A 225834-nucleotide genomic window follows, 5' to 3' on the forward strand; every position below is an offset into this window, starting at 1 on the left:
TATTAGACATGTTTTATATTGTGTATTTTTCTTTATACAAATTCTATACATCTAAATATTAAATCTTCTTCCCTGTTTTCTTGTCTTGGCAGTCTGTTCATTCCTTCATTCTTTCTTTCTTTCTTTTTTCGTTTTCTTTCTTTTGTGTTTCTCTCATTTCTCTATCTTATTTACGTTATCTTTTTTTACACCCTTCATCCTACCTCGTATCTAATTGCCTTTGCTTCCGTTCTTCTCTTCTTTCGATGTTTTCAGCTTCTTCTATTCCGTCTCTGTTTCTTATTTCTTTTCGTTTCTTTCTTCCTGTTTTCCCGTTCGTTCTTTTTCCTTTTTTCTCATTTCTTCCTCTTTTTCTAATTTTTCCACTTTCTTCTTTTTCTACTTTTTTCATTAGTTTCTTTATTACTACTCTTTCCTTTTTTTTCTTATTTTTCTCTCTGCTTTCTGCTTTTAATATTTTTGAGATCTTTCTTTTTTTTCTTCTGCCTTTCTTCATTCTTTTTTCCCCTTATTTTTCCTTTATTCTTTATTTTGCTTTTTCCCTTCCTTTTTCTATCTTATTTCTTTTTACAGACTGACTTTTTCCCCAAGATTGTACTGAAAGAAGAAAATTACACGAATGAAAATTTTAAAAAAATTTGAAAAATATCGGCAAAAAAAAAATTCCTAGGCTATTAAACTTTGTTAATGTCAGTGCCTTAAAATTCTGATTGAGGAAAATATAAAGATTAAAATTCATTAGTAAATGGCTACGTGAAATATAAATATTGACTACTTTTGTCTCAATCATGCCAGTTAGCGAAATTATTCGTCCTTCACACAAACATAAATTTGCGTCGTAATATAATGAAAATTCGTCAAGATATCGATGTACGAAAGTTTATGCTTTTATCTATTTTTTACGTACTGAAACTGACCAAGTCTCATAAGGAATAAGGAGATAGTCGTATAAATTAGAAAATATCACTAATTTAAATCGATGCCTCAATGAATTTTCACTCAGTTGTTATACGGTAAATTTCTTTCGATATAATAGTGAGGTGAAATTCCTGATATAAAAATTCCACGTATAAATTGCATAATTTTCGAAAACATTATTTTAAGAGAGTGAAACTATCACATGTAAATTTAATTCTTTTGCTGACATGTTTCTATATTTTACTTCAATTTTAGAATCAACCGTAGAATCTTTACACGCTCTTCACAGAACGTCCTGTATATGTAAGGTGAAGAAAGTTCGGCCTGTACAGAGCTTCTTGCTGCTCCAACCAATACTCGAATCGATCCCAAAACTTTTACACATGATATTCAAGGAAAGCTCTCAAATTGATTGCTGCAAAATAAATATTGCCAGTTAAAATTCAGGCTTTTAATAAAGTAAGAAGAGAAGTAATAGATTAAGAAATATCAGCATCCAAATACACGTCCAACTAATGCACATCGTTATTTATCTTTTATACTTACCATTCAAATTTTACAAACACGTGACCAAGTCATGTTTCCCTATACATAGGCTTTAATTTTGTCAATTGAATTTCGTGTATTATGTAAATGTCTGGTTTTGGCAGTCCGTTTGTATACCTGAATAGAATATAAATTCTCTGAAACTTTGTGATATAATATCCAGTTTGTGTGATCAGTGCTAATGTAGTGAAAGATAGTAACAGCACATAATTAAAATTGAAATCAGCCTCTTCCTACTGAATACGACAATTATGTCAGCTATGACTATTCGCCCCTCGGAATACCTGTCAAGTTAGCTATATTACGCGCGACGATTTCCAAAATGGAGGCGACTCCACAGGCAGAGAGAGAGGGACAGAGAGAGAAGCTTAAGTCGTGAACCAGTCTCATTTCATTACGAAATTCATTCCTCAAGAAATTAATTGCAATCTCCATAAAGTGGATGAAACAGTCTTCCCTTGTCGCACACAATGTCACGAAAAGCAACGAGAATCTAATTTTAAGAAGCTTAAGTAAAATAATCGAAAAATCGCTCACGCCTTTGGACTCCAAATTTCATTACAATCCCGATATGCTCGAAAGCATATCATGTCATCGCGTCACGTTTTAATGAAGAAACCACTCTGAAAAGCGAAATCGCGTTACAATTAAAGGAGATTATTTTGCTTTTTTCTCCATGTAATTCTGAATCACCATAATATTTTGAAAATAAAAACCATAAATCATTTCTAAGCCGAATGCCCTTTTGATCTCATTTCTGTCATTCTAATTTTATTTACGAGAGGGCTAGTTACGTCACGTTTATTTTCGGAAAATGTGATATCCTTAGACACCTGTTATCTGTTAAACCGTTTGTAAAAGAAACATACTTGCAATCAGGAAAAAAGTATCCACAAGTAACTTGCCTATTTTGCGATCCGGAAAATTTGCTTCCGACATTTCGCCCCGACAGGGCCAAGTTAGTAGGTGAATGATAGGAACAGTGGCCCTGTGATTGGGTGAGTGGAAGTATGATTGAGTGACCAAGTGAGTGGGTCAGTGACCATATGAGTAAGTGAGTGGGTGAGTGACTATATGAATGATTTAGTTAGTAAGGTCATTGTGGGCGTATGTGAATAAGTGATCGTATGAGTGGCCAAGTGAATGGATGAGTGATCTGGTTAGCGAGTGCGAGAGCCTTTCATACATGCACTCACTTAATCACTCCCTCATACGGTCACTTATCCGATCACTCACTCCCTCATACGGTCACTTACCCACTCACTTAACTCCGTCCGGGGTGAAATGTCAGGGACACAAACTTTGGAAACGAAATGTCTGGTCCACGTTTCCGTAAACAGTCTATTTCAGATATATCATTCAATTAAATAAGGACCCTATATGTACTAAGATTTAAAAATAATAATAATTTTATTTACGCCTCCCCCCCCCCATCTTTCAACTTCTAATAGGAAAGTTATTTACATAGAAGAGTTTTTAGAAAAAAAAATTCGGAACATATTAAAAGATGAAGGGGTATATATGTACATGCAGGGTGTTCTGTTAATGGACCGACAAACTCAGAGATTGATTAGTAGACATCAAGAGGAACAAAAATTGCAATGGAACATGGTGTCGCAAACCACGTTGAGAGGGATCGCCTCAAGCTCGTTAGGGAAAATATTCAAGCTACATTCTCTCCGCGGGTTTGAACCTGGGTTCGTGACGGCAACATTCACGGTGGTGGACGAGGCTCTTACCACCCCGCCACCAAGTGCCTCGTTGTTTTTACTAGTAGATAAAGTGCGGACCTGCTCGGTTTTACTCAAATTTGTGGTATTTATTCATTATTTTATTTTGTTGATGCAAAAACTAAGCATCTCTTCATTTTCCACGCTCATCGACGATCCCATAATACACACTTTTCCTATACGTGTATAAACCCAGGGCCGTAATTAGGATTTATGCCGCCCGAGGAAAACATGATTCATCCGCCCGGGATAAACATGACTCAGCCGCCAGGGAGCAGACATTATTTTGAATCCCCTACACCTTCTCAACCTCTCTGAACCGAAGGACCGGTAAAAGGTTTGAAACCATTCAACAGACCACTTGCGCCCCCTATTACGGGACATTTCTGTATTTTTAGTTGTTTTGAATTTCTTCTTATATATTTGTCCCATTTTTCAATGATGTTTATTAAATTTGTAATTTCCACTGAAATCGTTAATGAACAGCGTTTTTGTAACTTATGATAATTTTGGATATAAATACATATATTCATCTCACATTGTCAAGTGAGTCTGTTTTTCCTCAATTTTTCAGCAATTTTAATACAACTGGGGATTTTACTGACTTATGGCGACGTTTTTAAAGACAGATGGTGACGTCCAATATTTTACAGTAGGCCTAATCGAGTCATTTGAATGTTTTTTCCCCCCGTCAAATTTTTGTTTACTATGATTTGTAGCAACCTTTCGTTTCTACGCTTTTCACCACTTTTTGCAGTAATTAGCAAATTTGTCGTAAGTTGCATTTTCGAGCCACAAATTAGTGATATGGCGTATTTAGGATCGCAATTTTTCGCATTTTCCTTGATGAAGTAAAATGAACCTAAGTACTGAAGGTACAATTTTTATTTGTGAATCCATATGGATATTATTTTAATATCAATTAAAACAATTCATTAATTTTCCCATCCAGTTACAATTAAATTATCAAGTCTGCCTGCGGACCACCTACGCCATCGTCACGGACCACCTCTAGTACGCGGACCATAGGTTGAGAAACGCTGCCCTACACCTTTAAAATTACATAATTTTGTAAATGTTCTTTGTTCCCACCTAAACCAAGAGATGGTTGCTGACCCCCTGCCCCCTCTAGTTACGGCCCTGCATTAGTCCTTAGGCTGCGGGAGTAGTCGGAGGAATGTTTTTTTCAAAATGGATGAATAGATAAATTTCCCTTTTTCAGTTGTCTTTTGTGAAAGATAGATGGCGCGTAAACTCAAATGTTGTAACTATAGTGACCTTTATATCAAGGTCGGATTATGTTATAAAAGTTTGATAAAAGCTATTTTACAAAACATGAGGAAAAACAACGATGCCATTTCAAGCGTCCTCCTAGATTTCAGAAAATTCGCCCGTTTTTAGGTGTCCGGAATTATTTTTCTTTTTTTCAGGGGCAATTTTTTTTTCTCCACTTTGAAACATATTTCTTCACTGATATGAGTGTTTTTGTGGCGTTTTTCCCTCACGCATTCACCAATAGTCGTCGAAATCACTAAACCTTTTTGCTGTTTTTGCTCTCGTTAGCGGTTCTATTTTAGAGTTTAAAAAAAATTATTGTCGTGACCGGTTTTATTAGGGGGAATAGTGGCGTCATCTATTGTAAAAATTAGGGAAAGCGACGTTACTAATGATGCGCGCAGGTATTCTCCTTTCTCAGTTTTTTAATCTGGTTACTATACAGTCTGCGTAAAGGGAACAGAAAACGCAAGGGAAACGAGCTTCATGGACGGACAGATCCCGCCATCTGGAGGTGACCAGAGGGCTTACATACGTAAACTCATACTATTTCCAATACCTTCATTGATTAATGCTTTTAAACGTTCACCTTTATAAAGCTGAAAAACCTGTCTAAACTTCAAATGGAAGTCTTTTGACGTTCCGTTTCGTACAGAGAGACGTTTCACTGTATAATAAAAAACAAAATATAATACAAACAGAGAATCTGAGTTCGAACCCACAATCACCGACAAAAAACATTGATCGGTGACAGGCAAGCATTCTATCATTACTCGATAATGTACACCCATCCCACTTAATACAAGCAAATCTATTAGAAAATACAGGGGAAAAAAAATGTAAATATATATGCGTACGCCATCTATATGTCATTTTAAGAACTTCACATTAAAAAAATTCAGATCATCACAGAATGATCGTGCAGTCTTCTACGCTGATCATCTGTGGACGATGGGAGCATTCTCTGAGGTTTCAGAGAAAATTCCGCTCATGGCAGTATCCATCCACATCCCCTCCATCTCATGGCAGTAAATTTGTCTTCCCATGAGAAAAATCAACCAGAGCGTCTAAACATTTATCAAAAACAGCAGCAGCAACGAAAAATCCATCAATCAATATTGAATAATTATTCCAAATCTAGACTCGACAACTCATAAATATTCTCCTTTACAGAAGACTGCATATTCTGATGACTGATTATTATCCAGCAAGAGCAAAATACCACAACGATTCGATGCGAAACATCGCAACACATGATGGAAAATTTCCGATTCTCTCTCTCTCTCCCCCCTGAGAAAACGCAACAAGTTATTCGTGGAATGTTTCTTCACCATCAACAAACATCGTATATTTTCACGAACGCGAGCGGCGACGACGACAGCAATAATAATAACAATTTTACTCTATCGAAACTAATTACGTAATTTCTCACAATAACTCATACACGCCGTAGAGATTCTTGGGATTCTCGCAACATTGGCATCTGTAGCTAATGGACACAGAAGCACCCGAGAGAGCTCTTACTTTCAATATTGTATGGTATGAATTTTCCGCAGTTATGATTTAATGTCTTCCCAAGCACAGAAAAGACGCTCTTTAATGGGATAATAAACACCATGAATTTTGTTTTATTTCTCTGAAATGTGTTAAGTTTGTTTGCACCCGATTTTACGAGAGAATTTCGGAATTCTTGGCCGTTATTTTTGAATTTTCTTCAATTCATGTGTTTGTGTATTTTTGTATTTGTAGGAGAAATATTCAAAAATAACTTCAAAATAAATACAATTTTATACAAACATATTTTTAATTATTTTTCTCTTCACAATATTCAGTTTTTATTTTCCTACATTCAGATGAAAATTATATGTTTATAAGGGGATGTTCCAAAAAGGACTCCCTACCTATGAAATGACATAATTTAGAAATAGTGATGGATAGAAGGGTGAAACAAGTGGTACGTTTGATGCGCAGGAATGGAATTTTTTAAGTACACTTTTTTTTCAAAATTAGTTACAATTGTTCGTAATAGATGACACTACAGTAGATTTCTTTCTGTGGATGGAGGAAAGAGCATTTGATGAATACTGCTCAGAGAACAGTATTCATCAAATCCGTCTTCAAACGTGCTGAACATGTGAATAATACGCATCAATTGCAGTTTTGACATTGTACAAGGTGGCCTTTAATTCCACTGTTTGCTTATGCCATGTCACGGCTAGGCAAGCAGACCATTTAGAATTCATCAAAATGTGATTTGACCTATATTTACGGAGGACAATATCACCCACTGTTTAAAAGGCATTACATCGAGACTCCGGTGCCATCTAATAGCCAAAGTTGTAACTAATTTGGCAAACCGGTTCATTTAAAATGCCAGGCATGCCCATCAAACTTACCACTTGTTTCATCTTTCTATGACTGTTTAAATGTCATTTCAGAGTTAGTTAGCGAGTCCTTTTTGAAGCATCCTGTGTAGGACAATGTTTTAGTTCCTCCAGAATAATGACAGCAATACATAATATTGGCGGAAAATGATGTTACATCTAAGGACGGAAATGTAAAGTTGTATCGTGCCCTCGGCGTTATCACCATGTCTTAGCAAAGTCGTTCTCACCCTGTGCCGTCTTGAAGCTTGGGGTCTACCAAGCACGGTCCAGGAACTTCATGATAATGCGATCTGGTTAATATTCTCGAAAGTATGCATGTAAATTGGTAAGCAGAAATTTTTAATCAGATGGGGCAGGAGGAGCCCCTCCAAAAAATCGCTTCGGCCAGGGGAGCATGACACTCTCAAGACGGCCTTGGGCAGCCGCACCGACTGATAACTTCAATTCAAATTCTCACCCCCGCCTCTCCTCCTTGTTACAAAGATTACTTCAAGATTCACTCAATATTTTAGCATTAATACTAGTTACTTGTGTATCAGCCCGACGGTTGATGGCGGCAGAGTTCTATTTTTCACTCCGTAGTTTTTGACCAATCCTAAAAATGATAAGAGATATACGACGACAACCCTCGTGTTCCCCTCCCTATACGAAGTGAGATTTTGTTTATCTCATTCCTGATTCAATTTTCTACTAATTACGTCACGAACTTTGGTAAATATCTACTCATCAATACTAATTGGATGACATCAACAATAAAGAGATTTATACCCCTGACAAATTTATTCAGTTAATCAGCTCGATTTTCTAATTATACTCATTATGTGAAGGCTGTTAGTGATCCAGAAAATTGAGAGTCGATCGTGCATCATTATCTAGAAGACTATCGGAATCATCTAAAATTACACATGGACTAGACATAGAAAATGGTGACATCTAAATACATCGATTCAAAACATTGATTCGAAACAATTTCGGAAAACGAAATTATGGTGTATTAAATACACGTAGGAGAGTCGATCTTCGTTTGCGAAAACGATTTTGCGCCGTATCATATCATACGCGTATCTACATAGCTCAAAAACAGGACAACTATACATGTACGAGTATATACAACCGATCAATATCAAGTCAAATGTAAATTATTTATCGCTCTCTCATTTACGTATTCACACTTATAATTTTAGTTAGATTCTACATGGCAAGAAATCGTATTGGAATGTAAACATTACATGGTAAAAAAACAAACTTTACCATGAATCAATGTTCAGTGCTCTAAAATCACAAATTTAACGCTAAATCTTACCACGGTGAATGGACCATGACACATGATAAATTATTATAGGTGTCTTTCGGAATTTTTTATCCAGAAATTCCTTAAATTTAAAACAAACTTAACAGAAAATGAAATGGCATTCCCAAAAATATCTACGTGATCCCATACATGAATGAAACATCACACAAACCAAGTTTATCTACCAATCACAAGCTTCGATTCCTGTCTCATCGTGATGACCATCGTGATACGGCGATACGAGGAGAAGTCATCTTGGGGAATGTTGGAGATAAGACTCTCTTGGAACATTATCTTCTGCCGCCACTTTCGAATTCTATCTTTTAGCGTTCAAGAATAACAACGTCTATTAAATGACTTTGGACTCGAGCAGGACCGCGGTCACGACGAAGACGCAGTAGCAGCATAAGAGGAACACCCCGAAATACCTCCGAGCGTTGAACCTGAGAGCAGTCATCGTTATGACCGTCGACAGTAGAATGAAGCTCAACGTCGCGTACAGCAACCGCACCAGGACAGTGAACTCCAGCTGCGTTCAAACGAGAGGAAAAACAAGAAAAAACTTTTTTATTGCTTTGAAATTTGTACGTGACAAAAACAAAACGTAAAACTAGTGACTTCGTTGTCATGTCCCGACGCTTTTTTTTTTTTTTTTTGGTATTGCACGACGAATACTTTTTAAGGTATTTTATGACTTCAGTGTGTTCTTTTAAATGCACGCGTTCGTGATTTTGCACTTCCACTGTGTCTTTCAGCACCCCCCCCCCCTAAACACAAACAGAAGTATAAAAAAGGCAAATTTTTGTAATGTAAATAATGTATGTGAGTAATTCAAATGTAAATGCCCAGCACTGTCAACGGAGGCTCTGTTTGATTATTCCCGTCGCAGTGGAAGCTCTGTGTGTTTTCTGTGTGCGTATATACGTATTGCATATTTCGTAAAAGGAAAGGGAAAACAAAACTGCGCAGCACTGTGGACGGAGGCTTTGTTTCTTCATTTCCGTCACAGTGGGTAGGCGCTGTATATATATTTTGTATACATTGTGTATTTAGAGCATTCTCAAATCTCTCTCACATCAACATTCCAACTTCTTCTTCTTACTTGCCCTATAAGTCTTTTCCACACTTCTTTCGAAATCCTTGGCTGCGGTCTCCGGCACTTATGTGCACGTGCAATTTTTCTCCCTAGTCATTGGGTTCAGCTATCCATTTCGGTCAAATGGCTTGTACGTTGCATCGAGTTGACGGCTGTCTTCATGGGGAAAACGGCGCGAATGATTCGATACTTGCGAGCACGGGGCAAGGGGAGCCACCTTCGCTAACTTTTCCGACACAACTCTGATTCTTTTGATGTGCTTTGCATCAGGCCGGGATTGTGAGTAGTTCTATCTGTCTATCTATCCTGACTGCAAGAAATGGACTCCCTAACATAAACGGATACGGGTTTCTCGAACGTAGGAATCGAATAGCTGACGGTGTGTACAGAACAGAACAGACCAAGCACGACCAGGCTCTGTCGCTTTCGCGATTTTAGTTCATTGCCCTGGAGGTAGTGGTCGTGCTGGAGGAAAATGCAAAATAGAAGGAGAAAAAAATGGTAATTGGGATCCTTATCATGGGAGGGATCCCAACGGTGTATACAGTGAATATACCCAATACCTGACGGTGTATACAGTGAATATACCCAATACGCGACGGTGTATACAGTGAACGGGGGGGGGGGAGGTCGGATCTCATACTCCACCCTCCCACTTATGCCAATAATACAAACTTTTACTGAACGGAAGGGAGCAATAACTCCTGACTCCCCCTCCGAATCCGCCTATGCTCCCTGATAAATGAACTCCCTGGCGATGAATGTGTGATTGGTAACTTCGCAAACGTATGAGGTTATTTAAGGATACCGGGAAAAAGAAGAACGCTATAAAAAGACAAAAACTCATCGAAGGCTAAAATGAACAGCTTCGAAATTGGATAAATTTGAATTTATAGGAAGATGAGAGATACTGAAGATCTTTTTATTTTACACCAATGTGTACCCAACCAACGATAACCCAGTCGAGTTCGTTGGTGTCCCGTCCATTTGTGATTCGTCAGCTCGTTTCTGTGTTTGACACATGCAGAGGGAAAGATAAGCTCCTATTCCTAGAACGCCCAGACTGTTCAGTTTTGAGCTAAGAATCTTGCACTAAAAGAACTCGTTCTCTGTAAACATAGGCTCCTTTTTTTATGCATTTTGCATTAGCTGAATCTTTCATTTGGGGCCATTCAAGTATTACGTAAGCAGATTTTCAGCCATTTTTACCCCCCCCCCTGTCAGCAAAAGTCAGCAAAACACTGACCCCCCCCCCTCTCCCCTGTCAGCAAAATTCCGTCCGCAGTTTAGAATATTTCATATCCTCAAAAGGTTGATGACGTAAGCACCCTTCAAAACCCCCTCCCCCCCCCCTTGTCATTAAAAGTCAGAAAATCCGAAACCCCCCTCGAACCTGAAGTAATACTTGAATGACCCCAAAGGAAAAGATAGAATTCAAAAAGGAAAAAAATCGTAGCCAAATGCCTAGGGCTCTCATCGGGGGGGAACACCTTGACATTCGCTTAACACAGAACGTTTCTGAGAGCATATCCTGGCTTTCATAGACTAAATAGATAGAATAGACGTAGGGGGGATCGAGCATCAATTTAGGCTATGAATGCCAGGATAGTCTGTCAGAAAGGTTCTGTGTTAAGCCAATGTCAAGGTGTTCCCCCGATGAGAGCCCTAGGCATTTGGCTACGATTTTTTTTTTCATTTTTGATTTCTTTTTTGAATTTTTCATTGTTCATTTTTTGCTTCCCAGTTCACATTTTTTTTTGTTTTTGTTTTCATATTTAAAAAATGATATTTTAACAATACATATATATATATATATATATATATATACAGTATACATAAATTAGAAAAAAAATAAAAAATACAAAAATATGTGGAACAATAAGGAGGTCGTTATCAAGGGAGAACCCCCTCATTGTCTCAAGAAGCAAATATGTTTCTGATGATGGTGAGCCAAAAAAAAGGCATAGAATTGCCATCAGTTCCCCCGACAATTTTGCGAAAACAAGTTTTGGAAGTCCAAAAAGCAAAAATGAGAAAATACAAAAATTGAAAAAAAACTATAAAGACACAAAAAATGCATTATTAGCTCAATATTAAATGCACACCCCCACAAAAGTCGTGTTCAAAAAGTTGGTAAAAATAAGAAATTAAAAATGTAAAATCCTACCTTAAATTCAACTCTTTAATGGTAATGTCACAAATTATGAGCTACATGGCGTCAACTAGTATTATATATATGAAGATTATTACAACAAAATTTATATGAAATTATTTCTGAGAAACCGTTAAAATTCAATTCTTACTAGCTCTATGTCATTTAGGAAATTTTAATAAAACATTTTCTGTTCAATGTTAAATACTCACTTCGATAGGTTTCCCCTTTTTCACGATTATTACAGTATAGGGGATGCCGATGCCTAAAAGCAAATCTAGTAAAATTCAGATTAAGGATAAACCATTCATAAAACATTATCAGATCCAGCATGGAAAAAGACAAACTTATAGATAAGTTCATGCTAATATATTTCACTGAATCAACATTAAATACGGAAAAACTTGGCGTTCCCTCGGGATATTTTTTTTAGCAGAGTTGGCGCAGACAACAACGTACAAGTAATGAAATGATCCGCTATAGATAGACCAACTCTGAACGCCCCAAGCTAACAAATTTCCACCGAAATAAATCATCGACGGTATCACCCTCTGTAGTGCGTTAAATCAAATTAATTGCAGGCATGTCTCAATGGCTCCGATCGATGAATATCTTCATTAGTATAGCCTTCAGCAGGTTCTGGTTGGCATTAGAGAACATTTCATTGATGGTTGCAAAGTTCATAAAAATCTCCAAGATCATTCATAAAGTATACATACGGAAACAACTTTTATTCGGATCTTTTTTTTAGGATTCTGTGGAAAAATTCTCATATATTTCTATCTGAATTAATCAAATTACCCATTAAATTAAAGGGGAAAATCAATCGAAAATCATCCTAAGTTGTCAAAAAAGGATACTTAGAAGCGGTCCACCGTAGCAAGCAGATATTCCCATGCGAGGATATCCTTTTCGAGCCACTGACAAGTTGGATATGAAATCTGCAATTGCAAATAAAATACATGAAATTAAGAACGCAGTGAGACCCCTCTTTTGCAGACACTGGCAGAACAAAAAAATCCGTAAGAGAGGGGTGACTGTAAAAAAAAATTGTTTGAAATGCATACTTTTATTTTATAAGGGGAAATTATTATTTGGCTGTAAAAGAGGGGGGTTTTACTGTATCTGCGAATAATATTTGATCTTAATTTGAAATTTTCTCTCGCTTAACCTTTTCACGGACAATGTTCACAATTGGGAACACCGGTGTTATTGAACAGAAAATTTGATTTTTTCCCTTGGAAGCGTGTGATTCCAAATCTAGTTTACAAAATTAAAATTCCATTTATTTTTCAGCACTACTATCGTAAATTTAAATTCCCTAGGTCCAGGTCGATAAGATACTCGCCTGAAGTACCAAAGGGTGTTTAGAGGTGTCGCGAGTTCGATACCCGGTTCGTACTTGTCAGAAACTTTCCTGACACAGGGGTACAACAGAAACGCCGACATCACCACAGAAAAGCATTGCTACCGCAGGGAGTTCCTCCATCGAGGGGTTAGCGCACCGACCTCTCGATGAGTATAAAAAAAAGTCTGCCGTTCGGAATCGGCAATAAATCAAAGGTCCCGGTCTAATTGTCCCTAGCGTGCAGAAAATGGCCGTGATGCGACAAAAATTATCAAATAAATCACCTATTTTTAAGGAAGGATATTTCTCTTGTTGTTTTTAATTTCAATATTATTTCTATGGGCAGGTCTATAAAACATGTAGGAAAAATTTTTTGTGAATTTTTTGGTTGATATCGTCCCCTCCCCCAAGCACGAATGTGCAAATTCTTGGAGTGGGGGAGAAAGAACGTGGGAAATGAAGTTTGAATATTTATTCTACCCACGTTACTCTATGGAAGTTATTTTCTTAAAATGTTTCGTGGATTTTTTTTTTTTGGGGGGGGGGAAGGGGTTCAGAAGAGACGGCACAACTTTCTAATTTTTACACATTTTATTTTCCCTCTCAAAACTGGTACAAGTTAATTTCTCATAACATTTATAGTATTTTTTTTAATTAAGGAACCATACACCCTGCAACGAAAGGTTGGTGAGATAAGGCCACATTAAGATTTACAGAACACCCTGTATATAAGGTTGGAAAAATATCTTATATATAAATGTGAAAGTATGTATGTATGTATGTATGTATGTATGCTCTTTATACAAATCTACAGTTTTAGACCGATCGTCGCCAGATTTTGCATATATACCAAACAGGTCCGGGATTGAACCGTAGGCTACTTTAAAAGTTCGTCAGAGCTGGGCAAATGCCCGAAATGGGCAAAAAACTGTCGGGCAACAATGGTTTTGGGGCCCTCAACAATTACTTTCGGAACGTTTACTTTGGTTACCGTAGTTCCCAACAATGCATTTCAGACGTGTATATGTCTTTACAATGGTTTGTCACATCTTTAACGCTGCCATCATTACAGTTTATTCCTTTATAATGGTTTGGCTCTTTTCCAATACTCCCAGTAATTGAAGAAAACCCTGGAAGCGCCAGATATTTTTGCTTGCATGTATGCAGGGTGTCCTGTAAGTGCTAATGTGGCCTTTATCTCATCAACCACCCATCGTTGAGGTATAGTTTCAATTTAAAAAGTGCTTAAAAGGAGTTTGAATAATATTCGCTGCAGAAGCTGGACATCTGACGTCACTAACAACAGAGAACAACAATTACGACGATAAAACAGGGAATAAAAATGTTTGACATTTTTCAATCTTCACAACATCCAGTCAACTGTATATCTTGTATTAACAAGTGGAGAGCGACATTCATGTGATATATATAGCCATCTGCTGGCTCGTCGTCCATGAGCTATTAGCTGATCGGTTTCACCGTCCATTGCACGGTTCCGTTCGGCATATATACGCTCTAGCGAAGGAAAATCTCTATCTCCTCTGTAGCTTAGTGGTCAGAGCACTCGTCCGGCAATCGAGGGACCCGGGTTCGACTCCCGGTAGAAGCAGAGATGAGTTTTTTCCTTCCTTAAAAAATTAACATCTAAAATAATAAATATCTTCACAACATCCAGTCAACTGTATATCTTGTAATAAAAATGTTCTACGCCAGCTGATGAACTCAATGCTTGCCTCAAATCATCAGCACTCTACTTCACCAAACACCAACTCTGGCCATATCGCTACATTGCAATTTGAGATGGGTCGGAAGTGAAGGTTCTGTCTATCGGTGGTCGCCTCGAGTTTGTTAGGACATCAACACTCTGGCACGAAGCTAAAAAATTATCATTATCCACCAACATGCGAGTTCAACTGCAAAATGACTCAGCACTGCTATCATTTTCACATCAGTTGATAAAACTTGGCAATGGAAGAATTCCCGTAGACCCAAGCACTGGACTGATAACGTTCCCAAATGGATTTTGCCAGTTATTATATATATATAAACTCAGTTCAAGAACTTGCAGACAAAGTCTTCCCAAACATTCAACAAAATCACCGAAACCATGAGTGACTTTGTGAGAGTGCGATTCTGGCACCGAAAAATGAGTGTGAACAAGATCAACAGAAAAATCCTAAAAATTATTCCGGGAGACTCCACATCTTACAAATCGGCTGACACTGTCACAGACACAGCGCAGACAGTTCTGTATCCTGCAGAATTTCTGAACTCTTTGGATATTCCGGGTGTGCCACCACACAATTTGACCCTCAAAGTCGGAGCACCTGTAATGCTTTTAAGAAAATTAGGAGACACCGATACTCTGCTATGGCAACAGACTCTGCGTGAAGAAATTGCACAATTGCATCATTAAAGCAACGATTCTAACCGGATGTTACAAAGAAAAAGAAGTATTCATTCCACGTATCCCAATTATCACCGAAGAAATGCCATTCACTTTCAAGCGATTACAGTTCCCGATTCGTTTAGCTTTTGCCATGACAATCAACAAAGTGCAAGGCCAGTCGTTAGCAGTGGCAGGTATCAACCTATTTGAGCCCTGTTTTTCACACGGACACCTTTTCGTCACCTGTTCGCGTGCTGGTAATAGCAAAAATTTGTACATCTACACTCCAGATGGAAAAAGAAAAAATATTGTGTGTCCACAAGCGATTGCCTGAAGATTTTAATTAAAATATTTAAAAATAAAAGTAATTTTTTCTTATTTGATGCAGAAATTTTTTTGATTAAGAAATAATTAATAAGCTATACGTATATACATTTTTTTACGGGGCGGGCAACGTCGCCGGGTATCAGCTAGTATAGTATAAAAAATTGTACTTTCAGTAACTTTTCATATAAAAAGATGAAGGTAATCTGATGTTAGTCCAACTCACCTCCTATACTGTTTCCCCATGCAAGAACAGTCAGGCCTAGTATAGTATCACTTAAGCGGAAGAATATTCCCATCGCCTGAAACATGTAAGAAATATATGATCATACTCTCTCTCTCTAAAGCGCAAGCAGATATCTCTATATTAAGTAGGTGTTAATAAAAAAATTAGCATAAAACAAGCATTTTCAAAAGGAAATCAGATTTGACCATTATCAAATTTTGATCGTATAGGTACTTGATCCCAAGCATTAGGCTCATTTTACGAAGTTTCAGTCCATCCAACATCCATGATATAATTTTCGCAGCCGTGACCAAACGAAAAATTTCACGGTGGACTGAATGCATGTAACACTTTAATACGATGTTACTTGAAGCACCCTTTGCGCGTAAGTGAAATTTTCGATGAGGAAAAGTAAGAAAAGGAAATTATTTGTGATCTGATAAGGTTAGTGTTGTGTAGAAACAAGTAATCAAATACTTTTTACTTAAATTAATATGAAATTCAATACAAACGCTGTTTCTAAACAGCATTAGGTGATATTCAATATTAAAATACAAAAAAAAAAATTACGGCAGTTATTAGCCTTTGAAACCCATCTTTTATAATATTTTATGAAATACCTTCCCGTAAATCTTGTTCCTAACAAATATTTTCTGCACATAAATATTAGTACACAGGGTGTCCTGTAAATTTTAATTCCGCCTTTATCGCATCAACCGTTAGTCGTAGAGGCATGGTTTTAGTTAAGAAATGCTCACACACGAACAAAATATGTTCAAGAATCACTCTGTACTAATTTCGAGAGTAAAAATACAGTGCGTCACAAAATAAAAAAATTAAATTTTTATACAGTGCCCCTGTCTTCCAACTCCCAGTCCGAAAATTGCTGTTCTGTCTTTCCTAAGGCCAACTACAAAAATCCACGTTTCAAAGCGCAATATTCGCTGAGATATTTAAGTTCAAAAATTAGAGAGAAATTGGGAAAGGAATTTGTTGGCCTCAGGGGAAACAGGGCAATAGCTTTCTAATTGGAAATTAGACGAGTTCACCATGTAAAAATGTAGTTTTCTATTTTATGGCACTATATTTTGACTCTCGAAACTGGTACAGAGTGATTCCTGAACGTTTCGAGTGCTTTTTTCAATCGAAACCATGCCACTACAGCGAACGCTTGATGAGATAAAAGTCGAATTAGGACTTACAGAACACCCTGTATAAAATGAGCTTTAATTTGATTGAAAAAAATCCATATGTAGGTTATACTTTGTACATATTTTTTTTTCAAACATACTTATGTGTTTTGAAATTTGTTTTTTTTTATGTTGAGGCTGAGTTAGTTAGATATATGAATTCACTATTTTGAAGCTTAAAAGCCACGTATTATATTCTATCAAGCTTAATATATACGAAGCCGAGCCATCATTATTATGATTACCATGCCAAGTACCTACATTTGGGACCACATACGGTACCCATATGACACCCCTTGTGGTCCTGGGATAATCTAGGGGGGGAATAGATGAACATCGAATGGAGGAGAGCCATGACAGGTGGTTAAGATGGACACAGAGTGATGTGAAAAATAACTTCGATGTGCCGAAATAGGGCTTACAAGTTATATACGGTTGGAAACTTGGAACGCACCGCACGGCACAACCAAAGGTAGGCATCGTATTTGGCAACTCCACCACGGTTAACGTAGTAGCGTTGTTCAAGTTTCCCTGCCATTTTTCCAAAAACAAATATTCGACCGCGCTTTACTTACAGTTCCTCACTCATCGGCGGTCTGCCAACGACTAGCATCTTCTGCAGGCAGGAAAAATTTCAACATTCTAGGATTTCTTGCATACGTGCACCAATCCACGACTCATTGGTTTACGCACAAGAAATTATGGTCGGATACTGTATGAACAAATTTTGCCGCACGCTATTGATAGCAAAACTCAGAGGTGGCTCTAATGTTTTGACTCAACCGTGTAATTGAAGGCTCAAAACAAGAAAAATTATAACATACATTCTAGAAAAAACGCCAAGATAATAATTCTTACAGTAACAAATTATTCGATACACAGAAAACAAAATCATCATGAAGATAATCGACCGAAGACAAACAAAAAAACGCATCAAAGATAAACGTCGAGTTAATTAAAAGCATGACCTAATGTTTTTTCTCAAGGGAAAAATAATTATCACTCGTAAAACTAATTCCCCTTTTTCATTATTACTGTTTTGTGATAACACTTGCTTTGATAATTAAATTTAAATGTTTAGTTATTAATTAGTGTTCTCTTCTCTGTTCACTTCATTAAACTAATCATATCAAAAGAAACAAAAAATTTCCTCAAGGAAACACATCAAAGAGTATTTGTAATTTTTTCTATTTCGATTTTATAAGTATGAGAGAATTATCATCTTTAAATATTTTTAAATTTCCTGGAAATTCTCGAAACGTTGTATTTAATGTTCGCCATCGTATAATGAATACGATGTTTGTAGGAAAAATGGAACTGAGAAAAAAGAGCTTTTGTAAATTTTTGAGTTCTTGCGGGAATAAATTTTATTTGCGATGTTTTTGTATAACGCCATGTAGGTTTCTATGAATGTGAATATATATTTTGTCATTAAGTTTTAGATCAGAGGTTCTTAACCTATAGGTCACGACTAAAACTTGAGTCACAGGAGCTTCCAATATGGTCAGTCAGGGACCCTTTAGTCGCAAAAGGTCGAGATGGCTCGTACATGTCCCCTTACAGCCAGTAATTCTTCAGCTATGGATTACGACCCAAACTTAATCGCAGGAGCTTCAGAGATGGATCGTTCAAATCCCCTAACAGCCAGGGGTTTTTAGCTGCTACTTGACCGTAATGCAGATCGTACACATTCCTCTACGGAATTTCTAACAAATTGGTACACGCCGGAATGTGGTGTACGTGTTGCGAACATAATGTGAAGTTTGTTTCTGTGAAAATTCTTGTTATGTGTAGTGCTGCCATCTGCCATCAATTTTTCTACCCATGAGTGAAGTGTAATGATTGATCGATTGTACCGTAGTACAATCTCTGTGGCGAGACTTTTTGACGGGGAGATCGGCTCGCATTACCGCCTCGAAGTTAGGAACCACAGAAAACCAACTTTAGACGACAACCACTGGGGCGACAGGATTTTTTAGCTATGGGTCACGACCCAAACCTGATTCGCAGCAGCTTCCAAGATGGGTCGTTCAAAGCCACTAACAGCGAGGGATTCTTGAGCTACGGGTCACGACCAAAACTTGATTGGCAGGGGCTACCGTGATGGGTCGTACAAATCTCCTTACGGTCCTGTTATAACTGTATTTATTGAATCACTGGTTTCACTAATTTCAAAAAACTAACAGTACCATGATTTCCCGTAATTTTATGAAGAAAATATGGTCAGCATAGGCTTTTATAGTATTGTATGTATTGATAGATTTTTACCAGAACATTTTTCACGGACCGGATAGAAGCCCCTGGTAGGCCGCATTTGGCTCGCAAATCGGAGGTTGTGCACCTCCTGCTCTCTATATCATTACTCAGTCACCTCAATTACCTAACTACATATTAACTTTGCGTGCAAATGTATACCATGGTTTAAATGAGAAGACTAATTCTCTCAAAGGAAACGAGATAATAATCATATATTTCATGAATTTACCCTAAGGAGAGACACGATTTCCGTGGCTATTAGATAAACCCACATGACGGAAGTGACGAACCCTACGTAAGAGTAGAACCAGTGGTAAAATGGCGGTTCGTATTCGATGGACGTGAAGAACACTATCAATGCGAGAATGACGCTCACGATTAGGACGACTGTCCAGTAAGGAACCACTTTCTGTATCAGCGAATCGTATTCTGGAAAAGAAAGACGAAAAAATTATCAATAAATTATTTTCACATCTCACTGCTATTGTAGCGTACGATTATGATCTTGATTTAAACTTTGGATGAATAATTAGGTTTTATTTTCACCTCCTACGACGTATACGATGAACATGGGGCACGTGATGCAATGCAAAATATTGAGCATCTTGCACCAGTTGCAATTCTCACAGTCGTAGTCGACAACTGGAATCGTTAACGTCAGCAGTAGACGGATCGGAGCCTAGAGACCATAGAAAAAGAGAAAATATAAAACCGTAGATTATATATATGCTGTCTATCAATAATGTCGTACAAGAATATAGATGAACATTAATGTAGAAAAATTAAATCCATTGGTTATCACTCGAAGACAGAAAATTGAAACACCAAACAGCCGTTTCAAGGACAATATAGTTCTTTTTTCAGTGGAAAAATGGGTCTGATGCAGAGCAGACGGCTCGCCGGAATAAAAGCACTCGGTCGTATAGAAGGCCGACGTGAGATGGTGATGTTGACGGCAGAGGAAGAGATAGCAATGAGATGAAAACTTATCACTGATTCCATCTGAATTTTCTTCATCGCTGTCTTTTCCTTTACCACTATCATCATCATTGATGATTTTGGCGATGATGATGATATTAACCGCTTCGCTTACAAGTTACTGGCGAGAAATTCGGATGATCTATATTTGACGAATGGGCGAAAAATATGGTAATCTCGTCCTAACCTAACCGCACGTTAGAGAAAGGTAAAGAAGTTGAAGGGGGGAAAAAGAAACGAGAAAACAGTATAGTACATAAGTGCAAATAACAGATAGAGATAAAAGAGTGTGGTTATATAAATATACGAAGTAAATTTCTCTTTTCACCCAACCAGTATTCGTTTGCTCTTATATGTATATAGCAGAAGAATACATCATATGTGGGGAACGAGTCACTAATAAATGTACAGAAACAAAAGTAAGGTAAAAAGAACATCTTCGTAGGGTTACAACAAAGCTTTACGGTGATGAGAAGACGGGAAAGAAAACAGAAAAAGCTTGTCTGACTCTATTCCACAGGCGTTTGGACACAATATTACGTCCTTGATCGTAAAGTGGTTAATCACCACAGTCCGCCGACCTTATATACGACCACGTGCTTTCATTCTAGCGAGGGGTCGATACCAGTGGTTCTCAACCTTTGGACGCCCGCGGCCCGGTAAATCGCTTTTCCGACGAGAAATGAATGGAAAAAATTAAACTGCAGTGTGACTTAAACTTACCGCCCGGTGTGACTAGTGTTAGGGCCCGGTATTGGGCCGCGGCCAGGCGGTTTAGAAACACTGGCCTATACTATACCAGACCATTTTCTACCGATGAAGCTATAAAAATAGCCTTGAAATGGCTTTTTGGTGTTTCAGTTTCTTTCTTTTTTTTTGAGTGACAATCGTTGGATTTCACTTTCCAACACCTTTCCCAAAAGATATTTCCTTTGTCTTAAACATTTAATGTTTTATCGATATGGGCATTTTTCCAACAAATCCCACGTTATTGAAACGTTGTGTTTATGGGATCATCGATTTATACGATCATCGATCATATTCCATCCGGTGGTCCTTAACCTTTTTATCCATCACTCACGCATCACCTTGGATAATGCGTTTCATGTTTGTTAGAAAATTAGTTATCTTCTCTGATTAATTTTTATAAATTATTTGACATATTATTTAATTCCGTTTTTGGCAATGATTAATAGTTTTGGATTTTTTGGGAAATTAATTGAAAAATTAAACTTAAGAAAAATCAAAATATTTTAAATTTTTTCCGAAATTACAGTGTAAAAAAAGTTCAATAAATTGTTCTTCAATTATTCATTCCAGGCAGAACAAGAAGATATGCAGTCACTTTTCCGTTTAAGAGGCATAAGGTACGGGCGTCCTAGTCAGTTTCTTTGGAATAAGAGAGTTTTTTACCCCTCTGAATAGAGGACGCATTTATTTATGAGACAAAAAGTCTGGTCCAATGTGTGTCCCTTATTAAGAGGTTTCACCATACATTTTTGTTTGGTGTTTGATGAAGTTTTTAGACGTTCTTCTTGAGTCATGCTCACAACAATATCAAATCGAAGTGCAGCATGCTAATAAGACGAGGTATGAATTTAAACAAACAGCAAATTATTTTTGGTGATAATTGTATTTTTCTTCAGTCGGAATGAAAAACAAGTACAATCGCTAACTAAAAAAGTAATTTTCGCAACTTTCGCGAATTTCGCGTGATGCATTTTACGATACAAAGCTAAAAAATAAGATGAGATGTTGATATGATTCTCATTTAACTACGGACCACCCCTCATGTGTAGCAATAGTTGAAATGTCTATCGGTGATAAAACCCGGGCTGTGTCAACCCCATCTACAGTAAAAGGCTTCCGCGCGAAGCTCCTGTCGTCACTGAAGAAGTTATTTCACCTATAGTCATTGGATACACTACAAGAAAAAGGTAAAGATGTCGCATGCGTCGACCTGCTATATCCAATATATCTACAGGCTAAATAACTTCTTCAGTGACGTCATGAGCTTCGCGCGGAGGCTTTCTGCTATAGATGGTGTTGGCTGTGTTCGGTTTATAAGTGAAAGTAGGTGGACCGTGCAATGTACATCTCCACCGTATCGGCTCCAGGAATTGGATTTCGGGAAGAATTGAAAACAATTTTTCTCATCATTATAATTTTCCTGACTAATCAGTCAACATCCTAGAATTGTTTCTCCATCACCCTCTTCGAAAAATGCTTTGCCGAACCCTGGTCAAATACTACTGGTCTATTCTATGATTTCGTCCAATTGAGGAGCTTATTTTCAAAAGAGAATTTCCACTTTTGCTAAATTTCAGTAGAAGTCACAAACCTTTTTTTCTCTGGAACGGGTTGTTTTACAGAAGAAAATAGCCTAACAGGTAGAATAGGAGAAAGTGGTATAAGAATATTTAAATATTATATTTTTGATCAACATTCAAGGGAGTATTCAACCTATATTGAAGTTTCGGAAATTTTCCGTTTTGAAAGAAATTTGTAGTGGAAATTTTGGTTACCTTTTGATTAAATTTGGAGCTGGTTAAGTGTGAAAAATTGGATATTTCTACGCCACCCTTTGATTCCAAAAGGTTCCACTTAGCCAAATAAGATACTCCTACTCTCTCTCGTGAATAACAAAAAAACATAATCCATCTTCAGTGGAACTTCGCATAACGGACACTCACGTTAGCGGACACCTCCACACCAACGGATTCTTCTATGAATTACGTCGACGGGACTCAATGCATTTTACTATCCATTAACGGACACTCCTCGTTAACGGACAAATTTTTCGGTCCCATGGGTGTCCGTTATCGAGAGGTTCTACTGCAGAATGCTACTTTGAAAGTGCATCTGAAAAACGTGCCGTTTCGAACAAAAATCCCTGAACACCAATAGGACAAGCGCTTTGTTATTCCTTTTTGAATGAAAAATAACGAAGTGAATGAAGAAAGTGGTTATTTTCCCCCTTTTGGTAGAAAAACGAACCACTTTATATTACAATTTCGACCAAAAATATTCCCGTTTGAATAAACCATGTTGTATAATCCGACAGAACTCATCCAAAGATTCAGAATCCGTTACAAAATGCGTTTCGAAAACAAGTAGAAATGTTCCCTGTTCAAAATAAACTCCTCAATATTACAGAAGGTCGGTAAATATACAGATTAATTCATTATTTTAACGACACAACATCTATTTTTTTAAGATTAATGCGAAATCATTGTGGCTTATGTAATACCAGTATTAATATTCATCTAACGCCCGTATTTCACCAACAGAGATTAACTGCGATCGCAGGATTGGTTAAAATCCGGCATTTAACCAAATCCTTTTCGATCTTTTAACTTGCGATTGCAGTTGAACTCTGTCGGTGAAAACGGCAGTCAGTAAACTAACTTGATATTAACCTTTGCACCGTGGGAAAACATAATGTTCTACTTTGGCTATCATATTAGCCCGAATGGCAAGTACGAAAGTACTGAACTAAAGCTATTTCTCAGTTCCGAAAATTGGTAACATGAAATCTCATTTTATAAGCCTATAATCATCATTAAACCATGTATCTACCGTCATGAAGTGTGTCGCAAAGAACCTCAGCGATTTACTCTCATTAATCATTATAATGATCATTATCGTCACCTAATTTATAACACATTTCATGCGTAGGATGTTCCATAATTTTCGTTCCCATGGAATATTTCGTAAATAGTTTAAAAATCATAAAAATAGTGCGAATTGGTGTATTCGAATGCGGTTTCCGACAAATTATTCTCACGAGGGGGAATTTTTTTCATTCAGAAAAAAGAAGTTGGTTTTATTTTGTGTCAATTGAGGACACCGACACGAAAGAATATCACTGGAAATATGCCAATCAGAGTGCTATAAAATGCAGGGTGTATGATTAACAGCTGATTTACTAATTTTTCTGCTCCTGGCCCTTATACGTGAGGTTTTAACTAACTCACTTCTCACGTGTAAGCTTTTGGCAACAAATTTGGATTGGCAGTTATTTGACGAATCGGCAATAAAACTTTTTCGTAACCTAACCGCACATTAAAAAAAAGGGAAGGAAAAAATATATATATATATATATATATTGACATAACTAAATATGATATTTAGTTAGTCATAGCTTTGTTTTTGTCCCATAGATGGCGCTGTGGCGCGAATATAATCCGAAAAGATTAAGATATTTAACAATGGCAACGGTTTTTGCGTCGATAAACATGGTGCGAAGCCACTTTTTTTATGTCTGTGCATGTATCGTCCTGTTTTGTCTTCGTGCGTGAAATAACCCTCACCTCATGTTCTCTTTCGCTCTTCATGTAAATAGTAGAAAGATGCATTATGTGGTAGGGAAAAAAATCATTAACAGGATTACAGCTAGAAAGGAGGAAAAGAAAAACAACTTCAGTTGATAGGGTTACTATAAAGCTTCCGACACAAGTCTGCCTCTTTTGTGGTAACGGAAGTAAGGTGCTTTGCATTAGTCTGGGGTTATGAGCGGTTCTATCTATCTATCTATCCTGACTGCAAGAAATGAAGACTCCCTGACATAAGTGGATACGGGATTCTCGAACGGAGGAAGTGAATCGCTGACGGTGTATACAGAACAGACCAAGCACGACCAGGCTGTCGCTTTCGTGATTTTAGTTCATTGCCCTGGAGGTATTGGTCGTGCTGGAGGAAATTCCGAAATACAAGGAGAAAAAAAAATTATAATTGGGATTCCCCTATCATGGGATATAAATGACCCCTATACCCGACGGTGTATAAAGTGAATGGGGGGAGGGGTAGGATGTCATACTCCACCCTCCCACCTATGCCAATAATACAAAGCTTTTACTGAACGGAAAGGAGCGGTTCGATATATCTATGAAGCTTCGCGATGGTTAAGAGAGAGGAGAGAAAACACAGAAAACTTGTTTGAATTTAATCCACTGGCGTTTGGACGAAATATTTCGTAGGGGGGGGGGGTTAATCGTAACGTTGGCATATTGGTGGATAATGATGTTTTACTCAAGCCAAGAATCTCCAGCTGAAGCGATATTTTTTTCTGAGAATAACGTTTTTGCACAATCCGCATTCAAATATATCAATTCGTTCAATTTTCCTAGCCAGCATCCCATGATCACAAGACTCAGGAGTAAAGAAAGATCAATCCAGGCAGCCCTTCCTCTCTCGGAGATGCCGTCTACATCCCAATTTCATCATCCAGGTGTAAATGTACATTGTCAGTCAGTGTACATTAGCGTTCTTTTTTCTTTCGTATATATATATATATATATATATTTTTCTCTCTCTCTCTCTCTCTTTTGTTAATCCTGATTGCATCGTGCTCAATGTTCTCTGATTTATTGTTTCCATAGAATGCAATGCATATGGTAGTTCATGGCAAATCTGCGTAAATAAGCTTTTTGTGTTTTTTCTTTGGTACATAATTATATTCCATTATTTCACTTTCCTTTTATGTTAATCTTGATTGAATCGTGCTCAATGTATGTTTTTTTTTATGGATTGTTTACACATAATGTATATAATAGTGCATAGCTAATTAGTGCAAATTAGCGTGTATATAATCTTTTTCGATGGTTTATATATTTTATTGGATTTTTCTCTTAGTTAATCTTGATTGTATGTATCCTCAATGTCTTCTAATGGATTGTTTCCATAGAATGTATATAATTATTTCATTTGTTGAATAAATAGAAGATGCTCTCCGATACGACCCAGCCTCCTGGGAGGTGAAGAGAGGAAGTTGTCTTGTACAACAGCTCTGGGCGTGAGCGGTCATCAATCAATCAATCAATCAATCCATGAGCCCTGGTTAGGCCTATGTATGATAGGTATATATGTGTGAACAGGAAAGTTATTCCTGAAAACTTACCCCTTTCTCTGGATGTTAAGGGAATCTATGGATTCGCTATTTTACTAAATTAAACCAGTGATGGCAAATCGTACTGCTGCTACGGAATCGGCAGAGTAATGATGAATGGGGAGAGGGGGGGGGGGGGGTTCGATGGGTTACTACTACCCATCGGAACCCCGGTTTCACCAATTACGGTTTTCAGGTTTTGCAAAAATTGTTCAACACAAAATTGCATTTGCAACAAATTATATTCTAGTCTTCTAGTTTCTGTTCTGGTCCTTAATTAGGTTTGCCAGTAGCTAAGAGGATTTAGTTGAAAGCGTGCTGTTTTTTATTTTTAGTTAAAGTAAATTAAGGTTAAAACTCGATGCATTTCGTTTCTCTAAAATTTTCTTTAAGATCTCTATCTAAACAAAGCGACTTTTTTTTCCTGTAATGCCGTTTTTAAAGAAAGCAATTATCATCGTTATGTCACTCGGGTGTTTCACGGATACTGGGTGTGTGTGTTCGCCTACAATAAAACTTTTTATGGTTGATTCTCTCTAAAACCAAGGTGAAACATGAAAAATTATCGGCAAAAAGTGAGAAATCTGTGATCTACAACTTCGTGAAATAATTGTATGGGGAAAAAAAGAAACGGCGTTTTTTCACACGGCCTTCTATCAAAAAACTATCAATTTGTACGTATTAGGGCTCTCTTTATTCCACAGAGAAAAATTTACTCCGTGACATTCGGATGAAAATTCTCTGAGGCCGGGATTACTCTATAAAAGTTTGATAAAAGAGATGGATGATGATTTTTTTTTTTGTTCGGCTAAGATACATGCAATCAATAGGTTTTTTGGATATTATGCCGTGGTGAATAGGAAGAAGAGTGTCATTTCTCTCCACCGGGAATCGAACTCAGGACCTCTTGCAAACATTGTTCGATTTCCGGTGGAAAAAAACAACACTTTCTTCCTATTTCACCACGGTATAATATCCAGAAAACCTATTGATTTCATGTATCAGCCGAACAAAAAAAAATCATCCATCTACTCTCGCCATCTGGAGGCCATTAGCTGAAGTTGAGGCAGCAATGTCTCTACTCAGCAAGTCACGCTACTATGCGTGTTTTAAGGAGAAAGGGATTGTGGGTAAATGGTAAGTGCGTTTGCAAGGGACCTTCGGTTCGATTTCCGGTGGAGAGAAACACGTTTTTTTCCTATTCACCTTGGCATAATATCCAGAAAGCCTATTGATTTCATTTAATAAAAGATATCACACAACGTGGAAAAATTAAACCAATAATCGTATCGGTTACATTCGAGCGAATATAATCAATAGGCTTATTGGTTGTTGTTTTATTCAAGTTTTTAAAAGATCTTTCATCAAACTTTTATAATATAACCCCGGCCTCAGAGAATTTTCCTCTAAATGTCACCGGGTAAATTTTTCTCGGTAGAACAAATAGAGCGGCAAATTTTACCAATTGATAGTATTTGATAAAAATGCGTGCAAAAAAAATTAATTTTCTTACTAACCCCAGGTGATTATTTTTACCCTTTAGGGCTGGGATTACGCTATAAAAGTTTCATAAAAGTTCTTTTATGTACTGGTACATTCGCACAAATGCAACCAGTCTTATTGTGACTGCATTTTTAAGTTTTATAAAACTTTTATAGTGTAATCCTGGAATTTTTTTGGTGATTTGATATTGTTTGAGGTTACCATTGAAGAAAATAACTTTAATTTAACTGAATATGTCCAAATAAAAATTAAAAGGGGGGGGAGAAGTATTTTTCCCCCTCCCCAAGATTCGCAATCTCGAGGTGGCAACCAGTGATCCTAGTCGTATAACAGCAATGCAAAGGTAGAGAAAAGCACTATCCACTGGAATACTTAATAAGTAGATGGGGCTTACACTCCACGGCTTTAAGCGAGTAATAGTGGGATACAGTCAAACCTCGTTAGTGCGTCACCTGGTTAACACGTCACTCCGCTCACCGGGTCGCTTTTTAGAAGTCCCAATTGCCTTGAGGCAGGAACTAGAACAGCTATGGATTACTCCGTTTAACGAGTCACTCCGCTTACTAAATCATATTTTTGCTCTCCCGAGAGTGACTCATTAACGAGGCTAAATTGTATATGATAAATTTATTTAGAATTTTAATCGATAGAGGACGCTGTACAAATGCGCATCTCAAAATTCTATTATTGAACTTTCCTGAACTTTCTTTCAACCTCTTCCTTGTCCGAAACTTTCTTAAACTTATTTCTAGGGATTTTCTTTCATGCAGTGCCTTCTATCGACAAATGTTTGAACTTCTTTTCTTCTGTTCCAAAAACAAAATCCCCCTTCGTGAGATTAACTTTTTGCAAACCACATTTCAAGTACACCCGTTCCTACTACTTTTGTGATTTTTTACAAACTGTTTACGAATTCATGGGACACCCTGTACTTACCATGTACTAATATAACTCTTACTTTAATGATATCGGCAACTTTGGAGAAAAGAGAGCTCTCTGACCAGGAGTAGATGTCGATGGGGCAGACGTGTCTGATGAACTCCCGGAGAGTTGAGCAACAATTCGCCCGGCCCTCGTGAGACAGCAAACTGGAGAGACTACTCTTAGACATTTGTGTGTCCAACGTTGGAGGATAGTGCAGACCTCCTGAAGAGAGAAAAACGACGCGTGAGCAATGAATTAAAACATGATAATTTTGCGTGTTACATATACAGTCGATTCCCGTTTTAACGAATACCGTTATAGCGAAAATCTCGTTTTAACGAAAACTTTTCAAATCAATCAGATAAGTTTACATAAAAACAATGTAAAAATCTGGAATTCCTTTATAAAGAAATTACTTTATTACGAAGTGATTTCTCCGGCTCTTGGAGTTCGTTAAAACGGGATTCAACTGTACTAAGCGCAACAACCTGGGGTGGATCATGGGTGGAAACGGTTCAGACCTATTGTATGTCGTCATAGCTATATGAACTAAGATTGCATTTTAGAGCAGCATTTCTCCACCTTTCTGAACCTAAGAACTAGTAAAATGTAAGAAATTATTCGACGGACCTGTCGCGTCCCGTATTACGGGCCATTTCAGTATGTTTGATTGTACCGAATTTTTAAATAGTGTTGCGGATTCTGCCACGAAGCTGGGCTGACAAAGATCCGGCAACGGGATAAGTCCAGTGGCGAAGTTCTGGCTCTCATTCATTGAACTGAATTTTTTTATACATTTGTCTCGTTTTTCCACCGATGCTTACTCGAATCAGTAATGTTTACAATCGTGAATAAACAAAGTTTTCATACTTATTATGATAGTTATAGCTATAAATGTAAACATTAATAGCACACACACATGTGTTTGTTTGCCGGGTTCAACGTTTTTTTTTTCCTGAATTTTTCAGTGATTTTAACTATAATTGGGGATTTTGAAGACTACTGACAACGTTTTCGACGGCAATTGGTGGTGTCCCATATTTAGGATCTCAATATCCCACATCCTAATTATAAATATATAATTCGTATTTGAACCCATATGGATATTATTAATATCAATTAAAACAATTGAATAACATTTCATTTGGTTAGAATTGAAATAGGAAGTCTGCTTGTGGACCACCTCTGGTCCGCGGACCCCATGGGTTCTTTTTCTTTCTTTCTTTCAAACCCAGCACAACTCAGGTCTATCACCATCTATGGGCGATTTATTAACTAGTGAGTTGTGCCGGAATTATAACTGTGTGTGTGTAAGTTCTCAGACCTAACAGTCTGAGTGCGTATGTAGTGTTGCGTTTGATTTTTCAGTGCTGCATTTTTTAAATAGGTTGAGAAACGCTTCTTTAGAGGGTCACAATGGACGTACCACCCCTAATCTGTGGCAATAGCTAAAATTGCTCATTGGCGATTAATCCTGGGCTGTGTTCGGTATAAGGCTGGTCGTCCATCGGCAGCGACAGCACGCGGCGCGTAACGCTAATGCCAACAGCCTACATTGAGTAAGACGACTAGGGGCATCTGACTGACGTCGTCCACTGAAAGCGAACTTTACGTAACTCGGTTCGCGACCGCACTCTATGGATGAGTGCGTGCGTTCGTTACTAATCTTAAGGAAATGTTACAAACTGAAATTTTTTTGAGGAGTGGATCCACAGAGGACCTGTCCATAATTTTTAATGAGACATCCGACACAAACTCGGAGAAGGTGTTCGTGGTATAAATTAATAAATGATAATATTTAATCGATAACTATATACCCCGTCGCAACCCATGAACTGAAATTATCAAATTTCAGCTTCTACGTTCACGTGGAAAAGGAGGGAGAAAGAAAGGGACCAAAAAGGAGAAAAAAACGGTGCGAGTGGCGGGGTAAAAAAAGCAAACAACCGCAATGCACCTGCGCAGAAACGGCAACACACATGAAATCCTACTTCGGTTCGTTCGTTATATACCTGTTACCTGTCGTTCGTCTATTTCCGTCACCGAAAGTCACTCGCACAAGATCGTTTCTAGTCAGGGCAACAACTAGATGTTTGGTCACCCGGGGCAAATGGCATTTTGGCGCCCCCTTATGTTGAAGGAGAGGTTTGAGAATGAAATTTTCGCCTCTTCTGGTCCAGCGCCCGGGGCACGAGACCCGCCTGCATCCCCCCCCCCCTGGTTGCGGCCCTGTTTCTAGTGAAATACGTTCTTCTACTTCCTGTGCAATGGGACCAGAAGTTCTTTTGAATACAGATAATTCACTTGGCTTGCTTATCCCTTCAAGTCGCTTCCAGTGGACGATAAACCTAAAGCTTAAGATAAAAGTAGACGGACCGTGCAATTTACACTTCATCGTATGGGATTCGGGAATCGATTATCTTCACAGTACTATCACTAAATGCACGTTATGGAATGGTACGCTCTTGGACCAGCAAAAATAGCAAGTGGACCATTGCCGACTAGAAATAAGTAACACGGAATTAAGGATACTGTTTTTAACTACACCACGTCAATGGAGGGCTGCGAACATGGCGACAGGTCGATGAAGTGATGGGTCATGAGATCATGCCAGTTTGAAATCGTACAAAGTCATATTCGCTCAATACTGACTCTTGTGGCATTTGAGATATTCTATCTCGGCTGTGTTTAGGACATTTCGTACTTGAACGGTAGGTACATGCAGCTGCTCTTATCAGTTACATCCCATACCTAATAGATAAATACCTAATCCGAAGAGACGTGTTGTCTCATCAGTAGAATGATTGCTTCTCTCCTAGGTCTACGTCTACGTTAGCTTCTGGGCAGTTCAAGTAGCATTCCGCATTCCGTTGTCTGTAATGAATCGGTTACTTAGAAGATCGGGCTCGAAATCTATTTGTTACGTTTTGGACACAGTTGGGAAAGAAATTCACGTTCCTCTATCAACATCAATACTACTACTACTATTGAACCTCATGCACATTTTATTCTGGAATGTCTAATGAATGACTCGGTAAATGCCAGAATGTGTGTTGTGAATGTCTGTGTGGCCCTTAACGTATTTATGCTGTCAGAGTTGTCCTTGATTCGTGTTCTTACTTGTTCTGTCTTCCATATTTTGACGTGAGGATGGTGAATTTTCATGGTATGATATTGATGGTGTGTGCCTACTCTCCACAGAGAGATTTTTTTTTAAATGAGAGACCGGTTCGCATTCATGCCTAGAAGTTCAAAAACTGCAGAAAATCAACTGTAAGGAGAGAATGCGAGCCAGTCTCCCATTTGGAGAAGTCTCTCTCCAGCTGCCTTGCATGAATTGTAAACAGTTACAGAACTGATTGGCAAACATTACCAGTAGCATACGTGATTAAAGGATTGTCTTACCGTTCGGCAACTTTTACTAAAGCTACTAGGCAGTTATCCTCAAGTCATTGCATTGTGTTTTCTAAACCAGGTCTCACGGGTTTACTGCATCGATATCATTATTAATTAACTGTTGATCATTTTGTATCGGAAATAACGATCCCAATTCACATATTTCTCATGGTTCCTTGAAATTGTGGAAATTTTATTGAGATTTTTGTATAGCTTACCATTCTGATACAAAGGGTTCGAATGATGATCGACGGAACGCCTCAGAGCGTGTAGTATATGTTCGTGATGAACAGATGAACTCCGCCTATGTAGGCCTGGTATACTACCACGGAAACTGAACCCTAAAACGAAAAAGTAAAAGATATGATAATGTTGTCTGTTTATCTTATTTCGCACATTACTACAAAACATGAACTTGAGTGATATAGGGGTTTCCAATAAATCCGTAAATAGTTTAAAAATTCATATAAATTGAAGGAGTTGGTACATTCGAATGCGGTTTTAATGAAAAAGTTATTCTCACGAAGAATTTAGTTTGGTATACAAAAAAAGTATTAAAATTTTTTGCTTAAAGAGGGCGCTGCAAGAAAACAGATCACTGGAAATATGCACTTCAAAGACCTATAAAATACAGGGTGTACGATTAATAGCTCATTTCTGAATTTTCCTGTTGCTTCGATAAGTTTTTCATTGTGATGTTGATATTGGTGGACAAAGCACTATTGATAAAGTTATTTTAATTCCGCCACGAATCACCGGCTGAAGCTTTGCGAACGTTTTGGACACAAAAAATATTAAAGAAAGGTTCCAGTCCAATCACTCCTGTAGGGCTTTCATGTAGCCCCCCCCCCCATCTACAAAAAATTGAACAGTTTTTTTTCCTGACAAAATTTTCTCTCTTCGTGAGAATAACTTTTACGCACACCGCATTCAAATATACAGATTCCTTCAATTTTTACGCGTAATTTATGGGACACCCTGTATATTTCTCATTTCTTAATTTATTAGCTTCACTACAATTTGATAAAGTGTCTGCGTGAAGCAGATTAATTAAGATAAAATATGTTTAATATAATTATCTGATATTTGAATTCGAAATAAAATAATTAATGAGATTTATTTTTTTCTAATATTAGAGTCTTCATAACGCTACGATCTGTCAGAAAAAAAAAACACGATAAAAAAAACACCAATGAACAGATTCGTGTATTCGCAAATAGACATCGACGATAGCGCAATCCCTTTCATACAAGTTTCTATATCCCTACACAAATATCGCGAGAAAGTAATCCAAGTTACAATAAAAATATTTTTCCTATCGTTCCAAAGAAAGTTGCATAACTCGAAAGGAAATCTCGCTTTACGGTAGCAATAGCATTCTAGATACAAAAATGAAGGTAAGTATTGATATAACCGAAAGAAATTGCCAAACTGGTAGTACAGATCGGAAGCAGAGAGATTTCCGAGTTAAAATCGTAAGGGAAAAAAACATATATATTCTGGCACACACATATAGAATCTCTCAGGGTTTGTGATACGGGATTGAGTTAGTTCCCAAGCAAAAAGACTTTTTCACCTGTACGAGAAGTCGACACACACACACACTTGCTCAAGGTTTCTTTTTTTCTCAACATTTTGCGAAACTCGTCTTTTTTTTTCGGTTCGTCCTCTCTTATATTTATCTTATAAATACGTTTCTTTTTCACCACATTTCCTCTCTTCCACCAGTAAATCCTCGCTTTCTTTCAATTTGCCCCATACGTTTGTTTTTTTTCGATTTCCTTCTACCTCTATAGTGGTGGCGTATGCGCTCATCTACACACAATATGGGAAAACAAATATTTAAAAAAATGACAATAACGTTCTTCTCGTAAATACACGAATCGTATAGAATTGTGCTCATGTATTTTCCCCTCGTGAGTGTTGATAATTTTCATATATTTGTGTATTTTAAGACGCCGAAGCATCCAAAAACAGAACACGTTTATTTTGAAATCGTGTAGCGGCATACAGGGTGTCCCAAATTGTTCACACAGCGGATATCTCTGCAACCGTTGACTTCAGAGACATATTTTCAATTACAAAAAGTTTTCGAATGGCTAAACTTTCTCCCAAAGGGTCGTATACATGGAGAAATAGAAAGCATAACTAAGTATGTAGGCCGATTGTGCCAAAACTACCAATTAATGAAATATAAATACGGCTCTCTGAGAAGTCGGTTATAAAAACTTGCGTATTTTCAAATGCAATATCAACCGAGATATTCGACTTTGAAGTTTTCCACATTTGTCGCAGTGATTGAGGGTGTGGTTCACAAATTGCAAAACGTAAATTAAATTCAAAGTTGCAAAAATTATACAATTGCAAAAATAATTATCAAAAAATGTAATTGTTATTTATCGTGAATAAGAAAATAAAATGTTCATTTTATGAATGCTGAGTTCATTACATTTATATACAGTCCCTAAAAATGTGCAACTATTGAGGCAATGAAAACTTTCCCAACACAGTGATAAATTGCCAAAAACAATCATTTTATACAAGATTTGTTCAAAAAGTAGCCGACCAGAATCTTCCTGCTTAAACTAATGAAGCTAGGGAGGCACGGTACACGTATATAAGCGATCACAGTGTTCATGCTTGAATTCTTTTACTGCCTATAGAAGCCGCCAGTCACCGGTAGATCACTGATAAATAAGAAAGTGTGAGCACCGTTGCATTTTCGTTATTGACAAAATTCCAGGAAAAACTTGAGCAACTCCACTGCCTCAAATTTTGTGTCAATCTTGGCGATTCCCGAGTGGAAACAATCCGTACGATGAAACATACCTTCAGAGATGAAGAAATTGGCACCACACCCGTAAAAGAGTGGTTCAATCGCTTCAAAGAGGGCTGAACGTCAATGGAGAGTGAAGCTCGTGGGAGAGATTTGAGAATGGTCTCTAAATACACAATGTGTACAAAATATATGTACAGCGACTCCACTGTGACGGGAAACGAAGAAACAAAGCCTCCGTCTACAGTGCTGCGCAGTTATGTTTCCCTTTCCTTTAACGGAATATACAATATACACACATAGAAAACACACAAAGCCTCCACTGCGACGGGAATAATCAGAGCCTCCGTTGACAGTGCTGGGCATTCACATTTGAATTACTCACATATATTATTTGCATTGCAAAATTTTCCCTTTTTATACTATTGGGAATGCGCGTAAACATTACTATGAAGGTAATACATATTAAAAACAAATATCACACCATGGGCTCCTATAAATATTCAAGGTTACGATTATTCTGGTCGCATTGTTCAAATGTTTTCCAGCCATTTTGTCAAAAACGAAAATTTGACAACGCTCACTTATACATTTCCTCACTCGTCTAAGGGTCCGCCGGCGCGACTGGCAGCTTTTGCAAGCAAGAAAAATTCAAAAATGCTCATTAGGATTGCCTAGGTACTTGCACCAAACCACGCCTCCCTAGCTTCGTTGGTTGAGGCACACAAAATTATGGTCGGATACTTTTTTGAACAAACCTCATGTATTCAATATATCAATAAATATTGTCTTTAAAAATATGAAATTTTTTGGAAATGATTTTCAGAGTGGAATCTACATTTCAATAGTTGGAAGTTTTAGCGCACGGGGACTGTTTAAAAAGTTAATTTTCCCATGTTTTGATGTAGTACCCTGTTTGATACCACCCCTGGAACAAATTTTGAGAGAATTTAAGTAACAATACACTATATTTGAAAACTTTTTTTAATCGAAAGCATGTTTTTAAAGTCAATGGTTGCAGCGATATCTGCTGTTCAAACAATTTCGGACATCCTGTGCTTCAGTGTAGAAAATAAGAACTTGTACTATTCATTATTCCTTAATACGAACTTCTTAGAACTATCCCTTCGGCTTCTGGATTGTCCTCTTCGTCAGGATTCGGGGTGTTTGAAGTACCAGCCGTACCATCATTGGCTGTGGTGGCATTCTTCGTTGTGACACCGAATTTAACTGATTTTGATTTTTCTCCTTCACCATCTGTTGATGTCACTGATGCAGATACTTCTATAGCTGTGGGAAATAAAAACAAAGTTAACTCATTTGTTGTGTTTATTACTATAGAATCTAGAGAGTGCGATATCGTCAGACCTCGGTATAACATCACCCCTGAAGAGCAAATAAAAATAACTTCATAAATGCTAATTAATGAAGCAAATGCCCAAATTGGGCGAAAAACTGTTGAGTGGCAATGTTTTTTGCACCCCCAACAATGATTTTCGGAATGTTTACCTTGGTTGCCGTGGTCTTCAAACAATGCGTTTCAGACATATCTGTCCCTTTATAATGTGAATTTGCTATTTCTCTTATATATGCTACTTTCAGGTAAACTCGTAGAAAGAATACCCGCGGGCACAGCGTCTATATAGCTACTTATTTTATAACTTTTAGATAATTCCACCGGCTTAGGGTAGCCAGATGTTACGTTTTTCCGGGACAGTCCCAGTTTTTAACTATTAAATTCACTGATTTCGGAACGCCTATTTGTGCCAGTTTTTCTTTGCGCAATCAAAGATGGAATGAAACAGAATCATTATCACAGTCCGTCCCGCTTAATTGAGTTTTGATGGTCAAAATCCTCTGCAACCAAAATTTCTCCTATAAATTTTAAAGTTTTCTGCTTAACAGAATATCAACTTTTCCCCTCTTAATCGAATATTACATATCGTGTATTAATATACACGAATATTACGTTTCACATGACAATTGTAAATGTATATTAACTGCTACGTACATAATATTTTTATTAAATGAAACATTTAGAAATTATGACAAATTTATTGCCAATTAAGATTTATAAAAAAAACCTGGACTTTTTTTTTGGGACTTGAAGTGTCTAAGTTGTCATCACCTACACAGTACGCACTGTATCTTAATTTAATTACTTTATCTTAATTTAATTACTTTATCTTAATTTAATTACTTTATCTTAATTTAATTACTTTATCTTAATTTAATTACTTTATCTTAATTTAATTACTTTATCTTAATTTAATTACTTTATCTTAATTTAATTACTTTATCTTAATTTTGTTCTCCGTAGATCTAATAGAGGGCGCTAAAGTTCCAATGAAAGCAAAAATCAAAACATCATACAAATGCCATAGCTTCATGAAATATTTTGAAATTAGAAAAGTTATCGCGGAAAAAAAAAGTAATTTCTCTGTGCAACTAATTAAAATTTTCGAATGCAATAAAAAAAACCCTCCTTCAAGTTGTACGCCCTTCAATCCTGTATCTAAGGGACGTCCGGCATTCATGGCACCTATCCTGATGTTTTACTCATTTTGGCACCTTTGTATGTGATGATAATATTTTCGTAATACATTGTAAGTTTGCAATTTTCTACCGTAATGTCCCGTAAAAAAGTGTTTCCACCGTGCATTGGCTTATGATGACTGAAATATCCCAAATTATTGGTGAGATCATCTAATTATATATAGAAAATTCTGAGACAGTACTAGCCTCGGATACTTCATGTTAGTGGATATTGATGTATTAGATGGTTTTTTTTTCTTTTAAAAGTCAAATTTTGAACTTGTTAACCAACGTAGCAAAGATTACACCTGGAATCACGTTCAAAGTCTCTTAGTGTGTAGTTACTTTATCCCAAGTACCCCAAAAAAAGACCTAACCACCTGCGACTTCCTTTTTTCATTAAAAGAAAAATACACTCATACACGCATCTCTTTCAAAGTAAGGTATAAATTAAAATATTTTCAACTATAACTATTAGCATGTCATACGTGGAATTTTATTGATCTTTATAATCCACGTCATTCTACCATAAATGTTACCTGTTAGAGCTATTGTCGAACCGTAACTTCGTCATAAAAGTAAACAATATTTGACATGAATGTCGCTCTCCACTTGCTAATACAAGATATACAGAAGACTGGATGTTGTGAAGATATTTATTATTTGAGATGTTAATTTATTTTTTTTTTTTTTTTAAGGAAGGAAAAAACTCATCTCTGCCTCTACCGGGAGTCGAACCCGGGTCCCTCGATTGCCGGACGAGTGCTCTGACCACTAAGCTACAGAGGAGATAGAGATTTTCCTTCGCTAGAGCGTATATATGCCGAACGGAACCGTGCAATGGACGGTGAAACCGATCAGCTAATAGCTCATGGACGACGAGCAGTGGAGAGCGACATTCATGTCATATATATAGCCATCTGGTGGCTCGTCGTCCATGAGCTATTAGCTGATCGGTTTCACCGTCCATTGCACGGTTCCGTTCGGCATATATACGCTCTAGCGAAGGAAAATCTCTTATCGCCTCTGTAGCTTAGTGGTCAGAGCACTCGTCCGGCAATCGAGGGACCCGGGTTCGACTCCCGGTAGAGGCAGAGATGAGTTTTTTCCTTCCTTAAAAAAAAAAAAAAAATTAACATCTCAAATAATAAATATCTTCACAACATCCAGTCTTCTGTATATCTTGTATAAACAATATTTACTTCCAATTGCAAAAATAATTATATGAGATAGGTCCCTCAAATAGTGACCACTAAACTCGTTTTCTACGAAAATAATACAAATGAGAAATACTTAACGTTTCCTCTTGGAAAAAAATTGAATTCAATGATATTCACATGTATTCTGGATAAGTATCATTCATCTAAATTATTTTTTTAATGTTGTAAGTGTTTTTAAGAAAGAATCTTACTCGGAATAGTGGAAATCTTCATGTTTTGTTCGGCCTCTTTCTTCTTTTTTGCCGATCGGCGATATATAACTCGGCTGATGATTACCACCAAGATGTAGACAGCGTAAAGACCTATGAAACCTGCGAAATAGTTCCGTGGTATTCATAAAGAGGAGGAGAGACAACATCCAATGCATATATTTCCATACATCTTATCATACAACGTAAATTTCGGGTGCAAATATTCTATGTGTCGGACCTTTAAAACCACTGAAAGATAACTATTGAATTTTAAAGTTATTTCATATGAAAATTCTAAAATTCCCGCTTTCGATTGCTTTACGGCGATTTCACTCGCATCGGTGAATGATAAGTGGTGATTATTATTACCTATCGTATGCCATAACGTGAACTCTTCGTAGTAGAACCTGATGAAAGCCCAAAACGAAGCGCAGATGTAGAATATAGTGTCCCGCAGGAATGGCCGCTCCATTATCTTGAACGGACGTGTAACAATAATGGAACCTGCAACGACTGACGTCACAAATATCCCGGCACCTGTTGGTGAATTAACATAGAAATAAAAGAAGCTAAAGCATCGTAGGGATGTTCTTTCGAAAAAATTCAGTTTTACATTTTGTTTTAAATAAACAAATACAAAGATATGTAAAAATACAAACACAAAGACATACACAGAATAATAATACAAAATATACATTACATGCACAATACGGCCTTAAGGGACTTGAAATTCCTTTCGGCAGGTCTACCAGTATGTATTGTATTGTATGTTTTTGTATTGGTTGATTATTATTTTATAAAGTATATATATATTTTTATACTATCGAACGAAGAAAATATACATAAAGATGAACGTTACACACACACATGATCACACACATATATAATGTTTAAATACAAATATATAATATTACGCTTTTGGCATCCAGATAAATTTAATACAATCATATTTTCTCTTATATTTTCAATCGATCGACAGAAATAATTGTATTTTCAATCATTTTAGAATGAATTGTAGTATTTGTTATATAATTTGTTATAGTTGTAATATTGATTCCAAACTGGTGTTTATTGAAGATATTGAGATATTGTGATTGGATCTTATAATTAGTATTTGTATCATCGATTTCATGATATAAACTCAATATTTTTGGAGCAGTATATCTATATAACTCTTTTGGAATAACGTTCTCTTTGGTATAACGTTTCATTTGTTTTCGGCGTTTGATATATAACTTATTTTATCCAGATGAACTTCTATTTTGTTTCTTTTCTAACTATTTATTGTTTAAAAGTGAATATTTTTAGTTAGCCTATAAACACATAGTTTTCTCTTAGAGTTAATTTATGGCATTCTGTGGTATTTTATTTTATTGCGGTGTTTGTTATTTTGGATCTTATTCCGTTATATAATCGCCCCTTCACCCCATGCCAGAATTATGAATGTGCAGTGTAATTGGGGGAAAAAAAGAACATAATGTTTGAACGTTTTCTCTATCTGTGTTACTCTATGGAAATTATTTTCCTAAAATGTTTTGTAACATGTGTTTAAATACAGATACACATTCGCGTTTACGGCAAGACTTAGATAGTGAAATAGAGTATCGAAACAGCTGATAAAAAAAATTGCACATTTCGCGCTTCTATTATGAGGAGGGGCGATATACGGGATGCATAGCTGACAGGACATATGGCACTTTACTGGTGAGCCATTGGTCCTTGAGGCATACTTTCAATTAGAAAAAGCATCCAAATAACGTGTAGAACTCAGATATGTCATTCAGTCATTCATGTTGGAATGGGTTGCATAGTTATTCAAAACTTTTTTTTTTTACTTTTTATATGGACACCATGTGCCAAAAAACACAATTAGAAAGTTGTTGCCCTGTCACTCCTGATGCAAACAAAAAGAATGCCTTGTTTCTGAGTGCAATATTCAGAGAGATATTCGAATTATATGGGTGAACCCGCATTTAATGATGTTTTTCAACAAACTTTTTACCGTTTTTTTTAATTCGAATATGTCTGTGATAGAAGGAAAATTAGAAAAGAAGGAATTTTTTGTTGACATCAGGTGTGACAGGGCAATAACTTTCTGATTGGGTTTTTCGGCACAGGGTGCCCATATAAAAAGTTAACATTTTTATTTTATTAACTATACAACCCCTTGAAACATGAATGCCATATCTGAGTACTACATAGTATTTGGATATTTTTTCCAATTGGAAGTATGCCTTTAGGGCCAACGGTTCACCAGTAAAATATCATATGCCCTGTCATCTATGCGCCCTGTATATTATCTAGTTTTTGCGTATTCGTTGGATATGCGCCTCCTCAAGCAGCAGCAGCAGTGCCGTCTTAACGCTTGGGCCCACCCGGGCACGGCCCGGGGGGCCTCAAGAGAAGAGAGGCCTCAGAAAAATGAGAAGTTGAATTCTTCGAGAATTTTTCAGGTAGGGACCCAAAAATCACTTGGTCCGGGGGCCCATGATGTTCTTAGAGGACGGCTCTGCTATTCTTAACTTTTTATTATTTTTTCACATTACGAGTTCATTTTAAATCATCTTGTACTATTATTCCTGTGTAATTGTATATTCATAAACTTAACATAAAATTGCAATTCATATATTCTATTTATTTGCAGTTATATAGTGAAATGTATTGGCACAGACAATGATCATGGTTTTTATACTTATATTCGTCAAACTATTTGTATCTCTTGTTTCAAGGAAATTTATTGGGGTTGTGTTTGTTGTGTTGTTGTTGTTTTTTTGTTTTTTCCATAGTTTATTTTTCTTGAGTCAGGTATTGGTTTAGGGTCTTTTCGCCTTTTTTATTAAATTTGTAATTTCAGTGTGTTCAACACACAGTATTGTTTCGTCTGCAAACGAACTTAATGTACAATTTTTGGTCATTTATGTAAATCAGGAACAATATATCGGGCCAAGTCACGATCCCTGTGGAACTCTTTTTACTTCTAAGAATGCACTCATTTGTTCATCTACTTCGGCTGGTTGTTTTCTATTTCAGTAAAATGATTTGAAACCAGTTTAATATACTGCCACGTATACCAGCTGATGATAATTACTCTGTATCATAAGACCCACATAGTCAAATGCTCTTTTTAGATCTAGAAAAACTGTTATTAAATATTTGTTATTGTTAAAACCGATGTTTAAATGATGACTTAATTAATCATTTTATATCATAGATTTCGTTATTTTTCCATGAATATTCACATCAAAGAGAATTCGGCCAAATTTAAATAGTTCAGATCAGAAAAAGTGTCAACATCAATTGCGCACAATTTGTGACCGTGAAGCAAAAATCACAATTTGTGGTTTGTTGGCATTGTTCACAGGAGTCACTGAAATTGCGTACATCATTCAAAAAATTTCGTAAAAAATTTACGGCACTTACCGAAAAGGGTGCCAATGACCAGCTGAGGCCTTGCTTGCTGAATACCAGCAACGGACGAGAATATGTCTGGTGCACCATTTCCGAAAGCTAGAAATGTCACACCCTGTTGATAAAACAATCAAGGAAAAAAACACGCAGAGTACGGAAGTATTAGCACGTATTGACATTCATGCGTGAAAGCCATTACTTTCATCATTACATCTTCACATCATTTACATAGAGAGAGAGAGAGATCAGTTACACACTCATAGGGTTCTTAACCAGGGGGTCCACTGACCCCCTTGGGGTTCTTGGAGAAGATTTAGAGTGTTTGTGAACGTGAATAAGAAAAAAATTAACTCATTGCGCTCTTTTACATTAATATTGTTATTTACTAAACATTATTTTGCAAATCGGTCTGTGACTTTTATCTTAGTTGCACAGGAGTCCGCAGACTTCATCTTATCGGCACAAACGGCTCATGGAACACAAAAGGTTAGGAAAACCCCTGATTTTCATCAATAAATGTTTTTTTACATTTCTTAGGCGTATGGGACTTTCTGAAACGGCTCCAGGGTGAATAAAATCATTTTCCGAAAAATGAGCGCCTTCTCAACCAACTCTGGCCATATCGTTATATGGCAATTTACTGCCATTAACGAGTTGGGTTGGAAATGAAGGCGCAATCGCTGGTCGCCTCAAACTCGTTAGGGAGAATGTCTTGTTTCATATTCTTCCCCCAGTTCGAACCTGGGGCTTGACGGTAGCCTTTACTTTGAAAAACGAGCATCTTACCACCACGCCAGTCGGACCCGAAAAATGAGCTGATGAAAATTGATGTGCTTCATCGAGGTGAAGCTAATTACATTAATGTGATACGACATCTATTATGAATGAATGAACGCCAGAACTCTTCCATCGAACTTATCTCGTTGCCGAGATCTTTTCCAGCCCAGCTTCTTGGCAGAGACTGCATGTGATACGATAGTGTGTATTCATCAGTTTGGGTGAGGGTTAGTAGAGAATTGTTTGTTTGTTTGGTTTTTTTTTTCGTAACTAAGTTTCTTTGTTTTTCAAATTTATTTATTTGAATGAAATAAATGCTTCTTTTGCACATTCCTCATTTATAACGAATAAGTGGGATCAAAACACTACTACTACTAATTGACTGTACATGAACCTCATACATATTCCTCTCCGAGATTTCTAACAAATTGATACATGCCGGAATGTGTGTTCTGAGTGTATGTATGCACAGCCCCTAACGTATTAATGTTGTCGGAATTACGCTTGTTTAGTGTTCTTGCTGGTGCTGTCATCTGGCTTACATATTCTGAAATAAAGATGACAAATGCTTGCATTTTCATGTAATGTAAATATCACATGTTGCAGGTCTGTCTACTCTCTGCGGAGAGACTTTCTTTTAAATTCGAGATCGGCTGGTATCAAGACGCTGTTAAAAAAAAATAAAAAAAACACATTATTAACGAGTTTGGCTGTATATCATACCATGCATATTGTGTATAATAGTACATGTTTCTAAAGGATACGGCTATATTCTGAGAAAGCCGAAGAGTTTTCGTAATCACCACGAGAGACGGGCAAAGGCTGAAAAAATAAAAACAAATTTTATTGAATACGATAATAATTTTACGTAAAATCTCATTAATCAGAGAGAAAAATAAAAATGAAATACTTAAGTAGGGAAAACCAGGGCTACTTTGCATAGTTTTTGGTTTTTGATTTTTCTGCTTCTTCTTGTAATACTTACAGCAAAAGTGATCGATGCTGCGGAGATAGCGGCACTCCTCGGCTACAAATTAATGGTGAACATATCGCTAAAATTGGATGTTCAATTCGTCAAAATTATTTACAAAGTTGTTCCAACTATGCCAACTTGCATCACATCTGGGGTAAGTTGGGACAACCCCTGGGATAAGATACGGGGTTTTTATGGACACCGTATTATATTTTATCATAATTATTGGTTTTTTATTGCTCTTATTGGGTTGGTGTATTTTTGATATAGTTTAGATACATTTGACATTCATATTTTTCATAGGCATCTTTTTTTCAGCCACCTATTTGGGAACTTTGCCTGTTGTGGCCTTTGGATTTGTATTTGTAAGTTGTCATAGCATGATGGTTAATAGGATCAGAAGAATAAGCGTTAGTAAGTAACTACAAAAAATGCAGAATAAAATGATGTGCATATTAAGCACTGAATTTTTTGAAGTAGGAAACACCAATGTCAAAAGAAAAGTTGCGAAAAATCAAAAAGAAAAAGGAAGTCAACATTCACACCTTTAATTCACCAAGAAAGTAGGTCGATCGCTCACTTGAACTGGTGGTAGTAATTTTCACACAATTTTGATATGGTAAGTTGGCATGTAACACGTGTTCTATGCCAACAGAACCCCCCCCCCCTCCCTCCCCCCACACTTGGGATGCCAACTTACCCCAACATGACTCTTTAGACCAGGGAGCTTCCTTACTTCTCCACAAAAGTTTTATAAAGCATTCCAGCACTTGAATACAATCGTTATTGACCACTCTACCAATCGCAACTGTTGGAAACGCCTCAACGGATTCATGGGCTTCACAGAGTACAAAAACTTTGAGCGGTCTCATACCTTTTAGCATGGTGAAAGCTATGCTCTAGTAGAAATAGCATTAGATACTAATTAACCATTGATTTATATCAAATTTTTAACACAAATTTTAGGTTTTATGTTCTATTCTAGGCCAGTATAAAGTTTTACACATCTGAAATATTTATTTTGTTGCAAATTTCCAAAAAAATGCATTAAAAGCAGCTTCGTGCATGATAGCATAGCATGACATCAATGTAATTGAATAGAAATTGATTCTAAATATAAAACAAATGGTTTAATTCGTGAAATATAGTAAAAGACTGAGATTCCATCGGCTCAATATTTTCTGAAATTAAATTACAAATATCAATTTTTTGAATTTTTAAATTTGAAATTTAATTGTAAATAAGATTAGGAGGATGAAATTTCAATCTTTTGCTTCATTTCATGAACTGAACAGTTTTCTTTATTTTTAATCAATGTTTATTCAATTACATTGATGTCATGCTATTTTATCATGCACGCAAGTGGTTTTTAATGAATTTTTTTTTTAAATCTGCATAAAAATTAAGTATTAGAGGTGTGTGAAATTTTATACTGGCATGGGATAGCATATGCAATCCAAAATATGTGTAAAAATTTTGAAATAAATCAGTAGTTAAATAGTATTTTGAATAATATTCCTACTAGAGCATAGTTTTCACCAATTAATAGATATATGAGTCACCCCTTTAAAAAACTTTCCTTACTGGAAATCAGGAAAGTTACTGTTCTTCTCTGAAGTCCTCTCTCAAAGTCGTATATTTGAATGAACATTGTCTAAGGGTCCTCTAGGTACCTTATAATAGGGATCCCGAACTCCCAAACTCATTGTATAATCTGATTGTCTTCGTTATATGCCTGACCTCACACGTGATCTTTTGTTATTGTATACAATTACACATACATAACAACGGGGTCCTTCATATCGCATGATAAGGACCTCAATTATTTTTCTTTTCTCGTCGTAACTCAGAATTTTTTCCGGCACGGTCAGAGCAATGAGCTTATACCGCGTAAACGACAGAGCCTGGTCGTGCTTGATCTCTGGAAACTGCATAACACTGAAATTACAGTTGATGATGCAACACACTCAATTGCTTTGGCAGTGTCAATACAAGCACTCAGTGGTCCCTGCGGTAGAAAATAGGAAGTTGTACGCCAACCAGTCCGGTCTCCTCTAATGAAAACACTTCTCTCCAACCTAAATTTCCCAAAAAATGTTTTCCAAAAAAGTAAATTTAAAGAAATACATAAACGAAATATCACTGGAATTCATTAAAAATTATGTCTGACGGATGTTTGACAAAACCAAGTTTTCTTAGGAAAATAAATGGTCATTCGACAAGAAATATACCATTAGCTATTACTACTTTGAACAGTATTTCATCACCGAATTAATTGTTTCGAAAGACATCACGGAATTCAGGTCGTGCTTGAATGTGAATTGAACACCTGTATAACGAATGACATGGGAAGGATGAAGAAACACAAAAAAAATCGGATATTAGGGCTGTTCAAATAGCTCTTCGGGAACTGACATATTGAGCTAATACTGCCGAAGAAGAAAAGCATCGGACATGAAGCCTTCGACTAATAAATGGAAATTATCGACATATCCATGGAGAGAAAAGTTTTCGGAGTATTTAATATTAAAGAAAGTAAAAGTGTATTTCTCGTTGAAATTTCTTTCAGGCAATTCTTTAATACGTAAATTTTAAAAGGTAACCTGGGTGCGTGTGATGTAATAACGAGTCTCTTATTTTGTCTCATGTCAGTCCCTAATGGTTTTCTACACTTTTAGATAGGTAGGTGCTGTCCAAATTATAGAAAATGTCTATCGAGAAACATGTTTATGAGAGTTCTCTCGAGATTTTATGGAAATTTCTTTCATATATTTTCGTGAAATTTTGGAGAAAAGTTTTTGCGCATAAAGAAATACAATGTGAGTGTGAAGATCGCTTCTAATGGGGTGAGCCATTTCTAGAATGACGGTATCAGAAGGCGGTTTTTTTAGTTTTCTCTCCATTGTGCTCAGCAACTAACTGCAAACAAGCATGCTAAAATGCTAAACTGTTCATTTCTGAATCCCGAAAACAAAATGTTTGCTAATGTCGTCCATCTTTTTCGCCATCTATACTTTTATGTCGAGTTTTATGGTACAGTGTTATTCTGTTAGTAAAATTTTGAAATATTTTTGTCCGATTTAGCATAAAAGCTATGATAAGTACTCGAGTACAAAACTAATATTTGTTTTAAATCAGTTGATTGTTTTTTAAATAAATTTATGGAATATTTCAAAACTTTATTAATTTAAGGTATCCGACTACCTTTCTTGTCACTTTTCTTTAAAATGGTACTGGAGTGAACTTTAATAACATTTTTTGATAGAAAGTGTCTCGAAATGGTGAAAACAGTGAGAAATTTTAGTCTACCTATGACATTTTCTATGAAAAAGTCGTTTTTATGTCAAATTTTAGGCAAAGTTCATGTGATATTCGAAACACGATTGCAAAAAATATTGTCAATGAAACGCTTTGTGATTTTCATAGTGCACTTAGCTAGTAATGTTGCAGGTTATGAACTGAAATTTAAAGGGGATTGCATGATATGCTCATAAGTTACAGCAAACTATGTTTATGTGCGTGTGAATTTTTTGAAATTTCATCCTACATTTTGTCTATAAAACACTGTAATTTAAAAAAATATATGTGATAGACCTTAGATTTTGGTTCATAACCTCAACCATGTATAGCAAAATATCACATTAAAATTTTGTAAGGATGCGATGAATCAATTTTTACAAATCATGTCACAAACTCAAGTAAAATGTCAAAAAAATAGCATTCTTCGTAAAACACGTTTGAAGTCTTTATTCGCGTATTACTTGTATGTAAAAACGCAACACTAAAGTGAACGTAACTTTGATTCTAAGCGTCATATAAACAAAGCAAAGCCCGTTTTGGAATCACAACAAATAGGGCTTTTATAAAATATAAAAAAAATGAAAATCTATATTTTCTTCCAAAATGACGTTTTCAATACCTTAATATGACGTCGGATACCTTAATATGCTTTAATTATGTATAATACAATGGATTATTTGACCTGGTCCCTATAAGCCAATATCCTTTCAGTAACCAAATCCAGGCGTACGTAGCTCACTCAAACCTTATGTATTGGAAACAGGGCCGTAACTAGGCAGATGCACCTGCACAGGGCCCACGTGGAGGAGGAGGGGAGGGTTGCCTAAATTCAAATTCTTGCACAGGAATGGCAAGCTACGGCCCTGATTGGAGACTGGTGTTTGTTATGTCCTAATGTTGTAATTGCCATGCTGAGTATATGCTAAGAGCTTATACTACACTTTCCTAAAAAAGCCTTGTTTTCCCGATTTTGAGAATTATTTTTTTCCATTCTCTCCCCCTTTTTCCTCCAACACACACTTACTCTATCCACAATTTTTTACCCTTCACAGCCGTTTATTGGCACTTCTTAAGTGTGATAATGGCGTTTACTTCGGTGCCACCGACAAACCACTATATTCAGAGATTCACATGGCGTACTTGAAGCACCCTTCATTTTAAATATATATTGATTATAATAACTTTTCATGTGTGTGAATTTATTAACAAGATGTTGTGGCACAAGTATCAACTCGTGATTAACAATCAAAAAATCGCATGTTACACCAAAAAAGTAGGACCTCGTTATTATCTATATCCTCACATAATTTTTAAGATCAGTTCCTAAAATATACTCCGAATAGCAAGACAAACTCGGTTGATCGAGATCCGACTGAACATTTATTTTCAACAGATAAGGCGCGCTTATCCTCTTTTACTAGAAGTTGTGATTTTTAATTCATTCAGCCCCAATTAGGCCTATATCGTGTGGACCGGGATGCAAAACGAATAAATTGTCGATACTCACAAGTCATCAGCTGTCGTACCCAGAGCAACAAATAACATCAGCAGCCATAAAATCTGTAAAATATATTCGGAAAGAGTAAGTGACGTTTTGAGGGAAATATCGAGAAACATTTTTTAATTGAAAATTACAATCAAACTCAATTATGACGATATCTAAGGTTCCACGAAATTCCATCGTTTTAACCGAGTTTTCGTTACAATTGAGGCTGAAGTTTTCAAGACTTTTGAAGTATGAAAAATATTAGCGGTGTAATCAAATACTGTGGATAAAGTTGACATTCCATTAGGAATATAAAAACCATATTCCATCTCCAATTGGGGTAAAACGACAAATTGGGATCATAAATAGAAGACATCACCAATTCTCGCCAAAAAGTGTTGGCAATTGTTGCCGAAATTTCTTCAAATTCAGTATTACTTATAAAATAACCCTTGGCGAGGAATGCAGTGTAAACATTAATTAACAACGAATTGCAACAAGTCTGCGGTGATTTAAAATTTATTTGACGTAAAGAAGTGAATATATTCACATTCTTATTCATTATAATACAATCTGTAAATTATTATAATTCTGGTACTGCCAAAATTGATGCACTGCGTATGTCATTGTAAATACCCTTCATGACTACACATTATATATTCATTATTTACTTCAAGTAAAGTTAATGCTCATCATATTATTCAGCACTATATTACCATATCATATAGCATTAATCGCAATGCGTCTTCAGCATCTTACTAGCCATATATGGTAACTTTTTATCACCGTTTTTATTCATATAACATCATATTGCCACATGCTATTAGTTAGCATGCTATCCATTGGTTCCTGTGGAGGTAGCTGGTAACTCCCGGGGTAAAGATGCGCTTCCACAGTCGCATTTCTAAATTTTTCGCCATTTTAGAGATGGTGTGAGATGACTCTTAAATTGTTATCATCCTTACACAGTACCAACCATGGTTTAAATGCACTACTGCATTTAATTAGCAGAGTGATGAGGGAGGGGGGATATGAGCTATTACAGTCTCATCTGCGGCACCCAGATGTACAAATGATGGGGGGGGGGGGTAGGAGAAAGCGTTAAATGCGATTACAACAGTTTATCCGTATTCAACGCTGTTTTTTTCCGAACTTTGCTCGGTTTTTCGAATTCAAATATCGCAGTCAATATAGCACTTAACAACGTGGAATTTTTTTTTTGTTAGGCAACAGCTTTTTAATTAGGTTCTTGAGCACATCGTGTCCGTATAAAAAGTTCACATTTTTATTTTAATAAATATACTATACCCCTTGCAACATGAATGACATCAGAAGATTATAAGTTATTTGGATACGTTTTCTGACTGGAAGTATGCCTCTAGGGTCAATGGTTCGCCAGTGAAGTACCACACATACGCCCTGTTACCTACCGATGCACCCTGTATAATTATTTATTAAAGTTTTCTCCGATACGGTCCCGCCCCTTAACAGGGACAATGGCTAAAATTGACTGAGTCGATAAAGCCTGGGCCGAACCAACACCTTCTACAGCAGAAAGCCTCCGCGCGAAGCTTTGGCGTCACTAAAGTCGCCCATTTCACCTGCAGCCATTGGATATAGCAGTCCGACGTATGCGAAATCTTTACATTTTTTGCAGTACATTCAATGACTATAGATGAAATTACGACTTCAATGACGGCATGAGCCTCGCGCGGGGGCTTTCTGCTATAGAAGGTGTTGGCCGAGTTCGGTTTGAAAGAAAGAAAGGGCGCTCCATAAAAATTCGGAAATATTTGAAAAAATAAACAAATATTGGAGGAATTGGTATATTTTTGAATGCGGTTTGCACAAAAGTTATTCTCAAGAAGTGGGAATTTTTTTTATTTTGGCCCAGGAAAAAAAAACAAACTCATCCACATATATTGTCGATAGAGGGTGCTGCATGAAAGTAAATCATACTCAACCACTCACTTGCCGCCTGGCAGTCGAGTGGTTAGGGAACTAGCTTCTCACTGTGCAGGTCTGGGTTCGAATCCCTGTTCGGGCATGGATGTTTACTAACACTAACAAATTCCCTGGACGGATCATGCTGATCCCTTGGGAATACGTGATGATCACATTATTAAATCACTGTGAATTTTACAAATGAGAGTCCTATAAAATGCAGTGTGTACGATAAACAACTTATTTCTGAATTTTCTGGTTGCTAGCGCTTGCATGATGTTTTTGTTGTGACGGTGGCATTGGTAGATAAAACACTATTTATGAAGTTGTTTTACCTCTACCACGATTCCCCGAATGAAGCTTTACGAACGTTTCGGACACAGAAGAGATTGAATAAAGTTTCACGTTGAAATCACTCTAGCCGGACTGGTTTGCAGCGCCCTCCAACGAAAAAAATTAAACTCCTTTTTTTTCTGTACCAAACAAAAATCTCTCCCTGAAAAAGTTACTTTTTCGCAAACCGCATTCAAGTATATCAATCCCCCCCCCCTCAATTTTTCCCAATTTTTTTTAACTATTTACGAATTTGGGGGACACCCTGTATATTATGAGAAATATATTTTTGTCATAACACATATCAACCGTACTCATAAGAGAAATGAAATTTCTCAAGTTAGTGCATTGACAATACGCAACACTGTTATTACAGTCAAACTATTTGTTTTTTTAACGGTGCAATCATGCTTTTAAAATAAAATTTCTGCTGAAATGAATGAATGAATTTCTATGAATCAATAATATTAAGTAATAAAACATATAATAAAAAATACTAATGAATCTGCGGAGAATCTTTTGTAGCCCCTTCATAACGATGTGAAGAAGTGTCAAATTCTCTTTGGCCAATATTTCCGTTCTTCCGTCTAGACGTGTGACATCACCATGTAAAATCTGTCACAATCTTTTGACTTTGGATGGCGTCACACTGTTTAAAGCTGTCACATCCATAAGAGGAGTTACATACTTTTAGGGAGAAACGCTGAATGAGATGCGAGAAGAATCAAACCGAGAAAAACATACTGTTTTATATCCGTATTCGTCTCAGCATTTCATCACGTATATATTCAAGGTTTTCTCCATTTTATCCTTTTTTTTTTTTACCCAAAATATGTGGAATTTGATTTTACGTGACATTTAATCAAGCGAAGTCATCCTTGGTTGTAGAAGTTATTACCGAACAGAATGTTTGTGTTCCTAGCATATACACCATATTCGTGTCGCCATAATGATTATTGATAGGATCGTAACTCAAGAGACTTCTATGATGCACTTCTCTTGGGGGTTTTTTTTTTCTGAAGATTTCGTCAAGCGTCTGTCAGCTGTGAGATGACAGATAATATTTTTTTGGCGGAGACATTAGACGCCTCAAGAAAAAATTATCGATTTTTTTTTCCTTTAAGAAAAATTGGTTTTCTTTATTAAATAAGCGGTTTGCAGTAGTATGTTTTGATGCGAATTTCACAATTTGTGGTAGGCAGTTTTCGTACGTTTCAACAAAATTTCTTAATTTGATGAGCAGTTTTCATGAGATGCTACGCAGATTTGATGAGCAAATTTCGTGATGCGATATGCAGATTTCATGAGGTGATACACAGATTCCAGTAATTAAGGTTAATGGACTGTGTTACAAGTTGAATTTCATGTGTTACAGCAGCATTTCTTTTTAATTTGGATGCTCAGTTTCCGTGAGTGTATACGCAGTTTTCATGGGGTGATATGCAATTTTCATTAAGTAATGGTGATATGCAGGTTTATGAGTTGATATGCAGTTTTATGAATTCATATCAGTTTTTATGCTTTCCTGAGTTGATACGCAGTTTTCATTGATTAAAGAAGAATTTCATGCATTCCTGCAGAATTTCTCAATTTGATTGGTAGTTCTTATGAGTTACTACTCAGATTTCACAAGTTGATACGCAGTTTCCATAAGTTCAAGTAACATTTCATGTGTTACAGCAGGATTTCTTATTTTGATACGAAGTTCCAATGAGATGATACGGACTTTTCATGAGTTGATACACATTTTTTATGAGTTGATATGCAGTTTTCATAAGTTGATGTGCAATTTTTAATAATTAAAGTAGAGTTTCACGAGTTACAGTAGTATTTCTTAATTTGGAGAGCAGTTTCCACACATGAGGGGGTATGGATTTTTCAAAAGTGAAACAATTTGATCCAATCCGGTGGTATTTCGTATGTTGACATGCAGTTTCAATAATAATCCGTGCAAGATTTGCAAGTTCTTGTTCATAGACTCAAAATCGAATCAAATAGCGGTTAGAAATCACCGGAAGTTTTTGTTGTTAAAAGATTCATATACACATAAATTAAGATGCAAGAGCCCCCAAACAAATACTTCGTCAGGCCTTCGAATATTTAAGACAGCTACAGAAGTTATATTGCAGTATCATCTTGAAACCGTTCGTTTTTTCCGCTTCTACATGAGAACTTCTCTGTCACCAGATCACATACAATAGATATACCATCATAATGCTCAGAAAGAACGTAAACATAAACAAGTAGAACACCGACAAAAATGTGATTTCCGGCTAAAACACCATAATTCTACAGAATTGGCAGTATGCCAATATTGACCGAAAAATCTGATACCTACGGTGCTACATAAAAATGGTAAAGAGCTCGAGTGGAAAAGCTTTTAAGGCTTTTTTCGTAATATTGTTTTTGAATAACGTGATGATGTTAAGAAAAACTTACGCATAGCGCTGCTCCGAAAGCGGACTTGCCTTGGAATACACAGAAGATGAAATACAAGTAATCGAGCTGACCATCTGAATCTTGGCATTCGGCGTGTTCATGGTAGAACCGACACTGCTCGGATGCGTTAAAACTGTTTATTTCAACGCACTGCGAACGAAAAAACAGAAAATGTTAACACAAAAATTTTTAAGTAGTTGATTGTTTCAAGTTTCATCGAGTATAGAAACTGTGACAGACAGACAAATAAGTGACAGAAACATATTTTCAGTTATGAAAAGTATCCCAATAACGTGGCAATTTAAAATATATCATTTCCTTTACCAGGTGTCATACATGTACTTAAATACAAATTCCTTATACATGGTCCCGCTGTCCTCTGACTTCCAATCAGAAAGTTGTTGTCTTCTCAAAAATTTCTAAGTAGAAGTTAGAGGATGGAAAGGAGATAAAAAAATTGAATTTTGTATCTTACTGCATATGAACCCAACAAAAATATTTCATGTTTCTGAGTGTAATATTAGCCGAGATATTCGAGTTTAAAAATTACTGAAATAAGGGGGAGAAAAACAACATATATTGAGGGACAAGCTAGAGAAAAAAAAATCGAGAAAACTTTTCTAAATTCTGAGATGTCCCCCCTTAGCTTTCAAATAGCAACATCTATCATATTTTGGGTGCTTAGGAGAGACTAGCCAAAAAATTTCTAATTAGAAGTTAGAGGATGGAAAAAAGGGAGGTAAAAAAACTGAATTTTTTGTATCTTAATGCATATACTGCCTCTAATAAAAGAAACGACACATATGTCGGAAAAGAGCACACGTTATTCGGATACTTAATTTTCAATTAGAAGTACAGGGTGGGCAAAAAGTTCGTAGAAACTTCAAAAATGAATAAAAATTGGAAAAATAACCGAAATAAAAAACGGTTTGCAGGGTTAGCATCGCTAGGTCAATGAATGAATGAACGCCAGGGTCTCTGCCACCGGACTTATCCCGTTGCCGAGATCTCTTCCAGCCCAGCTTCGTGGCAGAGTCTGGAACAAAGTGAGTGCACCTAACAGTCTGAGTCTGTAGCTAGTGTTATGTATGATATTTCAGTGCTGCCATCTATACTTCAAATTGTGAGTGAAGTGTAATGATTGAATATTTAGCATCGCTAGGTCACGGGAATTTTTTTGAGACAGGGGAAAAATAACTCAAAAACAGCCGATAGGTGGCGCTGGTACGAGTAACTTCGGTGGAAATATGCAAATGAGACGATTATAAGAACTTGTGCTCCTAACCCATAATCAGTTCACCGTTGTAAACCGTGTATGTGGACCTCCTGCACTCTGCCGTTGCTGGATTTGTGACTCATTGCAATGCGTTATTCCCTGTGTGTGGTGGTGGTGGTCACGTGGAACACATACTTCTGTAATAAACGATTTGGAGGCATTCTGTTCGTTATTTGCGTATCTTTTCTTTGACTTGTGTACGTCAGTTCCACCTATCGGCTATTTTTTTCAAGTATTTTTCATGCCTCAAACAAATTCTCATTACCTGGTGATGCTAACCGTGCAAACCGTTTTTTACTTCGGTTATTTTTCCGATTTTTATGCATTTTTAAAGTTTCTACGGACTTTTGCCCACCCTGTATGTTTCTATCACCAACGGTTACAAAGATATGGGCTAGAAAGATAAAGGTTCTATGAGGATATCCTTTAACAACTTTATATCACTTCACAAACTAAATACCATTACGTATTATCTGCAACATTATTCTTTTTGAACGGTTAGAATAGAAATAATTACTACCCACGAAAAACACTAGCAATGCTGCTGTAATCGGGTTCAGCTTTTCCTGGTTTATTCAAATTAATTGTAAATATGATCAGGTTTAGCTTCCTTCTTTATTTGAATTGATTGTATAGTATTTATTTAATTTCCTTCTGCCAAATTGGTTCAAATTAATTTATTAATAATGAGATTTTCTTATGTGGGTTTTATTCAGGAGTTCAAAAAGGAAGAAGCCAGGGGTGTTTCAGTCAAATATCTTGGAAGAATATAAAGAGGGCATAATATCAAAGGGAAACTAAAAGAACTACGGACTCATCGAGAAGTACGACTTGAAACAAAAATGCCATTCTTTCCATGAATCATTTCACGAGGCGTACTTTCAAGATTTTGAGCTTAATTTTGGAAATAAACGTAGCCGTGAAAATCGCGGAGAATGTTATGGGGGCACTTGCATGCAATTCCATGTTTTGTGCAATTGGAATTGTCTGTGTCCTTTTAATTCGGCACCTGCTTGTGTTGGTGTGTCCCATCTCTAGTTTTGGTGATTTTTTTTTTACCTTTTCTGTAGGAACCTTGTCCACGTTACACGAATTTCCTTTGTAGTGCGTAATACTGGGTGCTGTTTGCTGATGGCAATTGCGTGTTATTGTCAGGGTCAGAGGTAGCGGCAAGAAGAAACACCAATTGATCTTTCATTCGATAAACGGCAATTTCGACGAGGGTCGGACGTGGCTTAATGATTGAGCGGGTCAGGTTCTTGGGATGAATTTTAGACTGGACGAGGATTGATTAGTTGTAGGTGAAAAGAATGAAATGAACCAATGAAGGTCAGGGTTAATTTTTCGGGAAGAGGAATATTAAGTTAGGAAATGGGAGAGTTCGGGGATTTTTCTTTGGAAGCGGATTGAGGAGCGAGAAGTGTAGTTAAGGAGATACTAAGTTGAATTCGTGTTCTCATGACAAGGGAATAGGTTCTCAAGGATTAGAAATGAACGGAAACCTAAAGATCAAGGAAGTGGTAAGTCTGGAGCATCCGTACTCTCTTTATTTCTCTCTCTTACGCATATTTGAGAATGATGATAAATCATAATGTGTAAAATTATTAATGTTGTCGTAACCTTTTAATATAGTAAATTTTCATGCAGAGTATTATCGCCTTGTCTAACAAGTGCAGCGACTCAAATAAATATTCATTCAATTAAATTTGAGTTGTCGTTGATTGCTTCAGTTTTTGATTCGGGTGCTATGAGGTATAACCTGGGGTAACTACATGATTGGTTCGGAGAATACCGTTGTTCGGAGGTGGCCGTTAGAGGAGGTTTTACTGTATATGGATTTTATATGATTTTATAACTAGCTATGGATATCATAAGCATCATAAAAAAACAAACAATTGAATGAGAAGCATTTTGTTCCCTAATTTTTATTTAATGATTGGTTATTGAAATTTATTATATATTCCCTTCTCTCATTATTATCAATAACCTTTCACAGGCGTATCTTGATATTACTCGATTTATCAGGATTTATCAATTTGAATTATCAACATCAATATGTATACTGTATACGCATCGTTATCGATAGTCCCCTGTCATCAATCGTTGGAAATCTGCAATGCCCTTTGAGTTAATTTACTGCACGCAGCGATTTTTTTTTCCAATCGATAGTCAATCATTACTAGAGATTACGTGTAAAAAAAATTTCTGACTATCTATCAATCAGTGTGATAAGCCGCTTATAGGTAAAAAAATGTTGTGCCAAGGTTTTCTATTTAAAGTTCATTTGCATACAGTGTGCAAATGTACAGGTGACGCATGTAGAATTTCGACTTGAGAACTACCGGAGCGGTCTTTTTGACCGCTATTGCGAAAATTCATGATACTGCTGTAAATGTAGATATATTTTTAGATTAAACCAAGTGCCATAAGAGTTGGGTTGCCTGTTTTGAAATATTGTCATACGAGGATTTTTAGGGAAATGGGGACCCCTGGGGCCCTCACCCCCGTGAAAAGTATTATATTCATATTATTTGAATTGCGTATTATTCATTGATTTCTCAAAAAAAGATTTGATAACAGTTTACCTAACAATGTTTTGACAGAGTTGATCCAATAATGCTCTTGACAACAATTTATCCATCCTCACTAATACTTTTGACAAAAATAATTTTCTAAAGAAATTTGAACTTCACAATTGTTGCAAAAAGAAGCATGTGTGTAACAGCGTGTAAACAATGAATATATGTGTTAATTTTTTTAATGGCTATTTTCATCACGGTTTTTCTTCTTTTTTTTCTGTGGCAATGGTTTCTTTCTGCACCGCTGCTTTTGTCAATAATAGATCCACCAAGAAAACTTATCCAAAAATGGTTTAGGCAAAAGTTTATCCAACAATAATTTTGGCAACAGTTTTTCCAACAATGGGTCTGACAGCAGTTTTTCCAACAATGGATCTGACAGCAGTTTTTCCAACAATGGGTCTGACAGTAGTTTTTCCAACAATGGGTCTGACAATAGTTTTTCCAACAATGGGTCTGACAATAGTTTTTCCAAATGGTTTTGACAAAGTTTTTTCCAAATGGTTTTAACAACAGTTTATTCAATAAGCTTTTGACAACAGTTTATTCAATAAGCTTTTGACAACAGTTTATTCAATAAGCTTTTGACAACAGTTTATTCAATAAGCTTTTGACAACAGTTTATTCAATAAGCTTTTGACAACAGTTTATTCAATAAGCTTTTGACAACAGTTTATTCAATAAGCTTTTGACAACAGTTTATTCAATAAGCTTTTGACAACAGTTTATTCAATAAGCTTTTGACAACAGTTTATTCAATAAGCTTTTGACAACAGTTTATTCAATAAGCTTTTGACAACAGTTTACCCAAAAAAGACTTTGACAACAGTTTATCTACCAATGCTTTTAACAACAGTTTATCTACCAATGCTTTTAACAACAGTTTATCTACCAATGCTTTTAACAACAGTTTATCTACCAATGCTTTTAACAACAGTTTATCAAACAACGCTATTGACAATAGGTTATCAAACAATGCTATTGACAACAGTTCATTCAACAACAATCATGACAACAGTTTTTTCCAACAATGCTTTTGACAATAATTTTTTCCAACAATGCTTTTGACAATAATTTTTCCAGCAACGCTTCTACCAACAGTTTATCCAACAATTCTTTCGACAACAGTTTATTCAACAATGCTTTTCACAACAGTAGTGTTCAAAAAAAAAAGTAATTGACCCACCACAAGTTTGCAACACATGCCATGTATTCACCATTAGCTTCATGGCAAATATTTCGTCGTCGTCTTCCCACCACGACAGGTTACGTCATTCTGGATATTAACCTATCAGCATTCACGCTCTTCATAGGTACATGAAATCGATAGGCAATAGAATCTGTGCCGCAAGATTATGGTCATCGAATACCTTTCAAGAGAGAGCCAGAGCCCAATCGAAAATTTCGAACAGTAACACTTTGAATGGAAAGCTTATCGTTGCGTGAAATTGAATCGCAATAGAATGGCCTTCTCCAGAGATGTATCGAAAGTTCGACTTGTATAAGATGTGTGTGGTGGTGAATGACCTAGCTATTGCCGGTGGGAGAAATGCCCACGGTGAATGATCGTCCTTACTCAATCCGATCGCACAACATTTCGAAAAGACGTTGCGATAATTTGGAGGCGTGAGAGAGACTGGAAATGGCTGTAATGATGTGGAAAGAGTCTATTAGGAAATGTTGAAAGCATGAAAGTACTTAAGGTATCCTGGGATTAATGGAAACAATCAATATAGGAAATAAGTCTCAAACACATATATTTGGTGTCGTTAACGAGGTAAATATCATGATGAAGTTATAACCACTCGGTACCATATATCAAGATGAATTTCTCTTTTGATATAAATATATATATTTATATACCGTATATACTCTTGTATAAACCGAGTTTTTTTGTGGAAAAATTCGTTCCTCAAGTGGGGGGTTTTCTTATACTCGGGTCAGTTTTTGATGAGAAAATGTCGACCCCCGCAATCAGTAGTAATTTTTGCAGCAGTGTTCGAGAAACCGGCATTATTGGTATGGGATATGTTCAAACCCCATAAAACCGATAATGTAAAAGCCGAGGTAAAGAAATCGAAAACATCATTATCTTTGATACCAGGTGGGTTAACGTCGATTGTGGGTTAACACAGCCTTTAGATATGAGCATCAACAAGCCTCTCAAAGACTATTTGAGGAATTTGCTGATCGAATGGATGAGTTTCGATGATAAAGAAACTACAAAAAAGTGGTCCCTTGAAAAAACCTGACATTGGTCTAGTGCGTCAATGGGTACATGAGACGTGGAATTGTGTTTCCGCCAAAATTATCATCCGATCCTTCAAAAAGTGTTGCATCAGCAATGCGATGGACGGAACTGAAGACGATATCCTCTTTGAAAGTGACAATGGCGATGACAGCCCAGATGAGGATAAAAACGAAGATGCCCGCACCCCCCATGATGATAAATATGCAAAATATACACCACGCGTATCGGGGCATGCATGCGCGCCGTGGAATGACGTCAAGCCGTAGTTTGATATAGCACCGGATATGACGTCATACTTTTCTTTCGCATTTTTCTCGAAAACTATGGGTCGTACAGGAACAGTTCTTTGGGCATTTTTTATGTATTCTAAGCGAGGAATCTGGCTGTGCAGAGTTTGGGCATCTCTATTGGATACCCTGTCCGCTCGTGCGTGTGTGTGTGTATGTAAAGGATTCGTCTCGATATATGGTGCTGATTGGTGGTTGATCATAAGTAAAAACGGGACAAGTGGCGCAATGGTAAAATGCTCGTCTTCCACAACGAAGGTTACCGTCAAGATACATGGGTTCTTTTCGCGGGGGAAAACATAGAAAACCAGTTCGACCGAGTATCTGGGGCGACCACCAATAGATAATGACTTCAGTTCTCACCCAACTCCATCGGTTGAAAACTAGCGTATTGCGTTATATGACCGGAGTTGGTGCACGGCAAAGTAGAACTTGCAGTTTAAAGTCTTTTTCCGATTGACTGATACATCGTGCTAGGGAAACTTTCCGATAAGCGGGAAAATGTTGACGTGTCCATGCAGCCATGTGGAAGCGAGCAGTGATATAGTTACTGACACTAAAAAGATTAAGATTTAGTAATTATTATGTCTTGGGGAATTAACTTGGGAGAACAAAAGAAAAAATTCATGACCAGAGAACTCTGTTCATTCGTTAATAACAGGCCGAAAATATCTAAAAGACTTGATGGTTTAAATGCAGATAGTGCAGCAGCAATTTTCTACAATTTGATTCTATAACCAGACAGAGCAAACAGTGAAAATTCGCTTATAACCAGAAGTCCGTTATAACGACAATTTTTCTCGTGATTATGAACTGGCATTATAACGGGCTTTAACTGTGCACGTACCTTTCATACCAGTGGTTCTCAAACCTTTGCCACTCGTGGCTCACTTACCCTAGATAACGTTCATACACGGCTCTCTAGAATTGTCAAAAAAAAAAAAACCACATCAAAATACCGAATAGGCAAACAGTAACTTCTACAGCTCGCCGTGACGCCAGTCATAAAGCTTGGTGACTCCTCGGGGAGTCACCACGTGCACTTTGAAAATTAGCACCTACAGTGCGATAAAAAAGGGATTCTCTCGGAAATTTCGCCTCCGACGTTTCGTCCCTGGCTCCCTGGCATATCGCCTGCCCTAACCGTAAGTGACCAAGTGACTGGGTGAATGACAGTATGAGTGAGTGAGTGAGTGACAGTATGAGTGAGTGAGTGAGTGACAGTATGAGTGAGTGAGTGAGTGACTGTATGAGTGAATAACGGTATGAGTGACCAAGTGCGTGACCAATTGAATAAGTGACCCTATCAGTGAGGGAGTATGTGTGACCAAGTGAATGAGGATCCTATCAGTGAGGGAGTATGTGTGACCAAGTGAATGAGGATCCTATCAGTGAGGGAGTGAGTGACCGTATGTGTGTAACCGCGCGGGTGAGTGACTGAGGGAACAAGTGAGTGAGCGTGTGAGAGACCAGGTGAGTGGGTGAATGTCCGTAAAGACGAAACCCCCCCCCTTCATTCCCCCTCACTTGGTCGCTCATACTGTCACTTACATGTTATTCAACAGTTCGCCTACTCCGGTGGTCAGGAGTAGGCGAATTGTACCGGGGACGAAACGTCTGAGGCGAAAAGTCAGTGGGCAAAGTTTTCGTAAACTAAACCGTAGAAACATCCCGTTCGGCTTCTACAAAAATATGTGGTTTTTTTTTTCCACTTCTCTTGGTCACCTCTTCATTTTTGATCACACATCTAAAATTATCAATATTATTTGGATAAAGTTCTTACCGAAGTACCAGGCATGTCGAGCTTTTAAAGTGAACGAACTTGGAGTTACGCTCTTCATCTGGACGGTAGAAATACGTTGTGGGTATTATTTGCTTCAGCTCAACGACAGATCAACTCCGACCATCAGTGACCGTCGTTCATATCTGCCAAAATGTCAGTTGGAAGTTAGTAAGCGCCACTTCTTCTTCGCTGTTGCAAAACTGAAAATATATTACAGTTGAAAGATATTGCAGATATACTGGAAAAATATAGAAACATTTTTAGTTGAAGAATTCGAGATTTTATTTTCTGGAAGACCATCTATCAAGCCCGAGTACATTTGAACTTGGTTATAACGACACCGCGGTTATAACGTCAATAATTGAGGCGTTCTGACTAATTCCCGTAGAGAATAATGTAACAAACCTTGCTCAATAACGTCAATAAAACGATTACGACCTCGGATTTAACGACACATTTTTGTCATTATCACGTACTAATTATCATAATTACGACAATCATAACTAGGATAATATGATACAAAAGCGGAAAATTTTTTAATTTTTCTCTTGACCTTTTTTTTTTATTTGAAAAGACCCCCCCCCCCTCTTTTTCAACAAAGCTTACTTTAATTCATAGCCCTTACTAAAATCAGGGACGAAGATAATTTTCATGATTTATTGATTATATTATGGTAATTATGACTATAAATATCACTATTAATCTCACATATTTTTGGCGTGGCCCCTGCTCAACTTTTTTTCCTATGAAATACATTTTAAATCACTGCAGACTTGCTGTAGCTCTTCATTTCTCACCAAGAGTTTATAGTTAGAGTTTTAAGTTAATTTATAACATTATCACGATTAATTGGCGATTTGACCGACAGAACAGAACGGACCGACCACGACCAGGCTCTGTCGCTTACGCGATATAAGCCCATTGCCCCGGTCGGCTTGATCGTGGCGGAGAAAATTCTGAGTTACAAGATGGAAAAATAATAATAGTAATTGGAGTCCTATCATGGGACCAAAATGACCCCTAGTCATGTATGTGCATTCATATAGAGCAGTGTTTCCCGAAGTGGGGAATATCGCCCTCTGGTGTGCGACAGAATGGTCCAGGGGGGCGATAGAAGCTTCAGATTTTACGTAGGACTCTACGGATTCGTTTGAGGGGGGGGGGGGTGATGAGAGTAAAAAATTTCTGATGCAGGGGGCGATGGAACAAAAAGTTTGGGAAACTATGATATAGAGTTACAAAAAAAAACATGGTCAGACATATAACGAAGAGAATCATATTATACAATGAGTTTGGGGGGCCCTATTTCAGGGTACCTAGAGGACCCTTAACGATATGCATTCACATACGAGACTCAAAGTAACATGCACTAGTATGAATATACACACAAAAGTTTGAGAATACAAAACAAATAAGTAAAAATAAAAAATTAATCGGGGGGGGGGGGGGAGCTTTGGTGTGGGACCTAAAGAATCCCGAGTCATGTAGATTCAGATGCAATTTCAAAAACTATGTGCAAGGTCAGGCATAACGGAAATAATCAGGTTATACATGGAGACTTTGACCTGGATAAACGAATGAACCCCTTTGACCTGGCGTGTGACCTAAAGGACACCGGGTCATTTTCCCGACAAGTTGGAAAAATTTTTGGGGTTCCGCCCAACTCCCGTAGCGAGAAATGTAACGAACCTTGCTTAATAACGTCAATAAAACGTAACGACCTTGGATTTAACGACATTTTTGTCGTTAAATCCAAGTAACCTGACAAATATGGGGCATTTTTAGCGAGAATTGTCGATATTCCGCATTTATGATATCAATTTCTCGTATTTTTCCCTGATCAAATATGGTCACCCTAATCGTAATAAAACAACTTAATGCGCACGGTTTGATTGCATCTGATTACACAAGGTGATCCAGACGTATTGACCTCTTTTGGAAAAAATATTCAAAGAAAGCTGTGTGTGTGTGTATTGCGTAAAGCATTTGAAAGAGAAGGTTTCAAAGCTTTTTTGTATCATTTTTATTACAAAATTTCTACATGCGCACGCACACACACGCGTCTACACCTTGAGTGACGCGAAGAGAGGATGTCAAACGTACATTTCATGTTATTTGTAACATGGAATGTCACACATAGAATGGAATTAAAAAAGAACTTCATATCTATATATATTTTTTTTCATTTTATTTCTGTGTTGGGCTGTTGCCACTAAACTTTTCAATTGAATTTATGGATTTTTTTTATTTTTTCATGTCTCTAATGCATTATATTCTGGCCAATCCAGATGTCAGAATCTGTTTTGGAAGAAAAAGTAAAAAAAGAGCTGTTGAAGATGACAAACTGCTTAAAGCAGCGTTTCTCATCCTATGGTCCGCGACTGTTGCGTAGGTGGTCCACAGGCAGATTTGATAAAATTATTCACGTGTTGCAATTGATATCCAGACCTTGAAAAATCACAAAAAAAATTTAGGCTTGAGAAAAATTTTTTAAGGAGCCCAAAAAAAAAGTTTTTTTCAAAGAAAAACAACAAAATAATATTTCTATAAACGTTTCCAGGATATACACCGGTCCCCTTCCATGTAAATAAATACGCTGATGTGAATTCTAAAAACGTCCTCTATTGCCTTGACTCCGATTTAGTGACCACTTATAGAAAATTTTAGGCGCCAATCCCAATTTTTCCACAGTCCTGGTAATATCAATATAAGTTCAAATAAAATTATACTTTCACATACTTATAGGTTCACTATTACATCATCGAGGAGGAGAATGCAGGAAATGGTGATCTTAAATATGAGATATCACTAAATTTTGCGGGGGGAAAAAATTCAATTCGTTGCTTTAAATTAAATTTGCTAATTACTGCTAAAATTGCTGAAGGGTGTGGAAATGAAGGACTGGTGCAAATCGCAGTAAACAAAAAATGTATTTCAGGAAAAAAAAATATTCAAATGATCTGATGACCATATTTCATTGAGAAAAATGAAATTCCGTCAACTGCGATTTTATATAATAATCCGTAAAATATACGGGACATCACCAATTGTCATCAAAAACCTTGTCAGAATTAGGCACAATCACCAATCGTTATTAAAATTCCAGAGGTAAAACAGATTTATTTATCGCTGATACGTCAAAGAGATTGTCCAAATATTTTGTCAAAAGTTTGTACGCGCAGGGATTAAGGTTGTTAGCCTCTATCATAAACAGTTATGTTTAATTTTTTTTAAATAGGTCAAGACTTCTGGACCCCACCCTGTATTTTTCATACTTAAAAAGGTTTTGAAAACGTCAACCTCTTATATGTAATGACACCCTGGTTGCAATGACCGGTCAATTTTTTCACGGAATCTTCGATGTCGTTATAACCGAGTTTGACTGCATACAAATATAATGGCCACAATAGATAGAATGCCCAAGGAGGTGGCTGAAAAAGATGCCCATAAAAGGTATGGAAGTCGAATATATATCTAAACTACAGGGTGGTGCAAAATGAACGTTATGGTTTATATGTTTTATAACTTTTTTTTATTTAATATTGCATTTTTTTTCTTTTGCTTCAGAATTGTGTAAAAGAAGGCTTGGGGAATTTGAAATGGAACAGGCACCACGGCCCATACTGCAAGGGACACAATGGTTCTGTTACGGGAGATCTTCGGCGAACACATTATTTCGCGTAGGAGTGATTTCAATTGGCCGTCGCGGTCGCCGGATTTGACCGCTTCAGACTTTTTTCTTTGGGGCTATTTGAAAGATAGAGTATACGTCAATAAGCCACAGACTATACCTGAACTTAAAAACAATATTCGCAATGAAATCCATGCCATAACCCCTAAAATTTTGTGAAAAGTCATGCAACATGTGTTGGAAAGAGCACGACTTTGTGAAGTGGAAAATGGGTGACACCTGTGTGTGCGAGACGTACTTTTTCACGTTTAAGTTAACAATATTCTGCATTCATATGCTGTATTTTCACAAAATATAGTATTAACAATTTATTCAAAAATAAAAAAGTTATAAAGCATTTAAACCATAACGTTCATTTTGCACCACCCTGTATATAAACACCCCAATAAGGACAATAAAAAACCAATATTTATGATAAAATACAAATATACTGCCCATAAAAACTATGGTTGCCTCAACTAAGTATGGATCGTATTTCTTTTTAGGGGCCGTTCAAGTATTACGTCAACAAATTTCAAGCCATTTTTGATCCCCTCCGTCCCCCGGGTCAGCAAACGTCAACAAAATTTCGTCAGCACTGCCCCCTACCTCCTAACGCATATTGGTGGGATCAGAAACGTACACGGGAGAGGGGAGGCATAGGAGCTCCTATGCCTCCCCCCCCCCCACCAGACAAAAAAATATATTTTTTAATGTAAAAAACATTTTTTTTTTTAAATTAAAATTTCGAAAGAAAATTTATGTTATTATAATCTATTTCTGTCAATTTCAATGCTGTTTGAAGGGTAAGAACTCAAATTTTCTCTTTAAGAAATTCATTGCGATTCACCCTTTAAGCCATAAATGGTAAACCCTTGACCCGCGGACCAAATGTGGCCCTGAAGGTTAGCTGATGTGGCTTGCCCCCCTCAAACCTAATTTTGTAAAAATGAACTAAGCTGCACATTTACAAATCGCTTAAATGATCCGTGGCACAATTCCCGAGCATTTAAGTAGGCGCGTGGCACATTTTCAGATCACTGAAGTAGGCCCGTGGTACATTCAAAGATCACTAAAGTAACCCGGGCACATTTCCAGGTCACTTGAAGAATCCGTGAAACATTTAAAGATAGCTAAAGTGGCTCTGTAAGGGACACTTATCAATAGGGAGAATGTCAGTTCAGGTGTCCACAAACTAGCGAAAAATTTTTGTCGTTTTTGGCGCACCGAATAAGATGTCATCAAGAATATGTCATATTTTCATAAAGGGTGGTTGATAACGTAAGCATCATCCAACCCCCCCCCCTTCTCATCAAAAGTCAGCAATACGGAAACCACCTTCCCCCCCCCCATCGATGATGACGTAATACTTAAATGACCCCTTAAACGTGTCAATTGTGTTAGAATTCACGATCCCCGGAAGTAAGCTATTCCATTTATTCCCAACACCTCTGTTAAAGAAAACACCCTGCGACACCACAACCCTTCCCAATCGATACTGGGTGTCTCCTTGTCGAAGCAGTTGATTGGCGATGCATTAATAACTGACGTTCCATTTTATCCATCCCGCTCGAACGAAAATACTCGGCTAACATGTAGCATTGGTTGACAAGTTTCCGGGAACGTTTCAAATAGATTTTATTCCATCTCGATCACCACGAACAACATGGCCGTTAGTGGATCTTCCTAAACATCGACTTAAAGACAAGATTTCGTATCAAAATTCTGTACTTTCCGATACGTAACTTAGATCTCGTTTCACAGAAATCTCTCGAATACTTCAGCAAAAGAGTAGTTTTCCAGATGTCGTTAGGGGTACGACGTGACCGTCCTTTGAATGTCTTGAATAGAATCCTCCTATTATATTCCTTTCATGGGTCCCTAGAGGTTTTCGGGAATGGTCAGTCGCAGTTGTAGAAGAGGAAAGCGGCGGCGTACTACCAAGTCGGAAACAGGATTACAATAATGGTCAGGAAGCTGCTCATTACAGTCGTCCTGGAAATGGATCCAGGAAAAAAAAAACCTCTAATGGATATAACACATTCACTGATAGCTTCGTAGTCTCGATTGCCTGATAAATATAACTCACGGTGATTTAAAAAGAAAAACATTTTCAGGATTTTCCGCGTACAAACGTGAGTATTTGAATAGTCATTGATATAATTGGGTAATCAGATGAATGTTAGATCAAATTGATGATTGATCAATTATTTATTTATAGAAATAAATGAAGCAGGATGCTTCAGAATGATCAAAATATTTCAATTACAGTCGAATCCCGTTATAACGAACTCTAAGAGACCGGTGAAATCACTTCGTTATAATGAAATTTCGTCATAAAGGAATTCCAGGTTTTTGCCTTATTTCTATAGGGAATTTATCTGGAAGATTAGAAAAGTATTCGTTAAAACGAGATTTTCGCTTTAACGGGTTATTCGTCGAAATGGGATTCGACTGCACTGTGATTTTACACTTTGGAATTTTCGTTAATTATCCCTTGTGCTTTGGCTTGCAGCTTGAAAGACATTATTTAGAACTTTCAAGATTCAAGTATTGTGAGTTCTAAATAATGTCTTTTAAGCTGCAAGTTTTAACTTTATAAAGATATCATTTATCTGTACCAATAGCGTCTTCTATTCCAAAAGCATTTTCTAAATCTTAATAGTAAGCATTAATTAGTTCTTATAAAATGAAACTTGAAATGTCTTTCAGCTTAAAGAGACATTTAGAAGTCGCAAAACCCCGCGATCTTATAGACGTTTAGACATATAGACTTATAGAATTCATAAAACTTCATCTTAAGAACATTTAGAATCCACAAAAATTTTATCTTAGCGACATCATTCAGGACGCATTATGTTTTGGATTTTACATTTCTCAGGATAAAGGCCTTTACATACAACTCTGACGCTACGTGGTCCTACTTCACGTCAGTGACATGGTGAATTCTGTGGGAATTCTGTGACGTGGAAATTTCATTCACACGTCATTCAAGGCGTCACAGAATTCTCAAGAATCAGAATTCCGAATTCAGATTCATAATTCAGAATTCAGATTCATAGTTCAGAAACGGAATTTAGAATTTAGAATCAGAATTCAGAATCAGAATGGGAATGACATTCCCCCGTCACAGAATCTCCACGAATCAGAACTCACAACGTCTCTGACGTGACTCACTAACGTCAGAGTAGTGAGAAGTGGCCTATAGACAAACAAAAGTTGGTCATGATGATCATGAAAGTCATGATGTCCGATCTTAAATATAAATTTCCATAAAAAACTTGGATCTTGGAGACGCCATTCGAAATTGCTTCGGTCATTCATCTGGGACTCGCAATGTATTTGATCACGGAGACATCATGTACGACTAGCGCAATATCTTTTTGATCTTACAAAAATTATTTTAAAAATTCGCAAAACTTTCAACTTGAAAAGACATAATTTAGGATCCGCAATGTGTTTGATCTTGAAACATCATTTAGGAATGGAACTGACAGAATGGAAGTCGTAGTATATATATGTCCGATCTTTAATACATTAGTTAGAATTCTCAAAACTTGGATCTTCAAGATGTCATTTGGATTCGCAATGCCTTTGATCGTAAAAAAATTATTTATAGGACCGCAACGTGTCTGCCATCTTAAAGACATTATTTAAAAATTTCACAAAACTTTGACGTCTTAGACACATCATTAGCCTCTTGGCATAACTCTGTGGAACACGAGAAGTTTTTTCTGTGAACCAAATAAAAAAAAAAACATTATTTGGGACTCGTAAATGTCTTTGATCTTCAAACATCTATTTTTTAAGTAATCGATCTCTTGTGCATGTGATATGTGGCGACTGAAATATACGCCTCTTAAGAGTCGTTTAGTTATGATTTCCAAAGACCATCACAATTGACAATTTTAATGGTATTTCTAATCCCTACACATGACATTCTAAAATGAGAAAATCCTAGGTTTGTGCATGAATATTTCTGGAAACGCGTGCAATTCGTTTTCAACACACACAATATCTTTAAAAATAAAAATGGCCTTAATGCAATGAGAACCTTAATAAAACGTATTAACCTTTTATTATAAACAATTGTTATAACTCTAACATATTCTTTTCTTTTTTTTTTTGTAAAAGCTTCCGTTCCTATAGAATTTTTAAAAAAAAGATAATAACACACCCCCGTAATACTATAAATACGCCTATTTGTCCACTGGGAAAAACAGAAAATACTTTCTAGCTGGTTGATCATGGAACATACAAACTATTTATTATGTATGGCACAAAGCACAGGAAGACTATTCCTTCTTTATTCAATATTTCTTGTCATTGAAAATAGGTGGGTTCCATGTCAACGCCAGAGAGAGGATCGTCCATCATTCCCTGAATGTTTGTAACACTTTATTTGACATTCTTCAAGTTGGGCCAACCTTTACTCAATTGAATGGACCTTTAGAAATGTCTACATACTTTGTTGCCTTTTGTATATATGGATATATACATTTTTTTTTCTCACAACGTTTGTATATATATATATATATATATGTATATTTTCTTTCAATTCACCTCTATAAACGGGATTTCCATTTTTTTTTAAGGGAAATATAATAATAAAATTATATTTATTTCACTTACACTTGTTTCTTGCGTCAATGCTCCATTACATCGACCTTCATTCATACGATATTTTATCGAAATCACAACAGGATGTTCTATTTTCAAGCACTTAAGCCACCGATCAATGGATACAAAAAAGCAAACATCGATTTATCAGTACATTTTCAACCGGATCTTCCCTTGACGTTCATGTTTGAAGAGACACTTGAAGTAGGGTGGGCGTTCGTTTAACAAGAAATTCGGTTAAGAATACAGAGTTCTGGTATGTTCTGCCTACACCTCGTTTCTTTTTTTTGTAGTTTAGCTTCTTTTGTCTGATACTTATTTTTATGTGTCTACAAATAAGTAGATATGCTTCCGAAATTATTATTTTTCCCTACGCTTATCAATGGAGTCTGCCTTTTTTCCCCCTAAATCTTTCCCATGGAGCTTATCATCTTATCTTAATGACCGGTAGGTAAACCTCTTTTGTCTCCGATAGTTCCACTATCAGTGAATAATACTTAAAGTTATCGATGACGGTGTTCAAAGAGAGCAACCGATGTGTGTGTTTGTATTCTTTTAATCTCATGAAAGAAGATTATTATTATTTTTTTTTAACCTCCTGCTATATACTCGTAGTTTGAAGCTCTTAGAAAACTACACACACACAATAGGATTTAACGATGCATCTCAAATGAGTGCCTCATTGTAGGCTTGAATGTTCAGTAAATTTAGATGGATTGTAGTCATAACTTTATCGCGCTTTGTACGTTATAAATCTAGCTATTTTATTTTTCTAGATTTTTACGGTAAACGTGTTTTTTCTACCATTAATATAAGAAGGGCAGGAAATACCATCGTCGTATTCGATAAAATTAATGGTGATATTTTTTAAAATTTTGCTAGTCAATTTATTTTTTAACGCGTTAAGGTTAAAGATATTTCTTATACTTCAAGCCAGTGTTTCCCTACTTTTAATTTCTCAATTACCCACTGGAAATTCTTGAGAGGCGTGCGCATCCTTGGTAATGTCCAAAGGGCATACGTCGCGTAGTCCTAGAAATGCGTACGAAATGTGCGTAACGATTGAAAGGCGTATGGGCGATGCTTATAATGCTTGCTCATCATAAATACTTAGGATGCTGACTTGCCGGCAATAAATACTTAACATGCCTTAATACAGTGGTTCTCAACCGGTGCTCCGCTGCGGCTCGAGGAAAATAAAATAAATCAGTAAATTTGGTAGATGAATAAAAAAGGTCTACAGGGATCCGCCATAAAAATTACATGCAAAAAGGGCTCCTGGAGTCAACCAAGGCACCGCCACAGAAATTATATACTGAAAAGGGCTCCGCGAGTAAATAAAGGTTGAGAAACGCTGCCGTAATAGATACTAAAGATGGTTGGGTTGTCACCAAATGAATACAGAGGCTGTATGCTCATCCCCAATACTTAAGATGCTTGCTCACCCCAACAAATTCTACAAATTCTTAGATCATCCTTAATAAATATTAAGGAAATTATTATTTAAAATAAATACTAAGGATGCATGCTCCCCCCCCCCCCACACACACACACACACACAATAAATACTAAGGATACAAGCTCACCCCAATAGATATCAAAGTTGCTTCTACACAGGTTCACTTGCCGTGCTCTTGCTCTCATTCCATAGACACAAAATTAAATGTAGTTGTATTATATATATATGTCTCACTCTCTTTTTTTTCTTTTCTTCCCATTCCCACGCGCAATACAATCTAGTTCCCACCACAATTGGTTGTACGAAATCAAAGAGACTTGACGTAAGCTCCTTTGTTCAATCCATCGTTGTCGGAGCCTCCCAAGTTTTGCCGATCGTCTAATTCGTATTGCTTAGCTCGCGATGAAATATTTTGTGGCAGGCATACACTCGTGGATGGGAAATCTCAGCAAACCACCCAAGGACAACGCATAGCTTGCGCATGTAGACGCATCTGAAAGATGCACAACCCCCACGCCCCTCCCCAATAAATACTTAGAATGCTTGTTCACCCCTTAGACATGCCGACATGCTCTTGTTACCCCAAAAAAAATACTAGGTATGCGTATCCCCTCATGAATGCGAAGAAGGCGCGCCTGCCCCTAGAAATTCGTAGAACACATACTGACCCGCAGAAATGCGTAGGGAGCTGGCTCATAAGTTTCATAATTGTCCAAGGGCAGTTAAGGCGTTAGACAGCTCAGATCACGCCAACTTTAATTATAAACACACTGCAAATCCGTTTTTAGATGAAAATCCTAAATGAACATCCTTTAGGGTCCTGTCAGTTAGTCCATGGGACTAAACAGTTTGTGATAAATTATTCCTGTCACAACAACATCATGTATATCAGTAGAAATGTAAGAAGTAAGTAATGGGAGAAGAAAATTCCCAATATATTGTACACAACGATTGAATTCTATTCAAACTAACGTTTCTGGATCAGATCTGATTCTTTTTTTTCTCCGTGAGAGCACTCTAGTATTTTTCCGGACGTTCAATACCTATCTCGGAAACTAAACCAGTGTTGGAGGAACAATATAAGGCCAGAGTAAATGAAATTTAATAGAAAAAATAATACTAAAACAAAAAACTTTTTATACACATAAAAAGTGATATTGCTGATTTTTTTTTTCCAACAGAAAAAAATGAGGGAAAAAAACCATAAATCTTTCAGGAAACAAATTTTACAATGTACACGACACGGGAAATAAAATCATATTGAAAAAAAAAAAAGGAAGATGTAATAGGAATACGTTTACGTTGATATCTTTCGGAATAAAATTTTAAAGGTACAGCCCATGTACGGAACAAACGAAATCTAATTTTACCAATAATATCTGAAGGATAAGAAAGTCGTATCATTCTTTTTCACTTCAACAAGGAATGACGTATAAAAAGAATGCCGTAAGAACAATCCCTTCACGGTTGAGATTCTTCAAAAATGCAGTACATAATAAGAGAACGAAACAATTTAGAAATAGGCCGGAATATAAAGACAGAGGAAAGGCTTTTGTATGTGGGGGAATCTTTTCTCTTCTCTTCTCTTTATCCATCATCATTCGTTCGGAAGAATGTACAAAAAAGAAAATAATAATAATAAAATACAAGTTGCACAAGGTTCAGCCATAAAAATCTTACGTTTGTCCTCCATTGGTTTAATACTGATTGACGGCGCAAGAAACGTCAGGAATAAATTCTTTTTTTACTTGCTTTTTTATTTTCCCTTACACAGCTCCGAGAAATTCTAAGAAAACAAACGAAAGTAAGAAAGATTCTATGTCTATAAGGTTATATAACTTCCAGGATCAGATATCACGGAATCCAGATGAAAGAGATGAACCAGAATGAAGAAGAAAAACAATAAAAAACTACTCTTCAAAGACTTGTGATTGGTGAAATCGACGTCCGAAATGGATTCCTAGAAACGCGATATTTTTAGTACATTGTAACCCCGTTTATACGACTTTCACATTTATATGACGTTAGGTCCTGGAGAGTCCGGATTAGGGCTGGACAAATGACCGAATGTCCTGTTTCAGTCACATGCCCGACGCGGGCCCGTAAAAAAACCAAAAAACTCGAAATCTTTTGTGTTTTTATTAAGATTATGAGGTGATGCAAGTGTTTCTTCGGTATCTCTTCTTTTTGACATTTGAAATGAAGGCCTTTAACTTTCTGCAGTCCAGAGGTTTTTTTGGCACTACGTTATAGCGGCTTCCCCTCAGTGAGAGAGATCCCTGAATGTTTGTCCCTTTGAATTTTTTGTATAGCTTATAAATTTTGCTAAGAAGGCGAATTCAAAGGGGTCCTCCTTGATCGTAAGGGGCTATTATAACAATGAAGTACCGTTATTTCTTGATAGGGCCGCAAAGAGTAGACGACTACTTTTATTTTACTGAAATTATCATGAGGCCGGGATTAGTCATTTGGCGGCTCGCCGCAATAACTGTATGGATGCGTAATTAGGCAAATATGGGTTGCTATGGCACGTAGCATGTCAAGAAGTTCACTAGGGAAAAGGGGTGCTAGTAAAATTAATGTCATGTGTGTGTGTGTGTGTGTGTGTACAAAATGGGCAATCTATTTACCTTTTTTCAATTGAACTATGATTCCATAACCGGTTGAGACGAAAAAGGCTTGAGTTAGGACTTCCTAGACGCACTGTGCAATAAGGTTTGTTGACGGTAGCTCCTAAATTACTGGTATTTAGGAGCTCTTAGTTACAATTATTTAATTCCCAGCTTTGACTTTGTTAGGCACTTGCTATGGATTGTGTAGTCAATATTCATTTTATATCTATTTTATTTTTACGATTCCTAATATTTTGTGGCCTGGTGCTGCTGCGTCCTTCGCATCTGCATAAGTCTGGTACTGGAATGTAAATAGGCGACTACTAATAAACCCGACATGCACCTCGTCCATATTCCTTTGTGGAACTTCTAACGAATTGGTACACGTTGGAATGTACTTTTCAGACCACAGCGCAGAAAATTACAGCTGACTGATTTTAGATTTTCTATTACAGCTGTATAAATTTTATGAGAATCAGCACTGATATTTAAATTTTGCTCTGAATTTGATAGGTGTCATGACGGGGGGGACGATAGAAAAAAATTCTGACAAGGAGTGGCAAGATAAATAAAATTGGAAATCCTGTGTTGGGGTTTTGATCATATGAACATTCACAGTAGTAATAAAGCAGATTCAGGTGATGATTTATATTAAAAATTTGTGTATTCCGTATGAATAGTTTTTTAAGAGTATTTTGTGTGAATAAATGCTATACGTGAATCTATTTTGCATGTTCTTTTTAACAGAGATAATTGATTTTTACAATGAAATAAGTAAATCAAGTTATAATATTTAGTAATATTTCTCGGGAATGCAAAATATTGATTTGGGCATGTATTATTTCAATTCCACATGTCCGACCAGGCATGTTTTTTTGGAGATCTGGACAGCCCTCTTCCGGATTAGAGAGGTCCTTCTGTATTAAAAAAATAATGTCGGTATTTCTTCTCAAGTATGATTTTTATGTAAAAACAAATGAAATGCAATTAAAACTTTAGACGTATTGTAGTGGTCCTACCAGGACCACTACAATACGTACCTCCCCTTCTTTGAGGTCTATAGGTGTGAAGGACTTTTCAAATAAGTTTCTGTTACGAGATTCTTGCATTTCTACAACGCTTTTGAATCGGGCGTTTAAAAAAGGGGGGTTCTTATAAAAGGGGTTACACTGTTCTCTATAAACTAATATCTTTGTTTCTTATAAGAAGTAGAACAAAGAAAAATATCAGTTATTTTATATGAGTTTTCTTAACTTTTCCTCTTCTAGTGCAAACATGAAAGAAAAAATTGAGTCACAAAGACTTTTCTTATAGTGTCAGGTCTCAAAGCCTCTTATAACATTCGCAAGAGTTTCTTTTTTGATTTAAGAGAGATTCGTTTCTTGTTCTTTTACCATTTGATGGCTTTTGGTAAAAGAAAAATATACGTTTCTCATACGTGTGGGTTGCATTCCTGTGTATCACATCATCTATTTTTTCATATACTGTTGTTGTTGTGTTGTCATTATTATTATTATTCCATCTACAGCTGTTCATAAGCACGTACTTTGGATAATGTTGTTTTTATTTCTACTTTGAACGTATATGCGTGTAAGTAAATTTTTCCCAAACTCCTCCCTCGTACCTCCATAAAATGTACGGGGTTTGCAACGTGATAGAAAGGGAGAGAGAGACGTAGAAGAAACGACGAACAATCGGTGATTTGTCATTCTCACATATTTTATTATTATTTCAAAATGAAGATGACATTCGCGCATGATATTTTTCCCACGAGTCCGTATAACCAAACTTTTCATCTTTTTTTTTCATTTTTCTGCTCTTTTCGGCAGAAGAATAAAAGGCTCTCTTTTCTTTTGAAAACATAATTATAAGTCAAGATATAACATATATTCATTGTATTATTATTGTATAATGTGTTCAGCCGATATAAATTCGTCGATTTATAACGGATATTCGAAGTTGTTTATGTGAGTTTTTCGTGTAGCATATGTTTACAGAACCTTTGATTTATCCGACATGACGCTTACGTTTTCAATTCCTTGACAGTACAATTTATTTCAGAAAAATGTAGAAGAAAAATTAAAAAAAAAAAAACATTTTTGTATATTGTTGTGAATTATACCAATAAAAAAAATAAATTCACAATTAGGGCTTCATAAAAAATAAAATGTTTTTTTTTAAATTATTATTATATATATATAAACAGTATTTAAAATATACCATATTTCAATGTGTATAAGAAACCCCTTTTTTTCAAATATTTGACCCCAAGAATAGGGGAGGTTTCTTATACATGGATAATATTATAGATATATCTCCTCAACATTTTTCCAAATTTTAAGCCAAAAAAGGGGGGTCCTTATACACATTAAAATCCGGTAACCACCAAATAACAAATATAAAAAAAATTTTGTTGTCCGTACTGGACTCGGGCGTCACTATCAAGGGGGTTAAAAACACAATTTTAAAGACTTGAGGTATCTACATTAATTTCCTTTAACATGAAATCTACAATAAGTGTGTGTTTGCTATCATCATCATCGTATAAAATCTAAATAGCAACACCTAATTCAAATGCCTTTCAACAATTCTTAATTGGTGCTAAGTAACAAGCTTTCTCTAACAAATATTTCATTTTTAGAATACAAAAAAAAACTCGAATTAAATAAATAAATGAAGAAAAATTTCACGACTTATGGTCTATTTCGAATTTGGAAATGCTTATTAAATATTCCCAGACAACGAAATATTTGGCTTCTGAAATTTTCGAAACCAGTTACAATGGCGTCTTAACGGGTAGGCCAATGACACCTAAGCCAGAGCCTTAATCAAACAGGGACCCTAAATTGAAGGTTTTCACTAATTCTGAAATTTTTTCCATCATGAATTCTGAGTTTCTAAAAGATTTCTATAGAACTCTCTCTTCTCCGATTAATTTCCATTATTTCTTCCACCAATTCTCCAATTATTTCTCTCATTATTTTTCAGTTATTTTTTAATTATTTTTTCCGTTATTTCTCTCATTAATTTTCAATTATTTCTCTCATCAATTGTCAATCATTTTTTTTTTATAAATTCCAGCATTAGTTTTCATTAATTCTGAAAATGTTTTCATTAGTTTTGGAATTATGTATTTCTCTTATTAATTTCGAATTCTCATCAATTGTGAATTGTTATTATTTTTTGATGTGTTCATATTTGTTGTATAGGTATTTTTCAGCATTCCTGTGCATTCTGCGATAATGTTATGCTTTTTTTTCGATGCCGACTTTTTCCTAAAAATCCAAAAATATACAAAAACCTTAGCCTCAAGACGGCCCTAGAAAATGTCTTTGTCGAGGAATCAGAAATCCTTAAAGGGCCCCTGAAACCGGTGGAGCAACAAATCCGTTTGTCGCCGGATTATAACGAGATTGTACGTGAAAACGGACAGTTACGACATTCTAATTGTCATCTTTGATAACGGCACCCAAGCTGTGAAACGTGCATTCATTTTCTTGGGTTATTTGTCTTTGAACTTTGTTTTTAATTTAAAATGTACTAATATAACATGAACGTCGAATTTTATCCAAAAAGGGTGCCTGTGTTTACGCCGCTGGAGTGTAGAAATAAATTCTGCTGTGGTTGTTAATGCATGGCACTCGAATTTGTGAGTTCTCCAATAACTCGGACGTATTGTATTTTAAGATGAAATTAATGTCCAAGAATTTCAGTGAAGTGAGAGTTGAAAGAGTACTGGAGTATATTAGCTGAGTAGAGAGAATCGATCACATGCATAACGACATGTTAATGTCAGTCACATTGAAATATCATCGTATATCTGACCGGCTATATCAGTAACGATTCGAGGCTGAATACTTAAGATTATCGAGTACAAGAAGTTGATAGTAATCTACATTCTCATCATCTTACTTAGTTACTTTAACGGACAGCTAAGGAAAAGAAAAATGCATAAATATTTGCACATCATGCTGAATACGTAATCCCTTCGGCCTAACTAATGTCTATAATAACAATAATTATATTAATGATTGATCATTTCCCTCTTCATGAGTCCATCGTGTGACTCCCTCATTGGATACTCTGATAATGCTGACGGTAATTAACACAACATCCACTCAATTAAAACTGACAATTTATGGCGCTCAAACAAATTACGTTTTGAACGAAACAACTTCAACTACTAGTATTTATAATTTCTTTACTGATAGACAAGAATAGATGTTGTAAAGCAGGGGTGTGCAAGGTCTGCTTCCCCCCCCCCCCCCAAAGGCTTTCATACGGCCCGTCAATTCTGGATGAAAATGATCAATTCACATGAAACATGGTATACAGTCTGTCCCAAATAGTTTGCTCAGCAGATATCTCTGCAACCGTTGACTTCAGAAACATACTTTCAATTACAAAAAAAGTTTTCAAATGACGTGCAGGTGCACGAAATACCATAATATTTCTGAGAGCTCAGTACGCATTAAAAAATAAAGAAGTTAACTTTATATACAGTCCCCGTGTGCTAAAACTTCCAATTATTGGAATGTAGATCCCGTAAGATTCCATATATTTTAAAATGCAATATTCATCGAGACATTAAATACAGTAAAGACTCTCTTTTGTGGACACCGACAGGACAAAAAATTCGTCGGTAAACGAGGGGTGACCGTTAATCGGGGGTTTGAAATGCACACTTTTATCATAAAAGGGGAAATTGTTATTTGGGCGTAGAGAGGGGTGACCTCATCTGAGGTGTGTCCGTTAAGAGGGGTTTTACTGTATATAAAATTACTATATGAATCGGCAAGTCTTCATTAGCTCAAAAGTTGCCATTTTTAGGAACTGTACATACATAGAATGAACTGAGCCATTTTATTTTTATTTTTTCACAATAAATAGCAATTACATTTTTCAACAATTTTTTAGACAATTACAGAATTTTCCGAAATTTATATTTAATTTGTTTCGCAATTTGTGAACTGCTACTTTAATTATTGGCGATAAATGCTCAGTACTTCAAAGTCGAATATCTCCGCTAATATTGCATTTGAGAGAATATGCAACTTTTTGTACATGACTTCTCTCAAAGCCGCATTTACATTCTACTAGTTAGAAGTTTTGTCACACAGAGCCTACATAAAAAGTAAATTTTTCTATTTTTTTATGTGTACGACCTCTGGAAATTTACACAATTTGAGTAACCGTACATTATTTGAAAACTTTTTGTAATTGAAAGTATCTTTCTAAAGTCAATGGTTGCAGAGATATCCACTGTGCAAACAATATGGGACAGCCTATATAGGCTGATACGATACTAGGCTGGCCATATTTCTTCAAGAAAAATCGGTATCCCTACTTTGGAAATTCCGCGAAGTAACAATTATCACCAAATACGTTGCAAAAAGTAAGCATGTTCGCTGTTCCACATCGAAAAATACCAATTTCAAGAAATGAAGCGCTACTGTTAATCGCAGTGGGATTAATATGTAATTCACGGAAAAGGAGTTTAGTTTGACGAATATGTGACATGAAAATTTATATGACTATAATTCATGAGTCATTAAAATAATTTCGGTGAAGAATAAAAATTCAAGAGTAAGCTTTGTTTCAATACAGGAAAAACGGGAAATTTTACAAAAATGTCGGGAGTGCGAAAATAACATAAAAATACGGGAATGGTCCATAAAATATGAGTTATATGATAAGCCCGATAAAAACAAATTTTTGACCCGCTAGCGGTAAAACATCCCAAATATGACCCACGGGCAAAAAACATCTTGGGTACCGCCTGTTGTAAGTCCCCTATGAAGGGGCCACTTTCCTGTAAGTTATTTTTTTCCCTCTAATATTTCACCTCTATCAAAAAGGGCCACCTCTTCAATGGGGTAATTATCTATGGCAACGTCTCTCAAAGTGCGCATCTCCAAACTTTGTGAGGAGCGTCATGGCGTGCAGGCATTATTGATGTTTTCCTGTTCTCAATACTTTGAAGTCAGTAGCGGATTAAAGTTAGCTGAGGCCTCGGGCGAAAAGAAAATATTGTGCCCCTTAAATTAGAAAAAAGTGGGGGTTTTGTTTTTTCGGGGCTCCGAACGCGCCTTGTGCGAATGTCGTTAAATCCGCCACCGTTTAAAGTGGTTCTTTTATGAATGCATAATATCTACTGGGTTTCCGCGGGTGCACTAGGACTGAGGTAAGGGAGCCGTAGGTCTCAAAAGTTCGAGAAACACTGAAAATTTCTATGAAATGAATTTAATACAGCTCTAGCATAAAATTATAACTTTATTCCATCTTTTCTGCACAATTTTTAATTTTTTGATAATAAATTCCCTCCACACACGTTTATCAATAAATAGTCAGCGCGAATATAAGAATACTTATACCCGCGGCTTCGCTCGCGGAATCTCTAAATTCAAAAATTCCCTCTTGTGATCCTTTCATGGGGTTGAATTCGGAAAAATCCTTTTTAGTGAGAACTACATAATAAAATAGAACTATTGACTCAATTTCAAATTTGTAGCTGCCAGCGTTTCTCTATATAAAATTGAACCGCCCCCCCCCCCTCCCTTCTTATGACCCTTTTTTGTATTAGATTTCGAAAAATTATTTCTTAGCGAGTCTCTACACCACAAAGTGAAATTACTGACCGAATTCCATATTTAAAGTTTCAACGGTTCTGGGGCGACGAGGATTTCTATACATAACTTTGAACCCCCCCCCCCTATCACCCCTTTAGGGGTCGAATTTTTAAAAATCCCTTCTAAGTGAACTTCCACATCATAAAATAAAACTACTGTCAAAATTTCATATTTATAGCTTCAGTGGTTTCGGCTCGGCGATGATGAATCAGTCAGGACAAATCATTTTGTATACAGGGTGCATAGGAAACAGGAGGTATAGCATTTTACTGGCGAACCGTTGATCCTAAAGATACACTTCCAGGTAGAAAAAGTTTCCAAATAACGTGTAGTATTCAGATATGTCATTCATTTTTCAAGGGGTTTGTGTAGTTATAAATGCAGGTAAAACGGTTTTTCTGCATTTAGAGCTGTTCCCCCCCCCCCCAAATTTCCTCCGTTTTTCAAATTCGAATATCTGAGTGAACATTGCACTCAGAAACATTGATTTTTTTTCTGTTTTTTGTTGGCATCAGGAGAGACATGGCAACAACTTTCTAATCGGGTTGTGGGGTACACGGGGATTGTATAAAAAGTTAATTTTTTTATTTTAATAACTTGTTGAAATTGTTAGTTGAAACAATATTTTTCCAGTATTATTAATTTCATATAAATGCTTAATATTCATATTTTTCTACATATGGTTCTTTCTATTTTATCCATTTATAATAAGTTTAAAATATTTCATTTTAATATCAGAAGAGAATCTTTCTCTTTAAAATTGTGAAAATTTTTGGCACCAATACTGATTTTGTAGTTGCTATGGCATTTTTATGGGCATCTTTTTCTCAGCCACCTCGTTGGGCATTTTGCCTGTTGTGGCGTTGTATTTGTATTTGTATTGTTTGTAACTATACAACCCCTTGATGAATGGCATATCTTAGTACTACACGTTATTTGAAAACTCTTTCCTAATAAGAAGTATACCTCTATGGTCAGCAGTAAAATGCCCCCAATTTGCTATGCACCCTGCATATAGATAATATGAAGGAACAGTAACGCCTAAGTTACAGTAAAATTCAAGGACATTATCGTTTGACTTTTCAGAAAAATAATATTTGAACACCGAAAGAATAGAGACATCATGTTCAAATATTTTCTTTTCTCACATCGTGTGTACTATTTCTGTAAAGAGACAAACAACATTCTTAATTCGACTTCAAAATTCTTATCGAACGCCTTGTAATCAAATAATTGTCTAATTTATATCACCCAGTTCAATTCAATGCAATCATCCCAATGTTTTTCGCTATCAAAACTTCGTAGCTCAATTGAAAAGTTAATCTTCATTATCCATTTTTTCTCGTTGCATATTTGCATCGTTTTTATTAATTACGATACGGAATAAATCGAGGGAGAATTTCAACACTTCCAAATGATATTTACCTTCCGCACTCGACGTTGACGTTTGTTTGCTTTAGCTTTGACACTATTCATTCACGGTTTAAGAGCATTTAGTATAACACCCACAAGCAAATAACGTGAATTACGGGCTTTGTTATCGCTACAAGAAACTTCGAAAGATATATAACGTTTCTTTTGGCAAGGAATTATACTAATATTGCGTGTAATTTTTATATTTCCCAGTCTTATCAGAGTTGCAATGCGAGGGAATAATTCGAGGTTATTTTTAAACATTTGATAACTGAAAAGCTTACTACAGTATTAGAGAGATAAGTAAATATCAATTGTTATATCAGCTGCAATATTATATTTTTCAAAGTAGCATATGAAAAGTTTTTCAATTGATAAACTTCTCCCGGTTTTCTATTTGCCCTTATTTGAAAAACCCTTAGAGGGTATTTCAAAATATATAAGAGAGACTTGAAAAGTGTCTGACTATATGAATGAAGATCAAACAACTGCTTGTACAATCTTCGATGAATTGTTGTTGCTGGCGGTGATGTTTAGAAAAATTGTATTTTGAATATTTCTCTTATATTAGAATGAAAGAAAAATCCTACCTAAACTCTACCTTGGAGGGAAAACACTATATTGATTGGTGACTACTCGAAAAAGAATTTGTATGATAGCAATGTCATGTCTTAAGCTATACACGCATAATGATACATGTACTGTTCAGGCAATATCATATATTTCATGTACCAGGGCTGTCCTAACCCTTTATATAAGCGGCATTGACGACATACTTTGCCTTCTAAAAGTTTTTTTATTTTATCATTGAAAAGCCCGGATATTTTGTAACGTTGATTTCACAATGGAATATTCTCACCTATACCCCCTTAGTTTGCACCCGCTGAAATCGGAATAAAGCTCACTATATTAAAAAAATATGGCAGTTTACAGGGACTCGATGATTTCCGCTGCTCTTAAAGGGTTGAAAAAAGATGACATTTTGGAGGGGTTTTAATGATTTCTGCTGTGCCGCTTAAAGGGTAAAAGCATGGGGACCCCACGGCTCAAAGTCCTAGGATACACAGGGTATCTGATGATGAGATATTATACTATAATTTTTTGGAGTAAATAACCTGTGTGTAAATTTTTAGGCCATTACATCCTGCCAGGGTGAGGGCCTCAGAACATTACTTTGTCTGTGATGGCTTTGTAACATGATGCTGTTAGAACAGTTCTTACATGCACGCTATAGCAGTGGTTTTTAAAAGATAGTTTGCAGACAGATAGCTATTTGACGAGAGCAGAGCTGAAATTAGGCAGATGCGAAGGGTGCAGTCGCTCCGGGCATCTAAATTTTAGAGCCACGGAACGGAATATAAAATGCTTTGATTACATAGAGCTACGTTTTGACTTCAACTTCCTAAAAAGTAATAATATCTCAAAATTCTGTCCAACACAGAGAGGCACCAACATTCCAACAGGGAATCCTCAGATTTAGGGTTTTGTCAGCCAAAAGAGGGCACGCTGGTATTTGAAGCTGCACGGGGGGGGGGGGGGGGGTGACAAGATGCCGGCTTGCCCGGATAAAAAGTTAATAAAGTATTTGATTACAGCTTTGTAAAGCTTACCCATTTCTCAACCTTTAAGGGCCTAGGGCACACATGCAATGTTTTTGTTGGGCAATGGGCACTATTGTCCAAACTTATTGCCGAATGCCTTTTTTTTATTACCGTAACATAGTGGTAGTATGAGTTACAAGCGGTTTCCGGGCTATTAGGCCATAATCTAAGGCATTTTCTTCCTGTCGTTTCACCCACATCTGTGGCAGCCTTCTCCTGAGGTTATAAAAACGTAGGTTTCTGCGACAAGAGCGAGAAACCTATGAAGCCTTTCTCGCTTGCAGCAGAAACCACGTTCGTATAACCTCAGATGATATCTGCCACAGATGAGGGTGAAACGTGAGGAAGAAAATGTTTAGAGAGAGAGCATGGCTTAATAGCCCGGAAACCATTGAACGCCGGCCATGAAAGCCTCAGACAATTGCGGTAGTAGTTTGATAATCGCTCTTGGGCTCTAGATTAAACCTAGTGTGAGCCAGGGTGCCAAGGCGCACTGGAGGATTAGGATAAAACCATTTTAGAGAGCTGTGAAGCTGTTTTCGCAAAAGGCCACAAAATACTTTTTTGAGAACCCGTCCCTATACAAGAGATTGCTAAGTGGTCTACGAGAATTATTTTATAACAAAGCAAAAAAGTATTAGAATGAAAATACAGTATAGCGAGTGATGGATATGGAATGTCACAGGGCCCTTACCAGAACTGCCCTTAGCGGAGGGTACGCGACAGTTGCAGCCCCTCCGAACCATGCAGTTGGTGGGAGGCTTTACACTCTCACGGAAGTAAAAATTAATAGAAATATATATACTATATAAAAACTAATAAAAATGGAAAGCACTATAAGTGTCAAAATTTGTGCAATCACAAAATCATTTAAAATTTCCGAATAAATGTTGTTAGTTTCGACCATTACTAGTGCAGGTACTCCACACAATAGGCCTAAACATGATGATACAGTATAAATAATGAACATAATAAATAGAAAATCACAGAATGATTCACTGTATTATGTACCTATGATTGATTATACGAGTCTATTAGAAAAATATATTAAAAGGTGTGGACTCTCTTTCTCTCTGCATTCTAAGGCTTTTCATAAAAACTTGATGCTGAATAAGAAATTGCTGCGCTATGATAATACAGTCGATGTTCATTAAAACGATTTACCTCGTTCCACTGAAAACGGACGTTATATTGGGAGCTCATGACATCGAACGTTTTAAAAAAATTAGCTTTTTAAGAGTTATTTTGGAACTGAATAAAAAGCCATAATATTCATTATGCTATAGCAAGAGCCCGGAATATATGCAAATGCATATGTGCGTATGCATATAATTTGCATATTTTGGCGTTTTTGCGTCTTTTATAACGATTAATATGAGAATTAATAAAGTTCATATTTTTGAAGGTTTATTTAAGCTCAATTATTTTTTTTTATAATTTTTCGATTAATTAATTTTTAATATTATTGTAACATTCGGCTTTTTTTTCGAGGTTGGGATTTAGCAAATTAATAGTTTGTAATACAATATTTTTAAATATCAACCGTTTTATAGAAACGCTATTTCTAGAGATACGTCAAAAGTTTGTAAAAGTTATGTCAAAATATGTAAAAGTTATTCGCATATGAAGTATGTACATGTCTGGGGATATTTTATTGTAAATGAATATACACTAAGAAATAGAAAATACGCAGTTTAAAAACGTATGTTTTTTTTCACTGATTTTTTAAAGCATATTTTCTTATTTTTAGTACATATTTCGGAATATTTAACTCTTTCAGGATTTTTTAGTGTATAGTTTGGGTTATTTAATGCGTATTTTTGGCTTTTTTAATGCATATTTTGGCATTTTAAGTGCACATGTTGTCATTAAGTGCGTATTTTGCATTTTTAAGTGCATATGTTGCCATTAAGTGCGTATTTTGAATTTTTAAATGCATATTTTCATATTTTTAGAGCATATTTCGCCACTTTTTACCGCATATAATCCGGGCTCTAGTAATAACATAATGAATTGCATTTTCACTGAAGTTAGTGAAAATGCGTCAGTTTAGAAAATAATGATAAGGTTGTTGTAATTAATTTCTTTCACGCACTTATGTACCGAATTCTCTAATATCAAGGGACAAACATTATTTTGGCAACGAAACAACACAGATTTAGCGCATTTTTTTGCAGAACAGGAGAGAGACACATAGCTAAATTCGAACGTTGTATTGGATCGAATCGTCTCTGTGAGTCGTTATACCGGATGAAAAATAACATAGGATGAATAGGAAAAAATCTGAGACATATCGTGCCGGTCATTTGGAGGAACAGTCACACCAACTCACATGGTCATTATAACGAGCATCTACTGTATCATTTATCTGAGGTCGCAGGTAAGAACCTCTGTTGGTAGCTCATATTCGCTACGAGCAACTGGAGTCAGCTCGGATCAATCACAAGCGTTCACAGAAATTCTAACAAAACCTTGTTTGAAATATAACAAACAAAAAACTACAATAATAATAACGTGTTGTTAGGAAGAAGTCGGATGTACACTAATGTCATACGCATAGGAAAAAGAAAACGGAAAGAATTTCTTCCGTTTACTCACCTGTTAGAAAATTACAATAAATCCAGTGCATCTAGTGGAACAAAAGAAAATGTACATGATGATTCAATCAATCCATTGGTACTTCAAAGCAGAATATTTCACATTAATTTAAGCAAACACACACACAACACACAGGGGGGTGTCAAAAATCACGCAGACATGCACAGAGATATATACACAATTACATATTCCGCTAAATTCTTAGAGAAAAGTGAGTGGATATTATTCCGCTCACGCACACTCACTCGCACAGAATAATAGTACAACTAAAATGCCAGTATCACTTTCACCTCTTCGTTGTGTGTAATTCCTCTTTTTTTTAGCTTTATTATTTTTATTTTCTCTCTTTTTTTTCCCATACCTGTGTTTTTTTTACCTTAACCATGCGAACATTTCCCTGAAACATTATTTTCGACCGCTTTGGCGCTGAATCGTCGCGTTATATCGTAACGGAAGGAGCCAAACGGACGTTGCACGTACGTTTTTTGGACGCTTCCGTTTTTTTTTTGTTTTTTTTTTTACATGATTTTTTTACATTCATGAAATACAAGATGCCACGGAAGTAAATTCTTGAGGTCTTTTAAATTTTCTTTATTACGTTAATTAAATTAAATATATATTATTAGAGCCCGGATTAATGCATATAAATGCATAAAATCAAAGAGTTTTCAGGATAAGTGCATATTTTTTTTGACGGTTTATTTAATCCCACTCAATTTTTTTTTTATACTTTTTCAAATAAATATTGTTCATAATATTTTCATAAAATCGGTTTTTTTCCCGCAGGTGAAATTTAGTAAATTCATACATATTTATAAAGTATTTTACGAATACTAACTGTTTTATTGTAAGGCTATTTCTAGAGATATGTCAAAGTGTTAAATTTTTTTTAAACAAACTGAAAAGTAAAAATGCCTGAATAAAAAATATGTAGAAGTTATTTGCATATGCGGTATATATATATATATATATCCCCTCATATATATATATATATATGAGGGGATATTTTTTCGTAAATGAATATATATACATATATACTAAGAAATAGAAAAGATGCATTTTAAAAACACATCCACTTTTTTTGCGTGGTAATTTTTTTAATCCATATTTTCTCATTTTTGGCACATATTTCGGAATTTTTGACTTTTAAAAAAAATTTCTAGTGTATATTCTGAGGTGTTTCATGCATATTTTGGCATTTTAAGCACACATTTTGGTATTTTAAGTGCACATTTCGCATTTTAGTGCATATTTCGTATTTTAAGTGCTTATTTTTGCATTTTTAAATGCACATTTTGGTATTTTAAGTGCATATTTCGTATTTTAAGTGCATATTTCGTATTTTAAGTGCATATTTCGTATTTTAAGTGCATATTTCGTATTTTAAGTGCATATTTCGTATTTTAAGTGCATATTTCGTATTTTAAGTGCATATTTCGTATTTTAAGTGCATGTTTTTGTATTTTTCAGTGCATATTTCGTATTTTAAGTGCATGTTTTTGTATTTTTCAGTGCATATTTCGTATGTTAAGTGCATATTTTTGTATTTTTAAGTGCATATTTTTGTATTTTTAAGTGCATATTTTTGTATTTTTAAGTGCATATTTTTGTATTTTTAAGTGCATATTTTTGTATTTTTAAGTGCATATTTTTTGCATTTTTAAGTGCATATTTTTTGCATTTTTAAGTGCATATTTGCATATTTTGCCACTTTTTAATGCATATAATCATAATCCGGGCTCTATGTATTATTATAGAGTGGAGATACTGTTGGCTGCGGATGTCGTTTGGCTTCTTTTTGTGTGGAGCCCTCATGTTTTTTTATCAGAATAATTCGAGGACAATTACTCCTCCATATCTTTTCTTCTTTGTTTTTGTTTATTTATTATATATTTCCTAATCAAGCTTCTGTTGTGTTGCCATTATTGACATAGTTATTGTTTTTTTTACCTAGTTCTTTATTTGCTCATCGATGTGCGTGGCGTATTCATTCGTTTTTTTTTTTCTCTGTCTCTCTTATTGTTCGTTCTCTCTTGTAACCCTCGTGCTTTTGTTTCTCTGGTAATAAATAGGATAATAAGAGAAAATTTGGCGGTGAATATCATCAAAGGACATGATTGTCAAAATTTAGAATCCATGGGCTAAACCATCTAGTAAGATAGTAAATATTTTCTTAGGGTTGATTTACCACGAAAAGAAATTTTATTGGATGTCCAAAGTATTTTTTTCCCCCTTGCCTTGAATGCGTCTTTAGTATAACAATACCCCGAGTTTCGCAATTTCTGAGTTACGTGATTTTCTGCGAAAAAAATGCATATTTCTGAAATCCATTCGTAATCACGGGCTTATAGCTGAGATAATAGAGATTAATAAGTGATAATCAGAGACGGGGTTAGGTATTTTGCTGCCTTCTAAAACGGGAATTCCCAATCCCGCAGTGCATTGGCGTACACAAATGAGGTTTTGGGGTCCACACCCCCCCCCCCCAAACTGAGATTACAGTGTATTTTTTGCAGTAAAAAATGTAACGCCTCCTTGGGAGGAGAAAAATGTCAACCCCCTTCCTGAAAAATCCTCCTTACGTTACTGCCCCAATGTCAACATCCTGGTGTGCTTCAGTGACTTTGTGTACCCAGGGCCACAGCCAGATACTCTTTCTAGCAACAATGCATTGTGTCTCCTCCGTGTAATTTTGAATAATTTTAAAAGAATTTAGTGCCCCCTTTGGTCCAGCACCAGATCTTAATGCACCATTCTCTTGGCTTTTGGGGAATGTCTGATGAGTTCCTAAGCCAGAGGGTTCGGTGTCTGGATTTTAAAGGTCTTGGACAGAGTTTTAAACTACTGTGTGCTTTTTGTTAAAAAGCTAAAGTAAAAATTTAATTATTATTTTTTTTTTTTTGTCCTGTTTTACGGCAACCAAAATTTAGCTGCCCGGTGGCGTATTTACAATTCCTACACTTTTAGCAACACGAGACATTAGCACGCAGGCGATTGGTTACTACGAGCAAGAAAGATAGCAAGACGTCACGAGGGGCGGGGCTTTTGGTGAAATCGAATTTCGCTAAATAACTCGCCATTAATTGACGCTACAAAAATTAATAAAATAATTATGAAAATAATAATATAATTAATATAATTTAATATAATTAGGGATACGTAAATTTCGTATTTACGAAATAACCGCGATAAATACGAAATTTGCCAGTTTTCACGAATAAATGCTAAAATTTCATTTTTTACAACTTTTTTTAGCGAAATCTAGGTAATTTACACTTTTTCAAGTGGGAAAGTCGTAATGTTGCTCTGTACTTGTGATCGTGCTTGAAAGGGAAACAACAAACATCACTCCTTTTTCCTCAGACATTGTGTTAGATGTAAATACAGTCGAGTTCGGTTATAACATAACCACTAGGTGATTCGAGAAGTGTATGCAATAACCGACGTGTATGTTATAAGAGTGTTGAAATTACCTTACGTGGCAGTAAAATAAATACTTTTGTTGAGATTTTCGTGGACAAAATAAGCATATGCAGCACATAATTGAAATATAATATAGTATGAATATAGAATGAGAATGAATATATAGTTTTTGATTGATATCTGAAAAGTTTTGGAAATGTATTAGAGAACGAGATATACAACAACATGCAGACATTTTTTGAAATGTTAATGATTTTTTTTTTGCCTTATGGCTAACGGTTTTTCCCTTTGATGTTGACAGCAATGTACAATTTAAAAATTAAAAAAAAAAACACTTCTAATGTTTATAGTATGAATTTCATATACATGCCACCAATCAATAATACACTTGAATTAGCATAGCTTTTCAACAGTGACCGAGCTGACTTACAGCAATTGTTGTTTCATCACCGTCACGAATAAATAGATCACAAAAAATTAAAAACAAGTAAAAATTAAATAAATTCAAAAAGCATAGAGGATACAGTTTTACACTCCAGACTGGACCAGAATTGAACAGACATGACCGCTGACCGCCCAGAGAGACCACCTTGGGATGGTTTGCGCTCTTCCGACCTACAAATTGCCTGGTGTTGGCATATGAAGGAAAAGACAAATTTGTGCTTGCGTGTCAGTAGTGTAGTGAGTGTATGTCTAGAGAAATAATTTTTTTAATGTAAATCCAAGCTGATGTGTTACCCAAAAACCCCATGGATTATGTTACATAATTGAGAGATGCTAATGAGAGATGTTTACAGAGCATGAGCAATTTTTTTTAAATATCGTTAATTCATTAAATAGTAAAATAATTATACACTTTCATGGTTGCATTGTCTGTGAACATCCGTCAGTAGTTAACTCTCTTATGGGTTGTTTCTAAATTGCAGACCTTTCAATACTTTACGTATACATATATTCATAACTATATAAGCAAGACTAATGCTGACTAATGACATAATGAATATCAAAAACTAAGTGTAATTTCCAAAAATAACAAAATTATGATAATTGCAATATACAACTTTGATCACAATCCACAAAATAAAAATAAGTGTTGTATCTTATAAGTTTGCGAAAGGAATAAATGAGAATATATGTGAATATATGCAGTTAACATGAATATATATGGGAATGTGGAAATGGGAAGAAAAAACAGTGTAGATCGAAATTTTTTATACAGATGCTGTCAAAACCTAAATACAGTATTTAGTAATTATAGATTAATTATTTATATATTTTTCAATTATTTACTTTATCTTCAATTAATTAATCTTTATTTACTTTCAATCACACACGAGATCGTTGCATAATTTTACATATTGAACTTTTTTTTTCAATTGAAACTATATTAAGCGGAAACCTGTGTTCAACGGAAAATCTCGGTCCCTTGCGATTCAGTTGAAGACAGGTTTTACTGTATCTCTCCTATACAACACATATATCTTCATCAATTAAAAAAGTTTTAATTACTTCATCAAAATTTTTAATTTCCTTTCTTTAACTTTTGTAAAAGAGCTAAATGAGAAATTTGATCATTTCTTTTCTTACAGTAATTGTTGAGAAGAACATTGTTGAGAAGTCATTTTTTTAACACAATCAGTTTCATTATTACTTCGGAAGAATTCTCGTTTCCGCAATTTTCAAAATTAAGGTATATCTCTTCAGTTAAAAATATACTAGCAATTAAATTCATTGCAACAAGTCTCTTTGATTTGTTGATTTCATAAACAAATTTTCATAATCAGACAATAATTTTTGTATAATGACAAAACTGCAAAATGCGGTAGTTAGAACATCTTCACGGGGATATTTTAATCTACCTTTATCCTGATGGCGTATCAAAATGTCGTTTGGATGATAATATATTTGTTTATCTACTGTGAGAAAGTGTTTACAGAATGTACAATCATCAAATATTTTCAAAACTGAATACACGCAATAACCGTCAATATACACAAGTACAGGCAGAACATTATCGACCTGTTCCAAATCGTTCGCAGTAACTTTAATGTTAAAAATTTCTACGCTATTGTGACTGTCACCACCAAAATCTACCTCATCATTATCATTGAAATCCATTTCTACATTTTCAAATGATTTTGACTTCGAAATCAAAGGAAGGGTCGATTTAAGCCTCAGTTTTGCCTTTGTTTCATATAATTGTGTAACTGAAATATCGCACTGGCCTCCAGCAAGTTGTCTATATTTTCCAAAGCGATTTTCCAAACTATCGGTTTGGAACTTACCCGTTAGGATATACTTCATATTGCACCAATTGTGCAATAACGACAAATTTCTCTAATGGCATGGGTAGTCAATGTTATCGCGAGATGTATTTCAAATGTTAAGCGTCCATTTTCAGAGGGAAAGTCTTTCCAGCCAATTGAGAATGTCATTCAAAAAATTAAAACGAAAATCGTTTAATTTCAGCGGCTCTTGATACACATTATTTTTGTACACACCTTTACAAACAGTTTTGACACTCTCCACTTCCCACCAACATGTAACAATTTCAATGTAATCAGCAGTTGATTTAGAATCTATTATACCCTCAGATTCCCCCTTTTGTTTTTTTAATGCTTCCACTAAACTCCTATTAAATACATTGAGAGCTAGTTTCACATTTTGTCTTTCCATATTTGATGGAAACAGGGATTTGGTTGTCAGTGTCGCGGGCGCATATTTAACCATACTAGTACGTTCGATTTCATACAATTTTTGTAATGTTCCAAAAGATGAGTTTCATAGTTTACCAGAATTTCTTCCTGTCCCCACACACACGCAGATAGAAGCTCCGGATAAAATATACATAAATCACACTTTTTCTGATTAAGCCAATTGTTGCGTACACATTTCAAAATATGTACAGTATCAATAACAAAGAAAAAAGTTTATTATTCCGACACGGATGAGAATATACGATTTGAACTTTTGGCTGGTTGACAAATTTGGAAATCGCCTTTCTATTTAATGAATAACTAAGAACACAAAATACATGAAAGCCTTATCTCTTCAAGCACAATAAAAACCTTTTCAACAAATGAATGAAGCATATCAGCATTTACAGTCTTAACTGGCAAAATTGCAATAACGTCTTTATATTTTGATTGCACACTTTGAACTATGAAAACATAAGCTGAGTTCGCAGCTTCTATAAGAAACACCTAAAATTTTTCCTCCTTTAAAATCCAAGGAAGATTTCAAATGGATTTCATCCATCATCAAAGTTACTTTTTTATCTTTGTCATGTTAAATACTGGAATTTTTGAGAGATATAGATGGCTTTTTTCTCAGCCAGAGATATCAAGGAAACAGTTATTTTCCGGATATTATGCTGAGGTGAGCTCGGAAAGAAAAGTCATCACGTCTCCGCCGGGACTCGAACCCAGGCCCTCTTGCATACCGGGCAAGCATGCTACCATCTACACCACTGGAGACACACGAATCTGCCTTCCTAATTTCACGCACTGTGTCGTGAGGCGCTGAAGTAGAGGCATTAGTAGCCTCTCTTAACTTCCCACCCGGGGGCCATTTCCTGAAGTTAAGAGAGGCTACTAATGCCTCTACTTCAGCGCCTCACGACACAGTGCGTGAAATTAGGAAGGCAGATTCATGTGTCTCCAGTGGTGTAGATGGTAGCATGCTTGCCCGGTATGCAAGAGGGCCTGGGTTCGAGTCCCGGCGGAGACGTGATGACTTTTCTTTCCGAGCTCACCTCAGCATAATATCCGGAAAATAACTGTTTACTGGAATTTTTGTTTTGCATATATTAGAAAACTATTATCTTTTTCATTTTTCGGATTCAAATTATATAATGCATAGTTTTTTACGATTGCAAGCAGCTCCTTTCTCGTAGCGCAATAATTCCTCTCGGGCTTAGACAGACTTTTGAAGTAGGCAATGACGTTTTCTTTGCCGTCCACTTCTTGCGACAGAACATCCCCGATACCGTTGTTGCTCGCGTATGTGTCGAGAATAAATTCCTTCTCTGCTCGCGGGAACGCCCAAATGGGATAGTTCCCATTGGGATATCCGAAAGATACCCAGGCCACATCGCCATATGGCAATATTGGCTCACAAATGGCTGCCCAAATGGGAACCGATGTCAGCGCCTGTTTCAGTGAAGTCAAGGCTTTCTCGCACTCATCAGTCCACAAAAACTTCTGTTTGACCAGTGAGTCGATGGAGCGGTCTCGCTATCCCTGAGAAGCCTTGGACGAATTTCCTGTAATAAGTGCAGAGTCCTAGGAAGCTCCGAAGCTCGTACACACTGGCTCTGGTCGCTTCCAGCCTCCACAGCTTTGGTCTTCTCGGGATCCGTCCTTATTCCCTCTCGAGAGAATATGTGCTTTAGATAGATGACTTCACGTCTGAACAGCCTGCAGGACAGTCCGTGCAAAACGGTCTCCATCAGTCATTCGAAAGTAGTGGGCGCGTTGCACAACCCGAAAGGCATCACCTTGAACTGCCGCAGTCCCTGTTCGGTCGTGAAGGCCGTCTTCTCTCGATCGTCCGGGTGTATTTCTACTCGTCAATATCCACTCTTCAGGGCCAGGGTAGAAAACCATTGATATCCGGAAAGCGTGTCGAGTGTCGTCAATTCTTGGAAGCGGATAACTGTCCTTCTTGGTGACGTCATTCAATCTTATGTAGTCGACACAGAAGCGAGTGGAACAATCCTTCTTTCTTAACAGCACGATCGGCGAGGCCCATGGGCTCGTTGAAAGTTCTATGGCGTTATTGGAGTGCATTTCCCCCAGCCATTCAAAGCTTCCGGGAAATGGCTCTATAATTTTAAACAGAAATGTAGAATTGTTAGCAGAAAAATTACTAAAATGTTCTCTCAAAAGCAGATTTATGAAGAGGATCATATTGTAAATAATTCAAAAGCATATGTAAATGGTGTATGTATTTTTTTTAAGAATTCGCAGTTGAAGGATAACCAGATGTTTAATACTGATCAATCGGGTTCTAAAAAAGAAATTCATTCGGGGAGAACGCTTGATTTTTTTGGGTTCCAAACAGATTGAAAGAGTTGCACAATCTATCCATGTTACGATCCATTCATTTACTGTAACGCTAACAATCACCAAAGATGGAGAATCGTCTTTATTTATTGGGTATTCTGAACCTAAAGCACAATTCAGAACCCAAGTTCGGCCGAAAATGTTTCAAGCTGACTATTTTCGTCTACCCCACAGTATACATGGGTTAAGCGATTCCATTCATTTTTTGTTTCTACCAGTGACTAATGGGACCAGAACTCAGCTTACACGCAAGTGAGTGGCGCAGTGGTAAGATGCTCGTCTTCCACCACGAAGGTTACCGTCAAGATATACGGGTTCGAATCCGGGGAAGAACATCAAACACCAATTCTACCGAGCCTGGAGCGGCCACCAATAGATAGTAACTTCAGTTTTCACCCAACTCCATCGATTGAAAATTACTGTATGGTGTTATATGACCGGAGTTGGTGTACGGTAAAGTCTAACGTGCAATTTAGTCTTTCCCGATTGACTGAAACATCTTGCTATGAAAACTTTCCGATAAGCGGGAAAATTTTGACGAGTCCGTGCAGCCATGGAAGTGAGCAGTGATATAATAATTGAAACTAAAAGATTAAGATTTAATAATCAATGTCTTAGGGAATTAACTGCTGTGGAGAACAAAAAAAGAACCCATGACTAGAGAATGTTCATTCGTTAATATCACAGGACGAAAATATCTAAGACTCGATAGTTTTAATGCAAATAGTGCAGCAGCAATTTTTCCTGCAATTTAATTCTATACCCAGACAAAGCAAAAAGTGGAAATTCGCTTATAACCAGTAGTCCGTTATAACGATGATTTTTCTCGTGATTGTGAAGTGTCATTATAACGAGCTTTAAGTGTGTACGTGCCGTTTAGATCAGTGGTTCTCGAACTTTTGCTACTCGTGGCTCACTCACCTTAGATTACGATCATCCGCGGCACTAGAATTGTCTCAAAATAAATAGTATATCCCGGGAAATGCGGGACTTATGGTCACCTTAGTCAATACAATAGAACTAATGAATTATATGACTTGACCGTCACAAAATAAATTTCCAATACAATTTTTTTTTTCCTCAAAGTAATTTTGAAAAAAAAATGTAATCAATTTTTCTTCTCGAGCGTTTTTCATGGAAAAAGTTTTCGAGCGTTTTTCATGGAAGCATTTTTTCTCTCGATTGTGTCGCCATCTGTTATAGTTATAAAGAGACATAAATCATCAGAAAATAAAAGTTGATTGAAATGCTAAAGGGTTATGAACGCTATTGGGGTACGTGTCTCGGGATTAGGATGTAAACATGATTTGTTATGAAACCACATTTTATATTACCTTCTATGGCTTTATTTGCTCCCATTAATTGATTAAAGAGATGGCAGTTTTTTGAATACAAATATATGTGACATGGCGTTCTTGGAGACAACAAATAAGGAAAGGTAAATATTGCATTATTTGCTGATCCGATGAGATTATGGTGAATGTATTTTTCCAGTTCAATTTGAAGAAATATATATATCATTTATGATCTTGCTCTTGAGATAAACATTGTGAAATCAATTCAGTGGGCCACACCGGGCTCAATAGTTTGAGTTGCCCCCCCCCCCCCCCACACACACACACACACATACGCAGTGCAATATTTATATTAAACAGTCGATTAGAGCACAGATGGGGCCCCAACCACAAATGCAGGTGCGGATACAGGGCGATATGTCAAGAGGGTCGACTCATTAGATCGCCCTGTATTATACAGAGCAGATAAATGATCTTATATTATTCAGCTCTTGGGAGGGGCGATCGCGCCCATACCTTCTCGATCAGCACCTAAGCTGATGCAGATATCTCCAGCTACGAATGGGGTGGAGGCAGACATCCTCAGCTGTGAATGATACTGATTCAGATGTCTTTAGTATTGAGTGGAGTGGAGGCAGGCATCTTCACTTTTGAGAATGAACTGGAAGCAAGCATCTTCAGCTCTGAGTTGAGTAGGGGGGGCAGACATCTTAAACTATGAATGGGATGGAGGCAGGGATCCTCAACTGTGAATGATACAGATTAGATGTCCTCACTAGTGCTTCTTCTTTCAACAGCTTTCAACTTTCAATCTCATCTTTTTTCATTACCGCTGAACTCTATCGCATGCTCTGTCTAGATCTATTCGGCTAAACCTTTCAATTCAGATGCCGATGCAACTGTCGCAGTGGATGCAATTTCCACATTTTAATGTGAAAATATGTGAGGGAAAATTGCTCTATAAAAGACGGAATATATAGATGAAATCATTTAAAATTGCTCAACTTTGGAATAAATTAATTAAATCAAGTCGTTCGTCAACTTTACCCGAATATAGGCCTAGTCGAGTCAAAGAAATTAAGAAAACTGTATACTTCTATTTTACTAAGTAGTAATCTCTTACGTATTTAAATAATTTTTTTTATTCAAAATTAGTCAGCGCAACATTATTTTTCTCAAGTGTTTATTCATACAACAAAGCACTAAATCCGTGGTAATAGAAGTGAAAAACTTCAAATTTCCAAATTAAATTATTTTTCATAATAAAAAGTAGCAGAATATGGTGACCCGTGGTCACCCCCCCCCCCCCCAAGATGATCAAAGATTTAAAATAACAACATAGCTTTTAAACCTAACTTCTATCTGAATGCTCATTAAAAAAAATTGAAATTCATTGTGACATAACATCAAACGTGAAGGACACTTTTACAAATATTGAGAAAAGTAGTGATATTGTATGAACCGTATTGCAATAATAACACTGTCATAAAATCATCAAATTTTATCGTGCTGGAAGCGACAAAAGCATGTTGCTCTTTCCCCTCACAAAATTCGTTCTTATGACCCTGATGCTGAGGATTATATAAACATAGACAATAATGTACAAACTGAACCTGACATGACAGATATTGAAACTAATTAAAAATGAAATTTTTGATGGAGTTAAAAAGAACGTAAATGTTGTTATTTTAGAAGATAAACAGCATGGGTCGGAGGTTGCTTAGATTTATACAGATGCTGTTTCAGGTTTCACTACACGTACATTCCAATATGTACCAATTCGTTAGAGGTTCCTCAGAGGAGCATGAACGAGGTGCATGTGTGGTGTAGTAGTAGTATACAGATGCTGTCAAAACCTAAATACAGTATTTAGTAATTATAGGTGAATTATTTATTTCATCTTTTTTTAAATTATTTACTTTATCTCTTCAATTAATTTATTTTTATTTTATTCCAATCATACATGAGATTGTTACATAATTTTACACATATCAATTGAACCTATATTAATCCGAAACCTGTGTTCAGCGGAAAAAAATCTTGGTCCCTTGCGATTCAGTTGAAGACAATTTTTACTGTATATCAAAGTTGTATATAAAAAATTACCTAATTTAAAACAAATTTAGCATATTAAAATGGCGTGGCAGGGCAAGCTACTAGGTATAAAAAAATGCAAGGTACGGCAAAAGGCAATTGAGAGATTACAGCTTGAGTATTTATACACATTTGAAATAACACCAATGTGTCACCAAAAACAAACTTCTATGAAGGTATAATATTAAATCATTTCAATGTATATGAGCAAACACCACAAATCAAGGACTTTCTAAATTATTTTACTCTCATTTCAGATTTTCATTATTGTTATTGGAACCAGGTGAAACATATCTGGAGGATTATAGTGTGTTATGCTACCCGGGGGACTGCAGCGAAAGTGAAGCCATTAGAAGGTGGTAATTCATTCTGGTTCTTTTCCTCCCATTGCCTGTTATTATCAGATAACTTATTTTCAGTTTAATTAAAGTTTAAAATCAAACTTGTAAGGTTGCTGTTTTTTTGACAAGAATACATCTTAAGTAATCTGACGATACTGGGTGAAATTGCAAAAAGTTGTGTTACGAAATAATTTGAAAACTCTCAAGAAGTATTCGGTATAGGCTTATATCATTGCTTTTGATGTCTGCGAGTAGATATTGTTAAGGCAAATCCAATGATATCCCTCTGGTGTTAATACCTCTTCTGGTCTTTCATAATAAAATATTGTTTTACACTGTATCCCGAGAGGTTTGCAATGCAAATAAAAACCGGTGATGTCATCTGTGTGATAGATATATTTTCGACATATCCAATGATACCACTCTGGTTTTAATACCTCTTCCGGTCGGAGCACCAGACTTGGGCCCTGCTTTTGTAACGAAATTGTTTACTCTCAAAAGGTTCACAATGCTTAGGTGTTGTCTGTTAGCTATTCCAGAGACACACACACAAATCTGATTATACCAATATATTGTGTGTCATTACTTACCATGCAATTCAAGACACAACGAATGTATTCATATCACAACTTGCGGTCATGTCTATATGACACAGCCTACTCCAATTTTTTTTCATTTTTCTAAGTGCATGAAATGAAAATAGAGTGTAATTTCAACCTCATAAATAATCAAAAGATTGATTCAGGGCTTGACAAATCCCAGGCACCAGGTTGCCATGGCAACTAAAAAATTGATATTAGACCCTAGTGGGTTTTTTTTCTTTGTGTAGTTGATAAATTGCAGGCTGAGAGCAGTGCAAAATGTTTGGAATTTATAGCAGTATATCTGCCAACATGAAAGAGGATCACTCTATGCCCTGAAAAACTTAAAAGAAACATTATTTCGGATCTTTTCTTTGAGTAAAAATTTTTGTTGAACAATTTTTTCTGATCCCTAGATTTTTTTGTGATTTGTCAAGCCCTGGATTGATTTTTATGCTGCTAAAAATTACCTTAAATTTTGAGATGGCTAGTGCACTTTGGGACAGCTTCACCATTTGCTTGGAAGGTTTTCCTTTTTTCATTAAAATTTAGTTGCCAAAATACTTATTGTTATTATATTATTATTGCTATTCTTATTATAGAAAACAGAAAGGGAGGCTGAAAATTAGTTCAAAATCCATGTTGTTTGATCCTAAAGATTACAGTCAACCAGTGCTGAAGGTGAGTGTCTGCATGGTCAATGTTTCAATGAAATGCTTCTAAATCTTTAGAAATGAATCTCCATCGGTTAGATTGATATAATTTTTTTAATATTATTATTAGCCTGTTATGTTGATTATGAATAATTTTAATCTCCAATTTCTCTGTCAACTATAAAGCAAAAGGGTTAGTATAGACATGGGGTTTCTTCTTATTGATTATATAATATATTCTTTTCTTTTCTGTTGGAATATTATTTTCAGTCTTTCATTTTTTTTACTTTTTTTTATGATATAGTTTCCTTTGCGAGAATGTGAGAAAATAGAAAAATGGCAAGTACCATTAATGTCCAAGTAAGTGGAATGGCTTTTAAAGCATGTAATTTAAATATAGGTACTGTATTTATCTGACTAATACTACTACTCAATCAGACGTACACTTTGTAAACATTCCTGAATTATTTATCCAACTTCTTAACTATCACCTAACTTCTTCTCGAACCCTTCTCCATAATTGTCTTCTTAACAACACCTCATACACATTCCTCTGCAGGATTTCTAATGAATCGGTACATGCCACAGAATGTGTGTGTATGTACAACCCTAATGGGGTTTTTTTTTTCCCAGTGATACCTCTGCTAATGAAGATGATTTGTTTGGGAATCGCATTCGCAAGCCGGAACATGATTTCCCATGTGTTTCTATTGAAAATTGTTTGATTCGTTCCAGGTTCTGCCAAAAATTTAAAGATAAGTTTTTAAAACATGAGTAACGTGATACAAAAGACGCAAACTGACTGAAGACTAAAATGAACAGCTTCAAAATTGGATAAATAAGAATCTACAGGAAGATAAGAGATGGTGAAAAACTTTTTATTTTCCAGTATGTACATAACCAACATCACCTTTAGTCTACTAAAGCTTGTATTGACACCACCCATTCAAGTTTGTAGGTGTTCCCATTCATTTGTGATTTGGTCAGCTGATTTCTGTGTCTAATGCATGCAGATAGAAAAGATAATCTTCTAGAACATGGTTTTCTAAACTTTTTCTTCCATCTCCCCCTTCTTCAGAAATTTTTTTCTCTCATTGCCCCTGACTCATGTGAACCCATAGGATCCTGTGTTATACTCGTAGGTTCTGTTATCCCCCAGATCATTCCATCGCCCACTTTGGGAAACACTGTTCTAGAGTGTTTAGACAGTTCAGCTTTAATAGCTTTAATGTTTAGAGTCTTGCACTGGAAGAACGCATGATTTGAAAATGTAGGCTCCCGTTTTTTTTCAATGCACGATCTTTCAGTTTATATGAAATGGTTCAAAGAATTTTAGAAAGAGAAGTGTGGGTACATATGGAAAAAGATTTTGATTTGGACATGAGTTAATCAGGCTCTAGTGATAGTAATTCTGATGATGTTTGGTGTGAAAATTCAGCTCACGACATGGCTATTTTATGTTAACATGTGCATTCATATCAACAACAATTTTTATTAGCTGAATCCATATTCATTAGCGAAAAATCACGAAAAAATTTCTGTTAGCCGAAAAATTTGTAAGCAGAGGCATCACTGTATTCACTTTCGATCTTTACTATATATTACCTATATATTTGTGTATGTACCATTCCATTCATTAATGTCTAAAACTGAAAATGCAACCAAAAAATATAGTATGTTCAGTCTGTAATCATGTGAAAAATGATTCCGGTGTATACAAAGCAAAGCTCACTACAGCAGTATCAGACTCACTATGTATATTCTCGAAGGACATAGTGGGTGTGCACAGGATCAGCCTTGGTGGAGGCATGAAAAGCTTGACATGTGGGTTACAAAAAAATTTCAAAGAGAAATTTTGACTTATTAGTCTTCAAATAGTATTGAAATTAACGAAAATTGGTTATAACAACATGAAAAGGTATTTTCTCTTGTTTTTTTTCACAAAAATATATTTTATGCATCAAAAATAAATTTTTGATCGTCTCCGGGGAGGAGGATACAAGCACCCTCGCCCCATGTCCCCGCATTTGCCTGCATTCCTAATATGCGGTAGGAAGGAGGGTGAAGCAGAGCTTACTTAATTTTGCTGACAAGGAGGGTGGGTGTGTCAAAAATGTGCGGATGTAATACTTGAATGGCCCCAAAGAATAAATACTGATTTTGAGGTTGCTCCTGGTTCATCTCTATAAGGAGATAGCTGCTTGTAAATCATCACTAGATGATTCGTTAGATTTGCAGTTGGTCATGGGTGGGTTAGGGGCTTTTGTGGATGTATAACATTTTCCAATTTCTATTTCAGAAGGTTAGTTGTTAATAAATCCTTTAAAAAATCATCTGAGAAGGCAAGTATTTTGAAATGCTGTTAACAGTATATCTTCTTTTGCCAATAGGTGTAGGGGAAACCATCCCAAAATTTACCATCACACAGAAGATAGCAACATCATCAGGGAAACATTAAAAAATTTCAAATACCATTTTACATTTTACTGGTGTGTAATAGTTGTGATGTAAACAGCTACAAATAAATATATAGATGTGCAGCTTTTCTCAACACAGCTTTTATTTTTATTTTTTTCCTCTCACTCTTTCTCTTGATAATGGTCTTTGTTGTTGTTTTTTTTTTAATTTACCTCATCAAAATAAGAGGTAGTCTTAATGGTGGATGCATATAGTTAGTTTTTTTTAATATCTTTTTTATCCAAATCGCTTTGAATTTGAGAGTACTATTATTATAAAATTTCTGTCTTTGGATAAACAACTCTCAATTTTATATTTTATATCATTTGGTTCCCTTATTTGCTCAAGAAAGCTGTTTCATTTATTTAAGAGAGCTTTAAAATACATTATATTTCGAGTTCGTTATGGTTCCTTACTGTATATCAGTAAAGAAACATACTAGTGTGCTATTGTTAAAATATTGTAACTGAAGTTTTTTTTTTTCTTCGAAATATACCTGTTATACTGTATACTTTTAATGCTTCAATATCTTGCAAAACATGTGAGGCAGGGTGAATCTGGTCACTTACATATGTGTATATTCTTTTTATGTTTGTTTCAGAATCGACAACAAAGGAAATGTGATTCACTTGAAATGTAGCCAAGTCATAGAGATGTTAGAAAACAATTATATGGCACCTTATGCCTTTAAGAGGGTCAGTATTTTTAAATTTACGTTTATTTTGTTGATTTTATGTTAGTATTTCGCATACTGTATCAAACTTCTTTCCTCTTGAGACTGAACTATTTTGCAATAAAATGTCTCCAAGGAGCAGGGCCGTCTTAACAGCACCATTGGCCACTAGGCAGTGATGTTGTGGGGCTTCCTAATTAGTTGAAAGTACCTACTTATAAATTTCCATGCTTCCCTCTAAAAAATCATGGAGCAACAGATCTACCTATTGATTTTTTTAATGATCAAAAGTATCATTATAAGGCTCCCTTGAGGCCTCCAAGTCATGCCTGGGGGAGGGTCCCGTGCACTAAGACGGCGCTGCCAAGAGTTCATGCTGATTCTGCATGCTCCAATGAGCAGAGTTGATAATTTAAATGTATGTACATGTAGATGTTGATAGACATTGCTTCCAAAATTCAGTTAGCTTCTCTTTTGGCCACATAATGTCAATAGACACAATATTTTTATCCACATGATTTGTGAGGAAAAATTTTTGAAATAAAAACTCATTTATTTAAAACAATCAAAGTATATCATATTTTATCTACTTATGCTTACATACAGGATAATCTACAAAGTTTGTATTAAAGAAAACCATGAACGTATAAATTTGAAAGCATGAAGTTCAGTAAAAGTCTGTTATAATGAGTACAGCTTATAATGAGAATATCGATATAACGAGTGATTTATAGGTGATTGTCCAAGAGCCAATGTTACAAAAAACATTCGCTTATATAACAAGAAGTCTGTTATAATCAAAATTTTTCCTGTGATTGTAAGCTGTTATAATGAACTTCTACTATATAAACTAGCTGCACACTGATTTCATACTAGCACCTATGTCCTTAACAGGTCTGAGCATGTTTCTTGTGCTACTATATATTTTCCAGGTGCTCAAGATTGATCCTTTTTGGTATTTACATGTTTAATTACAATATAGTGCATAAAATAACTGTGGTTGCAAAGTTTTAAAAAAAAAACTTTCACATTTAACAAAACATCATAAAAACTTCTACATTTTTCAAAGTTACTGTGCATCTTATATTTATTCTTTTTTTACTAACTTATCTATAGTTCCCCAAAAACAGCTAAAAAAAATAAAATATTCTTCAATGTACAATTGAAAACTTAGAATTTTTAAATTCAATTATTATTTATTTATTTTCATGGTACTTTCGTGGTTTTATTCTTATCTCTTGTTTTACATTTTTCTGTATGTTTCCCATAGGAGCAGCGGTCATATCTTTTTGCTTTACAGTATGTTCCAATTCACAGTTGCCTTCCTCAAATAAATCAGGTTCGATAATATTCTGTCACATATGTGCATTGTTATTTTTGATAATAAATAATCAGTTAATGAAACATTACACAGCATTAAATGGTATATTGCACTTACAAAAAAGGTTTATTGTAAAATAACACATAGTTATTTTTTATTTATTTCTTGTTTTCAGTCCTAAATTTCATTGTGTGTCGAAATCGATGTAATTCTAACATTTTATTTGTTTCTCCTCCAGCTCCAGAGAGCTGCTACTCTAGCAACAGCTGATCAAGCATCTATGGTACATCATATTTATGTCTTCTATTCAATTTTATTGTCTTTTTTTTTATTATTTGTAAATTCAGAGATTTACAATACACACTGCTATTCCTAACCAAGCACACATCAGTCCAGGGTATGCCGAATTACTGAAATTGCCAAATTACTGGAAATTAGTTGAAAAAGCCCATTTAATTAATATTCACTACTGCATATTTTTTTCCCCCCTCCTCTACTCTCATAGAAAAAATGCAGTGTTACTGAAAGAGTCAGACTAGAGCACAGTCAGATTATCAAGAGTTTGCTATATTCAAATGTTTGCATCTGAACTGCAATCAGTATAAAATCATATCATATATTACCATAATTACTGAAGAATTTTGAACCTCTAATTAAAAAATAGAGCTAAGAAAGCAATATATTCTGAGAAATTCATAATTTTCAAACTACCAAGTATTGCATAATTTCCAAAAATTCATCTAAACATATTGCTGTACTTTTCACAATTAATTCAATGCACTGATGAATTGGGCGTCACCATAATTTTCTGCATATTATTTATATTTTATCTGAGAAAAAGAATTGTTTTTTCACACTTAGGTTATGCTTTTTTTAATGACAAATCAAAAGTTCCATCTAAAAAGAATTAAGTATGATGCAATCATATGAAATGCATTTTTTTCTTCAAAAATAAGTCTGGATTCATTGATAAGGGACTGGATTCATCTGACCAGGGCTGCAACTGGAAACAACTGTGGCCAGTATACATTCTGGTGCCCCTCCCCGTTACTTTCAACAAAAAGAAGGACTTGACACCCTTCCTAGTCCAGCATTCAGAGCATCATACTGTCTCCTTTCCTTAGTTACAGTCCTGCATTTAATGTATTGATACATGATACATCATCTTTCATTGGATGTGCAAAGAATTTGATACTGTATCTGATATGCCCACTGAAATATTTTAATTGATTATTTGCAAAAAAGGGAGAAACGAAAACAAGTTGGTGTATCCTAAATTAAGTTTTTAGAGAGATTAAGATGTCTTTTTCTTCTCATCCCAATATATCAAGGAAATATATCTTTTCTAGGTATTCAGACACATTCCTGCAATTTAGATTTTCAGTTTCAATATTTTTTTTTTTCATTCTCATATAATTAATATCTAGTCATTTTTATTGAAAAACAATTTTTCATTTTTATCTAAACAAATTTGCACGGTCACATGTAAAGCTTCATAATATTTTCTGCGAAAAAAATATGCATATGTGTTTATCATCGACATAAATTATGGTGATTATATTATTTTAGGAAATCATGCTGTGAAATGATATTTGTTAAAAGAAGTATTGTATTGTGATGCTTTCTTTGATGATTCTTTTTACTAGATTGCTGCAATAATTTGGTCACGACAATCTAGAGTAAAGTTTGATACGTGTTGGTAAGATAACATACTTTCCCTCTATAAATTTTTGTTCACTACCTATGTGTTATAGATCTGTGAGTTCAAATTCAACTCCCCTCCAATATTCAATGTCTATAAAATATTTTATGCTAAAAAAAAATTGGAGTTCATCTAGATATCTACATCTAGACCTCACCTGAAGCATCTTCATCAAATATTTTTGCTTTCAATCTTTAAATGCTCAATTGTTTTCCCAGCTGATGATTTTTTTCAGTTAATGATATGTATTTAAAGTCAAAAAATCATTTTAAAGAATCTGTTTCAAATTATACTGCTTATGCAGGGCCTTATTGAAGACATGCAAAGCCTCAAAAATCGCACACAAAATAAATGTATAGAAGTAGTATTACCTTCCAAATATATAACTACCTTCTTTGATTCACCTATACTATAGCGAGAAAAAAAAATTTGGATTGCAAACTTTAAGGTAAAAAAAAGAAATGCAAACAAAAACACTTTAACAGATTAGCAAAATCACAGCCACATATGCTCTGCAACAGAGTTGTTTAGACATGTACCAGGAAATTCAAAATATAAAATAGAAAGAATATAACCTCATCTTATGTGCAAAAACGATTCTGAACTTTTATGGTCAAACTGGCTGAGTAATGAAAGTTTTAAGAACCCTTTACACATATGCAAAGCTACACATTCAAGGGTTAACTTGAATCACTCGCAAGTGGAGTAATCTTCAGTTACTCTATGTCAGCTGCTGTACCTATCACTTATTTTGATTTGCATACCCAATCTATTATAATGATATGTTAAATGCCAACCTAATTTTATTATGTAAAAGCTTCAATTATTAATATTTTCTTGCAGGTTGGAAGATCTGTATGAAAAAATATTATTGGAAACCACTGGCAATAAAATTACACCTTTGGTTGTAAATCCTGGTCGTATACTCCTCACAACATCCAGATTGTATTTTCAACCATATAATAATGCTGAGCCTGTGAGTATATCTGTACTACAAGAAAAAAAATGTGTATCAGCATTTTTATTGCATTTTGAATTTGTTTTAAGGCTAGATTAAAAATAATTATTGAAGTCTCAATATAAAATTACTCGTATTCTAATGAAACTTTGGAAAAAATAAACTTTTGTTCAATTTTGTGTAGATCAGGGGGTGGTCAACTTCTTTTTGTTCATGGGCCAACATGATGGTCAGCTGCAGCTTCCCAGGCTGCACCAGTGGTGCTACTTTGCCATATATATCTCACCTTTTTCAAATTGATTAATTGTTAAAATTACTTTCATCATTCGAAATAAGTAGTTTGTGAACAGTTTGTTAAACAGATGTGATGGATAAATGGGAAATGTGCTGTTGGAATCAATAGCTCTCAAATAACTATTACAAATTTAATTTAATAAACAGTACTTTTACTTTGTTGAGGGCTGCACAAAATCAATTCACAGACCACATGTGACCCACAGGCCAGCTCTTGGCCACCCCTGGTATAGATGTTGTTCAATCTGAAGTAAATCCTAGTTCTGTATATGCATTCATGTTTGAAATTGAAACAATTTTTTTTAATTGCATTTTACATAGTGGCCTGTTCTTAAAGTGAAGCTTATGGACATAAAAAGGGTGATAAAAAGACGTTTTCTACTCCGTCACATAGTAAGGCATTATTTGTGCATATTTTTACATTAATTCTTGTAAGATTCAAAATTGTGGTTTCTAATATATCAATCGATTCATTTTATTCCATTCAGACCTAGAGTATTTATAATATACTATTCATATTTCAGGGTATAGAATTGTATTGCTCCAACCACTGTCCAATAAAACATCTTTTTCTATCATTCAAATCCCAGAAAGATAGAGATGATTTATATTACAAATTGGTTGGTCAACCAGGTAAGCTTTGCTCTTATATAAAGTACTTCTTTTGCTTTATTATTTTTTTAATAGCTGAATTCATCAGTAAACTATAATTACTCAAATTTGAATATTTTCTTAATAAATTAAAACTTTTTTCAATGTAGAATAATTTTTTAAAATATATTTCATGGTGATACGCTTAGCAATGATACGCAAAAGCATTGACATTGAGGACAAAAACTGTACAAAAAGAAAAATGTGGATAATTAACTGAACCTTTATATTCATAATAATTTCAGATTTTGTAAATATTAAGATTAACTTCAATGACAAATTAATTATTTCATTTTATATTTTCTTAATAATTTTTTCAAAGAAACATTAAGATAATGTTTTCAAAACAAATATACAATTTTTTTGTTTTGCTTGTCTGCACATTTCAGCCCTGGCAATTGAGTGTCGTCTTCATATAATTTTATTTAACTGCTCTAGGCAGAAATATGTAAACCAGTGAAAAAATATACATATATTTGTCTTGAAAACTTATTTTAGAATCGAAACCAGACAGTTTCTTTCATTTCCTTAGTATATTTTTGTCTCTCAGATTGATTTGTGCGTTAATATTATGAAATAGGTATATACATTCGTGCCTGTTTTATCTTATTTTAGATGTCAAGTGTGATGACACTGGTAAAGAAAACATGACGTTAAGTTGGCAGAATGGTATTATTTCAAATTATGATTATCTCACATATCTTAACAGGTAATTGTATTCTATTTGCTGTAGTGAGAATTTATTTTTAACCCCCACTTTTTGTGTGTGTTAAAAATAATGTAGACTGTTACTGCTAACATCATGACAGAGTTTAGCAGAACAAACATTATTACAGTATTCCCCTGAATTAGCCAGCATGCTGCTTAACGCGAGAGACACCAGCTTTTTGAATATCAAGTCTGGTTCATTCCTGGCATGCTGAGAAAAGTAAGGTTTAATAAGGATCACATGATGCATTCAACCAATTTAATAGATTTTCAGAATAAAGATATTTAAGAATTTTTCAAAATCTGTGACTCAAATTTCTCAGCATACTGGAAAATACAGGTGTTCCTTTAATGTCAGTTAATGTGAGGGAAAATGTAAATAGTTCAAGAGTATTGCCTGTTAAAATCATACTTCAGTTGGTGGCTCATGATGTTACAGATAATAAGATAAAACTTAATTATATTTTCCACATCAATTTTTTTCTTTTTTTTTTCCTTTTATAAATTTTTTTTAATTATCTTATAAAATTTTAATTTTTTACAGTTTAGCTGATCGCAGTTTCAATGACTTGACTCAGTATCCAGTCTTTCCTTGGGTTGTTTCTGATTACACATCTAAGAGTATAGGTATGTGGGGGGCTAAAATGACTAGTCCATCAAGTTACTTATTTATGATGTACCTATTTTTCAGTATTTTCTGATAAAATTTTTGAGATATTTTTTGAGTCAAACTAAACGTTTTTACTTTTTATAACATCGTACCAAATGATAGAGTTTGTTATATACAGGGGAAAATATTAAATAATTCATTATTTGAATTATACAGATTTGACTGATTCCTCCATCTACAGAGACCTGACAAAACCTATTGGTGCTCTTAATGAAAAAAGGTTGAAGATGTTGAAGGTAATTCTGCATTGTATAATGCTTGCTCATAATGAAGTATATATTTGTGTGTGCGCGTGCGTGCGTGCGAGAGAGAGAAACACTGACTGACCATTGATGAAAAATATATTATTGATGTGTTTCTTGTGGGAATTTCATGTGATGCACAATTTTCATGTGATTGCATTTACAACTGTAAATGTAATCACAACACAATATCATTGCCTAGGTCATGGTTTTCTGTAACTTGTTTTTTCATATATTATATTGAATTTATCTTTCCGTAGGAAAGGTATGATGAAATGGCAGATCCCAAGTTTTTATATGGATCACATTACTCTACGCCTGGTTTCGTTCTCTATTACGTAGTTAGAAAAAGTATGGTTTTTTTTTTACGAATTCACATTCCACTTCTAAATTAATTTCATGTCATTGTATACAAAATATTATTCACTCTGTATTTAAAAGTCATTTGTAGTTGACTATGAAACTTAAATGTAATTTTTCTGGAACGAAGCTGCTGCTTTAAAAAATTGGTTTTAGCTCTTGCAGTTAATGTAAAGGTGTGACATCTCCAGTTACTTTTTTCTCTAATGTACTGACTTTCAGGATTTCTAATGAATTATCAACTTTTTTCCATCTATCTTCTTGTAAATGCAGTTGAAAAATTACATTTCCCCTTCAAGGTAATGTGTAGGTCAGTCAGTAATATCATAAAATTCTTAAAGAAAATTTGTGAGATTTAAACCGACAATATCTAATTCTGTTTAAATGATGTTGTTCCCCCCCCCCACCCTTGAATAAAAATGATATGTGATATATACAAAGATCCGGCTCATAAAAAGCTGCAGCTTTTCCAAAAAAATTTTATTTCCACTGGTCATTTTTGTATGTGTGGTATATGCACTGGAAAATATGGTACCTTTAACTTAAGTCAGGACAGTTTATAGGCTATTGAGCAGAATGCTCGTACATACCAAAATTCATGAGCAGTTGACTGAATTTGATTCTCAGACAAATTTTTTAGTTGAATGCCCTTCATCGTACCAGCAATTTATTTTATAAACAAGGTGATAGGCACTGAGACTTGGAAAGTTTTCTTTACTTTTTTTAATAGAACAAAATGTGTCTATCAGTTGGAACAGCAACTGCTTGAACAAGTGAATTAAAAACAAATTCACAGAATGATATTTCTTATGAACATAGAAACTTTCCTTCGTGCATTTTATCATGTGCTAAATTCACAAAAAGAAAAAAATTATTCGATAAAGTTTCCATATTAACATAAGTATTTAATAGTAATTTTGATTTGAGAAATTTCTGAATGGTCTACAACTATTTTACATACAAAAATACAGTTTTAAGAGGTTTTCATATATATGAAAATGAATTTTTATCAGTGTGACAAGTGAGACTCAAATTTATCTGGTACTGATTTTTGATAGGCATTTTTTTAATTCACTTTTTTTTCTCTATATGTCATTCTTTAAACTTTAGTGCCGCAATATATGTTGTGCCTTCAAAATGGACGTTTTGATCACCCTGACAGAATGTTTAACAGGTAAAATACACTCTTTTATATAATTGAGGTGAATTTTGATTCTTAAACCCATGAAATAATAAAAATGTAAACATTTACTTGTAACAGTATGCAAATTGGAAAGACACAATGAGAAATCATAATAAGCACATTGCATATCGATTATGTGTGAAATTCAAAATTGTTTTTTTTATATGGTTTTCAATTCACACATGCTGAAGCACCTCCTTGGCTACACAGTAAATCAAAGTATCCCTACACAAGATGATACAGAGTTGCATTTCTTATCAAAATATAAATCCTTTAAATGAAAGCATTTCTCACATTTAGGAAATTGTTAGAGCTTCAAGTTATTTGAGCTCCAAGGACCATTCATTTTCTCATCATGCATCAATATTTATATTTATTTGATTGTGGTTTTAATGGTAATATTATAAATTGTGAGTAAAGGGTGGTTTTGCAAATGCTCATATAAGCTATGATCTCATATTAAACAAGTTTAACTGTATATTGGATTGATGAAAATTTTTGTTAAAATAATTGCTGCTAGTAATTTATTAATTTGATCTATGTCGATGGAGCTATATCCTCTATTCTCTTTGCAGTGTACCTGATACGTGGAGAAATGTCACAACTGGTAATTCTGATTTCAAAGAACTGATTCCCGAATTTTATGATGTGGAAGACAAAGGCAGTTTTCTGCTTCATACAAAAGTATGAAAATTAAACTCATGCAATTTTTTATGAATAGTTCAAAACAAACTGTAACTGATTATATGTTGGCGTACTGATCAATTGTTTGTATTTTAAAGCTATTTTATTACATATCTACTTTATTTTAGAATCTCGATTTTGGTTCTCGCTCGAATGGCCAGAAAGTTGGTAATGTTGAACTTCCTTCATGGGCTGAAAGTATGTTGTTTTTTTTAAATCAACTTAGTAGACCTCTAGTTGTAATGTAAACTTTTAATAAAGTAATAACATATTTTAAGTAATAATATGTGGATAAATGTGATATAATAAATAATATGATAATAAATAGATAAATAATAAATTCTCTCAGCCACCTTGTTGGGCATTTTGCCTGTTGTGGCATTGTATTTGTATTTGTAAAAGAATTCTTTAAAAACTGAAAGCAAATTCTTTTGTGAAGAAATAATTAAAATCATTCAATTTTTTTTATCAAGATGATGGAGGATACATTCAATTTTTTTGCTAAATTTTGTGTAATAAATTTCACTTTTTCATGGGGACACTTTTCTCTTTAAGCCATCGTAAAAAAAACCCAGAAAGTTAAACTTTTAGTCCTACCCTCTAATGAAAGTCCCCAAATTTCATATTCACCATATTCTGACTCAAAACTTACACAATCCTTCAAGTCAGGGCTTAACTCCCTGAAGTCAAAAGAAAAAGTTCTACAGTGAGAAAAAGCAACCCACACATTTGTGGCACCGTGTCTGGAAGGGTTATACCACCTCTTAAAGTTTGTCCCATGAATTTAGAATCACCCTGTATATTCCAACTTGCCTTGAGATAATGATTCCTCAATATATAAACAGGCTTTAAACTATTTTTCCTTAAATAAAACAAAATCTGTTAAATAAGACCACACAAAAACGATTCTTTTTTCTGTAAAAAGTTAAAGAAACAATTTTATTGTAATATGCATGATTTAATGAGTGGATAAACTACCTAAGTGTATATTGTGCTTTGGGTCCCTATGGTATCAAGTTTGAGTGGTTGACCGGTATACGTATGTCTGAAACCAACTGGGAAAAAAACAAGTGATTTAAATTGGAAACTCCAAACAAAAAACATAGCTAGGTCAATTAAAAATAAAAAATACAGCAGTTTATATGAAATAGTATGAAAATACACCATACATTACTTGTATTTCAGATTTTTTATTCTTTTCTAAAGCAATGTGTTTGTTCCTACAGATCCAGAGCATTTTGTTTCTACTCTCCGAGAAGCCTTGGAATCAGATTATGTCTCACAAAACCTGCATAATTGGATTGATCTTATATTTGGTTATAAGCAAAGAGGTCAAGAAGCAATAAATGCTAATAATAGTATGTATCATCCTAATTATTATGTTTATATTTTTTTTATGTGTGTGTGTGTATACACACTAATTCGCTTAGGTTTCATTTAAATTTCTTTCGCCTATGCTACAATTTGAATCAAATGGATGATATGAAATGTGTTGTGTGAATGTTTGCTACTTTGATGTTTGAACACTATTACATCATTTGAAGCATTGTTTTTACACAAATCTGTCTTAAATTTAATATTCTTTTTCCCTGTTCTGTAGTTTTCTATTACTTAACATATGAAGGATCGGTTGACTTGGACAGGTAAATTTCTATTTTTTGAATCATAATTTATGTCGTAATCATATGTTATAATAGTGTTTTTTATATCCAGTCGAATCTTATTATTTAGTGAAGTCACTTTGTCCCATTATACCAAAAATTTGTTCTAGAAAAGTTTGTTTTGTAGAAGCTTGTTATATAGGGACTCCACTCCACTATATTTATAGAATTTAGTTTTAACGTATCATATGGCTATGTTGGCATAGGATGTCTCACTGATTTTTTGTCTAATTATTCCAATTTTTGAAAACTAACAGTTATTATTTCAATTGGTTTTTTTTTTTATACATAGCTAAGAACATGATGAAGTCAGTTTTAATGCATTCATAAGAAATTTTAATCAGGAAAATATATTTATTAGCCTCAAACTTCTAAAAAAGAGAAAAAGGAGAAATTAATTTGCCAGATTACTGAGTTAAGTAGCATCAGTTTTACCGATTCTCATCATTTGCAAAAATGATTTTTAACTCCCATTATTTACCAGCCCTGATGGGTAAATGGAATGTGAGCCAAAAATGGATGAATAATAATTGTCCATATACTGGAGCGGTTTCTTTCTTTTTAAATCAGATCAATAAAAACTCAGATATATACAGTATAGCAACCAAAATGTACCTCGACTATTGGATTGTCCTTGATAAGTTATGTCTTGTCAAAATCATCTCATGTACATGGAGGCTAACTAGATGGTAACCCATAGCTTATTCCTGAAAGATTTTTTTCCTTGTTTCTGGCCAAGATGTTGGCTTGCTAATTGGTACTGGTTTGGAGACGTTTTTGCTGCAGTCATTTGCATTTCAGTTGTCCTAGTACGGTCTTTCTTTATCAAGCTGAAGTAACATCTTCGGTCAAGAAAAATTTAACGATGGAGCTGGAACAATTAAATGTCTTAGGCATGTCAAATATGTCAATAATGCTAACTGTGAAATAAATTTTTGATATGTATTCATAGTAATCAGCTATGAACAGCTATTTTTGCATGGTAATTTTTTTTAGAAGTACTAATGCACAATTTTAGCACAATTTAAATTTTCACATTCATTTTAAATAAACTCAACAAAAAACATGTTTTTGCAGCATAAAAGATCTGAATGAAAAGCATTCTTTGGAAGTTCAAATAATGGAATTTGGTCAAATTCCAAAACAACTCTTTCTGAAACCACATCCTCAGAGAAGGCTTCCATCCCCTTATGATGACCAAAACTTTCTGGACAACAAAGAGGTAGAATTGAGAAGTGAAAAACATGCAGGCAAGGGACAATTTTTATTGTTTGATTAATTTCATATTGTATTCAATTTTAACTATCATCCATCAAGGCTGAATAAATCTATTGCTAATATGCCCAGGACATGTAAAAATTTTGATGAGGCATCTATTTTTTTCCATCACATGCCTTTGGCTAGCATGTAAAATATTGATTCTGACATTTTTAATTTCAAGTTACATACCCTACTGTACATTTAAATTTTTGGAGGTTTGTCCAACTCTGATATCCATACATAAAAGCTTTAGTACCAACAGTTTAAGACGTTTGCTTGACTATATTACCTCATTAAGATTTTAGCCCAGATATGTTTAATCATAATTTGGTGTAATTTAAGTATTTTAATATACTTAATTTCAGATGGAAAAAGATGGTTTTATTATTAGTTTTTCTAGTGGATTACAGTTTTTTTTCATACAGGAAATAATTTTTTGTTGAAAAAAAAATTGCTAATCAAATTTTCTTTTTTTGTATTATACAGTCGACACTTGTTTTTATGAATCTATACAGACTTGATAATTAGTTCGTAAATGGGAGAGGCAAAAAAATGTGGGAAATAAAAATGATTTATTCGTTCACCTTTATTGCTGATTTCCATAAAAATCACTTTATTTTTGTTTACTTCATCGCAGCATTTATGTAAATATAGGATTCCATAGAATTGACATAGGATAACATTTCATGCGAATCTTGTTTCTCTGAAATATTTTCAGGGTGGCGGAACACACAGCTGGAACCACTTGCCATAAAAACGATCCTTTTCTGATCTTTGATTGTAAGACTCATGTAATTTTTGCTCAATCCCATACTTTTTGGCAATTTCTCTCTGTGTAAGAGTTCGCTCATTAATTTCCTTCAAAATATGTTTTTCATCCACTGTCAAGCACAATCTTTTCCATTTTGTTGAAATTGCAAAAAAGAAGAATAGACGAACAGCAGTTGTATGAAATAGAGTTTGATTGACTCTCGACTCTGAAATGGCCTATCAGTAACCTAATGTTCCACACCATTTCTGAAATCACCAGTTTATCCAATCATAATGCACAAAGAGAATTACATTGTCAACACCTCTTCAATTCATGGTCATCTCGGCCCTACATAAAATCCTCCTTCCTAGCATGTTGTTTGCAAAAGACCTGTATGTTGGTGATAATGTTCTATGTTTTTCCTAAGAAATATAGAACTTTGGAATTGGAGTGTACTTTTGATTACTGTGAACTCAAAGGCAGCTGGAAGAATAAAATAACTGAAAAAAAAATAGCGGAGGAAAACCAAGTTTGTTGGTTTTCCAACAAACCATTGAAAGGTGTTGATATAAATGATAGCTCGTGAAATAGAGTGGATTTTAACATCAGCTCTATGGCATGATGTTCAGGACAGAGGACCAGTGCATAAAAAAGAGCATGTTTGTAAATTGGAGATTTGTAAAATCTAGCGTCGACTTTGCTTCATAATTACAGAGGCAGTTCATTCATCTTTTAATATAGATTAAATGATTGCAGTTGTGATTCTGTTACTTTGGTAAAAATAATTTCTCCTATGTTCTCTGAAATTATTCATATAAACATTGAAATATAATTGCAGGTGATGGTGTTGACTTGATTAATCATAAAAGAAAAGATTCACTAAATTTGTGGAGTTCTAGAGACATGTGTCTTTTAACAGCAATCACACAGTTCAAAATGCACAAAGAGTAAGTCGGAATCTTCCTTTATGTATGTTGCAGTAAAAGCCCAAAAACTAATGAATCTTAGGCTTTATGGAAGTAAATTGCTAGAAGTGCAAAAAATGCTCAAGAACTTCCTATTTTGGGCTTTCACTAAACTATTTAATGCTGTATTTTTATTTATCAATTATATTATTAATTAATCATGTATTAATTACCAGTGATAATATTTATTGTAACTTCATATAATACACATTATAAATTCTCTGAATGATAGTCTGTGTGTATTCCAAAAATTTTAGTAATTTTTAATTCTGTATAAGAGATAAAGGACACTGTGTCACAAAAAAGAAATTTCACAGGAGAGTCATTTAAAGATTTTTTTAGTATGTCTTTCTGTGGAACTTGCTTGTGTTATAAAGTAAATATCTCCATTATTTATTGAAATAGTATTTAATGTCCTATAACCATGCATAGTGTAATGGAAGTACTGTAAATTAATATTGTTATCTCAACGTTGAAGAAAATGGAAGTAGCGCCCTTTACCTCCAGCATAAAGAATTAATAATAATGATGTGCTTGTAAATGTTTACTTTTACTAATTTAAATCGTAAGTTTTACCAGTCTCCAGACTTCTGCCACAATATATTCGTATATTCATTTTGATAAAGTATGGGTCAGTAAATGGGGTAAAAATAAAATATCAATAAAAAAATTCAATCACATTTTTTGATAATGCGATTGAATTTAAGACCACATAATATGGTTGTTAATAAATGGAGTGCCTTTACTCCGGGGGTAGTAAATTGTAACACAATTGACACGTTTAAAAATAAATATGATAAACATGTATTGGTGTTAATTGAGAAGCTATCAATACTTAAATAAGACATCCATAAATATTTTTTATTTGGGGATTGTATTATATTTTATCGTGTATATATGGTTTTTAGTTTTTATGATTGCATTTTTAATTGGGTTGTTGTATTTTTGAAATATGTAATACCCATATTTGTTATGGGCATCTTTTTCTCAGCCCACCTTTGGCATTTTACCTGTGTTGTGGCCTGTTATTTATATTTAAATCGTGCGTAATCTTGGTATTTGTTGTGCTCGAAACTAACTTTTTTCATTCTTTCATCCTTTATTGGGTTTGTTTTTTTTATAGTTTTTAATTCTTTTGATTCAAAATTAATCCTGTTAATTACCATCAAAATGATTCTTAATAACAAAATTTATTTTTTGTTTTATAGCGCTGTCACTGATGTTTGTATCACAAGCAATATAAAATATGTATTTTCTGTTTCGCAAGGTAATTTTTTTTATTAACTCCTCAAAGTGTATCTGGTATATGTTGTGACATTTTAAAAGATTTTTTTCGGTAATAGAAATACGTCTGAACAAAAATATGATACCATAGCAGTTGCACGATTCAATTAAACTCAGTAAATCTTAAGGTTCATGAAATAGAGTGCTTGTAATGATTCTCTTGCAGTAATACATGTGAAATATTATGGTTCTTTTAACTGAGAAAAATATATTATATGCATAACATGATGAGATGAACTACAGTAAGACCCTGATTAACCAAGCTAAATGTGCACCAGACATAACTAGAATAACCAAAATCTTGGATAATGTAGACCTTGCAGAATTTTCAAATGAAATAAATAGACATATATATATAAATGATGGAGATTTAATTCTCTTTCAAGTTGTTTAATATGATACCATAGCAGTTGCACGATTCAATTAAACTCAGTAAATCTTAAGGTTCATGAAATAGAGTGCTTGTAATGATTCTCTTGCAGTAATACATGTGAAATATTATGGTTCTTTTAACTGAGAAAAATATATTATATGCATAACATGATGAGATGAACTACAGTAAGACCCTGATTAACCAAGCTAAATGTGCACCAGACATAACTAGAATAACCAAAATCTTGGATAATGTAGACCTTGCAGAATTTTCAAATGAAATAAATAGACATATATATATAAATGATGGAGATTTAATTCTCTTTCAAGTTGTTTTTAATCAATGCAATAAATAGCAATAATTTAGGATCAGTATGAATAGGATAAACTTTGCATGAAGTGTGCTGTAATTTATTTACAGTTTACGACATTGTGAAGATTACATACAGTGCAGTGCTTTTAAAATAAACATTCAATTCCTTCTGTCATCAAATACATCAAAACTCATCAGGAACCACCATGGTGCTCACAACCAACAATTTCAAGATGTATATCCATCCCAGAGTTTTCCGAACTTCCACTCCCATGACTATGCCACCAGAGGTGCTGGCCTGAAGAAAGCATTTGGGGTGGGGGGGCTGAAAGTTGCTTGTCCTCCTGTATATATGGGACTTGAGTGCATATGCAGGAAAATAAAGGTGCATTGTGTTTTTTGTGAATTGGGGGGCCTCTAATAGCTTCAACCTCTAGGTTTCAGTGCCTATGTATGCCACCTAATTTTTGAAATATAATCATAAAAATTTCATAGGAAAACCTGAACCTAGGTTAATTGGGACTGAGTTAATCAACATCCTACTCTGTTTGTGGAAGGGAAAAAAGGTTTTTTCTGTCTAAACTGGATGCAGGTGCATGCAAAAAACTACTCTTTTTATGATTCGTTGATTTAAAAATGCAATCAAACTTCTGTAGCTCAAAGTGCTTCTGGAAATTGATATTACTTTGAGGCATAGAACTTTAAAGAAATACATCACACATAGAAAATTGAAATTTCTTATAGTCGATCACATTCAAGTTATAGAAGTTTTGTTGTAACTATTTCCTGCCTCCCTCCCCCACCCCACATCCTGAAACTGTGCCCCTAGATGTGATCTTTAGCATTGCACTGGCCAGAATTTTTTATTCGTATATAATACTGAATTTGTTGTCTAAAAAACAAAATAGATCATATTCAAATGATAATATTATGTTATTAATTGGAAGTTTCAGGGGAACTACAATCAATTTTTATTTTCACCTGCAGATAGTCAATTGAAAATGTACTCATTAGAAGAAAAACGACAATTACGAAGCATCAATGTATATAACATGGTATGTGGAAATAGTGTTTGCAGTCAGTGAAGTAATTTTCTGGAATTCATGAATATTTGATCATGGATATTTTCAGTTTCCTGCCATACTTAAACTATACAAACATGCATTGGTAAGGGTCATTTTTAAAGCATGTAATATATTTATAAGTCTTCTTCTCTAGGCTTTACCATCTTGTGTGCTGATGGAAGATAATAAAACTGTGATTGTTGGCTCCTGGGATAATTATGTGTAAGTGAAATATGTTTGTTTTTTACATTTTGTATCTTCAAATGAATAGTCGATAATTTAAAAAATCAGTGACCTTTACATAAGTACAAGAAATTAAGCATCTCGGCATGTGCTGGAACTCCAGGTTACAAGTATAATTCTTTCCATGAATGTGCTCATAATTCATAGCACTTGTATCAAACTTCCCTATAGGAAATAATGGAAACTAAAATGATTTGTTCCATAACCCTCTTCCTTATGCTAGCCACTCATTTCGAAAGCAAAATTACAGATTAATTTATTTTAAATTATTTTATTTTGTATTGAAGGCATATGAATTTTTCAAAATGATAAAAAGGAGCTCGGATTTTGCTTTGAAATCCGGGCTTGTGCTAAGAATAGCACCCCTATAATCAGTGCCGTCTTAACGAATGAGCTCACATCAAAAAAGGGCTCCTAAAATATTGAAGTTCCATTAATACACATAAACCCTGTTCACATGTGCAAATATTGCGGTAGGATTGGGAGTGCTAGCACCTCTCTTGACGACTTTTTTCCTTCATAAAAAAAGAAATTGAGAGTAGTCATTGGTGCAAATTCTTGAAGTGGGTTGTAAAACGCTTTTTCTATTTCCCATTTGAACGGGGCTATAGGCATACAAATTTTGTTTAAAATTTTTTGAAATACAAAATTAAAATTGCATATATTTTGAAATTTTGATCTTTCATTGAAATAATAAAAAAATCCTTGTGAAAAATGCTTTGGCCAAGCCCCTGAAATCATTAAGATGACCTTTCTCTCAGTTTCAAAATTTCTATTCATCTTGTGAGACATTACTCATTAATTAAGTAAAAAAATATTTGTTAAAAGTTTTTTCTCATGTTGCATTACCATCAATACTCATAAACTGAGTTACTCATAATCCAAAGTTGACTGTATACATTTGGTTTAGTGTTTAACCCTTAAACTTCTCGCATTGCAAATAGGTTATAATTGCAGTAATCTGGTGAATGGCATTCTCAATGATTTGTGATGCAGGGAAATTTTTCTTTTTTCGTGTGAATATAAAAAGTAGAAAGGTGTATTTCTCTCTGACTATTTACCCTTAAAGGGTTGACATTTTTCTTGAAAATAGAGATTTCAACTCATCTGAAATAGATTTATCTGGTTGTAGTATTCACAGGATACATTATTGCATTGTTTGTTGAAAAAAATTAAATCACAAATTCTAACATTAACACACATTTTACATTTCTGCTGTTCTTTGTGATCCCCCCCCCCCACCCCAAGAATTGAATCAACTCCTAAATTATAACAGTACTACGTGATGGAAAAATAATGCCCCTTTCTTTTTTTCTAATGAGGTGAATAAAATCCATGTTCCACAGCAGCTAAAATATAAACCCATTTACTGAAATTTTTTGAATGGAATTGACCTTTCTTATTATTTAGGTTGTGCATTGTCATTATGTCGTACGTTCTCATTGTATTTACAATATTTTCAGATATACATATAACGCAGAGTATGGAAAAGTCCTTGTGACAACATTAGCTCATGATGATGCTGGTAATATCTTGAATACTTGTTGTAGCAAAATTTTATTTTATGATGCTATTTATCAACTGTAACCAAACTGACTATCAATATTCGATTTTAGATTTCATAGAAAAATTTAGTACAATCCATTGTGTGTGTGTGTAAAAGTCATGAGAAAATACCATTGTCAAGAGTTTATATATACACTAAAAGTTTTGTATTTTTGACTTTCTAATTTTTTTTTAAAATAAACATTTTTATGAAGTTGTAGATTATAATTAGCTAAACTTTCAACATTTGTTGGTCTTTCAAAAAATTATTTCAATCTGATGTAACAAACCAATAGAAAAATTTAGTTTTTAAAGCAGAAATCAAAGCAGATTTTTAATGAGGATGGAAATGTGGAAATCAATCTGTTGCAAGTTCTTTTACAATTATTTATTTTTCTAATCAGGTCTGATATAGAGTTATTTTTATGTGCTCACTGCTGAAAAATAAACATTAACACAAAACAAAATACTGACGCAGTTATATGAACCCAGCACTTGTGTCCCATATAAACACAAATATTTCTTAAGATTTTTGAAAATTTGTATAATTTTTTGGAATAAGAAAGACTTACTACATTTAAAATATTAATTTTCTGTTATTTTCCTTTCAGTCACTGATGTTTGCTTTCAAGATGGTTTGCTTGCAACATGCTCAGTGGATTCTACAGCAAAAGTATGAAAAATAAATATACTAACTTGATTACAATTTCAGAATACAGTAGTACCACCAATGTTTATGTCACTCCACGTTTACGTTGTCTCACCCTATAGAAAGAATGTTTTCAGTTAGATATAGTTCAAGAAAAGGTAAAGGCTTTTGGCATCATATTACAGAGAAATGTTTCCTTGAGAGAATCACATAAAAAATGGCAAATAGGTAGGGAAAAATAAATAAAATCTGTGCAAATTTTCCTCTTGTCTCCTCCCAAAAAAGGAGTGGCATTGTCTATGTCATTAGTTTTGGGATGAATTACTGACATAAGATTCGGGTATGGTATTGATCACATGAGAGTAGGGAATTCAGAAAAAAATCATGTTTGAACTGTCAATAAGGGATTGTAAAACAATTATATTTTGATAAAATATTATTACAATAAATATTTAATTAACTAATATAAAATATCATAAATCAACTTATAATTTAAATATGTAAAATTATAATTTATTATTAAACTGTATTTTTGTAGATCTGGAACTATGCTACAAACTCTCATAGGTCATCATCTGTTGCTCAGCTGGTAAGTTATATTATTTTTACACTGTATCCACAGTATTATCATATAATGTCCAGCATCCTTGTGATCGCTCAATCTGAAATATCATGCAGTTACCTACAAGTTTACTAAATACATTGTTGCACATGGCATATTGCTTTAGTCCTTGCAGGAAAAATTTTTTATTAAACATATCACTATCAGCTGTATGTCGGATGTTAAAGTCTATTGGGGGGAAAATGGGTACTACATCACCTTATTGGACTGCAGAAATAGCTCATATGGAAATGTTCCTGTATCCACCTGTAGTGTCTGGAAAAGGTATCGAGCATTTTTTGCAATTATCATTGTTAAAGCCCAGAAGTTTGGGCACTAAACATGATTGAAATAGGCCGGCATAAAGGCACTTTCTTTTCTTTCTTTCAAACCAAACACAGACTATGCTCTATTGTTATCAGGCAATTTTAGCATATCCCCAATGGGGGCTGTACCACAGAGAGAATAATAATACAGAAAATAGGAAGTAAAATAAAACAATGCACAAATACAGCGATTATGTACGAGTAGAACATGGTGTGGTAGCACCGTGAAATGTAACACAGAAAACATGTAAACACAGAAAAAAATAAACTTATACAATATATAAAAATGGGGGAGGGAATCACATAAGAACAGCCAGTATGCCATATCACAAGTGAGAGTAAATCCTGGGTTGCCTGACCATTTGTTGGGTGGGTTCTACGAGGTCTGCATTTCTGGTCTTATGGACAATCTGTGGATTCGCTTGTAGGTAGCGTACGAGGTCAGTAAGCTGTCTCTTAGAGCTCTCCCTCTGCAATATGCAGCTCAGCCATCGTGTGAAAAAGGCACTAAAAATGCTTGAAATGGGCACTAAAAAAGGTCATTTGTAATTAATTAAAGGAAGGAAAAGTAACTAAAAGCCTAGACATCAAGTGTCCAAAAACTGACTAAAAATTGGTTGCACTTACTCCGTTTACTGCTTCAGTTATAACTTATAATAACTGAATTATTTTTAAAATTGAATTGATTGCATGCCAAAAATAAAGTTGTTTGTGGAGAGAGACTTGTGACCAGAGCCCTCTCAACTCCTGCATGGCTGGGTGAGCCAAGAAGCCAAGACGTCAACTGATGACATCTTGCATCTTGGTATAGGGATTAGTCAGCTATATGTTACATATACAATGCTGTCCAATAATTGAGCAAGATATGTTATAAGGAGAAACAAACTTTTAATTTTTCTCAGCTTTTCTCATATATAGGCTGTGTTCATCTGAAACAACATTCATGTCTAACACCATCCGGCCATGGCAAAGTTAATGCAGGGCAATGCTAAGTTCTCCATCTCTCAGGCACTTGCACCTATTTGTGTTTAAATTGGGCTGGAAGGGGGGGGGGCTTTCTGACAATACCTAGAGAGATTTGAAAAAGATCAAGTCTTTTGAAGTTTTCCATGCTCGGATATCTAAGTTCTACAAATGATGACCTCTGAAATTCATGAACAAACTTAAAACAATATTAAAATATGCATTTATGGCAGGAAAAATAAAAAAATACCTTTTTTTTTCAAAAAAAAAGAGTTCGAGAATAGGCATTTTTGGCATTTCACCTGAACCTCCAGGCTCTAATCCTTGTATTGATTTAATATGGAGGAAAGGTTATTGCGAAGCTGAATTGGAAATTACATTAAAATTAATGGGGTGATATATAATCACCATGTTGCCACTTGAAGATGAATGATCCTCATACCATGTATGCCTAGCTGTTTTATACATTTATGGGGGGGGGGGGTTCACTTTAAATGCAGTATATTTAATCTTTTGCTTGGACAGATGAAGGGAATAACTTAAAAGCTGTTTTGACATATTTATCATTAATTTCCCACTCCATCTGGTTGAAAAAATATATATTCTCAGAGTTATACCTGTAATTATCAGTTATGAATGAAACTTTTTTTTTCAAGAGGGGGAAGAATATATAAATACTGTGATGAAATAGATGATTTATTTCTGGATTTATTTTTCTTTCATGCCTTAGAAAGCTGAACTGGATCATGATGCAGGTGTAAAATGCATCAGCTTGAGCTCAGACAATTCCTTGCTTGTTTCTGGTACAGAAGATGGCCAAGTCACCCTGTGGGAGCTTACAAGTTATTCTATAGTCAATCAATATTCATGTATGTTGCTTTTTTTCTGTTGCTGCTCTTATTACACTTTATGTCTTATATGTGTCTTTTAAATTATGTGGTGTCTCAAATAGTTTTTGTATGCTTTATAACTTAGGAATCAATAAATGTTTTTAGCAACAATAACAAAAAACCTTTTGTCTTTCCTTGTAGACCATTCTGGTGCTGTCCATTGTGTGGCTTTCAGTCCAGGTATACATTTAAATATTAATTCATTTGGTGAAAGTCATTTAAATATCACAGAAATACCTTACATTTAAACCTTTTACCCTGTATATTTGTAGATGGGAAAAAAATAGTCTCTTGTGGCGCTGACAGTACTCTCAAAGTTTTGGATGTTCAGACAGGTACTCTTTTGTACTGTAAGGACTGCTATGAGGAGCTCAGGTAGGGATTTATAATTGATGTATATCCATCTGGTATCATATCAAACCAAATCAATTTCAATACTATAGTTATGATAAAAATGAAAATTAAAATAAGTAATCATATCATTTATAGTGTTATACAAAGTTCCTTTAATAAAGTTGCCATGTTCTGAACTATCTAAAGCTTTGGCCGCATATCAGAAAATTTTAAAACTTTGTAGATTATTTATATAAAAGGACAAGGAATCGAAAGCAAAAAAAAATCAGTGTGCATTTACCATTTGAGAATATTTTCTTTATTCAAATTACAGTGCTTGTGCCAAATTTTTGCAGGCATGTGACGATACTGCTCATTACAAATTATTTAAACATCTCCAGCAAAACCATTTCCATTCTGATTTTCTTCAGTAAAGAGTATGGCATTGTGATGAACCATAGACCATACATGCTTTCAATTAAAAAAAGTATCCAAATTATGTGTCAGACTCATATATGTCATTCATGTTGCAAAGGCTTGTATAATTATTAAAATAAAAAAATATATATCTTTTTGTATTTGCTTACCCTCTGTCCTCAAAAATCCAAGTACAAAGTTTGTTGTAAATCCAATTACAAGTTAGTCTTGTCTCTCCTGAAGCCAACAAAAATGTTCCACATTTCTAAGTACAATATTCAATGAGATATTTTAATTTGAAAAACGGTCGAAAGTTTTAAAAAAACAGCATTAAATATAAGTAAGCACTTTTGCTCTCATTTAATTTCCCAACTTTCCTTCATTTTTTACTCTTCATTTCATTTCATTGAATATTGCTCTTAGAAACATGGAACTTTTTTTTTCTTTTTTCATCAGGAGAGACAGAACAACAACTTTCTAATTGGGTTTTTGAGCACAGCGTGTCCATATAAAAAGCTTATTTTTTTAAATTTCAATAACTATACAACCCCTTGCAACATGAATAACATATCTGAGTACTACACATTATTTGGATACTTTTTCTAATGCCTTTAGGATCAATGGTTTGTCAGCCTGTGTGTAATATTACCTATGCACCCTGTATATATAAATATATATATATATATATATATATTATGTTCTATATGAAAATTGAAAAATAGATTTTTAACCAGTCAGGTGTCCAATTAATTTCTCCTTTTTTTCTTTCTTAAAAGTATATATCTTTGTGCTAATTTGAAGCTAATAAAATGAACTTTCCTGATTAAAATTTTTTATGAATACATTCAAACTAACTTCCTTACATTCTTAACTGTTTTTTTAAAATCACCAACAAAAAAAATTATGATAATTGAAATAATTACTAATTATTTTTTGAAAATTAAAGTAATTGTATTAAAAATTGACACAACTGTGTATGAAGTCTTAACCAGTCAAATAAGTTAAACAATGTATTCTGACCAGCTATGCTCTCAAAATTATATTTAAGACAGCCATGTGTGTTTAGTACATGCTATAAATATATTTTTCAGATTCAAGTTTGAAAGTTTTCTCTTGTCAACATTTCAACTTTGAAATTTATTATTAACTTGCCTTCCTAATTCACTGTAAATTCTTGTCAACTTACTGTAGTTCAAACAGTTATAGTCATTCACTTAATTTGTTAAGTTTTCAATAGTAATTTGTAAGTATAACTTATAATTTGTAAGTTCTGGGTAGCTGAACATCATATGGTATTATTTTGTAATTTATTTAAATTTTTGAACACAGTGAGATCATTTTCATTGGTGGAGATATGGGGGCGGGTGTCAATCCCCCCACCTACGTCAATGACAGAATCCACTGATCTAATGTATATGTATACATATGAATTGACATTATCATCATGATCCCGCCTCCCAGCCTTTCAAGTCTATCTCGTGCCTATGATGATGTTTCACATTCTTTTAATACTATTAATTCTCGTTTGTTGATACAGATGTCTTTGTTGGAACGGATTCTGTGCTGTTACTGGTACGAGTATGGGAAACTTGATCATTTGGGATTTGATTCAAGGCCAAATACTGAAATCAATACCTGCTCATTCTGGTAAGTCAATTATGAAAATTGCATTTTGGTTTTAAATTGGCAAACTTGAAAAACTGTCATAAAATACTTTTGTATGTATCACTCTCAAACAGGTTGAGCACCCTTGTTTTACATAATGGCTTTAGTGACCTGCTCAGACGCTTTCTGATGATGTGAATTGTCATAATATTGTTGCGCCTTGTCATTGTATGATCAGTTTTATGTAAGCGGGAAACTGAGATTAAAATTTTTAACTGGTTAATCAAAAAATTTTCATCAGTTCATCAACTGATTAATCAAATATTTTCAGTTGTTATTACTTTACAAGCAAACTTATTAGGTAACTTTTTTTAAGTTTTGCTACAAAATGTTTTTTATTCATTTCATTCACCCCATTCGCTAGATGTAATAAATATTGGAATAATTTTATATATTATTAATTTATATTTTTTTTATAATAATATAATAATTTTAATAAAATATTGGAATAGATTAAAGAATTAAGGCTGCATACTTTGCGTAATTGTGAACATTTTTCTCAGATCCTGGGATTTCTTCCCCGGTTGTCCTAACGTTTTTTCTAAAAAATCAGTCATTTTTGGTTATTCACTGATTTTGAGACTGATTCTTTCAAACTGTTATTTTTTTCCCAGAAACTACTCCCATACTGAACACCCGGTTATAGTACTCCCATACAACAACCCTTTCAGTACGGAAGTAGTTTCTAGAGGGAAAAGTGGACTGATGTTCCCAAGTATGTAAACTTGCCCTCAGTGGAGACAACAAATTTTTATCTTGTCTTCTAAAACTTCCACCAATTCCAATTTAAAATTGAAATCATCACTAGTGTTTTCTTAATTGACTTGTATTTCCCCATGTCAAAAAATTTGATCAAAATATTGATTCAAATATTTTTCAATAAGATCAATTATCTGAAATCTACAGAGTTGCCAACTGCTATGGATTGTCTGTAGTTTCTACAGGGGATACTCTCAATACTATTGTAAATTGGAAATTGTATTGGAAATTGTTTTTTCTTCAAATTGCATAATATGTATCTTTTCTCTTTTAAAAAAAAATTCGGGCTTTGGGTTTCTTGCTATATTTTGCTTATTTTCTTTTCTTTTGTTTTTTAATCTTGTTGATCTTAATTGTAATGATAAATTCATATGCGCATGTGATAGAGTTCAAGAGAAGACAAACTCAGTCTTGAAAAGGGTTGGTAATTAAATTTAGCCTTCAAGGTGTGCGTATGTAGGAGATAGGCGCACTCTACTTTCCTCGATGTATCTCCTACATACGCTTGTTAGAAAGTTAGAGGAATGGCAAACTTGCGATCCAGGCTGGCATTAGAACCTGACGATAGGGTTTAAATACCAGTATCTAATATCAGACTTCGAAAAATCTGAAAAGTATAAGGAACATATGTGAAATCTGTCCTCCGTAAGGGCCTGTGGTTGGTCCCCAAGTCAGGTAAAGGCCGTATTGGATCCGCCCACCATGCTACTCAATGCCCAAATGTGAAGAATCACATTCAAAATTGCCCCGCACTGTGGGCTAAAAGTAGTTTTTTGGGGGGGGGTGGTCTGGACCTAGGTTTATTTGCGCCGATAGTGACTGATCGAGTCCGCAGAATTTGTTACGAACAAAATGTTTTGTCATAGGTGCTCTGATACCAAGAAAACAGGGGGCTCTAGGGTTGCTAGTCGTCCATATATATGACCTACAAGGATAGGCAACCTCACAAGGCTTGGGGAAGAGGGAGCTCATGTAGCCTAAGACCCAAGTTTCCAGAGGTGCATATTCAATTGAAAGAAAACGAAAACAATTACATTCTTTCAATTCTTTGACATTCTTTCAATAAATTCTACAGTGTTTCTTTTTATTGTACTATGATCATGTTGTCCCGTAGGGACCTCCTCCCCCCCCCCCCCCCCCAACACCAAACTCAACAATTCATTACTACTGAGAGGCTTCGTGCTAATGTTGGCATGCGTGTATCTAGAAGTGTAATTTTAAAACATCTTATCGGTTTCGTCAAATAAATCAAAATAAATATAAACTTTTGTTAAAATATTTTCATCCGATCAATCAAGTCAATTAACTCAACTAAAATTTTTAACTGCAAAAAAACAATTGATCAATTAACTGACCCAGTCCCAGTTTTATGTTTAATTTATGAAAGTTATTATTAAAAAATTGTCATTTTTTTCTCAATCTAGGTGCAGTGACATGTTTAACTGTGTCTTCTGATGGTTGTACCATTGTGACTGGAGGTGAAGACTGTACTGTAATGGTATGGCAAACAGCTGAGTTATAGCATTTTTCTGCTCAATCAGACAGTTCTTTTTTTTTTACATATGTGAGTATATCGGTCAAGACAGAAAAGAACTTTGTGGTTGTGTTAACAAAAAAAAATGTAGGTCTATGCATTTGTGGCAAAATGAACTGTGATGCTCTGTGTTATTCCTGTATCAGGAATATTGATGAACGCTAAAAGCAACCCTGCTGCTGTAAGATAACTGAAGCCGATGCCTTAACAATCTTTTTTTTCCTTTTCATTGTCATTTTTAGGATTGTTTCTACACGTATCGTGGGGATTACTTATGCTTGTATAACATGAGGGGAGAGTGGCCAAATTATTTTTTAATTTCAGCATTTAAATAATATAGACGAAGTTGAGAAATGTATACACATATATACCAGAGCTGGACAAATCCCAGGCGTCAGGTTGCCTGTCAACTAAAAAACATACTGGTGCCTAAAATTTTGAACATGAAAGAGGGTCACTATACCCTGAAAAAGTCAAAAGAAACATCATTTTGGGTCTTTTTCTTTTGGTTAAAGAGTTTTTGGTAGGTAAAACTTTTTTCTGGTGCCTGGATCATTTGCGATTCGTCCAGCCCTGATATATATATATACTCATATTATTTAGTGATGTTCTTGTTTTGTATATGAATTAGCATAAACATCATTTACTTTAAGGATAAAAATTAATTACATAAAAATTGTTGATTGTTCATCAAAGTCTACAGGCATTTCGATTTCACATCATAATAAAATATAATCCCTGAGATGGTGACTGGCCACCATGGATCACTATTATTCTGTGCAGATCAGAACTTAGCATCCCTGCACAATACTTTATTTCATTGGATATTAGTGAGAACATTAAAGCCTTTGGTCTTCATTGTATAAGAATATCCCCAAATTCATTGGGAAAAGTCTTATTATTATGTGGAGATGTGAAAATACAATTTTAAAAAGTCTCTGTATGTCATTGCTATCATATGTAGATCTTAATCACACCATAACTATTCGTATTATTGTCAATATGTATTATTAGAGAGAGTCAATCCAGATGAACATTTCACATTTTTTTTTTTATAACTAAGATTTCTGTAGAAGCAGAAATATAGGGTGAATAAAAGGTCTTGGACTCATCTTAAAAATTAATAACAAATCTACCATTTGAAATGTAAAAGGTGTGGTTTGTACTAAATTACTTATCATAGCCTAGAGTTTTTTGATAAATTAAATTCAAATACCACTCACAGGTCACACTGTAAAACAAAAATCTCAACAACACATAAAATTCAACACGAACAGTGCATAATTAATATTTAATTTTATGTTACATAAACCTGTCATGTTTCAATATGAGTGCTATTTTTTTGTTCAGACCACATCTAAACAGGTGATAGGGGCTCATGTTGGAATATGGTAGTTTTATATAATGTAAATCGTCATAAGCATTATTTATGCATTGCTTGTGTTGCATTCCATGTGTTATGGCTAGTGTTTTATTTTACAGTGCCACCTGTGAGGGAAATTAAATTTTTTTTTTTTAAATTTATCAAAAATAACTTGTCCAGTGTTTCCCGAAGTGGGCAATATTGCCCCCTAGGGGGGGGGATGAAGTGGTTCAGTGGGTGATAGAAACTACGAGTATAACATGGGATCCTATTGGTTGACTTGAGTTGGAAGGCAATGAGAGAGAAAAAATTTTCTGAAGAATTGGGGAGTAGAACAAAAAGTTTGGGAAACTATGGACTAGAGCATAGTTTCCCAATCTTTTTTGTCCTATCGCCGTCCCCCCTTTTTCATAAATTGTTTTCTCCCATCGCCCCCCCCCCCCCAACGCAATCTAACCCATAGGATCCTGTGTTATGCCCGTAGCTTTTACCACCCCCTGGAACATCCCATCGCCCCCATGGGGGCATTAACGCCCACATTGGGAATCACTGCTCTAGTCCATGATAAGTAATCTAGTGCAAACCGTGCCTTTTTATGTCAATCAGTTGATTTTTTAATCAATTTTTGAAATGTGTCCAGGATTTCTAGTCCATCCTAGAGCAAAAAAAAAATTCAACTTTTTCTCATCAAGTTATGTGTAAGATTCCAATTTTTTTTTGTTGAAGTTTTGTACCCATTTTTAAATTAGTCACAATCATCAAGAGTTAGTTATATTCTAGATTTATTTTTTAATGTAGTGGTACCTCTGCCTACGATTGTCTTCTTTATTGTTACGGGAGAAAAATATTTGTAAGAGAAAATGGTTCATTAAATGCATGAAAGCTTCCATTATCAGACACTGTACTGTGCATTCTCCTTATCTTAGAGGCAAAACTGCTTTTATTTTATGTACAATACAGTTATGTACCTTCTCATTGGTTTTTTTATTACGAATGTGGTTATCGTGGGAATTTGGGATAGCAACATTATGGGATATCCATTGTTTTAAGTGCAAAAGTCTGATATGAGTTACGAGTAATCTTTCAGGAACAAATTAATCTCCCTCGTCGAGGTACCACTGTGAGTGTTTTTATATGAAAAAATTTTCTTGATATTGTATTTGTTTCTCTGAATTTATTAGGTACAGTTTTTTTTTCACAAATTAATGTTCGTAGTTTCACACTATGCATGTTAGGGTACTCCATGAAGAAAAGGAAAAATATCTTCTAATGCAATAAAACTTATTTTGGAGCGAGACTCATTATTTTTGGATATGTCTGCTAATTTAATTTCTAAATATAAAAATATCTAAATATCTAATTTATTTTTTATGTGTACATACATGCAAAAAGATTATTTGAAATTTATCGTGCCAACATATGCATAGATATTTAGTGTACCATTATTTTTACTAATGGATTTTAATTGAAAGATCTGATATATACATTCGAAGAAAAGGCTATGTAAATTTTATGTTTTCAATGGATGAATTTAACGTTTTTTTTCCAGAGATAATGTTCTCTATATATTATGTGTGTGTATATATTCATGTGTGGATACTAGATTTCTTATGAAAATGATCACAAGCTTGTTATAGATGTATTCTAAAAAAGGATATACACACACACCACATCAGAACATTTTGCAAATGTATCACATTCTCACCTTCGCAGGGAAATTGTAAATGGTGTTCGTAGTCTCAATATTGATATGTATCGATGCTTTGAGTCAATTTTCCTTCTATGAAATACATAATTTCCTGCTTTCACTCATCCTGAAAGTAGTTTGCCTGTTAAATTTTGGTATGGTTACCAGATTGCTATCTACTTTATCTACTCGAAGAGTATAGATACCCATAATGGACCATATTACTTCATTGAGGAAAAGCAAAGCATATAATTAGCACCCAAAAAAGTGAAATTACTTGCCAATACCAATGTCAAAGCAAATACCAATCATAAATACAAGTCGTGGTGTGCATACAAATCACAATCAAAACAGCATGCTGGCAAATGAATGTTGTCAATTCAGAACTAAAAAATAAGACTAGCTATCCAGTTTAGATATGTATTACTTAAATTTCAGTCGGTCGTTGTTTTGCTTTGTGCAGTGTGATTTCATAATTTGGAGTAGTTATCTTCACATTTGAAATTGATTTATGTGTGTGATATTATGAAATATATGGACATTTCACTTACTGTTTTGTAAAAAAAATACAGTATAGACCCTTCAAAATACAACTGTTTGCACTAAATACAAATGTCTGAGGTGTGGCTCTAATTTTCTCTTTTTTTATGGTATATCTCAAAGCTATATTTTTGTAACAAAATTAGGAATTCGTCCTGTGACATTTCTTATTATATTCTTTTCTTTTATATTCAGAGATAGGATTCATCCACTTTTAAATGCTGCAGGTTCTGAGAAATTGGTAGTTTTTCTGATTCTTCAATTCCTTTAAATTGTTCATGTTTTCTGTATTTTAGAACATTGAGCTCCTTGATGTTTGAATTCACTAACATTAGGCACCCAAAATTTCAAAGCTTCTTAATGGATATTATTTCATGTATGATTACTTTTTATACATAGTTATTTCTCAAATTATGAGTCTCTTGAATTGCAAGTAGTCTAAGTTACTAGCATAATATATAGTCAAACTCCTGTTTTAACATATCCAAAGAAACCAACAATTTTACTCATTAAATCTGAGAAATTCTTAAATCAGGTTCAAATTGATGAGGAGCGCACTCAAAGCGGCAAATTATAAAAGTTACTTAGTTTTGGGTTTCTGTTAAAACTTATTTCAGACAACAATTGAATAAATATATATAAACTTAAGAATGAAGTCTCGATGCATGAAAAAAATTTCTTGATGGAAGTTTGTTTTTGCTTGTCAAGACAGGACACAAACTTGAAATAACTTTATTTCTTTACTGAAATATAAACATGTGGACAGTGCAATGTTTTATTGTATTGGTTTACACCATAGTTTCCCAACCTTTTTTGTCCCATCGCCCCCCCTTCTTCAGAAATATTTTTCTCCCATCGCCCTGCAACGCAATCTAACCCACAGGATCCTATGTTACACCCATAGCTTCTACCGCCCACCTGGAATTTTCTATCCCCCCCCCCAGGTCGGTCGTGTTAACGCCCACGTTGGGAATCATTGGTCTACACCAATCACCACTGAAACCCTGTGCACTCTAAATGGCTTGATTGTGTCATTTTCTCAAACAAGGAACAGATTCTTGCTTTCTTCCAACATTTGTTTGGTTTAAAAAGCTTTAAATTCAGCTCTAAGACAGAGCTGAAGGTCAAATCCTGGGAAGTCAAATCTTCAGATTGTGGTTTCGAATGATAAGAAATAAAAAAAAGAATTAAGTGGGGGATGTTTGAAAAAAATTTGTTGTATTGAGGGTTTTTGTTTGTTAAATGGTGGAGCATTGACCCTTATTTTCATCAGAATTTTAGAGAGAAAAAATTGTTAAGTCAAGAAGGAATCCCTTGAATCACAGTCAGCTTATATTTGATAAAATGGCTCTATTTTGCAAACAATTGTGTGACTTGAGGAGATATTGAAATTATTGAGAATATGCCATTTGATACAGGAACGCTTACCTGCTTCTATTAAGCAGAAACTAGCGATAATTTTCAAAGTGTAGTGTGTATTGCATCCATAATGGAACAGTGTAGTTTACGGTATTCAAAATGGAAGTTAAATTAATTGGTACTGTATCACACCATGTTAATTGTTTTTCATACAAGTAATCATATTGTAAGAACATGGAATGCATCAGAGAGATAATTATCCATTTCCTTTAGTGCTTCAAAATACAAATTTTTCATGATATGAGTAACTTTCAAGAACAAGTGAGCTCATTAACTTTAGATACCATTGTGTTTGCATAAATGGCAGTACCAGCAACAAAACGAAGCATGCACAACTTTAACAACATAAATTTGTTAAGGGCCACACACATACATTTTAGAGCACACAAATTCAGGCATGTATCGATTCATTAGAAATTCCACAGAGGAATTCGTATGGTGTTGCATGTAGAGTCAAAGAGTAGTAATATACTCACATTCCTTTGTGCATTTACAAAATACTTTCATCAATGATTGATTTCTAGAAACCAAAATGTATCAGCTAACAATCTGATGATATAACGGAGCATTTGGAGGAGAGATAGTGAAACTATCAAGGGAGCAGTTATGCAAACGCCAATGTTAAATGAGAACCACAAATATTTTGTAATAAATTTAATGTGTTGTTTCTTATGTAATGTCCTCCTTATTTAAAGGAATTGAAAAACAAATTACTTCTTTAATCCATTATTCAATGCAATAATATCTACTTATGTGCCCGTGCAAGGGAACAAGGAAAAAAGACTCATAGCTGAGAGAGGCGTATAAGTGAATAGCATTACCATGCTATATCTTTGGCAGGGAGTGCAGAAAATTGTCTTATATGTAAGAAAACATATAAGTGAGAGATCAGTATACATGTTTTGATATTTGAATATCAAATGGTAACGATACGTGTATTTCACACTTTTATGATATGTTCTACATACTATGAAGTGCATACTTGGAGCGCAGGTAATCTGGTTTTATCATTTTGATGGTCAATTTTGTTATGAAATGCAGATGCCGAAATACAATATACTTATTGTTTCTTTTATCAAAAAAATTGTGATATTATATATGATAATGAAATCTCAGATAAGTTTCTTTTATGATTGTATGTGAGAATTGAAGAGAAATATATTTGTTCTTGTTCATTTGAGTGTGTCCAAATTATGTTTGAATTGATTTCTTTCCAGAATTCTCTTGGCAATATAGTTAAGTTGGCCGGAGAGAATCAAGTGGTCCTTAAAATTTACAACTGGTAATTTCTCACCAACTCCGGTCATATATCGCCGTATAATACGGAAATATCCAACCGATGGTGTTGGGTGGGAAATGAAGGCGGCATCTATCGGTGGTCACCCCCCCCCTCCCAAACCAACACCTACTAGAGAATTTTCTAGTGGGTGTTGTGCAAACTCGGTAGGTGAAGAGATTGTTTGTGATGTTCTCTTCCCTGGATTCAAAGCCTTGGACCTTGACGGTAACCTTCGCGCGGTTTAAGATGAACATCTTACCCCCTGTACCACTCGGGTCTATCTACATGCATAATGCTCGGGTGCAGGGCCGTCTTAAGAGCATCGTGGGCCCCCGGGCCAACTGGTTTTCCTAGGACCCCACCTACGAATTCTTGAAAATTTCTACCAGATCTCATTTTTGTGAGGGCCCCCATCTTCTCTTGAGGCTCCTGGGCCGCGCCCGGGTGCAGTGCCGTCTTAACGCATGGGCCCACCCGGGCACCTCACGAGGAGAGAGGCCTCAGAAAGATGAGAAGTAGTTAAATTTTTCGAGAATTTGCCGGGTAGAGCCTCAGAAAAATTACTTGGCCCGGGGGCCCATGATGCTCTTAAGACGGCCCTGCCCGGGTGGGTCCATGCGTTAAGATGGCACTGCTCGGGTGCCGATTGTTGCAACTGATAGTTTCATTTTTAAAATCCCAATTGTCCATATTTAACTGCAAGAAATATGGTAAGCCTTGTAACGGTTATACAGTGTCCATATAATTCGAAATATTTCAAAAATTCATAAAAAATTAAAGCAATTTAGTTTTCAATAAAAGTTATTCCCACGAAAAGGGATATTATTATTCTTTATTTATTTATTACTTTTTTCTTCTTTTTTTTGTACAAAAAAATTGGGACAAATTTTCATCGACAGAGGGCGATGCACTGAAGCAAATAGAATTGATTGGACCCAAACCTTTATCTCTCATTCTTCAGTTCTTTGTGTCCGGAACGTCCATACAGCTTCAGCCGGTGTTGAGGTAACACAATTTTACCATACGCGCCAGGACATTGAATCTTAGGGTATTTGAGTGTCCCGTCCCCCCCTCATGAAGGGGACTTGAGCTTCCTTCCACCCTCCAATAATCTTTGAAAAAACATACAACTGACCATCTCGCCTCCTGCTTGTGGGCTTGAGTCCATATATGCGGAAAGAATGGCGATTTTCGCCCCTCCCCAATATATCTGGATGCGCCTCTGAACTTCACCAATAATGTTTTCTCTGCCAATGTCAACATCGCAATAAAAATCTTATGTAAACGCCAGCAACATGAAAATTCTGAATGAGCTGTTATTTGAACACCCTGCATTTTATAGGGCACTCATTTAAATATTTCTAGTGATCTGCTTTCGTTCGTGCAGCTTCTCTATCTATATATATAATATATATATTGCAGTACCAAAAAAATCGCCCTTGGTGAGAATAACTTTTTTGCAAACCACATTCAAATATACCAATTTCTTCAATTTTTATGAATTTTTAAACTTCTTAAAAATAGTCTACCGCAGAGTGGACTCACTTCTGCGGTTTTCCAATCGTTGATTGCAAACCGGTCCATCATTTAAAAATTCGCTCGCAGGGAGACCTACAGCACGATACTGACATAATATGAAAAATCCAAACGTCTGCCTTTGCTTACTTCAAAATATGGAAGGCGGGTGGCAGCATCAGAAGAACACGAAACACAGAAAATTCGTATAACATAAATGTGTTAGGCCTCTTGAGGTTCTAGGAGGTAGCGGTATCTAGAAGTTAATAGTTAGGCCCCCTTTCAGACACACCGGTTTTGTCCGGACAGAAACGGTTCCGTGGGTGGGGGAGCAGTACACTGAAGAAAGAATAGGGCCCTCTTACAAAGGACGGAGAACGGGTTTTCTCGTCCGGCGGCGCTGATGCAGCTGGGCCCAACGACTAACAATGATTAACAAAAGACAACGACGGGAGGGCAAGCCGGACGGCATTTTTCCGTCCGGAAGAAACCGGTGTGTGAGAAAAAGGACTTGGGCAGCACCACCTATAGAAGAAGGCGGCTTCCCCACGAAGTTTGTGACGTCATTGAAGAAGGCCATCTCACTTATAGCCATTGGATATACTACAAAAGAGGGAGGGTAAAGATGCCACATGGCCTGCTATATCCAATGGCTATAAGAGTTGAGATAGCCTTCTTCAGTGACGTCACGAGCTTCGTGCGGAGGCCTTCTTCTTCTATAGGTGGTGGTGTTTCCCCTTAGGACCACACATACACTCAGAAGTAGTATAAAAAGGACAGTTCAAACACAGGGGGAGGCGCGGAGGCGCGCGCCTCACATCCGGCCCCCTCACGCGCCTCACATCCGCCCCCTCACGCGCCTCACATCCGGCCCCCTCACGCGCCTCACATCCGCTCCCTCACACACCTCACATCCGCCCCCTCACGCGCCTCACATCCGCTCCCTCACGCACCTCACATCCGCTCCCTCAATCCTCTTATCACCCTAGCCAATGCACCGCTCCCAACAACGTAGACTTTGATTTTTGAGAAACAATTTCATGCAAGCGGTAAACGCCAACTTGGCGTAACTCGTCACATATTTATTTAAACGCGCCGCTGTTGCACTGCAACCACTTCATTTTACTCAACGTTTCGCCTGTTTGAGTACTCTCAGTCTCTACACTCCACAGCTAACATTACCTGTAAGTAAAGTATTTTCCTTTTTGAATCGTCATGTCTTGTGTGTTAGATATCGAAGGTTTTAGATTGAATTCACGTGAATTCATCGTGAAGGAATTAAGTTTTTCCAATTTGGAATCAAGTGAAACTTATCACACCGTTTATAAGCCGCCATTCGACGTACATGATTTATCAGATTGGGAATTATCCCAAGTTTCATGGGTGTATAGAAACATACATAACATAAATTGGTCTAAGGGGTTTAATCCATATGAGATGGTGACGGTTGACATTAACCGAATTAATGAGAACTTCAACACCATCTACGTGAAGGGCGAGGAAAAGGCAAATGTTTTGAAGCGGCAATTCGGCCTTCACTCCTTCACGCTACTGGATTGTCCTAAATCTATTTCAAAGAGTAGGGCTTCATGCCCATATCACCCAAAGCAGAGAGGTCATTGCACTTTAGCTAAAGTTGCTGCATTCAGGGAATGGTTGAACTGCGTTCATTAGCAGGAGAAAAAAAAAATTCTTTTAAAGTAATAATAATAATAAAATAAAATATGTGCTAGCAACTTTTGTGGAGTGTAGAGACTGAAATCTAAAAAAAAAAAAAAAAATTCATTCAATTAGCTAAATCCATGGACGTGAATTATCAAGAAAACATTCTGACTTCGCCTGATGACGTCTTCGAAAAGTTGGAAAGAGAAGTTGATTACCTACCTCCCGAACAGTCTCGAGTCACGGTGCAAGGAAAGATTTACCAAATACCACGTCAGCATGCAGCGTATGGAGACCGAGGTGTTTCGTACAGCTTCAGTGGACTTACGTTAACGGCGAAAGAATGGCTTCCAGTGCTCCAAAAAGTACGAGACATTGTTCAATTAGCTACGGAGTGCAAGTTCAACTTCGTCCTCGTAAACAGGTACTCCAATGGTAAGCATCGCATCGGCAGTCATCGAGATGATGAAGACTCAACTGTTGCCACTATCTCCCTCGGTGCACAACGCAACATCGTCTTCACTCGCTCTGGATTCGAACCCGTGAACTATGTACTGCGGAACAACTCTCTTCTGGTGGTACGCCCGCCCACTAACCAATTTTGGTTCCACAGCATTCCAAGCGATCCCGAAGTTAAAGACGTTCGGATCAGCCTCACGTTTTTCAACATCAACACCAAACGCGCTCGCGATGTTGAAGTCTTCGATACCGTGAAACGTCCGCGAATTGACCCACAACAAGAGAATATTTTCCATGTGCACGACGGTGTCTACCTCTCTGTGAACATTTTCAAAAAGACTCTGCGAGTGCATCTGCGACAATACGAATACAACGAAAAGGGTTATCTAATACCCACCAAGAAAGGAGTCTCAATGAGCCCTTTCGTGTTCGAGTCACTGAGAGAATTAATTCCTACGCAACCACGAAAACGATTTTTCTTCACGGTGTGTCAGGATTTATTAGTTTGGTCTAACGGAAGCGAAGTGTCATTCCAACCCATTATGAAAAAGGACGATGGTTCCTACATAACGTGTAAGAACTTTATCTCCATCCGCAGTGAGTATCTCAATACTCTAACTGATTCAAAGTGCTCTTCTTACCTACGCCGTGTAATGTGCACCGACTTCATGCGCGAATGTATGGGGGTGAAAGAACATTTCGTGCAACTGCCTGATCCTGAAACCGAGTTCGCGAAACTGCTGTGTGATAAACTTGAACTATGCATAGGTGAAATAATCGAGTGCGATGGATGTGATATCGAAGCGGGGAGTCAACTCTCCCATGATTGCCTGCAGTTTTCTCACGAGACACGGCTTCTCAAATATTTCGATCGGGCTTTTGTGAAGATAAATATCAAAGACGTTGCTAAGGACTTTAACGTAGATCCAAAATTTTTACATGGAATAAACGTCGACAAGTTTTTATCAGCGGTAAAGGAAATGTATGTAAAAAAAGACCCGCTGATGTCCTGGTTCACATTCTAAGATTAAATGTATTCTCTATCCTATGTTTGCTCCTCGTTTCGTTCTACGTATTGTTGTGACTTTATTTTTGGCAATGTGTCGTATTGTTATCTGTGTTCAGATGACCCCAACGTGCCTCATATCCTCCCCCTCACGCACCTCAAAAATCCTCACCCTCATTCCTCAAATATACATCCCTCACCGTGTTAGATAAGAGGGTTTAAATACTCGGGGTATACCATGATAACCATCTCACTTTTAGTCGAGTCCACCTCAGTCGTTTTTTTTTTTTGCTTCGAGTTTCTGCTTTTAACGATGTCGCAGTTTATCAACTTTGGAATTTCGGAACTGGAGTTCCATGATTTAACTGTTGATGATAGAGCATCAACCTTAACCAACTTCGGCATTTCCGAAAGGAAGTTCGACTTAATTTTTGAGAATTCGGACATGTCTGATGACTTTATGATACCCGAGTTGGAAGAAGATTTTTTTGAAAAAAAATAATCAATTCATCTGTGTTAAAAGACCGACAGAGGATTTGAATCCAACGGTAAAGAAGACGAATGTCACCGTGAGTACTCTTTTTTTTTAAAAAAAATTCAGTTCGTGTAATTTTTTAATAACCATAATTTCCGATAATTAAGTTGATAATATAATTATCCCTCGTCGTGGTTAATTTTCGGTGCTCGTTTTCAGGAATGTGAAATCAATGTCGGGGCTAGTTGCTCGACTGCAGAGCAACCCGTAGGAATTGTGAGTGTTATTTTTTTTAAATTTCATTTATCAAATTTTTTTAATAACCGTAACGTACCCTCGCTCGCGAACATTGATAATATAATTCGCCCGAATGGTAGTTAATTTTCGGTACTCGTTTTCCGGTATGCAAAGGGGCTGATCGTGCGATCGTAGAGCAACCCCAAAGAATATGTGAGTTCTGTGCGAAGGAGTTTGCTAAACCATGCGACCTCATTCGTCACCGTAAACTCCACACAGGGGAAAAAAACTTGTCGTGTGGGGAGTGCGGTAAACACTTCTCAAGGAAAGATAACATGCGGAGACATGAACTTACGTGTTCAAGCATCCAACGGGGTGAAGGTGACAGACCCATTAATGCATCTCCCCTTTGTGAGGTTTGCGGAAAAACTTTCCGAAACAAATATCACTTTAACAGGCATGTCAAGCAGCACACAGGTGAAAAGAAATTCGCGTGCAGAAAATGTGGAAGGTATTTCGCACGAGATGACAATCGGAAGAGGCATGAACTTACATGCATCCGTGAAACTCCAGTTGCAGAACAACCTCCTATAGTAGTGGAGCCCCCGCTTGCAGAAGCGGAGGTAGAACCACAACAAGAGGCGTTAAATACATTTAGCGTTTTTACGATAGAACCATCACCTGATAATCAGTTTGATTTGATAACATTTTTAAATCATACCCGGGGTCAGCTGCGGGATATTTTGATCCGAGAATTAGAAGAAAGTTTTATATAGTGGTTATGGTTCTATTTTCGAGACAAACCGAGTTGGGGGAACCATTTTTTAGATCGAGGGTTGAGGTTCTACTTTCAGAAGATGGGCTTGATGATAAGATAGACACCGCATGCAATAAAATCTTATCCTCATTCGACGAATACATCAAGCGGTTGGGTCTTCGAAAAAGTGTTGAAGTTAGACATTCATGTTGCGTCATATATACCCCTAGCGCCGGCCTCATATATTCCTCTTCCTCCATCGATTGCGAAAAAGAAAGCTGTCATCAACATACAGAATGATGATAACAAGTGTTTCCTATGGAGCGTACTGGCCGCATTACATCCACCTGTTGTGGCGTTGTATTTGTATGAATTTATGTAGTTGAATATTAAAAAACAATAAAGAGACATTAATTTTCATGTTTGAGAAGATATAAATAAAAAGCTGAAATCAATGTCATCGCATGGATATCCAACTCAAAAGTATAGGTCTGACTAATTATTTTATATTTAACTAGCTATAATACCCGGCGTTGCCCGGGTTTTCTTCAATGAGGCTTTTTTGGATCACGTGATATCTCCCTCTTTCTTTGAGGGACAAGCAAACCGTGTCTAAGTTAACCAATATGACGACTTGCTGCGCGACTTCATGATATAAACAAATCTAGATTTAAAGGAACATAGAAACGAATATATATTTTTTTTCTTTTTTAAGGGGTGCTAGGTATTTCGATCCCCCCCACGAACTTTAATTTATCCATCTGCCTGTTTCAGCTTTCAAAAATGCTTAATTGAAGCTGTGGAATTTCTTCGATGTACTTTACGGGCCCATAATTAATTTTAAAACATCCTAAACTATGAATTTATGCAGTTGAATATCAAAAGACACTACGGAGACATTAATTTTCGCTTGAGAAGATATAAATAAAAAGTTGAAATCAGTGTTATTGCATGAATGTCCAACTCAAAAGTAGGTCCGGCTAATTACTTCATATTTGATCTCCTGGGCTTCGTATATCTCTAATCAAACTCAATATTTCAGAAATCTAGAATTCAACACAATTTTTAAAATTATGTATGTGACAGAAAACTCCACAAAATTTCAGCATTTCTACAGTAAAATCGGCAATTTTAACACTGATTTCTGTGGGGCATCATCCTTTGCCTTACCCTCAAAGTGATGCTGATGATGGTGTCTATTCAAAAAGCTCTCATTACTGGGAGGATTGAATAAAGTGGCAAACCATTATAAAGGCATAAATATTATACATATACGTACAGCATTAAAGAAACGGCAAACCATTGTAAAGGCATATACACGTCTTAAACGCATTGCTAGGGAACCACGGTAACCAAAGTAAACGTTCGGAAAGTGATTGTTGAGGCCCAAAAACCATTGTTGCCCTACGGTTTTTTTTGCCCATTTGGGGCATTTGCCCTGATCTGACGAAATTTTAAAGTAGCCTATCATTCAAGTCGGGTCCCATTTGGTATATATGCAAAATTTGGTAACGATCGATCAAAAATTGTAGATTTGTATAGAGAACACACACAGAAAATCAATTTTATATATATAGATAGATTTTTTGTGGGCTTCGTATATCAATATATCAAGAATTCAATTCAGTTTTTTAAATTATTGATGGGACGGAAAAATCCACTAAATTTCCGCATTTAAATCGGAAATTTTAACATTGGTTTCTATGGAGATCATCCTTTGCCTGACCCTCAAACTGACGCTGATGATGATTCTGACGTCTATTCAAAAAGCCCTATATAATGGGAAGATTGAAAAAGTGCTAACCATTATAAAGGCATAAACTATTTTAGATATATACTAACAGCATTGAAGAAGTGGCAAACCATTGTAAGGGTATGTATTGAAACGCACATTGCTAGGGAATCACGATAAGTAGAATAAACAGTCCAAAAGTGATTGTTGAGGCCCAGGCCCGTCATTTGGGGCAGGGTCAGGGGGCCCCTGGCTTTTGAAAATACACTAAAAATGGTGTGTATATATATATATGTACATAAGTAGTAGAAAATTAATGTTTTTTTTGTTTTTTTTCAAGATAGAGCAAACCGTTGTCGTGGTAAAACCGGTAGCTGTTGTGTTCCCTAGGATGAGGGTTACTCCGGAGTCATCATCAGAACCATCCGCTGATCTTTGGCCTTCCCCCACCCGCAGAGATGATGATGCACGATAGTCACCCCCTCATGATGAAGCATCAACGGAACCATTTCCAAACCACGGGGATCCCTCAAGCCCTGGATCCCTCAACATCATCGATGCCTGAGATTGAATATTTAGGCAGGTTGTGGTACTTGTCAGAAAGCGACGACGATTTTGAATAAATTTTTTATTCATTTCCAAATGTAGTTTATCAAGAGACGCAATTGTTTTGAATTCAATATTATCTGCGTTTTATTATTCACAAACATTCTAACATCGTATGTTGTGTTACAGTGAGTTAAAAAAACATTATCACCGAGCGGCTCGGAAACAGTACAGTTCTTTGATATCAGCGCGATATGTTCAGAGACAAGTGTCACTACCGTTATCAGCGAGAGAAGAGAAGGCGCGGTTAACAGCCCTCTAAATACACGCAGCTTCACAGAGTCAACCATTTCTTCTTGAACTTCTTGTTTCTTATCAAGTGTTGCGGTAGGCGTATCTTTTGTAAACCATCTAAGAATTCTTTTTCGGCTGGAAGGCTCTTCTTTTTTTGTACACTAACAACTTTCGATATCAAATCGGAAATGTTTGAGTTTTTCATCTTCACACCTTTATATATGAGTCGACCATTCGGCGACCATCGGATGACGTCTGGAAAGTCTTTTAAATAATTCAAAATTTTTCCTGAAAAAGGACGGTGAGATTTCGGTATAGTCAGCAACGGGTCCGGCGGTTTGTCGAGATCGCGCACTTTCGGTTTTTCTTCTTCCTCTTCAATAAGCGAAGAAAGATTTAACGGTGAGTTATTCTCCAGCGTGGTGTTCCTCTTATTCAGAACTTGTTGATAAAACTTTATCTTAACATCGTCGGGTAGTTTACTGTTTATTATCTTGTCCATCTCGCGGTCAAGTTCCGAAAGCTGTGACTCTTTGACAACGTGACGATTTACTCTTTCTTCTGGGACGGTGACTACCATTTTTTTCGTGAATTCCATATCCTATTAGGTTGGATATCAACCCGATAGCCGCCGGTAATAGAACTTGTAAAAACCCACCCTTTTGTATAAGGACTTCTCTCTTTCTATACAAAGGTACCTTCTTCTCTGCTAACACTCGGAGTGTGTTCTTATATTTTCGAAGTTTCTCCTTCTCCTTGACCGATACCGGAATATTACCATGCAGCAAGTTCAACGCGCATTCACAAACTGTTTTAACATCTGATTTTGAAAGTCTTTTTAATAATGTCGCACGTTGTTTTTGAGGACATGCGCGTAACAACCTCAACACTTGTTGCTTTCTCGTAGACATGACGTTAAATAAAAAGCTCCGCTCATTGCCGCAGTCTTTTAACGTCTCGGTTGATATACGTATTGCACCTGCGTAGGTAACACGTTAGTGCGTAAACGCATTTTTTCATCGGTCTCTTGTCGGAGATCAATCAAGAGGTATGAATAAGCGGATTTCGTAGCATCTGCGTAACTTTCTTGGAAGAACTTAATTTTTGTAGGATACAGCTGTCTACCCAAATGAGTGACTTGGTTCAAATCTCTCCTATTTTTGAACAAAAATATATAATGTGAATTTAGCGTAATTTCCCGCAGCCCTTTATGAAAAAAGTTCTGAGTTATAAAAATCACTGATAAATTTCTATGATGACTGTATTTAGTGAATAGTTTAGACATCTTCTGCTCGGACGAAAGCTCAGACATAAGATCGTCAAAAATGAGCAACGCGTTATTAACCCCCTCAAAATCATAGTCGTCTCGGAATTCGACATCTTTAATTTCCGCGTGCAGTGGTTGGGATTCACCGTAGAACCATATTATTCGTTCCGGTAATGGTTTTATGAGTTTATCACGGTGTTCAAGCAACCCTTTCAGAAAATAAGTTTTTCCGCTGCCGCTTGCTCCGGCACAGACTGCCGTGAACGGGTGGTGTAATGTTAATGGTTCCATTTTGAATAATGACGAGATGCGTACAATGTAAATCAGTTTTATTAGAAAGAAAAATATTTTCTTACAAAATTGAACACGCGCAAATCGTTGGTTACATTGAAGCGGGATACAATCGAATTCATGCTCTCTCCCAGACATTTACAGTGCACGTAATAAATGACGTAATGTCCACAAACTTGTGTATCAGCCGACTGTAGCGCCACATCGTTGTAGTTGAGTCGTTGATATCTTTTCAGGAATTTCGTTATGTTACCTTTCTGGAAATTAGAAGGCGGTCTTCCGAATGAATCGAAGAATTCTGCAGTCATGTTATCGTGGAGATAAATCGCCAACCAGTGTGTTCCGGGTTCAGTGTTAGTATCAGTGTTAACGATCAAAGCTGCTGGATACTTCGGTATTTTCAAGTATTACTAGCGTAAACATCTGTAAATGTTTTCTTAGTTATCGGGTTTGTTCGAAGAGCACGTCGAATTTGATCGGAATCCATTAGCTTGAGAAATCACACAAGACACTTCTAGACTTTGTAACCTCTATTAGACTCTGAAATTCACCGTAAATGATTACCGAGATGGTTTTGGGTAATGCCTGTGCAAATTTCAGTTCCACACGTAAGTTACCCTGTCGGACTAAATGTAGGTGTCCGCAGTCACTTTGATCGGGGAGCAGCGAGAAACAAAAGAGGGTATAGCCGTTTTGGAATTCCTGTTGGCTTATATCGATGCCACGATCTTCCTCGATTCTGAATAAGTTGTTGTATGCTCTGACTGTGTTCCCGGTTTCAAAGTTGGGTTCCAGAGGTTTATGAGGCACCGGACGTCCGTCTACGTATACGGAGACAAAGGTGAGGTTGTAATGCTTGAAATCAAACGGGTTACTTGTAAAGGTACCATTGAATGCTTCGTTATCCACTAAACCAATTGTAACTCGACGTGGCATTGCACCGAGGTACACATTATCTTGCACGAATGACATGCTACCCTGAGCCACTGAATAGACTTTTGTGAGAACCCTATCGATGGGGTATTTGGCTGTGGTCTTCTCTAAAGCTTTTGCATGTCCGATGGCAACGGCGGGACTAACCCTTACTTTTCTTACGAAGAGGCTGGCATGTTCAATGATGATGTCGTAATTGCTAGTTGCTGCGATTAGGAAGAACGAAGGTTTAGAACGCACTAGACGGACTTTCAAATCCACCAAATTGAGTAACAGTCTTTGTTGGAAGAATAAAGAGCAGTGAATTCTTCCCATCATATCGTAAGATCGGCTGTTTGCGATTTTTTTGGTTCTCTTCTTCATACCATCATTATTTGTTGCGTCGGCCATATGTCCCGCGGTGTCCTTGTGATAGCCTTCCATCGTGAGCGGCCCAATCTTCGCATCTCGACCGTAGTTTAATAAGGTTTCTATGTATGCTCTATACGGATAGGTGTGAGACGAATTCGTGATGTTCCTCCCGTTTAGAGATACATCAACCTGAGAGAAGAGAGAATGTAGCGAGAGGTTAACGAGAGAGACCGGATCTTTATCCGGTAGAGGATTACCATCTTTCGTAACTTTCAACTTGATATACAGTTGTGTAGCTGATAAGTCGATGTAATCTTCAGTGCTTCCAGCAATATTAAACTCCAGCGGACCGTCTCTGATGCCTGAGAGCGGAAGAAATTCGATCCATTCACCTCCTTCAATAGCGGTTTGCGTGGGAGGTAAAGCAAACAAGTCCACTTCGCTTTTCAAGCACTCGGGTGAGTTTGTCATGATTAGAGTCATCTTTTCAATCAAAAATATCGTGTGTTGTTACTTTCCTCGCTTTCTTGCGAATGACGTTTCTCCTCGCTAAACGCTTTCTTTTATGACCTCCAAGCATTTTCTTTACCTTTGTTGACGCTTTGTCGCTCAGCGAACGACCCGCTTCTTTGGCTCTTTCCAGTGCTGCCGTTTTCGCATCTCTACCTTGCACGACATCGTTCGCAAAATCGACCCCGGATTTCAGAACCTGTCGACCTAAAACTTTTGCTCCTCTTTTCAGTAGCGGCATAGCAGATCGGAATAAGGAGCTGAAAATGGATCCAAAACCATAACCTCGTTGTAGTGGTATACCCTGATAATATCCAAGTCCTTGACCTGCCTGGTTGACGTAATAATCGGTAACGCTGGTTATACAGCAGCGGTATGGTTGATACGACATGTTTATAAATGTTTCAGTCTAAAGTGTAGTTTAACTATCACCTTCCCACGTTCAAATGACACGAGATGACCTGTATGTGTCCTTATATGAACGTGAACTGTTTCAAAACTCCTTCGGGCTAAAGGGATGTAGTGACCTCTCTCGAATGCAGCATTGACGATGTCGCCATCATGTCCTTCGGTTTTCACGATTCTTAGTAATGGGGCGAGGGTGTTGCCAACAATCTGCGGTTCTACTATATCACAATAAACGTACAACAGATGAAAGTCCAGTTTCGGATCAGCCGTGAAAGGTCCTTCGGTCACCATTCCCTTATATTCACCGGGTTCAAAACCTAGGTTCTCTGCTATCCCTGTATGCAGAATTAACTTGGCACTTTTCCTCGTAAACACCTTTACTTTTTTCGTGGTTTTGTTGAAAGTCAAATCAATGTCTTCCTTTCTAAAATTTCTCGTTATCGCCTTAATGAGGTCGGTGGTAGTCTCGTAGAAACCGCAAGGAATGACACCTTTATTTAACTCACCATCTCCAGAATCAAATTCAAAGCCGTTAGACCGTTCCGTTATGTTGTGGAAAGAATGGGGAAATATCAGCTCCGAGAGAGCTACTTCCATGTTAGACTCGAGTTCCAATGCATTCGGGAGCTTTATGGTGAAGTTTGAGAGAGTATTATCGGGGAAAAAATTCATGCTAGCATCGCTGGGCAACGTGAGGTAGAAAGAAGACATGTCGATGTAATGAATCCAGATCATCGCGGAGTGGGGTATTTATAGCTCAACCCACATGTTAAATTTGTCACCGTAATGTTGAAATTTCACAAGATGTTCCGTTTTCCCATTCCGCTTTCTTTTCCTCAACACTTTTTCAATGGGGAACGTCTCATCCAATTTCACCTTCACCAACTCATCTGTATAAAAAGTCCCTTTAATTTCTTCACCCATTAAATCTTTCAACTTATATACGGGTACCTCTCTCTCGATACATTTATCCACTACGAAAATTTCGTGGGAAAAATTAGACTCGTAACCTTTTTCGAATGGGTGTTTCGAGCGGGTAATGCGAACGTGGTCACCAACTTGAAATTTTTGGTAAACTTTTTTCCTATTCTTTCGCATGTATAGGTTCTCCCATACCAACTTCTCGTTTTCTTTATCTACTTCCGAAGGGGTCATCTTTATGCTGCTATGATGAGTGTTATTATAACTAAATATTAAGTCCGGTAAAACGTCGATATATCTATACGTGCTCTTCGCTGTGAAGTGCCGCCACATCTTAGATTTCAGGGTTCGGTTGAATCTCTCGACGATGGCAGCCTTCACGTCATCGTTCTCAGTCGTGAAGAATTTTACGCCCTTCTCTTTCAGAAACTTCTGGAAAATCTTGTTTTTGAATTCGGTGCCTTTATCGGTCTGTAACACTTGCGGTTGTCTTTCCTGGAATATTTCCTGAAACGCTCCCACGACAGCCCTCCCCGTTTTATCTCTCAGCGGGATAGCCCAAGCATATTTTGAGAATACATCGATACAAATCAGGATGTATCGCTGACCATCGTTGAATTTCTCTAGATTTCTCATGTCCACCAGATCGGCTTGAAACTGTTGGTCGATGGCACCTACCAAAATGGGATTCCTGGTAAATTTTTTCCTTCTCTGACGGTGAAGAGTGTAAGACTTTTCTCCTTCCAACCACTTTCTTATTTTTGCTCGTGTCACCTGTCCTTTCAACGCTCTGTACAACGCATCCACTCCACCGTAACTTCCGACGCTCCTCGGATTTTGATAAATATTCTCCATCGAATGGAGGGAGACAACGTTCAGCTGATGAGGGTTGGGTGAATGAGGTTTTGGATGAAGTTCACGGTGAGGGAGCGGATGTGAGGCGCGTGAGGGGGCGGATGTGAGGTGTGTGAGGGAGCGGATGTGAGGCGCGTGAGGGGGCCGGATGTGAGGCGCGCGCCTCCGCGCCTCCCCCTGTGTTTGAACTGTCCTTTTTATACTACTCTCAGAACACACATTCCGGCATGTACCGATTCGTTAGAAATTCCGTGGAGGGAACACGTACGAGATGCATTGTACAGTTAAACAGTAGTAGTAATTAATTTAAATCATTGTTTTTCAAATGCTAAGTCCTTATTCTTTTCACACACAAAAAACAGCATTACGATAAAAAAAAAAACAACAATGGAAATCGCTTATTACAAAATATGATTAAAACATTTATCATACATAAAGTGAAAATATGAGAACTCTCCATCGCATAAAAGTGAATTCGAAACATGATTTCTGGACATGAAGCATGAAATAGAAGAGTTAAAAACAAAGCATAGTTTTTTTCGCTTTCTTTTCATAACTTCACGATTTGGTAGACCGTTTCTATATCGCCTCTGTAAGATACTTGAGTAGTGGCACTGCACCTGTAAATCCCGTAGTCATCGCTACGCACCTCATGGATGAACAATATCGATTTTCCGTTATAATCGTATGCCTTGATGCGGTGATCGTCGAAGTCGATCGGGTAGTAAGTACATTTCGGACAGTCGAACGGATCGTTCCCACCGAGAAATGGATAAGCACCTTTGACTTTAGTCCATACTGTGTTCTGGAAGATAAAACAAAATCAATGGCTTATAATGTTTATGCTCAAAACGGTTCAATCTTCAAAATCGAGCCGGAACAACCAAAAAATAACGAGTATCAGGCCGGTTGTCCACTGGAAGCTTCTTGGAGCGAAAACAGGTCCAACAAGCAAGATCGCATCGCTATAGGATTCTTGCGCATGCACACGACTTGCTGTCGCTCCTAGTAGCTTTTAGTGGACGACCGGCCTCGAAGCGCTTGTACGAAGAGTTTTTATACAAAAGGATTTCCTTAAACCTAAATGCAGTTTAAAAGAAAAGGAAAAGAAGAATAAAGGCAACACAGTGATGTGATCATAAATTTATTAAAAGTTAGCCAATCGAATATATAATTTACAAGTTTCATTATTTTTTGTCTGGTCCTCGAGTTTAACAGATCCTACTTCTCGCGAGGTTGGTGACTTTCTTCAGATAAAGCCCAGCCGCTGCACACTACTCTGGCGTACACGTCACGTCAGAGTATGGCCTTCCCTGAGATAAACGTAGTAAGTTTAGCAATCAATAGGACTTTGATTTGTTGATTTTCTAACAAGACCTCTTTTTTTCCTGCGACCACCTCACTTTTGTCTAGCTTCCCACGTTCTTCTCTTCGGTCTTTTCTATGGACGCCCATTTCATGCAACGATTTTGACTTACTCGTTTATGGTTTCGAATTCCTCGCGAAAGTGGGGACTATTTGTCTAATAAAAATATTCCTTGGCGTTTCAGTGTTAGCTGGAACAAACTTACAATTAACAGGTAATACATTAGGCGCCTGAGTGCTGCACTGGTAAGATGCTCGTCTTCTACCATGAAGATTACCGTCTGAGTGGTGGGTTCGAATCTTGGGGAAGAACATCGAAAAACAAGTTCTTTACCTACCGAACCTGGGGTGACCACCGATAGATGGCACCTTCATTTCTCACCCAACTTCACTGGATCGAAATTGCCGTATGGCGGTATGACTGGAGTTGGTGTGCGGTAAATTAGGTAATATGGCAAGCTTGAAAAATAATGGTAAGATGAGAGTTTCTTTCGAAAAGCACGTTTTTTGTAAACCAAGGGGGCTGAATCTCTAGGAAAGTGCGGGCCATTTCATTGGTTTGAGAACGAGTTGCGGGTCATTTAGGCAAAGTGATCTGGAAATCATTTAGCCTGTCGCTTAATTTGGTCACTGGAAATCACTTAGCCTTCACTTAATGATTTTGCTTCTGATCACTTAAACGATTTGGAAATGTGCCACGAGCCACTTGATTGATGAGGAATCGGAACTGTCCCACGGGCACTTTAATCATGGATTCTTAATCCTTTAAACCCTTTACAGCCGCGACCAAAAATCAACTTCGCGAGTCCATTGGTCTATTTTTACTTACAAAAATTCTTGCAAATATTTCTGATCAAAAAAAAAAGTTTCCGAATATGTATATAGACATGCAGGGAATAAATGCAAAATTGATTGTAAGGGAACTATTTAACTGTATTAACATGATCACTCCTAGGTTTTAAGTGTCCATTCGTAGACTTTTGAATTGACAGGATTTTAAAACTGCCAACTAGAATAAAACTCTTAAGATTCTCATATCCAGACTTTCGAGGACGACTTGGCTTTTGTGATAGGGTCAGTCAATGTATTACAGCTAGCGACAAAGGCAACTAAAAACCTTAACAATTTTTACAATTTCATAATTAACATAACCTCAAAATCTTAATGAAAAAAACCAAAAATCTTCTGTCTCACAGTAAATAAATACCCCCCCCCCCCAGAATCGAAATTAATACTAAAATAATGTTTAAACAATCTTCGGCATCCTTCTGCTCCCATCCTCGACTGTTGCACCGGGTTTCTGCCGGCCTTTGACTGCCACCGATCAGCTGCTGGTATGACATTCCCTCAACGGCTCACCAGAGCCACCCAGCCAAAGAGGCGGTGGCCCAGCACCTGGGCTGGCCACGGACGCCAAGCAACGGCTCACCAGAGCCACCCAGCCAAAGGGGCAGTGGTCCAGCACCTGGGCTGGTCACGGACACTCAGCAAAGGCCCACCAGAGCCACCCAGCCAAAGGGACGGTGGCCCAGCACCCGGGCTGGCCACGAAGACTCAGAAACGGAGACAAGAAATCGCAATAACAAAAACCGCGCCCCAAGTGTCAAATGTCGCGAGAGCGGTTGTGGGGGAAAAACTTTTGTATAAAGCTGTATAAATTGTATTCTGTTGAAACAAATAAACAGTTTTCTGGGGGATTCTTGGGATCGGGTCTCGGGAGTTTCGGGGGGGGGGGGCATCCCGGGCTGTCACTCGGGTCTGTGGGCTCCTCCTGGGGGCGGGACGGCTGCCTGGGTGGGGGAGATGCTGCCGCAGATCGCAGAACACCCTAAAGACCAGGCCTTGCGCTTGCAGCAAGGGTCTTAGACAGAGGGTTGGGGGTGCCGGGAAGGGGCGCCTTTCGGACACCCTCCGGTGGGCGTCTTGGCCCGGCACCCCTGAATCTCCCCAGCGCGCCCCAACCCGCAAGGGTAAAAGGCTTATATCCCTGGAGGGACAGAGCCTGGACCGTGACTGGTTTGTCGGTATGACATCCCCCCCCCCCCACCTCGATAGATTAAACGCATACTCGCTGCGCATTCACATTTATTCTTCGAAATAGGAAAATTTCACCGCATGACTTATTTCGTAAGTTCGCAAATTTCCCGTAATTTGTAACAATTAGTTACCCTCCTCCCCAAACATCACCATTATTCCGCGACTGATTCATTTGGAGTCTCTTGAAACGTATAGGAAAGCGCGTGGTTTCGGATCCGATCCGGGCAGAGATTCCACAAGAGAAAAACTCTGCCCGTTTCAGTGGGGTTTTGGGTTGAAATACAATTTAATCCACCAAACTGGGCACACTAATTGGTCATTTTTGGTGCTGATCGACTCGGTTTTCTGTTTTGATCATCCCGGTATCCGTTTGAACAAATTACAATCAGTTCAAGTTACCTTATAAGTTTCTAAAATAGCCATTAATCGATTCACAAAATCCAAATTGGGATCCTAAAATTATTTCTCATGATAATAAATCTTCAATATTCTCTTTCATTGAAAGGAAAAAAAAACTTGGTTCTTAAAGACCATGACAAGAATGTTTTAAACCCTTTTTTTTTCCAGTGTTACGCAAACTAGGAAATGTCTTTCCTCTCTCCCCCGAGCGTATCCATCACGCGACAGACTGACATAGTCGTAAACAAATCATTTACTCCAGAGATCTATTCATACTACGAATACACGTAATAGAATGACGCGCCGTTCGCAAACAAAACTCACTTTCCGCTGATCCTTCATTCATATAATGGTCATTTATCGTTATTATCTTTCATATATGTATTACGTTTCATCAAAGAAAAAGGACGCGCTTTTGTCATTGGTCTACGAAGTGCATCTAATTGCGTAATTCTTACAAATGGGGATTTGTTCCGGCTCGAAGCTTTTTCGTTTTTCGTACAGACAAACAAAAAATAGATGATTTACGCTATTTTTTTCAAAAAGATAATGAAAGAGAAAATTTCTGATTTTCTTTCTCGTCCAAATGATTTAAATTTTGATCCTTGGGGTACACATGATTCCAGCAGATCCAAGATTTAATTATTTTAAGGGCTGTGACTTAGTTCATACTAGAAATTTGATGCCTCTGTGTCGATTCAATATGTCTTTCAATGGGTAGCAGTTGGAATGCCAGTACCGTGAACGCGGGCTACTTTGGCGATTTTTTAAAAATTCAAATTCACTTTCCAATACAAACTCAATGTTATTATTACTAGTTTTACGTTCTGGTAACCTTTTTTATGTCGATACGCTATCTTATATTATGTATGTGTAAGCAAAAAACAGATTTTTCAACTGAAACTAACTAAAACAATTAAAACATTTAAGGCCAATGTTATCCTTGTATATGCCAAACTTTGAGCTGCTTCACTGTTTCCTGTCTTAAAGCATTAAATAAAAAGTTAGAGTATTTTTTCAACCTGGGCTCGTGATGCAACAATGCAAGAATATATATATTTTTTTAATTTGAAATAGACTTGTGGGGCACGAAGTTTATCGTGTTGTTCATTTTGGGTCGTGTGGCTCTAAAAGGTTAAAGCCCCTACATATAACGTCATCTCAGGTAGGTTTTCTAACTCAATGCGTGGTGATTCAAGTAACAAAATTTAATATTTTAGCCTGTCATTTCTGTTGGGGGAGGGGCTCAGAAATATCACTTTACCCGGACCCTGGATCACATGTAATTTCACTCGGGTGCTCGTTTCCGTGGAGTAAATAGTCCCGATAGATCTTAATTAATTCGCTCTCTTATATGTATGTAAAAATGGAAGATTATAATATCAAGAATGGTTCCAGCAACTGATCATTTCCGCCGTTAGTGTTTCCTAACCCTTTCTGAAACGAGCATTCATATTTTGGAATTTTCAAACTCTTTTTGCATTTTTATTTCTCAAAAAATGCATTAAAAACATAAATGTCAGCAAATCTTTATTTTATCAATTTTTTTTTCAAATTTTCAATTATTATTATTATTGTTTTCTGTGAAGAAATAATTGATTTCGTTCAATTTTTTTCAGCCAAGAGATGATGTAGGGTATATTCATCTTCCCAATCAATTCTTTTCCAGAGTTTTATTGCTAAATTTTATGTAATAAATCACACGTTTCCTGGAGGCACTTTCTTCTGGAAGCCATCTTAGAAAGTTCAAAACTTAAAGTAACTCAAAACTTAAACAATCCTTCAAGTGAGGGTTTAACTCCCCGAGGTCAAAAGAAAAAATCCCTTGTGGTGAAAAATTTGTGGCACCAGGGTCTGAAAGGACTAAAGTAACCGAAAAAATCAGCGCATCGGAGATTGGTTCGACATTCTTGGGTTTAAATCCCATCGTAGAGGACTGGATCAACACTCCCATATAGATAAGTTCCACATCTTATATTAGTATATAGATAAAATATCCCCCCCCCTTTATAGCTAAGAGCTATCTTCTAACTGAAATCAATATGCCCCAGTAGAGTGGCATATGACAGTGGTATATGTCAGTCACAGGAAACGACATTGGTTGAGGAGAAATATCGAAGAATCAAAACCAGGGCTTTCCGTACGTGACTATGGATTTTTCGTTCGATTTCCTGTTGATTTTCCTCATCTTCCACCTAGACAACATAAGCTTCTATTATTTCCCAATTTTATGACCATCTGTAGCCTATAATAGCCGCGTTTCTGTCATGTGATGTTATCTTTGTTCAATGTGGACATTTCGCTTTGTTCTTATCTATATAATGTTTCGAAATATTTTATCTCAAGGTGTATCGCTATACTGATGACAGAATGATGCGTCGCTTAAAACTTAAAGGTATTTTCCATTTTCCTTATGAGAATGTGTCTATGCCAGTATTTGTATGGGCATTTACCCGAGGGCCCATTGATCTACCAAACAGGATAACAAGGAGCTGCTAATGCTATAGTCACTGAAGAATGCTGTATCGATGTACGAATTTCTATGGTTTTGTTCTGAAATGCAGGCCAGGGCCGTCTTAAGCAAAGCCGCCCTTAGGAGTGTGCGGCAGATGCTGTCGCACTGGGCCATGCACTTACGCTAATAAAAGTGAAAAAAATACATACATGTATATCAAGTATATTTTCAATTTTAAGAAATTTTTCTCTCGTCAATTCTGAAATTTTTTCTCTCATTCATTCTCCGAATTTTAATCAGTTCTGGGTTTCTTCTCTCATTAATTCTGAATTTTTAGAATTTTTCTCCACTGAAGTCTTTACTGCTGCTGCTATGCATTACATACATTAAAAAGGCCGTCGTAACGAATTCGAAGGACCCAGAGCCAAAACAGTTTTTAAGGCCTATGGTTTCACATATTTCGAGGCTACCTATTTCGAGAGCCAAAATTCAGCAGGGATGAAAAGGAAAATACAATTACAGAATTTATAGAAATGCTGCAAAACACAGGTTGATGAAAGAAATAATTTTAGAATTATTCAAAAAAATAATTTCATAATTAATGAAAACATAGTTATGGATTTGCTGAAAGAAATAATTGCAGAATTATTGAGAGTAATTTCAGAGTTGATAGAAGAAATAATTTATGGAAAAAAAATTGGTGAAAGAAATATTTTCGTAATTGATGAAAATTTAAAATTTATAAAAAATGTAAGTTCATAATTCTCGGGACAAATTTCAGAATAAATAAAAGAAATAATTAATGAAATCAGGGAAAGAATTTATTTCAAAACAAATAAAAATTCAAATTCAATGAAAGAAGCAATTTTAGAGTGTTCAATAATTTGCGAAACAATGTTTAATAACGGGGAATACCACCGTATGATTTTTGTGGCCCGCGGGGCTTAGTGGAAAATTTTAATTCGTCCCGCAATGTCTGAAATGTTGAAAGCCCATTGCCCTATGGAGATAACCCTTTCAGCTTCCTACCAGGTTCGTCTTTAGGGCGGTTCTTGAGGCTTTGTAACCGGGTGGCAGGTGAACCCCAGCCGCCCTTGGTAGGGTTACTACTTGGTAGGTAACTACTGCTTCGTCCACCTTGCCGAAAAGAAAAATTTATTTAAAAGAAAAAATTCAAAGTTATATTTATCACTAGAGCTCAGAAGTTTAGGCACTTGAAAATTGTCAAAATAGGTGGACAAAGGGGTACCAAAATACTTAAAATGAGCACTAATAAATCATTTATAAATTAATGGAAGAAATTTCTTCAATTCTGAAACTATTTCTTGCATTTATTCTAACTTTTCACGATTTTCAATTTATGAATATTTTTGATTCTCCCTTCCTCACAGAAGAAAAAAATATCAGGCACACACAGGGGCTCCGCTATAATTTTAGCACTGGGCCCCGCGTCGGAAAGGCCGGCCCTGACTACATACAAATGTAAAGACCACAACTAACAAAATGCTTAAAGAGGTGGCTGAAAAAAAAAATGCCCATAAAAAAAGATATGGATGTCGAATAAGTATCTAAACTATATCAAAATAAAGCACTCCAATAAGAGCAATAAAAATGCCTAAGATAACTTGTCATGGTTAGTGCCGTCTTAAGGCATGCGGCCCGGGGACCTCACGCGAAGAGGGCCTCACAAAAATGAGATCTGGTTGAAATTTTCGAGAATTTGTTTGGTAAGGCCTCAGGAAAATCAATTGGCCCCGGGTGCCCATGATACTCTTAAGACGGCCCTGGTCATGGTTGTTTGCAGTGCATTTGCGGTGTAATAAAAAAAATGAAATGGGGTCCAAAATATGGAATGGAACCCCCACGGCCAGAGCTCTGTCAACTCTTACACGGCCTGGGTGAACCAAGACGTCAACTGATGAACACTTGGGACAGTGATCGGTCAGCTATACATATGAAATGCTGTTTAATGCAAGAGCAAGACATGTTATGTAACGGGAAATAAACTTCTAATTTTTCTGAGCTTCTCTCATACATAGTTGCCGTCATGCCTAACACCATCCGGCCCCAAAGCGAAGTTAATGTCGAGCCGCCGTTAGGGATGTGCGACAGGTGCGGCCGCATCTGGACAAGCGGTTTGTAGGGGCCCCGCACTTACGGTATAGAACTGAAAAATATACGTATATCAAATGCATTTTTTTCGTAGTATGAACAAGGTGCCTGATCTTCAACTGATTTGATTCTGGGAAAACTTTTCATTAATTCTGTGAAAAATTTCATTAATTCTGTGAAAACTTTTCATTAATTCTGTGAAAACTTCTCATCAAATTATGTGGAGTTATTTCTGTCGCTAATTCTGTGAATTTCCATCAATTCTGAAGTTATTTCTCTTAGTTCTGAATTTCAATCACACACACAATTCTGGAGTTATTTCTCTCTCATTAATTCTGAATTTTCATCAATTACGGGATTTTTCTCCCCTTATTATTAATTCTGGGATTTCTTCTTTCATTTATTGTAAATTTTCATTGCCGAATAGATATTTCTCAGCATTCGTGTATATTCGCTGATAATGCATGAATCTCTGAGTGCTCGATTCTCCACCTCCACAAGATATATAAGCAGGGCAACAACAAGTTTTCTATCTCTCAGGCACTTGCACCTATTTGCGTTTAAATAGGGGCTGAAAGGTAGGTGGTTGGAAAAGGCTTTCTGATATAATAATACTTACTAAGAGTTATATTAAGAGGATATCTATCAAGAGATCTTAAAAAAGATCAAGTCTCTTTAAAAGTTTTCGATTTGTGACAGGAAAATTAAAAAGTACATTTTTACAGAAAAGGTTCGAAAATAGGCAAAAATAAGCATTTTTATGACATTTTGCCTAAACTTCCGGGCTCTATTTATCACATTGTTATGAATTTCAGAGAAACTTCTGGACTTACCGACACTATGTTACCATCAGCTTCGTTTAAATTGCACACGAGTTCAACTTGTCGCCCACCGAAATGCTGATTGATGGTCCCCATTCCAAGGAATCTTCCAGGATAAGCGTCTTCTCCTCTGTTCTGCTGCTGCTGCTGGTGAGGGAATGGCGGTGGATAATAATCGTGTTGTTCCCTCGGATAATACGGATACTTGGGTCGATAGCCATCCGCGTAACCTTTATCCGATATCCAGTACTCATTCCAGTACGGTACGTAACCCGTGCATGGATGTACGGCGAGTAGAAGCAGTAGAATCGACGCGGCGGCGTTGACCAGAAGCATCAGCGTGGTCATCATGGTTTATGATCTGAGATCCGGGATGCAAGTGAGGATTGGATGGATGAGTTGATGTGGAGATGGATATATTGTGAATCCCCCACTTTTTCTCTCGTCTCTTGTTATGGCGTGAGTCAATGAATGATGTTATACGAAGGTAAAAGAAACAAAAACCATGTTAAAAAAAAAGAGGAGTGGCGAGTGCTAATGTTTGATTGGCGTGTCTAACGACCTTTCGTCAGTTTGCCGGCCACACGCTTCTCTGCCCCTGATGATGATGGAACGTCATGGAAAGTGGGTGTCCGGCTACTCAATCTCATGTATGTATGTCAAGGGGAAGAGATATAATGTAAAATATAAAAATAATAATAGTTTTTTTTCCTCCATTGTTCGAACGTATTGTTTCAAAGTCATGGAGACTCTTCAGATCGTGATCGTGACGATACTGTAAATAATTAAATCTTTTAAAAAAAATATATTATTACAATGAAAATCTAAGTTGATTTAAGTTTAAAATACATCTGTTAATTGGTAGAAAAATTTTCAGAAAAACGGCACAAGGTTTATTACATTGTAACATGTTGTGTGTGTGTTTTGTTAATAAGGTAATGAATGTGTTGTTACAGTGATGAAAAGAGCTCGTCCGATGAAGGTCAGTCAGTCACGTTATAATGATGCTTGTGAAATGTTAATTTCTATACCAATAATAACTTAATTTTTTTAGAGAGAGAAATCTGACAGCTGAGTTCGAGCTGAAACATTGTTCTGGAATGCATTGTTTAACAATACTTTAACGACATGAGACATTGTCTCAGTCATCACCTTGTTTGAAGGCGGGGAGCAGGATGAATCCTAAATCTATAATCAAGTGGTGTTCCGGAGGTATTTTAAAGACCTTCAACTGTGATCAAAAGCGAATTGGACAGAGTGTACTGAACTGCCCGAGCGCAATGGGGTGCTCTGCCTTTCTGTCAAACAATCCTCGATCAATCAAATTTATTTATTTATTTAATTTCAATTTATTTATTTATTTAATTTCAATTTATTTATTTATTTAATTTCAATTTATTTATTTATTTAATTTCAATTTATTTATTTATTTAATTTCAATTTATTTATTTATTTCATTTCAATTTATTTATTTATTTCATTTCAATTTATTTATTTATTTCATTTCAATTTATTTATTTATTTCATTTCAATTTATTTATTTATTTCATTTCAATTTATTTATTTATTTCATTTCAATTTATTTATTTATTTCATTTCAATTTATTTATTTATTTCATTTCAATTTATTTATTTATTTCATTTCAATTTATTTATTTATTTCATTTCAATTTATTTATTTATTTCATTTCAATTTATTTATTTATTTCATTTCAATTTATTTATTTATTTCATTTCAATTTATTTATTTGTTTAATTTAATCAAATTTCTGATTGCGCCTCTGCGATATGATTTTATACAACTTTCCATGATTATTTATTATCCGTGGCCGTTGCACTTTGACTTTAACTTGATTAATTTGATTCTTCTTTTTACATAATTCTTAATTTCCTTTCACTATATGTAATCTTTGACGTATCAATAAATAATGGTTTTGCCGGAGATGCCCTGGATCTCCCCTCTTCGTGGGGGGGGGGGGCCGAGGAGCTTACGTTGCTTCTTGCGACAGAGCCTGGGTGTCTCGCGGTTTCTCCAGTTCTCCAGTCATCGCCTGACTCATTATTGCACTAATGCATTGTCATCAGTATTACAAACCCGGTATTGTCTGAAAAATATCAGCAAAATCATTCTGAACAAAATGAAATGTTCGTGAGATTGAAACTTTTTTTGCGAAACCAACATCGCCTAAATAAGCACAAATACAAATGGTGTAAGGAATGTTTCGTGTAAGACCAAACTAAACTGAGCTATTAAAAAAACTATTTTCTCGAAATATTTTTCCATCTTTAAAAAACTCTATCTATTGAAATAACGTATCGAATATTATTGAACATTTGTAATAAAAAAACGTTTTAAAAATGTAGTCATTTTGAGCATTATTCCAAAGCATTTGCATCCAGAGCATTATTGCGAAACTACTGGAATTCAGAACATTGTAACGATAGCCATGTCATCCACATCATAGTTGTAATATTTTTTAGCTCTTTTTTAGCTCAAATGTTATCATTGTTGCGAAAATATTTACATCCAGATCATTGTTGCGAAAATATTTACATCCAGATCATTGTTGCGAAAATATTTACATCCAGATCATTGTTGCGAAAATATTTTCATCCAGATCATTGTTGCGAAAATATTTACATCCAGATCATTGTTGTGAAAATATTTTCATCTAGAGCATTGTTATAAAGCTACAGTCATCCAGAACATTGTTATAAAGCTACAGTCATCCAGAACATTGTTATAAAGCTACAGTCATCCAGAACATTGTTATAAGGCTACAGTCATCCAGAACATTGTTATAAAGCTACAGCTAAAGCATATTTTTATGGGCATTTTTTTATCAGCCACCTCGTTGGGCATTTTGTCTGTTGTGGCGTTGTATTTGTATTTGTATTTGTACAGTCATCCAGAACATTGCTGCAAAAGTGTTTTCATCCAGAGCACTGTTCCGAAAGTATTTTCATCCAGAGCATTGTTCCGAAAGTATTTTCATCCAGAGCAATGTTCCGAAAGTATTTTCATCCAGAGCATTGTTCCGAAAGTATTTTCATCCAGAGCATTGTTCCGAAAGTATTTTCACAGAGAACATTGTTGAGAAACTATTGTCGTCCAAAACATTGCACTAGTAGTTCCATCTAGAGCATTGTTGCAAAATTATTATCATACGGAACGTTGTTGCAAAAGTATTGCATCCAGAACATTGCCGCAAAACCGTTATTTTTTTAGAAAACTGGAAAAACCATTGATGATATAAACATTGGTTGGAAAACTATTGTCATTCAAAACATTCTTGCAGAACTGTTGATGATATACAGTAAACGTTGATGTAAAATTATAACTTGAACCTATTTGGAGAAAGAAAAATAGCTATTTGAGAGAATTGAAATTGTTTTTTGTTTGTTTTGGTTTTTTTTTCAAATTATTATATATATATATATATATTTAAATCGCAGTCAAAAACTATTTCTAGAATATTTTAAAATCTATATATATAAAATTGACTTTCTGTGTGTCTGTCTGTAGGTATGTGTGTGTATGTTCTCTCTATACAAATCTACAATTTTAGACCGATCGTCACCAAATTTTGCATATATGCCAAATGGGACCCGACTTGAACGATAGGCTACTTTAAAATTTCGTCAGAGCAGAGCAAATGCCCCAAATGGGCAAAAAAACTGTCGTGCAACAATGGTTTTTGGGCCTCAACAATCACTTTCTGAACGTTTACTTTGGTTACCGTGGTTCTCTTACGCACCGATATCGCCCGTGCAGGCACGATCCGGCCGTCCTGCCCATTTAAAGTTTGAGAATAGGTCGAGGTCGTTTCGGCCCCGAGGCCTCTAATCATTCGCTGACTGCGTGTTTCCTCCGAGCGCCAGCTATCCTGGGGGAAACTTCGGAGGGAACCAGCTACTAGATGGTTCGATTAGTCTTTCGCCCCTATACCTAGGTTCGACGATCGATTTGCACGTCAGAACCGCTGCGGTCCTCCACCAGAGTTTCCTCTAGCTTCGACCTGCCCGAGCATAGTTCACCATCTTTCGGGTCCCAACGTGTACGCTCTGGCGCCGGGTCCCAACGAATTATGGGCGACCCAGGCCGTCGGTGCGCCCCGTCGCGAGCTTAGCCCGGCGGGGATCCCGACACTGTCTCACCTTCGCTCTGCCCGTGGGCTTGATCGAGTCCCACTGTCTCGCGCACATGTTAGACTCCTTGGTCCGTGTTCTTTAGCAATGCGTTTCAGACGTGTATATGCCTTTACAACGGTTTGTCACTTCTTTAATCCTGTTAGTATATGTCACTTAGCTTATAGCTTACTTATACTATACTTTACTTATATTATACTTTACTTATATTATACTTTACTTATATTATACTTTACTTATATTATACTTTACTTATATTATACTTTACTTATAGCTCAGTGGTATATGTATAATAGTTTATGCCTTTATAATGGTTTGCCACATTTTCAATACTCTCAGTAATGAGGCTTTTTGAATAGACGTCATAATCATCATCAGCATCGCTTTGAGTGTGAGGAAAGGGTGATCCTCATAGAAAAATCAGTGTTAAAATTGCCGATTTTAATGTGGAAATTCGAAAATTTAGTGGGGTTTTCCGCCACATCAATAAAAAAAATTTTAAAAATTATATAGAATTCTCGATTTTTGAAACACTGAGTTCACTTAGAGATATACGAAGCCCAGGAGGTTAAATACGAAGTAATTAGCCGGACCCACTTTTGAGTTGGATATCCAGACAATAACATTGATTTCAACTTTTTATTTATATCTTCTATAACATGAAAATTAAGTTCTCCGTATTGTCTTTTAATATTCAACTGCATAAATGGATATAGTTTAGGTTGTTTTAAAACTAATTATGGGCCCGTAAAGTACATCGAAGAAATTCCGCAGCTTTAATTAAGCATTTTTGGAAGCAGAAACAGGCAGATGGATAACTTGAAGTTCGGGAGGGGGGGGGATCGAAATACTTAGCGCCCCTTAAAAAAGGAAAAAAAGTATTCATTTTTACGTTTCTTTAAATCTAGATTTGTTTATTTCATGATTCGCGCAGGAAGTCGCCATATTAGTTAACTTAGACACGGTTTACATGTCCTTCAAAGAAAGAGAGAGATATCACGTAATCCAAACAGCCTCACTAAAGAAAACCCGGGCAGCGCCGGGTATTATAGCTAGTTTAATTATATAATTTCCAGTTACTTTTACATATAAGTGTCTTTTCTGGGATAAAAAATAATAACTTGATCATCACGTATTCCCAAGAGATCTGTCCAGGGAATTTGTTAATGTCTTAGTATGTATCTATGTCCGAACCCAGACCTGCACAGTTAGAAGCTGGCTCCCTAACCACTGTACTCCCTGGCGTAACACGTGGCCAATTATTATTACTATTCTTTTTATTTTGATTTTACAAAAATTTTCAACGAAAGTTTCAATGTTCAAATAAAAAATATATAATATGGAATTTTTTGTGGAGGAAAAAACACACATGGGAACTTTTTATTTTATTTTTGTCAATTTTTGTAGATATTCCAGATAAGATCAACGTCTTCTGTTATTTTTTACATAACGAAACAAATTTGTCTTTTTTGCCTTGAAACTGCATGCAATGGTTTCATTGTCAGTTGTTCAAACTTCATTCGTGACTACATTCGTGGTCATCACTTTTGTTTTTGTTATCACTATTCGAATCCCATTTTCTACACGTCGTTCCCAGAAAACATATACACGCGATTTGACATTTTATACGTAAGGTTTGTTTGTGTTCAATCATGGCCATTATTCGCTCGCTAGAGTCAAATCCAACGGCATTTTAAGCTGTTTGCAAACGGCTATAACTATAAATATCCTTTACTCCAGACTCGAAATCTGCTATTCAACCGTTAGGCTCCAGTGGTTCAGAGGAATAATATATGCTTCTAGAAAATAATGATAATGGTGTCGTTGTAACGTCAATACAAAACTGTTCGCAGACTGATGCAGCTGCTGTCTTCGTTGGAACACCTGCACCATAGTAGGTGTGACGATGGGTTTTTATGAAGATCTATTACATTTACGTAATGAGAACGCGTTCCAAAAACCTCAGGGTGTCCGAAACGGCCATTAAATTCCCGCGCGTATGTGTTTATTCAACCAAAAAAATAAAAATAACCAAAACGTAAAGTAAATTAAGGAATTCATTTATTTATAAGAATGATGTTCTGTCCGGTTTATTGGTTTATTCTGGGAGGGGGGGGGGGCAACTTAGACAATGACCAGGCCTCCTCTTCCTCGCAACTAGATCATAGCCCACCTCTCTGTCTCAATTAAAAGTTATACTTCTGTCGTGTTATACTGGTGCTGCCACCTGTCTTCCACATTGTGGAGTGGAAATGACGGATGAGTTTCATGCTCTTCGGAAGTAAAACAGTAGTTAAGCTGTTGAACGATGAAGAACGTGTAAAGGTTAATTCATCGATTCAGCTCGTTCATTTTCAGTCCCACATGCAGAATGAAAGTTGACACAGTACCATAAACTATCCTTGGTCGAAGGTTTAGAAAAAAATCATTGAAGACATTCCGGTGGAAATGTACTTTGGGAACCATTGATCCTACTGGTGGATATATTTTTTATTAAGATTTATCTCGACCATTGCGTGCGAAAAGGGAAAAACTTTTTTGCGGCAATTCAAGTGATACCAAAGTAATCTGAATTTTTAGATTTGGGATGCTGTATTGCAACCGGCAATCCAATTAATATGAAAAACAAATCGTACATTCCAGATATATTGGAAAATGGTTGTTTATGTATAGACTGATTTTTAGAAAGAAAAAATCACATACGCCTCTACGCGGACATGAACCCATGCCCTCTCGCATTTCGAACGAGTGCGCTACCATCACGCTATAGAAGCAGATAATTTTTCTTTCCAAAAATCAGTATGTCTACATAAACAGCCAGTTACAGAAAATCTTATATAAATAAGAGTGGGAGGACATCTTACTCTACATAAATTGCCCGTTGGTGTTGTTTTTAGAGTTTTAAGTTGGACGTTGATAAGTTTTTATCAACATCCAACTTGAAACAAATACCTAAGACAGGTACTGTATGTACGTTTCGAAACGTGCAGTAAAGATGCAGTGGATTTTCTTTGCATTATAATTCTATATCATCTGAAGACAGTCTCGGCATTTCTTTTTGCTTGTTTGGACGACCCTTGCATAATCATAGTCCGCAAAAAAATGTGAGTCATTGAACAGCTATCAAGGACATGCCTGGAAACTGTTTTTGCGAAAGCTTATAATTACCAACATGGAAAAATCATCGTAATGATATCGATCATACGAATACAAGAAACGGCTCGCTCCTCGCGATTCCTATTTTAAATGCTATCGGTTAGAAAGATCTTTCGGATCGTGATGCGCCAAATCCCTTCTATTCACAAACGACTGTGATCGCCAACCATAATTTAACACGTTACTTTAATGACTCAAAACCGGAACAGCACGAATCATTACGTATTCTAACGTATGTAATGAGTTCTCCTCAATATTGTATTGAAGATCTGCATCGGGCTCCTCCTTCTATTTTTGGTATCCGTTTCTCTATAATTATGAACGTCTATGATTGTGTTTTTTTCTTTCCTATCGTGTAATATTATCGCTTACATAATGATACAGATTGTAGATCAGTGTCTGTGGGGCAGTGCTCATTCCCATTTCGAAATCAACACATACATGTATTTACTACGTTACGTTCAGTCTTTCGTGTGTATGTATTTAATGACATCCATTTGAAATAAGTCAGTTGAAAAATTGAAGAATTCCACATTTGTTCATCCGCAAAAGGAATGCTATTTGCTGAATGACTATAGTATGCATATCATATATATCGATTCAATGTTTCTTTAGAAATCGTCCCACCGTAGTTTCTTTTCTCACTACTAATGGATTTTTCTGAACGAAATGGGAGAAACAACCACGCAATCAATGTTCGACAATACGCATCTAGATGCGTGATTCACGCGTCGAAATTCAATTTTACTCTTCTTATTTTTTTATTCCCTTAAATTTCATTGAGGAGTGAAAGTACTCCTTCAAATTTTAGGTAATTTTTTTAAATACAGTTTTTTCTCCGTTTTCCATTTAAAAATATATATATATATTCTTTCTACAAAACTACTCCTTAAAGTTTTGATAAAAAGTAAAATTACTCTTGAAAAAATTATTTTTTCGGATAACACTGTGCGTGCAAATTGATGGTCCATTGGTCACATTTGGCGCTCGGGAGCTTTTTGTCGTTGTCCACCAATCATTTTAAGAAAATTATTGAAAACATTGAAACACGATTAATCTCGGAATAAATGAAAGAAATAATCTCGGAATAAATGAAAGAAATAATCTCGGAATAAATGAAAGAAATAATCTCGGAATAAATGAAAGAAATAATCTCGGAATAAATGAAAGAAATAATCTCGGAATAAATGAAAGAAATAATCTCGGAATAAATGAAAGGAATAATCTCGGAATAAATGAAAGAAATAATGTCGGAATAAATGAAAGAAATAATCTCGGAATAAATGAAAGAAATAATCTCGGAATAAATGAAAGAAATAATCTCGGAATTAACGAAAAAAATAACTTACAAATCAATAGAAGAAATAATTTTGTAATTCAGCAATGATTCCAAGATGCATGAAAAGGAAATAATTTCAGAATCATTGAATTCAGCATTTTTTTTTTAGAGAAATGTTCATTGTCCAGAAAATTTTATTGTATAGTACAGCATTAAAAAAAATTGGTTGGAGATAAGCAGTGTCAAAAAATGTTTGTTAGGGATAGAACTGTCAGAAATATCTGTTCAATTCGGTATTGTCTAATAAAAAAGTTTTTGAAGATAACATTTTCCAGAAGCACTTATTGGATTGAGCAGCGTTTCTCAACCTATGGTCCGCGAATCAGAAGTGGTCTGTGACAATATCACAGGTGGTCCGCAAGCAGACTTCAATTTTCATAGAATGAGATATGCACGTTCAATTGTGAAACTGATATTAGTAATGGCTTCTTGGGTTCGATTAAAAAATTAGGCCTTCATATTTCGAGTGACCATATTTCATCCAGGAATGTGCTGAAAATTTCCATCCTATGTACGAAATATCGATAATTGCCAACAAAACGTGCAAGTCACAAAAAATTTCTAATTATTATTGAAATTAATGAAATTAAGGGCTATTGCAAATCGAAGTAAAAATATTGTACCACAGGAAAAAAACTTCAACTGAAGAAAAATACGGAAAATTAAGGTCCTGAATACGGCAAGAGGACATACGGACAACGCCAATTGTTGTCAAATGCATATTATAAGTCTGTGCCATAATTCGGTAAAATTACCAGTTATTGCTGAAAAATTACCAATGCGAGGTAAATGAGGGGGACTACTGGAAATCACAGTGAATTGCAGTTGAAACGAAGTTCACGATAAGAAACGTTGAATATGACAAAGTATATGAGATGAATATTTAAATGGTCGTAATTATGAAAACAGTTATAAATATAAGTTATGGAAAACATCTCTACATTTACAGTTTCAGTGAAGGTAACAGATTAAAATGAACTTCATTGAAAAATTGAGAAAATTTATGAGAAAGTCGGCCCAACCAAAAATACGGGAATGTCTTGTAAAATACGGGTATTATAGTCACACTTCTCATAGGGGGTCCGTTAACATATTTCAGACATTTTACTGATCCTTGGATAGAAAAGGTTGAGAAGCGCTTTTATGTAACAATGTATTTAAGGCAGCATTGTCAAAAAATAATTTTTGGAAATAGAAATTTTGTGAAGAAAAGTTTGCTGACATTTGATGGCAATATCTGTAACATTTGTTGGCATCTGTTAGTATTGTCTGTAATATGTTTGTTGGATTCAACATTGTATAGAAACATTTGTGAATATAGCATTATCTAGAAGCATTTGTCGGAGATAATATTGTAAAAAAATATATTCTGCTAATAGCATTGCAAAGGAAAAATAATTGTTGAGAAATGAATAATGTGTGTTAAAAAGAAGTGATTTGTTACAAACAACATGCTCAAAGCGAGAACTGTCGAAAACACTGTTGAAAAAAAAGTAGAAAACACTTTGAAAACACACACTCGAAAACACTTTGTTCAAACGAGAATTATCAAAACACATTGTTGAAACAATAGTCACTGAAAACACATTTTTGAAACAATAATCACTGAAAACGCATTGTTGCAACAATAATCACTGAAAACACATTGTTGCAACAAAAATCACTGAAAACACATTGTTGAATCACTGAAAACACATTGTTGCAACAAAAATCACTGAAAACACATTGTTGAATCACTGAAAACACGTTGTTGAATCACTGAAAACACATTGTTGTTAAGTCACTGAAAACACATTGTTGTTGAGTCACTGAAAACACATTGTTGTTGAGTCACTGAAAACACATTGTTTAATCACTGAAAACGCATTGCGAAACAAAGCCACTGAAAACCCATTGTTAAAACAATAATCACTAAAAACGCATTGCGAAACAAAACCACTGAAAACACATTGTTAAAACAATAATCACTGAATACACATTGTTGAGTCACTGAAAATACATTTTTGAAATAATAGTCAATGAAAACACATTGAGGAAATGAAAACTATCTAAAACACATTATTGAAACAACAATCACTGAAAACACATTGTTAAAATGAAAACTGTCGAAAACATATTGTTGAAATGAAAACTGTCGAAAACATATTGTTGAAATGAAAACTGTCGAAAACATATTGTTGAAATGAAAACTGTCGAAAACATATTGTTGAAATGAAAACTGTCGAAAACATATTGTTGAAATGAAAACTGTCGAAAACATATTGTTGAAATGAAAACTGTCGAAAACATATTGTTGAAACAAGAATTGTTGAAAAACTCATTTGTTGAAACAAGGATTATTGAAAAACTCATTTGTTGAAACAAGGATTGTTGAAAAACTCATTTGTTGAAACAAGAATTGTTGAAAAACTCATTTGTTGAAACAAGGATTGTTGAAAAACTCATTTGTTGAAACAAGAATTGTTGAAAAACTCATTCTTTAAAAAAAAGAACCGCCGAAAACACATTATTGAAACAATAATCACTGAAAACACATTATTGAAACAATAATCACTGAAAACACATTATTGAAACAATAATCACAGAAAACCCATTATTGAAACAATAATCACAGAAAACCCATTATTGAAACAATAATCACAAAAACCCATTATTGAAACAATAATCACTGAAAACACATTGTAAAAATGAGAACTGTCGAAAACATATTGTTGAAACAAGAATTGTTGAAAAACTCATTCTTTAAAAAAGAACCGCCGAAAACACATTAATGAAATTAGAACTGCCGAAAACACATTGTTGAAATGAATGTTCCGGAATTTATCACTATCAATCGCGTTTGTTAAAAATAACACACTATCTTATAGCTATATTTTATATATAGCTTCATCTGACGACAATTGTTACACAACGTATTGTTGAAAAAACATAATTGTAACAAATACTTACCAAAGTAATTGACAAATAATTCAAGTTAATAGCAACGAAAAGAAGCACAATAACTTAAAATGTATAGAAAAACCTCTCTGAAATTTAAGAGAAAAAAAACGTTTCTCTTTTTTTTAACGATTCTCGCAATCTTTCCTAACTATTATTATTATTTATGGGTATTCAATTTTTGAAATACAGTCGAATCCCGTTTTAACGAATACCGTTAAAGCGAAAATTTCGTTGTAACGAACACTTTTCTAAACCCCCAAATAAGATTGCATAGGAACAATGTAATTGTTCCCCTTTATAGCGAAATTTCATTATAACGAAGTGATTTCTCCGGTCTCTTGGTGTTCGTTATAACGGGATTCGACTGTACTTCATCCACAACCCAAAGAAAAAACCAAAAAGTTTCATTTGATTCTAATTTTTTTTTAACATTCGCTAAACTTAATTATCGTATTTGTCAGAGCCACAAAACCTTTTTCTCTTGTACACTGAAGCGCTTGAAACAAAAAACATGGCGAGTAATTAACATATTGTTTGAAACATTCTGAAAATTTCAAAGTGAAGGGTTTCTCCGAAGAGCAATTAACGTAGAGGATAAATTAACTCATTATTTCTCTCTATGGCTATTCAAATACTTTCTCATAAGAAACAAAAAAAATGGCATTTATTGTATGTCTCTACTTTTAAAGAAGAAATAAAGATATCAAGAGAATAAACAACACTTCTCGTCCTTGTGCCATGCAATAATAAAATACAACTATAAAAATTACCTACAACCAACGTATCGAAAGTGATACTTAGTTACGGTAGGGACCAAACAAAAAAAACTCCCACAAACAAAAGTATTCGTATCCGTGCTTACAATCACAGAGAAGAAGTCAACGAGTATGAATATTACGCAGGCAAGGACACATGTTGAACATAACATTAAATGTCTTGTTCGACATAAAAAAAGGACCAGACAAATAAAAAGACAGAGATTATTGGGAAGAGGTCCATCAACATTTGGACATAGGATGATAATAATTATTATTGTTTTCGGAAAAGATTCACTTTCATTGACGAAAGGAACTGAAGGGAAGAGAACAAGCACATCTCACACGCGAAGGATCGTCGAAGGTCTTTCGAGATTCCGTCTTTTACCGAATCAAAAGAACCAAGCAGAGAAATAAAAGTTCTTAATTGAGCCAAACAACTCTTTTGATATTTTTGGTTGAGTTATCCGGCGTATTTAAGAACCGGAAACTGATTCTACTATTAAAAAATTTACTACATGCAACTCTAGCTAACTACACTATTCTTTAAAATGTATTTGTAATATCATCATCAGCCCAGATCGAGAACCTGCCTCTTTTTCCTTTGTATTAAACATAAAGACTTTCTCTTAAAGAAAACAACATCAAACTTGATATGTGTTTTTCCCATTGCTACATAACCTACCGCTAATTAGACTCAACGCATTCTTCTTTTTTAATTTTAGGAAGATATTTTTTAGAAATCTTTATAAAAATTTATAGAGGAATGAAGGAAAAATATATATATATTTCCTGGATATATCGAGAAAAGTCATCCGGTATCCGCCGGGGCACGCGAACCCAAACCCTCTTGCAAACCGGGCAAGCATGCTGCCATCTACGCAACTGGAGACACGACTCTGCCTTTCGTATTTCACGCACTAGGCGGAGACTAGATGACTTTTCTTTCTGAGTTCAACTCGGCATAATATCCAGAAAATATCTGTTCCCTTGATACCTTGGGCTGAGAAAGCAAATCGCGCCGCTGTGATGGTCGAGTGGTCAAAGTGACGGACTCGCATCACGAGGTCCCGGATTCAAATCCCACTGGCGCCACAGTGGTGGTCAGCTGAAGTTGGTTTTCTGTGGTTCCCAACTTGGAGGCGCGAATACGAGCCGATCTCCCCGTTAAAAAGTCTCGCCACAGGAAGCAACAGGCCTACAAACGGTACAAATTGAAGAAAAACAGCACAATGGAGAAAACAGACAAAAAATTATGAACGAACAACTTTTCGACCCAAAGGGATATAAATAACCTTCCATGGGAAAATTATACTAATGGGAAGGTCAATACTAATGAATTACATAGAAAATTTCTTTTCAACATACAAATACAAATACAACGCCACAACAGGCAAAATGCCCAACGAGGTGGCTGAGAAAAAGATGCCCATAAAAAGCAAATAAATGCCCATAATGCATACAAAGCCCATAAAATGCCCATAAATGCATACAAAGGTATATTCCACTACAATAGCTGCAGGCAAGTCGCACCAAATATATATTGCTTTCAAATGTTATACTATGGTCTGATGTGTTACATTACAGGTATAATTTTCCTACAACAAACATATACATTCAAATTTTATTCTTTAAAATTTACAAATTCATTAACCACCGAATGAAACGAACCGCTCAATATCTATTATTTCGAGTATGCGATCTCTTATAGCCTTGGTAAACATAAACAATGATTGCTGCTGTATAATAATATCATCAAGTTCTCTACATATTCTCGGAGCAAGAAAACATATTGATTTAGGTAATGGTATATGATATAGATACAGTGGAACCTCCCCTAACAGACACTCCCTGTAAACGGACACCTCCCGTTAGCGGACAATTTTCTGATCCCCAGTCCCGTGGAATAGGGCTTTAATGTATTTCACTCCCCGCTAGTGGACACTCCCGATAGCGGACAGTAAAATCAGACAAACTCAATTTTTTTTCAAAACTCTAATTTTTGTTCATTAATCGAGACTTTATCATATTCAACGTTGATTATGTATAATCCCAAGCTCGTGTTGGTAAATATGATAATCCGACAATCAATTACTTGATTAACGGAACATAACTATGGTCCAGGATGGTGATTCCGAATGGACCATGTTTATACGTGTGAAGAAAGCCAACATTACAAGATTGATAATGTTATGAATGTTTTTATCTTTTTTTCACACTCAGTTTAATAAATTCAAATTTTATTACAAAATGTGCTTTGTGCACGTATCGTGTACGGGAAAAATAATTAATTGGTTTAATGTAGAGAAGGTTATAAATTTTTCATACTTATCACACTTTCCATTTTTATTTGGGAATTATGCGTGAAAGTGATAAATGTAGTGAAATTTCAAATCAAGATTTCTTTATTGGGACAATTGGTGATTATGCATAACCAATGCACCGCTGTTCACTTTTACACCTTTTACACACACACATACACACAGTAACATAAACATTTTAGCATTAACATTTATAGGAACTAATAGCCAAACCGAAGCCAAACGTCGTATAAATGTGGAAGTTGTATAAACGAGGTTCACCTGTCCATCGTACTTACCCATTAGCGGACAAAATCTTTGGTCCCATGGGAGTCCGTTATCGGGAGGTTCTACTGTATTGTGATCTCATAGTGCTTCTTTGTATATTCACACTGGGGTACCAATCAGGATTCTTATACATGAATTGTAAAACTTTATACAAATAAAGTTGATGCCCCCACCTTACTTCTAATCCATATAAAATATGTGGAAACACCCATGCAAAAACACTTTTTTTATACTTTGGTGTGAGATGATAGTCTTCAATCCATACATCATTGATCGGAAGAACAAAGGCCCCGCGCGAGAAACAAAATATACAATGAGAGCTTTCGAAACTATCCAAGCAATAAATGAATAACTGTATTCATTGGTTAGCACCCCCCCCCCCCTCCCTCAAAAAAAAATACACATACATAGTTTCTCAAAGACATTAAGGAAAGAGAAAAAAATTCAATCATGACGCTTCGCTCACTTCACTTCTGAAATATAGATGGCAGCGCTGAGCGAAAAATCAGACAATACTAGATATGCACTTAGACTGCTAGATACATACCCACGCACTCTCACACCACCAGCACAACTCACTCGGAAGTAAATTGCCCGAGCGATAGACCGAAGTTGTGCTCGGTTTGAAAGAAAGAAAGGAAAGCCGTCTATCTCAATCTGTATAAATATTTTTAAGAAATATTTCTGTAATAAAATATCTGTCAATATACAGGGTGCATGGCTAACTCCTCGCACCGCAAATTACTGGCAAACCGTTGATTCTAGAAGCACGCTTCCAATTGGTAAAAGTATCCGAATAATGCAGGTTTCAGATGCGCCATTTATATTGAAAGTTGTACAGTTATTAAAATAAAAAATTAACTTTTTATACGGGCACACCCTGAAGACCAGACAAGACCTGGACTTTGTCCCTTGAGGAATTATACGGGCACCCTGTCCTCATGAACCCAATTAAAAAGTTGCCGGTATCTCTTGAGGCCAACAAAAAAAATTTCATGTTTCTAAGATAATTGAATTCGAAAATCGAAAATAAGTTGGGAAAAAACAGCATAAAAAAGAGATCTTTTTTTAAAAAAAAAAAATGAACAGCATAAAAAAGATCTTTTTGAAAAAAAAAAAAAAGAACAGCATAAAAAAGATCTTTTAAAAAAAACCTAAAAAAAAAAAACAACCAATAAGAATATGGGTTGCATCGAATGTAACATATACAGTTATTGGATGATTTTCAGGTTTTATGGAAGAACTTTTATCAAACTTTTATAGTGTAATCTCAGCCTAAGATTAATTTTGTTTTTTTCCTAAGTCATGAAATTTTGGACTTGTAGGTACATTCTATTGAGAGAGAGAGAGAGAGAAAAAGACGATGATGGTCACTTATGCGTATCAAAATCCCTTGCATCAGCTTTCTTCAATGAAAGTATTTCAAACTGACCGACCTTTTTTTTCAAAAAAAAAAGTACAACACATGTTTTACTGAAAGAAGAACAAAAAGGCCGAGAGGCAAAATATACAATGAGAGCTTTCAAAACTACCCAAGCAATGAATGAATAATTGTATTCATATAGTTAAGGCCCCAAAAATACACATGCATAGTTTCTCAAAGACATTAATGAAAGAGTACAAGAGAAAAAAAAATTCTCAGAGAAAATTACGAAATTTTTCGCTTTTTTTGCGCATACCTTTGAATAATTTGCAAATTTAAAAAAATTCGAGATATTTTCAATTCCCAATCATAAAAAACTACAGATGTTATCGCTTCAGTAATAACTAGGCTGACCATTATTTGCTCGAGAAAAATACGTGAAATTGGGTCTCGAAATGCATTAAAATGCGGGACATTGCCGATATAACGACAAATTTTTCAACACTTTTCCTTCCGTTTCAATGACGTTTCTTTAAGAAATTTCTACCTAACGCTGAGAGAAAAAAAAAAAGATTTATTGCATGTTTTCACACTTCAACATGCTAATTGACATAAACGCTATAGAAAACATTTTCCTATTTTGCCCTTCCCGACTTTTTCCTATAAAAGTGTCCCGTTTTTTCAACAAAGCTCGCTTTAATTTCTAATCTTTACCAGAATGAAGAATGCAGATAATTTTCATAATTTATAAATTGTGTTATAACTAATGTGACTTTAAATACAGTCGAAACCCGATTTAACGAATCGGTTGAAAACTAAAATCGTCTTAATTAGCTAAATTGAGGAAATTCGTTATTTCGGGAGGGGATTAAAACGAATATACTCGCACTTCTAAAAGAAATTATTTAAATCGAGTAGTTAGTTAATTTTAAGTTCGTTATGTCGGGGGTTCGACTGCTTTCGTCTTACATATTTCCCAAAAAATAACAAAAACTATAGTTTTCCCTCTTCATCAACTCGCGCCCAATCGAAAAATATTTTTTTTTCTGGAAAATAATTTCTGGCAATTTCTAGAAGGTTTAGTGGTTTCTACTGTCGCAGTTATTATGCGAATAAGGAAAATTTTAAAAACCAGTTAAAGGGCTAAAATGAATCCTTGTCTTTCTTTTTTAGAAAAAAAAAACTTTTGCATTTCCAGTGGCCACTTTTTTTTGTTCTTGGAGGACTCTTTTGTTATGTTTCTGAATGGCTGTCAAGTAATTGCGAAAGATTCTATTCATTCGGACACTCGCGTTCAATACATTTTCATCATGCCTAAACACGGGGGAGGTTCTTTTTCGGGGGGGGGGCAGATTTGGCTCCCTGTCACTGTGAAATTCCAAAGATCTCAAACAAGGTATTTTGTAATATGTTTTGAAGTAGAAAAACTAATTTTTTTTTCAATTTTTTCCTCTAAAATTGCTACTTCTCTAGTTTGGCAGTTGACCCCACCCCCGTCAGTTTCTTCAATTCTGGCACTACCTGAAGTTAAATGTTCGGATTATGTTACGGAATTTTTTTCCAGAACTTTCGGGAAAATATTTGCAGCACCGATGGTATCCTCTGAGGGATAGGTGGGATGATGTGCATCGGGAGCGATTCACAACAGGAGGACCCGAATCCCACCGGTGGCACAGTTGTGGTTGGGTGATTTTCTGTCGTTTTCCAGCTTCGGCGCAAATGATTCGATGTCCCCATCAACAGATCCTACAACCATGGCCGCAACCAAAAACAAAAATTGACTGTCATCCGGGGCAAATAGGTACCCATCTTGTGGCATCCCTTCTTCGTAATTTTGAACGAACAAAAAGCAAACTTGGTGCCCTTCTTAATCCAGCGCTCGGGCCACGACACTCCCCTGCTTTAACGGCCTTGCCCACAACCGTGCAAATATCGAAGCGTTACACTTCACTCACAATTCGAAACGCAGATGGTAGCACTAACGTCACGCACAATAGTAGATATGCACGACAAATATTGAATCATTAATTCAATTAAATTAAAACAGTTGAAAAAATTGATGGCACAACTGACATAACTACACATAAACAACCTTCACACAACATTCATACACGCACATTCCGGCATGTATCAATTCATAAGAAATTCCGTAGAGGGATGCGTACGAGGTGCATGTACGGTTAAGCAGTAGATGTGCGCGCAGACGGTCAGGTATATCAGGTATCACAGTTAGGTATAGAACATACCCGAGTTTTCGGCTCAACTCACATCTGAAAGGGGATAAAATGGCAGTAAATTGCCCAATGACGGTAGACCGGAGTTGAGCTCTGTGTAAAAAAAGGGACCGATGGTATCACTTGTATCGTATTTTGTGAAACATGTTAAATGTTACACCACAAAACCGATTTAATGTGCAGCCACATTGCAATGCAGCTGAAGAAACAATCAACGAAATTGCAGAAACTAGACGTCTCTGCTTCATGACACCCAAGCGTTCTTGCAATATTGCTCCACCTGGTGATTTTTCCAAATTCTTAGAAAACCGTTGCGAAGTGGTTTCTTCAAATATTTCTGGGGAGCGGTAGCCCAGGTCAATAAGATACTCGCCTAAAGTACCAAAGGATGCTTAGAGGCGTCGCGCGTTCGATACCCGGTTCGTCCTTGTCAGAAAACTTTCCTGACACAAGGGTACAACAGAAACGGCGACATGACCACAGAAAAAATTGCTACCGCAGGGAGTCCCCCCATCATGGGGTTAGTGCACCAATCTCTCGATGAGTATAAACAAGCCTCTCGATGAGTAAAACAAGCCTGCCGTTCGGAATCGGCAATAAATTGTAGGTCCCGGTCTAATTAGCCCTTGTGCGCAGAAAATGACCGCGGTGCGACAAAAATGATAGATATTTCTTAGAGGAAATAAAAAAGTAGCAGTTTCTCTATAAACATTTGAAACTGCATGTCATAAAATTCAGTGCAGTTCCAGAACGGACCGAAAAACAGTTAATGGTAACAGGTAGGAGTGGTCTTCATTTGAATCTGGTGAGAGAATTTAAAAACGTAAATTGATGAATTTTATGCTTATTTTTTAAACTTGAAAATAAAAATAAAAATTATAAGGGAAAATATATAAGGTCATATTTCCATGTTTATTTCGGTCATAAAAATCCGAGCCCCAGTGATGACTATGCCAATTTTTCAAAATAAATTTTCGAGGTAAGGTCTAAAAGCATGAAACAAATTAAATATACGTACCTACGAGGCATATACAGTAGATCGAGTCCGTTTGGATTTTCCTAACCCAGACAGCATGCATAATTTTCAGTTACCTAACTAAACGCACACTTCAAACAAATCCGTCTTCAGTAAGCATTTGTCTATGTGTGTGATATGACGTAAAAGTCAGTAACGGATTGTAATAATTTTTCTTTCTTTTACGTAAATATTCGAATTCAGCTGAAATCGAAATTCGCTGATGGAAGAAGCTTTAGTTATTTACTAAGTCGGAAGCGGATTCCATTAAAAAGCACGGTGCGGTTACTTTCCGGTGGTCAAACCCGATGGTGAACTGGGACAGTCTTCTCTCCATCATGAGATTCTCTGCAGGTAAGCAGACGCTCATTATTAGATCCCGGAAGTTTAGGCGCTAAAAATGGTCAAAATAGGCACTATAAAAGTATATTCATAATTAATCGAAGATGGAAAAAATAATAACTAAATGCTTAGTTGTTACGGGTCTGAAAACCGGCTAAAACATTGGTAACACTTGCTTCGTCCACTGTTTCCATGATAGTTTAACTTGGACAATAATGTAGTTATTATAAATTGATTTCATTCCAAAAATGAAGTGTTTGTGCATCAGAATCAGGTCGATTCCAGGACCACCGTTATCAGACACGGACCCCCCGTGGGGGGAGAAAATGATCATGGGCCAAGTGACACACACAAAAAAGCTTTTCCGAATTCAAATAATTCTCGTTTATTTGTTTTATTATCTGGAATATCCATCATTTCGATGCTTCAATTCGAAAATCGATGAAAATGAGGGGAAGAAAAGCATATAAAGCATAGAATGTGAACTTGTCTGATAGTTCATGTGATTTTTACATTCATTTTCAGCGATTTTCGAATTCGGATATCTATTCGGATTTTCGCATTTAAAAAATAGCAGTAGCTAAAAGGGTGTTTGCGGAATTTGCGATTACAGATTTCCGTGACAATTCGATTTTGCGCTTCTCAAGCAGCGCTCATAGCAGCTCTCCATTGAATCTAAATCCAGATATCTTTATGGAAATAGTGTCATCTTATAGGGTTTTTTTTCTCTTTTTTCAAATATGCGCTTTGTTTGCGTATATGTCAACCAAGGATGCACAACCTCCGGCCCGCGGTCCAAATGCGGCCCTTAGAAAGTTGTTCTGGTAGAAAATTATCACGCAACACGATAAATACTGAGACTGACCATATTTCTTTCATAAAAATATTGGATATCGCCAAGCTATCGTCAAAAGCTAATAAAGTTGCTAATAACAGCCAAAAAAAGTTTTCACAGACAAGTTTCTAATAACAGCCAAAAAAATTGCCAAAGGCAAGTAAAATTCCCAGCTTTTGCAAAAATTACTGAAAAATCGCCAATCGCTGAAAATGATGTGTACTGCAAGTCAAAATGTAATTCATCAAAAAACATGTATTGAATATATTTATTTGACTGTAATTAATTATGATAAAGTCATAGCTGTGTCTATATAGGCCTATGCTCTTTTGAAAAAAAAAAGCATCACGAGAAAGTGACTGTTTTTTTAATGAAATTAAATATGTACCCATATTTAATTTCAATAAAATGAGCTTTACACATGTAAAGCTATCATCATATACAGATGATGAAATGATTAAAAATTAAAAGACATAGAACCCACATCAATGGTTATCAATTGCGCATTGAGTGTTCAAATCAGTAATTGGTGAACGCCCCCCCCCCACCCCCGGCGGTGATGCATGCATGTAAAGATTACTAATCTCATCTTGGACTCAAAAATCCGCGGAAAAAACTCAGTCATCCGCGGATTCTCAGTATAAGTCTTTTAAAAACCTCACAAATTATGGTTTTTATGTTGACTTGAAGCGTTTCCCTTCTATTCCCCATAACTCAAAAAAAGGTTGGATGTAGAACAGAGTTGCTATGGCAGCGGTTCTCAACCTTTTTGACTCGCGGAGCACTTTTTAGTAAAAAAATTCTATGGCGGAGCCCCCGTAGGCCGATTTTTTAATTATTCATCAAAGATTTATTTATTTTTACTATTTAAAAATTTTCGTAACTATTTTTTTTTAATTTTACTGGTTTTTTTTTTTAATTTTCCTCGAGTGGCCGCGGAGCCCCTGGAGAGTGCACAAGGAGCCCCAAGGGCTCCGCGGAGCACCGGTTGAGAACCGCTGTGCTATGGTGTTTTCTGTTCCACATGGGCTCGTCTATCATCCCTTTTTTTGTTTGGCAGATTAGATGAAATTAACCCTGTATAATATCTACCATTGTGCAATCAAAAACCCTTCATCTCGTTTATATTACATCACGATCATTTGTTTTCCAGGTAATCGAATCGCTTCGATTTTACTCTTCATACTGATCTCTGCCAGTAAAGGTGAAAGTGGCCACCCCTGTCCGATCAACACTTCGGCCTTGGATCCTTGCTCGTGCACGGAAATTCCATTAGACAAGGAATTGATAACAACGATGGAAGATCTTGACATACCCACCAATGATACTTTCTTCACTCAGGTCGAATGCGAATCTCTGACGTCTTTCCAGGCGGTGCAGTTCATAATCCGTACCGGACTGAACAGGATGTTAATTGACAAACTCGTCGTCCATCACCTTCTACCGGAAAAAATCGACGAGACGAAAACAGAAACTCTCATAAAGGGAGGATTGTTCGAAAACTCACGGATCCGGCGATTCGAGGTGAGTTCATTTTAAATTGCTAAAGAGCACGTAAACTGGAAAAAAAAATCGCAATTACAGTCAAACTCGGTTATAACGACATCGAGGATTTTGCGAATATTTGGTGTTACACAACCGAGGTTGACGTTTTCAAGAGATTTTCCGACGAAAAATCTAATCAGTAGGGCTAGGATTTTTATGTGCTCTAAAAACTTCTAAAAAATTATCTATAATATATGCATTTATGCTCTTAAAAAACTGTAAATATGCCCTATAAAACGAAAAATATGGCCAAACAATTTTTTCATTCCTACCTCAAGTAACATTAGTTTTAGCAAAATAATATGGTATTTAGAGGTGTTGATGCAGTCTAAACCATTTTGAACCATTATTTATTTGTATGAACAGAAATTCTTCGTTTTACTAACCTCATCGAGCCAAAATTTTCCTCGAAAATTTCCCTTTTTTCAAGTTTTTTCCCTCCAAATTCAGAATTAATGTACTGCCATCTATAAGGGAAAATACCTTGCAAATTAGTGTATTTAGTTTTAGAAAAGCACAAAATTAAAATAAATAAATAAATAATTCTTTTTATTTGATAAAACTCAAAATTTCTCACAAAAGCTAAAAAAATTCTTTCCCCCATTTACCAATTTTTCCCAGGAGTTACCGAGGCCGATTCAGATGATTAATCTATTTACAGGTGCACACCAGTGTCGTTGAAGGGCTAGTATTTTTATGCTCTAACAATTAATTCAATGTCATTGCTGATTGGTTGAAAAACCTGAAATTCAGAATTTTTTACCAAGCAGCAATGACGTTCCATTTTTAGTGCATAAAAAAATCCGAGCCCTAAGAGCTCCTGTCAGAGTCTGGAACCAAAAAAACCGGTCTGAATCGGGATCGGAATAGCAAGGGAAAAATTTACTTTTTGTCGAAAACTATGAAATATGTTCAAAATATGCCTTAAAATTTTTAAAATATGCAAAAAAATAAAAAATAGCCGAGCTCTAGCAATCGGGCATAAATACTGAGTCAGTCATAAAAAAAATAGATGTCATATATTCTCGCCAAAAATGTCGCCAACTGTCAGCGAAATTGCCAGATACTTCTCAAACATACGCTTGACGAGTGTGCTATAATGTAAAATGATTTCACACACACAGGGAGGAAAAAACAGCATATCAAAAAAAGTGGGATGGATATGTTATATAATTTTCGTTTTTTTCAGCAATTCATAAATTATATGAATTACCTTCATTTACGAAAGCAACTGGGGGGGGGGGGTCTAGTGCTCCGGGCGCCGGACGATAGGGGGCGAAGATTTCATCCTTTAACCTCTCTTCCAACATTGAAGAAAGTGCCAAAATGCGTGCTTGCCCCGGCTAACCAAGCATTTACTGCCCTCATCCCCCGATTGTGTTGGTCGAATGGTCATAGTGGTCGAGTCAGACTCACATCACGAGGACTCAGGTTCAAACTCCTTCAAACCACGAATGCGAGCTATCCGTTAAAAAAAGCCTCGCTGCAGAGAGCGCCAGACCTACAGCGGTATAAATATTCAACCATTACACTTCACTCACAATTTAAAATATAGACGATAGCGCTAAAAATTCACACACAATACTAAATATGCATTCAGACTGTCAGGTACTCACATACTTCCGGCACAACTCAATCGGTAGTAAAATGCCTATGGCGAGATAGACCGGAGTTGTGTTCGGTTTGAAAATAAAGAAAGAGAAAGACATTGCTTAAATGCGATGATAGTTCTAATGATATAAACTGTTTTGGACGACGAAAAAATGTGTCGTTATATCCGAGTACGTGACGTTTCCATAGACGTTATAAGCAAGGCTCATCAACTTTGTTTTATGGAAATCAGTCTGGACCACCAAATATTTACAATGTAGCCAATACTAAAATGTCGTTACAACGCAGGTCTATATAACCACGTACTTAATTAATATTTATTACAATGAATTCTCTCGTATCTATGTAACACACTGCTTTTTAACCATTATCTACCAGATTATGAAAGTAGAATAAGAAAAAAAAATGAAAATAAATATAAATATGAATATAATGATAATAAAATAAATATTTAAATTATTTAACAGGTCATTTTAGTTTTTTTTTTTTTTTTTTTTTTTTGAACTTTATTTAACACGATGAAATAGCACAAAATAATAAAACAAATTCACCAAGAGATCCCGTGGATCTGTACTGATGAACACGAAGTATCGATGAGTAATTACAATACAATTTCAAGGACAGAACGAACACAAAAAAAAAAAAAGAGGGGGAGGGAAAAATGTTGATAATTATATCGAAGTAATTCTGCATCTGTGAGCAATTATAGATACAATAGAATACAATTAGATAGTACAATTAGAATACAATACAACATTTCAAATATACAGTATGTTTTCATATACATTATAAATGAAGATTATGGAATGCTAGATTGATGCGAGAATTGTTTTGCGACTTCGACATGTGGAGGCAAACAGCAGGAAGTGTACTTAGACATTTAGAAAATTCGATTTAGCACTGATCGATAGAGCTCTGTTTTTGTTTTTTAAAAATGATCGTTGATGTTAGCTATTGAAAAAAGGTAATTTTTTAAACGTTTTTTCAGTAACGGTATTGAAGGGGGAAAAAGAATATCATGCGGCAGTTTGTTATAAAATTTCGGAATAAGATATGTAAAATGGTTTTTCTTCACTGTTTTATGTATCAAGGGAATATTAAGAATGTTATTGTATCTATTTGATGTCCTTGATAAATTAAGAGGGAGACAAAGTTGTTTTTTATTAAGTAGGAGAATCGATTTATAAAAATATAAATACCGCAAAGGGAGTATGTTAAGTTGCCGGTAGAGATCAAATGACGGAGTTGAGTAATTGCCAGTTAGTGATCGGATTATTTTCTTTTGGGTCTGGATGATGGGTCGCAACGTATTGATGTAGTCACTGCCCCAAACAGATAGTCCATATAATAGATGAGAATGAAAAAGGGAATTCGAAAAAGGGAATGAAAAAGGGAAAAAGGGAAAAAGGGAATAGTTCTAATTGAAGATAATAAAAAAAATTGAACAAATACAGTGATACCTCCGCTCACGATGATTCGTTCCGGAAACACGTTCGTTAGCCGAAATGTTCTTTCCCATAAGTTTCTATGGAAAACCGTTCGATTCGTTCTAGTTTCTGCCCAAAATTTAAAGATAAGTTTTTAAAACTTGAGTGCGTGACGAATACTTGTAAAGTAAGGCTATAAAAAAGACAAAAACCTGTGAGTGAATGGTTAAAATTAACAGCTTCAAAATTCGATAAATGAGAATTTACTGGAAAATGAAAGATGCTGAAGATCTTTCTATTTTACTCTAATGTACACAACCAACACCAGCTTAAGGCTACTAAAGCTCGTGTTGACACAACCCATTCGAGCTTGTACATAGGTGTTGACGTTCATTTGTGCTTTGGTCAGTTCGTTTTCGCCTGATACATGCAGATGAAAAAGAAAAGATAATCTCCTAGAATGTTTAGACTGTTCAGCTTGATGCTAAGAGTCTTGCACTAAAAGACTCTCAGCGTCGTAATTGCGTAATTGCAACGTAATTGCGTCCGACATTCCGGAATGGTTTTAACCTGTTCAACACGAATATCACCATAAAAATAATTTGGCTCTCGTTTCGGAGATTCTGTATTACCGTGTTAAATGTTAAAAATATGCTTTACCAGCGGTATTCCTGGACAACAATGAAATTGTGTCCGAAATGAAAATGTGCAATTCCGAAGGGTTGTGTTTCACTGTATTGTATTCGGTTGTTATATGTGTAATAAATATGCAACCTCATTGAAAATGTTGACCAATCCAACTTTTTTAATGGTCGAAATTCGAGTTGAGTACACTTTGTTACATAAGAAATGGCTTCTTTTGTTTCGGAAGAGAAACTGTCAAAATTTGTTGTTCATGTGTTATCTAACCTGGTACTTTAAAGTACAGTCAATAGATAATAGATGAAGGATTAAGTATTCTTTAGACGTAAGCTTTCTCTATAATGTGAATAGGCTTAATCATATTAATCCTTTTTTTCTCCCCCCCCCCCCCGTATCTTCATCAAATGATTCAGGTACGTGACTCTGCACTGGACAGCAACTTCATTGGCTTGGAGAGTCCTTTCAGTGGGGAAGAGCATTGCCTCGTTTCCTTCGCTGCCGTCAACTGTTCGCTCCAAGGTACTTTGTCTTACAACCTGTCGTTCTCGGTCACTACAAAAGGGTTTAGCTCCCTATCAAAATTGGAGGCCATCGATTTTTCCCAGAATCGTATTGTTCGCATCGACGAGACGGCTTTCGAGAATCCACCTGAAAGGCTGCGCGAGCTCAACCTGTCGAGAAATAGCATCGAAGAAATCGACAAACGGGCGTTTGCGAGGATCCTTGGACTGGAAGTTTTAGACTTGTCACACAACATCCTTCACAACGTGTCAAGAGACCTTTTCTCTTCACCGAATTCAACGATTCAAATCGTCGATTTAAGGTTAGACCCATCTTCTAATTCTATCTTTGGTGGTAATTATTTGCATAAAAGGTACACGTATAGTGTATCCATGATTTCCGGTATAAAATTATTTCCTGGTAACTATTTTCGTGAGAAATTATTTTAATGATACAATATTGATTACATACTTTCCCCTGGATAAGAACCTTGACTTTATAGCAGCGTAGATGCAAAGCCATCTCAACTGATGGACCCACCCACCAGAACACTTGCCATCTATAACAGAAAGCCTCCGCGAGAAGCTCGTGACGTCACTAAAGAAGTCCATTTCACATACAGTCATTGGATATACTGACTGCAAAAAAGGTAAAGATAGCGCATGCGTCAGCCTGCTATATCCATTGGCTGCAGGTGAAATGTACTTCTTCAGTGGCGTCAGAGCTTCGAGTGGAGGACTTATGCTATATGTAGAGGGTGTTGCCGGAGCACGGTCCTTGAACCCCATCAAGTATATACAATCTTTGCTTCTTAACCCTTTAACTACTAACGGGACGTATAGTGCGTGTCTCTATACTGGTAGGTGACCACAAGGGATTAGTTTTTTGTCTGATGATCCATGACACTCTTAACATGGCAATGCCTATTTCAGGCACCTTCAACCCATTGCTCGTGATCACCACGGTGCTTTCTGAAGCACCCAGAATGATCGATGCTAGGGACCGATTTCGTGCTCGCGAGAACTTAATCAACGTTCGAATTAAATTCTTTGTAAGAATTGCGTTCTAAAAATAATCGTTGCGTTCTAATAGGATTGAAATCATCCTTATTTCATGCATTTGTATGTCGAACTTGCTGAAAGGGGAAAAGGGTGCTCTTCTTTTGATGACGGATGTGCAGCAGTGCTCGCGACTAGAAAAAAGTTGAAGACGTCTGGCCTATATGAATGGATGTGAACCGTCTCTCGTGCTATAATTTTCTTCATTGCAGAATTCTTTTTCAAGCTCAGCCATATTTGTTAATAAATCTTGACCATGGTGTTTTCAGTACCTGTTAAACCACCAGAGCTGAATTTCGTTCTTCACAATTATTAAAAAATCTTGCTTATCCAAAAAATATTGAGAAAACCGTTTAAAATTTTCACACACATGAATTTTCCCATCTATTTTTATTTATTTATTTATTTTTCACTTCATTCTAATGCAATATTCCTTTTATATTCAGTTGGAACAGCCTGGAAAAACTTCCACAAGATTTGTTCGATGGCATGCCATTATTGAGAATCGTTAGGATGGAAAAGAATTTCCTCTTTTCTCTGGCCGAAAAACCATGGCAGACTGTCTGGGATCACCTTTCGCACGTTTACCTAATGGGTACGTTCGTAGTTACTTTTTCATGTTTGCATTCCAAAAAAATGTTAAACAGAAGGCTCACTTGAGCTCATGTTTCTCTCCCCCCCCCCCCGCGATTGTATTATTAACTTACTTACTTACTGAATACGGCCAGGCCCTGTCGCTTGATCAGTTTAGGTACATTGCCCCGTAGGGCCGCTGTGGTGGTCGAGTGTTGATGGACTCAAATCGCGAAGATCCGGGTTTGAACCCCACCGGTGCTACAGCTGTGGTCGGTTAAAGTTGGTTTGCTGTGATTCCCAACTACGAGGAGCGAATGCGAACTGATCTCCCCCGTAAATAGTCTCGCTACAGAGAACACCAGGGGCCTACAACTTTACAAAAATTCAATCATTACCCTTCACTCACAATTGGAAATATAGATGGCAGCACTGAAAAATCGGACGCAATACTAAATATGCACTCAGACTATTAGCTACACACACACTTTGTTCCAGAGTCTGCCACGAAGCTGGTCTGACAGAGATCTGGGCAACGGGATAAGTCCAATGGCAGAGTCCTGGTGTTCCTTCATGCATGTACGGTTTTGGAGACCATACCTGCAAAGGGACATAGAATTTGTCGAAAGGATGCAGGGAAGAGCTACGCGCGCTTTTGATGGTACACGGGGCTTGAGCTATAAAGAAAGACTTGATTTCTTGAATATTATTACATTAGAAGCGCACAGGTCTAGGGGGGAGAGATATAATTGAAGTGTTTAAAATTTTCAATGGGATGGATAGGATGGAACAGGAGTTATTAACACACCGTCAATCAACTGCTTCGACAAGGGGATACGGGTATCGATTGGTACGGAGCAATTCTAACTTGTGGTGTCGCAGGGAGTTTTTTTGTAATAGGGTTGTGTATAAATGGAATAGTTTACCCCCGGGGGGGGGGGGGGGGTCGTGAAATTCTAACACAATTGACGCGTTCAAAAAGTAATACATAATATATGTTAGGTACACACACTAGAATATACAAAACATAATGGGATAAATCGAGAAGCTATCCATACTCATATAACACAACCATAATTTTTTATCGGCAGTGTATTTTGTTTTATCGTAATCATTTGTTTGTAGAAGTTTTATTTTTGTGTGCCTTTATTTTCTCGTAATAATTGCCCTTATCTTTAGTATTTTATTGCATTTGACATCCATATTTTTTATGGGCAAATCTTTTCAGCTACCTCGTTGGGCTTTTTGCCTGTTGTGGCCTTCATATTTGTATTTATATACGGTCGAATGAAACACAATACTTTGACCTTTGAAGACCGGACACACCCCGCTTCCCATCTCATAGAGATATCGAAGCGTTCCCGAAGGGTGGGTGTATCCGGAAAGTTTTATTATAAAAACAAAACATTGTCGCCTCATACGAAGGCAACCAAAAAAAAAAATATATATATATATATATATGAAGACGATCGTCAATCTAAAATCATATAACAGGTGATTAAACTCTAAACATAAAACGCCAATCGACAATCGAAATTATAAAGAAGATTATGCGATGATAGCCCTCCCATAAGAATCTTGCCATCGTCAGTTAATCGAATGATTGTCAATAATCTAAATCTAATGATTGTCAATAATAAATATAAAATTTCGAATCGCAGAGTAAATCAGCTAATCACAGCCATCCATTGTCCAGCTCCCACATATCAGTTCGATTGTCGGTATCGGTCTTCAGTAGTGAATCGGTCTAGTATCGGCCCGCCGTCGTCTAGGCCGCAAGTTGTAAATAATCGCCTGGCTGCCGCTCTCTCGCGAGGGCGGGTGCGTGACGTCAGTAACTCCTCTGAGTCTTGGCCGCAAATCGTACTGTCTCAACTGACTGCTGCACTCCCTTGATGGCACATACGTCGGGTCGGTGCCTCCTCTCGGTTCACGTGCTCCTCTGGTTTTGTCGTGCATATGGTGAACGTTCTGCTCCAGAAACCTGACAAGACCTATGAGGCGGTGAAAGTTCGTAGGACTACGAAGGGTCCTTATCTTCCAGGCTAAGGTATAAGACTCTGGCATCTTACCAAAGTGGAACTGAGCCGTCATTGGACACTGCGTCGCATAGTGCCAGAGAGATCCAGAAGCTCCACAATTACAAGCAGAGTGAGTTGAGCGCTTAAACCGTTCGAAATAAACCGGAAATGGACCGTGCTCTGTTACCACTATTATCTTTTCTCTGGGCCAAACATAATGGTGCCAACGGACCCGTCGTTGGACTTTATAGGCGTCTTTGGCCGCATTAGAATTCCAACTACATTGCCACGTCTTCAACAGATCCTCACGCAATAAGCGTTGAGCAAAGCTCCTTGGCCATGGGTGTTCACCTGGAGTTTGAAGATTAGCGGCTTCCTTAGCAAGTTGGTCAGCTTGCTCGTTGCCAGCTACTCCAGAGTGCGCTTTCACCCAGGCCAACCGTATTCTTGGATTCCCACACAGGATGCGACGAATCTCTCTGACGTTGTAATACGGTGAACGTGGATTTTTTATAGCCCACAGACTAGATGCACTGTCTGAAAATATGAGCACTGGATGCTGTTCGGATTGCGCCCATTGAACTGCATGCAAAATTGCATATACCTCAGCCTGGAAGACGCTGGTCTCAGTAGCAAGCCTTCTCATCCAAGATACTTCACGAGAGTCATCCTGCCGCAAAACCACGAATGCACTACCGGTTCCTTCTGGAGTCTTTGAACCATCCGTAAAAACTAATCTTGTATCGGGCGCTATCACAAGATTACTATTGGACAGTATTGTCTGGTTTACTGCTATGTCCATACTTGGGTGCTGTGGCCAGGTCTTGAGCATCTTTTCGAAGTCTGCAACTCGCAGTCGTCTAGCTGCTACCACAATATCCTCGTCGAGGTGAAGCAGTCGTGTTTTGCGCGCCTCGTAATCAAGAAAACTACTGAGAGGTGGATTCCCAGTTGCCACATATAAGACGGCGTTGGCCGTGGTGACGTATGCCCCTGAAACATAAAGCAGAAATGGTCTCTGGGCGATATCCAGAGCTCTTCTTTGCCTCTGCGTGGGATCCCGATACCAAGAAGCGCATCCATAAGATAATTGCTGCTGCACCACCGACTTGTAGAGCATATTCCGGAAATTCTGTCGGAGGCCCCACCGTGGTCCGGCAACTCTTCGCAGCAATTGCAGAGTCTCATGAACTTTGTCAATCTGTTTCATCAAGTGTGGCATAAAGTTAAGCCGGCTATCTATATGTACTCCTAGATACTTTATTTGCTTCGAAGGCCAAATGCGGATATTGTTGATTATAATGCGCGGTTTATTTTTCTTAGGATGGGGCCAAAGAAACTTCGTCTTCTCGGCCTCCATCTCAAGATGATTCTCATTAAGCCATCTAGTCAGTTGGTTGAACGCAAGCTGAGATTCAGTAGTGATGTCGTCGTGATTAGCACCAGAAATCACAAAAACCAGATCGTCCGCAAAAGCTTGAATATGGATGTGCTGTCCCCAATCAAGCTTAAGCAGAGTGTCCAGGACCAAAAACCACAGGAGTGGACCGCTGCAAGAACCTTGTGGACATCCTTTCCGCTGGGCTTTGATTGTAACGCCGCCATCGGTGGTCATTGTAATATGTCTACCTTGTAGCATGTTCTCCGTTGTACGCACCAGGTTCTCAGGGAGAGGCATTCTTCGGAGCTGATTGATAATGACTTCGTGTCGCAAGGAGTCAAAAGCTCCACGTATGTCCACAGAGACTATTGCAGTCAACTGGCCCTGGACATGCTTCTGTCGAATAATTCGAAGGAGTTCAGCGATAGCTTTTTCTGCTGATCCGCCAGCTTTGAATCCAAACTGAAGAGGACTCATCCAATTGACCTTCTCTAAGTGAAATACGATTCTCTGCACCAGTACTTTCTCATAAACCTTCCCTATAGTAGGCAGCAGGCATATCGGGCGATATGACCTTAGAGAATCCGGGTCCCTATCTTTTTTCAAGAGCAGAAGCAGTTTACCTATTTTGAAATGATGTGGGAACACCGACATCTCTAGTAGTTTGTTGAAGATAGATGTAATCTCTGTGGCGTATCTCTTGAAGAGTGACTTCAATATAGGGATACTTATGTTGTCAAATCCAGGAGCCTTGCGGTTGTTTAATTTCTCCACGATGTGCAGCACTTCAGATGTCGAGATTGGGAGGTCGCCACTCAAAGTATTACTGGATCGTGGTACCAAGATTATATCGTCTGTGGGGTCCGGGAAGATAGTGTTAAGCTGGAGTTCAGCCGCTTCCAAGATTGTAGCGTTTGAACCACTTTGACGCATAGTAATTTGCGGCGAGATTCGACGACACTTGAAGACCGAACGATACGCTGGTCCAAAAGGGCGATTCTGCTCGGCACAAAAGTTCGCCCAACACGTATCCCTTGTCTTTTTCACCAGCCGCGTATACTTCGCCTTGGCTTTTTTATATGAGATTCTCGCTGCACCTTTGGTATTCTCCGGTGCCTTCAAAAACTTGCGTTCCAAAGCTCTTACTTTTCTCCTCTCGATAGCCAGCTCTTGCGTCCACCAACTTATCATGTGGGACATTTTCTTCTGTGTGAAGCCCAGGGTGTCGGCGCATGATGATTGAAGTTGGAACATAAATTTGTCTACCGCAGCATTCACATCGACCTCGGTTGCGACGTGGCTGATTCGATGATGCAACTCAGAGACAATCGGCTTAACTACTGACATAAGATTGTGTAACCTTCTTGTCGTCGTTCTGTACCTTGTCTGAGTGTTATGGTAACAATAAGCAGCTCTCAAGAACATGTGAATGTATTTGTGGGAGCTGAAAGAGTCATCGCCTCCCACTGACCAGGTAACCTCCTCCATAATTGAAGCGGATGTAGTGAATGTTAAATCGGGCCAACCCCGTGCTCCTTTTAATTCGTACGTGGGAGCTGTACGACTGGAGTTGAATAAAAACATGTTGCAACCTCCTAGAAATTCCTGTAGTGATCTTCCTCTGGAATCTGTATCCTTATACCCCCAGAGCGAAGAGTGGCAGTTCAGATCCGTACAGAATATTTTCCCTATCCCTGGTGACATATTAAACACTTCTTCCATCTCCTTAAGCGTATCTTCCACATCCTCATACGGGGAGACGTAGGCACTCACGAGAACCAGCTCCTTATGCAGCAGACTTAATTGTACAGCTACAAGATGTCGGCCAATTCTGAAGGTTGCTGGATGAATGCATATGGAAGGAACTATAATAGCGCTTTTCCCGTCGAGGGATTGCCATCTGGACCATTCCTGGGGCCAACCACACATGACACCGCGATGAAGCCAGGGCTCCTGAATAAGCAGAATATCCACTGCATTCTTCTTCGAGAACGTCACCAAGTTCCGGGTACATTCTTTTGATCGGTCCATATTTATTTGGAGGAGCCTCAGGGAATTGTGATCACAACTGCTGCTGGGTACCCCGTCATTCATTCTTGATGTCTTAGATGACGTTGGTTGTCGACTAAATGGTCATTCGTACACATCTTGCTACGATTGTATTTACTTTACTGTGATTCGTATTACGTTGAATTCCTTAAGCCATAGATATGAGGCTGCAGTTTTATCGAAGTTGATCTGAAGCAGCCGTGTCTATCTCATTTGCTGAGAGATATGGTATTCATCGCTAGTATATTTTTTCACACTGAAATGTTTTGTCCAGTATTGCGCAAGCCTATAGTGAGGAGATAGCTGGGGCATGCCCTGCTTCTTGATAGATGGTTTGTGCTGAAACAATAGTGATAAGCTACATTGACGAGCGCGCAATCCACACACCGAGCAGGTTCATTTCTATCGCCGTCGTCCGACCTGCTGTAAGTAGAATTTTGTGGTCGATTGGTCTTATTATAATGATCAAGCTGCCAGAATCTGCGGTGTTTTCCATTCAGCATGTTGTTGTAATTATAGCTACCTGTCTGATGATTGCGTCTCCAGTTCAGCCCTTTACTAGGCATTGGCCAATGACCATGTTTTCGTTGTCTCCAGTGTCGTATAGCATATTCATGCGGACGGTATGTATGGCAATGTGGCCGTGACTGCCCTCGCCTTGCACCATCAATATAGGCATAATGCTCGGATAACGCATGGTGGTTGAATGTATGACGTTTTTGCTGATATGGTTCGCTGCTCCTCTGCATATCGCGTCTCAAGGCCTTATTAGGGGTTACGTATGCAGCATGCCCGATAGCTCTGGTGTCGCTAGGACAGATCTTCGTCTCTTGATCATAAACTTCACAACGGTCCGCCCAAGACAAAAAGTCAGTAGACTGACCTTCATTTGCATTGCCAAGTGTCTTAGATACTGTCTGCGTAAAGGACTCGGATTGGGACGTACTCTTGTCCTTGAGTTTGTTGTTAATCGTCCGCTTTTTTAAGGTGACTCGTTGTTTGAGCCACTGGGTGCTGGTTTTTCCGCTTCTGGTGACGTCAGACCATAGTCGCTTCTCGGTAAGGTTCATAGTGAATTCTGATGTATTCAAATCATCTCTCGGCTTCTCTTTTTCGATCATAGAGTGGTCTTCTGGGCATAATAGGGGCCAATCGTCTTTTTCAGTACTTTTATCAGCTGAGCATCCCTTAATAGTACTAGCTTTTCTCGCCTTGGCCAGTCTTTGCGGCTTCGGAGGTGTCCATGGCATCAATGTTTTATCGGTCCAACTATCCTCCACATAAAAAGTTGAATGAGGCAACTGCGTGTGCCTCACTGCTGTTGGACTTGGACGGACATTCTTACTATATTCGAACCCTTGTGTGTTGCTGTTCCTTTCGTCCATATGAGTTGTGATAATGGTTGGCACAGCTGGGGGGCTCTGAGGCTCTCTATCCCTGTTAGACTCTTCTCTACTAGTCTCATTAGTATTACTTTCAAACACGCTAGGCCGGCTGTCCTCCATTTCAAAGTTTGTGTTGGAAATGTCCCGTGATATTACAGCGGGGAGTGAGAGTCTTGCCTGTTTCCCAAGAAGCACCACTGGGTAGAGTCGCTTAGCATCCTGTAGTGATCTTCTCACTTCTTTTCGTCGTCTCGCCTTGTTAGTCGATGGGGAAAGTGTGGAGTGTGGATCTGTAAAGTCAATTTGCACACCCTTTTGTATGATATGCCGTTCATATTGGGTTCCAGTGTCCAAGAAATCCTTCTGATTCGAAGTCGTTTGAGTTTCCGTGTCAGCACTGGGTGCTAGTTCTGTCGGCAATGTCTGTGTACCCTGATCTATCATACGGAGGTCCATCGGAGGTTGCTGCAGAGTAGCCTGATTCTTTTCAACATTACCAGTAGTAGGAATCCGTTTTTGCCTCAAATTCGGACTAGCTGCCTTGTCCAGTCGAGATTTACTGCTGGTCGTCAATGTTTGTGGCCTAGCATCCGGCTGGTTTACTATATCTTTGACGAGTTCAACCAACAAGCGTTCCACACTGTCTTGGTCACGAACAGGCAGTCGAATCTTTCCCCTCTTTGTCACTCGTATAGACTGCCATATGGTTTTCACAGAATCAATGACATTTTTGAGTTGTCTTTCCAAGCAGTTATGCTCACTGACCGGGATTCGATGTCGGGATTTTCCTGAGTTCTTTCGCGGGGCTGTTAGAAAGTTCCAAATACTCATAGCAGCGTCGTACGTGTATGACCCCATAGCATCGGGATCGTCCTTAACGTTATCATTGTCCTGTGCTTTGATAATTACTGGATGTGGTAGAGTGCTTATTATACCCTGTGGGCTCGAATCCGACATAGCATCATCAGATGGGGTGGCAACCTTCCTTCGAAGATTCCTTTCTAAAACCATCTTAAGTAACGGTAACGCAGATTTCATGGATCGGTGACGACTTCGTTTTACAAGTGGGAATGTGTCGGGTATGCCGGGAAGATCAAGAGCTGCCACCAACTGAGAGCTGGGTGTTCCGGGAGCATCATTAATGTTATCCAACATAGTCGGATTAGCTCGTCTTATGTGTTGTCGCAGTTGGTCAAATTTCATATTGATCGTATGTATCTGATATTCTTGTAACCCTGCCAAGCCTAATACCTAGTAATACAGGAGGATCAACATAGCGAATGTGCTAGCATGAAGTACGACTGCCATATCTTAACAAATAATAGTTCGATTCTCACGCGGTTTTCACCGGAACGTACCGGACTTCCAGGTGCACAATGGCAATTAAACAGTTCAAACAAATCTTTAACCGAACATACCTAAAACCTCCAATTCTAAAGTACGAGATCCAGAGAGCGATTAAAAACAATCCTCTCAGTTAAGCGCCTTTGTAACGTCCAAAACACAATACTGTACGGAATAATGGGGGCCCCACTGGTGAGGGGTACCCTTTGGGTAAAACATATAAAAAAGAGTTGCATGAGTGCAGGCAACACTAGAGCATTTGCAAAGAGGCGTAACGCATTAGGATATGTGTACTACTAACTGATAAATACAAAGTATTTTTTTTTTTTCACTCATCCAGGTAATTTCATCGAATGTGATTGTGATACGACGTGGATCCTGGGGTTAAACTATACTGCAAACCCGAAGGCAGGCGAAACGTGCACATCGACCGCCACGCCGGGAGTGACGGGAAGAGTGAAGAACAGCACGACCATTCCAGTTTCTAAAACAAACTCTGCAGTTCTTGGAAATTCTATCGTAGACCTGCAAGGTGATTGCTATGTCTCAATCAAGCACGGGAAAGTGAAACGAACACTCTTAAATCAGGAACTTTATGCTGCTCTTCAAGTCCTGTCCGAAAATTGCCCGCTTAACAATACGAACCAGCATGAAAATAGTATCCGTCAAAAATGAATATTCATTTTGTTTTCACGCATTGATAGCCTTTCAGAATTTGAATGAGCAAACGCCATGGATGTCACCCTTTTTTATTAAACCACAGCTGTCTTTTCACACGCGCTTTGTTTTACGCATGATATATTTATATATATATTTATTTCAATTTAAAGGAAATTAAAAATATTTTCCTTTTTTTTAGATGTTTCATTGTGTTCATTATACGTATACAGGGTGCATAGGGAAGTTTTATTCTGGAATAACCCGCGAGTTGTTGATCCTACACAAGCATACTTCCAATTAAGAAAAAGTATCCAAATAACGTGTAAACTTCAGACACGTCATTCATATTGCAAGGAATTTTATACTATAGTTATCAAAATAAAATAAAAAAATAACTTTTTATTAGGTCACCTTGTCCTAAAAAAACCCATTTAGAGAGTTGTTGCCCTGTCTCTTCAGAGCCCAACAAAAAAATTACAGTGGACTCTGGACTATCCGGTCTGGACTAATGTGGAGGAAGGGCGGGCCGGTTAACAGAAAGCCGGTTGAGCCGGAGTTCTACAAATGCTCACTTCTTGCCTCCACCCATCAAAATCACCCTTTTTATACCGAAACCCGCTCCTATACATATTTTTATGACCTCTACATGGGCGGAGATACAAGGGGGGAATGGATCTCCCCCCCCCCGTATGCGCATCAAAGGTGAAGTCGACTGATCTAATGCATATATGTATAGATGAATTGACATCATCATCATCGTGCCCCCCCCCCCAGCAATAATGACCATACCCCCCATACTTCCAAGTCTATCTCTGCCTATGGACCTCTAAGTACTTATAAATTAGTATTTTTGTTGTAAATTTATAGTCTTTCTTTAATAATGAGGACTTGGTCCACTATGGTTGTGAATTAACGCTTCTACGTGAAAAATATGATGCTACGATGAATATGATGAACATATTCGTCTCCAGAAGACTCAAAATTACAACTCATTTTGACTTGAAAATGATTAATATAACGAAAAATAGCAACGAGGCAATCAAAATTCTAATCAAGAATGGACTTGGTTCAGTATGGTCGTGAATGTTTCATGTATTACTTCACCAGCTGTGAAAACAAACGCCACCCTTGAGAAAGTAGGTGAATTACGAACTTAGCTCACTATGGTAGTGAACAGAACACACGTTGCTGCACCTCCTGAGCTAACTATCACATTTTTGTAAAAAAAATAGACTTAGTCTGTTATGGTTGTGAACCCCTCATATACCTCCTCTAAGAAGATGGTACAAAACAGGGTTTAGACTATGCATGAACTGGAGAGAGAGTTTAATTGATTTGCGTAGAAAACCATAATTTTTGATGCATGCACAAGTTTGAGAGTTTCCTGGATCACTTTACTGAAGCGGCTTATACGCCGGTCGCATAGCCGCAACAAGAAACAAATATTTACTCTGCCGCCCGGGGACAAGTGTCCATTTTAGTGCTTCCCCCCCCCTCTGTAATTTTAAACGGAAAAGCAATAAACGCGCAGCGCCCATCCTGGTCCAGCGCCCGGGGAATCAGACCCTCCTGCCCAGGGCCGCAAATAGATGCTTGATAACCTGGGGCAAGCGCGAATTTTGACGCCCTCTTGTTATGTTGAAGGAGAGGTTTCAGAATTAAATTTGTGCCCCGGACTCTACACCCGAGGCACGAAACCCGCCAGCCCCCCCCCCTTAGTTGCGGCCATAGGCGCAGATAGACTTGGAAGTCTGGGGGGGGGGAGTGCACGGTCATTATTGCTGCGTGGGGCACGATGATGATGATGATGTCAATTCATCAATACATATGTATGCATTAGATCAGTCGACTTCACCTTCGATGCTGGGGGGGGGGGGGAGCTGTGCCTCCCCCACGGCCCCCCCCCCCGTATCTCCACCCATGGTTGCGGCACTGCTCCTGCCTTCCCCAAGTTACGGCCTCGACAGATAATAATTTTGCCTATCAGCCCAACCCATGTGAAGGACCATGCAATGCATTCTCTCTAGAGAAAGCGTATCACGTTGTGAACCACTGATCAAAAATACTGTATCTGCTTCGATGGGCTACAGCAGCGGTTCTCAACCTTTTTTGACTCGCGGAGCCCTTTTTAGTAAAGAATTCTATGGCGGAGCCCCGTAGGCCAACTTTTTAATTATTCATCAAAGTTAATGATGTATTAAGGAAGCAGTTATTTTTCTGGATAGAGGTGATCTTGGAAAGAAAAGCCATCTCGTCTCCGCCGGGACTCGAACCCAGGCCCTCTTGCATACCGGGCAAGTATGCTACCATCTACACCACTGGAGACACGACCCTGCCTTCCTTATTTCACGCACTGTGTCGTGAGGCGCTGAAGTAGAGACAGTAGTAGCCTCTCTTAACTTCAGAAAATGGCCCCCAGGTGGGAAGAGATAGATGGCTTTTTCTCAGCCCAAGATATCAAGGAAGCAGTTATTTTTCTGGATATTAGGCTGAGGTGATCTCCAGAAAAATATCAGCTTCCTTGATATCTTGGGCTGAGAAAAAGCCATCTATCTCTAATGATGTATTTTTACTATTTAAAAATATTTATAATTATTTTTTTTAATTTTCTTCGAGCGGCCGCGGAGCCCCTGGAGAGTGCATAAGGAGTCCCAAGGGCTCCGCGGAGCACCGGTTGAGAACCGCTGTGCTACAGTGTGACTGCCACCTTTATTTTATGACGTCATACCTTTTTTTTTTAAATAGGTGGCGACATCTCTTAGAAATATGACTTTGAAGTATAATTATTATTATGCAGGGCTTTTGGGACTTTGAAGAGCTTAACTGGTTCGCGGTTTCGTCGTGCCTCCTAGATGTTGGACGCTTAATAACTGAGCTGCTTTGTTGATGAAAAATTATTATTTTTGACAGCTGTTTATTGAAATTCCGTTGAAGTAATTGGTGTTGGACGCATTTCGGGAGCGGTAAAATAGTTTTCACAGTTTCTTAATTCATGATTTCATATCCTACATCAATTGAAATCAACAGCAACGTTTTATTTATGCTTTGAATTTCCCTCCCAGTTCAATCAATTAGAAAAAGGGGTTGCATTCAATTTAAAATCTTATTATAATATCCTTTATTTATATTCTACTTGAATTTCGGCGCTTATTAAAGTATTTTATCTCTCGAGTAACGTGCCTAAATCTAAATTTGTATGCCAGTGAAATATGCATGTAATTTTTACTTAATGTGGAGACGGTTTCTCAATACAATAAAGTCTTAGTCCATTAGTGTTTATTAATTTGGACTTTTGTCTTTTAGGGGTGTTTTTTTTTTGAAGGCCGTTTAACACCTAAACCAACAGTAAATAGCAAATATGAGAGAATGTGTGCATTTATTGACACCTATGACACCTAATCATGGCCCTCCACAAGGGGTGGGCTGGCAAGGCTCCAGCCCTGGGACCCCCGGGATGATTTTCATCATTTTTTTTGTTTTCCACTCTATAAATTTATCATAAAGGGACCCCATGAAAGTCTAGTTGGGAGCCTGTAAAAGATCCCAGCGTAGGGGCCATGCACGTAATTGTTATAAGCCTTTTGGAAAGTTTAGACCTAAATTAGGGCATGTCAAAATATATAGCTATTTTTTTATAAGAGACTTCTTTTTAGTTTTTTCTTTACGATTATTTTTAGGAAATGTCTCTTAATAAGCTAATCTTTGTCACCTTTAAACCATTAGTCCAGGGGTTTTTTTTAAATTTTTTTTTCAGCCAGGACCGAAAATCAACAACATGGTGAATTTTGCGACACGTTGAGCTGTTTGTTGTTTTGAAATTTAAGTGAAACCAGAGTAGTGCAATGAAAATTTTTCACTTATTGGGACAACTATAGTATAATCCCTAGATGGTGATTTCTTTTTCTTTGTCAAGAAAAATGTCCTAAGGCATAGCAAGAAGGAACAGTGAAACGTAGTCATGCTTTCGGACATCTTTCTTGTAGAAGAAAAAAACTTCAAAAAAGATGATTATACTATACAGCAGTTGAAACAAAAAAAAAAATGATAAAATAATAACAATCAAAACAACATTATAAGGTATCAGATTAAAAATAAAACATCCTAGAAAAAGGCCATAGCGGGGGCGGACACCCCCCCCCCCCCGAAATGTGAGAAAATGACCGAAAAAGGGGGGAAAAGATGGCCAAATTTATTGCAATATCGCTTTGCCCCCCCCCCCTCCCCGAATGAAATTTCTGGCTACGGGACTGTCCTAAACTAGATACAGAATCAAGATTTGAAATGAACGACAAGTAACATGATTTCTGGAATGAATACTCTGAAATATAAAAAATAGAAATCGATATCTCTTTTCAATAATACAATGGTCCCTCCTAATGGATAATAAGTATTCTTTATAATAAAAATAAAACCTTGGACTTTCTTTTAAATAATAAAACGATTACTACGTAAAGGTCTCTCTGGGTTTGGTCAATAAAAAAACTAAAACTCCAGATATATGCAAAAACGTAATATGAAAAAGGAAATGTTGAAGGTACAACCCGAGAGACGATATAACCTAAAATGACATAGTCGAACATGAAAGATCGAATGCAGCATACTCCATGTAATCCATTGTGGAAAACTTGTAAACAGTAGGGCATGGTATGGCAAATATAATGGGGGTCGGTGAATCCCATGACCAATGCTTACTTTTTTTCTTCATTAGCTCCAGAATTCCTCCTCGCTATGTTCTAGCTTCCCAAAAAATGGATTGCTGAAATTTTTCTTTTTTGTTGGCCATCTTGATTTCCATGATGTTAAAGATGGCTTGGCAAGCAAAAACATTCTAGGTCGCTAATGGGAAAAAAACCTTAGTGAAATTGAAAATTGCCAAATTTTTCGCACAACCCTGCTTAGGGATTTTAGCTGCAACAAATTTGGGTTCTTAAACAATGGGTCATGAACCAGGCTGTAAATGGATTTTTAGGACCCATCTCGTAAGCCTTTTGTAAGTCAGTGTCTGTTTCTTCTGTGGGTAAATGGGGATATAAGCGTATAACGATGGTAAAAACGACTAATTTGAGACTAAATATCAAACATTTGAAACAAACTAAAGTGGACTAGGTGCATTTAAAAAGATTTCAAGCAATGAAAAGCCGCTATAAACAAACTTTCTTTATTCTTTCTTGACTGAATGAATAACAATAACTCCCGTTTAATGTCCCTCTTGTACTCCAGATATAGGCTGCATCAATATCCAACATATCAAATTTCTGATATAGAGATTTTTTGCCTGGAATTTCCCTTACCTTAGAGACAAGGTTGACAGATGTGTATGTGATGAAACCTGAAATTTATGTACAGTAAAACTCCTCTTAACGGTCACCCCTCAGATGTGATCATCCCTGTTTTACGGCCAAATAAAAATATTCCGATAACAATGCTATTTAAATATTTAAATGTATTTCAAACCCCTGCTTAATGGCCACCCTTAGATATGGTCACAGACACCATTTTCATCATTCATTGCATTGGACAAGATTGTACGAACACCAATTGGTGCAATTTTGCTTCGAATTATGCTCACTGGATGGCAGCACAAGTTCTAAATTGTTTCTCTATTTTTGGCTATTTTCAATGAAATTTCGGCTTGATGTTTTTGTTAATGTTTGAGAACTCTGATGTTAGTTTGCTGGTTGTGCTAGTATATTTTATATAAATTCTCTCTGTTTAATATGGCCAGCTCCAGTAATCCTTGCTTTCTGTCACAGAGAGAAGAGAAAAAATGCAAGCAATTCAATGAAAAGCGTAAAATGGGAGTTTGTGCTCCTGCAATGTCGGGAGGACAAACATATGTTCCATTTTAAAGGAAAAGAAAACGTTGGCAAAGAAGAATGGCTGAGAAACAGAAATCAAGCTAGGAAAAATAAATTTCCAAAGACAGAGAGAAGGGCTTGCCATAGACGCAGTTCTGTATGATTTGTTTGTTTCTGCAGGTAGCAAGAATTTAATTGTACAATTTTCAATTTAATTGTACAATTTTCAATTCAATTGTACATGAAAGCTTGAGAAGGTGCAGAAGAATTCAAACTCATCAATTTCAATGCTTCAAATGGTTGGTTAGATCGTTTTTGCTTGCGTCACAAGATTGTATTTAAGAAATTGTGTGCGAGTATGCTGATGTCAGTGATGAAGTATGCGAAAAATGGAGTAAAAAATTGCCAGAAAACTAATTGAGGGTTATTCAGTCAATGCTATGTACAAGCAGTGGCCAACAGCTGGGCACATATGTCGCATGCGGCCAATGTTAGATGAAGTTAGAATACTAAGCAAAACCCACCAAACCGAGATTGATCAGTTTTTCCAAAAATGTAAATTCAGTATATAAACTTTGTGTAATTTCTTTTTTTAATTTTGTACCTATGTAATAATTATGTTCTTTCATGACTTTAAACGCATGTTATAATGTCAGAATTTCATTCGTTTGCAAACAAAGAACCATTTCAATTATTGTTAGTACTGTATTTTACAGTTTCAACAAGAACCCCCTCTGATGCGGTCACCCTTCTTTTACACGGTCAAATATTTTTGTCTCACGAGTGTCCGCAGAAGAGTTTTACTGTGCTTTGTATCTTGACAATTTTTTGTTTTCTTTAAATAAAAATATAATAGAACTTTTTATATATCTAGTATAATGAACCAAGACACTTCATTAGACGATGATAACGCTCAACCCATTACTCAATTATCTTCTCACCTGGCTGCGAAATTAGAAGCAACTCTTTCTTTAGGTGATTATTTTACATGAAATTTTTATAATTCTAATTCAGTGGTTCTCAAAAGTGTGTAAAAGCATGGCTTCTTAGGGCATTGTGGCGAACTGGCAATATTGATGTGTGCCAGTTCAGTGTTTTGAAGTGGTTCTTTTCTAGACTATTCTGGCAAGCCAGAGGCGAATGAGAAATAGAACATGGGAGTTGCTGGGTTGCATGAGGCAAAGTTTGATAACCACTTGTTATAATTTATGGCATAAAATTTTGCAGGATGAATTTATATAATTTTTTTTTAATTTGTAGTTAGTGTATCTGAGAAAAAATTAACAGCAATTATGTTATTTCTTTAAGCTCAAGACGATGAGTTCTACGATGCCTTATGTTCTCCTTGCTCAGACGCAAACTTCAAAAGCTTTGATTCCGATGCTGGGTATGTATATTACACAGCAAAACCTCCTCTAATGGCCACCTCCGAGCAACGGCCTTGTTTGTTTTGTTGGAACCAAACACATCCCATAAACTTAACATTACAAGTAACCTTCGAACAACAATTTCCGAACAATGGTCACTTTGGACATGGAGTTGGACAAAAGATGTGCCTATCACTAAGAGAAAAATAATTTTCAAGTATATTCCCCCTAAACTCTATGGGAGTGGGGGGGGACTGTGTACACTTTTTTTCCTGGGTATAAATACTAGATAGGTACATTGAAAACAGTGGAGAGAGGAAAAAGAGTACTTAAGAGTTAAGAGTGCTTAAGATTAAGCCACTTAAGAGTGATCTTCAAATGCACCTGCAAATGCTCCGCTTAATTCATTCTTACAAAATTATGTTTGAGATGACAGGCCACATCAGGTGATTCTTAGAGTTGCATTTGGCCTGCACATCATTGCTTCCCCAACTCAAGCAAATCCATAGGATCCTATGTTATACTACCCTTAGCCTCTATCCCCCCCCCCTCATCCAGACCATTCCATTGCCTATTTTGGGAAATGCTGGTCTAGTTAATCATGTGGATGGGAATAAATAACTATTTTAAGGGTTGCTGGTACACCGTCTTGGTCCATTTCAGTTTTTTTACCAAGTTATTTCTGTTGCACTGCAAGCCTAAATTTTAGGATACCAAAATAGTGCTGAATATCAGTTAACACTGCTACAACTAGATGCTTGGTCAGCCGGGGCAAGCACACATTTTGACACCTAATCCTCTCTAATTGTGGCCCTGTCAATTAATCAATTATTATGTTAGTGTCAATATAATCATACATTCTAATATAATCAATTATATAATTATTGTAATCAATTACAGAATGGATTGTAATTTTACATGTTACATGGATCACAATTTGTTTTTTTTTTTCAGAAATATAACGAGTATTTCTTCCCCAATAATGGTCACTTCCTGATAGTGGCCACATTTTCACAGTCCTGTTAGTGGCTGTTGTTGGGAAGTTTCAGTGTACACAGTAATTATATTACGGAAGGATGACCAACTCTCTCTCCCCACGTTTCCAGAATTCTATCTTCTGCACTTGAGGCTGGGTGTATATAAGTGAGATAAGACAAGCTCAGTCATTGTTGTTCATGTTGATTTGTACAGTGTGACATTTCAATTTGTATGACTAACTAGTGTGCAAAGAGCCATATAAATCAATGGCTTTTTGCACATTGGTTAGTCATACAAATTGACTAACCAATGACTAACAACAGTGACTAGGCTTGTCTTAAGCTGTCTTGTCTAACCGGTGTGCACCCAGTCTAGAGTTTTTTGATTTTTTTCAATGAATCCTGCAGAACCATTTTCATTCTCATTTCTTCATTAAAAAAATTATCTTGAGAGAAAGAAATTATCTTCTGTATTTGAATTACCATGGATGGAATAAAAAATTAGTGTTATTAATTTTGTCGTCGCCCCCCCCCCCTTTTCTAAGACCTGGTATGCACAAATGTGGAGGTTGTGACTTTGTTTTGTAGAGATATTTCTTTTTTACTACAGGGAGTTAAGCCCTGATTTCAACAATAAAACACCCGCAATCCTGAATTCCTGAGGTTAGAAAAGAATCTATCTATAGCAAGGAAAAACGACCCCTGCATTTGTGCTTTTCAGGTCTGAAAGGAATAATCAGGTTAGAAAAGTAATAATAAAATTTTAGTAATTAATTAGAGGTATCGCTTTGCTCCTATTTCAGACAACCATGTTGAATGAATGTAAACTAGAAGGTGCTAATTTTCAGCATGAAAACATAGTTCCATTTGTCTGTACATTCTACCTTTATCTAAAGAAAATTGATTCATTATGAACAGGCATGGCCAGAACCTTTCATACCCTTTCTTCTCAATCCAAGAAACCATAACCCCCACCTCAAGAAATGGAGGGGTCAATCATGTTATAGTCACATGCAGTTATTTATCAGACACATCTCATTATGTCTCTCACCAAAGTAGGACTATATAGAATTCTCCAGTACCAAAGGACCTTCCAAAAAAAAAGGGAATTTGACCTTGAATTGGATTGGATGATTTTTGCATGTTATAGGATGAAAAATGACTTGGAATGAATGGGAAAACATGGGCTCATTGTACCGGTCTTTGTAAAACCATATGGTCATTCCAACAAGCATCAACTATTTTAAATCCTCTGTGTTACACTCTTTTGCAAAAAAAAATGAAGCTCCATGAAGAAAGTGACTGTTTTTATTGAAATTAAGTATGTGTAAAGCTCATACACAGATAATAAAATGATTGAAAACTCAAAGCCATAGGACCCATCAATGGCTAGCAATTGCACATTGAATGTTCAAATCAGTAATTGGTGACCCCCCCCCCCTCCCTGGCAGCAATGCATGCTTGTATACGTCGATGCAAGGAGTGATAAAGATTCCTAATCTCATCTTGCGATACTTTCTGCCAGGCATTCATCAATTGTTGCTCCAAATCTGCGACATATTGGGGTGCCCAAATGTGGTGACCTACTTTGTCCCATACATGCTCGATTGACAAAAGGTGTCCCGTGACCTTGATGGCCAAGGAAGAATATCAACAGCACAGAGGCAGTCCAGAGATATGCGAGCTGTAGGGGACCTGGTATTATCTTGTTCGAAAAATGGCCCCTGGATGATGTGCCATGAACGGTAATGTAACCAGCAGCAGGATGTCATCAACATATTGTTGAGTTGTTAAAGTTGTACGGAGGATAACTAGAGGCAAACTGCTGTCATAAGAGATAGCACCCCACACCATCACGTAATGGCTGTATGCTACTGTAAATGATTGGCTACAAAGGCTGATTAGGACAGATGGCTCCGGCCCTTCCACACTGGTCTGATGGTCATCTGCTCCAAAACTGAAGCAGGATTCATCACTGAACACCGTGATGCCAGTCTGCTGACAGCCACGATGATCAGCTGAGACACCACTCTAGGCAACTCTGCCTATGTTGTGGGGTTAAAGAAAGATGTCCTAAAGACCACTGTGAGTGTAACCCCGCCTCAGCCAAGCACTGTGAGATGATGGAAGGAACTGTGGGTGGTATGGAAGAGTCTGTAGCACATTGAATAGTGGACAATGATGCCATTGGGACAGTTCAGACCTGTCGCACAATCATCCGGTCTTGCCTCGCATTCGTACACCTTGTCCTTCCAGAGCCTTCATGATAAGTTCCTTGCAGCAACCATTGTTACCAGCACCTTCGCACAGCCGTGTCCTTATGGTGCAGGTGGCGACCTATTGCTCAGTATGACCAGCCAGTTTCATGCATCCCGACTATGTGACCACGTTCGAAGTTGTCCAGTTGGTTATAAGGTCTTCAACAACATCGTAACAGCATTATTGGTTGTCTCTCCAGGGAACTGCAACTCAGACAATTAGAAAAAATAAACCGTCTGCAATTGATACCTGTTTTATACAATGCTAGTTGCGCAGTAAAAACGTCTGTTATGACCGAAGTTAACATTCATTGGCCTTGAAAATTTAATTCTTTGCATAGTTGGCATAAAGTTTCTAGGCGATTGAATTATTTTTTAGGAGTGTTTCATTGGTTTTTTTGCAAAAGAGTGTATATTGACTATAAGTGTGAAATCTGAGTACTTCAATTGCTCTATAATAATCTCTTATTTCCGATTGCCCTTGCTTTAAATTAACTATTTGTTATTCTCACTGTTTGCAGGAAGCCTCTGTGTTCAATTAGTAATCAATCTGAAGCCCATTCGTGTTCCTGCAACTGCATATCTGAGTCTAATAATGAGAAATGTAGCACTAGTAAGAGCAGTTCTCATTTGTGCCCAAACTCTAATGTGGTGAGTTGGAAATATTTTATCAATTTTGTTTCACATTATCAAGTATCTGCTCGAATATGCTTCAAGGTTAATCACAAACATTCCTTACTACGTATACAATTGAATATAGAAAATGAGTTACCTTTTGGGTTAGATAAGAAAATTGATTGAACGACGTTATTTAAACCCAAAATTGCAAAAAGAACCATGGCTATATGCATTTCGGAACTACAGGAAGTTCCTTCATCAGTAGCAGAAGCAAAGCAACATGAGAGAAAAAAAAGGAAATAACAAAAAATACTCCTTATAGCGGGAGTTACTCGCTATTGTAGACGAAGATCTATGTTTTGTTTTAGCTACTGATGAAGGAACTTCATATAGTTCCAAAATGCATATAGCCGTAGTTCTTTTTGCAATTTTGGGTTCGAATAACGTTGTTCATTCAATTGTCTTATGATTGAATGTTTTATTTTCATGGCAAAAAATAAAATAAACAAACAAAAAGCTGTTAAATATTACTTGATACAACTTGCTTCTGCTTTGTTTATGCCCGTAATTTTGAATATATTTCAATAATTTCTATCTTTTTAGGTTTTATGTTCTAGTCACAAGGGAAAGAGACGATCGAGACGAATGTTTGTGCCTCCAAGAGCTGATCATAGTTTCTCGTTGTGGTCCTTGGTTAAGCACTGCATAGGCAAAGATTTGACCAGAATTCCTCTACCTGTATGTATAATAAATTTTTAATGGTTGGGATAATCTATGTAAATATTTATACGGGATGCATAGGAAAGTCCCTTTATCCTCTGGAATAACTGGCAAACGGTTGATCTGAGGAGCATATTTCCCATTGGAAAAAGCATCCACATAACACGCAGACCTCAGATATGTCATACAAGGGGTTGTATAGTTGTTAAAATTAATAAAAAAGAGCTAACTTTTAATTTGGTCGCCCTGTCTTGAAAAAACTCAGAGAAAGTTTTTGCCCTCTCTCTCTTGAGCGCAAAAAAAATTATGTTTTTAAGAAAATATTCACTGAAATATAAGTTGAAAATGAAGGAAAGAACCGCATAAACTATCAGACAAGCTTGTTCTACATTTTATATGCTTTTCTTTCCCTCATTTTTAACGATTTTCAAATTCAAATATCTAAGTGTGAATATTCAACTTAAAAACATTATATTTTTTGGGGCTCAAAAGAGACAGGGCAACAACTTTCTAATGCGTTTTTTAGAATAGGTGACCAAATAAAAAGTTTTTTTAAATAAGTATATACAACCACCCTTGCAAATATGAACGATGTCTTTCCCAAACGGTGTATCGCAAGATATTATGGAAATAAGCCAAAAAAATATTTTTGTTGTTGTAAACTGTATTGTGTATTCAAGGAAAGGTGCCCCAACTTTTTAATGTTATTCCCAAGGGTGCCGCAAACTTCAAAAGATTGGGAAAAACTGGTCTAGATGGTGAACTTTTCAAATTATTTCTGTGCTAGCACTGCTTTTAAACCACATGGAGCTCTGTATATAATGGATACCTTAGTTGTTGAAAGCTCTCTAACCACAAGTCATGGTCAGTTCAACTCGCTTATCATAGCCAGTTTAGTTTGAACCTGTTTTCTTGATCAAATCCTTTCAAGTCCAGTTTAGACATAAAAAATAATATTTCAGAAGAAAATGTGATGATGGAGAGTGATATAGGGTGTTATTGAATTGCTGCACAGGGAACATCAATAATTTTAATGGAAAAAAATGTTATGCCCACACATACTTCTACAAACTAATTTTCACCACCAAGATTTTCAAACATGTTTATTTTTTGCATGGGCTATTGTGAAATTCCAGTTTACTCTTGCACATGTTCTCAATAAACTACGAATGCAATATTTCTGTACATTTCGACCTTATTGTGCTTTCTACGGACATAAAGATGTTGGGTTAAGGATCAGTTTTTACACTTTATTCAACTTATTAATTATTTATCACGTTTTTTGCTGATCTACTTGTATTCTACGCTGATTCTCTATTCCTGCCGTAGTCATGCTATATTTATTACCCCTTTTTCAAAGAAACTTTTATAATAAAATTTTTTATATTCTTTTTTATAATAAAATTTTTTATATTCTTTTTTATAATAAAAATTTTTATATTCTTTTTTATAATAAAATTTTTTATATTCTTTTTTATAATAAATTTTGCATAGAACCTTTTTTATTGTCTGCCTGCTGACAATATTGAGTATTCCGTGTTCAAATTTTATGCTAGATATAAACTTCAAATACATTTGAATTCTCTGCATCATCTTAGATTTACCATTCAATATGCACTTGAATAAAACATCATTTATGAATTGAGAACAGAAATAGTGCATATAACTCTATGGTCTCAAATTATAATTTTAAGTTTTATGCAGTTACTGATAATCACAGTAAAAAACATGTGATAATGACTCCTTGGTTATTTCAGGTTTATTTTAACGAGCCTTTGTCTACTTTACAAAGACTTACGGAAGAATATGAATATGCAGACCTATTAAAAGAAGCATTGAACTGCCAAGACAGCTGCGAACAGTTAGTTTATATTGCTGCTTTTGTCATCTCTGCCTATTCCAGCTCAAGCAAGAGATCCGGAAAACCATTCAACCCATTGCTTGGTGAAACATTTGAATGTGACAGGATGGATGACCTAGGGTGGAAATGCATTTCAGAGCAGGTGATTTCTCTAATTTTTTTCGAATCCCCCCACCCCTTCTCCACGCAATTCCAAGAACTTTAAATCATTATACTGTTCAAGTTAGGTAAGAATTCATCATAATAAAATTTGGTTGAATAAAATATCCTAGTAGTTACTGGAAACTTCTGCCTCTATAGCTATTTATTTCTTCCTCCGAAGTAAAAATTAGACTTACGAGGAAGATATGGGTGAATAAAATATTTTATATTGATACCTAATTTTAAATATTTTTGAAAGACTGTGGTGTAGCCCAGCAGGATAGCATTTACATATCATTACAGTCAAATCTCAATAAACCGAATGTGCAGCAGCTGACAAAAAAAAAAACTTTGTGATATCATTAGTTTGACTTATCGGAAATTTTGATTTCAGAGTGGGGAAAGAAAGATTTATTAAAATAACAGTGTTATTTATGAATATTGTATTAATAAAACATCAAACTACTGGAGATGAAATTCACAAAGCAAAGATAAATTATTCCATTACAATGAATTTTAATTATTGAATGAGAATATTTGGAAATAAACTAGACGTATGCACATTGCAGTATGGAAACAGATGCATACATGATGCTCGTATAGATAAAATGAATAATGAATTATACATAGTGTATATATAAAATTATTTTCTGCCAAAAATGCAAAGATTTTTGACTGGCTTTCTCTTCTTTGTTATTCTTTCGTAAGAAAGGCACTTTTCAAGCAGAAAAGTGAATAGGCGCCAATATTGTCTACACTCTCCATGGAACGTTACACTGTACTAATGGTGATCCACAGCCAGTAACCCTGATTCAAATATTAAAAGTTTTTATACCTTCATCTGGTTTAACCATGAGCATTATGCAGTTAGACTAGTGTTTGTTTTTCCCATGGAAAGGAATGTAATGTGTGTCAAGGAGTGGGGGGGGGGGGCAGAAGCTTTGGACATAACATAGATCCTATGATTTTTTTCCTAGCAGGGAAGGCAACAGAAGGAGAAAAAAATTTTAGGGGGGGGGGGGTTGTGAGATCCGTGATGACCCTCCTTGATGAAAGCGTGAGAAGGGTCAAGGGTCAGAGAGGACTGGACATAATTGCATACCAGGAGCCGAAGGATGGTAGAGAGTGAGAGGGTAGACAAAGAGGAGAGGTAAAAAAAAGACATTCTCAGGGAGAAAGTACAAACGAGAGGATGTGAGCAGCTAATGTGAATTGCTGGCCAACCAAATTATACCTAAGATATAAATAATACAGTATGCATAAGTAACATATAAATTAATTAAAAGTAATGCACCTAGTAACAAACATGTAGTTCTCCACAGGGTCGCAACTATGGGGGAGCAGGTGGGTCTTGTGCCCCGGGCGCTAGACCAGAGGGGGGCACAAATTTTATTCTCAAACCTGTCCTTCAACATTACAGGGGGGCGCCAAAATGCACACTTGCCCCAGGTGACTAAACATCTAGTTTTGGCCCTGGTTCTCCATGTGTTTCGGCTGCATCATTATAAGGGTGATGAGAAAAGTAAGTTTAGAAGAATCAAAGTTAGGCAGCTGAAGTTATTTTTCGTTTAGGTTGCTCAAGCATCGTGAGAAAAAAGTTCAGTTATGAAATTTATGTACACTAGTTTCTCCCTCCCCAATTGTCATAAATTTTTATTTATATAATTTATATCCCTGATTGAGAGAAATTTTCATCCAAACTCATTTCAACTCACCAAAATTAATATTTCATGATTTATTATTTTTCCTCCAGGTTAGCCACCATCCGCCTGTTCTGGCTCAACATTGTGAAGGACCGGGCTGGATTGCTTGGCAAGAATTCTCGATGACTACAAAGCTCAAAGGAACATCATTAATAGTTAATCCAATTGGTACAAATCATTTAAAATTCATTGAGAGTGGTTATCGTTTTACTTGGAATAAAGTAAGCACAACTGTACATAATCTTGTCATCGGCACACTGTGGGTTGACCATCATGGAGAACTCCTGATAAAGAATCATACCACTGGTGATGAATGTTCTGTTCAGTTTCTTCCATATAGATGTTTTTCAAGTGATGGCTATAGAAAAGTAAATAAACCCCATTCACTTTTTACTATAACTCTATACACTGTTATGATGAATTGCTGCTTCAATGATTTTGAAAATACAGTGAAACCTGTTCAAGGTGGACACTGTATGAGACTGAAACCTTTCTTGAACAGAAATAAAAAGATAGTTGATTCGATGATTAGTGCGTTGATGTGCACCTTTATGAAACAGAAATGTGTCTAAGGTGGAATAGTATTTCAGGCTCTTGATGTTCCGTTTTTTACAGATTTCACTGTATATCATAATTTTCTGCTGCAAAGCCGAAGCTTATCGAGCGTTGAAAATTTTTCTTGTGGCTAATTCAAAGTTTTGGGCTATTCAAACTTTTTTTCCTGATACTTTGATTTCAGAGGTTTCTTATGAATTTTTTATAAAGATATCTTTAAAGCATATCTTGGATCAGGAATTTTAATACAGTTGAATAAAATAATTTTTTACTTCAGGATAAATTTTAGATTCATATTTTACTTCAAAACTGTAACCCTTACAGTGACAATCCTAAAATATCTCTTCTTAAAACCCTTTCATTTTGGCAATCCCAAGCCCAGCTAGTTCTGTACAAAAGAGCTTTGCCTGATTATATATTTTCCTTCTCCCCTCCTGTAAATCAACTGCCAGTGGGCAGAGTCAAATTTTGAACATTTAGTGATTTCCACTGCGACAGTTATAATGTGGATCAGGAAATTTTAAAAACTGCTTGAAGGGTTAAGTAAAAATTATATGCGAGTTACACATAGCTGTGGCGTTTTTGTGAAAATTATTTTTTCCTACAGTGATGTAGAAAAAAATAAAGTGCATAAATAAGGCATGACTAGAAAAGGAAAAAAAAAATAGGTGCCAACAAAATTTCTTAGAAGCTGAGCACATTAAAAAAGCACTGAAAACAGTCTAGAGTAATCTTTTTCTCAGACTTGGGACCCCCCCCCCCTTTTGATTTTGGTTGATACAAATGTGTGCCAACAAGAAGCATGCATAGCTCTTCTCTGCACCCCCTCGATTGAGTCCATGTACCTGTGTAGGTATGGTCTCTAAAACCTTACATCATACTCGTCCAAGATGGACTACGCTCCCAAAAAATGAAAGAAAAAATGACTTCAGGAAAATGCGAAAAGACCTTTCAAGAATGAAGCCAAGCATTCCATTTGATTTTTTAACAGATAAGACATAAATAAATATAAAAATAATAAATTCGAAAAATATATTGTGTTCTGACTTCAATTAAGTAATTGCTCTCAGAAAATTTAAGGCACCGATACCAATTTTTTAAATAGCCACAATGTTCTTGTGATTGGGATTTGCCATGTCCTGGAATATGATTACAGTTTAATCCTGTTATAACGAACTCCAAGAGACCAGAGATATCCCTTCATTGAAACAAAATTTTGTTATAAAAGAATTCGATTTTAGCATTGTTCCTGTGTAAACTTATCTTGAAAGTTAGAAAAGTGCTTATTAAAACAAATATTTTTGTTATAACAGTATTCGTTAAAGTGTGATTCGACTGTATTAATGTTGTTTGTTTATTTTTTTTCAATGATTGTAATGATTCATACAATTTTAACTGTTAATTGAATGTCAAAAAATGAAGTTTTGTAACAGTTTATAACATTTCCATCTATCGTACAAGGTTACTGCCGTTGTGAGAGATCACAAGAAGTCTGAACGCTGGTTGTTAAAAGGAACTTGGGATAATAAGATCGAAGCTGCAAAAGTAGCTGTAGCGAATGGATATGATTGCCTTGAAAATGGAGACAATAATGTAACGTACAAGCTTATATGGAAAAGAACGCCTCCAAGGTACACTTTAAATTACAAATATTCAATTAATTTCCTTGATGAATATACAGGATAAAAACTTAAATCTGTTTCACCACAAATAACTTGTAAACTGTTGGCTATAGAAACATACTTTCAATTAGAGAAAATATTTTAAAAACGTGCACGTCTTTGATGTTTCATTTATTTTATTGAAGGCCATAAATATATACAGAGATAAAAAATTTAATTTCTGTATGGTTCCCCCTCGTTTCCTCTAACTTCCAATTAGAAAGTTGTTTCCCTGTCTATCCTGGGTCCAACAAAAAAAATCCTTTGTTGTTAAGTGAAATATTCACTGAGATATTAGAATTTTAAAAAAAATCACACTGATAATGAGGGAAAGAACAGCATATAATAATGTTCGAGCTCATTCTACCCTTTATATGCTGTTCTTTCTCTAATGGTTTTTGAATTTGAATAACTCATTTAAAAAAAAAACTTTTTGGGGGGGGACTCAGAAGAGATAGGCAACAACTTCCAGATTGGAAATTAGAGGATGGGCGACCATATAGAAATTAAATTTTGTCTCGATACATATACAGCCCTTAGTAAAATACACATCTAAGATGTGCACATTATTTGAATACTTTACTTTTTTTTAAATTAAAAGTGTGCTGCTATAGCCAATGGTTTAAGAGTTATTTGTGGCAAAATTGACTTAAGTTTCCACCCTGTATAATCAGTAGAACTTGCTTAATTCGAATTTCGGATAACTCCCCTTCAGTTTTCTATCTAATTTAATGTTAAAATTTCTTATTTAATTTGAACGTTCTCTGAATGTTTTGGATAATTCAAAGTTGGAGGGGAAAAAGATCATGATTTTTGTATAAACTAATTTAGTTTGGAAAAATTCTACGAAATGCCAGACTTTTCTCGATCAAGTTGTTAAGCAACAAATTTTTAAAGACTAATAAAAGTTCAAAAATTATGTTTTTCCTCTATTCTTTTTTTGATAATTGTCCAATGCCCATTCTAACATTGTGCGGCTGGTGCGCATCAAGACTGTGTACCAATTAATACTGATTATGCTTTTGAACCTATAGATCAAAGTGTAGCATTTAAAATCTGAATCCTTTTGTCATCATTAAAAGTATGAAAAGTATCGGAAAGTTCAAATTGTAATACGTTAATGGAAGTGTATTTCCTTGATAGCATAAGAATTATAAGCGAAATTTGTAGGAAACAGTTTCATAACAGATGATGTTTCCGTAAATCAGGCTTGGCATGATCAAGAAATTCTACAGTGATGCTGATTCCCAAACAGCGGAATAATGTGGCAGCTGAGATCAGTTATTATAATTATAAATTATTAAAATTTGGAAAACAGTTTTGCAACTAATGATAAAAAATTTTAACTATTGAAAATTATTATCTTATGTGAATGTGTTTATGTTTAAGTTGCAGTTTGTGTAGTTGTTTTACGTATCCAGGATAGATAAATTTAAACTTTTTTCCATTGGCTGTTTTTCGAATTAATAAAGTTTGACTGTATATATATACTCATCTTATTGTAATCCAAGAAAGCAACTGGGGGACAGTTGGTGAAAGGTGGTGGTCAATTCCAAACAGTAGGTGGGTCTGGTTCTCTTGCCTCTAGATCAGGAAATGTGCCAAATTTACCCTAAAAACATTCTTTATGTGCTATCTTAATCAATTTCTGTTAATATAAAATGCTTTTTGAATGTCAGTAACTTGAAATTTCTCTGAAATAGATTACTTGTGCCTGCTACAAACATTGATCCTGCTTAATCCCCTGTACCGTATGAAAATTATGACCTGATGTAAAACAAAACATTTCCTAGGACAGGAAATATTTCTGTTAAAATCATCTGTGCGTAATCTACATAAATAGTTATAATGTAAAACTGCACAATACTATATCTCCATCTACTGTAACATCTCGTCTTTTCAATTTTAATGATAAAGAATGGCTGCAAATCACCTCATATTCATGATTATAGAAAGCTGTTGTTCAGGTGTCTTCAACCATTGACAAAATGTCAACCAAATTTGACATTTTAATGAGACCTGCAAGCCACTAAGCTATACTACACACTACCGAAGAGCATGGCTCGCAGGCTATGCATTGCAGGCCTTCACTGTAGTTCTAACAAAACTATCAATCTCATTCAAGCTGTTATCTTAATTTGCAAAACTTACTTGGTCACCTATGCAGGGCCATTCAAGCATTACATAAGCACCCATGGGGAAGGGGTTCATTTGCTGGCTTTCAATGACATGGCAGCTGGAGGGCATTCAAATGATTATGTAAGCAAAATGAATAGGGTATGAAATTGGGAAATGATCTATGATTTCCGAAAGTATGTATGTAAACTGGAAGGCCTTATTTTTCTCTGATAGAGGGGGCTGATAATGCTGGTGAGTTTTATGGGCATAGGTATAGCAAGATTGGGAGCAATGAAGATTTCATGTCGTGGGTGGCAGTCCTGATAAGATGGCAAATTTTAGAGGGCAGGTTGTTTTCAAGTTTCCTTCATTTGGGCCACATTGATGGATCAGGGATGGGATGGGGAGGGGGGGGGCGGGGTAGAGAAGTTTCGAATTACTGGCTTTCAAAAAGCATTTTAAATTAACAGAAAGTGATCAAAATAATACATAATGATACTTTTTCTTCAATATTTAATCTTTTTTTAAAAAAATATTTTAGTTTATGTTTTGGAAAGCAAGCTTCCCCCCCCCCCTCCATGCCCCCTGAGAACTCTGGAGTTCAGTAAAGTCTCCTAGATAAGGACTTGTACTAGTCTAATGGCCATATTCACAGACAGAGTTTAATTGCAATCACAGGTGAAAAGATTAGAGATTGAGACAGATTGGTTAAATTCGAGATTTTAATGGCTACATGTAGATCTCTAATCCTTTAACCTGTGATTGCAGTTATAAACTCTGTATGTGAATACGGCCATAAGAGGCTTTGACCCCCCCCCCCTCCCAGCTCACTTAATTTTGCTGACGGAGGGACCAGAATTCTGCTTACGTAACACTTAAAGGGCCTCTGTACAGTAAGAAATCATCTGAAAATGCATTGTCAGATGCTGATAATTACAGAAACTGCATTTGCATTTAGTAAATCCAAATTTGTGTTGTGTCCTCTTGCAATGGGTTTCATTCTACCATCATAAAAACCATAGGTTTGCTGTTATAAATGCATGTTTGCTGAACAAGTTATCAGGGAATGACATCTATGCAAGCCCTTATACTAAATTTGTCCACAGATGCTGTGTTCTCCCCAGAAGCTATTCACGTTCAGGTGGTAGCTTGTGTGTAGAGTGCATGTTATGCAAGTTAAAAATACTTAAAGTTATGAAATTCCAGCCGAACGATCAACTGAAATTGCTGGACAGCCCTTGCAGTAAAAGTGGCTTTGGAAAGAACATGAACACCTTGTAATTTTACATTGCCAAATAAAAAAACTAAAGAACTGAAGTTACTTTTATCAGGTGTTTTTTTTTTTGCAAAGACATTTGATTTCCTATTTGGAAAAACATGAAGAATATTATATTTATTTCAGTATCGAAAGTGATAAATATTACAACATGACTCTCCTGGCCTCTCAGTTAAATGAAATGGAGGATGGTGTTGCGCCAACAGACAGCAGACTGCGACCAGATCAGAGGCTGATGGAGAATGGACAGTGGGAAGAAGCAAACTTAATCAAAGTTGAGCTAGAAGAAAAGCAGAGAAGGAAGCGCAAAGACCAGGAAGAAAAAGAATATGAAAAAGGTATTTTTAAAAAAATTGATGTCAGATCAGTTCTATGTGATTTATCATTGAAATGTTAAGTAATCTATGAGTAAATACCTAAATTTTTGAGCAATTAAATCACTTTAAGTAGAACTTTTATTATTCGGAACCAATATTGTTCCCTTCACTGATAATATTCTTTCTGTTGATGAAAAATCATCTTAAAAGTTATAAATTCTCTGAAGGAACCAATGAAATTCTTAATCAATTTTGACACTATGGTGCCAGAGGATAAATATGATAACTATCATGCTGATCGGAGGATCACACTTTGGTTGGTTACGAAACTCTAACTGCCGGTTGCCCCCAGCAGTAAAATATATCTGTTCAAGTCAAATGTTGTGGTCAAAATGAAGCTAAGAGCCTGAATTCAACGTTCTGATTGGTTGGTTGCGAAATAAAGCTCTTCAATTAGTCCATTAAAAAATTTTTTTTAAATTCCCGCTTGTAATGAACCTAAGCCAGAGCGCTACAATCAGTGGTTGTGATTTATTATTATTTACTGATATATTTTTGAAGGCACGAATATATGTGCCTTCATAGAAGTCTAAATCAGCCATGGACTTTACTTTGTTAAGCAAGAAGGAATTTTAAGAAAATTCAAATGGACCTATCAAATAGCTCCATTTTGCAAGCAACCAATCAGAACATTGCATTCGACTTATATGCAGGCTCTCAGCTTCATTCTGATCATGACATTTGGCTTGAGCAGACATATTTTTCTGCTGAGTAACCAGGAGTTAAGATTTGGTAACCAACCCAAGTGGATCCCTGATCAACATGATGATGGTTATATTTGTACTCTGAAGGCCGCAGTAGTGTCAAAATACAGATAGAATTCAGTATTTTTCCTTGTAACTTGCCTTTTTTCGTTGATTCCTTCTGAGATTATATTGGGCAAAGTTTTATTTACTTTTCTGTAAGTTAGAAATTCTCATAAAGATTAAAATTAAGGTAGATAAACTTCAACCTCACTGGTGCAAACTAAGCAAAAACGATCCTATTCAGTATTTCTTCAGAAGGCATTGTGTTGGTGGAACAGAAGGATTGTTGCAATTCAAATTATAAAGGACATTGCAAAAAAATTGTGATACTTATGCAAAGCAGAAGATAGAATTGTCTGTGTGTTCATTGCATTGGTGTACATGAAGTGGGGAGCCCCCTTCCCCTCCGAGCCAAGATTATAGTGTTATTTTGCAGAAGAAAAAATGTGTAAAAGCCTCTCTCTCCCCCCCCCCCCCCCAGAAAATCCTGCATACTCCTATGGTCCATTGAATGCATATTCAATTGTGAATAATGTTAGTGATAATACCGCCCATTTAAATTGATGTATATTTGATATTGCGGAAATATTTATTTACTAACCTAAGCTTATTCCAATCACATTGAATAATTAAGGTTCTATGCTTGATACAGAGTGCAGGTTCCAGACCCATGAACTCGTAAAGTGTATAATGATATTTTTTTGCCACTTCCTATTTAATGATTGATTATGTAATGAACATGCAGTCGTTGCCCGATTGCACAAACTAATTTTCAATATCATAAAAACGAGCATCAACTGTATAAATTAAAATTATGTGAGCTGTCACATAGATTAGTCATCTATGTTGTTCCATTAGCGTGACTCCCAAACAGTATGCCTCTTTAAGTGTGCCACAAGATGTTTTGGAGATTAAATTATATGTTAAATGAGGATGGGGATATCAGATTATTTTGACACTATTCATTTAATCATTTTTATTGCAATAAAAATGGTTTATTCAATCATTTTTATTGTTATTTTCTGCTCACGAGGTGTAATTAGACTGGAACCTACAGTTTATTGCTGACTTCAGACGGCAGTAAACAATCCAACAAGACTGCGGTAGCAATCTTTTTGTGGTCATATTATAGCCATTCTGCTGACACAGCTCTAGCTCTGTGAATAAGCTATAAAGAAACTTCATGCAAAGTCTGGTCTGGGAGGGAAATACTAAAGATCCTAGCCTTGGTGCCCTGCTGCACTATGCGGGGAGGCATGAGAGGTGTGACTATACGAGCACAAGTTCAAATATTTTGGGCCATTTTTTTTTGTTACTTTTGAGGATGATTCTGGCTGGAAAAGATCTGGCAACTGCTGACAATTGAATTGGAAATATAGTAACCCTACCTTGTGTGTGTAAAATAATTGAAATTGATTACATTTATTTTTGCAGGTCAGTCTGTAGAACGCCACAAACCAGCTTGGTTCGAACTGACTACAGATGAAGTCACCGGTAACCCTATACATGTCTATAACGGAGATTATTGGAATAGCAAACTGAAAGGGGATTGGTCACGATGTCCAGACATATTTCTCTGACACGAAGAAAAAAAAGAACAATAACAATCATTTCAGTAAACAAATTTTATTCTTCAGAATGTTCCATGTATACCAAAGATTAACATGTTTTAAAAAAAAGCCTAGCTATATTTACAAGCACACGTGTCATATCCTGTGCAACAAAATAATGGATGTCTTCTACATAGGAGTTTTTCGAGACTTCTTGGGAAGAGTTTTGTCTCGCAAAATGTTTGTATATTTGACATATCTTTTATCAGATTGAATATTTTTATTTACATTATAAAAGCATATGGAAGTTGAATGTATTATAGGAAGATATTTTTGTTTTTCGCCTTTCGAATAGCTATCGATACTACATATATATTATTATAACTTTAAAAGCTCATTCTTATATATAATATTTATATATATATCTACGCATATGAATATTTAGGGGAGCAAACTTATTCGCTATCTAAGAGGAGAACTTTTTTCGTCCTAGCTGCCACCAAAATGCACGATGCCTTTATTTTTCCGCTCACCTTGAAATATCATAGCCTTGACCTATTCCAATTTTCGAGTATAGGTCTTATACATATATTTTTTCTGTTCTCTAGTCGAACTTGAAATGCATTTTAGTATACTTTAAAGTTTGTTTCTTGGTTGTTTAGTTTTATTTTTATCCTAATTTATTGAATGGCTTATGGTGTAGCCTTCATTATATGTATACAGTTGTGTCTTATATTTCTGTATTAAAACGTTGAAGTATTGAGTTTGAAATGAGAAAATCGATTTATTTTTCTGATTATGTTCATCTCAGAAGCTGTGCAAAATAAAATTCGTTCATATACTGATAGAACCTGTCTATCTTGTTGAAATTGGGGAGAACAAAAACTTCGTTTGAGGTATATTTTCAATCTTTTTGAAAAATATAATTTTTTACAGTGTTGGTCTGATTTCGCATGATTTAGAAAAAACAAAAAAATCCATTATTGTAATTAGGTCCCCGGTGGAGACAAGATGACTTTTCTATTTCATCTTGCGGTACAATATCTATAATTACAAAGCCTAGTTCAGCGGTTCACAATCAGTGTTCCGCATACACTTCCCAGGCACTCTGCAACTGCTCGAGGAAAATAAAATAAAGTAGGTTTGATAAATAAATAAAAGAGGATATATATATATGGGGCTGTGAGTGAAAAAAATGAGAACTGCTTGTCTAATTCGTTGATGTAGAAAAAAAGCTGAATCACACTCAATCCACTCTTACATTTAAAACTTGGTTCTGTGGCGGACATACCAAATGTGGACCTCCACATTTGGTATGTCGATCGAGTTGATTTGATAACGCTCATCCGACTCCACTCTGATTAAAAGACGACTTGTCACAATCACCAAATTTATTTATTTACAAAAAATGCACACACACGAAAAAACATCAACATGTCATTTACAATCACTCGCAACCACTGAATATTTTTCTTCTTTCCATCGCTTGGCACGCGTAACCTGCGTAGTCACTTTTTACGCCAAGCGTTGGCGAAACTCCGCCACAGTTCTATCCAGGACCGCAACTAGATACGTTGACAGCAGGGGTATGTCCTCAAATTGGCAGCTCCGTGTAATGTATAGTGCAGTTAAAGGATAGGAAATGGCATCAAATCTGAAGTGAAAACTCTGGAAAAAAATGGGGGAAATGATTTGTCTGCTGTAGTAGGGAGGGAAGAGGGGTTTTAAAAATAATCTTATTGACCAAAAAAATTAGGCAAAATAATTTTTGCCACTCTAGAAGGGGTGCCCAATCCGAGGTTAAAGAGCGGAAAAAAATTATATTGATCAAAAAAAGAAAAAATAGGGAAAATTATTTCTATATATATATATCAGCTCTAGAGAAGGGGCAACAAATCCGAGGTGATGAGCAGGGCCATGTTGAGAGCATCCCGGGACCCTCACCCCCAATCCAGGGATGCAACTAAATACTTTTTGAGATGTTAACGGTTCTCCCAATAGCTTAAATCATCCTAGCACATGGAGTATTTATCGTTCGAAACTTGTTTGGTGTGTTTTTCCCCTGAAATCAACCTTCAAAAATTCAGTTGCTCAATGTTTAGAATGTTCCCAAACGCATTTTCACTCATTATTATACTTACGGCAGTGAAATTTCATTTTTTGGGTAAATGCAATGTGATAAATCAGATCAGACGGAAAAAAATAAGGATTTATTTTGAAGATTTAGAAGTTTGAGCAATAGTAAATATGTAGATGACTCCTCATGAAGACGAATCTCACATATTGAGGTGGAAAATCACAAACCATATTTTTGGTGAAAACTGCTTCATTCTACAACTTTTAGAACCCAAGATATTCCCATCGTTCGGTTGAAAGTTATGCATACTGTACGTCAGTAAGTATGTATTTGTGAATGAGAAAAATTGGTAAAATCAGGAAAAATTACAAATTAGTAGATTTCCAATAAATACCGAGACTGAGATTTTAATTTAGCTGAAAAATCTCTGAGACTTCTTTGTAAATCAGAACCATTAGCACCTATAAACCTCCAACGCAACCAAACCTACTCTATTGCTCTGCAAAACTTACATCTGCACAAAGATGTAAGTTTTGCAGAGCAATAAAATTCGTTAACTAAATTCGTTACTAAAAAACTTTTCTGAAGAATATTTTTTTTAAGATGTGACGTGTGGGAAATAATCATACTAACAGACAGCTATTTCCACTGGTAAACCAACAGACTTTTGGTTGTGTCATGCACGTGGGCGGAGATACAGGGCGGGGGGAGGGGCAATGCCCCCATCGTCAACGGTGAAGTTGACTGATCTAATGTATATATGCATATATGAATTGACATCATCGTGCCCCCAGACTTCCAAGTCTATCTCCGTCTATGGTCATGCAGATTTCAAATGTCAACTGCATAACCTGAAACATGCATATATGCATATATATTTACTTTGGCCCATTAAATACGTTAGGGCCGTAACTGGGGGGGGGGGGCAATTGCCCAGGGCTGCAAAACAGGGGGGGTAGCAGTTTTAGGTGAAAACACAGAACATGATTACAAAATTATTGAATATAAAGTTTTGGGGGGGGGGGACCAAAAATCCAAGTTGTGGCCCTGCCATACACACACCATGCACTTGCATTAAAGGAATAGGTTATATATAGACAGATTGTGTGTGCATATTGCATGCAGAGGGGCCGACATGAAAATATTGGAAGGGCTGAAAGTTGTTGGTTGTCCCATATATACAGGACTTGCGTATATGCAGACAAAAGAGGATGCACTGCATTGTTTTTTCAGAAATTACTGCAGGAACTCAGAATCATGGCCCCCACATCCTGTAGCGGGGCCCCTCGGTCAGATTTTTAACGAACCCCTTCTGTAGTTAATTTATAGCATGAAAAAGCAAAAAAAAAAAAGATCACCGTCCCAGGGCTAGAGCCCTGTCAGCCCCCCCCCCCACCCCTATGAGGGGTGCTCAGAATATCTCAATCTTTCCTTGAAGTGTTCAGTGCACACGAGCTCCAAGGAAAGATTGAGATATTCGTTGCCTTTGTAGTCTAATGCGTTCACCAGGAAAGTGAAAGGAGGTGGGTTCAATTTCTCGCAAGGACAGTTGAATTTTCTCTTTCCTAAATAAATCTTCACATCGGCCAGCTGTTAAAAACCTTTGTGTGGATAGCGGAGAGGGACATCATTCTCGGATATTTAAGTTTTGTTCGGAAAACTTCAACAGGAACCATATTTTTTCAGGATAATTTTTATCCCGCCGGTATACCAGTGTAATTAAAATTTACCATTTAAATTTTTTTCACTGCCCAGCTTGGTATGAAATCTACACTTCTATTTAGAGAAAGTCACATCCTCTTCTTTTTTAATACAATATATGGAAAACTAACTGTACGAAGAGATATTGATGCTTTTTTAGAAAAGGAAAATTCATCTCTGCTCTCATAGGGACTCGAACCCTGCTCTCTCGTATGCGGGACAAGTGCAGAGTTGCGTCAAACTGCGCCGAAACGGTTCTCTTGCTACATGGTGCGCCGAATCCCTGCGCATTTGCGCCAATACTTGTTTGTGGTTCGCGGAGGTACCGCTAATGCACTGTAGTGCGTCAAATACCCGGAATTTAAGAAAAAGAAGCATGAAAATTTTGTTCACGGAACGCGTTCTTTCCGAGACACGGAAAAAAATACGGAGGGAGAAACTTGTCCGAATTTTTTTTCACTTCCCACCATCTACCACAATCGCGTTATCTCGTGACCTTGGAAAGTAGTTCTACTACCTTGAAGTATAAAGTCCTATACTGTTAGTAGTTAACCAGCGTGCTATCAAAGTCCCTGAATGAATATGCCGAATTTTCCGATTTCGGAGACCGTTTTTTCTCCTGCGGGTTGTATACTGAAAATAACGGTAATTTCGCGGCTGCCAACCTGCGTTCAAAGACGGCATACATCGAAAAGGGGATTGGTTTACTCGTTTAAATTACCGACATTTTTCGAAGATCATTAGGAAAAAATGGGATCTGTAAAAACTCCAGCTAAAATATTCATAGTTTTGTCATCTAGCCACTATGCGGTCGTGTGGTTATCGTCGGCGGTTGCCGATCGTGACAATTTCACATTGCGAAAATCCGGATTTGGTGAACAGGGGCGGCTCGAGGAAAAAAATTTCTACCCATGCATAATATGTTTTTGGCGCTACTGACGGCGGTTTTTTTTTGTCAACAAAGCTTTTTTCACCCTTTCAAATCGATTTGACACCCCTCCTAGAGCGGCGCCCAATATGGCCGCACGGTCCGAAATTGCATTGGTGGGGGAGGGACATGCTCTTAACAATAGTCAAAGGAAGGAGTTTGTACTAGGAGCATGTGCTCATTTTACATAACTTCTGTGAGATACCTTTTTTATATTAATGTCCTACCTTTCCAAAACATGTTGTTGGAGAGAATGAAACGTTTGCACTCTTTCTTGTTTTTTGCACTCCCTCACGTATAGCTGGGATGTTGCTTAACATTGTATCACAAACAGAACTATTAATTATGTGTGATGAATGGGTTGCAATACAATGCAAAGAATTACAAGAAGTGAAATCAGTTCATAGAATAGATAGATAGATATTGGGCAGACATATTCAAACTTTGTAACCTTGAAAGTAGCCCAAAGTTCAAAATTTTGCCAGTTTTGGTGAAGGCTTACATGGTAACGCAGACAGTGAAAGAGAGTTCATTGTTAACAAATAAATAAAAGTCTGTTCGAACATTGAAAAATCTGTCCATTCAATGCTTTAATGGAATAAGACATACAAAATCTTATGTTCAAGGGCATGAAAAATTTGAAAAAAATTGTCATTGAGATGCTGAACTTCTGAAAGCGACTCATGATTCGTAATCTATTAACATGCTATTAGGTTGAGAAATTATTTAAGTAAATAAGGGGTATTTATATTTGTCTCGTTTTTTTGCATTTTGCTTTTAAATTTAATAATTCCTTTAAATTCTGTGAGAAGCTTTTTTTTTTTTTTTTTCAGGAAACAATTATTATATTCTGCACACACTTTTTTTGCTATATCAGGATGAATAAGATTTTGGTGTTCAAGCAGCAGAAATTCTTGCTGCCTAGGTTTTTAGTATGCATGTTGCTTAATTTGAAATGAGTCTAGTAATTTTTATTCGTCATTTCAGTAATGCATGTTTTAGTAGTGACAAGGTAATTCAGAAAAAAATTTAAATGGATTTTAATTTGTGAAGGAAATTTATTTAGAATTATTTACAAGATATACGGAAGACTGGATGTTGTGAAGATATTTATTATTTGAGATACATTGATGTATGAATTTTATTACATCTCAAATAATAAATATCTTCACAACATCCAGTCTTCCGTATATCTTGTATTAACAAGTGGAGAGCGACATTCATGTCATATTTAGAATTATTTGTTTCAACCATTTTTGGCAAAACTTTTGGCATTTCACAGAAAAATTACTCCTTATATTGCAGATATAGGTCATTTTTAGTTCTGCTTCATTTTCAAAATATCTGCTCCGAAATAGATGAGGGGTGATGCACCCCCCTGCAAGTGCTCTACCACTATGAAAGCAGATATATATAATATTCCCTCCATATACATTGTATTTCCCTGCACACACATCACAATCTGGTGGCATTGATGTCATTTGCATTAGTGGAATGTTGCTGGAATTCATCACACAGAGCCATTCAGCATATATAACGCTCCTAGGAGGTCATATTTTATCTGCTTTTTCATAGCTTAGGTAGAGCACTAGTTCAGCATACAAAAGGCTGGGGTTCAAGTCCCTGTGAGGGCAGAGATGAATTTTCCTAACCTAAAAAACATCAATACTCTTCATACTGCGTTTTCTGTACATACAGGGTGATTCAAAACTCGACGAACAAACTTTTAGGGGAGGTAGAAAAAACAAAAACACAATTTTCTTTATATATTTTTTGTGCATAATTGTGGACGATAAGAACTTTAAGCTCTTGTTGTGAAACTTAACGTGTACATGTACTGTCCTTGTGTAAAGTATAGCTAAAAAA

The 225834-nt window shown here is 36.3% G+C and overlaps 6 protein-coding genes and 3 non-coding genes across 11 annotated transcripts; 5 read left to right on the top strand and 4 right to left on the bottom strand.

Moving 5' to 3' along the window:
* Positions 1 to 451: 451 nt before the first annotated feature.
* On the bottom strand, positions 452 to 86251 carry LOC149089692 (mitochondrial sodium/calcium exchanger protein-like). 3 transcript variants are annotated; one of them, XM_089238260.1, is made up of 17 exons: positions 69677 to 69775; positions 61375 to 61574; positions 53199 to 53348; positions 48504 to 48556; positions 43488 to 43545; positions 41959 to 42061; positions 38908 to 39075; positions 38539 to 38658; positions 35703 to 35882; positions 32035 to 32157; positions 28455 to 28642; positions 19675 to 19807; positions 19358 to 19557; positions 15683 to 15758; positions 12256 to 12336; positions 11608 to 11672; positions 452 to 597 (listed from the first exon to the last, which is right to left on the bottom strand). In XM_089238260.1, the coding sequence occupies exons 2-17, from the start codon at positions 61387 to 61389 to the stop codon at positions 568 to 570; spliced, it is 1743 nt and encodes a 580-aa protein (XP_089094386.1). In that variant the 5' UTR covers positions 61390 to 61574; positions 69677 to 69775; the 3' UTR covers positions 452 to 567. The 3 variants fall into 3 exon arrangements, with proteins under 3 accessions (XP_089094386.1, XP_089094238.1, XP_089094305.1); XM_089238112.1 differs by lacking the exon at positions 452 to 597 and adding an exon at positions 6251 to 8676 and having other exon boundaries at positions 69677 to 69960; XM_089238179.1 differs by lacking the exons at positions 452 to 597; positions 69677 to 69775 and adding exons at positions 6263 to 8676; positions 85977 to 86251.
* TRNAA-GGC (transfer RNA alanine (anticodon GGC)) lies at positions 38150 to 38221 on the top strand. Its single transcript has one exon. It is a non-coding gene; the product is annotated as a tRNA-Ala (tRNA).
* Positions 86252 to 92802: 6551 nt separating the features above from the next.
* On the bottom strand, positions 92803 to 92876 carry TRNAT-GGU (transfer RNA threonine (anticodon GGU)). Its single transcript has one exon. It is a non-coding gene; the product is annotated as a tRNA-Thr (tRNA).
* Positions 92877 to 93054: 178 nt separating this feature from the next.
* Positions 93055 to 93128, top strand: TRNAT-GGU (transfer RNA threonine (anticodon GGU)). Its single transcript has one exon. It is a non-coding gene; the product is annotated as a tRNA-Thr (tRNA).
* Positions 93129 to 95727: 2599 nt separating this feature from the next.
* On the top strand, positions 95728 to 129043 carry LOC149089696 (protein FAN-like). Its single transcript, XM_089238322.1, has 33 exons — positions 95728 to 95903; positions 98112 to 98210; positions 99379 to 99457; positions 99734 to 99789; positions 102488 to 102581; positions 103830 to 103898; positions 104119 to 104163; positions 105527 to 105579; positions 106426 to 106558; positions 107156 to 107227; positions 107359 to 107467; positions 108101 to 108194; positions 108738 to 108820; positions 109020 to 109099; positions 109366 to 109456; positions 110576 to 110639; positions 111224 to 111332; positions 111461 to 111530; positions 112559 to 112690; positions 112933 to 112975; positions 114071 to 114243; positions 115843 to 115951; positions 117178 to 117236; positions 118926 to 118993; positions 119157 to 119224; positions 120709 to 120770; positions 121402 to 121463; positions 121978 to 122028; positions 124060 to 124198; positions 124361 to 124399; positions 124492 to 124594; positions 126507 to 126616; positions 128818 to 129043. Exons 1-33 carry the CDS (start codon positions 95872 to 95874, stop codon positions 128913 to 128915), a joined length of 2748 nt encoding a protein of 915 aa, XP_089094448.1. The 5' UTR covers positions 95728 to 95871; the 3' UTR covers positions 128916 to 129043.
* Positions 129044 to 145942: 16899 nt separating this feature from the next.
* Positions 145943 to 147223, bottom strand: LOC149089697 (uncharacterized protein F54H12.2-like). The gene has a single exon (XM_089234573.1). The coding sequence runs from the start codon at positions 147221 to 147223 to the stop codon at positions 145943 to 145945; it is 1281 nt and encodes a 426-aa protein (XP_089090699.1).
* A 2649-nt stretch (positions 147224 to 149872) lies between these two features.
* Positions 149873 to 159237, bottom strand: LOC149089698 (uncharacterized). Its single transcript, XM_089238401.1, has 2 exons — positions 158636 to 159237; positions 149873 to 150239 (listed from the first exon to the last, which is right to left on the bottom strand). The coding sequence occupies exons 1-2, from the start codon at positions 158972 to 158974 to the stop codon at positions 149985 to 149987; spliced, it is 594 nt and encodes a 197-aa protein (XP_089094527.1). The 5' UTR covers positions 158975 to 159237; the 3' UTR covers positions 149873 to 149984.
* A 19142-nt stretch (positions 159238 to 178379) lies between these two features.
* LOC149089699 (uncharacterized) lies at positions 178380 to 195730 on the top strand. Its single transcript, XM_089238526.1, has 5 exons — positions 178380 to 178516; positions 180493 to 180863; positions 184978 to 185387; positions 186570 to 186718; positions 195217 to 195730. Exons 1-5 carry the CDS (start codon positions 178471 to 178473, stop codon positions 195549 to 195551), a joined length of 1311 nt encoding a protein of 436 aa, XP_089094652.1. The 5' UTR covers positions 178380 to 178470; the 3' UTR covers positions 195552 to 195730.
* A 2530-nt stretch (positions 195731 to 198260) lies between these two features.
* LOC149089700 (oxysterol-binding protein 1-like) lies at positions 198261 to 220108 on the top strand. Its single transcript, XM_089238559.1, has 10 exons — positions 198261 to 198499; positions 202209 to 202309; positions 202643 to 202721; positions 206458 to 206587; positions 207158 to 207292; positions 209032 to 209277; positions 211030 to 211347; positions 212996 to 213165; positions 216716 to 216927; positions 219147 to 220108. Exons 2-10 carry the CDS (start codon positions 202213 to 202215, stop codon positions 219290 to 219292), a joined length of 1533 nt encoding a protein of 510 aa, XP_089094685.1. The 5' UTR covers positions 198261 to 198499; positions 202209 to 202212; the 3' UTR covers positions 219293 to 220108.
* The last annotated feature ends 5726 nt before the right edge of the window (positions 220109 to 225834 follow it).

The sequence above is a fragment of the Pholcus phalangioides genome, unplaced genomic scaffold, assembly GCF_987345545.1.
Source record: "Pholcus phalangioides strain wild (caught in Gottingen) unplaced genomic scaffold, Ppha-v1.0 ptg000001l_1, whole genome shotgun sequence".
NCBI classification, from domain to species: Eukaryota; Metazoa; Arthropoda; class Arachnida; order Araneae; family Pholcidae; genus Pholcus; species Pholcus phalangioides.

Bases quoted from the DNA above. Each gene is read 5' to 3' on its own strand.
- LOC149089700 (XM_089238559.1), top strand. From the start codon at position 202,213: ATGAACCAAGACACTTCATTAGACGATGATAACGCTCAACCCATTACT. The intron at 206,588-207,157 runs GTGAGTTGGAAA...CTATCTTTTTAG, and splicing joins TGTGCCCAAACTCTAATGTG to GTTTTATGTTCTAGTCACAA. The intron at 207,293-209,031 runs GTATGTATAATA...TGGTTATTTCAG, and splicing joins TGACCAGAATTCCTCTACCT to GTTTATTTTAACGAGCCTTT.
- LOC149089696 (XM_089238322.1), top strand. From the start codon at position 95,872: ATGGCGTTCTTGGAGACAACAAATAAGGAAAG. The intron at 98,211-99,378 runs GTGGTAATTCAT...TTCTTATTATAG, and splicing joins GAAAGTGAAGCCATTAGAAG to AAAACAGAAAGGGAGGCTGA. The intron at 109,100-109,365 runs GTAATTCTGCAT...ATCTTTCCGTAG, and splicing joins AAAGGTTGAAGATGTTGAAG to GAAAGGTATGATGAAATGGC.
- LOC149089698 (XM_089238401.1), bottom strand. From the start codon at position 158,974: ATGATGACCACGCTGATGCTTCTGGTCAACGCCGCCGCGTCGATTCTA. The intron at 150,240-158,635 runs GTAAGTCCAGAA...TTTATCTTCCAG, and splicing joins CTGATGGTAACATAGTGTCG to AACACAGTATGGACTAAAGT.
- LOC149089697 (XM_089234573.1), bottom strand. From the start codon at position 147,223: ATGACTCTAATCATGACAAACTCACCCGAGTGCTTGAAAAGCGAAGTG.
- LOC149089699 (XM_089238526.1), top strand. From the start codon at position 178,471: ATGGTGAACTGGGACAGTCTTCTCTCCATCATGAGATTCTCTGCAG. The intron at 178,517-180,492 runs GTAAGCAGACGC...TTTGTTTTCCAG, and splicing joins CATCATGAGATTCTCTGCAG to GTAATCGAATCGCTTCGATT. The intron at 185,388-186,569 runs GTTAGACCCATC...TTTTATATTCAG, and splicing joins ATTCAAATCGTCGATTTAAG to TTGGAACAGCCTGGAAAAAC.
- LOC149089692 (XM_089238112.1), bottom strand. The intron at 19,558-19,674 runs GTGAAAATAAAA...TTTCTTTTCCAG, and splicing joins CATCGTATACGTCGTAGGAG to AATACGATTCGCTGATACAG. The intron at 11,673-12,255 runs GTATCCTTTTTT...GAATTTTACTAG, and splicing joins CTACGGTGGACCGCTTCTAA to ATTTGCTTTTAGGCATCGGC.